Raw genomic sequence first — 287,823 nt, forward strand, 5'->3', positions numbered from 1 at the left:
CTCTGGAGTAGAGAAAAACACCAAATAAATATTTGCAAATTAGAAAGTGAATAACATTTTCAGGACTGTCTTTTTAATTTCATGCTTTTATCTCTAGCTAGGATATCTTTCAAACATATTTGGCTGCAACTCATGGTAATAAATATGATTTACTTCTTGCCATAGTATAGATACCCACACACCACACACATACACGAGTGAAAATTTCAAGACTCAGTATTTGTAGTTAATGCTTTTTATACTATATGCAATGTAGTCTGGCACTGTTATATTTTCATTGAGTTTATTATTTTATTTAAAATGCTTACTGAATTTCACTAAATTGTTTTCATTACCCTCTATGGGTCATGGTCTGTATTTAAAAACAAAACAAACAGACAGACAGACAGACAGAAACCTGCTCTAGAGCTCAGAATTCATAGGGAGGCCCCTTTTACCCGAAGTGAGCACATTGACAATGGAGCGATACTGCCCTTCCTCAGCAGGGTGTCAGACTGTAGGAGGCAGACCGATGGTTTTAGCACGTTTGCAGGTCAGAAGGCAGCACAGTCCAGTACAGAGGTAATATGAGTTGAGCAGACTTCACCAAGTCTCTCTGAATCTCAGTTTTCCCATCTGTAAAGTGAATTAATAAAACGATTTATTAGGACTAAATGAAATAACACATCTATTTTAACATGGCTCTCAAACTTGGCCATACATTTAAATCACCTGGGAGCTTTAACCACTTTCTATGCTCAGGCTACACCCCAAACCAATTAAGTTGGAATTTTTAGGGCTGGGGCCCAGTCCTCACATTTTATATTTTTATTTTTTGAAAATTTATATTCCTTGAATAGCAGCTCTCCACATTTCCCTTATTCCAGCCCCTGGCAAGCAGAATTCCTCTCTCTGTTTCTATTTGTTTGACTATTTTGGATTTCTCATAAAAGAGTGTAACACAGTATTTTACTTCTATGACTGGCTCATTCCACTTATCATAATGTCATGTAGATCCATCTATATTGTTCCAAATGGAAGGCTTTCCGGCTTTGGAGCTGAATAGTATTCTGCTGTGTGTACAGGGCACATTTTCCTCATCCATTTCCCCTCAGCGGGTATTTTGGTTGTTCACCCATCTTGGGTGTTGTGAGTAGTGCTGCAGGGAACATGGGGGTGCAGGCATCTCTTCCTAATTCTGATTGCAGTTATTCTGGCTAAATACCCAGCAGTGGGATTGCTGGATCCTGTGGTAGTTTTATTTTTAATTTTTTGAGGAACCACCATACTGTTTCTCATAGTGGCTGTACCAGTTTACATCCCCAGCAACAGTGTGCAAGGATTTTCGTTTCTTCTCATCATCACAAACACTTGTTAAAATATCTTTTTTTTAATCAGAGCCATTCTAACAGGTGTGAGGTGATAGCTCATGTTTTTGATTTGCCTTTTTCTGATAAATAGTGATTTTGAGTATATTTTCATACACCTGTTGGCCATTTGCATGTCCTCTGTGGAGAAATGTCTGTTCAAGTTTTTTGCCCATTTTTAAATTTGTTTATTTTTCCTTTTTGCTATTGAGTTGAAGGAATGCCTTATACACTTTGGATATTGTCTCCTTACCAAATATACGGTTTGCAAATCTTTCCTTCCCTCTGTAGGTTGACTTTTCACCTTTTTGTTGTTTCACTTGCTATTCAGAAGATTTTTAGTTTGTTGTAGTCCCTCTCTCGTCTGTCTGTACTTTCATTGCCTGTGCTTTTGGCATTGTATCTAAGACATCTGTGCCCAGACCACTGTTGTGAAGCATTTTCCCTGTTTTCTTCTAGGCTTTACAGTCTCAGGTCTGGCATTTAACTCTTTAATCCATTTTGAGTTGATTTTTGTCTGTGGTGTAAGAAAAGGGTCGACTTTTACATGTGAATATCTAGTTTTCCCAGCACCAATTGTTGAAGAGATTATCCTTTTTCTATTGCTTTTTGACTATATTGACATGGATTTATTTCTGGGCCGTTTATTGTTCCTTTGTTTTTTTTGCCTATTCTTTTACTGTTTTAATTATGATAACTTAGTAATATTTTTGAAACCATGAAGTATGATGCTATCAACTTTATTCTTTTTTCTCAAAATTATTTTAGCTTTTTGGAGTTTTTTGTAGCTCCATATGAATTTTAGGATATTTTTCTATTTTTGTAAATAATGCTTTTGAAATATTGCACTGAATATGTAAATCAATTCATGAACATGGGGTATCTTTGCATGTACTGTATCTTCTTTAATTTCCTGCATGAATGTTTAATATTTAAAGTATAAGTCTCTTATGTTTTAGTTAAATTTATTGCTAGGTATTTTACAGGAATGCATATTTTTTAAGCTCCTCTGGCACAGTTTGCATTGACATGCTTGACTGTGTGGCCTATACTCTGGTGTGTGGAATGTGATAAGTATTTGATACATGTCTGGTTCCCTTGATTAATAACATGAACAGTAATGTATATCTAACTCTCCTGTGGTGCTCACTATGCTTTAGGCTCTGTGCTGAATACTTTTCATATCATGTAGAAAATGCTGAGTTTGTTTTTATTATTCTTCTGTCAAGCAACAGGAAAACATGGCTGAGATAGAAAGGGAGAATGCTACTTACTAGGGAGGAAAGTGGCTACGTTTACCATTTGGAGCTTAGTTACCCATGTAATGACTTCAGTGAATTTGAGGAATTGGCTTCATTGAACAGCTTCAGGAATATAGATTGAAAACTTAAAAAAATATTTTAGATTCTATTTTAGACCTTACACAATGGCTTACATGGCAGGTTGAACAGATGAATTTGATAAATGCTTCAAACACATAATTCTAATTTTAGCAGAAATGTGTTGACATTATTTGGTGGATTATATCAGATACATACACACACACACCCCAGGTAATACAAAGAGTGACCATTAACCTACAAGTGTAGGTTATGTGTATATGTATATATTATGTACACATATACACACACACCCCAGGTGGTACAAACAGTGACCATTAACCTACAAGTGTAAGTTATACATATATGTGTTATGTATATACACACATACACACCCCAAGTAGTACAGAAAGTGACCATTAACCTACAAGTGTAGGTTATATATATACGTATGTGTTATGTACACATACACACACCTCCCCCAGGTAGTACAAACAGTGACCATTAACCTACAAGTGTAGGTTATATATATGTGTTATGTATACACACATGCACACACATGCCAAGTAGTATGGAGAGTGACCATTAACCTACAAGTATAGGTTATGTGTATATGTATATATTATGTACACATATACACACCCCCCCCAGGTGGTACAAACAGTGACCATTAACCTACAAGTGTAAGTTATACATATATGTGTTATGTATATACACACATACACACCCCAAGTAGTACGGAGAGTGAGCATTAACCTACAAGTGTAGGTTATGTACATATGTATGTGTTATGTACACATACACACACACCCCCCAGGTAGTACAAACAGTGACCATTAACCTACAAGTGTAGGTTATATATATATATGTTATGTATACACACATGCATATACATGCCAGGTAGTACGGAGAGTGAGCATTAACCTACAAGTGTAGGTTATGTATATATGTATGTGTTATGTACACATACACACACACACCCCAGGTAGTACAAACAGTGACCATTAACCTACAAGTGTAGGTTATATATATATATGTTATGTATACACACATGCATACACATGCCAGGTAGTACGGAGAGTGAGCATTAACCTACAAGTGTAGGTTATGTATATATATAGGTATTATGTATGTACACATACACCCCCCACCCCAGGTAGTACAAACAGTGACCATTAACCTACAGGTGCTTCTGCCACATTATCATTCACTTGACACCCAAGTCTGTTAGGCTAAATGAAGAAGACAAGAACATTTTTATATTTTTATTAACAGGGTCTACATTTTTCCATTTTTCCATGTAGGAATATTTAGTAGTCTGCTGGTATGATTTTTGATATTGTTGTTTGTGTTGATTTTAAACTTAGAAAGCTTCTTGATTAATACTTGGTCTTAGAAAGCTTATTTATTATTTTTCAATATGAGTTTTTAATAATAACTACTTAAAAAGAACATCTAAATAAGTGATTTATTTCAAATATATGATTTATTAGTTTTCTCTGCATTTAGCTAAGAACTTACGCATTTTGTTATAATCTTTAGTTTGCTTCTTAGTTTTCAATATCAGCTTCTATAGTGATGACTGAGAAAGCATCTTTTTTAATGGGTGTATGTGTTCCTTCCACTTAGTAGATGATCAAAACCAGTATTTTTCCTGTGTCAAGGAAATGGATTTAAAAAATATTGCTGCGTCAACTTTGCTTAGAAGAAATGAATGCTTGTCTTACAGTTTCTTTGTGAATTTTTTCGACCTATTCATTTACTAAAACATTTGTAAGATACCTATACTTCTGAATTCAAATGAGTGAATAGAAGTAAGGCTCTTCGAATAATAGGAGGACGAGTGAGCATTTAGTATATGCTACTCATTGTTTACTGCCAGTGTCTCACCCAAATGCACAATGTGAAAGTGTATTGTGGTAGAGTCAGGGATTTGCAAAAGAAGTTAAACAATTTTGAGTTTTGTGACTGGGTAAAAGTTTGTATTCCTGCCCATCATTGTGCCTAAATATGACGTGCTCGATATGCCAACTGGTACCGTATATTTAAAGTTGAAATTAGGTATTTAACTTTGAAGTGTCTGATTCCAGGAGGGAAAACTAACTTTTTTTGAGGTTTTACATATAATTTGGTTTAACAAGCTTTGCTAATAAGGACGTTAAAAACACCGAAAAATTGTACAATAAGCCTAAAAATGCCTCATGCTTTACTCATTAGTTTTGGTAGACTCAAAATTACATTCAGTAACAACAGAACAGTTTTGGAGGGAAGTGTCAGTAAAGAATGGAGAAACATTTTCTGAATGTAGGTTTTGAAAGAAGGATTGTGTCCAAAGCATTCCAGGATGATAAAACCCAAGCTAGGAGCAACCCACTGGGGTTCGACTGCAGAGTCGGTGAGAAGCAGCTAAGTCATTTAGTTGGATTGTAAGAAGACTGACACATGCGTCATTATGACTGTTTGCCATGGTCTCATTCCCGTGTCATTACTCTCGAATTATCTCCTTTGACATTGTGGAACTGTAAGAGTCTCTTGTGCCTGAAAACTCAATCTAGATTATGTTACACAGGTTTTAGGGCAGCACTGTCAGAGACTGAGTGACTCAGTTAGATTAATGACTAACATATTTCATAGAGGCTGATGAAATTGTGCATTACTATGTGATTGAAAAAACTGGCTTGATTTTGCTAGGAACAGAAATTTAACTTTCAACTACTCCCTCCTATCCTCTTCCTTTGTTTTTCTCCTTTACTCTATTTCTTCTTTCTTTCATTTCCTTATAAAAATTAATTGTCCCTTTCTGAAAAAGTTTTCCATATGAATATGGTATGCTACATACTTTTGCTATTTTAGGTTTCCTTCTATTAAAGGGCTTGGAATGTTAAAATAATGCTAATGAAAAACAAGCCATGGCTTTGTCGGTCATTAGCATACCACCGTGTTGTGTAAGGTTCCGTGTGCTATGTCATCCCATTAACTTTAGTGATCTTTGAAAAGAAGATAGTGGTTACAGGGAGTTTAGTGCAGAGGTCAGTCATAGTAGGAGAGAACTGGTGAATGTGAATGTGGAGAGCAGTATGGGGATACACTTGAGGCTTGGCTACGGGGAGGTAGAGGAATCAAGTTTGTAAGAAAACAATGATCTTGGTGATGGACCTGGATTCGAACTTTACCTGGTACCTAGCATGGCCTTAGGCAAGTCAACTAACTTTTAAAATCCTAGCTTCTTCATTTGTCAAATGAAAAAACAAACTCGTTAAAATGACCTTATGGTGTCATGAAGGATAAGAGGATTTAGCGGGGTAATGCCAAAGTAAAACTGTTCTTTGTACAAGTGATCGAATGCCAGCCTCATCATGTAGGCCAGGGTAGTCGTCAGCTGGTTGGCAATCAGAAAGAACAACTGCATGTGAACTAGAACCCACTAGGACAAATTGGAACCCAGAAGACCAAACTGGAGCTTATGTCTGACTCTTGCCCCCTCTGGTCTTGACAATGTGGGTGACCTCCAGGAAGAGCTGGTGTTCTGTGCCATGGAGCTGCAGGTGTACCTGGCCCTGGGAGGCCAGAAGGGCCAGGATTCAGAGAGACTGAAGATCTAGCAGGAGCTGGAGGAGCTGTAGGCTCAGACGCTGCCCTGGGTCTACAAGGGAAACTAGCAGAACAGGGTCAGCACATAGACAAGCTGCTGTACTGACCTTCAGAGCATAACAGCTGCTGCTTTACTTTCTCCTTCAAAATCGCATGCAGATTTCTCTTGTGGCCAACTCTAACCTGAAACCATTCAAAGAAGGGATTTCCAGGAATTATTGTTAGCTTAGCTAAATTGACTTGTGTCACAGGTCTTTTTTGGCCATGAGTGGGATTTTGGATTTTATCTGATGAGCATTTAAAAGCCATCAAAGGCTTTAAGCCAGCTAGGGTGGTGGGGGGAAGGGAAATGGGAGAGTGACATGAACACATTTGTGATTGGATTTGCATTGTATTGTAGAAAATGGATTGGAGGTGACTAAGAATGGATATCAGTAGATCTATTAGGAGCCTAGTGCATTGGTCCAAAATAGATTTATGGTGGCTAGCGCTGTATGTGGAGGTGAAGGTGATAGAAACAAATAGATGGGTTTCAGAAGTATTCAGAAGACTTAGGGCTAGACTTACTAGTGGTTGAGGGAGAGGAAGATACCAAGGTTATGAGTTTGGTTTGGCTATTTTGAGTTTACAGTTGCATTGAGGAGACCCAGGTGGAAATATTCAGTAGCAGCATGAGGGTAATATTAGTCATTGCTCTAATGGTAGAAGCACCAGTAGTAGTTGTTAACATTACTGTCATTTTCTTACTTTCTGGAGTCCTGCAGCCATTTCTGATTTACTCATGGATACTCAGTGCATTGCTCATTGCCTGGCATAGGGTAGGGTTAATTTTTTATTCCTCTCTCTTGCTTTTTCACTGGATGTTGTCATGTCACACATTTTCTCTTCTTTTCCACAGGCTACACTCTCTACTTTTGCTAATTCTAGCTCCTTCTATTTCCAAGAGGAGCCTGATTTAGGGGTCAGTAAACTTTTCTGTATAGGGTTAGATGGTTTTTATTGCAACCCTTCAATCCTGCCTTCTTACAGAAGCAACTTAAGACAGTATATAAATGAAAGGCAGGGGCAGGGGGTGGAGGGGTTGTGTTCCCCTCGATCTTCATTCACAAAACAGGCAGGGGCTGGATTTGGCCTGTGGGCTGTAATTGGACTCTTGTGCCTTGTCCACTAGGTGTTTCATGTCTTTTATTTTTAATTATTTTTAATCCTTTGGCTTTCAAACATATTCAGTTTTTTTCTGTCATATTCCCCCCAACAAAGACATACCCGCACTTGAGATTTTTCCCCCTTTAAACTATATACCATCTTTCTTTTCCATTATTTCTTTTTAAAATTTTTAATTAAATTACTAGGATGATATTGGTGAATGAAACTATATAGGTTTCAAGTGTATAATTCTACAGTACATCATCTGTGTGTATATTGCCTTGTGTATTTACTGCCCAAAGTCAAATCTTCTTCTCTTACTTCTTGAAGGTTATCTTTTACTGCTTTTATCCAGTAAACCCTTAGTAATCTGACTTATCCTGTTGCTATCTCAAAAACAATTATGGCCTACACTCTTCTAAATAAGATGGCTATTTTCCGACTGTCTTCCTTTTTGATCTTCCTTCTGTAGTATCTATATGGCTCCTTATGCTATACCACTTGGAATACTATACCATGTTCTCCCTTTGACTTCTGTGACACTGGGGTCCCATTCACCTCCTATCTCTGATGGTTATATATCATTACCTTTTAAAAAATTGCAGTAACACACATGCAGACACATACAAATGTGTATGACGTACATAGTGTAAACTGCACAAATCTTAAGGGTACAGCTGGATGGATTTTTAAGCATGCGTACGTTTGCATAGGTATCACCGAGAGCGAGATAAGAACACCGCCAGCGTCTCAGCACCTCGTGCCTCTTCTCAGTCTGCTAATCTGGATCCTGCCAAGAGGTAGCCTTTATTCTAGAGGTAGCTTTAGATGTAGTTTTTCCTGTTCTTGAACCTCGTATAAATGAAATCTTGCAGAATGTATGGGCATACTCTTTTTTGCTCAGCTTCTTTCCCTCATCCGTATGCTGTGATAGTAATCCACAGCATCGCGGTAGCTATAATTCATTCTTTGTAAAATTCTTGTGTTGTTTTCCATTGTGTGAGTATACCACAGTTTACTCAATCTTATTCTTAGTTGATATTTAGGTTGTTCCTGGACTGGGACTGTTAGTACTAATGCTGTTATGAACATTCTTGTACCGGCCTTTTGGTAGACCTGTGTCCTGTTGGAAATGTTGAAGTTTTGAGGAAGAAAATATCACTAAGTTTGAAATGTCTATAAGAAAAGCTTTGATCACGTGAATCTGAAGTTTTCTGGAGAGTTAGGAGCTAGCGGTAGATGGTCTAAGCCTCTTTTTTCCTATCATTCCTCTTCTTTTGTTCGCCTGTTCCTTTTTATTTTTTAGGATGTCTGGGACTGTTTGTGGGTTTTTATAGGGCAGGGGACGGGACCTGGGAGTTTGTTAATAGAGATAACAGGGGCATCAAAACCTTAACAACAAGGGCCTAACCAAGGACCGTGTGCCAAGAACTAGAAGGTAAGTCTCAGTGTGCAGTGGAACTGCAGATAGAGCTTTCAGGGATGGGGCACAGGACCAAGAATCCAGCAAACTGCAGCAAGTGCAATGGGGCTGACTGAGAATGAAAGGTTCCAGCAGTGCGGTGTCATCCTGGGGATGTGGGCCACGTATGGCCATTCTCTATCAACTCCATTAAAATCACTTAGAAAAACCCCAAACAACCACCTAAGTACATGTAGGATACCTGCTATGCAAATATAACAAGTAAGCGATAAATAAACAATTAAAGCAAATATAGTATGCTTCCTGGGACAAATCAAATTGCTTAGTACCACCCATCCAAAACAGAATGTTTCTTAGTCTTTCCTATAGAAACTGGATTCCAGGTTTTGTGAAGAGTCAGTGTGGATATTTTAAATAGTTTTTTATATGATGGCTGGGCCATAGTAGATTATTTTGTTGGTTGAATTTAAATATCCAAAATTTATAAAAAACATATAAAACTTAACATAAAAAAATACCATTAAAAATGGGCAAAGTACCTAAAATAGATACTTCTCCAAAGAGTACATACAGGTGGTCAATAGACATATGCTCAACATCACCAATCATGAGAGAAAAGTAAATTAAAACCACAATGAGATATCATCTCATACCTGTCAGAATGGCTATCATCAATAAATCAACAGACAATAAGTGCTGTTAAGGATGTGGAGAAAAGGGAACCCCCATGCACTGTTGGTAGGAATGCAGACTGGTGCAGCCACTGTGGAAAGCAGTGTGGAGATAGCTCAAAAAATTAAAAATGGAACTGACTTATGATACAGCTATTCCACTCTTGGGAAAGTATCCACAGAAACCCAAAACACTAATTTGAAAGAACTAAGCACCTCTATTGCAGTGTTATCTACAATCACCAAGATATGGAAGCAGCCCAAGTGTCCATCAGTAGATGAGTGGATAATACAACTGTGGGACATTTACACAATGGAATACTACTCAGCAGTTAAAAAAAAAAAGAAAATTTTACCCTTTGCAACAATATGAATGAACCTGGAAAACATGCTCAGTGAAATAAGCCAGTCAAATAAAGACAAATACCATATGATCTCACTCATATGTGGACTCTAGTGAACAAACTGGACTAACAAGCAAAACGGAGACAGACTCATAGATGGAGAGCAGGATAACAGCCTAGGAGGGTGGGGTTAGGGGGTGGGGGGATCAAGTAAAGGGGGAAAAGGGCGCATTGACATGGACAACAGTGTTGTGATTGTGGAGGGTAAGGGAGTATAAGGGGACTAAATGGTAATGAAAAAATACATTACAAAATTTTTTTAAAAGGCCATGTCTGGAATGGAGCCATCATTAGGTACATGCTAACTGAAGTCTCAGACACTGACAACATCATTTAGGGATGGGAGAGCTCTGGAGTAGATGCCCTCAGTGCCCTCCACATATTTCTGATGCCTTACCCACTTCCTTCTGCTCTTCCTACTTCCGACTTCCTACCAATATCTGCTTTACTTTCCCCAAGGACTTTTTGAGGACTTTTCTGGAAGCCATGAGATTAGAGTCCCCTTGCCTTTTCAGACCTCGTCCTGCAACTCCCTACCCCTCAGGAGGGTTGGAAGTGCCTTGCAATTAACACCACACCCGGACCACAGTATCCCTGGACCAGTGCTTGACCTCTGGGTTGCTTTATACCAGTTCCCAGGGTTTCCTGGTGGATTATGCTCCAGCTGCCCCCCAGTGTAGCTTGTAGCTGGCTGTAGAACACACCCTTTTATTGGCTGCCTTCCTTTCCCTGTCTCAACTCCCTGCTCTTTTACCATTGTTTCTGGCACTTCCCCAAATAGACTGCTTGTATTAGGGTTTGTTTCTGGGGAACCCCAAATAAGACAGATCTCTCGGATAATACCTGCAACTAGAATGTATATAGGGAAAGAACTATGGTACTTTTTGTTTTGTTTTATGGTTTTTTCACTTTTAAAAATACAGTTTTACTTTTGATCACGTATTAAAAATGGTTGTAGTATCATGTTTACATATATATATATATATATATCAATATTGGAAACAGCTCAATAATGAATCACATCTAAACTTTATAAAGAATGCACAAACATTAAAACACTGATTGGTTATAGAAGGCAGAGGGGGAAAAACCATCAGCTATCACTTTCATTAAACAGCATCACCTCTGAGGAGAATCAAGTCAGTAATACTTGTCTGCACTACAAACTAATGTCTACAGAGGAAAGTTAGTGATTGTACTGATTTTATTTTACTAAGCCATTTTTTCTTCCTCACACTCAATGCAAAGAAATAAAACAATTGCAAAATATATGTCCTCATTATTATTCACAGTAAAAAGGATCTTCATTCTGTAGGCCTGGCAGAATTTACTAGAGGGAGCACTGCGTGGTTCAGGTAGATCAGAGTAACGTTTTGATCCTGACCCACCGAATAGAATCTCATGCAGTTTGATGACTGGACTAACTCCATGGGAGCTGCGATAGACGGAACCCTCTCTGTGATATCCCCAGATCTTAGTAAATAAGACCTATGCAAGAAACGAGAGAAATCAGTCTGTTCATACATTGAATCTATAGACCGTTTCTTTAATGTAAGGTGCAAAAGAGGCCTTTGCATGAGTACACAGATACAGATGTTTGTTGTGGTCTCAAGATTGCTAGAGTGAGATTATGTCTGTTATATTGAAGATAAGGTAGGTATCAAAACCACTGTCAGATTAAGAAACTTCTGTAACCTGTCTCAATTCTTCAGATACTGGAGCCAGTTCCTTTTCTAGGCTGACAATTAGTCCTGTATTGGCATTGCTGCTGGCTATGAAACTTACCACCAAAAGCAAACGATTAAATTGAACCGCTTAGTAGGTCTTAGAATAACAAATGATACTTTTATTTTTTGAAAGTCCAAGTTTGCTCCCTTAGTCTGTTGCAAGGGCAAAAGTAGAGAAGAAACCGGGTCTCAAAGCGTGCTTCGGAGCATTATTGGTCACACTAATAATAGGCACTGCAGTGCAGTCTGACCCAGTAATAGCATGGGGCCCTTCAACACTTGGTAACTTTTTACACAGGAATCACTTTCAGTCATCCGTCATGATGAACCCCTTTCTCCTGCAGGTTCGAGAGCCACGCTGGGCAAAGTGGCTCCAGTCACTGGGTTTCCAGGCTGCCTGGTTCTCTGTACAGCAGGGTTTGTGGCTGTTTGCTGTTATTTCAGGGGCAGCTTCAAAGACAGGTTGCTTTTTTCTTGTTTTGATTAGCAATTTTTAAAGTTTTCAACTGCTCCTTGAAATTTCTACCTGATATGGAGTTGATAATCTCAAACCTGACATCACCAAACTGAAATTGGAACCTACAAAAGACTATTCCCTGGTGGCAGCCAGAGGGAAAGGGTGGTGGGAATAGGTGGGGGTGGGCAAGGGGGAGAAATGGGGATGGGAAGAGACTTTGTTTGAGGCTATGGGTACACGATGTGGTGTGCAGATGATATTTTACCGAGTTGTCCACTTGAAATCTGTATGGTTTTGTGAACCAATGTCACCCCAATACATTTAATTTAAAAAATTCCGATATTGATTAGGAAAAAGATTTTAAAGATTTTGTCCATGTGCTTTTTCCCTGTTCATATCTAAAGGGAAAACATTTTAAATGAATTCAGTATGTACTGTGTGTTCCTAATTTTCTGTGATTTTGGGGGTGTGAATAGCACCTCATACAAATAGAACTTGTACTGTAACTTTACCACTAGCTATTTTTACTTGATGATCTGAGACTTGGCATGCATTCCTGGAATCTGAGATTGGTTAGTTTACATTTTGATTTACTCTAGAAGTGTTGACCTTAGAGGTAGTTTAGCAAATATTCTAAGTACCAAAATAAACATAAAATGTTGTAATTCGCAACCCCACATCCTGTGCGATACTTAGGAATCAGTCTCTTTTGCTAGTATACAGTTTTATATATTATTTTAAGAGATTTTTTATTAATACTGGGAGGTGAAGTTCATCCTGGCATGTGATCCATAATTGGCAATTTTCATATCTTTGCTTCCTTCCTTCCTTTTGAAAATTGTTGAATTCCTCACTCTACTGTTTTGGAAGTTCTGCTTTCTAGTTCCAATTTTAAGTGGAATATTTAAAGTCATCTTTTGAATGAGCCCCTGAATGGAAAACCAATCCAGATCATTGATGACCAGCATTACCTATACTTTTTTGTTTCTTTCCTAGGGCCAAAGATTTTAGAATTTTGGAACAAGAATGGATCCTTGTTCCACTTTTTTCCCCCAGGTTAATACTTGGAAATGCTAGTGCCTTGTGCAGTTATCGCGCAGATTGTGGGCGTCAGAACTGGATTTGGAAGTGGCCCACTCACGCATCAGTCATTGCTTTCCCTCTCCCTGTGCAGCTGCAGGTTCTGATTCTGTTTCCTGCAGGCCCAACCCTTGGCCCCTGAGCTAAGCCTGCCCAGGTCAGAGAATACAGGAGGATTCTCAGCTCTGACCAGCAGTGAGTTCTGATATGAGTGGTGCTACCTTGAACTAGAAGCCCAGGGACGGGGCTGGCAGTCCCATTCCAGTCCTCCAGGAGGTCCTGATGCGCATTCAAGTTTGAGAATGGCTGGCACAGAGTTAAGGCTCGAACAGTGGTTGCAGCTGTCATTAGTTCTGTATGCCTGAAATTTGGGTAGTCGGTCTGCTGCTGTTTCTCATTGCAGTTAAGATACACCATTGTTTCATTTACTTGGGGAAAAAACCCTCTGCTTTTTTCATGTACCACAATTTTATGTATGCTGGAAGAACTGTTTAAGTGTAATGTTTAAAATGTTTTGCATCCAAAAATGGAAAATACAAGTAAAATAAGTTGATCAAGGTGTTGCTTAAACTTCTTTACACTCAAAGACAGATACTTCTGTCTTTTCATTCAGAGTTCTCATTTCCATGTTTCCCATGCAACATCATCTTCTGTGTCAGCAGGACTCAGCAATACAACATTTCTTGTCCTTTTCTTTGTTGGCATATCAGAAATGTTTTGACGAAACAACATAGGAATGGCAGTAGTACAATATTGTGAATGCACTAAAAGCCACTGAAATGTATATTTTTAGTTTGGTTAAATTTTATTTTCTCCATCACCATTTATCCCCACCCCCATACCCTCTTCTACCTCTACCCACTACATTTCTTAAAAGAGCGTTTTATTATCATTTCTCAGTCTTTCTCTCAGTCTCTGATACCCACTGTGCACTCTTTGATGTGTGTGCACACTTTGGTGTGTGTGTGCAAAGGCAGTGATAACTCTGTCACAACTGCCGCCTGACTGATCATGATTGCAAGATGCATCATAATTTTAGATATTTTTAAGTGTTAACAAAACAAAATGATACAGTATGGTTTAGAATCAAAGAAATAGGGTGATATTACAGAGTAGTCTATATTTGTATCCTCATTTCCTCACTTCTTCAGATAAATACTATAGATTATGCAACTGTCCTCATCAATTCTTTTTATACTAATTTATTATTAACCTTAGATTAGGCCTTGGTTGTATGTAGGTTGGTGTATCTTTTCCTCCAGAACCTTCTTGTCTTAAGAGTATTTTGAATCACATTTTTTATCTCATGAAACATAGCTCACCCTATGGAATAATGAATGTGTTAGTCAAGGTTCTCCAGAGAAACATGACCAAAAGTATATACATGAAAGTGGGGGAGGAGAGAGGGAGAGAAAGAGAGAGAAATATGAATGAATCAGTGAGTGGATGCATGTGAATGCATTGGCTATACAATTGTGGAGGCTGACAAGTCCAAAATTTGCGGGGTAGGTTGGCAAGCTAGAGGCCCAGGGAAGACTTGATATGGCTTGAGTCCAAAGATAGTCTGAGGCTGAATTCCCTCCTTCCTGGGGGACCTCATTCTGTTTTCTCTTAAGGACTTCAACTGACTGAATGAGGCCCTCCTGCACTTTGAAGATGCCATGTGCCGTGGAGAATGCAGAGCACATATACACTGTACAGAAGCTTATATTGTAGTTGCTTAAAGAAGGCATTCAAGTGAATATGTAATTAATTAAATAACAGCAGAAAACAATAATTTAGATACAGACTATTTAAAATTGCACAAGAAGTGTGTATTGCTGTTGTAAGATTCATCTTTTCCATGTTCTCAGTAAAAGCATATCTTTCTTCTTTAATAGGTTTCATTAATAAATGAAATCTTAAAAAAAATAATCTGTTGGTGTAAGTTCTAGCAATGTGGCATTATCACCAAAGCCAGTTTAGGACAGAAATAGATGACAGTTTTGCAGTATATTAATTAAAATTAGTGTAAAGATTGCATGTGTTTTTCTAGTCAGGCTTATATTTATGAATATTTTTGAATACTAAGTAGGATTAAAATATAGTAAATCCGAATCCCATAAGGCAAAACTGAAAATCAGCTTCGTTGATTTAGTATAATCCTTAATTTGTAAAACTCAGATGCATGTGGATATTTGGATATATATCATTTTAATAGATATTTAGGGTCAATTTTCATTTGTGGGTATAATTTGTAGTTGATTTAGTCAGTATGTCAGTTCAGTATGTTTTGGATGAATTATGGTCTTTTAGGTGGTTTTGGATCTGCTAAGTCTGAAATAAACATGTATATGTTGAAGGAAGACACATTATATCCTTATAATGTGATGAGCATTAGAAGTGTTTTTTGCACCCTGGCTGGTGTGGCTCAGCTGATTGAGTGCCAGCCTGAGAACCAAAGGGTCACCAGTTTGATCCCCAGTCAGGGGATCATGCCTGAGTTGTGGGCCACGTCCCCAGTTGGGGGTGTGCAAGAGGCAACCACATACTGACGTTTCTCTCCTTCTCTCCCTCCCTTCCTCTCTCTGTAAAAATAAATAAATAAAACCTTTATAAATGTTTTAAAAACTATTTTTTTTGCTTTTATTAGAAATCTAATGAAATAGTGAAGATGTTCCTAAACTTTTAAACAGATTTGTGATACATCTTTATATTATTTACTCTGAGAAGAGAAGGTACAGGTCAAGAGAAGAAAGAATGATTAAAAAACCAATTTATATTATTTGAGAATGTAGCATCTGTGGATATCTTATTACTGTGCACTGGTTAATTTCAGGCACCAATTCTATTCTACATTCCATTAATGTTTGTCAGAATTAGTGATAAAAATAGTTATTTTCTTCTGCATTTCTATAAAAGGACTGATTTTACAGCTAAGATTGTGGTGCCAGACAGTGTTTTTAAAGGTCCGAAATGCCTTTTGGGAAAGATTCTTATTTTAAAATGAGCAAAAGTTATCAAAATATAGTTAAGTTAATTAGGTTTTTTAATAGTGGGCCTGTTAGGTAAAGGCTAGTAGTATTTTACTTTTATTTTGTTTTCCAGTAGTTGACCTTCTAAATTCACTTTGCACCTAGTTTAATGATTTAGAAACAAAATAGCCTTATGATTCTTTCGTTTCCTCTTGAAGGTGTTAAGGTCATACCCTCAGCTTAGTTGACAGAAGCATGCGGAGTGTGATACTTACTGGGCCTGTACATTTTTCTCTTTTCTTGTGGATTTTATAATCTTTGAATGCATGATTCTCAGACCATGGCTTAATTTTACTGGGATTTAATTTACAGGAATTTGAAGACTGTGACCTGATCCTAGAAATCAATACTATTGCAGTTCTTTTATTTCAAGTTCGAAAACCTCCTACGCAACTGTAACTCTCTGCTATGGTAGTCCAGAAGTTTAGCTTCTATACTCCAGGTTCTGTGTGTGAAATTGGAGAATATACGAAGTAGAAGGAATTTTAAAGCTGCTGCCTAGCAGCCAGTTGTCTCCTGGAGGAAACGTGGGAGGAGACCTCCTTGAGTTGCAGCAATTACACATGGTCCTTTTAAAGTAATTTTCTTTATTTAAAAACAAAATAATGGAACCTAAGTTCATTATTATTTGTATAGGTTAGGGGCTTGGTTTAGGCAAAAAAAAAAAAAAAAAACCAAAACAAAACAAGAAACCAAAAAAAAAATTTTTTTTTAATGTTACTGAAAAGTTCAGGAACCTGTTGTGTATCTTTCTGCCTCCTTCATGCTGACTTCACCTTCAGGCTCTGTGTAGAGGCAAGATGAGGACCAGCGACGCAGAAATGTTTCCTCAAATTCAGCCAAACAGAGAATGTACGTTCTTTAAGAGTCTGAATAGAGTTCTAGACTTGAGTCTTGCTGACCTTACTTGGATCCTGTGTTCCTCTGTGAACCAATTTCATGGTCAGGGAGACGGGGTTTATAGTCATTGCAGATCTCAGTGATTTGCCCAGCCTTGGGGTTGGGATCAGCCTGAACCCCATTCGAAGCACATGGAGTGAGAGTAGGGGAGGAGTACCTCACCAGAGGAAGTTCAAGTCGTGGTTCACCGAAGATGAATGAATGTGGGCTGTGGCAAAAATGATAAGCGGCCAAAGTCATTGTGCCAGTGACTTGGGATTTAGGCTGATATGCCTTTTTGAGAAACTAAAACAGTCATTTCTATTGAGTAGCATATTCATTAGAAGGCACATTTAGCAGACGGTAACAGAAACTGCAAGTGACAGTGGCTTAATAGCATGGAGGCTTGTTTTCTCTGGAAGTAGGTAGTCCAAGGTCAGCGCAGCACTGCCATGCCAAACCCAACGCCACTCGGAATTGCTGCAGCTCCTGCAATCACTACCTCACTTTTAAGGAATTTCATTAAGAAGTTAAGCTCAACAACTTTCACTCACACATCATTGGCCATACCTTGGAAACATGGCTGTATAGATCTGTAAGGAATTGTGGGAAATGTAGCTATTTAGCTAAGCATAATGCCACCCCTAATACTAACACAATATGTGTTTTATTAGTAAGGAAGAACTAGGGAATGGCTGTTAGGGAGGTAGGTAGTCTTTCAACATGTGTTAAATTATTAACTGATATGAATGACATAGGTTGCTTATTTAACAACCCAGTGAATTTTGTACATTTAAGATTTAAAACTCATTTTAGATGGTAAAGTAAATAATAGAACTAATGTACACCTTAAAATTGGTAATGAGGAGTGCATTGAATGAATATTGGACAGGGTAGTCAAAGGAAGAGTTAGAGATGATTCTGAACGATCGCTCTCTTGCCTGTCCAGCTATGGAGTGATGCCCTTTTCTAAGATAAGGAACGTGAGAGGAGTGTCAGCTTTGCAACGGAAGGTAAAGAGTTAAGTTTTGGACATTTAAAAGTATAAATGCTGGCATCAGATGACATTCTGGTGATGTCATTTGTTTACCAGCTGCACATTTTGTTATCTATTGTGTCTTTTCTGGCAGAGAACAGAGAACTGGATATTTTAGAAATTCTCTGCTTTCTTCAGTTTCTCTCTTCCACCTGTGATCGAGGTTACTAGAAGTTACGGAGCATTGGGTTCAAAGGACCTTGAAATCCAGCTTTATATCTCAGAACAAGAGGAGTCTTTGTGTAGTCAGGCATAGGCCCGGTGTTTGGAGGATGAGATTCCCTGTCTTAGGTTTGGCGCAGTTCTTTGCAGGGTGAGGAGGGAGAAGAGGCCCATGGACTTACCAAGGTGACTGATGTATACAAAAGTTAATTGGTAGTATGATATGTTATTCCTAGGGAGCAAGAGACATTTTTTTACATTGTTGGAGAATTATATAGAACTGCAAAATTATATTCTGGGAGAAATTTCCTCAAAGGGGCTTTTGACTCTACTCAACTAAGCATTTGTTAGTGACACTGAACTCACTTGTCTTCTGACACTTTGATAATGTGATTGTAGCTGTTACTTGCTTTGAAATTTATTTAGTTCAATATTTACTGAGTGAAGTTTTGCCTTTTTTACTATTCTAAATATGAAAATACAATTATTAATAAGGGAAAATGCCTTCAAGGTACGCTGTTTTATCATTACCTACTTATCACTCTACTTTTTTATGGCATACTGGGCTAAATTCCACAGACAAGACATTCCACAGAGCTTGGTGGACATTTTGCAGGGACGCTATAGTTTAACCACAGACATTGAACAAAGACTGATCAGGCTAAGGCAATTTGCAAAACAAGTATACAGTGCACTTGTGGGAGCTACTGTTGTTTAAGGTCAATATTAATTGTTATGGAATTAATAAACAGTTCTGTTTGTTTTTACATAATGTCACATCTGGCTCCTTCTCAGGTTTTTAGAAGTGGATGATCAAATGTATGTTTGCTTGTTTGTTTGTTTGTTTGTTTATGTCTAAAACACACTACAGATCCTGCTTTAGAGAATGTGCCCGGTCTGAGAAAGGGAGACAAAAGCTTTTATGTTCAGGGAGTAAGGAGCTTCTCTAAGGACCCTTTTCACTTGTGCACACAGTGAGTGGCGCTGCTGTTTTTCTCCGATGACAATTGTGTGGATGATGCCACTTGTTTCCCAGTCAGGCAGCTGGCATGTTGAAGCTCTATTGTCATCTTTTGGCAGAGAGCACAGAAATAGGAGCAGTTACAGTTTCAAAAGGGTCTTTCTGTATTTAAAAGCATTTTATTTATAAGAGTAGAGGTTTTCTTTCTTTGCAGTCAATCACTAATTCTGTTGTCTTGTTCTCAGTATTTTTTTCCCATCCATCCTTTTCTGCAGGTATAAAACTCAAATCGTCTTACCTCCGAGTAGCTCTTCTTTCTGCAGGCCTTTTCTGGATGAATGGTGCCACCTTCTACCCAGTTCTCCTAAGCCGGAAAAATGCAAATCATCCGAGATTAACTTTTCCTTTTTGATCAACAAATCCCATCGTTGTTCTGTACTTGCAGTATTCTCCCTCCCTGCATTGGTCCTTCGACCCAGGATCAAGATCTAACCTCTTTCCTGGACTTTGGCATCACCCCCTTAAGACTCCCTGTCCACTCTTGTCCCTCTCTCGTCCTGGTGTAATCTATCACCAAAAAATGTGGGTTACGTTACTCCTTTTTAAGTCCTTCAGTGACCTCAAATGCCTGTCAGTGGGACTGGACCTAAGTTTCCAACCATGTGAGTTAGAACACAGTACTTCCAAGGAGACATACAATGGTTCAAACAACACTATTTTGGCTATTTCATTTCCATATCTCATTTTGAAAGGATGAAACACAGTGAAGTTATCTTCATGCTTCATGTTAAGAATTACATCTTCCGCCCTGGCTGGTGTAGCTCAGTGGATTGAGCGCAGGCCTGCGAACCACACGATTGCGGTTCGATTCCCAGTCAGGGCACATGCCTGGGTTGCAGGCCAGTTCCCAGTTCCTGGCAGGGGATGCACGAGAGGCAACCATACATTGATATTTCTCTCTCTCTCTCCTTCCCTTTCCCTCTAAGATAAATAAATAAAATCTTTACAAAAAAAGAATTGTATCTTCTGTATATATAGAACATGGGGTAACCACTCTCTGTAGAACAGGATTGGCTGTTGCGTTGTCCCCCTTTTGCTTAGGAGTTATTGGACTTGATGTTTTTCATTCCCATGGATGTAGTTCTTTACACTTTTCCTCATATATACTAAGTCCTGAGATCTATATTTTGTCTATAGCTCAAAGTCTGTCACAAATTTAACACTTTAAATTTTTATGTCAATGATATACTATTGTATGTATTCCTCAGTACCTTTTGACCTGCATTGTTTGTGTGTTTATCACGTGGTCCTACTTCATTTATTTTCACTGTTGTGTGAGTGTAGCAGAACATGTTCTTCCTTCTATTGATGTTAATTTGCATCCCCTCTCCCCCATTTTTCAGCCATTCACAACCTTCAGATTAGTTCCCGTGCTTCCCGCCCAATTCTTGGGAGTAGAGAGTATATTGTTCTTTGTGGTTGCTGTTAATCCTCATACATTTAATGATTTTTGGTAGATTGCTTATCCTTAAAATGAGTATCTTGTTTGCTCAGCATTGGTAGCTGGCGTGAACTCAAGCATTGGGCATAACTGTCTTTCTAGTTTAGCAAAACCACACCTAATTTTGCAGGGTTATCTGCAGCAGCAAATGAGATCCTTTGTAGCAAATTTCTTCCTTTCCAGCTGCTCAGAGCTTTCCCTGGCAAGTGTTTTCTCCTCTGCTTGTTGCTTGACCAGGTGACTTCTGTCATCCACATGGCTATGCTTCAGAGGACCAACGAGGAGGAACAGACTCCAGGAGGGGAGTCCCCCACATTCTTGGAGTTTGCACATCACTAGCCCTTGGCCCTCTAGTCCAGTGGTTCTCAAACTGTAGCCTGCTTTGCAATCACCCATAGGGCTTGTCAGTTGATGGCCTCAGCCCTAAATGTCTTATTCAGAAGATCTGGGATTGGATCTGAGAATACTCACTTCTAATAAGCTTGCAGGTGATGCTGATGCTGCTGTTCCTGGGACTACACTTTGAGAATCACTGCTTTAGGCCCATATTTCCCAACCTATTTTACTACTTTGACTTATGGGCCTCTTTAATATTAAGATATACTGTATTTTGATATACTTTATTTCGCCATGTATAGTACACAGCCATGTTTTTGGCCCAAACTTTCAGAAAAGAATTTTCATTTTAATTTTTTAATTACATTTTTAAAAGTTTTTAAAATTCTTATTCAGTTACAGTTTCCATTTTCCCACCACCATGCACTCCTGCCCCACCCATCTCCACCACCCATGCTCATTTCTACCCATCTTTGGCTTTGTCCAGTGTCCTTTATATATGTTCCTTGACAACCCTTCCCCTATTTCCCCCCATTATCCCCTCCCCACTTCCCTCTGGTTACTGTCAGTTTGTTTTTTATTTCAATGTCTCTGGTTGTATTTTGCTTGCTTGTTTGCTTTGTTTATTAGGTTCCACTTATAAGTGAGATTATGTGGTATTTGTCTTTCACTGCCTGGCTTACTTCACTTAGCATAATGCTCTCCAGTTCCATCCATGCTGACGCAAAGGGTAGGAGCTCCTTCTTTCATTCTGCTTCATAGTATTCCATTGTGTAAATGTACCACAGTTTTTTGATCCACTCATTTACTGATGGGTACTTAGGTTGTTTCCAGCTCTTGGCTATTGCAAATTGTGCTGTTATGGACATTGAGGTGCAAAGGATCTTTTGAATTGGTGTTTCAGAATTCTTAGGGTATAATCCCAGCAGTGGAATTGCTGGGTCAAAAGGCAGTTCCATTTTTAGTTTCCTGAGGAAATTCCATACTGTTTTTCACAGTGGCTGCACCAGTCTGCATTCCCACCAGCAGTGTAGTAGGGTTCCGTTTTCTCCACAACCTCGCCAGTACTTGTTTGTTGATTTGTTTATGATGGCCATTCTGACCAGTATAAAGTGATGTCTCCTTGTGTTTTTAATTTGCATCTGTCTGATGGCTAGTGATGCTGAGCATCCTTTCATATGTCTCTGGGCCCTCTGTATGTCCTCCTTGGAGAAGTGTCTGTTTAAGTCCTTTGCTCATTTTTTGGTTGGGTTGCTTTTCTTCCTGGAGTGGAGTGATGTGAGTTATTTATATAATTTAGATATCAAACCCTTGTCCAAGGTATCATTTGCAAATATATTCTCCCATATGGTTGGTTTCCTTTTCATTTTGCTGATATTTTCTTTAGCCATGCAGAAGCTTTTTAGTTTTATGAAGTCCCATTTGTTTATTCTTTCTTTTATGTCCCTTGCTCTAGGGGACATATCAGTGAAAATATTGCTGAGATTTTCCTACCTATGTTGTCCTCTAGGACTCTTATGGTGTTGTGACTTATGTTTTAGTCTTTTGTCTACCTTGACTTTATTTTTGCGTTTGGTGTAAGTTGGTGGTGGAGTTTCATTTTTTTGTATGTAGCTGTCCAGATCTCCCAACACTATTTATTGAAGAGGAAAGATTTCATTTTAGTTTTTAAAATCAATTATTTATTTATTTATATTTAGGTAGTTTTTCCCATTCTAAAGGAATTTTAGCATTTATTTTTGAACACATTATAGTACATGAAATTTCATGTGACAAATAATTATGAAACACAGGAACAGATACAGAGTATTTTGGGTACCACCTATATATAATGTGAATCCTTATATTTCCCTAAAAATTTTGGGCAAAACTGAAAATTATACATGGCAAAATATGCCAATTTCATATCACCCACATGAATTTATAACTGTTTTATAATTTTTACATGTTATAAAGAAGGGTTTTGAGCTAAAAAATTTGTATCAGCATAATATTAGACATTGCTGTCATCTAGAACCTCCTGGCCCAAAGCGTGATCTGTGTGCTGGGATACCTGGGAACTTGATAGAAATGCAGGCTCTCAGGCCCCACTGTGACCTGATGAATCACAGTCCAAAGTTTAATAATATTCCCATGTGATTAGTATACATATTAAACCTTAAGAAGCTACTGGTCTGAGGCTCACATTTTAATACAATGCTAATGATATTCGAAACAAGAAATACTTCAAATTTTAGTATCTAAAAAGTGGCACATGTTTCATTCACTTTCATTTTCTCGCTATCATCTAAGAAAAAGCATCATTTCTTTGAAAACAGAAAGAGTATATCAAATTGGCTTGGGGCCAACTACTGAAATTTAATGGTGTATTATGCCACAAAAATGGGCATAATCTTCTTCATGGTTAGAAATATTACTTGTTGCCCATAAAAATATCAACTGCCTTATTTTAATAATTTTTATGAAATAACAGATTTCCGACTGGAACTTGCAATAACGTCTCTGCAGATCACACATGATGTGTGTGTGTGGAGAGCGCATCCCCCAAATGAAAAGCTTAACTGGCTATATTTTTGCTATATTTATTAATTTTTGATTTTTTGGAAGTGGTAGTAGGAACATATTTCATCAGATAATTACAGTTTAGGACTCCCAAGAGAGGATTGTCTTGAGGCAAATTTGCAGAATTCTTATCATTTTAAAGTGTTCTAATAACTTGTATTTTAATATTGTTCATTATAGCTCTTGTTAAAATAACTGTCAATGGGGATAATAAAAGCTCAAGTTTTCAGGGTTGCGAAGATCGGTTTTGTGTATAGAAAAACCTAAAGGGTGCCTGTCACATGGTATGTTTTCATAAATTACTGTGTCAACCCAGCCTCCACTTCCTCTTCGTTTCTTATTCCTCTTCCATACCATAGTTACTTCAGAACATAGCGGCTCAGGGCAGAGGAGTGTAATTATCCGCAGTGTAAAGCCGAGGGGTAGACTGAATGCAGTACAAAGTGTCAGCTATTTTTTCCCGGGCTGTGGAGAGTGCTAACACAATGTCTAGGGGTGGATAGATAGGTTGAAATAGGGAGAAATCAAGGTTGATGGTGGTAGTTAGTGCCACTGGCTTTCTTCCCCTACTGGTCCTTTGATATGATTGCAGTTCCTAACTCTTTGTTGGCTTGGGGTCATGTGCCTACTTCAGGCCACTGGATTATGAGCAGAAATTTTGTGTCATGAGTTGCCTGTATGAGAGCCTCCCAAACTTCCTTTCCCTGTGGTGCAGTGACTCGTAGTTGTTGTGGTGAGGACTGCGCTGACAGCTTGGGTTCCTGTGTGACCATTGTATGCGCAGCGCCCTGCCGGACTTCAGCTGGTATGTAGCATGGTCAAGAAATAGACCTTAGTTGTTACGCCCTTGATATTTGGGGGTTGTTAATTATTGCAGCAATATGTGGTCTATCATCCAATAAAGATTTTTTGGGTAGGTTTTGAGAACCAAAAAGTCATACAGAAGGATAGCAAGTGTGGGAGGGGGTGGGGCGAGCAGAAGCCCCAATGAGTGGTGCTAGGAGCTCACCCAGGAGAGTCTTTAGGGCTGTGTGCAACTCTGACACCAGGACTGGGGCACAGTGGAGAGAGGGGTTGACATCTCCCGCCTCCTCTGACCTGCTGTCACAAGTATATGCATACATTGTAAAACATGTTTGTTCTACTTCTGGTCAGTGTGAAAACAGTAATTTAAAAATCAATGCAGAAAATAAGTACAGTGCTTGGAAAACCAGGATTTAGGGAAAAGAAGCATGTTGGAGGGTTTAAGGGGTTTTTTAACTACCACAGAAAATAGTATATTTTCCCATTCCTTCCTTACCATGCATGTTTACATTCACACATTCCTATATAACCCTATGTATGTATACACATAATACGAAGTCTGTTCAGAAAGTATCCAGTTATATACTATGAAAAATAGAGACACTTATTGAAGAAGATACAAGATACAAGAAAGATTGTACATAGGACAATGATACCTCAGTTCGCTTCAGAGTAGGTGCCTTGGGACCTCACACAGTTTTCCCAGTGTCATTAGCAACTGCAGCACGATGTTCCTTCTGCTCTGGTCACAGAAGGCACAGAATGAATTTTGCCATGACATGTTTCATGCTCAGATCCTGTGTCAAAATCTTGACACAGTAGTGTTTGGAACCCCCAGATCAGCTTCTAGTTCTCACACTGTCCATCACCAATCTTTGTTGATTGCAGCCCATACACATTCAACATTCTCGGGTGTTCTGCTTGTTGCAGGCCTTCCAGAACATGGATCACTTTCAACAGATTCTCNTATGAAAAATAGAGACACTTATTGAAGAAGATACAAGATACAAGAAAGATTGTACATAGGACAATGATGCCTCAGTTCGCTTCAGAGTAGGTGCCTTGGGACCTCACACAGTTTTCCCAGCGTCATTAGCAACTGCAGCACGATGTTCCTTCTGCTCTGGTCACAGAAGACACAGAATGAATTTTGCCATGACATGTTTCATGCTCAGATCCTGTGTCAAAATCTTGACACAGTATTGTTTGGAACCCCCAGATCAGCTTCTAGTTCTCACACTGTCCATCACCAATCTTTGTTGATTGCAGCCCATACACATTCAACATTCTCGGGTGTTCTGCTTGTTGCAGGCCTTCCAGAACATGGATCACTTTCAACAGATTCTCAACCATCTTGGAAGTGTTTGTGCCACACTCTTATTTGTGCTGCACTCATTGCATCATCCATGAAAGCCTTCTGAATCATCTGAGTAGTTTTCCACAGAGGAATGTTCAAGCTTCACACAAAATCTGATGCAGATTCATTGCTCTAGAGGACACATGCTCACTCAATGGCACCTACCACCCCACTGACTAGTACAGTGAAGTTGCCATTGTTCACACATGTGCATTCAAGTCCACTTTCCTTGGCTGCCAGGTTACACTGATGTTTTGCAAACTATTCTCAATGTATTTTCAGTGGCTGGACTTATTCTGGACAGACATTGTATTTTTATCAACTCTCCTTGTGACAACCAGTCATTACCCATCTTGAAATGTCACCTTGCCCTGAGGCCTATTGGTGCACAGTATTTAAAACTACATCCCTTCTTCGTTTCCTCCCAAACTCCTAATCTCCTAACCAGCTCTTTTTACCCCTTCACAGAATTTAGCATTTTCTTTGGTTTACTTGTTTAATCTGTTTACTGTTATTGTTTGTCTCTATCTCCACCACAATGCAAATGCCATGAAGAAAGGAAATATTTATCCATTTTGTTTATAGACAGTAGGCCTGATATGTAATAGTATTTGTTGACTTGCACGTAGTACCTTCATGAAGGAGAACCAGTCCCACCGTCTGGGTATGGAAAGCCTAGGTGTTCCCAGAAGAGAGATGAATCTGGTGCAGCTTTGTGATCTCAGTCACGTTTGGAACCAGTTTGATTCTCTTGCTCTCGTTCTGTAGCTTATAAAATAGTGTCAGTCAAGCAGGATTAAACTTCTTTGGGAGAGTTTAAGGACTGAATTTTGAAGGTAGCACATCATCTAGATGGTAAGTAAAAGAGTAAGGGACAATATTAACTAGTGGGAAGGACCGTGGGCTTTAGAAACAAACCACTTCATCATCCTGTTGGGTGTGACTTTGGGTGAGTGACTTACCCACAGAGCCTCAATTTTTCAGTCTGTAAAATTGGAATAACATGTACTGGGACACTTATTGGGCTGGCTAAATATACAAAGTTATGTGAAAATGCCTAGCACACAGTAGGTACTCGTTTATATTGTCTCTTTTCCTTTCCCTCCTCACCATAAAAACAGCTTTTATTACATTTTTATCTATTATTATTTTACCTATTTTCAATTTAGCCCTAATTCTGGTTCCCACTGGCTTTGTTAGATTATTTTAGTAATCTGTGGTACACAGAATTTCACGAATGTTTCAGAAAGCCCAAAAATAGCGTTTACCAGGGCATGGATTTGCGGGGATTGTTTGGGAAGGTCTGTTTCCCTCATGTGATGTACACAAAAGATGTTTTGTCTTCTGCTTGTTGCCAAAAGTATCAACAGTGCTATCCTCCTGGATTGGCACCTGAGACTTTAGGGCTGGAAAGAATCAATTTTTCCTCTTGCACATTAAGAAATCAAATCATCTAGATGTTAAGTGGCAGAGTACGGGATAATAATTCGAAGGGACTTCTTGTTCAGTGTTCTTTCTACCATACGATACTTTCATGTAAATGAAACACAAAATTTGATGGTTTTTGTTATTAACATGTTGATGTTGATGCAGACTTCTATCGTGCACATTTAACTTCTTGAATTTGTCTCCACCATGCACAGAGCACTGACAGGTGTGCATAAAACCAGGTGTTCCTTGCGCTGCCCCCAGCCACAGCAGGCCACTGCCGTGCTGTGCATATAGTCCTTACATTCTTCTAGCATCTTCTCCAAATGTAAACTGTCATGTGCTTTGCTTTTTTCACTTAAAAATGTAAAAGTAATATATTGTAAGTGACATGTATTTGCTTCTCACAACTCCATGACCACCTCCCCTTACTTTCGGCTACTACTAGTTAGTTGCTTGGTTTTTCAATTCATGTACAAGTGCTCGTTGAGCACGGTGTCAGACGCGGTTCTGGCCTCTGAGTGGAGGAGTGACGGTGATGGAAGAAAACTGCTGCCGGCATGGAGCTTACCCTCCTGGGTCGTGGTTGGTGAGACAATAAGGGTGCAAATAACACTCTCTGTGATACACCAGGAAAGGGAGATATGAGTTTCTTCAGACATACTCAGGGGAAGGCAAAGGTAGAAATTTATCTGGGCTTTCAATGATGAGTAGAAATCCAGTGAAAATTTGAATGAGAAGAAGTGTGCTCCAGCACGGTTCATCGTTGTTTCAGTCTGGTGTAGCTGTGGTTTCGCATGGTGGCACTTGAAGTTTTGCATTCAAAGTTACCATTGGTCTGAAATTTTGGAAAATTGATTTCTTTTTGAAATAGTTTCTTTTTTTAAAATTAATTTTTAAAAATATTTTATTTATTCATTTTTAGAGAGAGAGGAAGGGAGGAAGAAAGATAGGGAGAGAAACATCAATGTGTGGTTGCCTCTCACATGCCCCCAACTGGGGACTTGGCCTGCAACCCAGGCATGTGCCCTGACTGGGAATCGAACTGGAGACCCTTTGGTTCACAGACCAGCACTCAATCCACTGAGCACACTAGCCATGGCTGGAAATAATTTCATTATTTGCAAAATAATACTGATTCTTTGTCTTAGAAATTAGTGTCTATTGATCTCCTATTTTTCCCCCAACTTGTTTATTTCAACTAGACATGAAGGTTTTTATAGGTGATTTCAACATATTTGGCCTTTTTTTAATGTAAGAGTTTTGCTCTTTAGTTTCTTCCTTGTCATTTTGTATGTGTATATTTGCTTCAGGACCGTAAGGGGCTTACTGGAGAGGTTGTCAGCCTTGGCTGCACACTAGAGTCTTTTGGAGAGCCTTCAAATGCTGATGCCTGGGCCCCATCTGCATCTGCGGTGCAGCCTCAGTATCAGGATTTTTAAAAGCTCCTCAGGTGATTGGACTTTGCAGCTAAGCTTAGGAAGCCATTGGTTTAAAGTATTTCGGAAGTAACTGAAACATGCTTTCCACTTTTGGAAAGTAGGTAACCGTGGCTTATCTGAGTGGTGTGATCAATCTGCCATCTCAAGTCTCCTCCTTAGAATAAAGTGAAATGATTAGAATTGGGGTGGTAGAATCAAGTCCTTGACTTTGTTAAAGCACTGTAATTGCCATTCACCAAACCATAAGTGGAATTAGAGCATATACAAGTATATGAATAGAATAATTTTAAGGCCTTTAAATTCCTGTGTGGATGAGGGAAGGGATGATAGCTCTTTTGAGTGCAATGCAGATCAGAGTCCTGTGGCTCATTGTTTGTCAGAAATTAACAGATCTGTTTTTAGAGCCTATAATAAATACTAATTTATTGTTATACAGTTGGACAAACATTGTTCTTAAACTCTTGTTGACTTTGTCACCTACTTTCACTGTAATATGTACTCTGTTACCATAAGAGGGTCTTTGTTTACTCCAGTAACAAGATGTTGGACAAGGACTTGTAAACTCAAATGGTTGCCTCCCTGGGGTATCAGAGAGCTTCCAAAAATAAATCGATCTGAACTTTAGAGTTTTCCTTGCTTTTATTCTGAGAAGAAATTTAGTCTATTTCTGACTTGGAATTGGGAGCTGAGATCAGGTTCGGGATATTTGCTGTCATTTCACTGTTTGGTTTGAAGTGTTGTGAGTTCCCAGAACACACCCATATTTGTAGTATGGACAATAATAGGGCTACAAACTTCTTTTACATCTGTGTGACATGCTAGTATGGTGTCTGAAGATAGCGGGGCTTAGTGAATAGATGGATGGGATAATCAGAATTCAAAGCCTAGGGTTTCCATTTATAAGCTGTTACCTTGATTTATTTAACTTATTTAGCCTTAGTTTTCATATCTGGAAAACTGGTGGAAATGATACTTAAGCCGCAGGTTTGTTAACGAGGTAAGATAGTTTAGATTCTTAACATAGTACCTGCCCACAGTTGGTCTGTAATAAATAATCTTTCTATAGTTTTGAGATTCAATTATTCTAGAGAATTATTCTAGCAAAAATGATATCTGAGAACAAATTAAGTTCAAAAATTTTAAAATAATAAATCTTATTAACAGTTACTATTTGAGGTGATATATGAGACATATTTTATGTAACTGAATTTCTGAATGTTTCTGAATTTCTAATAAACTTGATGCTCTCCTGATAAAGGTGTTGATGCATGCCTTTGTTTATCATGAAAGGTTTAATGCTTTTTCATTATGTTTAGAGGCCTGTTTCAAGGACTGAAAGATTCTTACAATTTGAAGGGAGAAATTGGAAAGTTGATAGTATAGACTAGGCAGTAAAGTATAGTAAAAGCATAAGTACCTGTGTGCATGGATGCACAACGAATATCTAAGTGAAGTGTAATTAATACAAGGCAGGTTGGGGTGTAGCCACATCAAATGAGTTCATTCATTAAAAAATGCTTATTTCATTCCTTCGTGTACCCAAATAAGATCATCATCATAATGACTCACCCTGTTTTCTGCATCTCACACCTGTTCTCATTTTTAAAGGCACAATTCAGATGTGGTTTATTTTAAAGGTTTTTTTTTTATATTTTATTTATTTATCTTTAGAGGGGAAGGGAAGGAGAGAAGGAGAGAAATATTAATGTATGGTTGCCTCTCGTGAGTCCCCTGCTGGGAACTGGCCTGCAACCCAGGCATGTGCCCTGATGGGAATCGAACCACAATCGTGCGGTTTGCAGGCCCGTGCTCAATCCATTGAGCTACACCAGCCAGGGCCTTTTTTTAAAGATTTTTTTTTTTACATTTTATAAGATGTGGTTTATTTTATAAAGTCTACCCTCCCCCCCCCATCCCCATCACACACACTCCAGTGTGTCAGCATGCGGCCTCTCCCTGACACTTCTTTCAGTGTTTCATTTTCAAAAAATTTAAGTTTATGGCATTAGATAGAAGGTTGTTCCGGGCCCCATAGGCTTTGACATCAGAGAGATATTCATTTTAGTCTCCATCTCTCACTTACTTTCTTTGTAAAGATTTTCCCTTTCTGTGCTCAATTTACTTATCTCTAAGACCAGGATACAAGCTTCTATCTCATAGTTTTGTTGAAAGGTTGAATGGTGTCAGTGACCTAAGTAAGTGTTTAGTCAATGGTAGTGAATTTATTATTGTATGTATATATAATACATGACTTAAATAAAACCTCTGCCCCTAAACTGAACTTTTTAGGACAGGGAACCATCACTTGGCATTTAGCATAAGGTTTAATAAGTTAATATTTGTCAATTGATTACATTAACTTTCATTTTTCCTTGACTTTAAAAAGAATAGTATTGGCAGATGTGAAAATAGTTCATCAAAGCTCTTTCTAAGTGACTTTGTTTTAAAATCCCTACAGATATCTTCTTTTCCCATAACTTCGCTGCCCTGAAATCTGAGTATTCCACCAAGATAACATGATAGGGACTTTCAGTGGTTCGGAGCCATATCCTACTTAGACTCATGTAGGCCGTCCAGATTGCCTGAGAGCTTGGTGCAGAGACACGGTGCTGGCTGATCGGCACAGGCAAAAATGCCATCTCTGCCTCAGGAAAGAGGTAAGCAGACTGACTTAATCACATCGCAAAATATAAACATAGAGCATCACTGCTGATTATTTTTAAGAATGAAAAGTTAATTGGGTACTCAAGAACTAGAACTTAAAATTTTACATTTTGGGGGAGGGCATTTGTATTCCCTGGTATGGGATTTTTGTTATTTCAATGATATTTTGTTGGTTTACATTTCTTTTAAAGTTATTCAGGGACCCTCTCCCCTGGATCTGAGTACAGAATTGTCTTATGAAAGCACTATGAAAAGGAAAGTCAGGAAGAAGAAAAAGAAGGGAATAATCACAGCAAATGTGGCCGGGACAAAGTTTGAAATTGGTAGGTCTCCTAAGAATCATGAGATTTCTATACTTCTTGGCAAAACTAATTTGATGTTGAAAACAATGTAGACATTCAGAGAGATGATCATCTTTTATGAATGTAGTTTTAAATGCCTTCTATAAAATTTTTATGAGATATTTAAAATGTTGATAATCAAATAAAATGTGAGTATAAACTAAAAAACTTTAGTTATTAATGTGATTTTGATTAAACTGAATGTTAAAGTTGAGTCTAAAATAATGTGAGCATTAAACCGATTAAAATGTTAACTATAAAATGAACACTGTAAAATTTTAGATTTTTATTAAACAAAGAGTACCTGACTTAAAGAATAAGAACACATTTCTCTCTTTAAAAAATTTTTTTGAACATGCTGTTGCTCTTTACTAATGAAATTCTAATTTTCATGTGTAAATAGTATCTGCAGTGTAGAGAACAGATAAGAGGAATTTATTACTTGAAATTAAGATACTTTTGGCCAGCATCACAAAACTCATTATCAATACCAAGTACTCAAATAATATTCCTGTTTTCTTAATTATTTTGCATTAAAACAGTTGAGGAAAATCATATGAAATCCAAGGATGTTAGTGTTTTTACCCTTATTAATCATTGAGAATCTCAGTTTTATTTTCAGTAATTCACTGAAGCTCATCAACAATCAGTGGTATACTTCAGTGCAATTGAGGTTCTTTAATACTCTATTCCAGTTGTTTTCAACCTTTTTCATCTCATGGCCCACATACACTAATTACTAAATTTCTGTGGCACACCAAAAATATGTTGTACTTTTGGCCAATCTGACAAAAAAATCGGTATAATTTTGATTCATTTCCACCAGATGGATATTGTGTTGGCTGTTGTCATTTTTTAAAACTTGACAATCTAACAGAAAAGCAGCCAGCACCCCTGACTAAAGAGTAAAGTTTTGCATGTTTTAATAATTCTTGCAGCACATCAGTGCGCCACAGCACGTTGGTTGGAAATTGCTGCTCTATTCCAACAGGTGTTCCTCAGAGGAAAAGACTTTAAGCAGGTTGGTGTGAGTGGGTGAGATGTGAAAGGTTCAGGGTTTATTTCAGCCTATTTTCCAGAGTGAAAAAACAAGAGTAAGGTGTCCATTGTAAACGTGATTGATGGGTGGTGTCAACTTCTCCTTTCACTTTTAAAGTTCTCGTGGGGTTCATGGGAAACCTTGATTGAAAGGAGAGTATTTGAGTGCAGTTCTGTCTCAGTTTCCTAGGAAGCATTCAGAGGGCCGGAGTTGTGTTAGTATTCTTCATGTTGGTTCTGGCTCCATTTCTCTCATCAAGGCCTTGCCAGTTATTTCTGAGGGGCCCAGACAGTGTGTCTCATGTGCACAGGAACAGGTCTGCTTCAGAGCTTCTATTCTGGTCTCAGCTTTGCTTTTGGCCAGGGAGCCAGGAGTCTCCCAGGCTGTGGTGTGCCCGCCCTCCCTATGAACTCTAGGGGGCACAGCAGCTCCTGAGCCCTCAGGATGCCAGAGCTGCTTGGTGGTTTGTGGCAGAGGACCAGCCCTTTTCCCGACCCTCAGACATTGTCACCTGGGCCTTCAGAACAACCCGAGTAGTACTGAGCCTCTTGTGGATCACAGCAATATCAGCCCAGCAACCCCCTTCCCAACCTCATCCACCTCCTGTCACTGCCCTCCTTAATGCCTGTGTCTCAGGCACTGATGAGTGAAAAAGTTCTTTTTCCCTTCGACCAAGAAACAAACGTGAGTCCCCAGGACTTGAGACCTACAGGTGTTTGCTCATCAGTTTCATACTTGAGCCAAATAGTTCGGACTATTGGTGGCTTTTTTTCATTTCTCCTCACATATTGGATACCAGTAAAACATTTAAAAATAAAACACTGAAGCACTGCTGTATAGTTAGAATTTTGTTGGAACCCCAAATTTATCCTAAGTATTTTGCTTATCTTTATTGTAGATTAGATTGAACTTGAAATTTATTGGAAGAAAAATACCAATTTATCAATTATGATATATAAATCAAAGAAGAGTCTATAGTTTGTGTTAAAAAGCAAGCTTTCCTCTGAGCATAAATTCTTTTCAGTAATATTAGAGAATTTGGGATAGATAAGTGAGCCAGTTTTCCAATATGTGCAGTGACTTCTGCTTTATTATTTTGTATTCTTAGTCAACATGCTGACTTGAGTTTAACTGCTAAAAATAATTTGAACTAGGGAGGTAGAAAGTATAGCTTAGGTCTAATGATATATAATGATCAGGGGCTGTTTTCCCTTTCTCCTCTCATACCTAGCACAAGGTCAGGCAAAAGGCATGGAAGTACATTTTCCTGATGGAGGTGTCGTCTCCGCTGTGCATGTGTTTTCTTTGTGCCATGAATAATCACTGACCTCTTTAACAGTGTTATGTACCTGTTAAATCGTAGGGACTGAAGCTAAGGATTTTGGGTGCAACCTAAAAACCATTCGCAGTTACTTTCAAGTATAATTTGGCCTTAGATAAATTGTTGTAACTCAAAATAAACTTATGCTGTAACCAATGGATACTTTCCCAATGAAGCACTTTGAGCTAAAATTTATATATGTACATCAAAAAATGTTTTCCCATTGAATGTATTGCTGAGGTTTTTTGATTTTGGTTTAACTTAATCATTTCCTTGCAGTTCGTTTAGTAATAGATGAAATGGGATTTCTGAAGACTCCAGATGAGGATGAAACGAGTAACCTTATATGGTGTGATTCTGCAGTTCAGCAGGAGAAGATTGCAGAGCTGCAAAATTACCAGGTGGGGAGTTAATCATGACCAGTTATTGGCCATTAGGGAAGTTGAGTGATTCCCTTATACTTTTCCTTTGATAGGGTTCTTAATATGTTGACGTATTAAATTTCAGTCCTAATTTACCCAAATAGCCTGTTTTGTTGCTGTCCAGTTGTACTGACTCAGCATGAAGCCTGCATCCTTTCAGATATAAATTTAACATCTTTCCATCGTTAAGTAAGAACTGATAGAAGTGAACTTTTCCTAGACCTGTGTTTTGCATTATGCTTACAGATGAGTGATGTGGAATAGATTGTATAGAGAGATCATAATGTGGAAATACTTTGTAATGTCAGTTATATATCTGGCTTCATTCTTTTTTGTTTAGGATTTGACACAAACTTAAATTTAAAAAGTCAAATGCATAGAATTTTAGACAGTTGACATTTGTATAGTTCTTCATCTGTTATTTTGGGTGTTAATACAGATTTGACTATTGGAAACAAACAAGTCCATTTTTACCAGTTTTTATGCAATGCTTATCTATATGAATATAGTAAATCCAGAGTGCCAAAAATAATTTCAACAATGAATTACCAGTTACTCAACATAGGAAATTATAATGTCTATGTTAGCCCCCTTGTCTGATTTCTTTAAAGTTATGCAGTTTTATTCTCTGATTACTATAGATTCTTTAATTCATTGTAGGTCATTTAATTTAAGTATATTACATTAATAGCTGTTTGTTTACTAAGGCCTGAAAACTTAAAGGTTGGTGGTAACTGTATTATAATATAAATGAATGTATTCATTAAGTCATTGAGAATATTAACATTTACCTTTTTATTTTCCAGAGGATCAACCATTTCCCAGGAATGGGGGAGATCTGTAGGAAAGATTTCTTAGCAAGAAATATGACCAAGTAATCTTCCTTTTCTTGTAATACAATAGCTCTGTTAGAAATTTACATTTTGAGTATTATAGTGCTGTCTTTCACAAAGTCACATTGATTTGAAATGATATTTTGATGGAAGAGAGAGCATTTTAGCGCTAGGAAGCTCCTAAAAGTTCAGAGCAACGTTTTGCACACAGTCAAACAAATCATCAACAGCAGAGATGGGTCAGGATCTTGGTTCCCACGATCTCAGGGTTCTTTCTACTTTTTATTCAATATGTACTTACTCATTTTCAGTTAAACCTTGAAGGAACTCATTCGTTGCATTATTGCCCTGTGTGCATATTGTGTTCACATACTGGTTACTGAGTGTCTAATATGAGCCAGGCACTGCAGTGGGCATGTGTGTGCACATCTACACCTAGACCACATACAGACAGGGTCAGGCAAACATAGGTTTACAGTTGCGAGTATGCAAGACAGTTAATTCTTGCACTATTTGTTAATTATATTATTTTTCATATAAATAACTGTAAGCCTATTTTTGTTCCCCCATCTATGCCCACGCAAGGATACACATGCACATACATTTATTGAGACCACTGCCTTCAATCCAAAGAGTGATAATCTGCCTTCATGGGAAAAACTGTTCACAGGTACTCAAGTATTGAATGAACTGTAGCATTTTCATCCAGTTTATATTTCTGTTGATTACATTTTTTTAGTTTAAGAAAGTTGAGTGGTAAATTGAGAAAATAATTTTAAAAAGTGACCGCTTTCATAGAGAAAGGCTAGTAAAGGTGTGTATGCAATTAAAGAAATTTCTGCATGTATCCATGTGAAAGTTTATATATCCACTTACTCAACAAATATTTTTGAATGTCTATTTTAGCCTCTAGAGCCTATTAGCTTTGGAGTAAACAAGATAAATAAAGTGAAATGTCTGCCTCGCATTCAACAGATAACTCTGCATGTCTATTTTATGCCCTAGCAAAGGGCATAAAATAGAGTTATCTTGTTTACTTACCTGAAGTAAACAAGATAAATAAGGCCTACTCCCTGCCTAGAGGGCACATTCTAGTAAGGGAGGAAGGCTGACACACACAGTACAGCTTGGTGGTGCCGCATGAGTCGGTGTCGACCAGAGTCAGTGTCAACTCCGCGTATGGCCGTGACAGAGGTAGTAGGAGGGGTTTTTTGGGAGAGCAAGGGAGGCTTCCTGAGAAGGTGCATGAATATGAGATAGGCATTGACGAGTGTCAGGATTTCACCCTTTGAGAAGAAGGCCAGGGACTGACGGCAAGGACAGCAGCAGGAGAGACTCACGCAGCATGATGTGTCTGGGGAACTTGATGCAGTTCCTGTGGTTGTACAGGAAGTAAGGAGAGCCAGCCTGAGAAGATGCTGGCGATGAGGCACAGGCAGGCTGTGCGTGCCGTGTCATTGTTTTTTATTTAATCATGTATTCTTTAATCTCTTTACTCCACGGACATTTCTGTTTATCCTGAGAGAAATAAGGAGTTATTTAATAGGTTTAAGCAGAGAAATAGTGTGTTTGAGATGATCTTGATGGCAATATAGACAACAGGTTCAATGAGGGTAGGACTAGAGGGAGAAAGCCCTGGAGAGGATGATTGTTAACGTCCAGGTGAGACTTAATGAGCAGCTAATAAGCCAAACAAGAGGTAGAGTGGGAATGGGGAAGAGAAAATAAATCTGGAAAATATTGGGTTGGCTAAAAAGTTTGTTTAGTTATTTTTCCGTAAAATAAAAGACACATTTTTTTTTTCATTTTCATCGATAACTTTGTTGGTTTGGACATTTTGAGTAGTTGGCTATCTCCTGCTATTGACTTCTGGTGGGTAGAGGTCAGGGCTGCTGCTGAACACCTTTCCATGCATGAGACAGCCCACAGCAAAGGATTATCTGGCCAGAAAGTCAGTAGTCCCAAGAAACTTCGCAAATCACGTTTGACACATTCCAACAGTCACAGCACCTTCTCCATATACTGTCCAAATCTTTGTTTGCGTTTCAGTTGCCATCTTATTGAAAAAAAAAAGCCAAGTGAACTTTTTGGCCAACCCAATATGAAGGATATAGCTTTTATAGAACTTGAGAATAAAGTGGAGAAAGAGAGAAGTTTCCAAGATGACTCCTAGGTATCTGGCTTAGGATATCGTGTAGGCATTATAATTTGTTAACATAGGAAATGCTGGAAAGAATATATGTAAGAGGAAAGGGAATTACCTCTATAAAGTTTTGAATATGTACTTCATTTAAGTCATTTATTTTCACTTAACACGTATTTATTAAATACAAGGGAGGGCCCCCCAGAAACTGGAATCATCCTCTGGAGAGCAGGCCTTTGGTAGTGCAGTATTCCCCTGCTAGGTGAGTGTTCTAGGAACCTACCTGTATCAGTGTACCAGCTGGCGTTGTTGTGAGGTTGCCTTCAGCTTCAGCGAATTCTTTTGTAATACTCTTCCAGTGCGTTTGCCCATTCCACGATGGGTGATTTACCAGCACACCTGGTCATGCTGCTCTGAGTGTTCAGCAGTTTTTGACCAAAAATGGCACGACCCTGGTGCCCTAACTTCCGTATTTACCTGATTTCACCCTAAGTGACTTTCTTATTTTTTGTTTTCCTGGATGAAAAAAGTCCTCAGAGGGAGATGTTTTGCCTATGCAGAAGCACGAAATGTGTCAGAATTAACAAGTTCAAAAACTGCTTTGAGCAGTGGAAAAACTGTCTTGATAGGTGTATTGCATCAAATGGAGAGTACTTGAAAGGTGACTAAAGTTTAAACACAGAAGATTAAATACACAGTATTTAATAAATAAATACTTTGGCACTGTCCTAGGCTCTGGGTACAGAAGCAGACTTACGGCTTTTACAACTGCCTCTGGGCAGGAAGAGCAGCATATGGGCCAAGGTCATGTGGTAAGAGAAAGCATGAATCGTCAAGCTACTGAAATAAAGCCAAGAGTAGTTGGAACACAGAAATTTGGGTGGTGAGAGAGAGATTAGCTGAAGAGTGATTATGGGTTTTATTCTGAAGTGCCAAAGAAGAGGAGAGGGTGATGAGTTAGTCATGTGATCAGATTTGCTATTGGAAGGAGTTGTTGTGGCCGCTTTGTAGAGGATATCGTAGGCTATTGTAAAGGGCAATTTCTCATTTTATAGATCCTTGGAATTCTTCTTGAGGAAAAAATAATCTTCTAGAAAAATTGACCTGGTCATATAAAAATAGTTGTATACATCATGTGTTTAATATAATTTAGTAAATCTATGACAGAGCAATGAGCAGAAATTATGCTAGATCCCCAAATTTCTGCACAAGACCAAATGTCTCTTTTGAAGGTGCACATTTTGACATCAAATGATTTGTGTTAGATTACCTAAATGTACTAAAGTGTTTCTCTTGAATATACGTGTGCTTTCATTTTTCCCAAATATATTTGAAAGAATGTTATTCATAAATACTGTCTGATCATTTCACACTAATTAAAGCTTTGGCTTGATCTAATGTTATTTCATTGTTAAAAATATAATAAGCATATTGAAAGGTTTTGGAAATAGAAACAGAGGCATTAGCATTGCTCCTGGGCCTCCTTTAGATGTGTTCCACACCAGCCAGTGTCGGCCTGTTGTAAACCAAGATTATTTAGCTCCTTGATTACTCTGGGTTTGACACATAGAATTGGTAATTGTATCCCTTCTTATAATGCACACATAACTTTTTTACAAGGTGTGTTTGAAGGAATGCTTGAAATATGGTAGCTGTATGAACCCCCAGTTGTGGAGGCCAAGTGCCTTATGTATTCCAAACTCCTAGTCTTAGACTTTAGGCCTCTCTGCCTACTGCATACCATGGTTCCATTTTAGTTTTTTTGCAAATTTTATTTGGGGACAATATCTGCTCATATATAAAAGATTTGCATATGCTTATAAAATTTAAAACCTTTTTTGAAACAACCAGATTTTCTTTAATAGATATTTTAAAATATTTTTCCTAATTCATTTTTATTGGGAATCAATATATACAAAATAGTTAACATTTGGAATTCACAAAAGCAAACATTTTAAACAGAGTATTGCCTTTAAGTTATGTATCAAATAGGCAGCCTGATTTGTAGCAAATACAAGAATATTGGGACATATGTCGAAGCCATGAAACCACATGCATAGGCACATAGGCACATATAGTTCATGTAGGCACATATAGTTCACAATAGGCACATATAGTTCATGTAAACAAAACCTTTACTGACTCAAGGCTTCACAGTTTCCTCAGAAAAGGAGTTAAACTCCAGAAAACACTGGAGTAAGAGGCAATCAGAACTCTGCGTAGGGATGAGGCAGAGGCTATAAATGGTCTTTAAAGAAGCAGTATAAATGGTACCTGGCCATGCACCATTTCCTGCTGCCCTTCCCCATTCTTGAGGCCGAGTTAGTGACACTTTCCACGTTATTTTGAATTATATGCCTTTATTACACCTATCACATTGTATTTAATTCATAACTTGTATGTAAATTCCTTAAGGAAGAGACCATATTAACTTAATATCCCCAATGCCTACCATATAGTATATACTCAAATATGTTTGATCTGCTAATATGTAAATTAGTACACAGGACAGAGAACTGTGCCTGTTTTTTTCCCTGATATCCCCAGTGTCTAGAATAGTGCCTAGCACCTAGTAGGTGCTTAATAGACATTTGCTGAATGAATCAAAAAATGAATAGAGGAATTTAAATCCTTATAATAAGTGCCAGTAACACAGAAAGAAAATTTAGAAAAGTTTGAATAGAAATTATTGTAATAATTAGCTCTAACTTACAGAATGATCAAGTCACGGCCTCTGGATTATACCTTTGTTCCCCGAACATGGATCTTCCCTGCTGAATATACTCAATTCCAGAACTATATGAAAGAATTGAAGAAAAAAAGAAAGCAGAAAACTTTTATAGTAAAACCAGCTAATGGTGCGATGGGTCATGGGTAGGTATTATTCACCTGCAATATATTTTAAAAAAATGGAGTTTGGGGAGAATAACTGTGACATTCACTCATGGTTGAGAACTAATATGAAAAATATAATGAATAGGTTTCTAACTATTGCTTTTTTGGAACTAGATATTTAATAAGTCCTTTTTGTTGTTGTTGGTTTAATAATATTAATAAGTCCTTTTAATCTGCCCTACAGGCTTTGGTAATTCAATTTAAAAATTAAACCAGTAGGTTGTAAAACTTTAATAAGAAACAACAAAATAGAAGGAAAAAAGATGTTTTCTATTTTTTAAATATAAAATTTACATTCATAATAATTTTGGAGTAATACTAAAGAATAAAATTCAGTGGATACCATTGAGCTAAATTGCTCTGGAGAAAGAAATGGAAAGGGAGTTACTTTTACATGTATCTTTGCTTTACGAATAAGTTTTTATCTTTATGTAGCTATGGTAATTGGATTGTAAATGAGAACACATTGAGCTAAAATACCAAGAACCAGACATGTTAGCTGAGAATAGATTACAGAATAATATATTCCTGTTTCCTTTTGCTTATGTTAGTTTTCTGCAGTGTACTTTTAAAAAATGTGGCTGAGTCTGCTTTTTAATAAAAACACGAGTTATTTTAATCATTTGCTTAAAATGTGGGGGAAAAGGTATTGGAACTGTAGCTGCCAGGTAAATTGTTGTTCAACAAATTTTCCTTTAACTTTCAGTTATAATTTAATCAGACATTGTTTATAACTGTGGTTTAAAAATTAAAAAAATAAACGTAATATTAGCGGGAATTTATTTTAGTTGTTTAACATACAGTTGGTTTGTTGTATACTAGTAGCAAAGAAAATTTTGGGTGGTGTAATTGAAGTTTACATTTTCTCAATTTTAATGTTAAAATTAATATTAAAATTTACATTTATATGTATTTGCACTTATAGGTAAAACGTTATGTGTAAGTATTAATCTTATTTGACAGCAGTGTAAAAGCTAGCTGAGAAAGCATCTGTTTTTACCGGGCTGCTGGGGTGTATCTCATGTATTGGAGTGAGTGGGTCAAGTACGCCTCTGTCGTCTGTGGAATGTGTCCGTTGCTGATCTATTGTTTGGTTGTCTTCTCCATTACTGGAAGTGGGGTATTGAAGACTCCACCTGTTATTATTGGACTGTCTCCTTTCAATTCTACCAGTTTTTGCTTCACATGTTTTGAAGCTCTGTTTTGGGCATATACATTTATAATTATTGTATCTTATTGGTGCATTGACTTTAAAAAATCTTTATATACTTTTTTTCTTTTGTAATAATTTTTATCTTAAAGTGTGTTTCCTTTGATACTAGTATAGCCACTTCACATCTCTTTTGGTTGCTCTTTGCATGAAGTATCTTTTCATTTGTTCACTTTCAACCTAATTGAGACTTTAAAATGAATCTCTTATGGACAGCATAGTTGGACCATGTGTTTTTTTTAATACGTTCTGCCAAATCTTGTTTTTTAATAGGAGAGTTAATCCATTCGTATGTAAGCAATTGTTGATAAGGAAAGGTTTATTTCTGCCATTTTGCTGTTTGTGTTCTGTATATTTTATATATATAGGTTTTATTCCTCAATACGTCTGTTTCTACCTTCTTGTGTATTAAATAATTTTTTAGTATACCAATTTTATTTCCCACTTTTTACTATGAATTTTTTGATTTTTTAAATGGTTGCCCTAGGATTACAATTAACATCTCAGTTTGTAGAAGTCTTGTTTGGATTAATACCAATTTAATTTCAGTAGTTTTTTAAAAAGCTGCTTCTGTGATCTCTGCCTCCTTTTATTGTCACAGATGACATCATGCACACTGCTGCCCATCGGCGTAGATTTACAATTATATTGTTTTATACCATCATGTTTTAAATAGTGTAGGAAAAATGAGGTGTTACAAACCTAGCCTACACTAATAGTGACTTTTACATTTATCAGGAGTCACCTTTAGGGGTGATCTGTATTTGATTTTAGTTACTTTCTAGTGTCCTTTTGTTTCAACCCGAAGGATTTTCCTTAACGGCTCCTGTAGGCCAGGTGTCATGGCAGCCAACTGTCTGAGCATTGTATATCTGGGACTGTCTTAATTTGTTCTTTAATGTTAAATAGTTTGCCAGGTGTAGAATTCTTGGTCAACAGTTCTTTTATTTTCTGTTAGATCTTTGAATATCCTGTTTTCCTGTCTTCAGCCCATATTGTTTCTCTCATGATATCAGGAGTTTGTCTTATTGAGGATCCCTGGGACATGACAAATAGCTTTGAACTTGCTACTTGCAAGACTCTTTGCTTTGGCTTTTGATAGTTTGATTGTATGTCTCAGTGTGGATCTCTTTCAGTTTATTCTGTTTGGAGTTCACTGAGCTTCTTGGATGAGTCGACTATTATGTTTTTATGAATTGGGAAGTCTTCAGCCATTAATTCTTCAAATATTCTTCCTGCCCATTTCTCCCTCTCTTGTTCTTTTGAGACCCCATTATGTGCATGTTAGTATTCTTGGCGGTGTTCCACAGAACTCTTAAACTCTTCATTTTTCTTTTTCTTCCTCAGACTGGTTAATCTTGATTGACCGTCTTCAAGTTTTGTTTCTTTTTCTGCCTTCCTAGACCTTTTTAGCCTGCTAATGAAATTTTTGTTTTGTTATTGTACTTTTCAACTTCAGAATTTCTGTTTGGATTGTCTTTCCCACCCTCTAAAAAATACTTTCTATTTCTGTTGATGTTCCCAATTTGGTGATATAACATTCTCATGGCTTCCTTTAGCTTTGAAAAGATTTAAAATAATAGATTTAAATAGTTGATTGTTCAGTGAAACCGTTGTCTGGGTTTCCTTAGGAACAACTGTTCCTATTAATTGATAACTTTATTGTTTATGGGTCATTCTTTCTTTTTTCTTTACATGACTCATATTTTTTTTGTTGAAAACTGGACATTTTGAATATTATAATGTAGCAAATATGGAAATCACCTTCTCTCCTCTCTGTAGGATATTTTTGTCACTGTTCCTGATTATAGTTGTTTATTTGTTTAGTAGCTTTCTGAAATAATTTTGTAAAGTTTGCATTATTTGCTGGACCTGGCCACTGAAGTTCCTCTTCTGTCAGGTCAGTGGGCAGCTACCAATTGGACAGAGATTTTCTTAAACACCTTGAACCTACCCCTCAATACAAATTGCCCATCTTTTCAGATGGGCTGTATGCGTGTTAGTATTGGAGCATGCCTCCTGTACTCAACTAAGCAATTTGTGAGTATGCATTAGCCTACACTTCCTAATTGTAGAGAGCCTGATGGTTAGCCGGAGGTAAGACCTTCGGGCCTTCCAGGTCTGTTCTGAGCAGGCACCTGCCTTAGGCATGCGCGTGGCCTTTGGGATTCCTAGAAATATGTCAGAATGTTTCAAGGCCCTGTTCCCCAAAGACTCTCAGTCCTCAAACTTTTCTCCCAATCTTTTTAGTTGATTGTTGTTTTCCCCAGTGGTCATTTTGTTGTCCTAGAGACCAAGGACTAATACATTTGTCTTTTAGGTATTCTCCATAATGGCCTCCCCAAGTAGCCGCCTCAGCCCCGAGAGACTTCCCAGGTAGGCAGGGTAAAAGCAAGTCCTTAGAGGTCTTGCAGAAGAGCCACCACACAGGTCTGAAAAAACAGACAAGCATAAGAGTAAGTCTAGTCTGCTCCTCCTAGAACCAGTACCTGCACTGGAAACATGGTTTGCTGTTCAAGGCCACCACTGAACGGGGAGCTGGGGGATCGGGGTGGTAACAGAGGAAGTTAAACCGCCAGAAAGCTGTTTTACGTAGATTCAGCTGCTTTTGTTTTTGTTGTTGTTACAATCTTTTATAATCTTTTCGTTTTCAGGATTTCAGAAAAGTTGATTCTGATAATTTTTTGTTTTTTAGTGGTCACTGCTTTTTGTGAAGGGACAGAATTTGGAGTTACCTACTCTGCCATTTTCCTGTTGAGTGTTATCTGTTAACTTTGTAAACATCTTGACTCCATATCATATTGTTCTTCTGATTTTTTTCTTTAAACTTAGGATTTCTTTGATAAGAAATGGTGACAAACTGCCATCTCAGGATCATCTGATTGTTCAAGAATACATTGACAAGCCTTTCCTAATGGAAGGTTACAAGTTTGATTTACGAATTTATATTCTGGTAACATCATGTGATCCACTAAAAATATTTCTGTACCATGACGGACTGGTGCGCATGGGAACAGAGAAGTACATCCCGCCTAATGAGTCCAATTTGGTAAGTGATACCAGACAGAGTATATGATTTTACTCATATGTTCAACATATACTTTTTAAAAAGGATTTTATTTATTTACCTTTAGAGACAGGGAAGGGGAGGAGAAAGAGAGGGAGAGAAATATCAATGTGTGGTTGCTTCTCATGCATTCCTCACTGGGGACCAGGCTCGCAACCCAGGCATGTGCCCTGACTGGGAATTGAACCAGCGACCCTTTGGTTCGCAGCCCACACTCAACCCACTGAGCTACACCAGCCAGGGCAACATGTACATTGTGTCTAAAGGTTGTATGAATGGAAGTGCCTCCTCTCAAGTTTTTATCATCTGGAGCAGTAACTTGTGACAGGTGCGCTGCAAGAATTTTTAAAATATGCAATACCTGACTATTTAGTCAGGGACCCTGACCTCTTTTCTCTTAAATCGTTAAATAGAAAAAATGACAATAGCCTTCTGGTGTGAATGAATCAAAATCATACCTATTTTTTCGACAGATTATAAAAATATATTTTTTCGGTGTGCTGCAGAACTTTAGTAATTAGTTTAAAAGGTTGAAAATTGCCAGTCGAGAAGAATTGTGTACACAAACAGGAGTAATTCTAATTTACAGACAGCTTTGTGTAAATTAGAATGCAAACCAGGGTCTGGTTCAGTGAGGCTAATCAGGAAAAGTCACCTCCTCCGTATGGTGAGCACACGGATGGATTTCAAAGCACGTATGTGTGTGCAGTGGCCCTGGGTAGGAATGATTTTTGTAGAAATGTAATAAAAAAGTTAAATGCAATGGAGTTGAGTATAATATGGGTAGCTTGTGTTCACCTCTTCACGGAGGAGGTGGTACATGAGCAGTGTTGATTCCTTTGTGTAGAAGGTGTGGTTTAAACATATAGAGAATGGGGGAGAAAGTGTATGAAACGGAAAGCAAAAGTTATCAGAGGGTAGAGTTGTTTATTTTTGTTGGAACAAAAGAGAAAATGGTAAGTTTACGTTGACAAAATGTAGAGACATAAATTTTCTGTTTCAGAGTGATTTTTAACTATATTAAAGGGAGCTTTTGTAGCTTTTTTTCCCATTAAGATTTCCTTTGTGCAACTCTAAGATAGCAATGAAAGTGATAATTGTCATTTATAGTTTATGATGATCAAACCATAATTTATTATTATACTTTATTATAAAGTCATAAACTGTAATTTATACTTTATGGGAGATAATCTGTAATTTATTCTCTATTTTTAATTTATTATTAACTAAAAGTTTAGTAATGTCTGATGCTGTTTTTAGATTTACTGATTATAACAATTATTACAAATACCCTAATTATTGTCTTCCCGTTTGTCAAAGGCCTGGTTATTGTTTTCCTTCAATGTTATACACATAATTGACTCTATTAAGAGTTGGTATTTTCAAAATTAACTGATGACTGATCATAAATATTACTATGTGCATGAACTGAAAAGTGTTGACAGCATTTTCCCTGGCAAAAAAATTATAAGGAAGTTATCACAGTTTTCACAGGGTAGGAAGATAAAAGAAAGAATCATCTCTTTAAGGGTCATAGGTCTGGATATAGCCAATCACCAAGTAATGTTTGAACTGTACTGTGTTCTAGCCAATGTGCTGGTTTTGGAAAAACAGTGACCATGGAAGAGTAGTATTGCCTTACAGAAGAAACAGGCTGGTGGAAAGGAGAAAGTAAAATGAGCAGTTATAATGTCCAGTGGCTAAGTGTAGGGGTCTAAGAGACCGAGGGTGCTGTGGACGTGCACAGCAAGGGCATCTAACCTGGATGGAGATGAAGGTTAGAGACACGTTTGTAGAGTGTGATCTGGATGAGGAGAGGGTAGCCAAGTCAGGAGTCGGTGCGGCTCCAGGCAGAGGAATGGCCCAGAGGTGAAGGAGAGGATGTTATGTCTGGAGAAGCAGACACATTCAGTACGGCCAAAGTACAGATCAAGATTAAATGAGGACAGGGAGTCCTGGAGGCCAGATCTTTCAGGGCTTGTAGGTGATGGCTAGCATGATGAAGCTTAACTTTAGAAAATGGGAAACACTGAAAGACTTTAAAGAAGGGAAAGAGGAATGAGATTTGTGTCTTTAAAAAGTCACCAGGTCTGTGGCATGGGGAATGTGAGATGGAGGTGGGTGGATCGGAGAGACTAGAGTAGAGGAGACAAGAAGGTGTATATTTTTATTTTTTATTTAAATATTTTATTTATTTATCTTTAGAGGGAAAGGGAAGGAGAGAGGGAGAGAAACATCAATGTGTGGTTGCCTCTCATGTGTCCCCTACTGGGGACCTGGCCTGCAACCCAGGCATGTGCCCTGACTGGGAATCAACCCTCGATTGTCTGGTTCACAGGCCTGCACTCAATCCACTGAGCTACACCAGCCAGGGCAGAAGGTGTATATTTTTAAAGAAGGTGTATGCTAATGTAACCACATATGAGAGGAAAGATGAGTTAATTTCAAGTAATAGTAATAGGGCTGAGCTAGGAATAATTCTGAGGATTTACAATATATTTATAATAGCATGGATAACATGCTAACATGATATAATATACTCACAGGTTAGATTTGTAGACTGAGGGAAAGGGAGAGAGAAATTAAGGATAAAACTGAAGATTATTGGCATGGGCAGTTGTGTAGATGGGATGTTTTCAGGGGGATAGGGAATACAGGATTAATTAAAGGTTTTGCAGAAAGTGGATGTGTTTGGTTTGTGCCCAGCCTGTGTGACTTCTAAGTGGTCTGTTCTGTAAGCATTTGGATATACACTGCAGGTCTGAAGTTCACATGAGGCAGTTGAGCTTCAAGCATATTTGGGACTTGTCAGCTCATTGATTATAATTAAATAATTGGAGCGGGTAAGAATGGATTACATACATGTAAACAGATAATAAGCTTTTGAGAGGAATGAAGGAGAGAAGAGATAGGAAAGATTAAGACTCGGAAGCTCACTTAGGTAATAAGGTGATTTATTCTAGTATTTTAAGTTATATGTGTATGATTTGCTTAAGGACACTAGGTTTGGAAGTCACAATGAAAGATGGGCCGTCAGGAAATGTGGCTTCTGGGTTTCACTTTGCCACGCGATCTTGAATCACTAAATCTCCTGGCTTTGGTTTTTCATGTAGGGAAAAAATGATGAACCCTGGTGTCCCTAATCCTTGTATATCAATAATATTTCATGATAGAATTTCTAGATTAAGATATAAAAAAACTGACGTGAAATTTTATTTGAAGTGAGATCACTTACCTTATGTAAAAGGTAAGTTTAAAAAGTCTAGGAAAAATAAGCTAAATGCTCTTACTGTTTTAGATGGCAGAGTGCTGCATATTTTTCCTTCCATTTTCATAGCTGCCGTCACCTCTCATTAAGGCAAACGTCCAACTGGCAATGGACCATTTAGAAGGCGATTTCTGTTGAGACAGATGGGGAACTGTGAAAGTTTCATACCTACTTACAAAGATAATGTTTAAGAAAAATGGAAAGCACTATTTCTTATTCAGTTTTTTTCTAGGATAGCTAGACTTTTTATTACTGTTATTATGATTTTAAGAAATTCATGCCAAATAAAGAGCTCTTCTAAAAATTAGTTTCCACCCTTTTTTTAATGAAAATTTTTTTTCGTATTTTGGAAAGTAAAAAATAATTTGATTAAAAAAAGTCAAGTACTTAAAATTAGACTAGCATAGGGTTTATGTTCTTTCTTTTCAATATAAATTTAAAGCTTTTTCTAAGTTTCATGAGGGTAGGGGCTGTGTCTGTCTTATTCATCTTTGTATCCATAGTGCACAAAACAAATTTATGCTGTAGTAAGAGCTCCTTAAATATTATTTAATGAATGAAAAAATAAATTCTTAATAGTGGTGGGCACACGGGTTGAGGAATTCTATATATCTGCTTCTAGGATTTTAAGACTGTAGACCTAAGTAATGGCAGTGAAAAAATTTGATGTGAATATACTTGGTCATTAACAAACCAAAATAATAATCCTGTGCACGAAGCATGTATTCGTTGTGCTACACCATTGCTATCTAAAGTAACCTCTAGGAGTAGGGTCCCGAAGGTGGGATTTACAGGCTTGATAAATGCTTATGCACGATTGCTAGGGAGCCACTAGGTGTGTGTTAATGGACAGTTATGAGAAGTTTTAAATTTTGGAATCTTTTTCTAGTTTGAGAAGCAGTATCAGTAAACATAGGGTACGAAGAGACTAAGACACGGAGCACAGTGAATGCAGTGATAATCATTTGGATTCTGGGCAGTGTTGTGTGGTGTGCAGCGTTGTCCGCTGACTCTGCATGCACGCCGTCTTGTGATGAGTTAAGGGGGCTTCCCGGCAGTGTGGGAGGGCACAGGCTGTGTTTGGTAGTCCGACCTCTTGGTTCATGCTGCTTACTTGAGCATTCATTTGTTATTTTTCTTTGAAAAGACATAGAATATTCTCTCAGAAAATTTCTTTCCCAAACAAATTTGGGTGAAAACTCTAAGTGACCCAAAACATTAAAAACAAAAACAAATGGAATACTACAGAGCAGAGAGAAAGAAGGAGCTCCTACCCTTTGCTTCAGCATAGATGGAACTGGAGAGAATTATGCTGAGTGAAATAAGCCAGGTGGTGAGGGACAGATACCATATGATCTCACCTTTAACTGGAACATAATCAACAAAACAAACAAGCAAGCAAAATATAACCAGAGACATAGAAATTAAGAACAAACTGACAGTAACCAGAGGGAAGTGGGGAGGGGTAATGAGGGGAAGGGTTTTCGGGAACTAATATGAGGGATACATGGACAAAACCAGGTGGGAGGGTGGGAGCAAGGCGGGGAGGTGGGTTTGGCTGGGGTGGGGGGAGTGGTAAGGGAAAATGCAGACAAGTGTAATTGAACAACAACAAACTAATTATTTTTAAAAATGAACAAAAAAGCATTTTCTTGCTTAGCAATATATAGTTTCACATTTTTATTTAATTACTTTATATATGCTTATTATTTTAATACTTTTTGTGGCAGGTAGAGATGACTACATTCACAGTCTTTTTAAGGGAAATGTGTCATTCCATGTAATGTGGTAATTGTCTGAGCAATCATGGAATTGTCAATCTGTATATTTTGAATTTTAAAATCATCTTTCATCTTTAGATGCTTTCTTTTCTGAGACATCCCGTGTTCTAGAGTCTCACAGGCGATACCGTCGGTTCTTCCTCGTTGCAGACCCAGTTGTACATGCACCTGACTAACTACTCCGTGAACAAGCACAATGAGCGATTTGAAAGGGACGAAACCGAAAACAAAGGCAGCAAACGCTCCATCAAATGGTTCACAGAATTCCTGCAAGCAAACCAATATGATGTTACGAAGTTTTGGAGTGACATTTCAGTAAGAGTTTACCATACCACAATTATAGCTATCTTTCCTCAGATTATCTCAAGATCACCAAGCATTTTAAATAAAGAGCAGATTACCTTAGATTGGGCTGATAAATCTTGTTTTCATGAAGGAGACGGAATTTGTGATGGACCTTGATAGTAAGTAGTATTTTCACTGCTAGGGACGGGAAAGGGGGAATTCTGGCTGGAGGCCAAAGCACAAGTGAGGACATGGAGATGTGAGGGTCGTGGTGAGTGGTCCAGGCTGCGTGTTTGCGGTCTGTGGGAGATGCACGGGGACCTATGGCCAAGAAGATATGTAGAGGTCATATTTTAGATCTGGAAATCAAAGCTTAACTTCCAGTTTTTAAAGGAAGAGAATAATAAGGCCAAGGACTGTGAGTTCAAAAGACAAATCTGAAAAAGCATAGGATGGGTTAGAGTGAAGAGCAAGAGTAGGTAGAAGAGGCACTTGGGAAGAAGAATGGTTTAAATTGAGCACAGTGAAGTCAACATTGAGAATAATTGAGGTCAGAATGGGGGAAGTATTCAAAGGTTCTACAGTTTTAAGAAGTTAATTATAGGGTGATTGGTTGTGACATCTGAAATAGAGTGGGAAGGATTTGTTTTTGAGAAGATGTGGAGCTTAGTTTTGCAAACAAGGGGCAAAAAGTTTATGTATGTAAAGTATGTATGCATTTATTTATTTATTCATTCACTTATTCAGTAAACATTTTTTGAACCCATACTATAAGCCTGTCTCTGGCTAATAATTTGACGATTTATAAGATACTCAAAAAACCTAGAGTTTGACAGGAAAAACCAGCTCAGAAATTGTTATTGAAATGCAGTGTAGCAAGGACAACAGCAGAGGGGTGCCTTGGGTTCTGTGGGGAAGTAAAGGAGGACCACTTACGGTAGCGTTGGGTGGTACTTCTTGGAGGCATTGACTTACGAACTCAGTTTTGAAAAGTCCAGGAGGCTCGGATGATGAGTTTTACTTTAGATATGTTGAACTTGAAATGCTGTCTCAGGTAGAGAGATCCAGCAGTCAGTCCGAAGTGTATGTCTGTGGTGCGATTCGTATTTAAAGCAATGGCAGTGGATGAAATCCCAAATGGCAAAGAGAAGAAAGGGAAGGCTGTGAGAAGATGACCTTGGTGAAACAGACCCTTTGTTAATCCCAGCAGAAGTATGAAAGTCATCTTCAAAGTTAGAAGACTGTGTCTGTCGAAAACACAGTATGATTAGGGCTATATAATTTGATTTGACTTTCCTTTGGAAACAAATAATATATAATTTAAATAAATCTGTCATGGAAAGTGGACTTGAGAGTTTGTAGGTAGTTGGACTTGGTCTCTTGAGAAAACGAGAGAGAAAAATCAGCATCAATAGATTTATCTTTTTGTTGATTGTTTTGTTGGTTGATGGTTTTTCCTACTTATTTTTTATACAATGTAAATAGAATGTAAATCTAAAGTTCTTAGATATCAGACCAGAAAAAAGAATGATGTAGTCTCCATGTGGAAGCCAATAGGGCCGGAGTACCAAACTCATTTTCACTGGGAGCCACATCCGTTCGTGCATTGGCAGTATTTTCATCTCACATAAACTGTGAACTGTGAAATCATCATTGCACAAAGAAACCCCGCTCTCCTATGCTAGGCACCATTGTGGGCACTGGGAATGGGGCTGTAATAAAACAGACAAGGATGCTGCCCCAACAAAACAAGAAAAAGATCAGTGGATGTATGCTGTGTAGTCATGTGGTAAGGGGTGATAGGTGGCAATTTTTGACTGCAGGGTCAGGGAAGGGAATATCAAGGATTCAGACAAGGAGGTATTGGCAGGAGAGTGTTGCAGGATGAGGGAAACGTCACTACAAGGAGCCCAGAGAAGACAAGCGTGGCTGAAGCTTGCAGGGAAGGGGAAGAGCTGGGTGAGCCAAAGTCAGATCAGCGGTGGGGGCCGATGCCATAGGGCCAGTCTGTAATCCAGGCCTTATTGCCACTTGTGTAAATGAGAAAGAAGGAAAGCATTTTCACCTTTTAAAAACGATGTACACTTGCAGGAGTTGGTTGTTAAGACCCTGATTGTGGCAGAACCTCATGTCCTGCACGCGTATCGGATGTGCCGGCCCGGTCAGCCTCCGGGAAGTGAGAGTGTCTGTTTCGAGGTCCTGGGATTTGATATTTTGTTGGACAGAAAACTAAAGCCATGGCTTCTGGAGGTAAGACTTTTTTTTTTAAGAAGAAAGAGACGCACCACTGTTCTTGTGTATTAAAATAAATGTGTGTTTTTGAAATGTGTGTTTGGCACAGCTGCCTCATTAACTGAGCAGAAAGAGGCCTGAATGCAGTACGGGGGAGGAAGAGAATGAAAATTCATGGGGTAGAACAGATCTAAGAAAGGATCAAAGTGTGTTTGATATTACTTTTCCCAAATTAGTATTGAATTTCTAGGCCAGGAATTTTGAACTTAGGTGTGGGTCTGCTTTTACTGATTTTTAATCTGCTTTCTCCAGTATTTTCTCAGCCTCAGGGCTTCTGCCACCTCATGGCTTGTGGATGTTGTCTTTCCTCTCTCCGTGTGGGAGCCTGGCCTTCACACTCTCCAAGGGAGAAGCCCTCCTGGGCCCATTCATCAGTATTTACTACCTAGCACCCAGTGGCATGGCGTCTCCCCCGTGGCCTTGTGACCTGCCGGGGGCTCCCCTTGTGTCCAGCCCATCCACTGTGTGCCTTTAGGTTTGCTGCCAGTCCCTGGAGTAGGCAGAGGCATCATTATTTTCCTTGTATTGATAAAAGGTCACTTAACACATGGAAAATATAGAATAATATAAAGAAAAAATAAGAATGATGTTTTTAAGATGTTGGTTCCTTCTCTTCCATTCTTATTTATATTCAGAATGTACCCAGAAGACCCCCTTAGAAGTCATGTGGTCCAATAGTACCCCACTCAGCATCTGGGGTCATAGAGTTCATGGCCGTGAAATACCGTGTTTAGGAAACTTTATCAGGAAAGTAGCACATATCTAAACACTTAGTATTTACTAGATTAGTTATATTTTTAAGGAACACATTGCTATAGAAGATATAATCAACAATTATCTTTCATTTTAAGTCGATTATCTCATCCTTGTTAATGATCTATAAGTTGGCAGTTTTTAATATCAAGTTTTGCGAAAGCAAATTGAATGTGTAATAGTTGAGATCAAAACATTCAAAATCTATTTTTAGGAGAGAATACTTTCAATGTGGGGGGTCAGTGGTTTTGTGTGGACTTTTAATCTACTACGAGGAGATAATGTGTATATTTCCAATCGAGTACAGTTCTGTCAGGTGTTCAAATTTTCTTTCTTCTGGGATCCTAGAAATAAGACAAATGGGAGGCACTTTGCTTACCCTTTAGCTTCCTCCATCAGGTATCAAAACACTTGGCTGCACTTTGGGGCCCTTTGCTTCACTAAGGCCTGACACTGTCTTCCTGAGGTTTATTGTATTGTCTGCAGTCATCCTCTCCTGTTCTCACCAGTATTTTTTTTCCTACTCCTACTGCTTGTCTTGTGTGCTTGATGAGGTGGGGAAGAAGTGGAACTGAGAGGATAGCGGGGAATAATGACTTTATAGAAATTCAGTTACCTGTTTTTAAAAGCAGTGGCCTAACTGGAGCTTTAGCTTGGTAAATCCGAATTGACCGAGTGGTTGACTTCTGTTTTCGTTTAAAGGCTCAAAGTACCATTGTTTGCATTAATGTTTCTTCATACTTTATTCTCTTCTTCATCATTTCCACATCTCTAAGAACCATTAAAAAATTCCACAATAACCAACGGCCAAATAGCATCGTTTGCATAAACATATTTTCATGTTCTAGTTATTTTTCATCATTTCTGGATCAATCAGAACCATTAAAAATACACAGTAACCAACAGCTGTGGTTAATGAACATTTATTATATGAAAACAGTAGAAAGAATTTTATGTAGATCTTCATATTTTCTCCGGGCTGCTATTGTTGCAATTCTAGTATGTTGTTAAAAACCTTTTGGCGCCCTCCAGTGGAATGAGGTAGAAGGTGCTTCTGAGAATGTGATAACTTAGTTCATTGGAATAATTGCCAGTTGTGATTTGTAGTGGTAAATTGCAGAAATTTTCAAGCATAGAAAACACTTTTAGGGATAAACATGGAAATTGGGTAGAGTATGAATATACTTCTGATACTTTAAGTATCCTTTTTTAGCAATTTGAATTTTTTAAAATTAATCCTGAGGATGACATGTTTACTGATTTTTAGAGAGATTGGCAGGGGAGAGAGAGACACAGAGAGATTGATTTGTTGTATTTATTGATTGCTTCTTGTATGTGCCCTGACCAGAAATCAGATTCGCACCCTTGGCATATCCATTGCCACTCTAGTCAACTGAACTACCTGGCCAGGGCTGTAAATATTTTGAAAATAAATGATTAAAAGTTGGCCTTTTAAAATTATGAACACTTTATTAAAAACACTTTTTAAAAATCCTCACCCAAAGATATGTTTTTAATTGATTTAGAGAGAAGGGGTGAAGGAGGAAGGGGGGAGGGGGGGAGGGAGGGGGGGAGAGATATTGCTTCCCATACATGCACCAACTGGGGATTGAACCTGCATCCTTTTGGTGTATGAGACAGTATTCCAACCAGTTGAACCACCCAGCCAGGACTAAAGTATCCTTGAATTAATTTCAGTAAGTGATTGTGCCAGGTGGTGGAAATACAAGAAGAATAAGACAAATATGTGCTGGTCTTTTGGGGACTCGGCTTTTGTGTTTTATGGTAAGAGTTGTAGGTGTGAGTGTGGAACAGGGTACCAGCACAAACAGTACAGTGACTGATTTCTCTTTGTACATGTGTATGTGTAAGAGTGAAGGCAATCTTTACAGAGGCGGGAACAACTGAGCATGGTGCTTAAGGCTTTGGAAAGTGGGGTAGGGGCTTGGAGTCTGGAGAACTGGGGGTGGGGGTGGGGGAAGTTACTGGGTGGAAGGAACAGCACTCATTTAGGAGCACCGACTCTATTGCAGGTGCTTTTTCATGTGCATGAGAGGATTGTGCTTATTTTGATAATACAGCAATGATTTAAACAGTTAATAAAGAACATCTATTAATTTGATTTGCTTTCTAACAATTTTCATTTTTGCATGTATTTATAAGCTGCTGAATTTTAAGGCTGGAACATCTGCTAGGGTTTGTCTGTTTTAGAAGTGGGGTAGGCAATGTGAATTAAAGAAGCAATCAACATTACAGAGCAAAATTTTGGCTGTATGGAACCTTAATTTTGAGTTTCTTCTGTCAGCCATTTGTGGTTCTTTTATTTTTTTTCTCTCTAAATCTCTCATTAAAACTTTAAAAAAATCCAAAATTTTAATTGAAAAAAGTTTTTCTGCTGTCTGACATATTAGTGTAATTGGGTATATTTTTTCCTAGACCGATTTCTTTTATGTGATAGTAGGGGGAAAGTTTTCAATACGCAAGACAGGGGTCTGAGATCGTGTGGTACCAAATGTCGCTAGCATCAGGGCGAGGGCTATGCCTGCCAGAACTCCTGACCGCAGTTTTATAATGAACACAAACGGAACTCTATGCAGGTCCGTAACGCCTCTGTGAGCCACTTAATCATCAGGTCCTGAATGGCTGGTTTATTTTATAATCCTGTTATATGTAATAGCAGACCTGCCATTAATGGTATTGCAAATCTGAGAGATTTGAGTCACTATGGAATGGTTGGAACTTTTTTCCATTTAAAATACATTACCCTTTCTCTGCACTTGTAAGAGATAATACTTAGAGGTTTGAAGTAGCACATTAGTAAACTCCCTTTCTCTAATTTACCTGGAATAAATGGATGTCTTGCAATTATCAAGCTACTCCCTTTGCTGAAGAGCAGAGTGCACAGACAGGAATATGTTAATCACTCCCTGAATCAGAAATCGGCAAAGGAATCATTCAGTGTGGCATATCTCTATAAAAATACGGTTTGGCGTATCTCTATAAAAAGACTATGGTGCATCCATCAGAATGATGGCATGAAAGATTTTCACGATACATTGTTAAGAGAGAAACTTGGGTTGTAAAATTAGAAGAGATAACATAGATATGTATTAGAAGGTAAAATGAATATTGTAAGTATGTATGCATAGCAAAGATCCAGAATACCATTTATGAGATGGTTAACAATACACCTGGAAGTCAGATTACAGGTGGTCTTTTGTTGTTTGCTTAACTTCTGGGTGAGCACTAATTTTTTGGCAGTGATCCTGGGCCACATTTCTAGTTAGAGGCATTTGTGTTCCTGGCTGACTTCTTTTTTCCCCCCTCTAAATTAATTAATTAATTAATTAATCTTTAGAGGGGAAGGGAAGGAGAGAAGGAGAGAAACATCAATGTGTGGTTGCCTCTCATGCGCCCCCTGCTGGGAACTGGCCTGCAACCCAGGCATGTGCCCTGATTGGGAATTGAACCGTGATCGTGTGGTTCGCAGGCCCACACTCAATCCACTGAGCTACACCAGCCAGGGCGGACTTCTTGAGTACAATGTGGTATATCTTTCAGCTGCCAGTTATAAAATGCATGCCCTCGGTTATCTTGTCTCTTGTGATGGATTTGTGTGCAAGTACCCTCTTCTACTAGGATCTGATGGATCCCAGTAGCATATATGTGTTTAGATGGTCTGTGGAGTTACCTGGTGGCCATGACACTGAGCTGCTGAACTCAGCAGTGTTCTAACCAACTGACGTGAGTAAGGAATTTCCTTAAATACTTGCTATTCCAGTTACATTTTCATAACAACTACAAGAAAACTCAGCAACAACAAAGACAAAAACAAAACTCCAGCTCTTGGAGTGGTAGTATATTGTCTAAAGGATTTCTGGGTACATAGAGTTACATTTCATTTTTTGTCTTGATGAAATTCTGGCAATGATGTCGGAAATGATGTAGAGCAACCACAGATGGCTCATTTATTCCCAGGAGTCCTTACACAGTTAGAAAAGCTCATAGAGTTTAGTCTGCAGCTGCCCTTGGTGGTATCCCCTGAGTAATACATATAGTCAGTGCCTTTGGAAATGAAAATTGATGAGTCTTGTTTGATCCAGAAAAAAGAAAGAGACTTTGTCTTTTTTAGGCAGCAACAGATGAATTTATCCAGAAGATTGAGGCCATGAAAACAGGGCTCTGATAGTTTCTATATGCTAAATGCATGCATGCATATAATTATTACTGTATTGGTAACATGCATATTATTTTTGTTACATTATTATTATTATACAGGATGTGTTGCTTTAACTTCTCTACACTTAAAACTTAGAGGGCATGGGTGAATGGGTTGCAGAGAGTGGAGAGGCTGGAGAGGGCAGGTTTGATAACTGCAGATCTGGAGCCAAGACAGCAGGGGAAGGAGGGGGGTGATGACAGTCAGTTCCTTGCAATGGCCTGATGTAGGGTGGTGGCGAAGGGAGGTGTGGCGATAGTAACCAGGCCATCTACCACGTAGAGCTTTGAGATTGATTGTAGAATCCTTTTGCTGGCTGGGGACCCCACATTAGATAAACCAATACAGTCTCAGACTTCTGGTCAAGATGGAGGCGTAGGGGACTTCCGCCAAGATGGAAGCATAGGTGGAAACACTGTGCCTTCTCCCACAACCAAGTTTGAACACAACAAAGGTTTAGAGAACAAAGACACAGCGAAAGAACAGAAAATTGAATTATACGGAAGTCCGACAACAACTAACTCTTCAACCGGGAGGGTAAGAGGGGCGGAGCCAGCAGTGGAGCAGGGTCGGGCAGGACAGATCCCCCAACCTAGGCCTGCAAGTGGCCTGGACCCAGTCAGGGTGTGGGGCAGACTGACTGCGGTGGCATATTTGCACACAGTGAGACGGACCACGCAGGCCCCAGGGGGTGAGGGCTGATGGCGGTGGCACATTCGAGTGCAGTGGGACGAAACGCGTGGGCCCCAGTGACGATGGCAGCTGCGGCACCTGTGGGGCCACGGTGGGAGGTGGCAGACGGGATGCCATTGCTCCTCATTGACCCCGCCCCCACATACAGTGTCACAACCCAGTGACTGAGTTGCCCTGCTCTGGTGAACACCTAGGGCTCCGATCCTGCTATGTAACAGGCACAAACAGCCCAAAAGATGGCGCAAGAAGAACTCAAAGTCCCAGAGCCCATAACTGTAAGCGACCAAGAGATTGCCAGCCTCTCAGAAGCACAGTTCAAGACACTGTTTATCAGGATGCTCACGGAACTTGTTGATTATAGTCACAAATTAGAGGAACATATGAAGGCTAAATTAATTGAAATGAAGGGAGATGCACAGGAAACCAATAGCGATGGAAAGGAAACTGGGACTCAAATCAATGGAATGGACCAGAGGGAAGAACGAAACATCCGACCAGAAAGGAATGAAGAAATGAGAATTCAAAAAAATGAGGAGAGGTTTAGGAACCTCCAGGACATCTTTAAATGTTCCAACATCGTATTATAGGGGGACCAGAAGGGGAAGCAAAAGAGCAAGTGGAAAACTTATTTGAACAAATAATAAAGGAGAACTTCCCCAGTCTGGCAAAGGAAATAGACTTCCAGGAAATCCAGGAAGCTCAGAGAGTCCCAAAGAAGTTGGACCCAAGAAGGAACACACCAAGGCACATCATAATTACATTAGCCAAGATTAAAATGAAGGAGAGAATCCTAGAAGCAGCAAGAGATAAGAGGACAGCACCTACAAAGGAGTACCCATCAGACTGTCAGCAGATTTCTCAAAAGAGACCTTACAGGCAAGAAGGGGCTGGAAAGAAGTATTCCAAGTCATGAAATCCAAAGACCTACAGCCAAGATTGCTTTATCCAGCAAAGCTTTCATATAGAATGGAAGGACAGATAAAGTGCTTCTCAGATAAGGTCAAGTTCAAGGAGTTCATCATCACTAAGCCCTTATTATATGAAATGCTAAAGGGACTTTTATAAGAAAAAGAAGATGAAAAATATTAACAGTGAAAGGACAGCAAACTCACAGTTATTAACAACCACACCTAAAACAAAAGCAAACCAAGAGGACAGGTAGATCAGGAGTGGAACCATAGAAATGAAGAACACATGGAGGGTTAGCAACAGGGGAGTGGGAGGAGGAGAAGGGGGGAGAAGGTACAGAAAATAGCATAGACAGTAGGTAGAAAATAGATAGGGGGAGGGCAAGAATAGTGGGGAAATATATAATCTAAAGAACTTGAGACACGTGGTTATAAACTAAGGGGGGGAGAATGGTGGGGGAGGGAGTGTGCGGGTGGAGGGGAATGAAGGGGGTCGATAGAACAACTGTAATGGTATAATCAATAAAATATATTTAAAAAATACCTAATTGTACTGTGGAAAAACAAAGATGGACGCTTAGGTGAACACAGCTCACCTCCTTGCAAAACTATAGCAAAAATTACAACTAAACTACAAAACGACTTTCACCCAGAATCATCTGAAAATCAAGCCGTGTGGAAATCCTACAACCAAGGAATTAAAGAAGCCACATTCATCCTGCTGGTAGGAGGAGTGGAGATACAGAGATGCAGAGATGTGGAACGAGCAGTCCCATGCCTACATGAGGTGGATGCAAATCAGGAGGGATACTTTGGGAGTGACGGATCCCAGGCCTACACCCGACTACCCAGTCCAGGGTTCCAGAGCCAGGAAGATAAGTCCCCATAACTTCTGGCTGTGAAAACCAGTGGGGTTTGGGGTGGAAGAAGGAACTTCAGGACTATCAGGTGTCTCTTCCTAAAGGGTCTGAAACGAACTTAGGAATTATGCAGACTCACTCCCTCTGGGCTCCAGCACTGAGTGGGGCAGCAGCTGGAAGGGCACCAATGTCACATGGGGAGAAACTGAAGTGTCTGTCATCAGGGTCAATGTCGGGGAACAGCTTCCTCCTGGACAAAACGCCAGAGGCCAGCCAGCGGCCACAGTCCCTTTTCTGAGCCCTTCCCCACATAGAGCCACAGAGCACAGACACCACATCTGAAATTCCATCAACCGGGTTCACGTGGGTTGTCCCACCCTGGCAATTACCTAAGGCTGTGTGCCATCTCATTTACTCGTGTGCATTTCTACAATAGGCCATGCTACTAAGGCAGGGAATCAAAGCAGCTCTATCTAATACATGGAAACAAACAGAAGAAGGCTGCCAAAGTGAGTACACAAAGAAATATGACCTAAGTAAAAGAACAGAACAAAACTCCAGAAAAAGAACTAAACAAAATGGAGATAAGCCACCTGTCAGATGCAGAGTTCAAAACACTGGTTATCAGGATGCTCAAGGAACTCACTGGGTACTTCAACAACATAAAAAAGACCCAGGCAGAAATAAAAGTTACACTAAGTAAAATAAAGAAAAAAGTACAGGGAATCAACAGAGAAGTGTATGAACTCGAGAATCAAATCAATGATTCGAAATGGAAGGAAGAAAAAAAAACATTCAGTCAGAACAGCAAAAAGAAAAAAGAATTAAAAAAAATGAGGATAGTGCCCTGGCTGGTGTAGCTCAGTGGATTGAGCATGGGCCTGCGAACCAGAGGATTGCGGTTTGATTCCCAGTTAGGGCACATGCCTGGGTTGCAGGCTGGTTCCCTGAAGGCCAACTCCCAGCAGGGGATGCATGAAAGGCAACCATAAATTGATGTTTCTCTCCCTCTCTCCTTCTCCTCTAAAGATAAATAGGTAAATAAAATCTTTAAAAAATGAGGATAGGCTAAGGTGTCTCTGGGACAACTTCAAACATCTAACATTTAAATCATAGGGGTGCTGAAAGGAGAAGAGAAAGAGCAAGAAATTGATAACTTATTTGAAAAAATAATGAAAGAAGACTTTCCTTTGGTGAAGGAAACAGACATACAAGCCCAGGAAGCACAGAGAGTCCCAAACAAGATGGACCCAAAGAGGATCACACCAAGTACATCATAATTAAAACGCCAAAGGTTAAAGATAGAGAATCTTAAAGGCAGCAAGTGAAAAGCAGAGAATTACCTTCAAAGGAGTGCCCATAAGACTCTCAGCTGATTTCTCAAAAGAAACTTTGCAGGCAAGAAGGGACTGGCAAGAAGCATTCAAAGTCATGATAAGCAAGGACTTACAACCTAGATTACTCCATCTAGTGAAGCTATCATTTAGAATGGAAGGGCAGATAAAGTGCTTCCCAGACAAGTTAAAACTAAAAGAGTTCATCATCACCAAGTCATTATTAGAGGAAGTGTTAAAGGGACTTATTTAAGAAGAAAAAGATCAAAACTATGAACATTAGAGTGCAAAAAATTCACAGTTATCAAAAATGGAATATAAAAAACAAACTAAACAAACTAGTAGAGCTGGAACAAAATCATAGATACGGAGATCATTTGGAAGGTTATCAGTTGGGAGGTAGAAGGGGAGAATAGGGAAAAGGTGGAGGGATTAAGAAGTACAAATTGGTAGGTTCAGAACAGACAGGGATGTTAAGAACAGGGCAGGAAATGGAGAAGCCAGTGAACTTACATGCATGACCATGGACATGAACTAAGGGAGGTGATTGCCAAAGGGAATGAGGGGGGCTGGGTGGAGGAGGACAAAGGGGGGGAAATTGGCACAAGTGTAATTGCATAATTGATACAATATAAAAAAAGATGAACATACATGTATTGAATAATTATTGGCCTGCCCACATTTGGCTACTCTTATGTTTTCTTTGTTAATTGTAGATCAACCGCGCTCCGAGCTTCGGAACCGACCAGAAAATAGACTACGACGTGAAGAGAGGGGTGCTGCTGAACGCGCTGAAGCTACTAAACATCAGGTGAGGTGTCCCCTTCTCCTGGAGCTTTTTTCTCCCCATTTGCTGTAGAACCTTCATTTGTACGTGGGATTGCTTGAACTTTTTTGCATTCTATGTTTTCAAGTTCTTGATTCCATTCTTCAAACCCATTTAGTTTTTTTCTTTTTAAAATCTTTTCTCCTCCTCTGACACACACTTTGTTTTTCCTTTTCCCCACTTAATGCTCTAATTCTACAGTAAGTAATGGTTAAGTTACAGTATTGATATACTTATTTAATATAGAGTATAGGTTGAGTTGGAGAATACCTTACAATACCTTCTAGATTATCTTCCTCACCTTACAAGAAGAAACTAAAGCAAGTCATTCAGGAAGTAAAAAAAAAAACAAAACCCCTCAAACATCGATTTTCTTACCTTTCTCTTCCAGGGTTCTTCCCACTCTATCTTGCTGCCTGAGTAAACAGAAAAGAGAGGCAGTCATTAAGTGAGGTTTAATCTTCTAATGGGAGTTCCTGCTCTTTAAGGCTGAATAATATTCCATTGTATGTACACACCACGTTTCCTCTTTTAAAATTTTTATTTATTTATTTTTAGAGACAGGGAAAGGGAGGGAGAAAGAGAGGGAGAGAAACATGGATGTGTGAGAGAAACATTGATTGGTTGCCTGTCGCTTGAGCCCAGACTGGGAACCGGCCCAGTACCCAGACATGTGCCCTGACCTGGAATTGAACCAGTGACCTCTCGCTTTGTGGGATGATGCCCAATCAACTGAGCTACACCAGTCTGGGCCATCATAATGTCTTTATCCATTGATGAACATTTAGGTTGCTTCTGTGTCTTAGCTATTGTGAAAAATGCTGCATGCATATATGAGAGTAAAGATATCTCCGAATCCTAACTCCAGTTCCCCTGGATATAGACCCGGAAATGGGGTTGCTGGCTGCAGTGTGTGTGATCGTGGATGTCACACGTTCAAAACACTGTTATCTGGGAAAGCTTTTGGCTCGTAATGAAATAAAATTTTTAGAAGTTTAATTGAACTTCTCAAAGAAGTAATGAGTTGTTTGCAATTGTAAGTATTGAAACAGCATTTAGAGTGTTGGATTAAAGGACCTCAGAGGTAATTTATTCTTAGGGATTTTATGATTTCAATTTCTACTTGTTATTTTAAAAGCTCTAGAGAAGTCGTGAGGTGCCTCCAAACAATTTATTTATTTTGAATGTTTTCCAAGCACTTAAGAAATGCGTGATTAAAAGATAGCTTTAATGGAAAGCATCATTTTAAAAAGAGACATATAAAGTTGTTCAAAAATTTTTATATGACTCGTCCTTTTGCCTGATCAAAGGATGATTTGCCTAAATTCTGTTGATATTTCAATTATGATAAATGAATAGAAAGAAATATAGAATGAGAAATTTTTGTTTATTTAGCTTAGCATCAGTGTTTTGGATTACTTAAGCAATATGCCTGTACTTTTTTTTGCATTTACTATTATTGTATAAGTAGGCCTTGTATTTTTGTTTTGGGATTTTTTTTTGTTTGTTTGCTTTTAATCATTGTATGGTTGCCTCAAGTTCCTCTGCTGGGAAGTGGCCTGCAGGGAATTGGCCTGCAGCCCAGGCATGTGCCCTGACTGGGAATTGAACCCTAATCCTCTGCTTTGCAGGCCTGTGCTCAATCCACTGAGCTACCCCAGCCAGGGCTAGGTTTTTTTTTTTGGCAAGTCTTTTGACTTTGCCAATGACAGCATAAATTCAGGACCTTATCCATGGATGTTTTTGGTCTCCTTAAAAGTGAGAGGGACACATTTGAACCGTGAGACATTTCTAGACTTAAAACTAAGGGAATGTTGGACTTCATCTTCCTTGTTTTCCTTGGTGTTGTGCCATTTAGGAATTTAGCACAATTCTTAACATTTAGAGAATATGCTAGTGAAGCTTATGCTGCAGCTGTGCCTTTTCTCTCCAACCAGACGGAGAGCACCGGGGGCATGGAGTGGTAGACTCGTACTTCACTGTGGCTGGGTGGGAAATGGGCACACTGTGGGAACGCGAACAGGAACTAAGAACACTGGGAAAATTCTATTATTGGATTAAGTTTTTATATGGACTGTTTTACTTTGGATAGAATAAATTGTTCTGTGATTCCCTATTTACATTCAATGATCTTTTTTTATTGTGTTATCTTTCTGCTCAAGAACCTAAATGAATTTCTATTGCCAACAGTTTGTCTAAGTTCTTTTCATAATAAAAGTTAACCTTAGCTTTCCATCTTATTTTCTATTTCTCTCCAACCCAAATTTAGCTAAGCTGATTATCTTACTATTTTTCTCACGTCTTGGCCATTCTAATTGATGATTTATTCTGTCCCTTACCTACCCTGGATGCCTCTGTTTATTATTGCCTGTGACTCAAATTCCATCCTTTATTATGGTATCTGCTTTTTAGCACAAATAATTTTTTTCTTCTTTGAACTCCAAGAGGAATTATAGTCTGCATAGTATAAGGCTTATCACATTTGTTCACTCTTTCATGCTCTGTGCTGTTCTACTTGGCCATGGCTGATTTTTCTTTTCAATTTGATTTAAGCTCCTTGAAGTCAAGGAGTATATATGGTGTTATTTTACACAACATATGTGTTTTACTTATAGTGTGGGTCCATGTATATCCCCCAAATTCATAGTGCAAACATATACTTATAGTGTCAGGAACATCTGAAAGAGTGCAGATTGTTCAGTGTGTTACATCTGAACCCCTGAGAATATAGAACCTCCTATCAAGGGGTTAGAATCGATCCACTTTGTACTTGGATGGTGCAATGCTATTTGAGTTCAGATTCAAATAATTTTCTGAAACATTTGCCCTGAGGTCTTCAGAGACAAAGAGTACAAAAGGCGCCATATGCCGAATAGGAAAAGAATAATAAACAAAAATAATCAATGGTAAAATAATAATAAGTATGAAAAAGTATTTTTTTTGTAATACAAGAAAAATGCAGTCTGTGTAGTAGGGGTAGTTGTGTGTTGATAAGAAGAATCTTTTTTTCTTTATAAGTATTATATTAGAATCTAGAAACCATCCACATAAACGTCCAGGCTAGAAAGCTGGGAGGTATCTTTGCATCCTCCCGTTATCAGGAATCAGCTGAGTCCTGTCAGCTGCATGACTGCTACTTATTTCTCAGTCTCACCAAGTTTCAGGACTTTTCATTTCTCTTCTGGATTATGTTACTGGTTTTCTTTTTTCTTCTAGCACTAACCTCCTCCCCATTTTTCAGCCTCCATCCACTCTGTTGCTCTGCTAGTCATTTAAAAAGTGTGTATTGTTAAATGCCCACAAGTGCCCACTACTGTTGCAGTGGGTACTAGGAACTCAGTGTCTCCCTGGTTCCTAGGTTTCTGGCTAGATGCCTTGTTTCATAATACATCATTGATTTAGATAAAATTTTCAGGTGAGAAACAGATTTAGAGGAGTGGTGGGGGAAGGTAGAGAGAGAGAGAAAGAGACAGGTCAGTTTTAAATATGCTAATTCTGAGGTGCTTTCGAAAAGACGTTGGACAGAATTGTTAAGTGGGAAATCTGATATTTGGTGCCTCAGGAGGCAGAGAGATCTATTTGACTGACATCTGCCTATAGATGTGTTGCATCCGACAGGTGAGAGCACACAGTTGGGGTGCACATATTGGGAAGTGAAGGGCCTTGGAGGCAGAGCCCTGAGGAATGCCAGTATTGGAATGCCAGTGTTTATGAACTCTGATATTCTGATCAGATTGTTTTCACACTTTCAGATAAAGTTTCAACACTGCATCGAGGCATTTTTAATCTTAGATTGCATATGAGACAGTGTTGGGTCTGGCTTATGCATTTCTCACATGTATGGTCACTTTTTGCTCTTTCCCCCGCCTTGGAATTAATTTTTCTAAGAAGACGTGTGTGGCGCTGTCTCACATGTTCATGGTTTGCACATACATTGAAATGTACTTTTAGCTTTGTTCCTCTAGTGGATGTCAACTCATTTGTAAAAGTTTTTGGTAAAATATACTCAACATGAAATTTACTATCTTAACCATTTTTAATGGTGCAATTCAGTGGCATTAACTAGATGCACATTGTTGTGCAGCCATCACCGCCATCCTTCCCCAGAACTTTTTGGTTGTGCGAAGCTGAACCTCTGTGCTCATGAATCAGTAACTCTCCACCGATTGCACAGCTCCATGGAGTGGAAGAGAGAGGAGCAAGTTCCAGAGGGAGGCAGTCTCCCAGCAGGGCTTTCCCCATAAAAATCAGACATCTGAAACTAAATTTTCAAGACTGGGCAAAAATGAGAAGGGCTGTACCGAAGCTTTCAAATAAATAATGATTGTTAGACTAGGATTTCAGTCGGAACTGAAAATATACTTCAGTGGTCAGGGTAAGTGAGAATGCTTCAGTATAAATGGGATTGGTTGAAGGAGGAGAAAGGAACCAACATTTATGAAGGACCTATTAATGTTACCACCAGTGAATGTTTGTAAGAACTGTGGGAGGGAAACATTATGTTATCACTTAGTAGATGGGGAAGCAGACTCAACAGGTAATCGACCTCAGCTTGTATGGATAGTAAGTTGCTCTGCTGTTTCCAGTTTATTCGGTTACCTCTGGAATTTCCGTTTAATGTAGAGAGACACTTATCTGATGGATGCTTAGGTGAACATGGTGTGAATGTATAATTTAATAGACATTGATTCATCTTCACTGTGTCTTCTTTTCTGCTAATCTCCCAGGGATCAGATCAGAGTTTTTGTGCATTTCAGAATAGGGTCTTGTGTTTTATATTTTAGGACCAGTGATAAAAGGAGAAACTTGGCCAAACAAAAAGCTGAGGCCCAACGGAGGCTTTATGGCCAAAATTCAATAAGAAGACTCTTACCAGGCTCCTCAGACTGGGAACAGCAGAGACATCAGTTGGAGAGGCGGAAAGAGGAGTTGGTATGAAAATTTTAACACACCCACATTTTGCATTGCGTAATTCATTTCTCAGGTTTTATTTGTAAAATTTTTTGTTCTAGAAAGAGAGACTTGCTCAAGTGCGAAAGCAGATCTCCAAAGAAGAACATGAAAATAGACACATGGGGAATTATAGGCAAGTGCACTTCCTTTTTATATGGATCATGCAAGTTAAGTGTCAATACAATTAGTCTGCATCTTACAACCGTTCAGGCTTGTTTTAAGCACTGTTTATTTTATTTTAAGAAAGTGATTTTGTTTAATATTTTTCTGTAAATGAAAAGGTCATCAGCAAGTAGGTGGTTCAGACTTGGGAGACCCCTGCTAGCCAGCCTTGAGGGGGGCGATGTGAGGCCTTTTAAATCTGAGAGTATCTTGTCCTTATTTGGTTACAATGTAGTATTTTGAGGAAGTCAGGTTTCAGGTTTCGGGACTATTATTTCTGTCAGTTCAAAGTGGTTACTATATTTTGTTTTAAACTCTTAATGTATCAGGAGCCAGGCAAATAATGAAAATGTTTGAAAGTGCCAGGTATGAGACAATAGAAAGCATGTGGACCCTGCTGCGCTGGAACCCCTCCCTCCACAGTGTCCGCTGCGATGGGACCAAAGGGCACTCCCTAAGTTCCTCCAGTAACCATACAAAATCTGAAACTTCCAAAATATCCCTCATCACCTGAACTTTCTCCCATAAAGTTCTGTATTTCTTCAATATGCCCGATTGCAATGGTTTTCCAACCACCTACTTCTAACTAAACCCTTATATTGTATCATGTGTTTAAGATAATTCTCTAGATAAACTTTAATTTGTGTGCATGACAGATGACCATTGATGAATTTTTCATAACCATATGCATCTTTATTTCTGAGACCTAGTGAAGTGCCTGGCAGAATAGGTGGTCATAGATTATCGATGTCGTTGACCTTCACTCTTAACAATATAATAGCTTCTTTTACACAAGTTGGTTTATCTGACTTTATTGTAGACGAATTTATCCTCCTGAAGACAAGACTCTACTTGAAAAGTATGAAAATTTGTTGGCTGTGGCCTTTCAGACCTTTCTTTCAGGAAGAGCGGCTTCGTTCCAGCGAGAGCTGAATAATCCTTTGAAAAAGATGAAGGTAAAGGAATACATGTTTATACATTGAGAAAAGAATTAAGCCAAATAATGTCTTTAAAAACAACCTACCTCAGTCCCACTTATAGAAATGTTTTATATTAAAGATGCGCTTGCTTCCATTTTAACAGCTGGTCACATTTCATAACCAACCCAGCGATTTCAAAAATAAGATGTCTAACAGGACCATTTATACAGTAGGGAATGTTGATACTATGTTGTAATACCAACCTATTTTAATAGACATGTCTTATAATAGAAATGCGTATGTGTAACAGAGTAAAAAAAATCCATTGTATTTACCAAGGGGTTTGTGATGCTGTCATTATTTACCGTGTAACTGACATTAAACAGTGTTCTTTCCCTGAGCCTGCGTAGGGCTGGTGGTGAGAGGCCATGCAAACACACACACATACCCACAAACTCCCCCCCCCCCCCCACACAGCGACCTGTTTACCTTACTAAAAGGTTCATCAGTTATCCATTGTAGCATAAAGCACTTCATTTATTTGCTTATTATTCTGCACTCTTGTTCGGGCTCACTCGAGTGGTTCCTTCTGCTTATCTTGAGAATCAGGTTATGATTCACTCCATTTATCCGAAAGGGCAGCTGGGGCTGGGTACACGGGATGGCCTCACTCGCCTGTCTGGAGCCTCAGTTGGGATGGCTGGAACACCTGGGCAGCTGGCCGGGTATCTCTTTCTCCACGAATAGTGTCTCAGCAGGGGAGCCACATGTCTTAATTTGGTAGCTCGGGGTCCAAAAGAGAATTTCAAGAGGACAAGCCCGGGGTGCAAGTGCCAATCAAGCCTCTGCTTGCATTATGCTTCCTGATGTCCCACTGGGTGAATAACTTTATGTGGACCCATTAAGGCTCTTTGTACTTTATATTACTTGTCATCCCCCGACAGTGATGTATCCCCCAGTATCTTGGATACCCTCTAATACTGAGAGATTCAAAAATCATGAGTATGGGCTTTTCACCCAGCTTCTACAACAGGTCGTGAAGCCACTGTTTTAGCTGGCTAGACTTGAGAGACAGAAGCAGAAGGAACGTTGTATACCCCAGTGTTTTTTTCCTCCAGATTCCCTCTTTCGACATGTGCACATGTCTTACCATTAGAATTATGTCTGTGGCCCGTTTGTTTGTCTTGACCCAGACGGTGAGAGACCTTCAATTTTCTTCACCTGTCCTATAATCTGATTTCTCTCTCCTGTGGATAAAGAATCTGTTCCCTTTCCTCATTACTCTGCTCCTCCAGCCCCACTTTTCCTAGTAGAAACCTAGGGGTTTTGGAACCAGATAGACCTCGATTCAAAGTGTGGTCCCCCCATGTGTGAATTTTGTATCCTTCGCCTAAACTATTTGATCAATAGTTTCCTTGTCACTAAATGAGTGGTATTAAAACTACTTGTCAAGCTGGTTGTGGAAATAAAATCGAGGTTAATTAAAAGTCTATTAAAGTGCTTGACACATAATAAATAGGCTTCAAATCTGCATTCCCTTTCTACCTGTATATTCAAAATCTAGGTTAAATGTTACCGCTTTGTGCTGCTGTTCCACTGGCCTGTGAGCCCAAATATTATACTCTCTCTACTGATGTTGCTTTATAGTAAGTGATGAAATCAGGTGGCGTAAACCCTCGATTTGGTCTTTTTTAAACTCGTTTGGCCTCTCTAGGACCTTTTACATTTCCATATACATTTTAAAATCATCTTGAGAATCTTTTTTTAAAAAAGGCTGCTGTGATTTTAATTGGGACTGTGAAGACCCCATGAAACAATTTCTGGGGAATTAACGCTGCTGAGTCCGATCCATTCCTATGGTATATCTCCATTTATCTGGGTCCCTAATTACTCAGCTGTGTTGGTAGTTTTTGCTGTGTAGTTCCTGTGCATCTTTCATTAAATTTATTTTAAGTATTTGATTTCTTTGCTACTGTTGCTAATAAATAGTTTTGAAGCTTTTTTGTTTGTTGCCAGGATGTAAATATTTGATTATTTTTGTATGTTGCCCTTATACCTAGCAATTTTATATATTGTATTTTATTAACTGCTATATAAAATTATTTTCTGATATTTATTTTGGTTATTTAGAAGTTCATCGCTTAATTTTCATTCACTAAATTTTGTAGCTTTATTTTTGTTAGGAATTTCTGGTTTAGTTCATTGGTGTTAGAAAACATTCTGATTTCAGTGTTGTAAAGTGAGTTGAGAATTGCTTTATTTCTCAATATAGTGCTTATTGTAGCAAATGTACCAAATCTACTTGGAAAAAAATGTGTATAGTACAGCTGTTGGTTGCGGAGATTTATACATGTCACTTAAGCAAACTTGGCTATTAGTGTTGTTTAAATATTCTATATCCTGTTTTATTTTTTGGCCTACTTGATATAGCAATTACTGAGGAGGATTTGTGTGTTTATTTCTGTTGATTTTTGTTTCATATATCTTGAAGTTAAGAAGGTGTCTCCCTAATGAATTCCTTTCCTATTTTATCATTGTGACGTGTTTGTTTCTCTTGGGTCACATTCTGTGTGAGTAATAGAGACACATGGGTTTCTAGCTCATGGCTACTCTAGGAGTGACATATCTTTTTCCATGTATCCCTTTGCTTTCAATCTGTCTGTGTTCTTACATTTATAATACCTCTGGTCCTTACCATATAGTCAGGTCACATTTGTTTTAAATCCAGTCTGACAATGTGTCTTTAAAGACAGGAACTGGTATAATTGTGTTTATGCCTGTCTTTTGCTCTTTTTTACTCTACTTATGCCATCTGTTTATTATTGTTTTGCTTCCTTTATTCTTTTTTTTTAAATATTTTATTTATTTATCTTTAGAGGGGAAGGGAAGGAGAGAGGAAGAGAAACATCAATGTATGGTTGCTTCTCATGCTGCCCCTGCTGGGAACTTGCCCCTGCTGGGAACTGGCCTGCAACCCAGGCATGTGCCCTGACTGGGAATCGAACTGCGATGTCTGGTTCGCAGGCCCGTGCTCAATCCACTGAGCTACACTAGCCAGGGCTCTCCTTTATTCTTTTAGAAAATCAGTTTTTAATGACGTTATCTTCACTGTTGGCTTTTACTTCTGTTGGCAGCATAATATGGGTTTTTAAAAAGTAATTACAATATACATCCTTAAATCATAATAGTCTACCTTGAATTAGTACTTTACCACTTCACAGACCATATAAGAGCCCTAACAGTTTAATTTTATTTGATATGCCTCTCTAGACTTAGTGCTGTTATCATTGATTTTACTTTTACACGTGTTACAGTCTTTAAAAACATCATTATTGCCCCTTTGAAAAGCACTCACTGGGCCTTTCGCTAATGACCCATGGAGCCGTCTGGAAAGGGCAGAGTGAAAACCCCGCTTCTGGGCGAAGTGGCAGCGTGTTGTGTTGTGTTGTTTTGCTTCAGTGGGTGGCATGACAAGGGGGGGGGAATCCATCATTATTATTGTGTTCTGAGCATCAAGTGGGCTGTTATAGTTTCTAAATAGACTTTCATGTTTATACACATATTGATCCTTTCTTGTGTTCTTCCTTTCATTCTGCAAATTCATACTTCTGACAGGGTCATTCATCTTTCCTACAGTTGGAGGAAATTTTCTTTGGTATTTCACATTCCTGTTAGTATGAATTCTCGCAGACTGATCCTCCCTCCCTCCCTCTTTCCTTTCCTCTCTCCCTCTCTCTATCTTGAGATTGTCTTTTACTTTGCCTTCATTTTAAATAATTTAACGGGGTATAGAATTCTATCGTGGCAAGCTTCTTTTCTTTTTCCTTGCAGTACTTTTAAAGATGTAATTTCTTTGTAATGTGGTTTCTGTTGTTTCTTTTTTTTTAAGATTTTATTTATCTTCAGATGGGAAGGGAAGGAGAGAAGGAGAGAAACATCAATGTATGGTTGCCTCCCATGAGTCCCCTGCTGGGAACTGGCCTGCAACCCAGGCATGTGCCCTGACTGGGAATCGAACCGTGATTGTTTGGTTCACAGGCCTGTGCTCAATCCACTGAGCTACACCCGCCAGGTGGTTTCTGTCGTTTCTATTCAGAATTCAGCCATTGTTATTTTTGTTTGTCCTCTGAATATGCCTTTGTCCTGACTGCTTTTTCTTTTATTTCAGCACTGTGACTTTGATGTGCCTGTGTGCAATTTGTTTACCTTGCTTGTAGTTTTCTCATCTTCTTGAAAATGTGGGTTAATGTCTTTCATTGGTTCTGGAAAATTTTCTTTCATTATTTCATCAGATATTTCTGCTGTATTTTGTATATTGCCTCTTTACTGGGACTTTAGTTTCACATATATTAGATCATTGGATAGCACCCCATATCTCTTTGATACCCTATTCTTTTTTCTCTTTCTCTGTATTTCAGTTTGGATACTTTTCATCGACATATTTTTGCTCTGTCTAGACTGCCACTGAGCCTACCCAGTCACATCTTAATTTTAGATTATGTTAGTCAGCTCCAGAATATCTATTTGGTTTTTTAAAATTTCTCTTCTCTGGTAAAATTCAGTACCTTTCACTCCTTTTGTTCCTTTTTTCATTGTTTTCTGTAACATGTATATAATAATTATTTTAAAATCCTTGTCTGTTCATTTTAATGTGTGGATTACTTAGAGTCCTTTTATTGTTGTTTTTTCCTTTTGATTATGGTTCACATTTTTTGTTATTTTGAATGTCCTATAATTTTTATTTGTTTAACAGACATTGTTTATAAAAGTATTATAAAGACATATTATTTTCTACAAAAGAAGGCATATCTTTCTTCTTACAGGGTGCTAGGGTGAAGGGCTAATTACTTTGAGTTGAAGAAAAAGTGAAAGAAAAGCAAAAATCAAAAGTAAAACTACATCAGTCCTGGAAGCTTCTATATAGCAAAAGAAACAAACAAAAAAACTGAAAAGGCAACCTACAGAATGGAAGAATATTTTTGTAAACCGTATCTAAAATAAGGAGTTGATAGCTAAAGTATATTGAATTCATATAACTCAATAAAAATCCCCATCTTTATTAAAAAGTGGACAGAGAAACTTAATAGATATTTTTCCAAAGAAGATATTGAAATGGCCAACAGATGCGAAGGGTCCTCTACATCACTCACCATCAAGGAAGTGCAAATCTCTTCCTTCTCTGCGCACCAGTGATGTACCACCTTACACCTGTTAGAATGGCTGTTATCAGAAAGACCAGAGTAACAAGTAGTGGGAAAATGTGGGAAAAAGTGAATCCTTGCACACTCATGGTGGGACTGTAAATCAGTCCAGCCACTGTGGGAGATAGCCACCTAAGTGCCTGTTTGTGGGCAAATAGACATGTGGGGCGGTGGCGCGGTGTACACCTACAGGGGAATATTGTCCTGTGAGGAGCGGGGAGGGAATCCTGCCATTTGCGACAGTATGGATGGACCTTGAGGACATTATGCTAAGTGAGATAAGTCAGACAAAGACAAATACTGTGTGATATCTCTTGTATGTGGAATTTTAAAATCTCAAGTAAAAAAGGGGCTTGGTGGTGGGGTGGGAGTAGGAGAGATGTTATTTAAGTGTACACACTTGCAACTAGTAATAAGTCCTAGAGATCTAACGCACCGTATAGTGAATATAGCCAATGATATTTTATTTCAATTATTAAGCTTGCTAAGAGACTAGATGTTAATTTTTTTAACCCCCCAAAAGAACTGCTCATTATGGAACTTGATAGAGGAGTTAACTATCGCAACAAGGGCAATATTATAATGTATGCATGTATCAAATCAATATGCTGTACACCTTAAATTCACAGTGTTACATGTCAAATATGTTTCAGTTAAAAAGTAAAACTAAAATAAGTAAAGTTGAACTGGGTCCAGGCTGGGCTTAGTAGTTTTAGTAGTTTTACTTTACCTCTGCTTTCAAGTGCCCCGAAGGTGAAATCTGTTCAGTGTTTATTACAGGCCTCATTCTCTGTTGGTATCTAAGAACTGTAACACTGCAGAGAAGTATTTCTGGCTTTCCATCCATGCCTCCACCCTCTTACATCACCTCACATGCACTCAGACTACTGTCATAAAGATGCAGCAGGCGGCGACAGCTGGGGGGCTCCTCTGGATGTTACACTAGCCAACACGACCATAGAAAATCCACTGGGTTCTTTATCCTGGCGGACTTTTTCTCCCTGTTGTAGACCTGATCTTTGTCCATCGGTGTCCAGACCTGACTAATGAGCCCAATGTAGAAAGTGGTCACTCCTCTCTTACAACCCGGGAAGAATTTCTCCCTCTCTGCTATTTTATTTTTTATATTACTTTTTATCCACAGCTTTCTGATGTCTTTAAAATATGATTATTTACTTTGTCTGTCTTTTTCTAGCTGTTGTGATGAAAATACTGTCTGACTTTCTCCTAAACAGAAGCAGAACTCTTATGTGTTTCATTTTAACTATCTGTGCCTTGGAATTCATTGTAGAATTTTTGTTTAATCAAAATTTATAGAAAACATCTTTTGGTATTTTAATAGATAAACTTTCTTTGATTAGTATGAAGAATAAGTTATTTTACAAATTTCTGCTGCACAGTGATGCTTTTCATTTCTTATAAAACCTTTTTTAAGGCATACTGAAATATAAATCAAGTAAGTAAAAATAAGATCTTTTTATAAGTTGAATAAATAGCTCAATGGAGCCATTGATTATTCAGTTTTCAGTGTAGCTGTTACAGTCCTATTGCTCTGGTTTGCTCAACATTCATTTGGGTGTTATGTTTTTGTAACTTTCCCCAGTAACACCAAAATGATTCTAGAATAAGATAAGAGAAGGTATTAAACCTATAGATTGAAAACTTTTATACAGTTCTAAAGATACTGTTGTGTAATAGTTAAAAATTTTAAAGATTCACTAAATTGTGCCCATTAAATGAATACAAATATTAGATTGCTAACTATTAGGCCAGTCATCAATTTTCTGTCTGAAGTTGCAGTATTTGCAATGATCAATATAGAAATGATTGATGGTATTGTGATCTGGAAAATTAGAGTGACTTACAGAAATTTTGAAGTGTCCAATAGGCTAATTTATTAAATTATTTTACTTTCAGATTTTAACAGTATACTAAAACATAAAGATATGTATGTCTATGATAATACATAATAGATTTTAGTAATGGATTATTTATATTATCAGATTTTAGAGAAAAATTTTTAAGAGTTTTTATGACCCTTTATTATTCATTTGATCTGAGCAATCTTCTTTAAATAGTTTTAGGAATCCTTGTATACTCTTTTCTGGAGATTAATCAACTTAGAAAAATTCTAGGGTCCATTGGTGATCAGAGTTTGAATTAAACATCTTTTTTAAGGAGGAAGATATCTTGGATCTTCTGGAGCAATGCGAAATCGATGATGAAAAGTTGATGGGCAAAACTGCCAAGCCTCGAGGACCAAAGGTGCTGTACCTCTTCCTTTCTTAGTATCAAGGTAGATGCTGTTAAGTACAGATGGTTTTCCGTTTGTATTTATCACCATGGGAATGGCTGGTATCACTTTCAAGGAGCTGTACCGATTCTGTGCAGGACAGATAGAGTTGGTTACCTCACACTTAGAAGTTTTGTTTTTTGTTTTGCTAGTTTACTTCACTTTTTGAATTCTTTTTGTAATGCTAGTGAAATCCTAATTAGACAAGACCAAGAGGGACCTAAAATTAAAACCCTTATTAATACTTGGTATTAAGTTTTCCTTTTATCTCAGACACACAATTATCGGAGAAGTATAGCATTATAGATAAGGCAAATCATGACTCTAGTTATCGGGAACCCCATATTTTGCTGATGCAGCAACATTGAAATTGTGTTAGTTAAAATAGACAGAGTTGCTAGGATAAAGAGAAAGCTGTCACGCAGGCAGAAACGAGCAGGTGGGTGCTTTGCCTTCATCTGCTCTGTGATGATGACATTGATATGTTCTTTGGTTATATGTCCAAGTCCTTGCTACAAGAATAGGGAAGGGATGAATTTGCAAAATCTTGGAAACTTTTTCTCCATGCTCTTTTTACTTTAGGTTGCAGCAGTATTAGGCTGTGACTATGTCCTTACACTCATCGAACTCTGCTGTCCTTTGGTGCTTTTCCCCATGCCTCTGGAATCCCTGCCTATTTAAGAAAATCACATATTCATTGCTTGGTTGATTAGAGAGCCCCTTCTAGATCCAGTTGCACTCTTGCTGGCTTTGTGAAATCTTCGCTTCCCTCGTTAGATCTTCCTTCCCCTCCTCTTGCTGTACCACAGATAACAGTTTTATAGAGCAGTTGTGACAAATAAGTGCTTGCATGTTTGTTTGCCTTAATACAAGCTGGTAATTTCCTCGAGGGTAGAAAGTACATTTTTACCTTTGCATCTGACATACCTAGCATGGAGCTTAATAGGTTCTCAGAAACTATTAGTTGAATCTGTCTACAAGGGCCTCATTGGCCAGTGGAAGAGCAGAGAAGTGAACCAAAAGCCATGGTATATTGTGCCAAACACTGTAATAAAGAGGGTGGAAAGTACTGCAGCAACATAGAGCAGAAGGGATTGGTAGACTGTGGATAGCTTCATCAATGCCCTTTGAACTGGGTCTTTAAAAATGAGTGGTGTCACAAACATGTAAGATGGGTGGAAGGATGTTCAGGGTGGAGGGAACATTAAAGGCGGTGACCTGGAGCTGTGACACTGCGTAGGTTGTTAGAGAAACATGAAGAATTTGATGTGACTCCAATGGAAGATTCCTGAAGAAAATGATGCATGATGAACCTCATGAAAGATATGTATCTGGTGGACATCAGAGATCTCGGGTGTCAGGCACCGTTCTTTTGAATTATATCTGCTATATTGAAGAACTGCGGAAAATGCCATTGCTAGTTCCTTTGGAACAAATATATTGTAGGGTATGTAAAAGTGAATACCTTCATGAGTCATTGCTTCACTTTGGAAAACATTAGGAAGTTTCCAAGTTTTATATATCGATTATTGCAATTCAGCAAACCAGACGTGAGGCATCCTGGGGTCATGATATTCATGGCAGAATGGTGAAGACAAAATCCTGAGATGGCCTTCTACTTTCTTATGTTTTCCTTTGCTTCACCAAATAAGATTTATTATGCAAATAAAATGTGACCTCCTGGAGGGCAGAATTCACATTGTGTATTTCTAACCCCTATATTCCAGGCAAGTGATGGGAATTCACAGCGTATTTGTTGAAATGAATTGGTTAGTTCCTGTAGTTATTCATGCCAGCAATATTTCAAAGCAGTTGAAAGCTGCGTAATCAGTCTGAAGTAAAACATTTTTACACTTTTCGCTTTATGTGTACTAAGAATCTGTGATGAGCCAAGCTTTGGGCAGACTTTCTCTTTCAGAGTGATGATACCACTCTAAACACTTACTTTCAGTGTTTTTATTGGTAGAAGAAAAAAGAATAATTGAAGATAATCAAGGTTAAATGAAACTTGTACTAGGAGAAATCATTTTCACTTATTTGAGAACCTAAGAAATATTAGCAGCAAAAATACTAAACACTACAAGACGGTGTTAGCATTTTTTCTTCCAGCTGAGTGCTAGGTGCACAGCTATTTGTTTTGTTATTCTTTAGCCCATTTATATATTTTCTTAATATGACCCCGTTAAAAATAGAATTGGGCGTAAAACCAAGTAGTAGGTCTGTGTCATCACTCAATGCCAATTTGCAGATTCCAGTTTGTAGTTGAGGCTTTGTTTAGAATTTATGCTGCTGTGACTTCTTACTAATTATTGCTTGAACAGTGCATTGGTCAAAAAAGTTCCAAATGCATATATGACACATCTGTTTGTTTTCCCTTGAAATTTTTTAAAGGGTCAGATAAGTCATTATGTAGTTGAGCTCCTTAAAAAGCCCTAAATCCATCTGCCTACATGAAGGAAGGCACTACTAGCAAGCCTGAGGGCCCCACCCTTTCTTCAGGTACTCTAGCTTCTGAAGAAACGTCCTCCCTCCAGAATTCACATTCTCCAACATTGTCAAGATGTTTGGTGATTGTGTTACTGGTTCTTACGCATAGCTCCTTAAACATAGTTAGTGCTCATTAAATATTACACTATCAAAAGGAAAACATACTTTAAACACAAGTTAGTACCATAGTGTATTAAACTACTTTCCTCCTTTGGTTATTATTTATTTATTTTTGTCCTTTACTAAGCCCATAACTGTAAGACAGTCATACTTTGGCTTATTGTGTGTGCCAGGTCCTTCCTGAAATGCCATTCCTCTCCTTGGCTTTCTCCCTGCCCTGTTACATGAGAGGACACAGACCCTATTTCAGGGAAATGCCCTGGTGACCAAGGATTTCACTGTTGTGTATATTAATATCAAAACATTTTTGTTTGATTTAACAGAGAACAAGAAACTTGTGTATGGCTGCGGGGAGTTTTTTCCTCATTGTGACAGAACTACATCATTTAAGAAAGGATATTTGGCAGGAACAGAAAAATTTGTGGGTTGCATTGGGGGCCAGGAGCAGGGCTGAGGCTGCGGCACTCCGGGGCATTTTCAGATTTCAGTGAAAGCAGTTTGCATAAGCGGGAAATTGAAAGTAGTAACTAATCACGTTAATAAGACTTTTTGGGGAGGAATTCTGACAAAATAACACATTTTCCTGTATTTTAGCCTCTGTGTTCCATGCCCGAGAGTGTGGAGATGATGAAAAGACACAAGTACTGGAGTAGTGACAGCAGTTATGGCGGCAGCAGCAGCTCCTCTGAATCAGAAGAAGATGAAAAAGAATACCAAAATAAGAAACAAGAAAAGCAAGTTCCTTATAATCTTAAACAGTCCACCCACTACAAATTAATTCAACCACCCAGTAAGTTCATTTCTTCTCAGTTAGCTGTTATGTGAAGAAATATGGAACTGAAGTTATGGAACTTAATAAAAGGACCTTGGGCCAAATGAACTCTTGTCATGTGTGAGGGGACCTGGATTCTATCCCATTTCCTTCCTCCCTGACCTGGGCACTTCCCACAAGCCCCTCAAGGTCTGCAAGTAGAACATAAAGGGTTGACCTAAGGATCTCTATAGTCCATTCTTCTATATTTCATAGTTTTTGTTAAACCCTAGACTTTTTCTTTAATTCTCAGCTGAGAATATGTTGACTGATTTTAGATTGAGGAATGGAAAGAGAGAGAAAAACATTAATCAGTTGCCCTCCCCACGTGCCCCAGCCTGGGATCAAACCCACATCCTAGCCCTGTGTCCTAACCAGGAATCAACCTTGGTGTATGGGATGATGCTCCAACCAACTGAGCCAACCATCAGGGCAAGCCCTAGACTTTCGTGGGGTTTATAAAAGGTGACTCATGGCCATTGTGCTGATGGCCTTCTTTCTTAAGCCAATATATTCTCTCATTTCCTTTCCTGCTTTCCCTACCTCTCTGTCACCTGTTTTGTTGTGTATTCTTGCCTTTTTAAAAAACGTGTCTATGTCTAGGTATTTGACTTGAGTGTATCTGCAAGTCCTACAACTGTGAAATAGTTTTGTTTCCTCTCACTTTTATCGTGAACAGTACTAAAGTCAGAGCTTTGGTGTGTTTAGGAGAATAACCAGCCAGCTTCTTTGCCTCCTCTTTTTTCAGCTTCCTTTTTTGCTTTCCACATTTTCTCTTCCATTCTTCTTTTATTCCCTCTTTGATTCCTAATGTGCACTCTTGTACCCATCATTCTTTCCACCCCAGGTGTCCAGCATCACTCTTTGCCCAGGCTCAAGGAGCCACCCCCTGCCCCCAACACTGCTTCCAGTGCAGAGCTCACTCTGAAGTCCTGTCTCTCATTTCCCTGTTTGCCTGCCCTTCGTTATCACAGAGCCCCACTAAAGAGTTAGTTCATTCGCATGGTAAACACAATGGCGAGCCTTTGTGCTTCTCCAGAACTGGCTTCGTATGTTAGCTTCCCTGATAGTGTATGTATGTTAAACCCGGCATTCCATATTTGTGGCAAAATGCATGAAGAATACAGAGCTAATAGATGAAGATTTTAATGGTTTTTCATTTACTTCTAAATTATCCTATAATTTAGAAGGTGCCTCCTAATGATCCTGTGTTTGAGGGTTTATGTGTTTGGAGGGAAAATAATGTATCATGTTCCATTTTATTTGTTTATTTGTTCATTTAAGGTATGTTTATTGACCACCTATTCCAGATTTTGTAGCTGTTTTATCAGTTTCTTCTTTTTTTTTTCTTAAAGACATCTTAAGTACTTTCACTGTGCCTGTGTACGTGTGACTCTGTTCCTTTTTTGGAAGCTGACCTTGTTCTGCCCAGACTTTGTCAGATTTTTTAACCCCTGTTGGCTAATGTACACATCCCTCAGGGCCGGGCGAAGAAAATCTGTTTGGGTTCCTGTAGCTCTGTGATTGTTCTTTGTTCATAGACCAATATGTGAATGAATTGAGATGGGACAAATGGTGTACTAAAGCTACCTTAATTTAATTCCATATTTTTCCCAAGTATTATATTTGAGTCATTAGAAACTGCAATAAGACTCTCACTTGTTTTTATATTCTCTCCTACGCTAAGTAATAGCATAGCCACAAACCCTTCCTGAATTTTCTGTTCAAAATGATGGCGACGACCGAGGACATAATCCAGATTACGTTTAACACTTTCTGTTGCAGATAGTTATTAACCTAGGAAATTCAAACTTGTTATAGTTTTGAAGAATATATTTTGGTTTGGTACAAGGTAGTCATATATAAAACTGTGTGAAATTTTTCACATAATTTGTGTATTCAAGTTACAACTATTTTTTGTTAATTGATCTGAATATCCTTGGCATGTCTAGCTACTTAATTACTCTGTCTGAATTTTCATTGTATGCAGGGGAAAAATGCAATTCTTTGGTCATTCAAGAGAAAGGATATTTTCCTTCTGTACCTATGATCATGTGATAAATATCTAAACCAACACCCTAAGCCTTTAAAGAGAGACCCAGGCACAGGCTGTAGCCCATGCTTTGCAGGTACTGGCCTGGTAGAGGACTGGCCGGTGGTGTGCTCCGCACACAGCCGTTCTCTAGAAGCACTGTGTTTGTGACTCTCAGGTTGAGATGAAAGTTACTAGTTTGAACAAATGGAAATGTTTTTTAATCATACATTATAGCTTGCCTGAGTATACTTTTTTGTACTCTTTAGAACCAAATGAAGAATATTAGGCTTATTATCTATTCAAAATATCATTTAGAAGTATGTCCCTAAATATAAGGTTTGTATATCTACCGCCTTTAAAAAGGTTTAAATTTTTTTCAACAGCTAATGAAGAGAAATATTTGACTATTCAACCTGCCTTTATGTGAGTTTTATTAAATTATTTAACCAATGAAGATTGATATATTTCCAAAGCAAAGAGAGTATATAGAATAGAAGGTATATAAAATATATGCACTAAAATATGTATGTAAATTGTTGATAATATTGAATGATGTTCTATTTTCCTGTGTCAGAAATCAAATTTCCCGGGGATAGTTGGTTATGTATTTAAAATTTTCTCAATATATGTCGGGGAAGATACTGTACAGTTTTCCCTACTTGTTTGTTCTGATAACGACCCTTCAGTTCCAGATTCATTTTCTTCACTTAAACTTTTCATTGGGGGAATTTAAATTCTATCTGTCCTGTGAATAAGAAGGCTGTCTAGTACCACTCTTGTAATAATTATATATTTAAACTCCATTAAGAAAATCTTTATGCTTTTCTTCTTTTTATCCCTTAAGAACCCAAAAGTCTATAATTTGTCTGTTTATCGTGGCCATTCTCTAGACTGCTGTCCACCCCTTCCTATGGCTCTTGCTGGAAAATATTGTTTATAACCGATGTACAGAATCTAATGAATGACCAGTCTAACACAAGGATAGTGGATAGCATTTTCTAGGACGAGAGAGACACTGGCATTAATATAGCTCAGGATTAAAACCTGAGCTTGGCATACTCTCTTGTCATGTGACCTTGAGAAAGTTCTTCTCCTGAACTTCCAGGTGGTGGAGAGTCCCACCTCAGAGGGTTTCTATGAGAAGGATTAAGATATAAGTGTATGTGGCACCTAGCAGGATGCCTGGCTTATAGAAGTTGCTCCGTAAGCGTTAGTTTTCCTCTCTCCTGGTTCTTCTTTGTCATGTTTTGAGAACAGAAAATTAAAGCATTGTTAATATTATTCTCATGATAGCCATTCTTCATACATGACAGGGGTTCTGCACCACATTCACATTTATCATCATGCTTCTACCATGTGGTCTGTTAGTTTATGTAGACCAAATACACTGGGAAACTTCTTTTAACTCTCCCTCTTCTCCACCACTGATAGGCTCCATAAGGCGTTCATTCAGTTGCCCTCGGTCCATCTCTTCTCAGTCACCTTCTAGTGCAGATATCCGGCCCCTTTCTGCTCAACAAATGATTCCAGCGTCCCGGGCAACGTCAGCCTCTCGGTCACATTCCTTAAACCGTGCTTCCTGCTACCTGAGGCATGTGCCACATAGTAATGATGCCAGCTCTGCCAACTCTCAGATGGTAAGTCATCTACTTTGCTCCTTTCGCGGTTACAGGAAAAACTGCACTGAGGATTTAGGTGGCAGAGGGATCCGCTGGGAGGAAGAGAGATTGAACCTCAGGTTCTTCCCATCATTCAACTCACGAACTCCTGGAGTTTGGGTTGTTCCATTGATCTTAGCCTATAACTTAGTATGAACTCTTGGAAGGCAGACCAGTCTATCACAGACTCTAGGATGGACACCGAGAATAGCATTTTATTTTCCATTTTCTTACGGAGGAGGATAATGTTATTGAAGATCATTAGAGGAAATATGTGATTTTGCAGTACATTGTGCAGTATATTTGTAAATTTGGGGAAATTTGTTATATGGAACATTTTCTTTATTGGAACTCTTGGTTAATATGTTAAAAAATAAACCATTGATAAATCATCCTTAGAGTACTGAAATACAGCATTATGTTTTCTATGTATTAAATTAACATAATATTTTCTCCTTAGTATGAATCCTAGAGATTCAATATTGAGGAAGTCAGTGAATTTATTTTGCTCTCTGACTTACTTGTAGACAGCGAAATGGATAACTTCAAGTGCCTTCACAAAGACCAGGAATTTATTTAAAATTGTTTATACAATGTGGGTGACGTCCCCAAATTGAAGAGTCTGAAAATATAAATAAATGAGTCTCACATGTTAACAATAATGTTTTTGAATCAAGAATTGCCTAAGGAGCCCTGACCAGTGTGGCTTAGTTGGTTTGGCATTGTCTTTCAAAGCCAAGGATCACTGGTTTGATTCCCAGTTGGGGCACATGCCTGGGTTGTGGATTCTGTCACTGATTGAAGACACATGAGAGGCACCTGATCACTGTGATTGATGTTTCTCACATTGATATTTCTCTCCCTCTCTTTCTTCCTCCTTTCTCCTCTCTCTAAAAATGAAAAAACAAAATTGCCTAAGGTATGTGTAGCAGGTGAAACTTTTGACCAGGAAGTCTTTTTTATCTCCTCATCTTTTTTGTTTTTTAGTGTTGTGAGCCAATTAAAATACAATTGTGGGGAAGTGGGAAAGGCAGTCTTGGGAAATCATATCCATTTATTCCTAAGAATTTAATTCTAAGAATAAATGGAAATTTTTTTCTTCCTTTTTCATTGTTTCCCCCCATCAATTAAAAGTGCACTGTTTTCACCTAAAAATGTCTTTCAGGTTATAGTGGCACAATGAAATAAGATTCCCTCCAAATATCTGTATTCTTTTAAATTTAAGAGCAGGTCTTTGCGGCGCCTGAGAATGAAGGAGCAAGAAGAGGATCTAACAAGTCAGACCTTGTTTGTTCTCAAGGACATGAAGATCCGGTTTCCAGGAAAGTCAGATGCAGAAACATTAATTCTGTTAGAAGATGTGAGTATTTGATGTATCAATATATAAAACTCCAAGGAGCTCATATCTTTTACTCTTCTTATAATATTAAAGTTTATTTCCCAATGGCATTATTCTCAGTGACATAGTAAACTTAATTGATGTTCTTTTCAACCTCCACAAGCTTTAGAACATAAGCAGCTATTTTAATTGTTATGATTCATGAGCAGTGAGATCACATTTATAATTGGCAATGCAAAATATCTTTCTGTGCATCGCTTCATTTTAATGGTGCAACTGCTTCCTCAAGTGAAAATTCATTTTATTGAGTTGTTGTCCTTAAAGATTAAAGAAATATCAAGTTAAAGTTGCTTCTATTAAGATTTAGAAAGGCCTCATATGGAATGAGATGTAGCTTCCAGAGTGGTTTTGGTCAAATTTTGAAATGGCTTGTGCGGTGTGTTTTTCTTGTTACACACACATTTGTGCCACCCAGTGGAACATTCGAAAATGACAGACTCCTAAAATTCACATTAAAGTCAATGACTTTTTCTAATTAGAAAGAGGACCAAGTTATCTAAATATTTCTGGTGAAAGGACATTTCTTAATTTAAAGTCCTGTCTCTTTATTCAAATATCCTTTTCCAGTTGTCTTTCCTAGATGGTTCCTCAGTAATAGAACTTTGTTTTCTGGTTTCCTTGGTATTATTTTTTTCTGGAGGAGAAGGCACCATCTTGTGGCCAGTTATAGGATAAAAGCCACAGCTATGCACTTGCCTTTCTTTCCTGTTCAGCATTATTTTTTGTCTACAGCAACTATCTAGAAAGAGACCAGACAAATAATAATAAAATGACTTTCTTAATTTAAAAAATCAATAATGGCAATTTCTATTTTGCAATCTTGACATAGTTGCAACCAAAGCCCCCAAATGTTGTGCATTGTATTATTATGCACTTTTTTAAAAAGTGAGAAGAGCATCTTTTTACACACGATGTGTTGTTTTTTTATATCGAAGGAAAGGAAGAAAAATGAACATTAGTTGTAATGCCTTATGCTAGATATGTTTTATTTATCTCCATTGTCTTATTTAATCAAGATATTTTCTAAATGCAGCCAATAACTTTGTACCGGACATTTTACTTATGTTTTTTAGTGATATTCATAAAGTACCACTTTTTGAATAAGGTAGAAGAAAAATTTGATAATTGAAGAGTAGAACTAATATTTGTGGCTAACTTCATAAAAAACATATAGATTTATATAATTAATTAAAATAATAACTATATCAGTTATTAGATTGTTTACTGTCTATTCACTCTATGCAGTAAATATTTTAATCTGTTTGTTACAGTACATATTACTAGAATATGTATTAATAAACTTTGCAGATTGGACAAAAACAAAGAGATGATATAGATGGGCAGCCTTCCACTGTATTATTCAATATTCTGTTATTAAGGGTGATGTGGTAAATACAGATTTAGGAATTAAAATGGAAAATCTGTGTCTTGGGCTTCTTTGCACACCTTCTGTGCCTGAAGACATTTGACTTTCATTCACTAGAGATTGTGTACTTTTTACACCAAGAAGCTAAAGATTCGGGTTCAGATGGCTTCTTAACATTATGTTAGAAATCTTTGCACATGTCTTTTTATGGAAGTAGACATTCTTTAGTGCAAGTAATATTATAGTGCTTTCATTTCATTACCTAAAGTTGGTTTCAACCCATTTATTTACTTTTGCTTGTTACTTTTGAGGAAGATTCTAGGTTATATTTTTTAATGTGTCTCTCCCACAACAGATCATTGGTAACTGGAAGCATCATAAAACAAAAGTGGCTTCTTATTGGCTCATAAAACTGGACTCTGTAAGACAGCGAAAAGTAAGTAACACCCCAAAACAAGTTTTCCCTTTTAGATCATGTCTTAAGGATCATTAAGCCACATTCCTAGTCAAACTATATATACATTTTTTTGTTGACTCATTTCTTCAATAATTACTTATTGCATACCTACTATGTTTCAGGCACTGTTCTAGGTTCCAAGGTTAAAAAAGTGAGTTAATAAAACCCATGGTCTCATAGAGCTCACAAAAACTTGAATGGAGCAGGTTAAAGAGTGAAAGGTAGGAAGAAAGCATAGCCAGTGTCAGCATTTTTTTTCAAGGAATTTTGCTGTCGAGGGGAAAGGGGTACGGGTTATAATGACAGGTTCTTTTTAAAGATGAAGAGACTTGCAGTTTGTGTGGTAATGAAAATGATCTGGAAGAGAGGAAAGAGAAGTGGTAGAAAGCCCTTGAGTAAGTAAGGTGGGAAGGTTTGTCCTAACCAGGAGCATTTATTCTAATAGGAGGGAGGGCAGAGGCCTGTCTGTGTGGCTGGAGGTGTGGTTTTCTTCTGATGGGGAGGGGCTTTCGGAGGTTTGAGGGGTCAGTGGAACTATGCAGTAGCTGTCTTAGGGAGTAGAAGAGGGGAGTGGCCAGCAGCCCCAGGGGCCTATCAATTTCACTGCAACAATATTTTGGGGGAGAGATACTATTTTAATAGCTTTGGTGAAGGTGTATTTCTTCAGTAATGTAAGCTATCATTTCCCCTTTCTAGGATTTATTTCTGATAAACCGAAAGTTCACACTAGTCCAGTGATTACTTTAATTTATATACTTTCGTCTGAGTAAACTAAATTCATTATTGCATATTAACATATTCAGCAAATAATTAGTTGGTGTTCTGCCATGTGCTGAATCCCGTGCTCTGTGGAGGAGGGCGGAGCACAGCTGGTAACAGAAGTAGATGGCAAAACACGTTATAAACCCTGACACATTTTGCCAATCAAAAATGGCCTTGATTGATTAAAATATAGACCTTTTATTAGAATAAGTATCCTGAGTTTCCTCAGGATACTAGAAGTTAGAATAATGTAGGGAAGTTGCTGATTGAAACACAACAGATAGTCCAGAAACAGAATAAAAATGTTTATAAGATATTAACACATGATAAATGTGACATTTCAAATCAATGCAGAAAAGATAGTTTTTCCCCTGAATAATATTGAAACAATTGACTACTTGCTTGTAAGAAAATTAAGTTGGTGTCTTTTTTCTCTTACCATATACAAAAATAAATTCCAGATACACTACAATTTTATTTGTAAAGAAGAAAATACTAGAAGTTTAAAAAAAATGTAGAAGGTTTCATTTTAGAATGGGAAACAACTTTTTAGGAAAGGCCTAAAACCCAGAAGTATTTTTTAAAAAGACCAACAGATTTAATTACATAAAAACTTAACTGATAGCAAAAGACGTCTTAACCCAAGGTAGAAGGCAGGAGCAGTGAGGAGGGCACCGTGAGGCGAGGTGGTTGGGCATTGCAGCGTATCAGCACAAACACCAGTAAAACCAACCCCTCCTATGAATAAATCAACAAAAGACCAACTATCCTATAAATATTAATAAAGTGGCAAGTGTACAAAAAGACTATGAAAAGACAGTTATCTTCAGATAGCTAATTAATGTACAGTAAACCCTTGGCCTTACTCATAACAAAGGAAAAGCAAGTAAAAACCATATTAGCAAAAATTAGTAAGATAGAGAATATCCAGTCATGGAAATAGTATGGATAAAAGGCTTTTCACTATACAATTTGAGGGAGAATACACTGGTACAGCTCTTTAGAAAGGTAATTTCCAGTATTTATTAAAATTACAAGTGTCCATCACCTTATGACTCAGCAAAACCACTTCCAGAATGACAGTTGAGTGTATAAAAGATTGTATGTGAACATTCGTTGCAGTGGTGTTTGTGAAAGCATAATATTTGAAGCAGCCTAAAGGTCATTAATAGATTTAAGATTAAATAAATTATAGTACATCCATACGATTCAGGCACATTAAATAGAATACTGTTCTGGAATGGTAGATCTTAACCTGAGGTACATCACAATATTATGACTCATGCCATACGAAACAAACATGCGTTAGTAAAGTTAGCCAAATTAGCTAATTATGAGGGAAGGATACAAGCTGTAAGCAGCCAGACTACTTATGGTAGTCTGTGTTCAGAATGACAAGTGCCAACCAGGTAGCTCCCATCGGCAGAGAGGGAGCCTTCCAGACTTGGGTGTCCTTAACTTTTACTCTCCAATAGTCACCCACAGAGTCTTGGTAACTGACTTCCTCTCTTTGCCTAAATGAAGTTAAAATGCCAGGTTTCTGTACTGTGAGTGTCGTCCCACAGGACTTTCTCCAAAGACGGGGATGTTCTGTGTCTGCAATACACAGTGCAGCGGTCGCTGGCTGCATGTAACTGCGGTGGTGAGCACTTGGAGTGTGGCCATTGTGACTGGGAGCTGAACTTTCGGTTGCAATTAATTTAAATTTAAATAGCCAATGTGTCTGTGGCTACTGCATTTGACTGCAGATGTAGACAGACCCAGATAACCTTGTAAATATGTCTTTAAACAAGGTGTTTCTCAGTTATCTTCCTGCTGAGAAGTTCCACTGGAGGGCTTGTAAGAATGTCCAGTTAGGGTTGCATTGCCGTGGGCATCTCAAAGGGAAGCTCCTCTGTCAGCCTTTTCTCTCCTTGTAGCACACTGAGAAGGTATCAAGATAGTAAATTAAACAAGTTATGCGGACTGTATTTTCCCATTTTAAACAACCTACATTCTATGATGTTTTAAACATATATATCTAGTATTAAAAAATTGAAAAGCCAGATACCAAAATGTTAATACAATGTATTTCTGGGGGGTAGACGCACTGAGGGAGGGGACAGAAAGCGGTGACATTCTGTGTCAGTTTTTCTTTTGCTTTTGTGTTTCTATATATATTTCAAGTTAAAATAATCTTTTTAAAAGTGGGATAATGACAGGGAGACCAGTGTTTCCCGAAGCCTGTCCCTCCCCCTCTCCCCCTTACCAGCTATTCTCTGTCCCTGTTGTAAATCTTCATTGTACTTGGCTGTACTTAGGATCTGCCTTGAGAGGCCTCTCTAGGAATTTTTTCTGCCTCTTTAAAAGCTAGGGGGCGTGTCTTGTTTTATAGCCACCTCACCTATGAAAGCCTTTTCCTCAGCATTTGTGAATTTGATTCATTTCTAGGCACTTTGATGAACTCTGTCAATAGCAAGCTGACGTCCTTCTGTACCCTTCTTTCTTTATGAGCTACGTGTGTTTATTTGAACAGCAGCAACAAATTAAGACAATGGTGTTCTGGTTTTTAACACGTGCTATAAGAAGTTCTGAAAACCATTGTATGGGTTGATTAAATGATGTGTGTGAATAACAATAATATTTGTGAATTGGAAGGCAGCTTTCATGTTTAGGGTTGTCATACTCAATTGGGTTTATAAATTTTGAGTAAAAATAAATGCTTGCTTATTAACTACTGGCAAGTACTTAGGCCAGTATTTCTACTTCTCCTGTGGGTATTGGCTCTAAGAATACTTGGAGTGAGTTGTCTGTGTGTAATCCTTCCCTCTAGTTCTCAGATGTGCGGCCACATCTCTGTACTTACCATACACTGTTATGTAGAGTGAGTGGAAGCACTAATGTGAGAGCCTAGGTTTTTATTACAGTTTGTGTGCCTAGTTACCCTTCCTTTGAGCTGCTTTGTTTCTTCTGTTTTCACGAAATTGAAAGGTACTGTATTTGCTTTGTGCTTTTAAAAAGTAGTAAGATATCTCATCTCCATCAGAGAGCGTGTTCAAGTCCTATAGTTTGCACTTGTCCAAAGAGTTATAGTGATTCTTCTACACAGGTAATTAATTAAAAGACACATATATTTTGGGCAAAAGAATTCATAGCTTGAATTTTGACTCTCGGAGAAAGTAAAGGATGATCAAAAGTAGAGCAAGTTTATCGTGCAAAACTGCCCACTTTCCCGGAGGCCCCGAAAGGTGGCGCAGGAAGGCTGGGCCCGGGCAACGATGAGCAGGGGGCCCAGTGTTGACGCTTGTGTGGGAAACTGGTAGTCTTGTGTCTTGCTGTGGTCATGACCACGTGTGTCTTTTTCTTTTCTCAATTGTTTTGTTCATTAAGAGGCTTTTTTTTCCAAAACAGACTCTAATTCCTCAAATACAAAGAAAAGAGCAGGGTGACCCTGGGAGAAGGAGCGGAGGGCAGCTTCCAGCAGTGTTGGTTCTGTGACCACGTTGTTCCCTTTGCCAGAGGGTAACTTACATGCTCACACCCAGAAGTAATATTTGAATAATAAGGAAACACGTTTTTGTAAAGCTTTTCATTTTTGTGAAGTTAACCTCCCTGAATGTATGGCTTCTTTTCATGCTCATCCATAAAAACAAGCATAACAAATGCACACACCGTGAACGCCAGTCATCAAGCAAGCCAGCAATGGAGGTACTGAGCTTTAACATAAGCAAAGATTTTTTTATTTGGGTTTTTTAAGTGTTTTGTCTATTTAATCAATAGCATTAGAATTAAGTGAAATATTTGCAGTTCACAGAGATACAGGATGGAAGTAATCATTGGGACAAACTTAAATGTGCTTAGCTGATTTCACTTATATATAATACATATAAATATGTAATATTATATAAGTATATATAAAACATATAAGAATATACAAAAATAACTTTTCTCAGAGATTGACTGCAATATTTATTTTGACAACAAGAGAGCTAGTGAGTTGGAAAGCACGCTGAGAAAACTTCTAAAGCTGTACACGTTGATATTACAGTTGGTATTAGATCGTGGAAAGAGGCACTGGACGTGCACCTGTGTGGACTTGGGCTCAGTACTGTCTGCCCTTGACTCGGGACTGGTGACTGCTCAGGACTTCCCTGAGATTCGGAACGTGAAGCGTGGGAGGGGTCTTGTGAGGAAGGGAGAAACTCGGGAAGGGGCTGTGGCCTTAGAAGTTGTAAAAGGCAACCTGATTTTTTTCTTTTCTACTAAGGATCCTAATACCAAGCTGTTTCTCTGATGTACTTTATTAAACTAAGAATTCCTCACATGTAGAACAATTTCGGGTAGAATGTATAGAAATGATGTATAAAAATGTCTCTTGGGTTGTAACAAATTGACCATTTGACTGTCCGTTGAAACCTGTGCTATTGCTTTATAAAGCTAGAAACTGTGTCCAGGAAAACAAAAAGAAACCTAGAAATGTGGGTCAGCTGTGCAGTGTAGAATTAGATTATTATAAAAAGTTGCCTATTACAAGGTCAAGGACTTAACTAATTTACACTTAGATGTGGATTAAATGGATCTGCCCTTCTTTTGGCTGTGATAATAGTCAATGATCACTGGCAGGCTGTGTGAGTTCAGCAGACATGAGACCAAATTAGCAGGGAAAGAGATTTATAAGAGTAAACACCCAAGAATGACACAGGGACAGGAGGGTTTGAGTAGGGCAGGTAGAGCCTCTAGACCGCAATGTATGACTGACACCGGTGAGTGAAACGCAGCAGGAGTGAGGAGGAAGAACCTCAGACTTCAGTGAAGTTTGGAGAAAGCCCCGTCCTGCTGATGGGGAGCCCAGAGCAAAGACTGCTTTGTGGGAGATCGAACTGGGTGTAAATGGTCCCTCTCTACTATCCAGCTGTGCTCGGTCCTTGGCCGAGGGCAGTTTGGGGAGAGCGTAGGCTTGGCTTGAGTGTTGCAGTGATCCTGAATGGAGAAGCTGTCTGTTAACTGCACCCTTAGAAACAGGTCAATTCAAATTGCATGTCGCCTTGGCTGCCACTAAGGCTGCTTGGGGTATGATTTAATTTGACATTTATTGGTTGCCAGCTTTGTACATAAACTGTGATAGGCACTATTGGGGATTTAGAGAGTTGTTTCTTCATTTATTGATTTGCTTATTCAACCATGCATTGAACAATATTAATTGAAAGACTGCCATGTCCTGAGCACTGTGCAAGGTGTGGAATGCCCAAGACTCATCTAAATCTCATAATTCCATTTAGAGACCATGGTTCAAATATGTGTCTCCAGGAACAAAGCATTTGCTGGTTGCTCATTAGAATGTTGTAAACCTCTAAGATAAGAATGCCCTACACAAAAGCCTTATTTCAGATTTTCCATAATGGATGTAAAAGTTAGAGGTCAAAGATGTAGGAATTAAAGACTGAAAAGAATCTCCATCAGGGGAAAAGGAAACAGCTAACCTTATTTGATATCATGCTGTGGTAACTTCACACTGGCATGATTTAGCTTTCTGCCAAGAATGCAGTTGCTTTATATAGTTTGTAAGGAATATATGAAGTATAAAAACACTGCAGTGTTTTTGGTTTGTGAGGAATGCGAGATTTGCTGAAAAGTTTGTTCTCTAGGCATGAACTAAGATCGGAGGATGAAGAGAAATAAGTAATGATATTAAGGTTTGCATTTACTTTAAGGCTCTAAGATATCCTTGTTTATCAAGTATATTTTTAAAGGTTTTATTTTTATTTATTTGTCTTTAGAGAGGAAGGGAAGGAGAGAAGGAGAGAAATATCAATGTATGGTTGCCTCTCATGAGTCCCCTTTTGGGAACTGGCCTGCAACCCAGGCATGTGCCCCGACTGGGAATCGAACCGTGATTGTGTGGTTCGCAGGCCCGTGCTCAATCCACTGAGCTACACTAGCCAGGGCTATCAAGTATTTTTTTAATCTAAGTAATCATTTAGAGAAAAATATCTACTGTAGTTGATTTTGCATGCATTTTAGTGTTATTATTTCCCATTTCTTTTTTTATTTGCGCTGACATAGATGCTGTACAGAGCTGTTTGCTCTGCATCAGCAAAGACGCCTTTACCCTATAGCCATGGCTGCCATGTGCATCGTTACTACGGTAGTAGTCCCTTTAATGTTACTTCTAAACCTCCCTCATCTCATGCCATGATTTTAATTTAGGACCAACTGTTCAGCCATATGGAGCAGTTTGTCATTCAACATCTGTATGTTCTTGCAAAAATATCAATTTTTGTGCTTTATGACTTCAAATGTGCTATATTTCATATGGAGAAGACAAATCGTGTCATCTTATTAATATTTTCATTAACTGAATCTTCCATTTATTTTTTTTCCTTTGGAGGGCATAATGTTGGATTGGGGGGGTACTTTTAAAAGTCCCAATGTCAGGAAGTGGGTGCCTATATTCTGGAAGCTTGCCTCATCTGAATCCACCGGTAAACACAAACGGTACCTTGCTGACCACTTGTTTTTGTATTTTACAAATTATTTATCTTCCACCCATTTTCTTCTAACCCCGAAGCACCCAGAAATCCAACACAGAATTACAAAAAGAACGGGCACTGATTTACCTCATCCGAGTGTGATTTCTTGCCTCTCTGGTCTCGGCTTTTCTAAAATTACTTAGTGGGTGTTTTGCTAAAGGAGGAATTGTCTCCCCATCTGTATGGTCTTTTAAGCAAACTAGTCCTTATGCCAAGGCCCTGATGGGGTGCGAGCCTGGGCAGCCTTGTTCATGCATAGGGACCCCACCCATCTTCCCAAGCATTACTTAACTAGAGGTGACTTTGAATCTCAGCAGAAGCAATTTGATTTTCTCCAAGGCTTTGCTGTTGGTGCCAGGACAGGTCACGTTCATTCTGTGTTAGGCAGTGTCTGAGAGCACAGGTGTGGTTACACACCTGTCTGTGTGTGAGTGGTGCAGTCTCGGGAAAGTTACTTATCTGCTCTATGCCTGAGTTTTCTCATCCATAAAATTGAGATCCAAAATGTTTTCAGAACCAAATTTTTTTTTCATAACCATTGGGCTGAAAAACTAACCCACCTGAACTCATTGGGTGATGATGACCTGACAGAAAGCTAGGTGCTACTTTCATCTGTCTCAAGGTTCTTGGAAAGGGACTATGGGCCCCTGTATCTGCCCCTGTTTTTGTTCTAAGGACTAAATGGATTGCTATGTGGAACAGTGCTCAGAAAAGTGCTTAGAGAGTGCTTGGTTCTGGGTCAGCACTCAGTAAGTGTTAGCTCTCATTTTCACCTTGTCTGTATGGGTTTTGCTTTCTCACAAGGAACAATTTTACTAAGACAAACACCTACTAAGTTCTATACCTATCTTGAACCTGGGGAACATGGTAAGTTTATTATCAGAATGGGCATAAGTCCTTTATGTAGATAAGTTTCCATTAATTAGACAGAAAATTAAAATAAGGTGAGATATTATTAATAGGAAAGAACTGGGCATTGGGGAATCGTACGGTAGTTCAGTGGTGGGTAAAAGTCTCCCTGAAGAAGTGGTGTTTGGGTTAAGATAGAGAAGTTCACTGGGTGAACAGGCAGGGGAAACTATTCCAAGCAGAGGAAAAAGCTACTGAAGGCTCACAGGAGAAGTGAGGGCTCGGGGTCCTTCGCTCCCTTCTGCTGCCTGTCCTCATGCACTCCAAATCACAGGTCTCCCAAGCTCACTTCGCTCCCAGACCGGAGTTTGCCTCCTAGGGGAGGCTCCTTTAAACTGAAGGTGGGTTTGGCTGAGGTGGGGAGACGTGGTGGGCAGAAAATGCAGCAGACTATAAGTGAACAATAAGGTAATTAAAAAAATAAAACTGAAGGCTAAGAGAAGTGAGGGAGAATGTATGTTCTCAGTGGGGTGGCCTAAAAAAGGAGGAGCAAGTTCCTGGGTTGCCCGGTCCCTGCTAATCTCACCAACCTGGAAAATCACTCCTCAGGCTGAGATGCTTGTGGGGGAACCGGAGGCCTGAGGGTTTACCCATGTCCCCAGTGGAGGAGACCACCATGGACAGGCTAGGAGTGGAGCAGAAGCATTCTCCACCCCTAACCACCTGGTCTCTTCCAGAAGTTGCTGCTTTTAGTAATGTGTGGGTTAGGATATGAGGCCTTCCTGTCTTTAAAATCCCCTCATCTAGACTGAGAATAAAACATATGCACTCTGGTGGCCAGGGGAGTCTGCTCTGAGTAGTGTGCCTAGTACAGTGGGTGGTGTTGAGCGGGCAGCCAGCACGTGTTAGTTGCCCTTCGTTGGTTTGTATGCATTGTAATGCGTTTTACCAGGAAGTGCGTTAAAAGAAATGAACGAATATCCCATCATCTCAAATGCTTTATCACTTTAAAGTTGAATAATTGTCTAATAATAGAGTGTGATATTATGGTAATGTTAAAATTCCCAGTAACATTAATACTCTTAATTTCATTGTATAGAATTCACATTTATTTTTGAGACCAATTTATTGGTTATCTTGGTTACTTTTACAGTTCTTCCTGCATTATGACTTTTGGCCTCCTATTACTCACTAATATATAGACAGTAGAAAGAAAAATTAAGAGGAGAAATCATTTAAATTTACCATTTTCCACTAGTGTTGATTCTTATATCACATCAGTCCTGAGTACTGCTTTCTATATTCAGAAGTATAAAGAGTGAAGCTACTAGCTTAGTAGAAAATTGTTTTTTAAAAGTATGAATTAAGGTATGATCTGCATATTATATCAGCAGCATTATAATTCATATTAAAGTCTTTAATATTTCTCTTTGTAACTAAGCATTCACTACTGGTAATAACATGCTTTTCTGGGACAGGTTTTTCATCAGCCACTTTATTACGGTTTGCATTGCCTCTCCTCCTCCTCCTCCCAGTCAGCTCACGCACCCTGACCTGCTGTAGGATTTGAATACAGTCCCCACTTCCCCATGGAACCGGAAGGGAAGGAATGATGCTACTCACACAGTTCCTCGTGAGAAGCTGCAGTTGATATCCCTCTATAAATGTTATTTTGAAATTTAAAAAAAACTGATTTTAAATAGATATTTATTCTGAATTTGCCTTGATCAGAGAGAACTAATGCGCTTCTTTAAATACAGCTTTTTAAAGAAAAGCAAATTAAATTCTTCTTTTATCAGCTTCCATTTGTCCATACATTTATGCCTGTGGATAAATTATATTTCACTCAGCATTTAGGTTTGCAAGTCCTTTCTCTTTTTACCTCTTACTATTAATATTTATAAGGAGTTCCTTTAATTTGATAAATGAAATAAAAAGTAGAAGAGATTCTTTGGTGAACTGAGATTAGAATAATTATATTTGTTAGTACTCATTTTTCTAAAGAGTTGGAAATATCAGCATTGCATAAATATTAAATACATGTGAGTTAGACAAAGTAACTTTTGGGGGCTTACAAATTATTCAGTACTTTTAATTTTTGTCCTGAATTAGTTCTTGTTTCATGAGACTCTCTCATTATTTGTCTGTATAGGGCCTCCTTTTATTTAGTCTTTTTAAGGTTATACCATTTATGAACCCAACACCCAAAACAAAAGATAGGATCTTGGCAAAAATCTGTATTGAACCAGATGAGTTCTCTGCAGCTCCCAGGCTCCCTGCATCTCAGTTAGCCAGTTTCCCGAATTAACTGTTCACTGGTCCCTTGCTTGCTTTCTTCATATGTTCTTATTATATCTATGTGTGTATCCCCAAATTTAGTTGTTTTTACTTGCACTAAGGAGTTTCCTACTGAAAGTAATTCCTTGTTTGTATGATGGGGGTCCCCCAGAAAACTAGAACTATCTTCTGGAAGGTGGGCAGACCCCTTGTAATACAGGCTTCCTTTGCTAGATGAGTGTTCTAGGGACCCATCTATATCAGGGTACCAGCTGGCATTGTTGTGAGAAGCTGCATTTGGATTCAGTGAATTTTTTTGGAAGACTCTTTCAACACATTTGCCCATTTCATGATAGTTAATTTATGAGCACACCTGCCCACACACTGTGCTGAGTTTTCAGCAGTTTTTGACCAACACTGGCCTGATGCCTGTATGTTACCCTCCCTATTCACCCAATCTTACCCTGAATGACTTTTTTGTTTGTTTCCCCGAATGAAAAATTCCTGAAAGGGAAACATTTTGCCAATGTGGAAGAGGTGAAACAAAAAGTGGTAGAAGGCATCAAATCTTTGTGAGCAGTTCAAACACTGAGCAGTTTAAAAATGTATTGATAAGATGTATTACATCAAATGGAGAGTACTTTAAGATGACTAAAGTTTAAACATGTAAAAATAAATACAAAATTAAAATAAATTCCAGGCTTTTTTGGGTTCCCTCTTGTATTTTTTTAACTTACCATTATGTCAGTAAGACCTGCTGTGTGATTGTAGTTCATTCATTTTGACTAGTTTATAATAGTCCAAAGCTATGAGTATACCAGTTTTTACTTATTCATTCTTCCATTGATGGCGAGTTGGGTTGTTGCTATTGTGAACAGCTGTTTGAAAATTTCTGTATATGTCTACTGTTCTTAACCTATGAGATAGTTCTCTTCGGAATAAAATTGTTGGTCTTAGGGTGTGCAAAGTTTCAACTTGAGGAGATAATGCCAACATTTTCTGAAGCCACTGTGAGTTGTACTCCCACCAACAATGTCTGAGAGACCCTGAAGATGACTATCTCTCCAGCACTTAGTATTGTCAGACTTTTAATTTTTTTCAGTTAAATGGACATGACATGATAGTATGGTTTTAATTTTTTAATCATATTTTATTGATTAGAGTATTAGAGTTGTCCCAATTTTTTTCCCCTTTGCCTCCCTCCAGCAAGCATGTCCACTTTTTCAGTACATCCCTAAGCCTTTGTTCATGTCCACAGACCATGCTTATAAGCTCTTCGGCTTCTCCATTTCCTATACTGTACCTTACACCTCATGGCTGTTCTGTAACTGCTTATTTGTACTTTTTAATCACCTCACCTCTTCACCCATTCCCCCCTTCCCCACTCCTGTCTGGCAACCATCAAAGTGCTCTCTGTATCCATGATTCTGTCCTGTTCTTGTTTGCTTAGTATGTTTTTCAGATTCAATTGTTGATAGATAGGTACTTACTGTCATTTTATTGTTCATAATGTTGATCTTTTTCTTAAATACGTCTCTTTAACATTTCATCTAATATTTTGGTGGTGATAAACTCCTTTATTTTTTTCTTATCTGGGAAGCTCTTTATCTATCCCTCAAATCTTAATGATAGCTTTGCTGGTGAGGGCAATCTTGGCTGTAGGTCCTTGCTTTTCATGACTGAATATTTCTTGCCAATCCCTTCTGGCCTGCAAAGTTTCTTTTGAGAAATCAGCTGACAGTCTTATGGGAACTCTCCTGTAGGTAACTGTCTTCTTTTCTCTTGCTTCTTTTAAGATTCTCTCTTTATCTTTAACCTTTGGCATTTTAATTGTGATGTGTCTTGTCATGGGCCTCTTTGCATCCATTTGGTTTGGGACTCTGTGCTTCCTGGCCTTGTATGTCTATTTTCTTCACCAAATTAGGGAAGTTGTCTTTCATTGTTTTTTCAAGCAAGTGTTCAATTTCTTGCTCTTTCTTTTCTCTTTCTGGCATTTCTGTGATGTTAATGTTGGAATGCTTGGAGTTGTCCCAAAGGCCTCTTACACTGTCCTCATTTTTGAAATTATTTTTTTCTTCTTGTTCTGATTGGTTGGTTTTTGTTTGCTTGAGTTCCAAATCATTGATTTAATTCCCAGCTTCATCCACTGTAAATTGTTCTTGCCTGTAAATTTTTCTATATTTCAACTAGTTATCCTTTGTTTCTGATTGGATCTTTTTTATGCTGTTGAGGTCCTTACTAAATTCCTTGAGAATGCTTATAACCAATGTTTTGAACACTACATATGACAAATTGCTTTTTTCCATTTTGTTTAGTTCTTTTTCTGGAGTTTTGATCTGTTCTTTCATTTAGTTCATGTTTCTTTGTTTCCTCATTTTGGCAGCCTCCTTGTGTTTGTTTCTGTGTATTAAGTAGAGCTGCTATGACTCCCTGTTTTAGTATCATAGCCTAATGTAGGAGGTGTTCTGTGGGGTCCATGGGCACAGTTTTCCATATCACCCTAGCTGAGTACTCAAGGTGTGCCTTTCATGTGGTCTGAGTACACCTTCCACTTGTAGTTGAGCCATGATAGCTCTTGGCTGATCAATGGGGAGGATTTACAAGGGCCAGTCATCTGCAAGGGCCAGCTGTTACAACTGACCACCAACCTAGCCTCTCTGTGGAGGATCAGCTATGTTGGGGAAGGGTGGTGGTGCTTCACTGTGGTCTGTAGCTGTCCACTGGGTGTGCAGCCCTGGGGATTCCCCGGGTGGTACAGGCCAAAGTCAGCCCCCATCTGTGTTCTGCCCGGGGTTGCCCTGCATGAGCTACTAAGCAACCTGAGATGGCTGCTACTGGTGCTGGGCTTGGAGGTTTCCAGGAGAAGCCAAGCTGTGAACCTAGTCTGGCTGCTGCTAGTGCTGGGCCTGGGACCATTTAGCAAGAGGCATAGGGGCTGGGGTCTCACTGAGGCTGGCTGTTGCTTATTTGAGAGAATTTAGGGAGTTGTAAAGCATGAGCCAAAATATTGTCTTAATTTTTGTTGTTTATGTTTATTGAGCATATTTATTTCCTCTTGTGAAATTCCTGTTAATGTATTTTTGTCCATTTTTCTATTACGTTGTTGGTATTTATATTAACAGTATGTTAGTCATTCTTTGTGTACACCTGATACTAATACTATGTTGGATCTGTATGTTTGAACACATTTTCCCAGTTTGTGATTTGATGTTTTATTTTCTTTAAGGTATCTCTTGATTACCAGACGTTCTTAATTTTAATGTAATCAAAATCTATTAATCTTTTATGGTCCATACTTTTGTTGTGACTTAAGTCATCTTTTTCTAGCCCAAGGTCCAAAAGATATTCACCAGTACCTTCTACTTGAATATTTAATGGTTTATGTGTTAAATGTAAGACCTTGATCACTCTAGAGTTGATTTGTGTTAATCGAGTAAAACAAGTAATCAACTTCCCTTTTTTTGTAAAGATTTCTCTTCTACAAATATTTATTTATTTATTAATGATCCTCACTTGAGGATGTTTATTGGTTTGAGAGAGACCGGGGGGGAGAAAGAGAGAGAGATCAGTGTGAGAAAGAAACATCCATTGGTTGCCTGCCTTATGCACCCCAGCTGGGGATCAAATCTGCAACCTAGGTAAGTGCCCTACCATGGATGGAACCCACAACCTTTTGGTGCACAGTGCGATGCTCCGACCAACTGAACAACATGGTTCAGGCCAGATCTTTATTTATTGATCTAATTTAAATTTAAGTTACATTTAAATTTAATTTTAATATAATTTAATTCTTTTTCAGTTTGACTTCTATTTTATTTTAATTGAATTTATTAGGGGTGAAATGTATTGGTTAATAAATTTATAGGTTTCAGGTACACAGTTCTATAATTCATCATCTGTATATTGTATTGTGTGTTCACTACACTAATCCAAATCTCCTTTCATCCCCATTTATTCGCACTATACTCTCTTCTACCTCCCCCAATCACCCTTGCCTCTGGTAATACCATACTGTTGTTTGTGAGGTTTTTTTTAGATCATTCTTTTACATTTTTCACCCAGCCCCCAAGCTCCCTTTCCTCTGACAGCTATCATCAGTCTGTTCTCTATGAGTCTGTTTCTATTTTGTTAGTTTATTTTGTTCATGAGTCCATATATGAGTGAAATCATTTGGTGCTTGTCTTTGTCTGACTGGCTTATTTTACCTAGCATAACGCTGTCCAGGTTCATCCATACTGTCATGAAGGGTAAGATTTTCTTTTTCTAGGATGAATAGTATCCCACTGTGTAAATATTCCACAACTTCTTTTGTCTACCCATCTAGTGCTGGGCACTTGGGTTGCTTCCAAATCTTGGCTATTGTAAATAATGCTGCAGTGAGCATAGAGGTACATATATTCTTTCGAATCAATATTTTGGGAGTCCTAGGAGTGGAATCAGTGGGTCAAAATGCAGTTTCATTTTTAATTTTTTGAGGTAACTCCATACTGCTTTCCCCAGTGGCTACACCACTCTGCATCCAACAACAGTGCATGAGTATTCCCTTTTCTCCGTGTCCTTGACAACACCTGTTTGTTGATTTATTAATGATAGCCATTCTGACAGGTGTGGGGTGATATCTCATTGTGGTTTTAATTTGCATTTCTCTAATGATTAGTGACATTGGGCATTTTTTATATGTCTATAGGCCATGTGTATGTCCTCTTTGGAAAAGTGCCCATCCAGCTCCTTTTTTAAATTGGATCGTTTGCTTTTTTAGTGTTAAGTTGCATACATTCTCTATAAATGTTAGATATTAACCCCTTATCAGATGTATTGGCCAAGATGTTCTCCCAACCTGTAGGTTGTTTTTCTACTTTGTTGATGATTTCCTTTGCTGTGCAAAAGCTTTTTAGTTTGATGTGGTTTCATTTGTTTACTTTTAATTTTGTTTCTCTTGCCTGAGGTGATATATAAGAAAATATTCTTATATATGCTGTGAGTAATGTCTGAGATTTTAATGCCCCAATTTTTTTCTAGGATTTTTAAGTTTCAAGATGAACATTAAAGTCTTAATCCACTTTGAGTCTATTCTTGCGTATGATGTGAGAAGGTGGTCTAGGTTCTTTTTTTTGCACCTGTCCAATATTCCCAACAGTATTTTATTGAATAAGTATCTTTAGCCCATTGTGTGTGTTTGCCTGCTTTGTGAAATATTGACTCTAAAGGTGTGGGTTTATTTCTGGGCTTTCTATCCTGTTCCATTAATCTATACGTCTGTTGTTCTGCTACCATGATGTTTTGATTACTTTGGGCTTGTAGTATGGTTTGATACGAGGCAGCCTCATTCCTCCATTTTTCTTCTTCTTTCACCATATCACTATTGCTATTTGGGGTCTTTTATGGTTCCATATAAATTTTTGTAGTATTTGTGAAATATGCCATTGGTACCTTGATAGGAATTTTACTGAATATCTAGATTGCTTTGGCTGGTATGGGCAAATGCCCATTTGCCTATATTAGCCAAATAATGTTAATTCTTAACATAACAAATAATGTTAATTCTTTCTGTCTATGAATATAGTATATGCTTCCACTTGATTGTATCTTGTCAATTTTTTTCTTCAGTGTCTTATAATTTTCTGAGTACAGGTCTTTTATATCCTTGTTTAAATTTATTCCAAGGTATTTTTTGAAGTGGTTGTGAATGGGATTGTTTTCTTAGTTTCCCTTACTGATAGTTCATTATTGGTATATAGAAATGAAACTGATTTCTGGATATATATTTTGTATGCTGCTACTTTACTGAATTCATTTATCAGTTCTAGTAGTTTTTTGGTAGAATCTGGAGGGTTCTCTATATACAGTATTGTGTCACCTGCAGATAATGACAGTTTTACTTCTTCATTTACTATTTAGATGCTTTTTATTTCTTCTTGTCTGATTGCTTTGGGTAAGACTTCTAGTACTATATTAATAGGTGTGGTGAAAGCAAGATATCCCTTTCTGGTTTCTGGTCTTAAGAGAAACACTTGTAGTTTTTTTCCCATTGAGTGTGATGTTGGCTGTGGGTTTGTCATATATGACCTTCATTTCATTGAGTTATGTTCCCTGTATTTCCACTTTTCTCAGAGTTTTTATTATAAATCAGTGGTAGATTTTATCAAATACCTTTTCTTTACCTACTACGATCATGTGGTTTTTACACTTCATTTTGTTTATGTGGTGTATCATGTTGACTGATTTGCACATATTTTACCAACCTTACACTCCAAGAATAAATCCCACTTGATTGTATTGTATGACCTTTGAAATGTTTTTGCTGGACCTGATTTGCTCATTTTTTTTGCTAATTCAGGATTTTAACATGATATTCATCAGGGATGTTAGCTGTAGTTTTCCTTCTTTGTAGTGTCTTTGTTTTTGGAATTAGGATAATGCTGGACTCATAAAATGAACTTGGAGTTTTCTCCCTTCTTGTCTTTTTTTGGAATAGAAGGAAAAATGTTAGTTCTTTTTTGCATGTTTGCTAAAGTTCCTCTATGAAGCCATTTGGTTCATGGCTTTTGTTTGTTGGGAGTTTTTTGATTACTGCTTCAGTTTTATTGGTTGTAATTCCTTGGTCCAGATTATCTGATTCTTCATCATTCAGTTTGGAAGAATTGTATGTTTCTAGGAATTTATCCATTTTGTCCATATTGTGTAATTTGTTGGCATAGAGTTCTTTGTAATATTTTCCTAGAATCTTTTGTATTTCTGTGGTGTCAGTTATTACTTCTCTTTTACTTCTGATTTTATTTATTTGGGCTTCTTTCTTTTTTCCTTGATGAATCTGCTTAAATGTTTTTTCTTCTTGTTTATCTTTTCAAAGAACCAGCTCTTGGTTTCATTGATCTTTTGTATTTTTGTTTTTAGAAATTATTTCTTTTATTTCTGCTATGATTTTTATTATGTCCTTTTTTTCTGCTTACTTTGAACTTTGTTGTTCTTTTTCAGTTTCCTTTAAGTGTATAAAGTTAGGTTGAGATTTTTCTTGTTTCTTGCAGTAGGCTTCTAATGCTGTGAATTTTTTTCTTTGGACTGCTTTTGCTGTGTGCCATAGACTTGGAGGTGTGTTTTCATTTTCTTTTGTTTCAAATTATCTTTTGATTTCTTCCTTGATCTTGGTATTAACCCAGTCATTGTTTAGTAACATGTTATTTAGCCTTCTTTTGTCTTTGTATTTTTCAGTTTTTCTCTTGTGATTGATTTTTTAGTTTCATACTATTATGGTCAGAGAAGATGCTGGCTATCATTTTAGTCTTCTTAAATTTATTGAGTCTTGTTTTGTGTACTAAAATGTGGTCTGACCTAGAAAATGTTCTATGTGCACTTGAAAAGAATGTATATTCATTCTGCTGCTTTGGGGTGATATGCTCTGAAGATATCAATTAAATCTATCTGGTCTAGTGTATCATTTAAGGTATCCATTTTCTTGTTGATTTTCTGTCTGGAAGAACTATCCATTGATGTCAATGGGGTGTTAAGTCCTCCACTGTGACTGTATTACTGTCAGTCTCTTCCTTTATATACATCAGGATTGGCTTTACATATTTAGGTGTTTATATATTGAGTGCATAAATGTTTACAAGGGTTATATCCTCTTGTTTGATTAAATTTAACCTTCTTAATGACAGTGGTTGAACTTGCTACCTATGCATATACTAATGTTTTGAATACAATGATTTATTTCTGGACTTTTAGTCTGTGCTTTTGTTCATTTATGAGTAAGTCTGTGTGTTTGTTGTATTCATCTTTTAATACTTTTATCTTTGAATTTTAGACTCACACACATATACACCTAGGTTTTGAAATATTTTGTTTTTTCTACTAGGTTTTGGACATAGTAAAAACAAGTATTCGTACAGTTCTTCCACGCATCTGGAAGGTAACTGATGTTGATGAGATATATTTATATCGGATTTTTAACCGGGTTTTTAATCGCTTACTCTGGAGTCATGGCCAGGGACTGTGGAATTGTTTCTGTGATTCAGGGTAAGTTCTAAGTTATTTTTTATTATTTTCATTTAAAATATTTTACCAAAAGTTATACAGGTATAGCTCAATGACATTAAATTTTTGTAATATCCTTTTAAAATATAGATTTTTTTACTACATGTAATTTTTAGTACTCAACTATAATTTATAGCGGTTAAGCTGAGTTCGCAGAGCTGATGATTATGAATATAACTCCACCAAACTATTTTGAATTCAGGGGAAAGAGGTGGTCTTAATTAATGGAAAATCTCAGTATCCTTAAGGTTCTTCTGCTGTTGTCTTTATGTAAACAACTTTCAAAATTATGGCTATACTCATGCTCCTCTCCAGCATTTCAGTCCTTCCAAAGCTGTCATGACCCATCATCAGGCTAGCCTTAAGATAGCTCAAACCAAACATTCCATACCTTCCTTTCCTTAGGGAATGAGTTTCCTTGTTGACTTCTCTTACCCCCATTGTTATTCTGATTGTTCAGGTTTGATGTCTCAGGCACATCTGCATCTGCCTTGTCTTTCACTGTCTTTATTCAGTCATCTGCTAAATCGTGCTAATTTTTTTGTCACATTGCCACTATGGCTACTCTAGATTATCTTTCATTGTTCTTAACAATTATCAAGTACTTACTACGTGTTCAGTACTTCTGGAGGTACAAAGTTGAATCTAACATAGATCCTTCCCTCAAAAGACATTAAAAAAACTATGGGAATAGGACCACTATACTACTCACTATGTGCTAGGCATTGTTCTAAACACTATGTGTATTAAGTGATTGAATCCTCATAATGTGACTTTGAAGGAATCCTCTGATTGTCTCTATTTTATAGACAAGGAAACTGAGGCAAAGGTAGGTTCTAAAAACCTAGTACACGGGGATTTGACCTCAGAGACCCAGATTTCATGCCTTTAGCCAGTTGGCTCTGCTGTCTCTAGTAGACAAAATAAGATTATATACAAAAATAATGATCATAAAAGAAACAGAGATAAGGTATAGGATCTCAGAGAAGGGGAGCCTTTTTGTGATAGAAGGTAGAATTAATAGATTTCCAGGCATTTTTTGCCTTCAATTTTTTTGTTTCCTTTGCCCACCCTAGTCTCAGGGTCATTTCCTAAAATGTATAGTGAATTCCATCATTTATCATGAAAGTCTAAACTTATCTAGAGGCACAAGACTCTCAAATATGCTGGTTCTTTCTTATTTCTCTAGTTTTCTCCTCATTACTTTCCTCCTTGAACTCTGTTTTAGAAAAAGAAACTCATTATTTTTCAAATATCTTAAAAGTGTGCCTTTTCTTTCTCTCAGCTGTTGAATGTCATGCCGTGGAGCATCTGACTGGGTTGCTTGCTCCAACCCTAGTCCCTCAGTGCCCTCTGCATTATTTAAACCCTGTGTAAAGACTCAGACTATACACTTCTTTTGTGAAATTTTAACAAACAACGTCGGTCTGAAATGACCTCTCAATGTCCACCATTTAAATAGTCTGGTCATTTAGTACTGAATCGTGCATAGCATTTGCAGACTCATTCTCACCATTGTGATTATCCTCAGCGGCCATTCACCAACACGGAGAAATCGTAAGGTGCTCTGGGTTGTAATGAAATCTGAGAATAATCCAGGCTATAAATTATTTCTACAGAGACTTAAGTGAAATCTTTGGACTGTGCTCCATGGCCCCTTAGTTGATATAGAAGTTCTCTCAATGTGAATTCATAATTGGAATTTCTGTTTGTTTATTGATTCATTGTTTGGAATGCCACATATGACTGTCAGCTACTCTCCACCATGGAAGGCAGTGAGGCAGTGAGGCAGTGAGGCAGTGCGGCAGTGCGGCAGTGCGGCAGTCTGCTACTGATACCGGAGCTGATGACTTTGAGTCCCTGAGATAATGCCCAATGCCAGACCCTGATGAAGCTCATCAAGGGTGAGCATTGGTGATTCATTGGTGAATTCATTGCTGCTAGAGCTTCTTTTTCATGAACTATTTTGGTAATACACTCTAACTTAAATGAGAATTTTTTTCACTTGCCCCTGGCAAAATACTCTTCCTACTTTCTGTGGTGGTGTATGTGACGACTAAATAATGATAATGAGACTATCATTTATTGAAGGCTTACTAAATGCCTAATACCATTTTACAATGTAAAATATTATTAAAATCACCACAATAATATTTTGGATAATCTATTATTATTATTGCCATTGTGTAGATAAGGAATTTGAAGCATAAAGAGACTATATAACTTGCCCAAGTTCTCATAGTAACTAGGTGAGCCTGGATTGAAATCTAAGTTTTTTGAGTCATCAAGAGCTCAAGCCCTCAACACTATGCTTCATTAAGTCCCCTCAAAGTAGCCCTGAGAGCGGTTGCAAAATTTGCTTTATTGAAAGTCCATGGCATTAGTCAAATCCTGTTCCCACTGCCCCTGGGCAGGTAGAGTGGAAGTAGCTTTGAATCCATTTATTTTTTAACTTGGTGGTTTGTAGAGGTGAGTTTAATACTGGGTTTTATTTTGCAGCTTTACAAGTGAGTTTCTTAGACTTCCTCAGGTTCATGAAGTCAAATGGTGTTGTGTATATTTGATTCTCAGTGTGGGCCCAGAAGAGTCCTACTTGTCTTTAGATCATATCTGGTCGATGTATGCACCTTTAACTTTGGCCTAACAGCCTGACTACTAAGTCAGGATAGAATTGTTCTCTTAGTTTAGGTCCTTAGTTTAGTCTTTCCTTAGTTTAAGGGAAAGACTTTAATAAGAGGTTGCAGTTATCTTTCATAGTTAGGTGCAAGACTTTGGAACAATATAATCCAAATAACTCTGGGCGTACCTGATTACTGCCTCTACCTGCCAACAGCCCAACAATAAAACAATGAGTAAACCATTCCCTGTCTACACCTAGAAATATCAAAGAATGTGGTAGATATTTATGGTAGGTCTCTTTGGAATTAGCCTGGAGGTTATACTAATGCATCAAATAGAAAACATCTTTGTCCCTCTCTTTTGCACTTCCAGTCTGCTGAAGTCCGTGCTTAGTAACCCCCCTTTTCTTTTTAATCATCACACGCAGCCTGCTAGGAGTGTTGTATTGCCCCACATTCTGAATGTGTTCTCTCCAAGGAAATGGCTCTTAGAATTGTCCCCTGTGGTTTTTTAAAAAATACTTTATTTATTTAGTTTTAGAGAGAGGGGAAAGGAGGGAGAAAGAGAGGGAGAGAAGCATTGAGGTACAAGAGATACATCAGTTGGTTGCCTCTCCCACGCCCCCAACCGGGGACCTGGCCTGCAACCCAGGCACATGTCCTGACTGGGAAATGAACAAAAGACCTTTTGGTTCACAGGCTAGAACCCAGTTCACTGAGCCACGCTAGCCAAGGTGTGTCCACCATGTTTTACTGGGATAACAGAAGTCTAGATTTTTGGGGACTCAAACAAGGCCTGAGAGCTTGGGAAGGATGGCCAAAGGAAGTAACGTTTCAGCTGAGATTTGCAGGAAGAGGAAAAGTGGGTGTTTTCTACATAAAGCGAAGAGGAGGGTGCAGGGGCCAGCATGGGAGGAGGAGTGTTGTGTTTGGAAAAGCCCTCTTTCTTCTCAAAACCCTGACATGCAAACCCCGAAGAAGATAATCTGGCTTGGACCCTTTGGCCAAAGGCATTTTCCTTGTGGAAGTTTCTCATGGAAAAGCTTTTCTTTTAGCATCTTCCACAAGGCATTTTCCTTGTGGAAGTTTCTCATGGAAAAGCTTTTCTTTTAGCATCTTAGCATCTTAGGGGAAGGGGAAATTGTAAGGAATATTCTAAGGCAGTCAGTCTGCTTCTAGGCTGAACTCTCTGCCTACTTGAAAATGTATGTATAACATGTGGGCTACTTAAAATGATGTGAATCTTATTATTCTGATAAGACTTTCATTTCAATGTGTTTTTGTTTGTGCTTTTCAGCTCATTACTCTTTCCGATGCTGATTACCCAATTGGCATAATACAGATGGTTTTTACCTTCCTTTTTCCCTTCTTGTCCTTAACTTTGGGCCACTCATGCATCCACTAGGCTTCTTCCAGTGAAGGAGAGAGAAATGTGTCAGTTTCACCACCGATAACTGCATTATTAAATATTTTGATGAGAAAGGACATGAAAATTACTGCATTACTGCATTACATGAAGCTTTTCAAGTCTCCAAATTTCATTAATAACTCCCCTTTGTTGTTAGAGGTGTTCACTCTCCTGTATCTTATTAATAATATACGACTAACCAAAGTCATTTAATTTTACTTTATGTTTCTCTGAGGATTTAGGTGTTCCAGAAAGAACTTTTTAACCGTCTAATTTTTCTTTTTGAACTCATGGATTGCAGTTCTTCCATTTCCTTGGAATTTAGATTTAGAAAGCAGACAGATGAAACCCCGGGTTCTTTGATAAAAGCACTGCAATTTTTAATTATTTCCACATCCTTCGCCTTCTTAAAAAGTTTGCGTAGCATCGAAATTGAGATACTGTAGTGTTACAGGAGCATTTCACATTTACTCAGCTGTGCCAGGGGATGGGGTAGGAAGTGGGGTCTCAGTTGAAGGACAAGTTTCCTTTGTGTAGAGGGGGCGCCATTAGCCTAGTACTAAACGAAGCAAGTTCTGTTCATTTTCCTTTTTCTTTATGAGGGTTCTGGCATGCTGACACTTAAATATAGATAACAGAGTAGAATGTGGTCTTCAGCCAGTGGTGGTGAACATACGTGCCAAAAATAGGTAAAGGCCCTTGATCTGCACATTTATTTTAAATATTTAAGGAAGAATGAGAGCATGAGAAGCCAAAGCTGCTCAGATTGTACCTCACATATTGTTCAGAATGTTTACATCAGAGTGTCATAGAAGAAGCTCTCTTATCTTTCTTCCATTTTACTTGTCCTTTTCTTACCTCTGAAAAAAATTATCATGTTGTGAGTGGCCTGATAGTAGATCTAATCAAGTGGTTCTGAAGGATCAAAAAATAAGTAGAGGGGCGGTTTTCGGGAGAGGTTAATTTTTGCAGAAATACCCAGAATTCTGATGGAGAGAAAACTGTCAGAACACAGGATACTTTCTGAGTGTATTTATATTTATGTGAAATTTTTATTTCTCTGGGCTCAGACATATAGGGCCTGCTAGATTGACTTATTAATTATAAACATATTCCTTAATTAATTGGTGTTTTTAGTATTTTTCTTGATCAAATTAGGTGAATTGGATACATACACACATATAAACATATAAACTTACCGTTTTACTTATATTAAGAAATATATATTAAGTAATATTTTTAGAGTTAATTTAGCTAGCATATTACTGTTGATTCCTGAACATCTCAGAACATGCAAGAAAATTTATTCCTTTTAATCAACTCATTTGAACCTTATACTTTTAGGAGAACCTGTCATCATTCAGTGATGACATACATGCTGTCTTTTTGAGACCATGTTTCTCCTGAAAAGAAGTAGTCTTTCTAATTAAAAATCACTTTATGAATTTCTAAAGCATTTAAAAGAATTACAAACATATCAAATATCCACAGAAGATTGGAAATGGAGTCTTTGAATTTCCCACTGGGAAGTCTATTTCTTCGGAAAAATATTTTCCTTAATATTTCTTTTCTTCCTGAAAATATGCTCTTTTCTCTTTCTAAGGCTAAGCAAATTCATTTATATAAAAGGAGATTTGAACCATTACCTAGCCTCAAACTAAACTTTGCCCTTTGGGCTTGAGAAGAGTTTCATTTACACTAAGAAAAAAATTCATTCCCTTTCTCTCTCTCTCTCTCTGTCTCCTGCTGGTGGTGGTGGGTGGTAAGTAACAAGGTATATCCTGATTTGGACCATGACAGTAAACTTGAGAATTGTGAATATACACACACGTGTGCACACAAACTCAAGTGAAGTTCACCGAGAATGTCAGAACGTGAACGCTCACTACTGCCTACTCTGGTATAAGCCGAGTGAGGACCCCACCTTTGGGGTTGCAGTGGGACAGCGTTGGTTGGGATAACATTACTTCTAGCTACGGAACTCTAAGAATATCATGCACATAATTATATCTGAAGGTTTTGAAAGGAGTGGTCATAATTAAGGGATTAACCTAAATTCTCCTAGTGCAAAGAGGTCACAAATATACTTTTAAATCTTTTTTTTGTGGGATTATTATTAACATAAAGGTACATAAAGTTTCCTAGAAAACCTAAATTCCTGGAATACCTAAATTTTGAGAGATTAGCTCAGTATTTTACAAACACTTTAGTACAGAGTAGCTCAATTTTTTTTAGGAATTGTTGGCAAACCATCCTTTCATTTACCCACAGTTGGCAGCAGTGGTCTTTATAGACATTAAATGTCTATGAATTCTATGTTGTTTTTTAATATCAAGATTATTTACTAATATATATTTTATACCTTTCAGTCATTTGTAGTCATTTCAAGTGTGTGAACCTATTTCTAGTTTTTCTTATTGCTTTGTTGCTAGGTAGGTGATATAGCTGGTTGCCATTTTTAACAGCCTCATGAGGTCATGTCTGTTTCCATGCCAACAGATCCTCTTGGGAGAGTATTTTCAGTAAAAGCCCTGAGGTGGTGACTCCTTTGCAGCTCCAGTGTTGCCAGCGCCTGGTTGAACTATGTAAACAGTGCCTGCTAGTGGTTTACAGACACGCGACTGATGCAAGAGGATCACTCTCAGGCATCTATACTGATTGGGGTAATTCCAGGTACTTGTTTATGTTGCCTAGACTCTGTGAGTTTTATACTAAGTGACGCCATTATGCAATTTGAAATTGAAAGGCTTTTTTTTATATGGCTAATGAAAAAGCTAAAGACTGAAAATTCATACACACCCTTGCCTACAAAAGAGTTTGAATTTGCACAAGCGTTACCTTTAAAGGACCATACAAACCTGAAGGGGATGGCAATAATGAAAATGAGATTATTGGGTTTACATACTTTTGCTTTTATAAGCCAAGTAAGAACAGTTAAAATTGCTAATAAATTAACTTTTTTCCCCAGTAGGGCTATTTTAACATTTATTCTTAAGCTTAACAGTTGAGAAGATGCCTTTAGTTTAATTTGTGTATGCTTCAGTATGCTTCTACTACTCCTTTCATAGCCAAACAAATCAGTGGGAGATGTATTTTGTTAAGTTCTATTTAAAAATTGAATTTTTATAAATGTTACCCACTTTTAGGTAGTTTCCGAAAGCATAAAAATAATATTGTTATTAAGTTGCAAAAATATATAGAGTAAACAAGCACATTTTAACATCTCAAAACAACCATAGTTCCCATTAGAATTAAAGATGAATATATGACTTTACTTTTCACATACGTTAAGCTGTATTACTCTTTCAGATAGAGGAGAGTAAACCATGACTTTGAAAAACTAAGTGATCTCGAAAGGATGATAGGATTCAACTAGCAGTTGAATGGACAATAAAGAAAACGAAACTACCTTAGCTTGAATTTTCTTTTTGACTTGTATTGGCTTGAAATGGTTTTCACAAAAAGTAATGATAGATGGACCTGTAATCTTTGGTTGACCTGGATTCTGTTATTATACTCTTACAATACCTTTAACCTACTTTAACTTTCTGGAAACAGAAGCTGATTGATCACAATGTAGAGGCAAAGTTAGTCATCAATTTTCTATGTATGTAAATGCCAAAGCCATATTCTGTAGTTTCAATTGTTTGAAGCAAATTATTGAAATAAACTTACATTACTTTCATTAATATGTTCATATGATTTAAAAAGATGATGGCCATCTTAAAGACTTTACAACATATATATGAAAGAGGCTTCTCTTTAAGTAGATCACTCTAGGAGCATGATCAGAAAAACTTAAAATTCTAGCCAGGAAGGATTGTTTCAATCTTTTTAATGTTACTCTTACAATTCCAGATTTCATAATGTATGTTCTGTTGGGGGCTCATGTAACTTTTGTGAGTAGGCAAAATAAGAGGTTGCTCTTGAGAAAGAAGTTGTACCTTAAGATTACTTCAGGCCTTTTTATTTTTTTCCCCATCTGGTGGTCAGAAAAGATATTCCTAATCCTGGAATCTTGAATTCTCAACTTGATAAATGCTCATATAACCCCAACATAGTGATTATAAGCATTTTGGGAGGAGGTGGTGGTGGTCATTAAACATATCCTTTTCCCTGCCCAAGGCCATAACCATGTGAGAGAGAAATGTAGGAGTCAGACAGATGGTCACCAAACTGTAGCTCCTTATTGAGAAAAGCTGCACTGAGGGACATGGATGTAAGCAAGTGAGTTTTCTAATACTGAATTGAAGAATTCGATGTACCCATCCATGCAAAGGCAGAGCTGGATCAACCCGAACACTCCATTAGCACTACCTCATAAAGTCTAGTTCCATTGTGTGGGCAGAAGAGCAAGTAGGAATGCATCCTTTCTGCTGATAGGCTGGTCCAGAAAGAGGGAGGGGTCGAGCCAAGCACATCTTGTTCTTTTTTTATACCCACAAATCAGATAGGAGTAACAGTGTTCCAGATATTTTGCAAAGCAAAAGTTGACAGAATTTTAAGGAAGAACAGACAAATCTGTAATCATACAGGACAATTTTAATATAATGATTTTTTCTCTAAGTATAGAATACTTTTAAGAATATGATTAAACATTTAACTGTATTGTATAAAAGTAAATCCAATAACTTCAAGAATACAATACACGAAGCACACCAGGAACTTTTACAAAAACCAAATAGTAGAATAATACAATGCATTTCCACAAATTTGAGAAAATTGAAATCATAGAGTATTTTTTGTGACCACATGTCATTAAGCTAGAAAACAATAATAAGACATAAGTAGAAAATTCACACTTTGGAAAGAAAAAAGCACACTTTTAAATAACCTGTGAGTCAAAGAGGAAATCATAATGCATGTAAGAAAATATTTTGAACTGAATTGTCATAAAAATATGGCAAATAAAAACTTGTAATATATAGCCAAGTCATTATTTGGGGATATTTATAGACTTAAATGAACATGTTAGGAAAGAGGAAAGGGAAAATTAAAATGATCTAAGCAACCATCTTGAAAAGTGACAAAATGACATTAAAATAAATGAATACATAAAAGGTAAATAAAACCAAGAGCAGAAATTAATAATACAGATGTTTTTTAATTATGATGAGATATGTTCCCCTAAACCCATAATTGAAATACTATAAGTCTAAAATACATTTAATATACCTAACTTACTGAACACCGTAGTTCAACCTAACCTACCTTAAATGTGCTCAGAGCACATTTAACTCTTATAGTTGGGCAGTTATCTTTTTTATAAAAGATTATTTTTAGAGAGAGTGGAAGGGAGGGGGAAAAAGAGCGAGAGAAACATTGATGTGAGGGTGAAACATTGGTCAGTTGCTGTTCACATGCTCCTGACTGGGGACCCGGTACATAGCCCAAGCATGTACCTTGACCAGGAACTGAACCAGGGACATTTCAGTTTGAGGGGTGACACTTACTTCACTGAGCCACACCAGTCAGGTCCAGTTGGGCAATTATCTTGAGTTTCATCTCAATTACTCAAGAGTAATTGCCTTTCTTTTCTTTTCACCAGAAGCGGGAGAGACACATGGGCATTTTGTAGACATGATAGTTTACAAAAACATAGAGTCAAAAAAATGCTGACAACACAGTATACTGTAGAGTGTTGGTTGTGTACCCTATGATCAGGTGGCTGACCAGAAGCTGTGGCATACTGCTGCTGCCCTTAATCACAAGAGAGCATTGTACAGCATATCTCTGGCCTAGGGAAAGATCAAAAGTCAAAATTGGAAGTATGATTTCTACTAAATGCATATCAGTAATTGAATAGACTTCCTGAATGGGCTTACTTATTGAATAGGCTTGGTTAGCCCTGGACTGGTAGATATGCACTCAGCTGAAAAAGTTTACATTGAACCATCATAAATCAGGGATTATCTGCATAATGAAACAAACAGAATAAAAAAAGATCAGCATGGCCAAATGTGCATTTTTGAAAGGACTAATAAAATGAATAAGCAACTGGTGAGACTGGTCAAATATATAAAAGACAGAAATAGCATCAATAACAAAAACAGAGCACTGGCTGCGGCAGCACACGTGCTGACATTGGAATGATGCAGAGAAGATGAGCCTGGCCCCTGCACAAGGACGATACACAAATTGGGGGAGCGTTCCATATTTTCAACATCAGGTATAACAATGTCCGCATCATAGGAATGCCAGAAGGAGATGAGTGTGAGAGAGGAGTAGAGAACCCATTTGGAGAAATACTGGCAGAAAACTTAACCAACCTGGTGAAGGAAAAGGGCACACAAGTTCAGGAAGGACGGAGAGTCCCACTTAAGATGAACCCAAAGAGACCTATACTGAGACACATCATAATTGAAATAGCAAAGCTTGACGACAAAGAGATAATTTAAAAGGCAGCAAAAGAAACAGTTAGTTACATATAAGGGGACTCCATTAGACTCTGAGTTGATTTCTCAACAGAAACATTACAGGCCAGAAGAAATTGGTGGGGCATATTCAGAGTAATGATAGCTAAGAACATGCAGCCTGGATTGCTTTAACCAGCGAGGCTATCATTTAAAATTGAAGGTCAAATAAAGAGCTTCCCAGACAAAGTAGGGTTAAAGGAGTTCCTAATCCTGGAACTACCAAACCCACATTGCAAGAAATGTTAAAGGACCTTCTACAAGAAGGAGAAATAGAATAACAGAGGTACAATGTAAAAATAGCAATAAATAAGACCCTGTCTATAATAACCTTAAATGTAAATGGATTAAATACTCCAATCAAAAGACATAGAGTAACTGAATGGATAAGAAGGCATCACCCATATACCTGCTGTATACAAAAGACCCACTGCAGAGCAAAAGATTTCCACAGGTTAAGAGTAAAGGGATGGAGGAATATATTCCACACAATGGAAGCAAAAAGGGAGTGTGGGGAGCAATACTTACATCTGACAAAATAGACTTCAAAACAAAGGTGAGAAAAAAAGACAAAGATGGTCATTACATAATTCTGAAAGGATCAATCCAACAAGAAGACATAACACATGTAAATATATATGCACCCAATACAGGAACACCTAAATATATTTTAAAACTCTTGGTGGACTTTAAGGAAGGTATTGACAACAATACTGTCATAACAGGGGATTTTAACACCCAACTGTCAACAATGAGCAGATCTTCCAGACAAAAAATCAACAAGGATACTGTGACATTAAATGACACACAAGATCAAGTGGATTTAATTGAGATTCACATGTATTTCATTCCACAGAAGAAGTATACACATTCTTCTCAACTACACATGGAACATTCTTACAGACAGACCACCTGTTAGGTCACAAACAAACCTTAACAAATTCAAGAAGATTGAAATCATATCAAGCATTTTCTTGGATCACAAGGACACGAAGTTAAAAATCAACCTCAATAAAAAGACTCAAAAACATTCAAATACCTGGAGGCTAAGTAGCATGTTATTAAATAATGAATGGGTAACCATGAGATTAAGGAGAAAATTAAAAAATTCTGGAAGAAAAATGTACACACAACAACCCAAAACCTATGGACACAGCAAAAGCAGTCCTGAGAGGGAAGGTCATGGCACTACAGGCCTACCTCAAGAAGCAAGAAAAATCTTAAATAAACAACTTAACCCTACATCTTAAAGAACTAGAGGAACAACAACAAACAAAGCACAGAGCAAGTAGAAAGAGGGAAATAATAAAGATCTGAGCAGAAATCAATGATACAGAAACTAAAAAAATAATATCAAAGATCAATGAAATCAGGAGCTGGTCCTTTGCAAAGATAAACAAGACTGATGAACCTTTAACCAGACTCATCAAAAAAGGAGAATGAGGACCTAAATAAATAAAATCAAAGGAAAGAGGCAAAATAACATTTGATACCACAGAAATACAAGGTATTACAAGAAATTACTACAAATAACTATATTCCAAGAAATTGGTCAACTTGGGCAGAATGGATACATTTCTAGAAGTATACCATTTCCCAAAACTAAAATGGGAAGAAGCACAAAACCTGAATAGACCTATAGCAATGAAGTAAATTGAAGAAGTAATCAAAAAACTCTGGCACACAAAAGCCCTAGACCAGATGGCTTTACAGGAAAATTTTACCAATTACTCAAAGGACCATCACTGATTCTTCTCAAACTATTTCAAAATATTCAACAGGAGAGAAGACTTCCAGGCTCTTTCTGTGATGCCAGTATTATCCTAATTCCAAAATGAGGTAAAGACATACCAAAGAAAGAATAGGCCAATATCCATGATGAACATAGATGGTAATATTCTCAACAAAATATTAGGAAATTGGATCTGGAAATACATTAAAAATCATACAAAATGGTCAAGTGAGATTTATCCTGGGCATGCAAGGTTGGTACAATATTTGCAAATCAATAAATGTGATTTATCACATAAACAAAATGAAAGACAAAAATTACGTGACCATATCAACTGATACAAAAAAATCAGTCAATGAAATCCTGCGCCCATTTATCATAAAAACACTTAGAAGATTGTGAGTAGAGTAATCATACATCGACATAATAAAGGTCATATGTGAAAAATCTACAGCTAACATCATTCTCAATGGGCAAAAATTAGAAGTGTCCCATTAAGATTAAGAACAAGACAGGAATGTCCACTTTCACAGACTTTTATCCAACTTAGTTCTGAAAGTCCTAGCCACAGCAGTCAGAGAAGAAGAAGAGATAAAGGGCGTTCAAATTGGAAAGGAGGAAGTAAAGCTGTCATTATTTACAGATGACATGATATGTACATAGAAATCCCTAAAGATCCCACCAAAAAGTACTAGACCTAATAAATGAATTTGTCAAAGTAGGAGGATACAAAATTAATACCCAGAAATTGGTGACATTTTTATACACCAATAGTGAACTATCAGAGAAATTAAGAAAGCAATTTCTTTTACTATTGTAACAAAAGAAAAGAATAAAGTACTTCAGAATAAATTTAACCAAGAAGATAGAAGACCTGTACTTGGAAAACTGTAGGCTACTGAAGAAAGAAATCAAGGAAGATACAAATAAGTGAAAACACATACTGTGTTCATGGATTGGAATAATTAACATCATTCAAATGGCCATTCTACCCAAAGCAATCTATACATCCAATGCAATTCCTATTGAAATACCAATGGCATCCTTTACAGAACTAGAATAAATATTCCAAAAGTTTATATGGAACCAAGAGAGACCCTGAATAGCCTTAGTAATTTTACAGCAGAAGGATGAAGCTGGAAGTATCACAACTTCTGATATCAAACTCTACTATAAAACCACTGTCATAAAAACAGTCTGGTATTGGCACAAGAACAGACAAATAGATTAATGGAACCGAACAAATAGCCCAGGAATCAACCCACGCCTGATGAGCAATTGATATTTGTCAAAGGTGGCAACAGCATACAACGGAGCAAAGACTGTCTCTTCTATAAATGGTGTTGGGAAAACTCGACAGGTACATGCAAAAATAAAATGACCACCAACTTACACCATACACAAAAGTAAACCCAAAAGAGATAAAAGACTTAAATATAAATCATGAAACCATAATCCTAGAAGAAAACATAGATAATAAAACTAAGATATTCAACCTAGAAATATTCTTGCTGATATATACCTTGTGGCACTAGAATCAAAGCAGAAAAGAAACAAATGGGACTGCATCAAATTAAAAAGCTTCTGTGCAGCTAAAATAGCCATCAGCAAGACAAATAGGGAACCCACTGGATGGGAGAACACTTTTGCCAGCGATACATGCAACAGAAGTTTAATCTGCAAAATATACAAAGAACTAAAACAACTCAGTGCCAGGAAGACAACCCAATTAAGAAATGTGCAAAGGACCTGAATAGACACTTCTCCAAAGAGGACGTATAAAAGTGCCTGTAGACATATGAAAAAATGCCTGGCATCACTAATCATTAGAGAAATACAAATTAAAATCTCAATGAGATATCACCTTACCCTGTCAGAATGGCTATCATCAATACATCAACAAACAACCAGTGTTGGCGAGGATTTATAAAAAAGGGAACCCTGAGCTCTGGCTGGCGTTGCTCAGTGGATTGCGCTCGGGCCTGCAAACCAGACGATCGCAGTTCGATTCCCAGTCAGGGCACATGCCTGGGTTGCAGACCGGTTCCTTGCAGGCTAACTACCACCAGGGGACGCACAAAAGACAACCATACATTGATGTTTCTCTCCCTTTCTCCTTCCCCTCTAAAAGATAAATCAATAAATCAATAAATCTTAAAAAAAAAGGGAACCCTGGTATACTGTTGGTGGGAGTGCAGTCTCTAAAAATAAAGAAATAAAGTCTTTTTAAAAAACCAGAAATCCTCATTAAGGAGGTAAACAAGCAAGCTACCGAGTAGAAGAAGGTATTTGCAATTCACGTAACCTATAAAAGATTCTTATGCAGACTGTGTAAGAACTCCTACAAATTTTTAAGGAAAAAATCCCAAAATACTCCATGGAAAACTGGGCATGATACTTGAAGATGCTGTTTACAAGAGTTAAAAAAATGAGTAATAAACATTTTGAAGAAGTGTTTAAGCTAATAATCAGGGTAATGTAAAACTACAAAAATACTTTGTAGCTAGTGTTGATTAGAATATTGTGTGTATATATATTTAATATATAGTAGCATATTCTAGTATATATATTACCACATTAAAAAAGTTAAACACAAGAGAGTAATGGAGACTGTTGTTGATAATGGAAATTGCTACCTTTTGATAACAGTTTGGCATTACATAGTAAAATCTACCCTTTTCATAGCTGTTCTGTTATGAGTAATTCTGAGTAGAGATATCCAAATGTGTGTACCAAGACCATTATTACAATTATCATAGTAACATTTGCTTATAATAGCTAGAATTTTGAAATAACTCAAATATCTCTTCATGGAAAAATGGGCACATCTTTGTAATACTCACACAATGGAATATACTACACATTGAAAATGAACAAACTGCACATACACATAGCAATGTGGATGAGTTGCAAACATAAAGTTGAGCAAAAGAAGCCAGACCCAAAGGAATACATACTTTGTTCCACTTATTTAAAATAAAAAAACAGGTACAACTAAATCACAGCATTTCTGGAATGTGTACTTGGGTAAAAAGGAAAGTCATTACCATGAAAGTCTGGCTAGTGAGTAACTTTATGGGGCCAGAGGGTACTGGAGTGGAGGGCTCTGGGGTGCTAGGAGTGTTCAGTTATTTAACCCAGATAGTGTTATACAAGTAATCACTTCCTAATATTCATTCAATTGAATACTTAAGTCTTATGCACTTTTTGAATGTGTGCTATACTTTGTAATTAAAATTTTTAAAAGTCAAGATAAATGCATGGTGCCAGGCTAAGATAGCTTGATACACCAGTCTCGGAACTGGGGTAGTCTTGCTAGTGAGGCTCATGTCACAATACATAAATAGTCTTTCCCCCGTGTGCATGATTTCCTCAGCCCCATACTCTGTGAACCATGCGTAGCATTAACTATTGGACTCTTTTTACATATGTGAAAGCTCAGGCCAGAGATGCTGCACGGCTCATCCAAATCCACATTGTTAGCGTATGGCAGAGGTGGGACTTGAAACTAGGGATCCCTCCCTAAAAAAAAAATCAAAGTTAGTACTACAGGACAATGTATACCCACTAGGATGGCTATTATTAAAAAATGCAGAATAGTAAGTGTTGGTGACGATACTGGGAAGTTAGAACCCTGTGCACTGCTGGTCCAGAATGGTGGGGCTGCTGGGAAGCATGATTAAGGCAGTTTCTCAAAAAGTTAAGTACAGAATTACCGTATGTCCCAGCAATTTCACTCTTAGATGTATACTGCAAAGGGATGCAAACAAGGACTTTGTTCATAGCAGCGTTATTCACAATAACCAAAAGGTGAAACAACCTAAATATCCTTCAACAGATGAATGAATAAATGAAATGAAGTAGATACATGCAATAGGATATTATTCAGCCTATATAAAAAGGAATGGAATTCTGAGACATGCTGCAATGTGGATGAACCTCGAAAGCATACTAAGTGAAATAAATGATAAAGAACTAAATATAGTATGATTCTACCTATATGAGGTATGTAGAATAAAAAAAAATTTATAAGAGACAAAGTGGAACAGAGGCTACCAGGACCTGGAAGGAGGAGGAAATGGGGATTTAGTGTTTAAGGGGTACAGAGTTTCTGTGTGCGATGATGAGAAAGTTCTGGAACTAGATAGTGGAGATGGTTACACAACCATTGTGAATGCTCTGAATTGTATACTTTGTAAAAATAGTAACTTTCATGTTATATATATTTTACCAAACTAAATTTTTTAAACAAAAAACACAAGACAAATATGATGATGAACTTATATACATTATGTTGGCCAAACCAGGAAGCTGAATTCATTTTGCGGGTATCACAGATCCAGGTCTTATAACAGGAAAATCTCAGAAGGGTGGCGTAGCTTAAGGGTTAAGGCTTCTTCCTTACCAGTCTTGAAATGCTTCATGTTCTTGAGATCCTCCATTGTCAGCAATTACTTGGTAATGACAGACTGACCAATTCTACATCAAGCAAGAATTAGATAGATGACTATTTTATGTCCTTACTCTGGATTTGTGAGAATGTGCAGACAGCCTCAGAGATGAGTTAGGGTTTGTATGTGAAGCAATAGGGTAGTCTGAGGTCTCTCTCCTTGCTATAAGTTGACTGCAAGTTATCTATTTTTGTACATCAAAAGTAAGCTAGAATAAAAATAACACTGTAAACTTTTCACATTTTTGCTGCTTTAACACAAACTCTTTAAATATAGTCTATAAACCCACTTCCTAGAGATATTCTTTCTGTTAAAAATCAAATTTATTATGTAACTTCATTGCAAAGAATATTTCAAAAGTAATCTTTGATATTCAGCTACTGTGAGATCTCCCAAGAGATTTTTTTTTTAAAGATTTTATTATTTATTTATCTTCAGAGGAGAAAGGAAGGAGAGAGGAAGGAAACATCAATGTATGGTTGCTTCTCGTGCATCCCCTGCAGGGAACTGGCCCCTGCTGGAAACTGGCCTGCAACCCAAGCGTGTGCCCTGACTGGGAATCGAACCGCGATCGTCTGGTTCGCAGGCCCGCGCTCAATCCACTGAGCTACACCAGCCAGGGCTTCCCAAGAGATATTAATGGAGATATTAAGGCAAATAATCCACTGTGTTTCCCTGTAATGCTTTAAAATATGCCACAGCATTTGCTTTAGGGAAGCAGAGTGTTTCTTCCATTGTGATTTCATATGCTTTTTCAGTTCAAACTGAACTACTTTTTTTTTCCTTAAAAATAGTTTCATTTGGGCTTTTTTTTTGCTTCTATTAACAAGTTTAGGTTTGTGGATATATAATATTTTTCTACTTTCTAGTAGAAATATTTCATATTTGTGAAAAAATGAGCATAATTGTTGCATCTGTTAGTTTTAACATTTGAATTCACATGGAGAAATGGTAATACAGTATAGCTGTGAGGAGCACTGATTCTGGAGCTCGCCCACAGGGATGTTAATCCTGGGTCTCATTTACTAGCTGTAGGACTGTGGGCAAGTCGTTTGACCCCTGCAGGCTTTAGTGTATTATAAACCAGAGCCTACAATAATATCTACCACACAGAATAGTTGAGACCTGGATTAATATTGTAAAGCAATTAGAATAGTGCTGGGCACATTGAGAATGCTATTTAGGTATTTAATAGTGTTAAATAAAATGTCGTAAGTTAGCTGTAACCCAGACTTTGTGTTTTTATTTCTCATCTGTGAAATAGAGAGATCTTTAGCTCAGAGGAATAGGTGCATGTTATGGTAATGTCCATAATAGCTGTTACTTGGAAGTTCTTCAAAAGAAAGTTGGTAGAAGTTTCTGTTTACTATTATAATTGTCCATATAATCACAGTGTATTTTCAATAGAACAAAAAAACTTTCAACTAATACATATAGTAGGTTTTGATTGAAAACCTTACTTTTTTTGCACCTTTGTCCTATATAGAAAGGGTAGCTTTTTCATGGCAGAAGATACCAGATTAATCATTGTGACTCCATTGCTCTTGACATAATAATCCATACAAATTACCTGTGTGGTATTAAGAAAATAATTTGTATAATCTGTGATGTAAGAAATCAATTGTTTCATTATTTATCAACTATTGAGCCATTTTCATTTAATTTGGTTTGTTATATATTATTTCACTGCTTGATTAACTTAGTGATTTGAGCAATTATTTATAGTTTGTGATATGAGGCAATAGATTTGGAGGATGTTATGAAATAATTTATGATAAAATGATGTTTGTGAACATTATAGAGAATTCTACTTTTAATCTAATGCTGTTTACAGTTTATTGATAAATTTATCTTCTACAAAGTTTGTATCGTATAACTACATATGTAACTTTCCATTGACAACTGTATATGTAACTTTGTTGACAGAGAGGTGTAGTATCAACGTTATTTAATATAGAATAGGTAGCTGATAGAACACATAGCCTTCAGTTTCTCATTATCAATGGAAATACTTTACTGTTGCTGGAAGATTCCAATGTCAGGTAAAGAAAATAAGTGATTTAATGTTCTACCACTGTTTATTTTCTCATGACAACTGCTAGTTACAAATCTTCTACTAATCCTTCAGCTCTTAGAAATTCCTCATTGATATGTTTGTCCTGATTTTATAGCATGTGCTTCTCATCATACCAGGACTTACATTTTCAACTGTTATGTTTATTTGCATTTGCTTATATGGATTTCCTAGATCCCTTCCCCCTAGGTATATAGATTGGGCTGACCTAATGCTAATAAAAGTTTCTCCAGAGGAAAACAGACTACAGGTACATGCTCTTATTTGCAATTCTTAATCCCAAATCTTTGAAAACGAAAAAGAAAGCAACCTAATAACTGGCAAGTCAGACCTGACTTGATAATATGAAATTAATTTATTGTCTTTATCTGGTTTACTATAAATATATATATATTCCACCACAGAAATATTAATGGTTTGTTTACCGGGTGCTGCCCCAAGTCCTGGTAGAGATGTTACATAGGGTGGAGCAGATATAGGTTTAGTACATGAGGCATAGTTTCTTTTTGTGTTACTATTTATTAATTATTATATTATTTTTCAGATGAACAACTGTAAGCCTACATTTTTCCTACTGTGTATACATCATATACACTATATTGCTCTAAAATTCTGGAAAATTCATGTATTCTGAAATACATTTGCCTGCAAAACTTACATGTGACCTATAATCTTGATTGCTTTTGATATTCTGTAATTATAAGCACTGTGTTGTTAAGAATATAAGATTTATAATCTAGTTATGAATGTTAATCTTTAACTTTTTTTAGATTACGTATAGTGGAGTTTTTTAAATGTATTTATTGATTGTGCTATTACAGTTGTCCTAATTTGCCTCCTTTGTCCCCCTCCACCCAATACCCCCATTCCTTCCAGCAATCCCTCCCACCTTAGTTCCCATCCATGGGTCATGAATTTAAGATCACTGGCTACTCCATTTCCTATGCCGTTCTTAACATCCCCCTTTATGTTTTGTAGCTACCAATTTGTACTTCCTAATCCCTGCACCTTTTACCTCATTCACCTCCCTCCCCCTCCCAGCTGATAACCCTCCACGTGATCTCCATTTCTGTGATTGTTTCTGTTTTGCTTGTTTGCTTAGTTTGTTCTTTAGATTCAATTATTGATAGTTGTGAATTTATTGCCATTTTGCTGTTTATAATTTTGATCTTTTTTCCTATATAATTCCCTTTAACATTTCATGTAATACTGGTTTGGTGGTAATGAACTCCTTTAGTTTTACCTTGTCTGGCTGGGAAGCACTTTATCTGCCCTTCCATTCTAAATGATAGCTTTGCCGGATAGAGTAATCTAGGTTGTAGGTTCTTGATTTTCATCACTTTGAATACTTCTTGCCAGTCCCTTCTAGCCTGCAAAGTTTCCTTTGAGACACCAGCTGAGAGTCTTATGGGCACTCCTTTGAAGGTAATTCTCTGCATTTCTCTTGCTGCCTTTAAGATTCTCTCTTTATCTTTAACCTTTGGCATTTTAATTATGATGTGTCTTCTTGTGATCCTCTTTGGATCCATCTTGTTTGGTGGTCTCTGTGCTTCCTGGACTTGTATGTCTATTTTCTTAACCAAATTAGGGAAGTTTACACTCATTATTTTTCAAATAAGTTTTCAAGGTCTTGCTCTTTCTCTTCCCTTTCTGGCACCCCTATGATTCAAATGTTGATATGTTTAAAGTTGTCTCAAAGGCTTCTTAGCCTAGCCTCTTTTTTTTTAATTCCTTTTTTCTTCTTACTGTTTGCATCGAATGCTTTTCTTCTTCCTTATGGCCAAATTAAAGAGACAAAGAAATATGGCCAAATGAAAGAACAGAACAGAGCTCCAGAAAAATAGCTAAATGAAATGGAGATGAACAATCTATCAGATGCAGAGTTCAAAGCACTGGTTATCAGGATGCCCAAGGAACTCATTGGGTACTTCAAGAGCATAAAAAAGACTCAGGCAGAAATGAAGGTTACATTAAGTGAAATAAAGAAAAATCTACAGGGAACCAAGAATGGAGGGGATGAAGCTGAGAAACATCAATTCAAAAGAACCCATGCACCCCAGTATTCATCAGCACAGTTCACAAGTTCTGGAAGCAACCTATGTGCCCATCAGTAAATGAATGAATCAAAAAACTATGGTACATTTACTCAATGGAATACTATGCAGCAGAAAGAAAGAGGGAGCTCCTACCTCTTGCGACAGCTTGCATGGACATGGAGAGCATTATGCTGAGCAAAATAAGCCAGGTGGTGAAAGACAAATATCATATGATCTCACCTACAAGTGGAACCTAGTCAATAAAACAAGCAAGCAAAATATAACCAGAGACATTGAAATTAAGAACAAACTGACAGTAACCAGAGGGGAAGTAGAAGGTTATAATAGGGGGAAACATGGGGAAGAGTTTTCAGGTACATCTATAAAGGACACATGGACAAAACCGAAGGGGGTTAGAATTGAGGGTAGGAGGTAGGGATGCCTAGGGTCGGGGAAGTGATGGTGGGGAAATGGAGACAAATGTGCTTGAAAGCAATTCAAAAAATAAAAGTAAAGTAAAAAAAATTGATGATATGGAACATAGATTGCATATAGTTTTAATACATCAATAAATATTATTAAATTATAATTAATGGTTCCAACATCCTTGAACCAAATAATTATTAGTAACACGGATAGCCAAGTTCTCATATAGCATGTTTTTGATAGCCAAATTCTCATATAGCATTTGACTGTTTGCCCTGGCCCATATTGTTTGGTTGGATGGAATGTTGTTGCTTAAACTAAAAGGTCACAGGTTTGATTTCTGGTCAGGGCACAATTCTGGGTTGCAGGTTTGGTTTCTAGTCAGGCACTGCCAAGAGGCAACCCATTGATGTTTCTCTCACATCCATGCTGCTCTCTCTCCCTTCTTCTCTAAACATGTCTTCAAGTGACCATTTAAAAAAAAAGAAAGAAATATTTGACTGCCTTTACACGTTATTTACAAAAATTGATGATGAATTCCAAATTAACATGAGCTGTGCCCTGGATGGTGTGGCTCAGTTGGTTGGAGCGTCTTCCTGTAGATCAAAAGGACGCAGGTTCAATTCCGGTCAGGGTACATTCCCAGGTTGTGGTTTCCTGGTCACGGCATGTGCAAAAAGGCAGCCAGTCTGTTTTCGTCTGTCTCTCTCTCTCTCTCTCCCTTCTTCTTTTCCCAAAAACAACGAGAAAAGTCCTCAGGTGGGGATAAAAAAGAATTAACATGAGCTCCATAAACAGGTTCCTAAGTATGTGAGTACAATGGCTCTTTATGGGATGTCTTGTCATACTAAGATTATATGTTGCTTCTATATTCAGCCTTTTGGGTGAGGCTCTATGACCCTCCTCCCATCTTTCCTCCTCAGTTTGGGAGAAGAAATCTTTTTATGTGGTTTGCATTGTTTTTATAGTATAATTTCTCATGTAGGATATATGTACATTTCTAGGCACGTAACATTTTAATGAGAGACGTTAATACTAATTTGCTTGTAAAAGTCTAACTTTTAACTATTATTTTTAGGTATTTACTCCCGAGCAGTACACAGTTCTTCATGAAAACACCAACCTGCAGCTTGAAGTACAGTTCACCTGGAATGACTCGCCCCAGTGTTTTGTTTACATCCCGATATGGCCATTTGTGACGTAGAAGGGAAGATCGCCAGGGGTTATGCCTAAGAGCAGTTCATTTTCCCCCTAATTTAAACATGCAAAGGAAGTAACCATTAAGTGCTGTTTTATGTATATATGTGTGAAATATAGACACACATTTACTCAAATAACATGTATATTTATTATAATACCTAAAAGAAGAGTTAGCAGAAAACTTGGATATATAAGTTTTAGCCTTTCTGGAAATGTAATAAACCATGTTAATATTGTTTACAAATATGTGAATGTCTAGAATTTGCCAGGTTTATAAATACCTTCCTACTAGAAATGTTATTTTTGCTGCAGAGTATATGAAACAGAATTGATCTTGAAGATCCCATAACAGTGTTAAATTATTTTCTAGATGACATGTCTGACTTAAAAAAAATTAATAGTATAATACCTTATTCTCTTATGTATATAGTAGCTATATAAAATGAAGAAAAATTAGAAGCCTGGTGTTGCTTTGATGGTAGGATTAATATGAAACGGGTTTATCATTACTATAGTACACTGTAAAGTGCTATCAAAATCTCAGCCTAACTCTTCAACATTTTTACTTCTCCATGTGGAAACTGAGCTCCAAATGTAAATTTTCAGTAAGGATCTAGTGAGATCCTATACTGATCTAAAATGGAAGACAATCCAGTGGGTTAAGAATAAACAAAGTATAAATTAAATTTGCTTTCATTTTTACTTTACATTGAGAGTTACATAAAGGAAAAAAATGATGACAATGACAAAGTCTTCTCATGATTTTGCATCTCATACCACTAATTTTTATTTGGAAAGTGTATCTCCAATGGGTGTATACAGTCAAATATAGTTTTTTTCTGTTCTTCAGAAGTGGAAGAGCTGACCTTTCAAACTCATATAGGTGTTATATGGTAATGTGTCACGCTTGTTTTATGTCTTTCAATGTTGAGACCAAATTAAACCGTAGTCTAGTCCAGTTGCACATTGGGCCACAGAAAATAATCTACAGTATTGCAAATAGAAGATTCTGATTACTGGATATTATTAGGGTGTACCCATAAGAATTTTAAAAAATCAAAAAAGTATGAGGTTTCTTCTTGTTCAAAGTTAATATGCATAACTTTCGTAGGAGTTTACTTCCATTTCTTGAGCCCTGGCTGGTGTGGCTCAGTGGATTAAGTGCCAGGCTGTGAACCAAAAGGTCGCTGGTTCAGTTTCCAGTCGGGGCACATGCCTAGGCTGTGGGCCTGGTCTCCAGCTAGGTACATGTGAGAGGCAACTGATTGATATATCTCTCGAATATTGATGCTTCTCACCCTCTCTTTGTCCCTCCCTGGCCCTCTATGTAAAAGTAAATAAATAAAATCTTTAAAAATAAACCAATGAGTTTTCAGCTTTCCACAAAAACATACACTGTCATTGATCTGGGAATCCTTAGAAATTGCAATATTTACTTTCTACAATTTTGTTTCAACGTCTCTGCCACGTCTTATTTTCTCACAGATGCTAATTATCTGCAAAATTTATGATCATTTTACATCCTTTTATTGTCCTAAAAGCTATTTCCAGTAAATCAAGTCCCAAGATGGAAAACTAAGGGAAGCAAACTATCCTGGTTTAATTCACAAGCTGGATAATTGGCAACCCAAAGTTGTAAGTTAGATATACTTTGTTTTTAAAGCCATATGCTGAGTCTGTGTTAGACTGGATTAGGTTGTTCTCTGAATTATTGCTAGTTACTTGATTGTTTATGACTATTTAACACCCATATTCTGGCAGGTACTTCTTCTTGCTAGATGATCCCAGAGAAGAACTTGTTATTGTCTTTGTGAAAAGAGGAGCATAAGGGTGTCAAGGTTACTGACATCCTAACTGCGTAACTCTAAATGTCTGTGACTCCATTTTGTAAATTCTTTTATATATGTTTTAAAGATTTTATTTATTTATTTATTTATCTTTAGAGGGGAAGGAGAGAGGGAGAGGAACATCAATGTATGGTTGCCTTTTGTGCCTCCCCTGCTGGTAGTTAGCCTGCAAGGAACTGGCCTGCAACCCAGGCATGTGCCCTGACTGGGAATCGAACCGCGATCATCTGGTTTGCAGGCCCGTGCTCAATTACCACTGAGCTACGCCAGCCAGGGCTTCCATTTTGTAAATTCTTAAGCATGTGTTAGAGATTTCTTAGAATAAATAATGCAAAAATGGGGATATTACAAAATCATTATAAGAATGATCAGCAAATAGGCCTTTTTAAGGAGTATTTTTAGTCACTTTTCTTTTAAAATCAAACTTTCCCATGAATGAAACACAATTTCAAGTGTCTGGTATATGATATCAATGCTTCTTGTTGGTTACTAACTTACATTAGTTTAAATAAAACATGGTTATTTAATTTGCTAGAGTGGGTGCCTTTGAACTTCAGTCCTTCTAGTTGTGCAAGAGTGTATTTTTATTTAAAACAAAAAAAAAGAAAAATGTCCAGCTTGGGGATGCGCCCTCTCCCCCTAGGAATATGCAGCACACACACGTACACACATATATTCAAAGCATTTTAAAATTGAGAGCAAATTTAAATATATGAACTACCCAAATAATTGATGAAAAATTTCATTTCTCTAGCTACTTAAGTCTGCCTTTTTTTTGAACACTAGAATTTCATTGCCCACATTTGCCTATTCATACTGATCTGGTTTGATATGATGAAGCTGAGGAAAGCCAGGTATGAGTAATTATGTACACTGCGGGGTATGTGTGGTCTGTGGTTGCTGGGGTGGTTTTCCCCTAATGAGAACCCAACGAGAGAAGACACAGGAGTAAACTGTGGAGGGCTCTAGAGGCCACAGAAATATTTTAGAAGTACAATGTAATCCTTAGTTTCTATTACAATGTTTTAAATTAATGAGGTTAAAACATATCAGTGTAAGTGATGGTGTGGGTCTGACTCTCTTTCTCTTTCCCCTGAGAGAGAGAATAGGTTTATCTGAAAAATCCAGAAGCTATTCAATTTTACCAGGAGTTTTTAAAGGGAATTTGGTTTACTTATGATGAAAGTGTATTTTTATTCTCTTATTAAGAAAGTATCCCTGATAGTTCTGTAAATCTAAGATTGGAATGCTTCCTAGAAATGTATATGATTAGAATGATTTCCAGAATTGTACAAAAAGCAATCTTTTTACTTTATATCATCTATGAACACAGTTTGCGATGCAGATTAGTTTTCACTTTAATAATCCAACATTGTAGATTGGTTGCCGTTTGTAATCTGTTGAAGGAAATATTGTGATTCTTATCATGGTTATTTTTACTAGGTCTTATTTTACTAGCAGTTATTTATCTTGCTTGCATAAAAGTAAAGCTATGACAGAATCGGATAGAGGAATGCTACCTGTGACCTCTGCTAGAACATGGTTGAATATCTCCGGTTATCTGCAAGGTGCAAAGATTTATACACACTTTTTGTAGAGCTAAATACACAAAAAGTTTCCACTAATTCCTTTTCCCTGAAACTAACACGAATGAAACTCAAAGAAAAAAAAATCCCAGTCTTTACAGCTAGATGACAGTAGTTTCTAGACATCAAGAAAAGATTTCATCCTAATTCTCTTTTTAACTTGGAAAGTATATGATTATAGAATTTAGTTATCTAACTGGAAATTTAAGATGGTTTTATATAAATTAATACAAATTTTTTTCTTTAAGCCATTCTGTTTAAGAATTCTCTTTAAATCTAAACATACACATTTCTTGACCTTTTCGAAATACCAAAAAGTTAATAGTTGCATAAATGCTATTATTTCTCTTAAGCATTGATTCATTCTTAAATGAATTCTTATGATTCATTTAATGAGTCCTAAATGATTCATTCTTAAAGAATTTTCTTTAAAAAATAATAGCAGATACCTCAAGAAGAATGACAGAAAATACCCTTTTGTTTTTCTGTCTAATGCTGATTTATATTTTGTTTTACCTTGATTATGTGTGTTCAACAATAAAAACTAACTACAATTAATGTGTTTCTATGACTTGATAATTATTGAAAATTTGCTTTCCTCGTTAAGAGGTTTATATTTTCAAGAACCGAATTAGTTATCTAAATATTTTGGCTAATATTATAAATAAATAAAAATTTAGGAATATATAAATGATCAAAACTTTATTCCTTCCTCCTTCCTCCCTCCCTTTCTTCATTCCTTGCTTCCTTTCTTCCGTCTTTTAAACTTCAAAGTTCAAAGTTCTCTTTGAAGTTTTGACCTTTGCATGGGCAAAGTGAAGAAGAGAGAAAGCCTGCCTTTTTTTTTGCCTCAGCTACAAAAAAAGATAATGTGATTGGATCTATTTCAGTTAGTCTGCTGAGGTTCTTCGGAATCAGGTTGAAGTCTCTATGCCTAAAAAGCGCTGATTGCCTGGATGCATGTGAAGCCAGGTACATGGCTACAAATAACAGTCTTGAAAACAAATATTGGTGTATTAAAACTTATTTCACACTTTGAGATTGCTGCCCTTTGTGTGTGTATTTTTTTTTGCATTGTCATAAATAAGTGTATGGTGTATTGAAGGAAAACCATTCAGGTAACACATTCTGCATTAAGTGGGCTGTATTATCTAAGAATTGTTACATATAGCTTTTATTTTCCCTACGAACGAACTTGAAGACTCTTGGTCTAGTTATCATTCAATAGACTAATATTTTCTAAATTAGTAAGAAGAACTACCTTACAGAAATAATCGGATAGCGCTGATGTCTCTCTTTCAAAGCTGAGCAATGGCGGTTCTTGGTCTCGAGCTGCTCAGTTCCCGCAGTAACTGCTATACCTGCTGCAGCACCAAACATGAATAGATTTGCTGAAGATTCTGGGTTTGAAGATTAACTTGAAAGCAGTGTGTGTGCTACCATGAATCATGACTCAAATTACCCTCCTCTGCTTTACTACCTGTATATAAATGCAAATGTTGCTACAGAAAATGTGCTTAAAATGTCCACACAATGTGCAATTAGTATGACATGGTCATGTTTCTGCATGTGATATTGGTATGGTGAAATTATTTCAATTACTCAGATATGTTACTATAATAAAAACATTTTAACACAAGAAAACTACAGTATGTCATCAGATGGTTATTTCCTTTTACACTCACAGAGTGTTTTTCATAATAAAAGATTGGCTCCCAATTAAGCATTCAGTGTGATGAAATGTATTTTCACGGTAACCCTCTTCTGCTGCACAGACGACAGTAGCACCACGGGGATGACTTTACCTGCTATTAAAGTCGGGTCGACTAAACAAAACCGGTGTCAGTGTCTTAGCTAGAAGGCACACTGTTCTAAAATTTAGAAATGGTATTTTTATATTCTTCTACAGTCATTGCTTACAACAGTATTACATATCTGAATAGAATCATGTCAGCATCTCAGCTATGAAGTTCATTTTGGGAGAATTTATGGTTTCAATTTTATTAAAACATCATATAAGAAACATGCCCTAGTCATTGCCATGGGTACCATTTTATATATAAAGAAATTAGAATATTTTTTTAAAGAAAGCACTTTGTATAAAAATTCTATTATTTGGTAGGAACATTAATGCATGTGTTTTTAAGAGTTTGTTACTATTTTGTAAATTATTGTATGAAAGCTCAAAGTTGAATTTCTGATTTATTTTTTTCAGTGACAGATAAAAGGTGAGGCCAAAGTGGGTAGTTTGGTATCTCCCTGTTTTATTAAATAATTTCTAAGATTAAAAAATATATATATATATAAACTTTGGGGCCCTGGCTGGTGTGGCTCAGTGGATTGAGCACTGGCCTGCGAATGAAAGAGTTGCTGGTTCAATTCCCAGTCAGGGCACATGCCTGGGCTGCAGGCCAGGTCCCCAACAAGGGGCCAAACATGAGAGACAAACACACATTGATGTTTCCCTCTCTTTCTCTCTACCTTCCCCTCTCTAAAATAAATAAATAAAATCTTTAAAAAACATATATATATCCATATAATTTTATTCAATTATGTTACTGAAAATCTTTAAGAAATCATCCCAAAATAATTTCAAGTGTTAGAGAACTTCATACAGTGCCTTAAAACAAAGTTAATATTTAACTCTTTTAGAAATATAATAGATCTTTAATTTGGAGAAAGTTATCTCAATGATTATTCATGTATATGTAGACTACGGTGACAATAATGCCCATCCCCATGGTCAGGTGAATTTGGAAAACATTGGGTGGAGGGATTGAAATGTGTTTCTCTACTTACCGGACCGCTTAGAGCCTTTGGTATTCTAAGATGCATAGAGTCTCCTGCAAGGGACTAGAATGGGCATGAGTCCATAATCAAATTTCATCTTCTATTGCAACACAACTCTGAGGGCTGGTCTTTTATTGACCAGACTTTGGAAAACACCAACTGAAACCAATGCATTCACTAATAATATGATTATTTATAACATTTATATACCTGTGGTATAATTATGAACACTGACAAATCGAGTGCAAGAATTTACTTATATTTGTAACTTGAGAATTTGGTCATTTCCAGAGGGGTATTTGAACCAGGGTTTCAACAGGGAATGGCTTGACCTAAGAAGGTTGACTGTAGATAAATAACCTTACTGCTACATAAGAGTTACATTAGACTTTTGCAACATAGTTGTGAAGTACAAAGGATTGTAAAATGCTTAAGAATGTGATCTAAGACCTTGTGAAAAGATACTAAGACCTTATGATTTATCGGGTCCAGCATGAATAAAGCATGTCTCTAATGGAAGTCTAACATCAGCCATCAGCAGATGTCAGCGGCTTTGGGTAGCACACAATACATCTAGCAACACTTGTGGGCTGTCTGAAAGTCTCTTCGTGTATCGTACAAACAAAAATCCTGTTAATTCCTGACAAATTTTCTCATGACTGACAAATTCCCTTCAAAGATGGAGTTTGTTAAAAGTTTGTTGTATTATTTGCAAGAGACAAAATTAAGTCAAACTTTATTCCATATCTATGGTAAGTTTTTCTTAAGCAGTGTGTTAGATATTTGGGAAGTCTTAAGAACTTTTGTCAAGGATCATAACAAAAGTATATAATTTAGATATGCTGTTCTATTGTGCTGTTGCTAGTGTTAGAATAAGACAACTCTCTAAAGGCCAAGAACTACAAAAAATATTTTTAAACTTGCAGTATGCTATTAGCAGTAAAATCATTAATATATTTGCATGTTGATAATATATTTGATCTAGGGGAAAACATATGACACTGTATGTGAAAAATCCAGAGTATATAAACCTCAATACAATTTAAAAGTACTGTTTCAGCATATTGCCTCAATTTCATTAAAAGGATGAAAATGTGAATTCAGAAAATTACCTAGTCCTTAGGCTAAAAATAGGTAGATCATCAACACCTAATATCATTTCAGCTTTAATTGGTATTTGTTCAGTAAATGTTTTATATCATGATGTGAAAAATACAAAGGAAAACTCAAATTTGGAGAAGAAATATAGGTATTTTTTAAAGTAAACAAATTTAGCTCATTCCATATGTTTTTAACTCTTCTCAAACTGAAGCACTAGGTTTGTTGCCATAAGACATTTATTACAAATACAGAATAGGCAGATTCCTCCGAAACTGGTTTGATTGTATATTTTAGTCATTGGTCTCTCAGCCAGTAATTTCTTCTGTTCTTTCCTGACCACGTCTGAGTTTCCACACTGGTCTCATTCAGTTCCACTTTTCCTGGGTCACATTACTCTCCCTCTAAAAATACTCAGTAACCATTGCCTAGTTTGATTATTTTAACTAAAACATTGAGTTCTTATAAATGTATAGAAAGAGCAAAGTCTGCTTCCACTTCTCCATTATTATTTACACTTTTGGACTATTATTTTATCTTTAGCAATTTGGGTGACTGTGTCCTTTTTCTCTGAGCAGCAGGTTACAACTTTTCTTGAGTTTCATGGCTACTGAAAATCTCTTAGTCATGAGAAGCCTACTTCTAGACCTGATGTGTTTTAATATTGATCTTGCTTCTTCCTCCACTTGCTTTTTCCACAGTGGTTTATAGATCTGACCTAGGTGCTTAATTATTATATGGGGATTAGACATTTTAAAAGATTGCCTAGTGCCGTACCACTTTGCCAAGGAATCCCAAGGCTTTTGGAAAATAAAATGAAGGTTTTACAAAGACTGAGAATTACCTTCCTTAGCTTATTACCTGTCATCTACTTTAACTGTTTACTTTTCTTATGTAATAGAAAATATACTGGAACAGGGAGCAGAGGTTGTGGGCTCCAGTCCTTGTTCTGGTATGAACTACCTGGGAGGGACTGGGTCTTCGTTTCCTAAAAATAAATACCCACTTTGTCTATGTGAGAGTTTTGTTGTGAGAAAAATAGGAATCACTTGTCTCTGTAGTAAAGTCTTGTGTCTTCCTCATATATGAAAATATTTCAGGCCTGGTCAGGTTGCTCAGTTGGTTGAAGTATTATCTTATACACCAAAATGGTGCAGGGTTGGTCCCCTGGTCAGGGTGTGTACAGGAGGCAGCCAATCGATGTTTTCTTTCACATTGATGATTGATGTCTTTCTCTCTCCCTCCTTCCCCCTCCCTTTCTTGCTCGCTCTCTTTCCCTCTCTCAAATCAATAGAAACATAGTCACCTGTGAGGATGAAAAATATATACATTCCACCATTGATCAGAAGACTCTACTTTGTGATTCTAAGTTTGGTGGGTATGACTGGGTTTCAGGTTCTGTAAGGAAGCTCATTACAGGTGTTTATCTAATAAAAAGTTTTTGTGTACCTACTAAATTCAGTCTCAAGATCAGTAAGTTAAAATTTATTCTCACAGGCAGAAATTTTAGATAAAAATTAAACAAAACCCCTAGATTTGGTTATCCCGAATAAAGATGGCAGTTAAAGGAGCCTCAGGTGCCAGGTAGGCTCAGGGGACGATGACTCGGAGCCTCGGTTCTGGAGGAGCTGAGTTGATCGGGATGGCCTGAGTGACGTTCTGAGCCTGGCCAGAACCTCCTAATAAATGAGTGGTATTTTTATTTTTATTTCCTCACAATAGCTTTCTCTACCACCCCCAGAGAAACACAACTCTTGCCGCTACATTTTAGGATTGAGTGCTCCCAAAGGCAATGTGATGTTCTGAAGTATTTTCTTCAGGCTCCTCTGTCTACCTCAGTCCTCATTTCTGGACAAGGGGACAATGTAGTGATTGGATTCCCAAGACGTGTTAACCATCAAAATCTTTGAACAGACAGTGAACAGAGAGGAAAATTGCACAATCTGTAAGGAACAGCCTTGTAAGTTTTGTTGTTAGTCAATACCAAGAATAAACATTATGAAATTACCATGCACATGCCCTTTCTGAAATGAAGTTATAGAGAAAAATCCTAATAAATGGAAACTTTTAATTGGTTATTCCTGGTTTTTCTCAATGGGTCTTAACGAATATTGTTAGCACCACAAACAACACGAGGCCTGCCGAGCACAGGTAACTTGCGGTGTGGGGTATAAAACGCTCATATTCTAGGTAGGGAGATACACAAACTCTACTAGGTAGAACTAATGCAGACAAGTGGTGCGAGGGAGTGGCAAGGGGTTTGTGGGAGGGTAGGAGAGGTCGCGAGTATCCTGTGTACAAACACCGGGAAGAGTGTCACAAGAGAGCAGTTCAGTTGGGTGTGGCTATGGAAGCAAGATATCCCCAGTAAAAAAGAGGGTTCTGGACACAGGAAATGTTGGGGATGAGAGGGCCTGACCCAGGGCACAGCAGCTTGGCACAGCTCAATGTGGCTTCGGGTGCTGAGTGGATGAAAAGGTAGGTTAGGGCCAAGTTGCCAAATCCTTAGATGCCATGCTTAAGGGTTTGGATTTTATCCTTTATACAGTGGAATTAATGGACATTTTTAATACCAGATAGTGAGGAGGTGGGGTCTTCACTTTGTGGCGTTCGTCCTGTTGGCTTTACGGAAGAGGGAGGAAGTTGGCTTGGAGTAGGCTGGTGGCCATAGCATAGCTGGGGCCCTGCGCCTGGAGGGCAGGTGGGTTAGGATGCGGGCCTAAACCTAGGTGAGGAGGACAGAGTCCAGGGGCAAGGGACATACCTGAGAGAGGATCCTTCAGGTTTTTAAATCTATTTTGTATGAAGAATAAAGGGGTTAATTCAAGATTGTTTAATTTTTTTTCATTGTCACGAAAAATTATAGTAGAGACATGCCTGTGGTGTTTCTGCCAAATCTGCTTCCCTTGGCTATGGCGTATATTTTCCTTTTGATAAACACGTGCTGGGTGCTGGCTGTGTGTTAAGAACTATGCTAGAGACCAGAGAAACAAATTATTAGCACAGCAACATCCTAATTTTTCACGAGCTCAAATTCTGGTACAGGGAAATATCTAAACAAATAATTATAATAAAACCCACTAAGCATATATAGCATAAGTGTATGTAAGAAATTCTATAAGATAGCCTAGCACCATGAGCATGGAATGCCTCTTTATGACGTGAGGGCCTGCTATGGAAATGGCCCTTATTGACACCAGGTATATTGAGTAATTTGCTTGGCAGCAAGCAGAATGCGCTCTGGCTGGTGTAGCTCAATGGATTGAGCACAGGCCCGCGAACCAGAGGATCGCGGTTCGATTCCCAGTCAGGGCACATGCCTGGGTTGCAGGCAGGTTCCCTGCAGGCCAGTTCCCAGCAGGGGATGGACGAAAGGCAACCATACATTGATGTTTCTCTCTCTCTCTCCTTTCCCTCTAAAGATAAATAAATAAATAAGATATTTTTTTAAAAAAAGAAAGCAGAATGCATGTTTAATATTTTGGACTATAATGGGAGCACAGAGTAGACAGAGGCAAAAAAAAGCTCAAGATAAATGTTCTCTTCAGAAAGAACTCCCCGATTTTTACGCAGTCCAAGCGATGAGAGGAATGTAACACAGCTGTGAAAAGCCTGGACTCAGGGGCCAAACTGCGGGGGTTTGAATCCCAGGTCCACTTCCTACTGGCCTGACCTCGGATACATTCCTTCCTACCTGTTTCTGGTTTTCCTTTTTCATAAAATGGAGACAATAATGAGAGTAGTGATAGGGTGGTTATGAAGATGGATTTGTGCATTTCTGAAGCCGGCAAGGAGGTGAAGTCTCATTTTCATCCCCTATAATAGAAAAACTTCAAAATCACCGTACCAGAGATCAGGTTGATACACATATTTTATTAAATAGGTACATTTTCATCTTAGTACTGTTTTTAAAATGTTATTTTTATTCTGTGGCTTTGCAGTAGGTTCTCAATATGTATTTTATTAATAAGTGATTCTCATATATCTTTATCTTAGAGACTTGTCACATTGAAAATCACGTTCCCATTGATTGTCCTTTGCAGTGCAATAATTCTTTCTGTTATTGATATGATGCTCTTCCTGTCCCATCAATAATATTAGAAACAATTTATACCACCAGATATCTTTCTATTCTGAGGTTTTAATGATAAAGAGACAGCTCTTGATGCTTTAATGATTATATCTCCTCTAATACCTTTTCATCTAAAATATGCTTTTGTTATTAGTTTTTATTATGAGGAAATACATGGAAACATTAATTTCAAAAGTTATTTTTCTGCCCTCGATATCTGGTTTGGTTTATCAATTGCTCAGCTGTGCTATCACCACGGTCAGTGATGTTGTTGGAGCCATTTAACTTAACTATCAATTGCTCAACTGGTCTCTTTCCGTTATTTATGTCTGATAATTAATTAATTAATATTCTATTCTCTTCAATAAAATAGTCAGTTTGAGATAGCACATCTTCAAGTGGGTCCTGGAGGTATAGGCAGAACCGGAATAATAATCAATCAAACTCTCCCTTGATAATCCTCCCCCCACAAGGAGCCATACCTAATGCAAATGCCGTCTTCTAGACCAGGCACCGAGTTCATGTCAGTGCCTTTGACGTGTGTGAGCTGCGGAAGGCTGTGCTACTCTAGAACTTAGGTTTTCAGGTCTTCTACATGGGAAGTCCTTCTCTAAGATTTTAAACACCATGATGGTTGTTTCCTGTGGCTATTTTCTCTAAATTTATGGGTAAATGTTGCAACGAAAGGAAGACTCAGAAAAATCCCTGAGTCTTGGCTTCCAAAGGTGAGTGTAAGCCCTTGAATAGACGAGGGGCTTGGCTTATGATACATCCTTTTAAATCTTTGTCAAACTTTTGCTTACATCTTTGATGTCTTAATTCATATAATTAAATATCCACTTTATTCAGTCTCATGTTTCAAATGAAAAGACTTACATTCTTTTATTTTGGTTGAGTGTGGTGGTATTCTGATAAGTTACTTTCCCAGAGGTTACTGAGCTGTACCTGACTGCTTTAGAGAACCAGTTAGAACTGTGACTGGAGTGCCTCTCTGAAAAGACTCTTGATTTGGTGAAAAGGAAATGAGGAAGTGGTGACTATGAATAGTTTTTATTATGACTATAAAATGCAATATGTTTGCTTTATAAGGCGATTAAAGAGATGGAGAACGATGCCCTCTAGTTTTAAGATACTGCACTAACTTTAGTAATATTTTTACTTATATGAAGTTTAGTATGTAATGACTTCCCCCGAGAAGTTCTTTATTCAGTCTTTACATTTGTTGCAATTAGGAAAATTTGCTAATCATATATCAATTGTCATTGACCAAAGAGAAAGGTCTTATTTTTGATGTGCTCTTTGGTATTTCTAGTGGTGCACTGGTAAATGTTTAACAACCAACTTCTCAAACACACACACACACACACACACACACACACACACACACACAGGAAAAAAACCAGAACCCTGATTTACAGTGTTTGCCAATTTATGTAAACACTTCCTCTGTGACAGATTTTAACTATCAAAATTATGTCACCAAATGAGGGGCTGGGGTGTCATGGGCATAGTCAGCTCTTACAAGGTGGCGCCAGTTGACTCCAGCAAAGCACTGGTTCTGATTTTAAAACTGGTAATTACACAAGTTTTTATTTTCATGTTTGGACTTCTGCTACTACTTATATCTATTCAGTAAATTTTCTTTTCAGATGGATTGTAATTTGTTTCTGCAAATACATAAATAGATAGAGCACTTAGGATACCGCAAATATTTTCACCTTCTCTCAGCGAGTCAGGTTTCAAAACTGCATTTCCTATGTAGTTAACTGCCCTCTTATCCCTTTTCTTTGGTACTTTGATGATTACAAGATGAAATTTCTTGGAAGTTGATAAGTGAAAACACTTGAACACGTGCTCCGACCGGCTTTTAATTCATGCCAATTTAGAAACTCAGAATTATTTAAAGTAGTTCTAGCTGTTCTACGGTTAGCAATTAGCACTTTAATTTGTGCAAATGACACCGGAAACGCTGCATCAAAATACTTTCTTTTACCAACAAAACCTTTTAAAAAGTTTGAAAAATTGGTAGCAATCGATTTGAACAGTACTGCTTTTTCGCCAAGAGAGAGCAACATAAGCACACTTTACAAAAGTACATTTAAGAGCCATCTTACATCGTAAGTGGGAGCAACATATCAGCCCCTGCTTTATTCAGGGACCCGTTACTTTTCCTGCTTCTAAACCCGACGAATGAAGGGCAGGGATGAGAGGAGGTTGGGGCAGTTGATGATGATTCTGTAGAGATGATATTCTTGTCTTCAGATATTTTCTACACCCTATGTTTCTTCATTATGCTTTCACTTATCATCCGTGTTCATGCATCTCTAAATATTGATATTGTTTTTTCCTGTCACAAAGGACTTTCAACAGGACACATTTTTCTCCATCAAGTGTAATAAGGTTAAACACAACGGCAAGAGTCTGAAATGCATAAGTAGTGGAATTTTAATTTTTATGTTGTTTTAAAATGAATTAGGTACATTAACATTCAACTTTAAGAGAACTAGTGTGTCTGGAAATTTTCCTTAGGAAGGTTTTAGTACTATTAAATATAAGAGCTACTTTGAAAATAAATGCCTGACACTTGACCATAAAATGGAAATGTGAAGATTTCACCAGTAAATTTTGAACTTTTAAAGAATGAATTATGATTAACTTTAACTAGAAATTTTGCTAGATTTTGTGGCTTAATCTCTTGCCTTAATTATTTTAGGGACACTATTTCTTTCAAAGTTTTCATACTTCAGTAAAACAGTGTCTTTAGTTTGCAGTAACTGAATATTAAACTTATATTGCTTCCATGTAACAGCAGGAGAACCTGCAAAACATATCAGTTAAAACTCAATAGGGCCAAATCTTTAAAATGCCAGTGACAAATGATTTATTATACTTATTAAACTCATGTTTTATGGATCTTTAGATACTTGTCAACCTCTGGGGGAGCATTTGCCAGGGTGAGGGAAGAAAAAGAAATAAAAAGGTCACGACCACAAACGAATGCATCAGTTCTGTGTTTCCAGACAAGCTACTTTAGTGTGATTTTAAATTCAGGAAAATTCAGACAAAATGAAAATACATCTAAAGCATTATTTTTTAAAGACTTGTTTTTAGAAGCCTTTACAGGAAGACGCTTGTGAATTTAAAAAAAAGTTCTGTGTAAATATTTGCATGGTTTCTGTAGCTTGCTGTTAGGAATGTTGACAGGCATGTGTTAGGAATGTTAATGCCACAAGGAGGTGTTGCTCTGTGTCATTGTACCCTTGAGGTTTAGTTCTCCTCTTGTCCTTTCATACCTAGTCTTTAGAAAACAGTAATTATATCTGAAACCCTGGATTTAATTCTATACTTGACATAGTTACCTCAGAATATAATGATGAGCCACCTACATTATTTTTTCAAAAGTATCCCTAGATCAGATATGTATACTTATAACTGCAAAATCCCAAATTAAAAACTGTAACTTAGAAATTATTCTGCACCTTTAAAAATATTTAACTTTAAGGTTCTTTTACACAGAAAGCTCCCCTAAAGAATTTGAAAATGTATATTAAAATAAATCTTGACTTAAAATCTTTAAAGACCATCAACCAATCAATCCATCGAACAAGCATTTACTGAGCACGCACTGTGTTCCAGGCACTCCCCTAAACACCAGAGATCCAGTGGCAAAATATCTCTGTCAGTGGAAGAGCATTTTGGCACGAGATGGCACAAGGTGTGTGTTTAAGGAACACAGTAAGGTCAGTATGGCTGCACTGGGATGAGTCAGGGACCGTGGCACAAACGTCTGCATTTCAGTTTAGTGGAAAGTCACTGGATGGTTTTAAGCAGAGGAGTGGTGTGCAGCCATCCCTTTTTATGTGGGAAATAGATTGTTGGGTGGCAAGAATGAGTGTAAGTTGAGGTGGGATGCTACTAACATTGTCCACGTAAGAGGGGATAGCTTTGATTAGGGTGGGAGAAAGGAAATGAAGGTGGAGATTTAGAATATATTTGGGAAGTAGAACAGATGAGACTCGTTGGAGTGAGGAAACAGTAAAGGAAAATCAAGAATGTTTTTAGATTTTTTTGATTTGAGGGTCTGAATTTTTTTAAAAATTTTTTTTAGATTTTATTTATTTATTTTTAGAGAGAAGAAGGGAGGGAGAAAGATAGGGAGAGGAACATTAATGTATTGTTGCCTCTCGCGCGCCCCCTGCTGGGGATCTGGACCACAACTTAGGCATGTGTCCTGGACTGGGAGTCAAACAAACAACCCTCTGGTTCACAGGACAGAGCTTAATCCACTGAGTCATATCAACCAGGGTAAGCATCTGAATTTTCGACATGAGGAAGAATGGGTTTCTGAGGGGCTGGAGAATACAGAATTCAATTTTGGGTATCTTGAACTCGATATCCAAGAGGAGGTGTTGAGCAGATCATTGTATATTAAAATATCTATTATTATTTCCATATTCAAACGAGAGAAGTGAGCCACAGAGAGTTAAGCACTAACCCAAGATCATATAGCTTCATTTAGCATGTGGAGTGGTATTAGAATCCAGAAAGTCTGGCTCCAGGGTCTACACTTTCAGCCACTTGGACATTCAAGGTTGAAGATATTTAAAACTGTGGTGTAGGGTTGAGCTCAGTTTGGAAAAGAAGATAGAGAGTAGAAAAATGCATAGCCATACCCAGGTTCTCTGGCACTAGAGGTAGTGACAAAGATGAGAAAGTAGTAAGGAAGACTGAAAAAGAGCAGCTACTGAGGTCCGAGGAAAACCAAGGGCATAAAAGGTCATAGGAGGCAAGAGAAATTATGTCGAGGAGTTGCAGGCTGTAGAGGTGTTGAGTAAGATGAGAAGAGGAGAGGTGGATTGGCCAACATGGGGCTGTTGGTGATCTCTTCAGGAGCACTTTCAGTGGAGCAGTGGGGAAGGGAGCCAGTTTCAATTAGGTTGAACCTATTATGGAAACACAAATGCCGACATGGAATTGAGGAGGCATCATGTTTTTATACATGTGTAATATGAAGAGTGAATTGCATTCTGTTCTGAAGCCGTTATGCGGAGGGTGTGGACTCCAGAGTCAAACCCAAGTATGGATTCGAAATCTAATACTAATTTTGTCATCTGAGCCTTTTACATAACTTTTCTGAGCCTCTTTGCTTACGTGTAGCATTTCCTTCATGCAATTCTTGGACGAAGCTCTGCTGTTTATCTCCTTGCTGTTCTTTTCGCAAAATGCTATTTCCTTTACCTGCTTATCTTTCAAAATCTCCACCTGCCCCTGGTGTTCTCATGGATAACTGCCTAAGTCCTTCATGTTAACATTTATATGTATTTCTAAAGTTGCATTAAAACTCTTTTGTGATTACTCACATTTTCTCCTATTAAATTGTGTGCTCATTAAAACAAGTTCCTTGCCTGTTCATTTTTGCATCTCTAAACACTTCTCAGATTGTGAGGCATGGAGTGTGTATTCCAAAAATTCCAACTGAATTGAATTACTCTAGTTCCACTGTGTGAGGTGAGCATGAAATCAGGAAGGACCATTGTCGGGGTTATGAGAGGGCGGGGAGTGTTCGAGCGACACGGATGCTCCAGGCAGCAGTGCAATCAATTTTCAGTTTAAAGTCCAAGTGCAGACATGTGACAAAAGAGCTTTAAAACTTTTCCCATCACAAGACATAGACAGAAGGCAACTGTCAGAACAAAGGACCGAAGGTCTCCACAGAGAGGACTCGGACGTGCTGAGCAGCGGTGGAGAGGCAGGGAGCTGCCTCAATCTACAGACGCAGCCGCAGCCCGGAGTTCACAGAGTAGACTGGAGGCTGGCGGAGTTTTCAGAAGTCAGTTGAAAATATGTTCACTCAGTACTTTGAGCTAAGATTAAGGTTAAAACTTAATAATAAAGAGTCCCAAAATAAGAACGAGTAAAGTGAACAGTTTGACTGATTTTAACTCATTTGGAGTTCCACAAAAACAGGGTGTAATTAAGTAAGGTACTTGTAAACTTGGTTTCATCGTACTGGGGAGTTAATAATATAAGGGCATGAAATAAAGTAAAATGAAGATCGAGCCAGGATTTTTCAGATGTTATTTTCTAGGTATTACAGATTTTTTTCTTCATACTCATAATCTGTCCATTTCCTGATTTCCTTTAAAGGTATTTTCTTAATTGCTCTCAAATCACTTTATCCTGGCCCACATACTATGAATATAAAAGAAATCGGGTCAAGCTTAATGAAAATCATAGTGAGAATTTTGCCATCAGACAATGAGTAGAAATGAAAAACGGATGTAATAATTCCTTTGTTATTTATGAGTTTTTATTATTACTGTATTTTATAGGGACTTGTTTTGGGATAAAATCTAAGCACATGTATCTTATGTTTGTATAACTAGATATACATGATAACCTTGAAGTGATATTTATAATATATAATACATAATATATAACTTAAGCATATATATGTGAAATCTAAGCATATATATTTACATATAGATATAAAGATATGTATATGAAAACCTTGAAGTTAACTTAGAAGACAGAATTTTTTTTTCTGTCAAGTTCTACTAACATATAAAGGGACAAAAATCACTTAAGGGCTAAATGGCTACATAAGTAATACAGAAAAAGTTAAGTGCAAAAACTAAGATTTGATATTAGGAAACACAAAAATCTAACTTGAAAAAACACACTTTCACTTAACTGCTCCAGAAGAGAACGGAATATGAGGACCTCAGAGCTGAAGGGAGAGCTGGAAGCAGAAAGGGAAAGACGGCAGGTATTCATGCGAAGAGCCACAAAGAGAGGGCGGGAGAATAAGATTTCCCCTCAAACACAGCAACACGAGTATGAATGCAAAGTGTAACATGCACACCCCATTTATCTAGATAAATTAAACAGGAAAAAAAGGAGAGAGCAACATATAAATATCCTAAATAAAAGAGATTATGAACTGCCTAAAGGCAAGGTTTATTTCTCATTTATCTTTGTGTCTTCAGCAGCTAGCACACCAAAGCAGGTTTTGACTATATGTTTGCTAACATGTTGAAAAACAGAGGAAACAATTTTTTTTATTGAGTAATATCTTATCTTGCAGCCACAAAGGTACTTGGCAACTATAGGCATGAACAGAATATATAAACCGTACTCACTCCTCAAGGACTGTGAGAGATTAACCGGAATTGAAGGTTTTCCACCTATTCTTTGACCTATTGATATGGACAGCGATGGAAAGAAGGAGCTGTGACTTGGAATTGTGAAGGTCAACACTGATAGTTTCTGCAGTAATCAGTACAAATACGTTTCCAAAAACGTGGGAAACTTCTCTAAGCTTGAATGAAATACTTGCTGGCGAATGCTTATAGAGAAGTGTGGAATGCTCAACGATGTTTTGTACGATCTGGTACATTTTAAGTATTTAAATTTGAAAACTGAATATTCAACGTGCAGGGTCTCTAAAGTCTTGTGATGATTTAGCTTTGGAATTCCTCTCAGACATACCATATCTCTCTATATTCTCCTTTTTCTTTTTTCTTTTTGATAAGGCAAGGGACCTATTTGATATAACTTATAGTTTCTAGTAAAGAATAAAGTAGTCTTTTTATACTGCTTTTAATACATGAGACAAAGGAGATATTGGTTTGGAGCCCGGCTACCCAGGAAAGCCCGCCCACTTTTCCACATGTTCAAGTTGAGGAAGTGGGTTTGATAGTTGGCATGAATAAGCTGTAGTAAATGGGACGGACACTTACTCTGCCTTATTCTGCCTTTTCCAAATTGTAATTTTTTTGTGATTAGTAGTATTTTTTATCCTAAGTAAGCCCTAGTAATTTTAAAAATTATCCAAAGAGAAAAAAACATGTGTGGTATTTTGGCACGGGGGCTGTCAGGCAGAGTATGGAAAGGTTCAGATTTGATTGAGAGTAATCACTCAATCACTCAGTACAACCTAAGTAGCTAAAATCTGGTGGCCTCTCCTTCCACAATGCTATTACCAGCCTAAGACTCCAGGACCCTATATTGGGGACTTTCAAGTGTCTTGAGCTACTAGAGGGTCCGTTGGAAGGAGTGGATGGTCAATAAAGAATGATTTAGATGGAGCTGAACTTGGAAGCATGATCACCAGGTGATAAGTGGCCTGCAGTGGATAGAAAGTGGATGGTAATGTAAAGAACACCTGATGAAATTCTGAGCACAAGTGATGCGAAGTGGTCCACTGGATGCTCTTAGAATGGACACAGGAAAATGTAATGGTTCTTTATGCCTCCACTAGGCTAGTAACACGTGGGATTTGTTTTGGCAAAGGCTGGGCAATTTCTGGGTGCGCAATGTTTTACCTCCAGACTCAGGCTCCCACCCTGGGCCCCACTGACCTCTCCCCTAGTCAGATTCTCCTTCATTAGCATCTTCCCTCTCCCAGCCCTCTGAAGCTTTACCTCCTCTGGAGTGCAGTAACCAGGCTCTCTTGTGCTCTTTTTAATTAGTGCTCATGGCATAAACTTTATTTCCTGAGCTCTGTCAGTGCTTTGCCTTTCTATTCCTTGCCCAATTCCCCAAATAATGCTTTTGGAATGAAAAAATTTCTTTCTTGCAAAATAACCTGGTTCTTGCAAGGAAAAGGATCAGCTATTGCACTTTGTCTCTGCTATCGGTTTCACAAATCTACTTTGAAAATAAAATAATAAGCATTGACTGTTGGTTGCTTTTCTCTTCTTTTCTCTCCTTTTCTCTTCTTTTTATTTCTCTTATAACAAGGATGATCTCCTAGAGACAAAGGAGGCTGTTCATTACTGAGTTATGAGTTCATGAAGATTTTGGGGTCTTAGGGGGCCACCTATGCAGGAAGAAGGGGCAGCATTAAGGCAAGCCTGTACTCCTGTCACTTGGTGTCATGCAAATATGAATTTTCTATAGAGCGACTGTGGTGCTGGTAGTAACCAGGCTCTAGCTGCTTGGATGAAACCCTAGTGTGTGTGTGTGTGTGTGTGTGTGTGTGTGTGTGAATCATAAGTTAAGCGGAACGTGCCCACTCAGTGAAACTGGGGGCTCTGTGGTACACAGAAATAGACCCGGCAGTAAAGTGAACATGTGAACATACAGATGACATGTAAATAGTCAGGAATAACCAGTACAAAACTATAAGCAGCACCACCTAAGTGAGAATATTTGTTTCTTTCTACACACCCCTTCTCTAGAAAAGCCAGAGGCAGATGGTGAAGCAGACAGAGTGAGGGAGAACGGACCCATGGTCAGCTTCTCCTCTCCTGGGGCATGGAGTCAGGTAGGGCCTAGCGCATGTTGGGGGAGAGAAAACTGTTTTGAATGAGATGTGGGAATAAAGTTTCCAATTTAACAGAACCTTTTACTCCCTGGAAGTGAGTCATAATTATGGATATAAGACTGACTCTTTTTTGTTGTTGTTGAAAATGACTGGAAAGTTATAAAAGCTGCCTGGAATGTCATTAAGGCACGGGAAAGGGGAATCTGACATGTTGAAAAGCAGTGGTAGGAGGAAAATACAGCTGCTTCCTGTTTGTAGTCATTACTTCAGCCCTTTCAATAAAACTGGTTCCACATCTATTGATTCTCATGTAGTCATACAGTGACTAATGGCAACTCACACTGCATCTCAACAGCTTCAGAGCTAAAAGACAGAGAACCACAGGCAGAGTATGGAAAGGTTCAGATTTCCCAACCTACAGACACCAATGAAGGAGCCAGTCCGTGTGTCTAATGCTTCTATGCCTGGAACTCAGAACTCTTTCTCCTTATCATCCTCAAGCCCCAGGCTGAATTTGTCAACATTCCCTTGGTAATCTCTTTCTTCATCATATGTTTTCCACTTTCTTTTGGCAAGATCATCTTCACCATCACCTAAGCTTGAACTTGTCTTTGACACCTCTCTTAGCTTTACCATTAACATTTAAAAGCCAACAAGCCCATAAATCTACCTCAGCAGCAGCTCTCAAAACACCCCGGGTTTAAGATTTCATTACTTCTCATTAAACCATTTATTAATTTATTCACACATGTTAGGGAGCTCAATTCTAATGATAAAGCACACAGACAAGAAATGCTTCTTGTTCTCTGGGCCCTTGTGGTTTGGAGAGCAATGTGCTTTCAAGCCATTACACTGCAGTGTTGATGAGTATGATAGTGGAGATACGGCCAAGGTGCTAGGAAAGTCTGGTACAAGGAATAGCTAACTGCTTAGCAGAATGGAGACCTGCCAGGGAAGGGACATTTGAGCTGATGCTTTAAGAATGAAATATAGAGAAGTGAAAATCGAGGAGGAAAAATCAGCCAGCAGGAAACCACCAAGCAGAGAGAGACCATTTGCAAAGGCAGAGGGACGAGAACTACAAGTAGTTCCTTACAGCTGGAGCTAGGGAGTGAAGTGGGAAATCACCAGAGAGAACTTTTAACATTTCAGGGTATTTTTTAAAAATAAATTCCTAGGAGCAAAATGCTAAATGTCATTAGTATTTTAGCTGGGGGAGACAGGGAGCCCAGAGGATTCCTACAGAGGTTTTAGGAATTGTTGAGTGTGTGCACGCATTTGTGCTGGAAGCGGAGAAAGCTGGAAAGGTAGCTTAGGCCAGCTTTTACAAACCTAGTATGCCATATCCTTTTAAAATTGGCAATATGGGACCACAGGTGACTTTGAAGTTGGGCAGTGAGGACTATACACACCTATTAGAGATGTCCTCGCAGTAATGAGAAAGCAAGGCAGGCAGCTTTTGCCATCTTCTAGGTGAGAGGTCACTTGGACCTAAAGTAGGGTAGTGGGAGTGAGTATGAAATGAAGGCACAAAATGAATAAGAAATGAGTGAAAGTAGCCAATGGCTCTATTATCTGCTGGCTGACTTTCCAAATCAACTGTGGAGAATTATAGCTGATAGATTCAAAGGCTGTTCCCCAGAGCACCTCAGTCAAAATCCCCTAAACCTGATGATTAAACACATTTGTGAGCCATGGCAGGGATGGGTTTGCCTTTTCCTTCTCTGCTGCTTCCTTTTAGACAGAGCTGTGGTCCAGCCTAACCATTTAGGCCGTGGTGGGAATGACGAAATCCTACTAACTGCCATCAGGGCTCCTTTGCCTCTGTCCATGGGCCATGACTTTCTCCTGTAATGTTTCATTCCCTACTTTCCTGCTTGCCAGTTTCTGACATCCTTGGAGGACCCCTTCAGTTGAAATTATGAAAAGCTTTCCTACATCCCTTTCTCATTCCTCACAAGACCCTGCCCTCCCTCCCTCAGCAAATGAGATGATAATCCTGACCAGAGCTGGACCTTCTCTCAAGCTCCAGAGTAATTTACCTTTGGAAACATCCCCTTCTACCTTGTGATATGTAACTATATCTTTTCTCCTATCAGGCTATGGACTCCTTAGAAAAGGGTTATGTCTGGCATATAGAAGGTGCTCAGTAGATAACAAACAAGTAGATATTGGTTAATCTTTACCAATTTACAATTAAAGAATAGTATCACTTTTTCCTTTTTTAGGGGAAGAAGATATAAGAACTTTAAAAGACACAAAAAATGGTCTTTCAATTAAGTCTTCCAGTTTAATCAGTGTGTTTGCACGATTTTACACAACTGGGGAAGATATTTTCTGCCACTAAGGTCTAAGTATATCAGCACTATTCATTCCTTCATTTTAAACAGGAATTCATTCTCCTTCAAAAGAAAACTGTAATCCTTCAGTAGTAAAACTCACAAAAATGAGTCCCCCAATTCTCTTCTAAATAGGAGGGAGAATCTCAGGACAGGAAATGCTGTCAGGCGACAGCACCCCATGTTATTACCACCCATTAAAGCTCTCCAGGGAGCCTATATTAGGGAGCTTTGCCATTTTCCTGTGGCCTTCTTAATTTTTTTCCCCTATATACTAAGTTGTTTGCTTAGGGTTTCCTGGAATGCTAAATTATTTCTAACAAATTTCAAGCAACATGGATGAAAGAACAGGCACTACTTTATTTTGCCTTGTTATGCTTCAGATTTGGGATCTCCAGCTTTGTAAATGATAGCCACGATGCCTCAGTCCATCTTTACACATTCTCGTGCTTGAGTGCACCCTGCGCCTCCTCCCAGATGGAACACTGTCAATCATGATGTACAGCTGCTGTTAAGCTACATCTTGTGTCTACAGAAAATAACCTGTAAGTATTTGTTATGAAATAATGTCTAAGATTGCAGGAAAACACAGGAGAGTTGGTCTTGGCTTTTAAAATAAAACACAAACAAACATATTTTTAGGTAGAGGGAGGTAAGAGGTACCCCCTTTTCTCAAGGCTTCGGTTTCTCTTATAGCTTCTATTACCTCCTGGGTGGGCGAGTCATTTGCTGTCATCTTCCTGTACCTCAGTTTCTTCGTTTGTAAATAACTCTTAGAATTGACAGCATTTGGTGAGAACAACAAATCAAAAGGCTTTGAATGTGCTTTGCAAGACTGCAGTATTCTGTAAATGCTTAATGATAATAATGTACAGTAGGGCATTTCCTCTTGAACGCAGCAGGAGCGTTTCCTTACATAATGACCTGACAGATGGGTTATGGTATCTAATCCCCTTAAACCCCCAAAGCTCTTTGATAGTAGATGTTGTAAAAGGCCAGATTAGAGCACATGCTGCTCTTTTATTGAGCCCTTTCTTTCAGTATCTATGCCCTGTTCAATTGCTTCCTTCTCTAAGTATGTTACGTGTTAACCTACTACCTGCAGGAACAATTAGGAGCAAAAACAGAGACTAAAGGACAATGCACTCCAGTAGGAAAAATTAGTTAACGCTTGTCCCTAATATTAAAATTTCCACTTTGGCCTTTACATGTGGCTTTTATCAAAGGTTCCTGCCCTCCTAATTCCCAACTATTAATCTCAAGCTGTGGGTATTTGTCAATGTTGAACACAGGCTTTGTGTGTGTGTGTTTGTGTGTGTGTGTGTGTGAGAGAGACCTGTATATGGTGAGAATGGACCTTTAGTGGTATTAATTCTAAACCAGTGAGGCTTACAGAAATCATAGGCAGTTCAGGGTATTTGCAACATTTGTGGAAGACTTGGAGCTTTCAATTAGTGCAAAATGAGGAAAGGATGATTAGCAGGTATTGTACTCTAACCTTAATTCAGCTCTTGAACTTGGATTGGACCAAGTAATTTTTGTATTTCCTCTTTATGCTGTGCTTGCCTTTTGAGAATAGCTATTAAAGTTATCAGTTTCTAAAAGCTTTTGTCACAGTCCCTTAACCCAAATTCATCATCCTTTCTTAGTTACAAAGTGTGCTTTCTTTGCATGGTGGAAGAAGCATACATTGTTGTGTTCGTTTCTTTATTACAATCCGTGTAACAAAGAGAAGAAAAAGGACCGTCAGCAAATAGCAGGGTTTTTAGCCTTTTTTTTTTTGGCAACTGAGTGTATGCCAACAGTGTAATAAACATTTCAAGTGTACTATCTCTTTTCATTTGGGGTGTTTAAGGAAACCAGAATTGTTTTGAAGATTTGTTCTAAGATCTTTCTGAAGATCCCCTCCACTTCTAAGCTGGATCCCATTTTACCTTCTCAAGCACGTCATTGAAAAAAAAACACTTACGTCTTTTTCCTGTATTTTTATATATTCTTTTTTTAAAATCATGGAACAAACATATTGAAATATCACCTGACTTTTACAAACAACCTTACCTTGACCTCACATTCCCTTCATGCTCCATTTTTCTGAATTGCTTTATAGCAGAACTTCCCAAAGGTTATCCCTATTTGCCATCTCCACTTTCCCTTTTCCCTTTCTATCCCCTCTCTCTTTCCTTCAGAATTATATGAATATATACTTCTGAATATTCCCCAACCTGTGAGCAATCAGTTCTGATTTTTCACACCTAGATTTGTTCTGCCTGTTTCTGGATTTTATATAAATGGAATAATAAACTTTGTCTTCAGCATTTTTTTTGTTCAACATAATGTTTTTGAGATTCATCCATTTTTTTTGTTATTGCTGAGTAGTAACCCATTGTATGAATAGGCTACTTTAAAAAATCGATTCTCTTGCTGATAGATATTTGTGTTGTTTCCATTTTTGGCTATCATCAATAAGTTCATGCTAAACCTTCTTGTTTAGATATGTTTGTTGGCATATATTTTTATTTATTTGGGTAAATATCTAGGAGAGGAACTTCAAGGTAACAGGGTGAACATATATTTAATTGTATATGAAACTGCTAGTTTTGAAAGTAGTTGTAGCATTTTTTTTTATCCTGGCAGCTGTGTATGAGAGCTCCAGTTGCTATACATTCTCAGCAACATATGATGCTGTCACTATAAATATTTTAGCCATTCTAGTGTACGTGAAGTAGTATTGCATTCTGGGTTAAATTTGCATTTCCTTGATAAGCACTTTTCAAGTGTTTATTTCCCATTTATATGTCTCTTTTTGTAAATTGTCTGTTCAAGTTTCTTGCCCATAGGAAATATATGAGTTGCTTTTATTTATATTCCCTTGGTAATATAAATACCATTCAATGGAGGTTCACATGGAAAGATGCTAAATGTCATTAGTCATTAGGGAAATGCAAATTAAATAACAAAATACAACCTATTACTATTAACCTATTACTACCTTACTAGTATATTACTACTGACCTATTACTACGCAACTACTAGAATGACTAAAATAATAATTTTAAAAATCATACTAAAAGTACATAATGCTACAGCAACTGAAACTCTCATATACAGCTGGTGAGAATGCAGAATAGTATAGCGATTTTTCAAAAACACTATAGCAATTTCTTTTAAAGTTAAATGTATACTTAGTATATGACCCATCAAACTTAATCCTAGGTATTTACACAAAGAAATACAAGTTTAAACTTATACAACAATCTATGAAAAATTAAAATAACTTTGTTATAATAATTGCTAAAATGTGGACACTATCTAAATGTCTTTCAACTGATGAATGGATAAGCAAGCTGTGGTACATCCATATATTGGAACACTGGGGATCAATAAAAAGAAGACAGTACTAATACATGGAGTGCTGTGGGTGAGTCTTTAACGCATAACATTGCACAAAAAAGCCAGGACTCAACAGACGTACGCACTGTATGAGTTCATTTATTTGACATACCAGATCAGAAAACACATTAGTAGCCCTGGCTGGTGTATCTCAGTGGATTGAGCGTGGGCCTGCGAACCAGAGGATCACGGTTTGATTCCCAGTCAGGGCACATGCCTGGGTTGCAAGCTGGTTCCCTGCAGGCCAACTCCCAGCAGGGGATGCACAAAAGGCAACCATACATTGATGTTTCTCTCCCTCTCTCCTTCCCCTCTAAAGATACATAAGTAAATAAAATCTTTTAAAAAACCATTATATTATTGACTGTAATACTTCCTTTTATATTCTGTATACAAATTCTCTGTTAGACTTCTGTATTTTACATTTCTTTCAGTCTATTTCCTGCTCTTTTATTTGTTTATTGGTATATTTCATTAACAGCAAGTCCTGAATATTGATGTTTCCTTTATTAACATTTCTTCATAGTTAATGCTTTCTTTTTTGTGTCCTATTTAAGAAATCTATGCATATCACAAATTAATGAAAATGTTCTTTTATATTTTATTCTCCAAGTTTTATAGATTTAGCTTTTATATTTAGGTCTGTAATCCATCTCAAATTAATTTTTGTGTATTAAGTTTATTTATTTTTTTCATAAGGATATTCTGTAGCTTTAGAATTATTTGCTGAGATTTTATTTATTTATTTATTTAGAGATTTTGCTTATTTTACTTTTAGAGAGGGGGAAGGGAGGGAGAGAGAGAGAGAAACATCAGTGTATGGTTGCCTTTTGTGTGGCCCCCAACTGGGGACCTGGCCGAAACCCAGGCATGTGCCCTGACTGGGAATCGAACTGGTGACCCTTTGGTTCTTAAACCAGCACTCAGTCCACTGAGACACACTAGCCAGGGCAAAAGATTTTATTTTTTTCACTCATCTTTGTATTTTTGCATCTTTGTATTTTGGCCCAAAATTTCTTGATCATATATATATGTTTACATAGTTTAAAATTTTTTCATATTCTACACTAATACCATGTGCATATTACTTAATTGCTGTAACTTTATATTAAGGTTTTGAAATCAAGTAGTATTATCATTTTAGCTTTAATTTGTTTTTATTTTTTGCTGTTGTTTGACCATTGTAAGTCCTTTATATTATCACATGAATTTGAGGATACGTATTCAATTTGCCAAATATTTTATGGAATTTTATTGGGATAACTTTGAATCTAAACACTAATTTGGATAAAATTAATATCTTAATATTATCGAGTCCACTACTCAATGAACATGGTTTATCTCTCTCTAGAATTTCTTTAATATTTCTCAAAATTATTTGAATTTTCCATATACATGTCTTTTTTAAAATTACATGTATTGCTAGGTGTTATAAATTTTGGCACTTTTAAATTTTTTTGACTTTATTTTTATTGCTGACACTATTATAAATGTCACCATTTGCCTGCCGTCACCCTGTCCCTGGTGCTTTTTATGTAGAAAACTTTTACTTTCCAATTTTTTTGTTGGTAATATACAGAAATATAATTGTTTTTGTTTATTACCTTATATTCCAATTCCACCTGTGGCAAATGCTTTACCCTTCATATTTCTGCCTGGGAGGAGAATACCTGGAGTTTTTCTTTCCTATACAATATGTCTCCTCAATTTTTGCTGCTGGGTTCATTTGTGGTTCTTTTTATCCTCAGTATTTTGATTGGTTTTATAATACTGTGGTTTTATAGTTTGTTTGATGTGACCTGTTTTGGTTGTTAGGGTGAGAGTGATGGACTGTGCTACTTTCTACACCTAAACCAGAGTGGAACGGCCCTTAATAAAACTGTAACATTTGTAGGGCCTCGAGTGGCAGCCGGTCACTAACTTGTGTTTCCTGCCTTGACTTCTTGTTCAGTCTTCTAGAAGTTTATCAATCATTTTATCTTTTCAAACAACTATCTTCAATTGTGTTAAGTTTCTTTGCTATTTGTTTCATATTTCATTGATTTCTGCTATGATATGTATTATTTCCCCCCTCTGCTTATGTTGGTTTTCATTTGCACTTGTTTTTCTAACATCTTAAAATAGAAACTTAGATAATAATTTCATACCTTTTTTCCTTTTTTATATATGAAACTAAACTTACATACTTTCTCCTAAGCACTGCTTTAGTTGCATCACACAAATTTTGATATGTTCTATTTTTGTTACCATTTAATTAAAATTGATTTTATTTTTAGCAACTGGGTTATTTAGAAACGCATTGTTTAATTAAAAATATTTTGGCATTTTGTAGAACTTTTATTGGTGTCTGATTTACTTCTGTTTGTAAATCAGAAGTAAATATAACATAACAGATAGTAAATATAACATATCAGATAACATATTCTATTAAATTTTAATTTTCTGTTATTAGCTATTTTTAAAAAGCAAATCTCAATTAGGTCAGCTTTATTATTCAAGTCTTCAGTGCTCAGACAAATATTTTTATCTAGTTGCTACATCAGTTTCTGAGAGAGGGACGTTAAAAGAATGACTTATGATCATGAATTTGTCTGTGTATCTTTTTAGTTTGGTCAGTTTTTGCTTTATGTGTTTTGAAGTTTGTTAAGATCCTCATATATGCTTCAAAGGACCACGTCAAAAGAGTAAAAAGGCAACCAATGGAATGGGAAAAATCTGAAAATAAAATATCTGATAAGAAGTTAATATCCAGAGGGTATAAAGAACTTCTACAGCTCATCAACAAAAAGCAAACAACCTGATTTAAAACTGGGCAAAAGAATTGAATAAGCATTCCTTTAAAGAAGATACACAGATGAGCAAATGAGCATGTGAAAAGATGTTCAGTATCACTAATCTTTAGAGAAATGTAAATCACATTTACAGAAGGGTACTACTTCATACCCATTAAGTTAGTTATTACAAAAAAACTTAGAAAATAACAAGCGTAGACATGAGGTGGAGAAATGAGAACACTTGTGTGTTGCTGGTGAGACCGTGACATGGTGCCGCACTGTGGAAAACAGCATAGCTGTTTCTCAAAGGAATCCAACGAGGAATTACCATATGATCCAGTAATTCCAGGGCTGTGTATACACCCAAAAGAATTGAAAGCAAGGAATTGAACAAGTTTTATATTATATAATCTTTATTGTATTTTTTCCGTTACCATTTAGTCCCCTATACCTTTCTCCCCCCAGTGACCCCCTCACTGCTGTCCATGTCCGTGAGTCCCTTTTCCTTTTTTGCTCCATTCCTCCACCTATAACCTCCTCCACACACTAGCTGTCATCTCTTCTCCATCTATGAGTCTGTCTCTGTTTTGCTTGTTAGTTCACTGAACAGATATATGTACCTGCATGTTCAATAGCTAAAAATTGGAAACAACCTAAATGTCCATTAACAGTTAAATGGATAAATGAAATGTGGTATATACATGAAATGCAATACACCTTACTCAGCTTTAAAAAGGAAAAAAATTCTGACGCATGCTACAACATGAATAAACCTTGAACAGGTTTTGCTGAGTGAAATCACCCAGACACAAAAAGACAAATATTGTTAACATTCCACTTTATGTGGTATGTAGAGTAGTCAACTTCATAAAGAAAACGGGGTGGTGGTTGGTAGGGGTTTGGGACCGGGGGATGGGAAGTTATCATTGAATGAGTATAGACTTTTAGTTTGGGAAGATGACAAGTTCTGAAGATGGGGGTTGCCATAGTTGCACAGGAACACGAAGGTCCTTTCTGCCACTAAACTACACACCCGAAAGTGGTTAAATGACACACTCGATATTATACCACAATAAAAATTTTGTTACGTTTTTTTAATGTTAACCTTTTTAGTATTATAAAATGTCCCTTCTTACACCTGGTAATACTCCTTGTATTGAAGCCTCTTATGTGTAATGTTAACAGAGCTGTACTAGGTTTCTTGTGGTTAGTGATTACATGATAGATCTCTTGGCATTCTAATACTTTCAATCTTTCTCAATCTTTATACCTAAAGATTATTCTAGAAAGCTGTTTCTTATATATAACATACAGTTGAGGTTTGGTTTTTTAGCCAGACTGACAGTCTTTGATATTGAATTGGTTTAGACCATATCTAGTTAATGTAATTATTGATATGGTTGGTTTACATTTTCTATCTTGCTGTTTGTTTTCTATTTGCCTCATATGCATATTTTTACTCTTTTTTCCCCTGTATTCCTTCTCTGTTTTTTAGTGGTCCATTTATTTCGCCCACCACTCACTTTGCTCACTCTACTTCATCCACTATAGTGAACAAGCTAAACACAGTCCTCCCTCAAGGATTTGCCTGTATTATTCTCTCTGTCTACTAAATTCTGCCCCAGATATCCTCATAGCTCACTCCCTCACTTCCTGTCTGCTCCACTGTGACCTCAAGAGGCCTTCATTCATCACCCTTATTCATTATCCCTCTGACCTTGCCTAATTTTTCATTATAGCACATTTCACCACCTGACATATTTACACTTGTTTGCTGATTTCTTTTCTCCTCAGACTAGGATGCAGTCTCCAAAGAATAGCTTTTTGTACTTTGTTTTGTTCATGAATATATCATCAGCACTTAGAATATGATCTGGCAAATAGAAGGCTCCCAGAAATATTTTGGGAAAAATGAATTTAAAAGACACACACAAAAGATTAAAACAAGGACATCTAATCACGGTGATTAAAATAGATTGTTCTAGACCTATAATAATAGTGCCAGCCAAATTATAACATAAATATTGAGATTTAATTTAATTGTTAAGGACTGATGGTAAGATATTGAAAAAAATAAAAAACAGAACTCATTTTTTTGTTTGCTTCTGTGTTATCTGTCAAGGAAATGAATCTTCAAACTAAATATGATAGAACTAAAATTATTCAGTGAAAATGAAGTCAAGGAGGCAAAGAGACTTTAAGAAAACCTCGATGTACTAAATGATGATGAGTTCCGTGGCCCAGACAGTTTACACTCTAAATGTCGTTGTTTCTGTGATCTTGGGACAGGCTAGGAACACAGAGACGGGCTGAATGGGAGGTAAGGAAACTAAGCAGAATATATAAGAACTTAGAATGGTTACTACTATCCATGGTGAAGCCAGGAAGACATCCAAGCCCCCTAAACATAAGAGAAGATAGCAAATTTTAATTCTAGCCAAGGACCTGGTGATTCAAGAAGGTGTGCTGAGGTGGCAAACCAGGGCATGGCAACAGTGCGCCATATTGCCGTATGAAGGTCAGTAACAGACATATCAGAAGCCGGATCCAGTCCTTGGCTGAAATATAGAAAAGTTCAGTACCCTAAATCCAGTGATTAGTGCCAGGCCTCAGTTCTAGTTAGAAATTGAGTACAAGGGTAGTTCAGCGTAGACTAGCCACATAGCTGAGCATATGTACTCAGTGTTAGAATAAAAAACCCAGAGATCAGAGCTCCTTCAGGTATTCAGGGCACAAAAGTTATTACAGGATCACAGGCTGTGAGAGCCTCAGATGCAATTCACTGGTTGAGAGGGATAGAACTCTGCTGTTATCAGCTCAGCGTCACTTCAAGGCTAATACTGCCTGTAACTGGATATTATTTCTGGCACATCTGGGGCACAGAACTTCCTGAGAAATTGTGGAAGACACAGAAGACTAGAAACAGATAAATACCATTTTGATTTTTCAAAAATGAAAAAGAGTTTACCAAACATGAGATGTATTCCAGATTGCCCTGCTCCAAGACCATCTTGATATTTTGATGTCCGGCCTGTGAAACTGTTTTGGTTCCATCCTATACCTAAGACTGGACTCTCTAGCTTTCCAATTATTTGTCCTTCTAATAAATTCTTATATTAATTACATTGGTCAAAGCTAATTTTTATTGCTTTCATACAAAGACCCCTAAGTGATATAAGACTTATATATAAAACCTGAAAGTCTAATCTACTAATTTACAAAAATATTGAACTTTTGCTGGACAGGTGATGTATCTACCCACAGAAAAGTTCCATAAGAAGTTAGGATATCAGAACACTTCTTGATGAGCATAGAATCCGAACAGGGAAAGTTATATATGATCAAGATCTTTAATGATATGACTTTATGGTACACTGTTTTCCTCACTATAACTAGACCTGTCGAACTACGATATGACCTGGCCTAGCAGGGCATCCTGTCTCGTGACAAGGTTGGCTGAGCACCTCTGTGCATTCCTTCTGTGACGCTTCATCTTCTTTGCTTTGAAATAATAGCCTCGCTTTGGACGTGCTAGTTTTTTCAGTTAGATTACTGGCAATTGCTATGTCATACATGCTTCAGATGGCATCCATTTAAGTAAACTTTGTATTCATGCCCCTGCTTTGACAAGAGTAAGTTGATTTCCATCTTCGAGGATTATCAGAGAGTCCTTGACTCTTTATTTTATACCTACACCTGAACTTCCCAGGTCATCGAAGCTCAGAGATTTGTCTTTATTTTGGCCTGAAATAGCGAACTATAACATCATTATTTTAGTGCCTTTGACTGACGAATAATCCTTAAAGCTGTAGCCCATAGTTGAAGTGTTTGTTTATGGGGGGAGGGCTTTCTCTGGGTACACCAGCTGGCATTTAACTTTTAATTGAAGTAAACTCAGAACAAAATTAAAAGTTAATCAAGAGACCTAAAAGAAAAGCCACATATTTGGAAAAATATCTGCAAGAGACACACCTGTTAAAGGACCGCTATCAGAGAGTCCTTATACAAATATACAAATAACCCTTAACTATACAAAAAACTTTTTAAATTTGACAATTAGAAAACAAGCAACCAGATTTTAAAAAGTGGGCCAAAGACCTTAACAGACATCTCACTAAAGAAGATAGATATATTGCAATTAGGCATATGAAAATGTTATCCATATCATATGTCATCAGGACAACACAAATTAAAATAACAAGATACTACTACATAGCTATTAGAATCGCCAAAGTCTGCAACACTGACGACACCAAATGGAAGGACATGGAGCAACAAGAACCTTCATCAATAGCTGGGTGGAGTGCAGAATGGTACCACCACATTAGAACAGCTTGGCGTAACTACAAAACTAAATATATTCTTACCATATGACCCAGAAATCACTCTCCTTGCTATTTACCTGAAGTCGAAAACTCATGTCCATACACAGAAACCTGTACATGCGTATTTATAGCAGCTTTATTCACAATTGCCAAAACTTGGAAGCAACTGAGATGTCCTCCAGTAGGTGAATGGCTGAGTAAGGTGTTCCATCCAGGCAATGGAGTACTGGTGCAAAAAGAAATGAGCTTCAAGCATGAAAAGACATGGGTGGAACTTAAAATGCCCATCGAAAACATTGAAAGTGAAAGAAGCCAGTCTGAAAGGCTGTGGACTGTGTGATTCCAAACGTATGGCATTCTGACAGAGCAACACTACCAACCGTGAAAAGATCGGTGGTTGACAGGGGTCGTCGGGCTGGGAGAGGGATGGATGGGTGGAGCACAGAGATTTTTAGGGCTGTATCTGTATGAAACTATAATGATGGACACATGTCATGCTGTACAGGGTGGGGGGAAAGTAGGTTTGCACTTGTGAGTATGCAACACTCAGTTAATTCTTGCGTCATTATTTATTAATTATTACATTATTTTCCATGTGAGTAACTGTAGAGCTTTTCCCCCACCCTGTACAAACCCCTAGTGTGTACAACACCAAGAGCGAACCCACAGGTAAACTAGCAGAGTCGGGGTGATTGTGCTGTGCCAATGTAGGTTCGTCCGTTGTCCCAAATGCACCACTCTGGCGAGTGAGATTGATAATGGGGGAAGCGTTATACCCACGGGGGATAAGGTGTATACAGGAAGTCTCTGTACCTTCTCAATTTTGCTGTGAACCTAAAACTTCTCTCAAAAAGTCTTTAAAACTCTTAAAAATTCAAAGTTGGCCCCCAAATTAAAACTTGATCAAATCAGGGATGATCTTAGAATTCACCAGTGTTTCGGATAATGGGTTGTAGTGGACATGATACAATGAGGAAATAGAGCTGCAGTTTCTTTAGGGGTAGGCTGGGTCACGTAGTTTTTTTTCTCTTGCAGGGCATTTGCCTGGAAAGCCAGGTATGTTAGATTTAGTTTCACCTATGACTCCCCCCACCCATTACCTAATTGGCCTGTAATTGACCTGCTGTTTCTTAGAGGATGTGCAGCATTAGGTAGTCTCAAGTTCTGAATATTTACAGAAGAATTATACTGACTGAATCTGGGCCCTTCTCACATAACTAGAGAACAAATTCTCAATTTTAACAAATCAATCAGAAAGTTAGAAAACAAAGAATCAATTCAAAAAATTAATCTCTTAGATATAAAGAATATAGCCACATATTTGGGCCAATGTTGAAGTAATATTTATTTGGTATGCTGAAACTATGAATTTTAGTTTTTAGTAACATAAAATACTTAGTCACATTAATACATGGAAATTGATTAAATCAGATAAGAGATTCACTATAAAAAGGAAAAAGATATGAAGTAATAGTGACAGTGTATTAAGTAAGAAGTCAAATGACAAAGTTCAGTTCAAGAGAAACTGATTTATATTTTTATCTTCACTACTTTATCAATTGTGTGATCTTGGGCAAGCTCCTTAGCCTTACTAAATGTCACTTTCATTGTCTATAGAATGAGGGTGAAAATAATATTGCTATTATATCCTGTCGAAACAGAATGGCAGCGGTATTACCTTAAGAAGGATTCTGAGGCTGCTTCTTTGAGGGGCAGCATTTTGGCTGCCCCATTTAACACCCCTCTACTAAGGTGTTTACTGGCTATACCAGGATGCTAATTTGAACTGTTCCTATGACTCAGATTTTCAGCTAACCCCCCTACAACAAAGACAGCAAGCCTTCCATTCCATAAAACAGCCTCCAAAAAATCCTGCAGGGCCCAATAAGGAGAAGGCCAAACTAGCCCTTCTGACATCCATTTCACTTACACTAGGAAATCAAGGAGACTAATGAGAGAAGTTGCCAGCTTAGTGGACAGTACAGTCTTGGAGCACCTACAGCCCCACCTCCCTCGACACACCCACCACCAAATGAAGGGAGGGGGGATCTCTGAAAGGCTACTGAATCTGGGAGGGTGGCTGAAAAAAAAAGGAAGACTGACTTCTTCTCTATAGGTGGACATCTATGTATGAAGTAGGCTGGCTGACTAAGTGAAAGGAGAATGCATGGGTGAGAGAGGGCAATGAAATATCACCAGGAAGAAAAGGTATGGATATATTTCTAGCAGGGTTCTCTGAGTTTCTCTTGTCACTTAGGACTCTGTTGGAGCTAGCTGGGCTTGAGCCATCTGGTCAGGGCACCGACCAAGTCCTGGGTATTGGAACACCAGTAGCAGAGACACTGTTGGGAATAGGGCCAAGAGCACACAAACAAAGAAGATTGGAAGAAACACAAAGAGTAGAGAGCATCTTTCCTATAAGCAAGTGTGGAGCAAGGACGGAGCAGTGTTCTGATTCTTTAATACACCACTGAAAACTTGTGTTCTTTATGATTCTTATCTGTAACCACAACAGGATTGGGATAATGGTGAAAAGCAATAATCTCTGCACCTACCAGGGAAATCACTGGAACTCTAGTTCCCCCAAATCCTTCTTACCAATTTGAGAAGTGTCAGGTTGCTTTATCGAGTCCTTTGACACAGCTGCTCTCCATATGTCTCACCTTGCTGCTTCTACTCAGACTCTCAGCGAAGGCTATGATGCTCCAAGGTATCTGTGGTATTAACTTTTGCTATTTCCACATGGCTTGTTTCCAGTTGTTCTTCTGTCTTGCCACATGGAAGGGGGAAAATAGTTTCTTTTCCTTTTCTTGTTTTGTTCCTTTCTCATCTCTAGTGGCTTGATTCTTCTGTGTGATTAAATATTTATTTTAATCACCCTGGCTGGTGTGGCTCAGTGGATTGAGTTCCAGACTGCAAACCCAAAGGTGGCCGGTTTGATTTCTAGTCGGAGCACACTCCTGGGCTGTGGGCCAGGTCCGCGCGGTTGGGGGCGTTGGAGAGGCAACCCACTGATATTTCTCTCACACATCAATGTTTCTCTTCCTCTCCTTCTCCCTTCCTTCGCTTCTTTCTAAAAATAAGTAAATAAATAAATATTCTTAAAAATAAGTATTTATCATAATCATTTTCTTTTGAAAGTAATATGAATGTCACCAAACTGAAATTCAGTCACTCATTTGGAGACGCCCACTCTCCTTTAACTATGTCCCTGGGTCAAGTGTTGGATTTCTACATTCTCTTCTTAATATGGCTTATTTTCCACATCAGACCATCAGCATCATCTCCTTCTCCCTTTACAGAGCTTACCGGGGTGCAGTGCTTCTGGCCTGTTGAAAGGCAATCCTGGACAGCTCAGGATTTTAGCTTTGGTAGTCCCGTGTTAATCTCAGTATTTGTAAGGCCTTCCTGACTCGTTGGGTCTCACTGCAAATACGATTCAAGGGACAAAAGAAACCCATTAGATTTTTGCAGCACACATTCATTTTATTTGACTTTTTTCAAGAATTTATTTATTTATTTATATTTTTAGAGAGAGGGCAAGGAAAGAAGAGAGGTAGAGAAACATCAATGTGTGGTTGCCTCTCACACGCCCCCCACTGGGACCTGGCCCCCAACCCAGGCATGTGCCCTGACTAGGAATCAAACCAGCAATCCTTTGGTACATTCATTTTAAAACTTGGGTTTGGCACCCAAATAATTCTTGCAGTTGATACTAATGGGAAAGATCTGAAGAAGGGGGGATGTGTATTCATAGCATTTAAAATTTTCCCCTCTGTTTATTTTCTCTGATGAATCATATTTTTATGATCCAGCCTTACTATGTTGGCCAATCTCAAGGCTTTGCTTTCTAACTGTTTTGAGAAATGCTGATAGCTACACGTGATGGCTACCAACCATTCATGTTATTTTGCAGTGTAATGAATAGTTACAGAGTTTAATTAGAGGCAGAGGGCCAAGCAAAAATTTTTGAGAAGAATAGGGGAATGGAGCATTTAACAGGATTTGTTGTGAAGCCGGGAAATTGAGATACACCTTCTTAAGTACTGTAATTTTTGAGGCCTCATTGTGCCTCAGTTAGTTTTGAGAATTACTACTACTATTTTTAGATTGGGTAAATAAGAGAGTACTAAATGATTCTCTCAGGGTCACAGAGGGCTGTACCATGAAATCTGGGAAAGATGCTGTCACACTAGTTACACTACTTACAAGGTTGTTGCCAGTTCTTGGAGCTTTTAAAGACAATGACAGTATTTTCAGGATTTAACCATTTTGAGATCAAAGCCCACATCCTGGGCCATGCTAATGTGGGCTGGTATTTTAGTGTTTAGCAATCAAAGATGCTGCCCTCAACTGTAAAGTCCAGTTTTCTGCCATAGAAACCCCGAGAACATAACTGTCAAAGATGGAATATTTAGAGTAATTGGGGTTTTGTGATGGCATCTGACCCAGGTGAGGCCTTGTCGCCCTGGTAGGTCTGGATGGTCCTTTGGAAGACCTCCAGGCACAGAGATAACCTGTGGTGGTCGTCCTCACCTACTCGTACGTGCCTGGTGCGGCTGAGGGCTCAACTCGTCCCTCCTAGTGAAGGACACGGCTTTTATACAGCTGCTCCATATCTGCAAAATTTTACTTATTCATGATAGTCTCCTTGCTCCTTTACTCCATTTTTTAAAAAATGAAACCTTAATTTCTTTACTTTAAATACCCCTTCATTCACTGAAAAATAAAATTCTGTATACAGTTAGTAACAATTGTACTTACTGAAACCATAGGGAACGCATTGTTTTAAAAAATGTCATCTGCCACTAAATAAAGTTTCCAGTCTTTTCATAATAATGAACATGTATTGAGCAGAGCAGTGTTCTTGTAAGAGGACTATCTTCACGGGAACGTAGGTGGGCAGATGCAAGTCATGTGGCGGTTTTCAGGGAGGCATGTCTTCCTGGGGCTCCTCAGACAGCTGAGATGACCTTGACCCACACAGCCACCATCAGGCTCCCAAGTTCACCTGACAACACACGAGCTAGGACCATGATCATTTTATTAATGCTTTGAACTGGTCAATTCCAGTGTTTAAGTAACAGTGTAGGACTGAAAGACTAATTAGGAGAAAAAGATTAAATCACGCCTAGGTTCCCAAACATCACAAATTTTAATAATGTTGTAATTACTTCAAAGTATGGGTGAAGTCTTTAAAAGTTGAATTTTGGTTTGCAATAACTGGATTTTCACAGCTGGTTTCTCATACTTCTGAATTTATGACCATTCCATGAAAGAAGGTTATTTCATATCTAGAGACATTTCAATAAAAGCCTTCAGCATTCAGGTCCTTTCTTCAAATGTTTAACAGATGACAGTGTATCATTCTTGAGTTTTAAAGAGACCACTTGCTTTAAGCAGCATGAAAACCAAAAATTTAATGTAGAACAGCAATGTATATTTCTTGGCCAGAGGTGGAAAAGAAAAAAATCCAATCCTGTAAATGGTGGACTCAGGTCTTACAGAAATTTCTCATATTTAACAGTGCAGTGAAAGCAACAGTATAATTTATTGAGTGGTTTTTATGTGTCGATCGTGGTGCTAAGCTCTTTATGATATTTTACGACACTAAGAGATAGTTATTACCTTCTCTACCTACAGCTCTATTAAATAACTAAACTTCTAGAAGATAAGTGATTTGTCCAAGGTTGTTCATTTAATAAGTGGCTGAACTAAGATTTGAACCCAAGCTATTTGACTCCAAAGTCATACTTTTAAGCCATCTGATAGTACTCCATTTTCTGCTAGAAAAACATATCAGTTATTCATTCCTACAGGTCTTTTAAATCTCAAAGGCCTTCCAGTTTAGAACCACGAAGTCATATGGACGCAGTGTAAAAAGATGTTGAGCTCAGCCACCCTGGGTGCCAAGACCTTGTCTTTCCTGAAAGATTTACTCTGCTCACAAGTGGTTCAGATACACATGTTAGTTACAGCAATTATATTTCTCCATTAGCAGAACTTATACAAAAATACCTTATCCTAAAGCTGTTTTTCCTTTTTTAATTGCTTGAAAGGAGACTGACTTTCCCACTTATGAAAATACTATTAAGCCTTTATTTACTTTAGTGGAATTGCCCACCCCTAGTCTATTCCATGTTGACCCTTGCTCACCAACTTCATTTCTCTTATCCCAGAAGGACTGCTCCCTGATCGAGCCACTGGAATGGGCTTGATGACATACGGGCTCTTCATAGGACTCCAACCTGTGAGAACATGACTTGCGGATAGGGGTGCCCTGAATATGTTGCCTGTCTAAAGATTTTGACCATTTTTCTATTTGAATTTTTAGACAGAGAGAGAGAGTGTGTGTGTGTGTGTGTGATTCCCTAATTTTTCCTAAATCTTGAATTTATAAATAAATCTTCAATTTATAAATATTGTTGTTATTGTTGCTAAAAATGTTAATTTTTAAATAATCAACACCATAACTCTGAGGAGCAATTATTTGATCAATTTAGCAAACTAATTTCTCTTTAAGTAATCCATCTCATTTACAAGTTTGAGCATTTTAAACTGCAGCTATAAATGTAACATATTCAGTTTTCTTTTCAAGCACTTTAGGCACTTGACCAGACAAGTTTATGTTTCTGATGAGCAAAACTATCTTGAGAATTTAAATAAGTCATTACAGCCTAATACATTATTAAACTTATAGATAATAGTAAAGTCTATTTATCTTAAATATTCTGCTTCTGTTTACAAACTTAGTAAAAAAAATCTTACACCATCAACTTGAAATCACATCAATTACAAATTTTAAATCGAAATCACAAGTCTAATCTGTCAGCATCTAATATGCCAATTCCAAATCATTCTAAAAACTTTAAATACTGAATATATACACAGATTGTCCCAAGGATTAAACACCTATTGTTGAACTTGACACAAAAGTGTTACTACATCATTTTTGTAATTAATACTAACCCAGTCTGTATTTGGAAAGACAATTACTAACAGAGCAGTTTTCTTCATTTCAGAAGTGGAGTCTGAGGTTTGCATGTGTAGGGTTACTCTTTTTATCTCAATTACGGACACTGGAGCCCTTTTTCATGGTTGCTATGAAACTGCAAGGATGAGGTTTGCTTTGCAACCACTGTCTCCTGGGTTCAAGATATGTTGTTGTCTAATTGCTTCAGCAGACTTGGTTAGGTGCCAGTCTACGTCCAGCCCAAGCAGGATTTAACCAACTGCCAACACTTTGTTATTTAGTCTCCAAATTTCCTGATTAAATTCTGGATCCTTTTCATATCATTCTTACCACAACACTTAGGGATATTTTAATGATATCTTATTGAATTTTGCCTATTTCTCATACTTGTCTGTTGCTACACATAATGACATACATTTATGGGGGGAAATATGAATTGAAAACTAATTTTAGTAAATTCTTGATCAATGATGAGTGGAGAAGATCCTAGAAGACTCCTTTAATATTTCTGTGTCTTGATTAGTAAGTTTGGTTTTCTTTTAAATAGTTTGTGAGTCAAACTTTAAGAAATAGATATTTTTCAAGAGGCTTTTTAAGATACACCAAAAGCACAAGCAAGAAGAAAAAGCAGATAAATTAGACTTCATCAAAGTTAAAAACTTTTGTGAATCAGAGTATACTATCAAGAAAGTAAAAAGACAAACTGCAGAATGGAAGAAAACACTTGCAGATACTACACCTGATAAGGAACCAGATTCTGGAATACAAAAACTTCTTATAACATCCCATCAAAAGAGAAAACCCAGTTAAAAATGAGCAAAGTTGTTGAATAGACACTTATACAAAGATGATATACGAATGTCCAATAGGCACATGAAAAGACACTCAACATCAATAACATTAGGGAAATACAAATCTAAACCATAATGAGTTACTAGTTCTCACCCAGTAAAATGGCTATGATTTAAAAAATAAGGAAAAATAAGTATTGATGAGAATGTGAAGAAATTGGAATACCTACATTTTGCTAGTGGGAGTGTAAAATGGTGCAGTCACTGTGGGAAACAGGAAGTTCCTTCAAAAGTTAAATATACAATTACCAAAAGGTCAACCAATTTCATTCCTGGATATGTCCTTAAAAGTGTAAGTAGCTATTGAAACAAGAACTTGTACATGAAAATTTATGGCAGTGCTCTTTGCAATAACCAAAAGATGGAAACCCCAAACTCCATTTACCCAATGAATGGGTAAACAAAATGTGGTAAATCCACACAATAGAGTCTCATGTACTCGTAAAAGGAATAAAGTACTACAGCATGAATGAGCCTTGAAAATATTATGCCAAATGAAAGAAGCTAGATACAGAAGTCACATGCTATCATTCTATTTTTAAAATATCCAGAATCGGTACATCTAACAGGGGCCGCAAACAGGTGGTTGGTTTTCAAGGGCTGGGGAGAGACTGGTTAAAGGTTATGAGGTTTCCTCTGGGGCTACAAAAATGTTTAGGAAGCAGGTAGAGGTGATGACAAAATTGTACAACATTTTGAATGTATCAAACGCCACTGAACTGTACACATTAAAGTGATGAATGTTGTCACTTTCTATGTTATATGACTTTTACCTCAATTAAGGAGACACACATTAAAAATACTTTTTCAACAAAGTCTCATTTTTTCTCCACTAAGGATGATACTAAGAATCAGGTTATTAACTGTACTCTCTCTCATAACTTTCCTGCTAAACATTTGCCACAAATGTAGATGCTCTCTTATTTGTGTAATGCATGAACACCGTTCCGTAGAGACACTATGCTTCCAGCTTATAAAAAAGTGGTCTGATTCCTTCTTATGTGAAAGAGTTAACGATGATGACATCAACTATGACTTTTCTTTGTCATAGTGGGCTACCAACAGCAAACTTCCTCTGATTTTTAATCTAAATTTTACTAAGCACCAAGACACTTTACTCAGGACTGAGATCAGTAAAAATTTCAGAATATTTTATGTAGGTCGGAGTCGCTCAAGAAACCAGACGGATGCAGCGAGCTGAGAGCAGGGTTTATTAGCAGGGAATAAGAGGGAAAGTGGAGCCAACTGAGGTAGGTTGGGACTCACTTGGTTGTTCTCACATCAGGGTTTCTAAACGCAAAAACCTGTAGTCGGGATATCAGAGTCTGATTGGCTAGAACTGGTTGCTGGGTGAAAGCTGCATCCTGTTATGCTAAACAGGCTGACCCCAGATCCTAATCTTCCTGGGAAGGGTCTGCAGGCAGCTTCCCACAGTGCCATTTCTCGCCTGGTGATTTCCATTTCTCCTAGGCCTGCCTAGATCTAACATTTTATATGTGACTCTTCCTCTCCCCCATTTTTGTCTTAATATCTATAAATTATCTTTTGTAAATGAGTCAGTTATTATAGTATCATGCTCTAAAAACACATATAATAAAAAATCAAGACATTTCAAAACAAGCGTGTGAGATAGGTAGTGTTCTTGTCCCTATTTAGTAGGGAGGAGGTCGAGGGACTGAGAGATGAAGTGAATTGGTTAAGTGTACTTAGTTAGTAATTGGTGGGCTAGCATTCCACCCCAGGCTCACTCAAGGCTCACCCAATAGCCTAGGGTTTTAAACTAATGCTCTTCTATTTTACCTCTCCTAGAATCAGTTTATCAAACGTATCATGTAGTTTGTGCTCGCCAAATGCCTATGTGCTTCCCTTCACTTCCCAGGCTTCTTTGTGATTGAGTTGAGGCCATGAGACTAATTTTGGTCTATTACCTGAGTAGAAGTGATATTGATATTTGTCACTTCTTTTTTTTAAAGACTTTATTTTTAGACAGAGAGAAAGAGGGAGAGAAACCGCAATGTGTGGTTGCCTCTGGTGCGCCCCCTCCTGGGGACCTGGCCTGAAACCTAGGCAAGTGCCCTGACTGGAAATTGAACCAGAGACCCTTTGGTTTGCATGTTGGCACTCAATCTACTGAGCCACACCATCCAGGGCTGATATTTATCATTTCTGATCCAAGGCACTTAAGGGCGAGGGCAAATTCCATATTCTTTCTTGCCCATCTGCAAGGCTTGAAAGAACTTTGAGATCATGGATATGAAAGCATTTTAGATCTCCAAGACACTGTTAGAAGAAAATTGTCTCAATCCTGAATAAAAGACCCACATCAGACTTTGATGTGAGTGAAAAATAAAGCTTTATTATGTTAAGTCACCAAGGTATATCTTAGTCTCTTCTGACTAAAGATTGTCATATGGTAAATGACATGAAGTCTTGACCCACAGGAAAGCATTTTTCCAAAGGCCTCCTGGTGTGACTGTTATGGGTGAAGTTGTTATCCCCTTTCCAAACTAGTATAGAGTAACCCCAAGTACCTCAGAATGATCTTGGAAATAGGGCCATGACAGAGGTAATCAGTTACAACAGGGTTGTTAGCGTGGGCTCTAATCCAACAAGACTGGTGTCCCTATAAAAGGGAGAAATTTGGATAAAGTGCTACTCACACAGGAAGCGTGCCACATGAAGATGCAGGCAGAGATCTGCCAGTGAGGGAAAGCCGAAGCTTGCCAGCAAACCGCCAGAAGGTAGGAACAGGAGAGGCCTGGAACAGATTTTCCCTCACCGCCTTTGGAAGGAACTGACTCTGCCAACACCTGACCTCAGACTTCTAGCCTGCTGAACTTCGAGACAATAAGTTTCTGCTGCTTCAAGGCATCCACATCCCACAATGCACTGGGGTACTTTTATGGCAGCCCTAGCAAACCGTCCTAGCGATCCCTGTATGGGACACCTCAGCATACAGGGATGGCAGTTGTAATGCAGCCAGACCAAGGCCAGCTGACCAGCACGTGGCACTGCACACTAGCTGCTGTGATCCTCATCTAACTCCCTTAAGAACTGCCCCCAGCCTGTTAGGACTCCTTTGGGACACTGGGTAGAACAGCTCAAATGAAGTAATAATTCCTTGTTTTAAAGGAAAATCCCATTGTCAACAAACATGAACATGATCACAGGGTGAAGAAAAAGTTCAGTGATAGGAAGTGCATTACAAATACAGAGTATGGACAGAACTTGAGGCCAAGCACGACAATTTGAAGGTTTGAATATGAAATTTCTCACTAATACATTCTTTACCCTGTGAGGGAAGGCAGCCTCCAATAGGAGGGCTCACTAACACCTGGGGACTTATTCAGACACCGACAGCCAACTCGATCTTCCTTTGCCAGGGAAAGGTCAAGCTGCAAATGGAATCCTCTTTCTTTCTGCCTGTGAATTCTAGCTATTCCCGTGTCTCTCCGAGCTGCTGTCTCTGCGTCATAAGTGGCGTACCCGAGGCTGGGTAGGAAAGAAGCATGCCTCCCTGGTGTTGGCACCTTAAGCTCGCAAAAGAGATAAGCCATTTCATATTCCAACCCCAGAAAGGAAATAATATGGTACAAATAGCATCCTTATAACAGGTCCATACAATACAAGCAACCCCTGATGTATAGCTATGGACCACAGAATTGCCTGAAGAACAGTTTTTTTCTCTCTAAAGGAACACTATAAAGATGGTTAACAAATCACCCCAAATAACCCCAAGTGATATGTGCCTTGAATCTGAACTGAGAAATTCAGGCCTGTGTACAATTTACAATCTTTATTATTTTCCTCTCATATGCCTTGTGTGGAAGCAGATTAAGCACTATAAATCATGGTTAGTCCTGATATTTATTTATTCAGATGTTTTTTTGTTCCCTAAACATTTGTTTTACCTGTCTACCGCTGAGGTTCCCGGGCGATGCCTTCCTTTGCACGCCCTCCAGCACATTTGCTTAGCGAAAGTCGTGAGTGAGCGAGATATTGATTACCAGGGGGCTAGTTCAGACCCACAGCCAGGCAGTCCCGGCAGCACAAGGAGCCATTGCTGTTGGCTGGGATCTAAGGGAAGGGAAGTCACTGGAGCAGACTTCCGTTCCCACTCCCGAGACGACGAGGCTGCCGTGCCTGTTTCCCCACTCTGTGCCGCTGTGTGCTTCCTTGGCTAAAGGGGGGAATCTGAGAAGTGGAAACAGTCGCCTCTATGGCGGTACACTAGGTCTCTCAGCTCCGGAAATGTCTGCAAAAATAGAAACCCTCACCCTGCAGTCAATCAACAACCACTTAATGAGCACATCTGTCCAATTCAGTTCAGGTATTTATAGAAGCTGTAGAAATGTAAACATGAAGGAAAGTGTCTTGATCTCTAGGAGTTCATAAGGAAGGAGGAAAAACTGACATGCAGGCTACTAATGCAAGGAATAGTGTGACGAGTATCCTGACACAATTTCATTTTTAAATAATTTTTATTTCATTTTTGGAACAATGACAAAAATGGAAGAATAAACAAGTGAGTAGTGTATCTTATGGGCTTGTCCCCCATTCTATGAAGCAACATTCTATAAAGCAACAATAGTCACCTCAGTTAACACTGGTGCAAGATTAGACAAAGTTAGGCCTGTGACTAATCCTATAAATTCCATAGAGTCGAGTAGTTAACAAGTGTGGGGTGGAATTCCCATTCAGCCACTTCTTGGCCATATGAACTAAGTTCACATTCATTAAACAAATATTTATTCAATCCCTACAAAGAGCATGGAGAGACAGCCAAAGACATTTCTGGCACATTGATTTGGGTGGGTCACATGGTGGAGGTGGTTTGTTAGCAGGGCCCGCAGGCATGGTTTTTGGCGTATCCAGATGGGCGCTCCAAAGTGGGAAGGGCAAGCAGCGGTTGCTAAGCCGCACACAGGTGTGGAAGGGGGGATGAAGATGGAATCCAGGGTGTGTGCTATAAGGACGGCCCCGAGTAAAGTGACTGGAGATGGAGTATATCCTGGAGGAGATTTCTGAGAGTGATACAGCAGGCCCTAGAATAACGTTTTTTCTTTCAACTCCGTTTTGTTATAACAGTGATAAGCTGCCTAGGAACTTAACTCTTATTGGTATCATTTAACAGAGGGTAAACTTGGTTTCATTATGTGTCCTTTTCTTTAAAGCTGCAGAACCTATGGGTGACGGTAATTAAGGAATTACTGTGTGCATAGATCTCTGCTCTGGAACAGTGCTCTGCCAAGTTACATAATTTGAGAGGCCTTCTTTAAGAAAAAGAGTAAAAATGATGAATGGAAAATTACACATATAAATAAAAAATTATTTAGCATGAGAAACATCTCACCAAATTATTAGAGCCTTGAAGAGGTCTCTGTCTTCTGAGGTCTCTTTAAGCAACTGACCAGAAATGCACAGAAATGCTTATGATTGTAACCTGGCTTCCCTCCCCTTCCACCAAGATGCAGCAACTCCCAGCATGCCCACCATTCCTGGGAGCCTGTCAAGTAAAGGTCCCTGAAGTTCGAATCTCTTTAGCTTCACAGTAAGTCCACCTGTGCAGAAGTCCCCCAGTTTTGCTGATTCTTTATCAGTAAAAAGTTTGAGCATGTATCTGGCTAGTCAGGGGAATGCCTTGCCACCCTTAATGCCTTCTAGGTCAGCATCTTCCCCTCACCCAGAAACACAATTAGAATAGGGAAGCAGTGGTTCTCTAAGAGTGGAAGTGGATGGAAGTTTGGGCTACCCAAATAGTGTGGAAGGTGTGGAAGGAGACAACTATTGTAAGGTTGTGAGAGGAGACCAGAAAAAGGAGACTCCTTAGGTAGGAGACTCAGTGAGGAATCTGTAGCCCGAGTCTGAAGTGAGAATGTTTAGGACAAGGCTGGTGACCACAGGAAGTGCAGTGAAAGATCAGCCATGAGTACAGTTACAAAGAAGGGATTCAGAAAAGTTGGACCTCACAGCTTTCACCACCATTAGCATACAGCTAACAGTCCAACAAATAGCTAAATGCCGGCAACTCTTCAGGTGTTGATCCGGCTGTTTGAGGAGTACTGTTTCATATGCATTCAGTGCCCTCAAGGTGACCCATGGACGCTTGCCTTGACTGGTTTCAACCCCCATGAACAAGCCCACTCACCAGTTCCCAGGATAGAGGTTCTTTTGTTTTTTTTCTTTCTTTCTTTCAAAGGGGTCATCACACATGTTGCCCGTGCATATTGAGGTCACAGAAAGCTATTGCCCTGATTATTCAAAATGATCTAGGACGATCTTGGCGTCTCACCACAATGGTAACATTATTATTTCTGGAACAGCAATCTCTGGTCTCCTTCTGAGTAACAGTGGGGCCAGCTTCCATATGTAATGGCTCCCACTCTGGCCATAAAGCTTTGATATACTTAAACCAGTCTTTCACCAAAAGTTCACAGTAAACAACTGGCCTATAAAGCTATCCAAGAGGCAAGAAAACACCCGCTGTGTTGCTCTAATTATTACTTCTCTGTTCATGATGGCCCATGAGGAATATAGTCAAAAGGCAGACACACCACCTTGTATTTTTCTCCATTCATTTAGCTTGCCCAGTAAATCGCCGGCTCTGTGTTTGACATAGGAGTTTAACTCTGCTGTGCCTCTCGTCTCTAACTCTTGAGAGTGCAGCAAGGCACACACCTTTTAATTCCAACACAGTCAAGAATGTACTTCCTATAAAGGATACATGGACAACAACTGAGAAGGGTGGAAATGGGAGGGAGGGGGGAGCATGGGGAGTGGGATGGGATGGGAGTAATAGACAGAAAACGGTACTTGAAAAATAATTAAATAAAAAATTGGAGAAAAAAAAAGAATGTACTTCCCACAAACTACAGTTCGTCTTTCTCCCGCTCATATGGCTGTTGGTGTTTCGAGTGCTTTCAAGTTGTTTGGGAATGTGCTCACATCAACAAAATCGGCAACTTATTTCTGCACACAGTGTAAAGACAGAGAAATGGAAATTCCAGCGGGGTTAATGGGAAACCTACCTGTGGCAGACTCGTTCTCCTGGCCTGTGATGCTACCATTCCAAGTGTGCTTAGTTAGTCAGCACGTTCCTAAGAAGAGATGCATGATCCGGGACATGGGAGGCCAAGTGGCTAGGATTCTAGGACCATTTTGCACATCTCAGTCTTCTTGGCTGAGAAAAATAAAAATTTTTTCTCATTATTCGAGACCCAGTTTGGCAATATCAGTTAAGCAACTGTGCTGAATAACACTGAGTGGGCAAACTTCTTCCTCAGAAGGATTTAGGAAATGGAATAATTGTGCTTTGAGTAGTTAACGCACTCAAGTCTGTTGAGATGCTAATGAATTCACATGTGTGCAACCATCAGAGCAGTTTTATTCAACAAGTATTTATTTAGAGTTTTATTTACCCTCTGTACCAGATACCTCATTATGGGCTAAATACCCAAACCTGAAGAAAATCTGGTCTTGTTCTTCTCTTAGTGTTAATTCTGTTGGGAGAGGAATTGTCCATTGATTATTTTAATGCAGTGTTGTAAACTCAGTGGTAGCCAAGTGTGCTGCTTGGGTAAGAGGGCCCTGACCAAGTCCACAAGGGGTGAGGGGAGGGCAGGAATGTCTTCCTCGAGGAAGGGCTAGTAGAACTGAAACCTTGAAAGGCAGTAGGATGTAGGGGAACAAGGGAGGCAAAAGTAACATGGAACAGCATGGAGTGCGGGGGTGACAATGAGCAGCTTGAATTTCTAGTGATTAAAAAGCAAATGAAGAGTGGAGAGATGAGGGGGGAAAAGTAGGCAGAGACCCATTCTGGAGATGCTTGTACCCCACCCTGAAGAGGTAAAGCTTGATTTTGAAGGCAGTGGTGGGGAATGGAGTATTAAAAGTCATAAAGTGAGCCTTGGTTGGGTGTCTCGGTTGGTTGGAGCATCATCCCATACACCAAAAGGCTGTGGGTTTGATCCCAGGTCAGTGCATCTACCTAGGTTGCGGTTCCATCCCCGGTCAAGGCACTTACAGGAGACAACCCATGTTTCTCTCTCCCTCTTCCTCCCCGTTCTCTCTCACCAATAAACATACCCTTGTGCGAGGATTAAAATAAAAACATTTTTAAAGTCACAAAGTGAGTAACTAGTACGGTTTACGTTGGTTTTATCAGCCTTGGAGGAATGGGTTTCAGAAAGGCAAGACTGGAAGTAGAGGACATGAGATACTGCAGTATTTCTGATGAGAGAAGAACTGCAGGAGGATGTGGGGTGGGTGTAGGAAGTGTTCTGGGGTTGGAGCTCAGGGAACAATTCTGGCTGGAGATGGAGACATGGGAATCGTTACCATGTAGGCTGTGGTTATGGCCAGATTAAGCATGATTAACATGTTCATGTGGAGTGTGAACAGTAAGAACAGAAGCTAAGCTCCATCTTCCAGGGAATACAGCCTCTTCAAGTGGACAGAGGGAGAGAATGTCAAGGAAGGAGACTGGGTATAGAGGACAAATGAGACTCAGCAAAGTGTGGTGTGACAGCAACCAGGTGAGCAGAGTTGGAGACCTTGGAACAGTGATGCTGAGTCTTCACATCTGGCATGGTGTTACTAAAGCTGGATTCATTAATTAATTCAACAAGCATTTGTGGAGTACCCATTACAGATCCTGTATCTGATAATATGCAGCATTTTTAACATATAATTTTCCTAGGATCAATTTGCAAATGCAAGAGACAGAAGATTTGTTGGATTCCATTCTGTCAAGTATTTCTCTGCTCTTTTGTTTTGGTTCTGTTGTTTTTTGTCATTTTCTTTCCACTTCTAACTTTAAGATTTTTTTAGACAGTACAAAAAGACAAAGACTTTCATCTGAGCATGGCGTTCAGGAGGGCAGCAGCAGAGATATTGGCTGCTGGTGAAATAAACACAGTAGAATGAGAAAACCATTTGTTCTTTTCATTCCTTAAGGTAAGCAAGCTAGGCCATGTGGGAAGAGACTGAATGTTCCTCATTGTTTAACAGAAAAGATTCCTCTTCATTAGAGAGTCTTCCCTTCTAGTTTCCATAATGGGCAGTATAAATGCATCATATTCTTTCCACACTGTCATATGCAAACATACACTTAACACCTGCTAAAGTAGCGTGAGACACTACCTTAGGCCAATCTTCATGTCATTCCAGCTTTTAAAATCATCTCCTAACATGGCAGGAAAGAACTGGGTTACATATAGATAGTTAGGGATGTTTTATTATTTAAATAATTGTGCTTCATCTTTTCAAACTAAAAACGAAATCACCACAGATCTGTTGATCAATGAGACTAGTCATTCTTCAGTCAATAGACTTTTGCTGAGCACCCTGTTAGGCCACATGTTGGGAGCTAGGGTAACAAAGATGGATCAGCCTTACTTACAGCCTTTGAATGATTCATAACCTACTAAGATAATTCATATATGTCGGGGTCCTTTGGAAACTCTTAAGTTCTTTCCCTCTACCTCCTGGCCCTTTAGATTTTGCACATCCCAGTGCTCAGATAAGAGCAAGATGGAGAGACGGCTCCAGTGAAAACCACACCATCTGTTGTAGGTGGCTGTTGATCGCTGCAATGGCGTCCTTGTTTTGGCAACTGACTTCAGCTCCCTCCAGACTTCCCGTTCTTGCACGGTTCCTGGCTCTGTTCTCGGCGTTGGAGGGCCCTAAACTGTCACAGATGAGACATTCTCTGCTTCTGTCTTGGCCTCGCAGGACCCTCCACTGGGAGAAGTGAGTGGGAAGACTCATATTTCCTTATAAACATTAACATCAGTAATTGTACATCAAATCATAATATAATTACTGCATTTGAGTACTTGTAATTTCATGAGGGCCAATATCTTATTAATTAGTAAAAGACATGCTTAATGTAATATTCTCAGCAATATGCCCTATTCTTCTTCTAGCTAAGTGTTTATGTGTATGGATTTGTTTTTATGATTAAAAAATCTTATAATTACATTCTCTTCATGCTCTCAAAATATCATTTGGCTTAAAAAACTGATGTTTTTGCTGGTAACTTGCACATGGCATCTGCTCAAACTACCCTTCAAACTACTGCATTAATTTGCTAAATGTTTATCTCTTTGTAGTTGCCTTGTGGAAAGCCATCTTCACTAGTTCCCTTTTCCCTAAATTAGCAAAACCCCAGCCTGTTCCATCTGGCAATATCATTGCTTTCTATTTGGCAATATGGTATAATGCTTGTGAGCACGGGCTTTCAAGTTCATCAGACCTGGGACTGAGCCCCAGTTTTAGAACTTTCTAGACATGTGATCTTGAACAATTTACTTCAGCTCTCTAGCCAGTGTTTCTTATCTGTAAAGTGGGTAAACAAACTAATATAAACCACCTTATAGAGTTACTGTAAAGTGACTGGCCCAGGACATGACGCTTATATTCCAGTGAGAGGAGATAGACAATGAACAAGAAACAGTCAGAAATATAAATTGTATAGAATGTTAGTGCTTATGTTGATAGGTTTTACGGAGAAAAGGAAGTAAAGAATATTAAGGAGATCAGGATTATGGGACAGAGTCACAATTTTAAATAGGGTAGTAGTGAAGGTCATCAGATTGAGGTGACATTTGGATACAAGTAACTCAGAAGCAATTTGAAGGGTGCATTATGTGTTTTCTAATTTAATAAAACATCAGTGTTTCTGACTTAATTATTTCATTTTTCCATGGACCCTGCTCTGCCTTTGCCTCACTTGGGTGTAATTATATGACTCTTGTCTCCTTTTTGTCCCTTGATCCCTAGTCCTGGTTCTCTGTAATTGACAGTCCCATGGTGCCACACAGTGATATCCCAAACCTATATTGCTCCTTCGCAGGACCGTTGCGGCCCTGGGCCGCCCCCCGGCTTCCTTGGCGCCATGCCTCTCTTTGGGGTTATATTCCAACCACTCTGAGCTTCCTGCTTTCTAAGTCTCTTTGCCTTTGCCACCATTCCCACCAGAAAGACCTTTCACGTGTGATACGCTTATTAGGAAGCATACTCATCTTTTGAGTCCCAGCTGCAATGCTCTCTCGTTCTAAGCAAAGTTAATTTTTCCTTTCACCACTCCATCTCTGATGCCCCAAATGCTGCATGGTGGAGGGCTTGATGATTGCCTTCTCCTGAAATTGTCAATTCTTTCCTTACAGAAGATGGTTCTTTTTTATCATGAAATCTCAGCATTACTTGGCCACAGGAGACGACCCTGCTTACATATATTTTCTCTTTTAAAATATTAAAAGATTTTATTTTTAAAGCCATTTTTGGCTCACAGCAAAACTGAGTGGAAAGTACAGTTCTCATATGCCCTGTATCTGTACAACTGACCCATACCAAGATCTCACGCCAGAGGGCTATGTTTGTTACAACCAATGATCCTACATCAATACATTATTATCAACCAATGCCCATAGTTTACATTAGGGTTTATTCTTGGTGTTGTGCATTTTATGGGTTTGGACAAATACATGATGAAATACAGCCACAAATTATAGCATTAAGAAGAATATATTTCCTGCTCTAAATATACCTGTCTTTTGCCTGCTCACCCCTTCCTCCCCTCTAACCTTTCAAAACCCCTAATTTTTTTATTGTCTGCATAGTTTTGCCTTTTCCATAATGTTGTATAGTGGAAATCATATAGTATGTAGACTGTGTAGATTGGCTTCTTTCACTTGGCAGTGTACATATAAGATTTCTTCATATTTTTTTGTGGCCTGATAGCTCATTTACTATTAGCATATTAAGTTTTACTATAATAATTCTTTAAAGAATACTGTTTTGATCCAGTTTTGAGGCCATAGCCAGAGGCCTGCCAGTTCCCCTTTTTGAGCAACAGTTAAATCCACAGCACTCCCCCCGCCCATCACCTCCCTTACCGAGCTCTCACACTCTGAGCCACTATATATCCGTCCTAATCTCCCCAGGTCCAGTCACCAGGCATCCAGGGACAGCCCCATGCCCCAGAGTCAGCTGAAATTATTCTGAGAAATAATATGTATTAGAGGTACAAGTTGAGGGATACCGACTATTAAAACCACTATATTGCCCCTCACCGAATGTTAATGAACTAATCAATCAAATATTTAATAGGCCCATAATATTTTTCTAGACACTGGTAGAGATAACAAGGAAGTAAAAGGCATGGTCACTGCTTTCAAAAGATTCATAGCCTATCTGGAGAGCTAATTTAAATAAAAACACATAGTGCTGGCTTTGTGGTGTGGACTATAAATGCAATAGAAACTTAGACAACAGGAGTCCATATGAACTAGAATCACTGAGAAAAAATTCACATAATAGATGATATGAGGGCTGACCTGAGCCTGAAAGGTCAGATAACTCGTGGCCAGAAAAGAATAAATGTAAAGCACTAGGCAGGGCACCTTATCATTCAGTGCCTCAAGCATTATAAACACTTCATATTTTTTTATCACATGGCTAGGTCCTCAAGAAAAAAAAGCAGGCAGCTCCTATCAAATGGATGATTTGAAAGGGCCAACAATATCCCAATACATATATAAAAATATCATTCCTTGCTGATAATAGCCATTCTAACATGAAGTATTTCATTATCAACAAGGCAAGCAATAACAAGTGTTATAGAGGTTGTAGAGAAAAAAGAACCCTCATTCACTTCTGGTAAGAATATAAACTTGTTAACTGGTACAGCCATTAAGGAAAAGTATATGAAGCCTCCTCAAAAAATTAAGAATAAAGGTACTGTATCACCCAGCAACCCCTTTTCTGAGTATCTACCTCCAAAATGTAAAAATATTTATTCCTGAAGATATATACACTCCTATATTCATTGCAACATTATTCACAGCGGCCAAGATATGACATGGAAACAACCCAAGTGTTTTTTGATAGAGAACTGGATAAAAAAGATGTGTTTATATATATATATCTACAGTGGAATACTACTTAGCCATAAGAAAAGATGAAATCATGCCATTGGAATGGAACTTGAGAACATCATACTAAGTGAAATAAGTCAGATAGAAAAAGTTAAGAAATTTAAAAATTCACTCATATGTGGGATATAAAACTGAAAGCAACAAATGAACAAACAGAAAAAACCAAATAAGCACAAATTCATAAACCCAGACAATAGCACAGTGGTTGCCAGAGGGAAGAGGGGCGGGGGAGTAGTAAAAGGCAAAGGGGGTCAAATATATAGTGATAGGAGATTTGGCTTTGGGTGATGAGCACACAATGCAATACAAAGATAATGTATCATGGAATTGTGCACTTGAAATGTATATAATTTATTAACCAATGTCATCCCAATAAATTTAATAAAAAATATCACTCTTATTGCTACTTCTACTGAATATTTGTGTTCTTTCCAAATTTTTATGTTGAGATCTTTGCTCCTAATGTGATAGTCTTAGCAGGTGGGGAGGTGAGTAGGGTCATGAGGGTAGAGCCCTCTTTTCCTCGTAATGGGATTAGTGCTCTTATAAAAGAGACCCCCGAGAGTTCCTTTGCCCCCTCCAGCATGTGAGGATGTAGCAGGAAGATGTTCCATCTGTGAATGAGGAAGCAGGCTATCACCAAACACAAATCTGCTAGAGACTTGATCTTGGATTTCAAGCCACAGGAACTGTGAGAAATACATTCCCATATGACCCACCCAGCCTGTGAGCCCAAATGGACTAAGACACATACCATCTATTTACTCTTACCACGCCACATTAGGTATTCATTTGGCTTCAGAAAACATCAACTCCTTAAGAGACAATGCCTACACAGAGTGAAGAGATGGTTATATTTAGGTGTTCATCTATTCTCTTATGTTGTCTTTCATTTTATTTATTGAACAAGTATATTTTATGTCCTTACTCTCTGAGCCACATTATGCTGTTTTGTGCAGGTCAAACACAACTCGACTATAACCCCTGCCTCAAGTGGCTCAGGGTTTGTGAGGAAGGCAGATGTATGCACCAACGATCATAGTGCCATGGAACTCATGCCATTTTTTCAGATAAGAAGAGGGCGGTGGAGGGTCATGGAGGTCCTGGAGTAATGTGAGGCTGGGCTTCACCATGTGCATTTCTTGTTTTTCTTAATCCTTCCCCTTCACTTTCACTCCTGAACCATTCTCCGCAAAGCCTTCAGGGGAAACCAAGCTTAGCAGGTATTTGCTGGAAGTGGGGAAGGCTCTGTGGTCCTCCCAATAAAGGGGAGGAAAGTGTCCATGCAGGTGGGTCATAGCCCAGGTTGGGATGCTGGAACCTAGGAGAGGCAAGCAGAGCTGCCCCACAGGAACATGTCCCACCCACAGCAGGGGTCAGAGTTCTAGCTCAGCAGGAGGGTTTCTGTGAGATGAAACAGCGGTGGTGGCCGTAGAGAATGATCAAGTAAGTGAATATGTTCAGAATAATGTGGGGCAGATTTTTCACTACTGGAGAGGATAGCTCCACATGTGGAGGTAAGAAGACAGAATGAACTCTGTGATGCATTAGAATGGGAAGCTTCATTGTAAACTTGTTATTTTCAATATACATATACAGGAGATATACAGGCACAAATATATGTCTGTTGTTTTTTTGTTCTTGGTGTGTGTGCATTTCCCAGTTCTGTACAACAAGTGGGCGGAGCAGTGTTACACCAGGAGCAATGAACACAGCAAATACCCAGATATTTTGCTGATTTGACAGCTGGAACAGGAAAATTACAAGATGAGCCTACAAAATCTTATTCTGGAAGCAAAATGCTCAAAGAATGGTGAGGGCATGAGAAAAGGACAAAAGACCTGGCTTGAAGGGGTTCCAACTGACTAATCCAGGAAAAATTTGGGCATGTATAAAATAAATAGCAAATGGTAACAGATGATCACCTTTTGAAAAAACTATGAGTCCACATACTCATAATATTATAAATAACTGAATAAATACATTGGAAGTTTTATGATGAATGGGACACCTATATAGATTGAAAGTGATTCCTCAGAAAGCACTTTTAAATTACTAAAATTTAAAATAGTAACTGTTCAGTGAAAAGGTTTGGCAGAAACTACTGTCATTAGGTAATTAATGCTTACATCACAGATAGGAAAAATCAAAATCCTGATAAGGTGTAATAAAACACACAACACCATTTCTATAATGTTATTTCCAAAATTGTGAAAAGCCAACTCTAACCAATGGGGAAGCATCAGCCAAAGATAAAGTGAAGCACATTCTATGAAAACTGTCCTGTGCTCTTCATAAAGGGTGAGGCCATGAAAGTCTGGAAAACACTAAGGAGCCGTGCTGCACTGAATGAGACTCTGACGACTGAATGTGTTCTGTGGTTCAGGCTGGGCTCTTCTTTTGTGAAGGATGCTTTTGGCAAACTGAGGAAGCTTGTGTAGGATCTGTGGATTAGATGATAGTAATGTATCAATATTAATTTCCTAATTTCACTATTATATTCAATAATATGGGAAAATGTAGAGTGAGTTTTTAGAAATAATATAGGAGAATTATCTTTGTTTATAGGACATGTAAAGTATTTAAGGGTTCAGGATATTATGTTAGCATAATGGTTTAGGGAAAGCAGTTCTGTATACTGTAAGCACAACTTATGTGCAGGTTTGAGATTATAAAAAATACAATTGGGGGAGAAAAGAGCCTGATGAGAGGCCTAAATGTGCCATCAGTGAACAAACACATTACTGGTGCATTGAGAATATAGCTCTGGAAAATACACCACGAGGGAGTTTGCCCACCACGACTCTGGGTGCACAGCTGGGGCTGGGGTTCTAGGAGCATGAGGTCCAGGCCTCACTTTGCTTTTTGACAGTGGAATATGTCTTTAGAGAAGGCACCTACTTGCTCTGGGCAGCCATTTGCTTCTCTGTAAAATGCAGGGTTGACGTAGCTCCCTTCCAGCTCTGAAACTCTACACTGTGCTTTCATTGTTTAATATGTTAGGGCTTCCCACTAGCTCTGTTGTGGTCTCTACTGCCCAGTTCTCAGTGCTGCACATCCAGTGCCCCAGGGTGGCCTCTGACTAACGTGGTGCTGCCTGGTTTTGCAGTTTGGTCAGTGTGGCTCGGATTCATTTCTCCTCAGGCAAGAGGATTAGTGTCTCTAACACGCAGAGCTCCCGGAAGAGAGCCGGCCCTGATCTGGTAGTACAAGGATGGCCTTCAAGATGAATCCATACTCTCTCTGGCCTAGGTAATTCCAGCAGCGTGACTGGAGGCTCAGTTGAGTACGGGCCACAGAGCATGTTTTCCTGGAGGGTCTCCAAATGTTAGCTCTGGGGATGATGTTGGATCCAGAAGGGGAAGAGCCAGATGGGTAACAGCAGTCTACAATGAGGTCGTCGTCTCTCCACACCCAGCCCAGTCTTAGTTTTAGAACACTGGAGGAGATTTAGCAACCTCCATACACATACATGCCAACAACACATGAAAAACAGTTATTCCAGTTGACACTTTGCCAGTGGAAATTAATATGCTGTAGCGTGCTGAGAATGCTCTCTACTTAATAATAGCCAGACTTAAGAGAATAAGAACTCAGACGACTGAGAAGTGAAGGGCAATTATCTGTATGTCATATTTTTCCTATATTATAAATTTTTTAATTTCAAAGGCAGTAGATTTTTATATAATTTAACTGGGGATCTTTCTGTCAGGTATTTGTTATCACAAACCAGTGATGTGTCAGGAGCACCTAGTTGCTTCAGAAAGAACACCAACAGGGTTTAGGAATTTCTTTGACAGCTTACTCTGGTGCCTGGCACATAACTGATGCTCAATAAACACTCATTGAATGAAGGTATAAAAGAATATATTCACCTGTGAGGATGGTATTTATGGAGGTAGACTCAGGCATTAAGTTATATTTTTAAAACATTTTGCAATTTGGGTTCTCTGAAGAATTCCAAACCAGAGACAGATTTAATAAGAATTGGTTGAAACTAATGATAAATATTTTCTGAATTAAACAGAGCTCAGCCTGAGAGATCTTTTTCTGGTAGCTAGAATTGTTTTTCTTTTTATTTTTTCAGCTCTAGGTAAGACACTTTGGGGGATACTTCCTCCTCCATATCCTGTCCTTTCAACCCTGCAGGTAAGGACACCATAAACTGGAATGATGCCTCTTTTTATTAGCACTGAGATTTCTTGAGTGCTGCTCAATCCCGCCACAGGGATGATGGCTTGCTTATAAAGCTGGGGTAATGAATAGCCCAGGATTCATTTTCACATTTATTTAGGACAATCTTCTCACTGTCACCGTGCCAACACCATCAGCACAACTGGATGTTGCATGAAAAATTACAAGCTTTGGGGGAAAAAAAAAAGCCTGAGCTTAAATGTCTATTATGTCACTCAATAGTTGCATGACCTTGGGATAGTGATTGAACATATTCAAGTCTCCTTTTCCTCACAGTGTTGTTGTTCCAGTTAAAAACAGAATCACATCTGTACAGAGCCTGGTACCAAGTAGGCCTGCAGTGTTCATTTCCTCTTAGTTAATTTCCTGTGGGCCCACTTTGCCTCCCACACCTGGACTGTCTTGTTTTCTGCCTGCCCTTCCCTGTTCCCCCTTCTGTCCTGGCTAACCTGAGGTAAACCAATGCTCCCCAGCTCACCCTACAGCTGGGCTATTCCTGTGATGCTGTAGCTTGGTCTATATCTCCTTGCCCACCCCATTGGGAAGGTGAGAATTGGGATACTTGAAGGTGCCTTAGAGTGTCTTCTGCCAGAACAGAAGTCTGACCATGACAGCTTCAATAGAAACGTATAATTTTAAGTTCACATTCATAATTTAAGTTCATATTTATGGTCTATCTATGTAGCTCATCTTTGGGGGCAGGTTTGAATTGCATTGCCTCCATTTCTATGGATAAGGGTACTAGAAATTGCTGCAACTGACATTCAGTATCATGGTCACCTCTAAATCACTGAGTGGCCGTCCCCTATCATTAGCATCATTAGGTGTTATGGTCTATTTTTGACACAGCATCCAAGTGATTCTTTAAAACCTGACAGATAATATATGACACACTCTTGCTCAGTGCTGACCAGTGCTTTCCCAGGCTGCCTGGAATAAAAGTCGGAGGCTTGCATCCCATGGTCCAGGTGAACCTCCGGGACCCGGCTTTGCCTACTTTGCCACCTCATCTCTTGGTCTTTCCCATATTTACTGTGTTCCAACCCCATGGGCCTCTTTGCTGTGCTCCACCATGCAGATGTCAGGGTCTCACCTCAGAACTTTTCCACCTGTTGCTTTCCATGCTGGCATGCTCATTTCTCCCATATAGCTACATTATTCCAGTCTCTGCTCAAATGTCACCTCTTCTGGGAGGTCTTTTCTGACTACCTTGTCTAAATTAGGGCCAGCAACCACCACATCCTGTCTGTTGGCCAGATTTATTGTTCTGTACACACAAACACACTTATTTGTGTAAAGGCCATCTTTCCCTCTAGAACGTAAATGCTCTAGAACGTAAGTGTCTCCAGAGCCTAGAATAGTGGGCCTAAAGGAGGCCCAAAGAAGGCACTCAGTAAATATTTGGAGATCGAATGAAGTAATAGATTAATTGAGGGTTAACCCTGAGGCTCTTCTGTGGTTTGTAAGAAAGTGGCTATGAAACCACTTTTGCTCTAAAGACATCAAAATGCTTTGTCTCAATAATTAGAACAGGAACGACAGCAATATAATAGCTTCAAGTTATTGAACCTTAGGGTGGATGCCTTGCTGAATGGGAATCTGAAAGTTCTTTATGATCATTCATGAGCTTATAATTTTATCACTTTGGTCTGTGGGAATAGTTCATTATGAGGTTATTACATTGTGAGTGTGCAGTTTTTAACTGTACTGAGATAGGGCATTGTGCAAATTATGCTCCCATCTGTTGATGTACGTAGGTGTTGTGTCACCAGAAGTCCTCTTACAATGTTAATGCTGTCCCTGAGAGACCCCTCAACATTGTAGCCTGACTATCCCCACTGCATTTTCTGTCAAACAGATAGACAAATATCTGAGAAAAGTAAGTGTGGGATTCCAAAACTTGGGTGCTAATATGTGACCATTCTGGTTCAGGTGAATGTGGCCTTGGATAATAAATTCCTCAAAGTCTCTCTGGTGCAGTTTCCTCATTCCTTAAATGAGGGATAATAAAGTACTTATATCATAGATATTTACTTTTGTTTTGAGAAGTAAATGAAATAATATATAATGTGATTAGCATGAAGTCACCACTCAACAATTGTTAACATTAAAAAAGGGGGAGCCTAAGTATTTGGAGTTTAAGAAAGTGATTTTTGCCCTCCCCCAAAATACTCTTTTCTAATATAGGACAAAAAATACTTTTCTGCAGAATATATTTTTAAAATTACATCAGTCTGCAAGATTTCATACAAATGTGGCAGTATGCAAATTTGAAATGTTGGCATGTCACTGTTTTTTTATAAAGGACATTTTGAAATATATATTTCATTGATTATGCTATTACAGTTGTTCCATTCCCCCCCGCCTTTATTCCCTTNCCCCCCCCCCTTTATTCCCTTCCACCCTGTACCCTCCTCCTACCAGCATTCCTCAACATTAGTGGTTTATGTCCATGGATCATACGCATAAGTTCTTTGGAACCTATATTTCCTAAAGTATTCTTTTTTTAAAAAAATATTTTATTTATTTATCTTTAGAGGGGAAGGGAAGGAGAGAGGAAGGAAACATCAATGTATGGTTGCTTCTCATGTATCCCCTTCTGGGAACTGGCCCCTGCTGGAAACTGGCCTGCAACCCAAGCATGTGCCCTGACTGGGAATTGAACCGCGATCGTCTGGTTCGTCGGCCCGCACTCAATCCACTGAGCTACACCAGCCAGGGCTTCCTAAAGTATTCTTAACCTTCCCTTGTCTATTTTGTAGACCATTTATGCTTTTTATTCCCTGTACCTTTTCCCTCATGCTTCTCCACCCTCTCCCCACTGATAGCCCTCTGTGTGATCTCCGTTTCTGTGATTCTGTTCCTGTTCTAGTGGTTTGCTAGTTAGTTTTTTTTTTTTTAGGGTCAGTTGTTGATAGCTGTAAGTTTGTTGTCATTTTACTGTTCATACTTATGATCTTCTTCTTTTTCTTAGATAAGTCCCTTTAACATTTCATAAAATAAGGGCTTGGTGATGATGAACTCCTCTAATTGGACCTTATCTGAGAAGCGCTTTATCTGCCTTTCCATTTTAAATGAAAACTTTACTGGCTAGAGTCATCTTGGTTGTAGGTCCTTGGCTTTAATGACTTGGAATACTTCTTTCCAGCCCCTTCTTGCCTGCAAGTTTTCTTTTGAGAAATCAGCTGACAATCTTATGGGAACTCCTTTTCTCTTGCTGCTTCTAGGATTTTCTCCTTCATTTTAATCTTGGATAATGTAATTATGATAAGCCTTGGTGTGTTCCTCCTTGGGACCAGCTTTTGGGGGACTCTCTCAGCTTCCTGGACTTCCTGAAAGTCTATTTCCTTTGCCAGATTTGGGAAGTTCTGATGCGGATACTGGCCTGCAGTGTCCAAGGCATTATGGATGAGATATGAGACAAATTCACATGGACTACCGAGTCCTGTGGAGGAAAAGGGATGGCCTGGCCACTCTCTAAAGGGAAGAATGCATCAACCCTTGCCTTGACAGGCTTTTATTGAGTTCAATTAGCCCAGGAATACAGGTAAAGTTCATTAATCATTGTCAGGCAGTAAGCATCAAACAATAGATAGCATACAGAGAACTATGAGGGCATATTTTGAGTCAGGGTCTGTTAGCTAAAGGGCTGCAAAACTTTGGGAAACAAACTCAATACCTGCTTGGACCCTTATCATTTAATTGAGAGCATTCTTAGCAAAGCAGGTTTCACAGGAGTTTATGTATTTTCTCTTAGGCCTGATCACCAGGGGAACCTGCCCTTTCCAGCACAGGGCTGCACCATCCTGTCACTGTTTCAAGCTTAAGTCAGGCAGGGGAAGTAAGGCAGCAAAGAGATAAAGAGACTTCTTGCAGACAGAATGAAGACTCAGGCTATGTCAAAGCCAAGGGGCGAGGGTCCATCACCCCCTATTGATATAGCCCCCCACATTCTTCCTTGAGGCCTCCCCGTGATTGTGCCTGTCTTAGGTTGTTCCCCCCTTGTGGAATCTTACCTGTCATTGGCTAATGGATCAAGCATTGGGGGCCAGTTATGGATGAAGTAAAAGGAGCAAAGCGGTGCTCCTGCCAGGGAGGTAAGCTTTGTCTCCTTAGTGGCTTATGGTCCGAAGGTCGCTCACTCAGCCTTGGCCATGTTGGGGGTTACACCTTCTGAAACCAGGCAGGGTGGTTCCCAACAAAGTTCTCCTTCATTATGTTTCCAAATAAGTTTTCAATTTCTTGTTCTTGCTCTTCTTCTAGCACCTCTATGATTTGGGTGTTGGAACATTTAAACTTGTCCCAGAGGTTCCTAAGCTTCTCCTCATTTTTTTGAATTCTTGTTTCTTCATTGTGTTCTGATTGACAGTTTATTTATTCCTGCTGCTCTAAACCATTGTTTGAGTCCCAGTTTCCTTCCCATCACTGTTGGTTCCCTGTGCATTTTTCTTTATTTCACTTTTCAGAGCCTTCGCTTTTTCCTCTGTTTTTTGACCATACTCAACTATTTCTGTGAACAGTGTTTTCAACTCTGTTCCCGATTACCAGTGTTTTGAGCTGTGCATCTGATAGGTTAACTATCTCTTCTTCGCTTAGTTTTATTTTTTCTGGAGCTATGATCTGTTCTTTCATTTGGGCCATTTTTTTTTGTCTCCATGTGTCTGTTATGTAGTAAGGGCCAGAGCCTTAGGTATTCACCAGAGAAGGGCAACCCACATCACTGCATTGTGATGCTGTATATGGGGGAGGGTCTGAGAGGGAACAATGACATTTGCTCAGTTCTCAGCAGACTTTCAGGCATTTCCACAACTACACACAAGCAAATTGGGCCCTTCTGGTGCTAATTTCTGAGTGGGTGGGTTTGTGTACATTCTAGGACCCTGTAGGTCTCTCCAACAAACTCTCCTTGAGGCTTGGAGTCTCTCCTTCCACTGCATCTCCCACAGGTTTTACAGTCAGAGGTTTTGAGGCTTTATTTTCTTATGCTGGAACTCTGGGTTACATGGTCTCTCTCACTCCTCAGTTGTTTCTACTGGTTTATCCATATGCAAATGTGGAACTGCTTGGTCCTCCAGCCACAGCCTCACCCACCCAGTCCTCCAGCCATCACCTTGCCACAGTCCTCTCCACCCCTCCTACCAGTCTGGATGAATGTTTCTTCTTTAACTCCATGGTTGTCAGATTTTCATACAGTCTGATTTTCTGGCAGTTCTGGTTGTTTTTTGTTTTTAAATTTGTTGTTGCCCTTCTTTTGGTTACACAAGGGGGCACAGTGTATTTACCTATGCCTCCATCTTGGCCAGAAGTTCTTCTATAAAGGACATTTTGAATATAAGTTCTAATTGTTCTCGTACAAGTGGGGACCCCTGAAAAATTGAATTAGCTTCTGGAGGGCGGGCCCCTTGCAGTACAGGCTTCTCCCGCTAGGTGAGTCTTCTAGAAACCTATATGTATCAGTGTACCAGCTGGCATTGTTGTGAGAAACTGTGTTCGGCTTCAGGGAAAAGTTTTTGAAGACTCTTTAAATGCATTTGCTCATTTCATGCTGGGTGATTTATGGGCACACCTGCCCACACCACTCTGAGTTTTCAGAGTTTCTGACCAAAAATGGCATGATCCTCATGCCCCACCCTCCCTATTCACCCCATCATGCCTTGAATGATTCTTCTTTTATTTCCCCTGATGAAAAATTCCTCAAAGGGAAATGTCATGCTAATGTGAAAGAGACAAAATGAAAAATGAAAGAAGAACTAAAAGGTACTAAAATTGACAAATTCAAAAACTGTTTTGCACAGTGAAAAAAATATCTTGATAGGGTGTATTGCATCAAATGGAGAGTACTTTGAAGGTGAATGCAGTTTAAACATGGAAGGATAAATACACAATTTTTATAAATATATTCCGTTTTGGGGGGTTCCCCCTTGTAGATTCCACTATGGTCGACGACGTGGCTTTGCACTGTCAGGTCTTACCCTTTGGGTAGAGTGAGTGTATCTTTAGGATTTGTTATGTTTTCCCCCCTTCCCCTGTTTTTTAGTACAAATTTCACTCATTGCCTCCCTAAACTCTGTTGTGAGTGGTGTAAGAGGAGTAGTTCCAGGAACAGGCCAGAGGTTGACTGACTTGCCTGTACACAGGGTCAGAGGTGAGAGAGTTCTGCTAGGGGTCAATTCAGACTGAGGCCTTTTGTGTCACTCAAAGGAAGATGTTACAAGCCCACAGCTATCTTTTAAACTATAGCCCATTCTCTGGAAGGACAGATAAAGTGCTTCTCAGATAAGGTCAAGGTCAAGGAGTTCATCATTACCAAGCCCTTATTATATGAAATGCTAAAGGGACTTATATAAGAAAAAGAAGATGAAAAATATTAACAGTGAAAGGACAGCAAACACACAGCTATTAACAACCACACCTAAAACAAAAGCAAACCAAGAGGACAGCTAGATCAGGAGTNACTTGCCTGTACACAGGGTCAGAGGTGAGAGAGTTCTGCTAGGGGTCGATTCAGACTGAGGCCCTTTGTGTCACTCAAAGGAAGATGTTACAAGCCCACAGCTATCTTTTAAACTATAGCCCATTCTCTTAAAACACACGCAAAAGCATGCATTACTGACCTCACCTAGGTAATAGGGCAATTTTATTAGTGTTCCCTTTGTTGAGTATTAGCTTTTATGTAGAGGGAAAAAAAGCATTATTTCAAATGGTTAATGCCTCCTCCCTCCACACACACACATCTGAAGCTGGGAAAGACCCAGAGAGACCAAAAACAGTAAGATAATCCAAGGACATATCCCTGAAATGGTCTTGAGTAAACTTTTGGAGGCAAAGAATGCTCAAAAACAACCCTGTGTCTCCCCTGGGTAAAATGTATAGTTGTATAGAAAGTGTCAGTGCAGAGGTCTGCAGAAGCTCGTGTGCATGCACGTGTGTGTGGTGGGGGGGAGGGGGTTGGAGATAAGGGCGGGAGTAGAAACTGTTATTACTTCAACAGAAATAATTTCCAATGTCTTGCATATCCTCCCACTTACCATAAAATAGACTTTTCCAAGTTATACATCAGCTGTTTGCAGTGCCTAAGACAGAATATCTTGGCTGTGGGTTTTTTTTTTTCCAAGCAGGAAACTAGGAAATGAGTCATAAAACACTAATACTGCCTTAAAATAACTCGGGGTAGGGTGATCTCAAGATGAACGGAAGTGCAACCCCAGAGGAAAGCTGCACTCTGGAGGAGAAATTTCATTACGGAGGACTTGCCCTTTCCCACGGAGAGTTCTCAGTCTGACTTCTGGAAGCTGCGAGGGCTGTGTCGTGCTGAGTGGGAATCCTGGCTGCTTCTCACATCTGTGGAACGAAAACAACTGAAGACGTGAAGCAAATTCGCTATTTTAAACAGAGGGATTCTAACACATCAGCTGGCATGTGATAAGTGTTTGTAAGCTTTCACAAGCTCTATTAAATCCAGGACATCACTAATTTGGACATGTGATAACGTGATAGGCTGAGATAGTAGTGGTAAGGCCACAGGTTCAGTAATCGGACAGATCCAGGTCAGAATCCCAGCTTTATTTCTTATTAGCTGTGACCTTGAACAAGTCATTTACTTTCTGACAGTCTGTTTTCTCATCTCTTAAACTGGGACAATAATACCTAATTATATAGTAGTTTTGAGGATTAATTGAGATGATGAATGTATAGGATTCCATGATTAAATCATAAAATCATATTACCTTTTATATTTAAATTATCCTAAGCCTTTATATTATTGGTTATAGGAAGTCCAATTTTCCACTGAATCCCCCTTCCTCAAGCCATTTCTGGGAGTAGCAGAGAAAATATTATAAGTTCTACAAATTAAAGATTTCTGCTCCAGATATCTCCTGTAACCTGGTGCCATTGTATAATTCACTTCTTTGGATTTGAAGTAGTTAGAATAAAGTCACAGCTCACCCACATAGTTAGTGCCTTTGTGTGAATCAGTAAAAGGTGCTCGCTCTAGACAGGGCCACGTCTTCATGAGCAAATGAGAACTTTGGCTACATCAGAAAGCGGTGCCCTCCTTCTCCAAGGGGACCCAGCCCCATACCAGGATCCACTGCTTGTCAAGGGGAGCTCAGGCTGGATTTCAGCCCTCCACCCTGCCTCTTTCCTCAGCCAGATGCTTTTGGGCAGTAAAAAAAAAAAACCCTATACAACTGTGAACAACAAGCTTGGGTAGTGTTTAGCTGCATGTAACAGAAAATGACAAAGCGGCACCGGCTTAAATAACATAAATGTTTATTTCCTGTTCATGTAAAAGGAGGTAGGTCTTTCAGGATTGAACTTACTGCTTTGTTGTGTCATTAGAGAGCTAGTTCTTTTTTCTCTTTTTCTTTTCTCCTCCACTATCCTAAGTATATGACTTTCATTTATAAGACCATGTANGGCAGTAAAAAAAAAAACCCTATACAACTGTGAGCAACAAGCTTGGGTAGTGTTTAGCTGCATGTAACAGAAAATGACAAAGTGGCACCGGCTTAAATAACATAAATGTTTATTTCCTGTTCATGTAAAAGGAGGTAGGTCTTTCAGGATTGAACTTACTGCTTTGTTGTGTCATTAGAGAGCTAGTTCTTTTTTCTCTTTTTCTTTTCTCCTCCACTATCCTAAGTATATGACTTTCATTTATAAGACCATGTAATGACCCATGATGACTATAGAGCTGATGCTAACTTATCTAAGTTCTAAGTAGCAGGAAGAGGAATGAATGGAAACGGGCATGCCCTGCGCACCAGAGGAGTTTTTGCTGGGTACAAAGTTACAGGGTGATCCTATTATTGAGGAAGAGGGGGAAATGGATGTTGGGTATAGGCAATTGATGATTTCTCATAAGGCTTTTCTCACTTCCAGTTGTATTCTGCTCTAAATACGAATCCAGTCACTCTTATTATTTATTACTAACTCCTCCCCCAGCTCAAAATTGCTAAGACTCAGATTTAATGAAATTTAATCGAATGCAGGGAACAATAAAAAAAAAAATACTGCAGGAGCTGAAGGCAATTAAGCTCATGGGTTCTAGAGTTAGACTGTCTGGGTCCGAACACTGATTAATTTCTTAGCTTAAAACCTTGGGCAGCTTTCCCCCTAGCTTTTCTGGGGATCTGACTTTCTCATCTGCAAAATAATAGAGCTGTTATGAGTACTGAATGAGATACTGTACAAATATAGTATCTCATCTATTTACATAAGTTACTTAGATTATCAAAATCATAGACTAAAATTAGAAGGGAATGGGAATTATTATTTAATGGGTACAGAGTTTTAGTTTTACAGGCTGAAAACAATTCTGGAGATGAATAGTTGTGATGGGTAAACAATGTCCTTAATACCACTAAATTATAGCCTTAAATGGTGAAGATAATACATTTTGTTTTATGTGTATTTTACCAAAATTCTAAAAAACGAGAAGCATTATTGTACTGATTACATGATGTGGTAATTGCTTACTCTTCTATAGGCTTACTATGCACCACTTTCCAGTCCTTTCAAATGTCTATCAACTCACAATAACACTATATGCTATATCATGTCCAATTTACATATGAGGGAAAAAGTAGGCACAAAGGAGGTGACATACTTCAAATCACATAGAAACGGAGGAGGCAGGATCCAAATCCAGGGAAGCTGGCTGCATAGTTTACATTCTCAATTGCTCCACGACATTGCTTCTCAAAGATGAAGTAAAAACCAAAGGAGACAAGTTCATGTACATTTTGACGGAACCTATAATGCAAAAATGTCTCTGCAGCAGAGAGGAGAAATGGGAGTAAATACACCAGAAATATTAATGGTGATTATATTAGTAAGCTGTTTTGTTGTGACTGGCTTATTTTACTTAGCATAATGTCCCAAGGTTAATCCATGTGGTAGCATATGTCAATGTTTCCTTTTGTTAAGGATAAACCTGTTCCATTGTATGTATGTAGTACATTTCACCTTGTTTATCTATTGATTTGCTGTTGGACACTTGGGTTAGTCCCATGTTTTGGTTTTGTGAATAATGCTGTCACAAACATGGGTGCACAATTATCTCTCTGAGATCTACTTTCAATCCCTTTGTGCATGTATATACCCAGAAGTGGAACTGCTGAATCATATAATTCTATTTTTATTTTCTTTAGAAACTACCATAATGTTTTTCACAGTGGCTGTACCATTTTGCATTTCCATCAATAGTGCACAAGGGTTCCAATTTTCCCACATCCTTATCAACCCTTTTTATTTTCTGTTTTTCAAAATTATTATTATTACTGTAGTCATTCTGATGGGTATGAGGTGGCATCTTATTGTAGGTTTGATTTGTATTTCCCTAATGAATAGTAATGTTTAGCATCTTTTCAGGTGCTTATTGGCCATTTATATACCTTTAGAGAAATTCAAGGCCTTTGCCTATTGTTGAGTATGGTTATTTGGTGTTTTTTTCTGTTGCTGTTGTTGAATTTTAGGAATTTCCTATATATTCTGGATATCGGTGCCTTATCAGATACATGATTTGCAAATATTTAGTCCATTCAGTGTGCTGCCTTCTTTACTCTGTTAAAGTCCTTTGATGCACACAAGTTTTTAATTTGTAGATAATGGAGCCCAATTATCTATTTTTTCTTTTGTTACCTATGTCTTTGGCCATATCCAAAAAAATAGTTCCCAATCCAATGTCATGAAGCTTTTGCCCTGTACTTTCTCCTAGAAGTTTCACAGTTTTAGGTCTTACACTTAGGTCAAGGTCCATTTTGAGTTAATTTTCTATATTGTGTTTGGTGTAAGGGCTCATTTTTGTTCTTTTGCATGTGGATATACAGTTTTTCCAGCACCATTTTTCAGTGGTCTTGGCACCCTCATTGAAAATCATTTGACTATATACGTGAGGACACATTTCTAGACCCTATTCTCTTCCACTGGTCTATATGTCTGTCTTTATGCCATTACTGCACTATTTTGATTACTGTAGCTTTGTAGTAATTTTTGGAATCAGGAAGTGTGAGTCTTTCAGCTTTGTTCTTTTTCAGGATTATTTTGGCTATTTGGGGACAGTTCCTTGAGATTCCATGTGAACTTTAGAATGCATTTTTCTATTTCTACAAAAAAACATTATTGGGATTTTGATAGAGATTATATTAAATCTGGAGATTGCTTTTTGGAGTATAGACATCTTAACAATATTAAGCCTCCCAATCCATGAACATGGGATGTCTTTCCATTTCTTTGTGACTTTAATTTCCTTCAGAAATATTTTATAGTTTTCATTGTACAAGTTTTTCACTTCTTGGTTACTTTCTAAGGATTTTATTCTCTTGATGCTATTGTAAATAAAATTGTTTTCTTAATTTTCATTTTAGATTGTTTATTGATAACATATAGAAATGCTATTGATTTTTGTGTGTCAACTATAAATTAGTTTGTTAGTTCTAAGGGTTTTTTGTGAATTATTTAGAATTTACTACATGTAAGATCATGTCATCTGTGAAGAGATCATTTTACTTATTTTTACTCTTTGGGTGCCTTTTTTTCCCCCTTACCTGATTATTCTGGCTAGAACTTCCCATACTATGTTGAATAGAAGTGGTGAAAGTAGGCATCTTGCCTTGTTACTTTTCTTAAAGAAAAGCTTTCAGTCTTTCCACTGAGTAAAATAATCGCTGTGGGTTTCTCATACATGGCTTTTATTATGTTGAAGTAGCTTCCTCCTATTCCCAGATTTTTGAGTGTTTTATCATGAAAGGTATTGAATTTCTCTATCAGTTGAGATGATGATATGTTTTTTCTTTACTCTGTTAATGTAATATGCTGCATTTGTCAATTTCCTGTGTTGAGTAATCCTTGAATTTTAGAAACAAATTACACACACTCATGGTGTATAATCTTTTAAAGATACTGCTGAATTTGGTTTGCTAGTATTTTGTTGATGTTATACACCAACGCTAGCTTCAATGTTTACAAGGAACGTTAATGGGTAGTTTTATTTTTTTTGTTGTTGTTGTGTATTTGCCTGGATTTGGTATCAGGGTAATCCTGGCTTCACAAAGTTTTCCTTCTTCGTATTTTAGAAAAATTTGAGAAGGACTAGTGTTAGTTCATTTTTAAGTGATAGAATTCACCAGTGAAGTTATCAACTTCAGGGCTGTTTTTCCAGGATGTATGTGATTACTTATTAAATATCTTTCCTAGTTACAGGTCTTTTCAGATCTTCAATTTTTTTGTGGTTTAGTTTTGGTAAGTTTTGTGTTTTAAGGAATGTTTACACTTTGGGTGATCCAATTTGTTGGTATACAATTATTCAGTATTCTCTTACGATCATTTTTATTTCTGTAGAATTATTAGAAATGCCTTGCTTTTATTTCTGATTTTAATAATTTGTGTATTTTCTCAAATTATTCCATACAATTTGGAATAATTGTAGCCCATATAGCTAAATTTTACTAAATTGGTTGACCTTTTTAAAGAAGAAACTTTTGGGTTTGTTGATTTTTTTCTATTATTATCTATTCTCTATCCTACTTATCTCTGCTCTAATCTTTATTACTTTGTTCCTTCTGCTGGCTTTAGGTTTAGTTTGTTCTTTTTCTGCTTTCTTAAATTGCAAAACGAAGTTGTTGATTTGAGATCTTTCTCGTCTTTTTGTGTGTGTGTCTCTTCTTGAACCTTCGTAGTAGCAGGCTGGCACGCAGTATGAGTCTGGACAGCTCCTTGTGAGTGCTGAGGGATCCCAGGCCATTACTTTTAGTTGAGCTTTGCTGTACCAAGACTCACAACTGTATCGAATTCCAGACAGAAGGGATGGTAGTCCCAGACACCTGGGAATCAAGACACCTGAGTGTAAGTTTTGGCGCTGCTGCTTACCAGCTGGGTGACCTTGAGCAAAGTCAAGGCTCATTATTCTCAGTTATAAATGTATGAGAGAACAGTTCTCACCTTATAAGGGGTAGAGTGGTGATTTAATAAAATAGCTTTTGTCAAAGTAAAAATATTAACAGACTTATTATTTCTAGAACTGTCAGCTTCTTAGAGGCAGAGAACTGTGCCTTTTTCTTCTTCTAATGAATAAATTCCATAGTAGCTATGACTGCACTTAAATTACATATAGGGACCATGTACCTTTTCCATTTAGCACATAATGGGCACTCAGAAAATGTCAATTGAATGAATGAGCTAATTACTCTTACCTCGAATGGTGACTTGTGGGGCCTTTGGCAAGTCATTTGCCACCTGGATTCCTCCACGCTGCCTGTCATAGTGCTGCTCCTTCATCACCAGGAATTCCTTCAGGGGTCAGTTCTTCACCGAACAAGGCCACAGCAGCTCTAACATTTGCCATTGTAATGGGAGAGGCACCAGGACTCCACTAGAAGCTTTTCCCACTGGGGATGACTGATAAGAAGTAGGAGATAAGCAAAAGAAGTAGCCTTAGCTCCTCTCAGTGTTTCATCTGCTTCTTGTCATCGGTCCTGCTTCCCTCACGCGCACTCAGACAACCCCCCACCCCCATACCCGTCTGCTCTCCTCTATCCAGAAAGACACACATGCACACCCCAAGTATCATGTTAGGGCTGGAATCCAAAGTCTTCTCTTATCTGAAATTCACTCTGCACTTGCCACTTGGCAGAGCCTACAAACAACTCAGAGGGTGTTTTTATAGTCAACACTAAAAAAAAATCACCACATGGCTAATAAAGTTTTCCTTATTGTTGTAACTATTGGCAAAGGCAAGTGTCTGGGGAGATTGCCCAAAAAGCTTCACTAGGCTGCAAGAATATTTTTGATGGAATTTCAACAGCTCCTGACTGTTAGCTTCCCTATGTGGCTTTTAAAAGTCATCCCTTGTCCCTCCCTAATTGGCCCTCAAACTCATGAAAACACCGTCAGTTGTTGAGAATCTGAATCTTTCCAAATAATTAGCAGGTAGGATCACCAGGTAACAGGCAGGATTACCAGGTAGAAGGCAGGGTTTGCTTGTAATCTGTCAATAGGGGCTGCAGTGGGGGTAATTGTTGTCTTGAGTGGCCTTCCAACCATGTGTAATTTAAAACGTCAACAGAGAGTTTATTTCTGTGTTTCATTCCTACTTCCAGGTTGTGAGCTTTCCCTTGAGAATCCAGGCTCAGAGTCAGACAATATTTGGAACATGTGAATTTCAAGGAAAAAATTTCCCCAGAAACCCAAAATATGTAAAAGCAATTAGGCGTAATTCCTCTACCCACATAATTTGGACAGGTTACATCAACCTATACATTCAAGGCAGATACACAGTATTGGACATTCAGCCTTTTACAAAGCTCCAAAGTTACACTTTGCCAACTGAATGGGGGCAATAGTTGGTGCAGATGAGGGTCTTTTAATACTGAAGCTTGCTCAGTTGTGTGAGTGGCTGCTACCATTGCCAGCCTGCTTGCTTTTGACTAACATCTTCTTTCTTAACTCATTGAACTGTGTTCCAGTTCAGGATAGATTTGCCAAAATGACAGACCTATGTTGCATACAGAGCATGCCTAGATTTATAGAACGCCAGTTCAGAAACACATTTTTTAATTAGCAGAGTGTGGTCTTGGCTGACTTAAAGTTTTGTGACTGCTCTTGGGATCAGTTTCGGGGAGGGATGCTGTGAGGTCTAGCTGACTGCTTCCTTCTCATGGAATCCCTTCCCTCTTTGAAGTTCCCTTGACTGGAGAAAATTATTCCTTGCTTTATATTTAAAGACGGGATTCCATTTTCTTCCTTTCATTCTTTCTCTTCCTTTCCCCCTTCTTCCTTCTGACTCCTGTATAGAACCAAGATACCGGGTTCCAGAGCACACATGCTGATTCACAGACAGCTTTTAGGGATGCTTTTTTTTCTTGCCATTTGAATTATTTAGGTGCTGTGCTTTATTTTTCAATACAGGATTAAAAAACATTCTAAATAGACATCAGTGGCATATGGCACCTAACGATTTCTTCAGGTAGAGCAATCAATGTGGTTTGGTAATGGTAGTGAATGAGACACAAATTTTACAATGAGGTTTTTCTTGGACTTCCTTTCTGAGAATTTTACTTAAAGTTGAATTCTAAAATACTGCTGATACAACAGCTGGTATTCAGCATTTGTTTTGAATTTGTATCTAATCAAGATAAATAGATTCTCTTTATAAGTAAGAGAAAAACTGGTGTGGGGAAAAAAGAGTAATGTGCTTGTCACCAATACATTTGGTTAATATATTTGAACTTTATTTTTTTAAGATTTTTTATTTATTTTTAAAGAGAGGGGAAGGGAAGGAGAAAGAGAGGGAGAGAAACATCAACCTTTGAGAGAAACATCCATCAGTTGCCTCTCACGCTCCCCCAACTGGGGACCTGGCCTGCAACCCAGGCATGTGCCCTGACTGGGAAATGAACCAGCAAACTTTCAATTTGCAGGCCGGCACTGAATCCACTGAGCCACACCAGTCAAGGCATATTGTTAACTCTAAATGTGTATAAGCACTTCTTTATTAGGAAGGAAACATAAGAGCATGCAGAGAAAAGCGTTTTCACATGGCATAATCATAGGCATTCAGTGTCTAGCAATACTTGGCTTAAGTAGGTCATCACACAAAGGGAGACCAAACTTTAGAAAATAGGCCCACTGGAAATTTACCTCCATAACATTCCGGTGATCCCCTCACAGCCCCTTTTTTGGACAGCAATCAGGAAATACATGCTGATCCCTGTAACTTTTGGTATCAAGAACAGTTCATGTGTTACAAGCCTACCCATGATATAACTAAGCGTCATTGCATAAGTCCAACTCTGATGGGGATTTCTGATCAATTCTGATTCAACCTGACAGATGTGTCATAACGTCTAATCCCTTTAAACACCCTTGGATAGTGGAGGTTTTTAAAGAGCAAATTGGAAAACGTGCTGTTCTGCTACTGAGCTTTTTCTTCCAGTGTCTGTACTGTTTCCAAACGCCTTCCTTCTGCAAAGTACTAGGGGATAGGCAGGATGTAAATCTAGGCATTCAAACAGTGATAGGAAAACAGAAGCTAGATGGTGTTTTCCTATGCTGAGACAATAAAAATATAAAGAGGTGAAACTAAATGGGCTTGCCTTTCCCCAGTTCAAATTCCACAGCTCTGCCACTGTGATGAGAAGGCCTGGTCAGAGGGATGATGCAGGGGCAACATGCTTGCCTACCTGTGTTAAGGAAATGCCTTCTGGATTGGAGTCTGGGCGGGGGGGGGGGGGGGGGGGGGNGGCCGGCAGAGAATAAAAGTGGGGATACGCTCACGGCGACGGAAATAAGAGCTGCCCTGTAAGAATCCTCCCACACCCACTCTGTGTTTCTGAGCTCTGGTCCACATTTCTGGATTGTATAAACCCGTGCTCAGAGTGCGGCACGGTGCCAGATTCCGCGGAGGCCAGGAGGTGCGTTCTCGAAGCGCAGTGACACTCTTGGAATTGCACACAGTTGTGAGGTCTGCTTCTCAGACATTTGGACAACTGCCACGAGGCAGGGAGGGAGGAAATTGGGCCAGTTTGCATTCTGTTACAGACCAGGCTTTTGGATGACAGGATTCTTTCCAATCAAAATGCCATGGATTACTCCCTGCTGTGAGCTAATAGGGTGCTAATTAGCATATTTCATTTATTTACTTAACTGGGATGGAAACCATTGGGCACGTGGCCCACTTAGAATGGTTTCCCAGGGAAGCCATGAACTGCTCTAAGCGCTACCTCCTCGAATTAAGGAAACCAGTTTACAGAAGCACAATACCAGGCCTTCTCAGGCCACCCAGCCCACTCTTCTCTCCTTCACACCTCCCCTCCCCTCCCCCCTGTCCAAAGGCACACACAGAGCATGCACTGGGGCTGGAGTCTAATCCGGTCTCACCTCAATAAGAATCTGAAATGTGAAATGAAATTGCACGGACATTTCCAGTAGTTCAACTCCATGGATGCTTTTTGGCAACTGCATGGACACTCTTGACTTTCTGCTTCACCCGCAATAACGACTCTTGGACGTCAGCGGAAGCAGAGGCCTCTCCTGATCTCTTCCTCACTCTCTTTCAGAAGGAGAGCCAAACTTGCGTAGCCACTGTGGAGGGTTGCTGGGCTCCAGGCCCTCGCTGGAGGAATCTTAAAACACCTGTTTGCCATGGTTTCCTCCTTCCTTAGGGAAGAATTCACTTTATAATTCTCATGCCAGACTCAAGTACTTTTCAGTTCTTGGGGGTTTCATATCGGTTAATCTCCCCAATGGCATATTTTCAGTTTGTTCAGGGGCAAACTATTAACAAGGTGCGATGAAAACAAAGCAGCCCGAACCCACTAAGCAAAGAGGAATGGATTTTGAGCTCAAACTGTTCCCATGGCGGGAGGCACATCGTGCAAAGCAGAAACACCAAAGGCCTGAGACACCGGCAGCCAGTGCTCTTTGAAGAACTCTGCTGAGTGGGCAAAGGAGCACAAAATGCAAGCTCGCACAGTAGGAGTGTTTCTCAATAATTTGGTGGAAATATGTGTAAAGGGTCTTGTGGTGTTTCTGCACAAATCTTTATTTACCAAGGACTCAATTAATGGCGCATGATCCGCCCATTTTTTCTGAGCTTAAAAATCTTAAAGTCATCACACATGTTTCTGTTAACCCAATCAATCACGGAGTCTTGTCATGTTTACATTCTGGCTGGTTCTCTTTGCTGCTTTCCATTGTCACTGGCTAGTTCAGGTTTAGGTCACCTGTCACCCAGACACTTGCTACCCAGAACATGTTTGGAGGCCTGAAGCATTGGCTTCACCTGGGAGTTTGTTAGAAACTCAGAATACACTGACTCCCTCAGCCCCAGGAAAAGTCAGAATTTGCATTTTAACGAGCTCCCCAGGTGGTTTGCCTGCACATTAATAATTGAGGATCACTGGGCCAGATGACACAAGCTGCCACCTAGTATACTTCTGCCATCCATTTCCTGTGTCAACAGCCTCTGCACACCTTGCTTCCTGGCACATAGATCTGCTTATGTCATTCTCTGCTTACAATTTTTTCAGACCTCTCTATTATCTACTGAATGAAATCTTATAGCAGATATAATATTTTCAGTCTGTCATGTCAGGTAGCCCCAAGATATAACTTCATTTTTGTATATAGAACTTCGTTTCTATGTCAGGTTTTTCATATTCTCTAATGGTGAACATTTGTTCTAGTCAATTCTAGACAACCCCAGTCACTTCAAGTTTTTCTCAGTCATTTTACATTTCAACTCAGTTCATCAGAATTTGCCATGCTTTACTTTTCACCTCATTTTCCTGGCATGAGAATTCTTAGGGACTGACACTGTGTTATGGCCTCACCTGGAAATTAATTGGCCGTTCACTGGTGCTGTCCACGTCCGAGCAGGTCCTCGGTCATAGTCGTGGCTCCATGCTGGTGCTCACCCAGCAGCTGGGGCCCCCTCTTTCCAGACTGCCCCCGATTTTATGGTCTTCGCTGCTTTCTCTAGTGGCGTTTCTTTGGGACAACTGTTACCTTTGCGCCAGCTGACTTTCTCTCTTTCTCAGTCAATTTACGAACCCATCTTGGGGGATAGAAAGACTCCTGTGCTTTCGGTAGCTGAGACAGATGCAGTGGGGCTGCCGAGACCCCCTGAGACACAGACACTGCCACCTCAGCCTTTGTTATCTTCCAGCTTCCAGGGTGTCTGGGCACCCGAGGTGTTTTAATCCACATTTGAGCTCCTCTTTTCAGTTCTTCAGCCACCGGAAGTTCTGCCCTGTGCCAACGGGAGCCCTTATCAACTAGAATAACAGACTTCTTTCTTCAATCTTTTCACAGAACGTACCTTTTACCTGTCACCTAAACGGTGTACATGTTTACCATGAATAAATAAATTAACGAAAATCGACCATATGCTTATGAAATGCTCTGTGCTTTACGAAGCTCTTTAAAACCCTCCCCCTTCCCTTAACTCCCTCAATTCACGCAGCATCCCTGTGAGGTAGGAGAGGTAGACATCCCAGGATATCATCTCCAAATGAAAAATAAAAAACTTATTTCAGAGATGTTAAATACCCTTCCTGGAATCACCTGAGGCCTAGAAAGTAGAAAGAAAAATAACCTTGAGGACTTCTGACTCTGGACTTACCAATCTTTCTTGGAATATAACATACAGAAAACTAATTTCTAGTTCTCCTACTCAACTCACCTGGTTTTTATGCTGATCGCTTTGATTCTCTGCACCCCTGCCAATCACATTGTAAAATGGGTATGAGAATGATACACTCTGCCGGGTAATTGTGATGTGCTTTGAGCCTTCTGGGAGAGAAGAAAACTATAGGTGGCATTTTCATTTCTCAGTGTGTCATATTTTGCTCAGAAATTTTCTCCCACTTTATTTTTTCACATCTTATTTTACCTCTTACATTCTAGGCAACCTGTTGGGTGAGAACTCATTCCATACCTTCTCTACATCTTTGGGGTAATTAGTGCAGTATGAGGTAGACCATTGGTACCTAGCAAATGCATATTAAGTGAATAAATAAATAGAATCCTACTCCTGTACTTGCTGAGCCATATGAAATGCTCTATATCTCTGTGAAGTTTGTGATATGTCTTGTTGCTTTAGTCAAAAGTGTCTTAAATTTAATATCACATGCTGTTTCTTAATTTAAACCACCTACACTCGACTTCTGTGTTCCAGCTGTATCCAGCCAGAGGGTAGTAACATCAAGGGTTCTTGTTGAGGGCAACAGCCTTCCATACGAAAGAGCTGCAAAGTTTCATGCATTAAGCAATGATTTATTCTTCTCTCATTCAGGAATTTCTTAGTTCATGTGTTAGCACATAACTTAATCAATGAATTTACTTATTCACTGATTAATAAAGCCTAAGACCTTCTTGGTTGGGGCCAAATGATGTGAGTCTCTCTCTAAAAAAACCACAAAAAACAAAAAGAAAAACCTTACCATATTCTAGCATTTAGATACATTTTCTATTTTCCTGATTAGATTTGAAGTTCTTTTAAGAGCAGAAACAGTATATTGCTTCCTTTTATGGCCTGCAAAATGCCATATATAACTGTTCAGTAACTAGTTGAATTTTGTTAACTAAAATAATAAAACATTTTAGTTTTATTTTTGAACATAAGAGATTATTTCCTCCTGGAAATATTATGAAAACTATCTATTAATATTTTCATATTATAGCCAATTTCTACCCCTAAGATTTTATACTAATAACCCAGCTCTCCAAAAACATCAGTGGATATGCTATTTGCAAGAATACTACAGAAAGAATGGAAAGAAGAGTCTGATATTTTTTCTTAGTGCCACACTGATCTGAGCTTGAGTAATAGAGAGAATTTATGATTCTCTCAAAGCTGTTGTTCACATGCTAATACAATTATTTACATAACTTTCATTGCCAGGGCCTTGAATCGTCAATGTATCCATGTCTGTTACCCATTCTGCTGCTCTGATTGTCCACCTGCTTTATACTGGAAAAAGAGCTATGAATTTTATGAACTGGTAAGAGGTAGTCTGATTGAAGACCCAGATCAAGAAAATGTTCCCCTATGGAGAAAAAACAACCATTTAAACTAGACATCATCAGTTAGGAAATACATAAAACCCAGGGAATATTTTTTTAAATTGATTGGGGTCACATTGTCAACAGTAAGGAACTCATTGAATAGCCGGTGAGACTATCTTCCATATTTTAGAGAAATAAGATAGGCTATATTATGGAAAATGAGAGCCAAAGTAGTGTAGCTGTTGAGAGTACCGAACTAACTCAAAAGCACAAACACGCTGGGACTCCCCGATGTAACAAGGGTTAAGGCCTAAAAAGAAATGATGTGAATGTAGGAGTCCAACTCAGGTCTGGCTCTCTAGACTACATTCTTTCCAAAGACACAAATATTATAGTGGGTCAAGACATCTCTGTGTATCTTGCTACAGACTGAATTTTGTGTCCTCCCCAATTGTATACATTAAAACTCTACCCCCCACTCCCTGAAAACATGATGATATTAGGAGGTAGGACCTTTGTGAGGTCATTAGGATGATGTGAGTTTATGAGGGTGAAGCCTTACGATTGAGATTAGTGCTCTTATAACAGTCAGGAGAACTGGCTTCCTCTCCCTGCTCTCTGCTATGGAGAATACAGTGAAAAGTTAGCTGACTGCAAGTCAGTAGAGGGCTCTCACTAGAACTTGACCACGTTGGCACCCTGATCTCAGATTCTAGCTTGTGCAAAGCAAATTTTCTTTTGTTGATAAACCACCCAGTCTATTGTCTCTTGTTTTAGCAGCATGAACGAACCAAGACACTAACACTTCCTTCCTTAGGGCTCCTGTTTTAAATAGAATATAGCCAGCAGCACATGAGAAGGATGTTCAGGGGAAAAAAGCACCTGTACTTAGAAATCCAAAAACATTGGCAAAATCCATGTGCATTTCTCCCCAGTGCCTTGCTAGGGCTTAAAGTTGTGTATCGGTTTAAAGAAAGCCAAACTATCTCTCCGGGAACATCCTATCCAGGAAATTCTGTTAAATGATGATCCCATGTCTTGGCCTTCTTGAAGATTTCCTAAAGGTCATTCTGAGGAAGTGTTATTTCCTACTATATGTAATATAGGAGTAAAGGGAGGGGGTCATATGGCTGTAAGTTACAGTTGCTGTTAAAGGGTATGTTGTAGTTTGAGAAGTATAGTGAGTTATATACGCCAGAGATGTGGCCAGGTTTGCTATCTGCAGGAATTGGGTCATGAAGTCATTTTTCAAGGATCCAATTTATAATAATTGATTGTTAGTTTGAGGATGGTGAGCAGTACTGGGGTAAACCAAAACTTGGAAAAATTTAAAGTTCCCTTAAGAGCATGAAGACCTTCCAGGAGCTGCAGTTGAATTTTCTGTAGCATGCCAGTTCACAGAAGCAGAAAATCTCTTCATTAAATAAGGGCGACTGTGGTGGGTTGGTGAAGATAGAATCTCTCTCATATTCTTGTTTGCAAAATAGGGCTGTTATTAACTATTTTGGAGTGCCTGATACATGTGAAATAGAAAATTAAACGTGCTAAAAAATGATGACCCCTCCACCAAGGATTCCAAGACAATCTCACCTGCCACACGGTCTTATAGCCTGCAATGGGATAAGCCAAGAGACAATATGAGATCGTCAGGAGTGAGATATCCAAAGACTGCCAAGACAAATGGAAATGGAGGTTCTAGGTACTGAGATTCTCCAGGCCCACCTGACCATTGGACAGTGAATGACATTGGGTAAAGAGAAGTAAGATCTTCCTTCTGTGGCCTTTGGGCCAAACCAGAAAACATGAAATTGCTAGAGAAAATTGTCCATAACAGTGAACAGGAAGTGGCTGGGAGACAGAGACTTAATAAACTCTGGAGTGAGTATGTGTTTTGGTGGCTCTGATGTCACTTACTTCACAGCTAATGACATCTGGGGAAGAACTCCCTCCCCAGACCTTTTGGTGGACAGATTACGTGCCATATCTATACCTTAGTGTTTTCAAATGTGCACACCTTAGAGTTGACCTAGAGGTGATGGCATCAGATAGTTGATAAAGTACTAGGCTCGTGAGGTAGACAGCGTGTTGGCAGAACATCAGGCCATACCTCCTTGGTTAGACCATTTGAAAAGGTGTTTAGTGAGAGCTGGATAAGGTAAATGCAAAAGCTCACCTTTTATTCATCACCAGATGAGGTTGTAGGATGTCTACTTTGTAAAGACTTTGTAAAGACTGTATCTGTTGGGAGCTGGCAATATTCTTAGACAGGTAATGTACACGTGGATAACTGAGTTTTCCTGAAAGAAGCCAAATGTCTTGTTCTTTAGAAAAGATCTGGGATCTCAGTCGGTGAGTGGAAAGCTTAAAGGCCTCTTCCTCTGAGTTGATGTCCACATGCTTGTGCAATACCTTATACTGAGGTTTGGAAAGAAAGACATGGAAATGTAAAGTCCTTATTATTTATATAATCATATTTGCAATACACAGCTGACTCCTCAAGTTCATTGTTAAAGAAAACGACCTAAGAATTCATGTGAATTGGCATTAGAGTAGACGGAACTCAGGGCCCAGCAGGAGAGGCAGGCAATGCTGGCAGTTTGTGGAAATATGGGTCATGGGAATAATAAAGACCTGGAAACAGAGGGGTATGTGGGCAGCAGGTAATGGAAAGCACTAGTTTCTTGCCATGCCCAGCTGGAGAGTAATGGTTTCTAGAAAAAAGAAAGGGGCTTAGGGCAGAGTAGGAAGCTGGTAAAATGGCCTGGAATTTCATCTTTACATCTGCTGCTCCGACTGTGACTATTCATCTCTGATGCAGCAGTAGTCGGCTGGCCAGTCTGCATACCACTTCCCCTTCTGGCTGCTAAGGAATGGATTGTGGCAGGGCTGGCGCTGACAGCTTTGCATTTGGGTGGCTGGTGCTTCACTGGAGAGGTCATCTATGGATGATGGTGGCCCTCCCATTGCAGTAAAGGAATAGTTGCCCAGTCTGAAGGCACATCTCATCCTCAGGCATTAATCATTATGGGTCTGAGTAGCTAACACAGGTTTTTCTGTCTCTAGGTCACTGGGCTATTGGGTAGGTGAAGGAGGGTTTCTCAGAGAGGTGGGAAACATTCCCACTCCCCTTGGGTCCTACCAGTGTTTCCCGGGCTCTCTCTGGCCAGGCAGGCCACAATGTATACCACTCAGTACTGCAATGCGTCAGTGGTCTTGATGCAGAGAAAGGCCTCATGTCTCTGTCGTCAGTCTCCTCTGCCTCCTGAAAGGACCAGAACTCCACTGCCTGCTAAACACACCCACACGCTGCATATACTGCATTCAAACCTGAAACTTAATGTACATGTACCTTGTTTTATTGTGCCTCACTCTATTGCATTTCACAAATATTGCATTTTTAAAAAATAAATTACAGGCAAGACCTTCCACCAGAAAAACGATAGTTATTCTCTGAAGGCTCCAATGATGGTTAGTGTTTTTTAGCACTAAAGCATTGTTTAATTAAGGTATGTAAATTTTTTAGACACAATACTATTACACACTTAATAGATGATAGTTTGGTGTAAACATAACTTTCAGAAGCACTGAAAAAGAAAAAATTTGTGTGACTTGCATTACTGGGATATTTGCTTAATTTTGACGGTCTGGAACTGAACATGCAGTATGTCTGAGGTATGCCTGTATCAAAATGACTAAAAGGTTAAGGGTAATTACTGGCTCAGGAAACTTAAAAGGGAACAAATAGGATGTGTTTGAAATATGGTTGTATACAACGCATCAACCTTTTCTCTAAACGCCTGGTTTTGTTGTTTTCCTAACTTACAACATTGGCTTTAGACCAAGTCCGAAACCGACTTTGAACAGATCCTGCGGAAATATGCTTTTTCCTCTACATCCAGCAAGAAGTGAAAACACCTTTCCTTTCCCAGAAGCCCTAGAAACCATGCCCTATTAGCCCAAACTGGGTTTGGTGCCCATTCTGGACCCAGCCATTGAGGCCAGGTAGATGAGCATCACTGGTAGGATTAAGTTAATCAGGACTTGTTATAAATATTTAAACCATTCATTGTTTTTGCTATTTTCAAATAAAATATATAGGTACTTACATGTATTCATCATTTTAGAGTAGTTGAATTATTCTCAAATGGAATAAAAAATAAATCTTAGCTTTTTATTAATTCTATGAAACACTAGGTAGGCAGAGAAGACTTGCCAGTTTGGTCAAATTAGATTGTAAAAAAATATATTGTGGATGAAGTTGGCTGAAACCACCTTCTTTGAAGATTTTTACTTTACCTTTAAATAAATAGATGCCTGGTCTGCCAGGTACTACCTACGTGAAGTCCTGCTTTGATACAGGAGGATGAAATGGATAAAGCCTCAAAATCCTTCAGTCTCTATAATACTAGAAAAATGCATAAGAAATGTTCTACATTCATCCCATGGCAAAGCAAATGGTAATGCCACACACTTGAAACATAATGTCTTGGTCTTCCAGATTGCTATAGCAAAATACTACAGATACAGGAGCTTGTAAACAACAGGAATTTATTTCTCACAGTTCTGGGGAAGACTAAGATCAAGGCACCACATGGCCAGATGCAGGTGAGGGTCGTCTTCCTGGTTCATAGCCCCGCCTTTTTGCTCTGTCCTCACCGGGGTGAAAGTGGGAGGGTTTCTCTGGAGCCTCTTTAATAAGGCACCCAGCCATTCACTAGGGCTCCACCCCTAGACCTAAGACTCCCAAGGCCTCCGCCTCTCATACCATTACCTTTGGAAGTTAGGATTCCAACAAATAAATTTTGTGAGGACACTTTCCAACCAAAGCACATATTTTTGTTTCGTATTCAATGATGTGATATTACAGCCTAAGGAGTAGAAAAGAAGGGTTTGGGAATCTAGAAGGAAGTGGTTTCTGATCTCTGCTCTGCTATATATAAGCTGAGTTACTTTAGTTGAATCGTTTCACCACTGTACGCCTGATTACCTCGCCTGTAAAGTACAGATAATAACACCCTCTTTCTAGCTCATCATGTTGCCATGAGTGTCAAACAACATTCAGCTTTACAAACTGTAAAGGGCTTTCTGAATGTAAGGTATTCTTATTATTACGATTACTTATTTTACTGCCAAATTTGCCCAAAATAAATGTATGGCCTTGACCAAGTACCTAATATCTTTTACTCTCACTTTCTGTTCCAACTTATCTTTGGGCTCTTTTAATCATGTTATTTAATTGTGACTAATGAATAATGTCTGCCCATTGGATAGAGAGGAGGTGAGCATGGATTTACAACGGTCAGCTTCAGCCAGAAGTGCCGAGGGCCAACTATAGCTACATCTCTGATGTACTTTTGTGGAATTTAATTACAATTAGAGTATTTGTTCAGCGTTCTGAGTTAGTTTATTTTTTACATGTAGCCTTGGTTTCATATAAGTTTGCCAGTTAGCTTGCGGACACAATTATCGAGGAAGAATACGCACGACTCGGGGAACTGACGATTTAGCCAGAGACACCCAATTTAGTGGCAATTTCAGGAACAGAACTAACGTAGCTCGATCTTTATGGGGCAGGATTTGTTCTTATTATATTTTTAGTTCTAAAGGGATAACTGAATTAGTGAGAAAGTGGCCTCTAAAGCTAATAAGGAAGAGCTGCTTTTGTTGGTGGGGAGTTCTGAACTATCTGGATGGATAGGAAAATGAAAGAACAAATCAAAGAATTAAGACCTTGAAACAGTGGACTATTAGGATTGCGAATTCAAGGAATGCTAGTTCAGAAGTGTGCCTATGTGTTCACTCTAGACGAGGCTTTTCTCTGTTTCTGTTTTCTGATTATCAGTGTGAATTCCTTTGGTGGAGATGACGGTGATGGTTATGGTGATGACTACTACATCAACAATAGGTAACACTCGTCAGAGTAGTCCCCTCTGATTCAGTTTTGCTTTCCATGGTTTCAGTCACCCGAGGACAAGCATGGACCAAAAATATTAAACAAAAGATTCCAAAAATAAGCAATTCATAACTTTTAAATTGCACACTGTTCGAGTAACATGATGAAATCTCGAGTTTTTGAGCTCCGTCCTGCCCAGGACATGAAGCATCTCTGCGTCCAGCAGCCCATGCTGTGTACACTGCCCCCTCCCCAGTCAGTTAGTACTCCTCTTGGTTGTCAGACCCACTGTTGAGCTATCACAGTGCTTGTGTTCAAGTAGCTCTTATTTTACTTAATAATTGCCCCAAAGAGTGGTAGTGCTGTCAATTCCAACAGACCAAAGAGAAGCCATAAAATGCTTCCTTTAACTAAAAAGGTGAAAGTTCTTGACTTAATAAGGAAAGAAAACAAATTGTATGCTGAGGTTGCAAAGATCCCTAAGAATAAATCTTCTACCTATGAAATTGTGAAGAAGAAAAAAGGAATTTGTGACACTTTCGCTTTTGCACCTGAAACTGCAAGAGTTATGACCACAGTGTGTGGTAAGTGCTTAGTTAGGATGGAAAAGGCATTAAATATGTGGGTGGAAGACACAAACAGAAAATGTGTTTCACCGGAGCCTATGTAAAGACTTCAGCAAGGGGTCCCCTGAAAGGAGCAATCGTATTCAGGTAACTTTTATTACAGTACATTGTTATAATTGTTCCATTTTATTATTGGTTATTGTTATTAATTCTCTTCAATGCCTAATGTATAAATGAATCTCTGTCATTGCTATGTACATATAGGAGAAAACAGCATATGCAAGGTTTGGTATGATCTGCAGTTTCAGGCATCCAACTGGGGGGTCTTTCGGAAGGTAATTTCCCTGTGGAGGAGTGAGTGCTATACTTGCTTACCATTCTCTGTACGTCCCTGATCGAAAGGTTATACATGCATTCTTTCATTTGAGCCTTGCTATGATTTCATGTATTAGGACTATTATTATCTTATCTTTGCACAGGAGGAACTTGAGTCAGAGAATGGTTAATTAATGCATAGTAAATAGTCAAGAACACAATGAACAATGGACAGAGCTGGAATGCAAACCCATTTAACTCTGGAAACACACTATCCCTGTTGGATACATTGCCTAGTGCCACCAGCAACAATACGAACAACCAGCCTACTGATGTCCTACTCTCGGCATGTCATCTGTTAGTGCTTACTTGATCTGCATAACAGCTGTGTGCTATAGGTACTGTCATGATTACCATCTTTTCTATGTGAAAACTGAAGACAAGAGACTAGCTCCCGAGTTTTTGTGCTTAGCTATTATACTATAACAATAATAATGTAAAAACAGTAATGAAAAACACCTTGAACATCATAGCAACTTGTTTTTCTTGAGGGATTTTTACAGGCCAGCTGCAAAATGCTTGTTCACATCATCTTTATCAGGTGTAAATAGTTTTTACCCCCATTTTATAAAGAATAAAATTGAGGCTCAGAAAAATTAAGAAATTTGCCCATTATCCCATTAATAAAAATGTTAAAACCTGGGACTCAGGCCCTGGTTGGTGTAGCTTAGTGGACTGAGCACAGGTCTGCAAACCAGAGGATCGTGGTTTGATTCCCAGTCAGGGCACATGCCTGGGTTGCAGGCCAGTTCCCTGCAGGCCAACTCCCAGCAGGGGACGCATGAAAGGCAACCATACATTAATGTTTCTCTCCCTCTCTCCTTCCCCTCCAAGATAAATAAATAAATAAAATCTTTTTAAAAAAACAAGAAAACCCTGGGACTCAGAACTTTGGAGACTGATCCCAGAGCCCATGATCTGAACTCCAACACTATTTTGAACCATGTTCTGGGTTTGGGATAGGACATTATGGAATTCTGGCTCTTTATGACCATAACATTTGTTCATTCATTCATTCAACAGGTGTTAATTGAGCACCTACATATTATATACCAAGTGGTGTGCACTCATGGTTTCCCTGGTGGGTTGCCAGGGAAACAGAATGCCAGTTGTAAATCCAGGTTGTTACCTGCACTTCTTTTATTTATTTGTTTGTTTGTTTAAATTGTTGTTCAAGTACAGTTTTCTGTCTTTTACCCTCTCCCAGCACACCCCCACCCTCTCGACCTCCCTCCCATTTCCACCCCCCTTGTTATTGTCCATGTGTCCTTTATACTTGTTCCTGCAAACCCTTCCCTTTTTCTCCTGAAATTCCCCCCCTCTCCCCTCTGGTCTGTCAGCCTGTTCTCAATTTCAGTGTCTCATTTTGCTTGTTTGTTTGTTACCTGCACTTCTGACAGACTGGCTATGATTCAGAGGTTCCCATGACCTGTTCCTAGGCATTGATTAATTTGCCAGAGCTGGTTGCAGAAATCAGAGAGCCATTTTACTCATGAGGTCACCAGTTTTTATATAAAAGGAAACAACTCAGGAACAGCAGGTAGAAGAGGTGTTTTGGGTAGGGTATGGATAAAGGTACAGAGCTTCCATGTCCTCTCCAGGTCTCCATCTGTTCACCAACAAGAAGCTCTCCAAACCCATTCCTTTTGGGTTTTTGTCAGCAACTTTCCTTTCTCCTCTCCCCAGAGGTCAAGGGGTAGAACTAAAAGTTTTATTTTATTTTATTTATTTAAAATTTTATTGATTTTTAAAGAGAAGAGAGAGAGAGACTCACATGGATTTGCTGTTCTACTTATTTATGCATTCGTTGGTTGATAACTTGTATGTGCTCTGACTTGGGATCAAATCCACAGCCTTGGGGTATGGAAACAATGCTCTAACCAACTAAGCTGCCTGGCAGAGTTTGGGACTAAAAGTTTTAATCCTACTCCTCTCCAGCACACCTATGTGAATCAACTTGGTTCCATGAGCATTCTGACTCATCCTTAGGCATTTATCAAAAGTGACCTCATTAACATAACAAAAGGTACCTTGAGCACCTTAGTGCTTAGGAATTCCAAGGGTTTGGGGAGCTATGAACCAAGACCAAATGTGGATGAAGACTATATATGTGTGTGTGTCTCATTATTTATATATGAGAAATATATAAATCACAATATCACAGTGTTTGAACTGTCCTTATAAGAAAAACAACTATAAAAAGTCAAGACACTAGAATCTCATCGAGTCATTAATAACTATGCGGTGTATGATCATAGTGTAAGGAAATGTCTCCCAGGGTGAGGGAGGCCACTCAGGTGTTCGGGCTTCCATTTGATCCCGTCAGGTTCCAAAGGCAGGGGTGCTGTCAGCCTAAATGACTCCACCCTGTCAGGCAGCTGGCATAATGAAGCTAAAAGACAGTATCATCTCTGGCTCTGAACCTCTTTTGAGGTGTTAATGTAATACTGGCTTTCCCCCACCACGCGATACATTTATTCACAGTTTTACCCAGAGCTACTGTTTTTCCTTCTATTTATATTAAACTCTCCCACCTTTGGAAGAAACATTAGTGTTGGCCACTGTGCTGGTTATGTCACTGGTGGCAATACTAGTCTAGCGAGTGCCTCCCCCTCAGTCCACTTCTATTCAGCGCAGTGGTAAAGGTGGAGTGACACAGGTGCAGAGGTCATGGGCTACTTCAGTACCAGGTCATAAACCCGCTTTCGCTGTTTCCACTTTTGCCAGATTGGGTGGAGGCACATCCTGCCCTAATAGGTTTTTAGGAATTTTGACATAAAGGTTAAAAACACAGTGACAGTGTTTTGCTTAGGGATCATCCTTGTTTCTAGCCCTTGTAGTTGTGGCCCTGGTCCTGTGACCACTGCATCAGGTAAACAAAAAAAGAGTTGAGTGGGGAAGGAAGAATACCAGCACCTCCCCCCTCTCTTCTCCCTAGATCCACAAGAAAAACTGAGAAATCTCTCTAGTGGGGGCACTTCCTTAGCTCCATTCATGTTCATGTTGAGTGTGAGCACACTTGTGAAGGTGTGTAAGTCAGCCCTTCATGCTTTTATCCTCTCTGTTTCAGACAACCAATGTCTTAATTGCTGGTTTCAATTCTCTGTTAAAACTATTACTTGGAGGAGATCTCTCTGCCTATTATTGGACATTATACATATGTTCGTGTCTGAAGAAATGAAAACACCACTTCAATAAAGGTTCCTCAGAAAGCTGGTGATACCCATTTGCAAAACGGAACAACTCCTTCACCCTATACTCCCTGGTTTCAGTAATTTCTTGGCTGTGGCCTTCCTCCCTGTTGACTACCTTTTTTGTGTGATTGAAGGTCTTGGATGTACTTTCTTTTGCCTCTGCACAATTTTTCTCTTTCTAGGCAGCTTTGAGATTAGTGGCCATTGCTCAGACTGCCCCAAATCTGACCTTGGTTTAGCACCAAGGCCCAATTCAGTACTTTCTTTCTTTCTTTTTTCTTCCAATTCTTTTTTAAAGATTTTATTTATTTATTTTTTAGAGAGAGGGGAAAGGAAGAAGAGGGAAAGGGAGAGAAACATCAGTAGGTGGTTGCTTCTTGCACGTCCCCTACTGGTGACCTGGCTTGCAACCCAGGCACGTGCCCGAGCTGGGAATTGAACTAGTGACTCTTTGGTTCACAGGCTGGTACTCAATCCACCAAGTCACACCAACCAGGGCTAATTTTTAAAATTGTTTATGCTGTTGTAGTTGCCCCATATTTTCCCCCTTGGCCTCCATCCACCCGGCCCACCCTCCACTTCCATAATCAGTCCCCTCACTGTTGTCCATGTCCATGGGTCCTTCATGTATGTTCTTTTACTCATCCCTTCACCTTCTCTCAATCAGTGCCTACCTCCTCTCTCCCCACTTACAGCTGTCAGTCTGTTCCATGTTTCTGTCCTTCTATTTTGCTCATTAGTTTATTTTGTTCATTAGATTCCTCTTATAAGTGAGATCATACAGTATTTGTCTTTCACCAATTGGCTTATTTCACTTAGCATAATAGTCTCCAGTTCCATCCATGCTTTTGAAAAGGAGAGGAATTCCTTCTTTCTTCATGCTATATAGTATTCTATTGTGTAGGTGAACCAGAGTTCCTTTTTTTTAATCCACTCTTCTACTGATAGTCACTTAAGCTGTTTCCAAGTCTTGGCTATTGTAATAGCTCTGCTATGTACATGGGGTTCATACATTCTTTTGAGTTGGCATTTCAGGATTCTTAAGGTATACTCCCAGCAGTGGAATTCCTGGGCCAAAAGACAGTTCTATTTTTAGTTTTTTGAGGAAATTTCAAATTTTCAAACATGTAGCTTACTCTTTACCACAGTGGCCACACCAGTCTGTGTCCCACCAACAGTACACTAGGGTTTTCCTTTTTCTACATCCTCACGAACACTTGCTGTTTGTTGATTTGTTAATGGTGGCCGTTCCAACAGGAGTGAAGTGGTATCTCATTGTGGTTTTAATTTACATCTCTCTGATGGCTAGTGATGTTGAACATTTTCTCCTATGTCTATGGGCCATTTATATGTCCTCCTTGAAAAAGTGTTTATTAAGATCCTTTGCCCATTTTTAATTGGATTGTTTGTCTTTCCAGTGTTGAGTCATATAAGTTCTTTATAGGTTTCAGAGATTAAATCCTTGTCCAATGTATTGTTGGCAAATATGTTCTCCCATATGTATAGGACACTGAAGAAATTGAAGAAGATACAAATAAGTGGAAGCATATACTGTGCTCATGAACTAGAAGAATTTTACATCATTAAAATACCTATACTACACAAAGCAATCTATAGATTCAATGAAATTTCTATTAGATAACAATGGCATATTTCAGAGATCCAGAACAAATATTTCAAAAATTTGTGTGGAACCAAAATAGATCCTGAATAGCCTCAGTAATTTTGAGAAGGAAGAACCAAGTTGGAGGGATCACAGTTTGATATCAAACTATACTACAAAGCCACTGTCATCAAAACAGTCTGGTACTGGCATAAGAACAGACACATAGATCAGTAGAAAAGAATAGAGAGCCCAGAAATAAACCCACATCTTTGTGGTCCATTAATATCTGACAAAGGAGGCAAGAGCATACAATGGAGTAAAGACAGCCTCTTCAATAAATGGTGTTGGGAGAAGTGAACTGGTACATGCAAAAACATGAAAGTAGACCACCAATTTACACCATACAACAGAATACACCATACAACAGAATTAACTCAAAATGGATGAAAGGACTTAAATATGAGTCATGACACCATAAAAATCCTAGTGGAAACCAATAAGCAGTGAAATTTCAGATATCTTGCATAGCACTATTTTTTGCTGATATATCTCCAGGGACAAGGGAAATAAAAAAATAAGCAAATGGGACTATTTCAAATTAAAAAGATTCTACACAGATAAAGAACCCATCATCAAAATGAAGAGGCAACCCACTACTATCTTTAACTTTAACTTTCATTTTAGCTATTACAGATAAAATAACCAAGGGACTGAATATTTTGCCTTTTTCATATTGGTCTTCATTTTCTTTTTTAAAATATATTTTTAAAGATTTTATTTATTTATCTTTAGAGGGAATGAAAGGGAGAGAGGGAGAGAAATGTCAATGTATGGTTGCCTCTTGTGTGTCCCTTGCTGGGAACTGGCCTGCAACCCAGGAATGCGCCCTGACTAGGAATCGAACCGTGATTGTGTGGTTCGCAGGCCCACGCTCAATCCACTGAGCTACACCAGCCAGGGGTCTTCATTTTCTGATGCATCGATTGAACTGACTCCCCAGGAGTTGGATCCGTCTCTAAATTCCACTGGAAACTCTCACCTTCAGTAACTGACTTCAGTAAAGTAGCTGCTCCATTCCATGGGTGACCATTCCATGGGTGACCTCCTCATCCTCTACCCTTTAATTCTTCCTCTTCCCAAATCACGTGTTTTGTGAGCCAGAGGCATTCTAGCAAACCTCACTTCACTGGATCCAACTCTGGTTTTTGGGAGCTGTTATCAGGATCCATGGACAAATACCAAATATATATATGAACAATGTGTCAATCATAATGCCATAACTTGCAAAGTGAGTGCTAATTGTATTAAGCCATGTTTTTTTGGGAGGAAAATGCTAGAAGCAATGAGTGACAAATTATATTATAAATCAGTCACTTGATGATTAAGAGAGGTCACAAGGCATCCTAGCCAAAGTGCTCTTGTGTGATCAGCTTATTGTCTCTGTCCTGTTGGTCTTTTGTTTACTTCTGATATTTTCCACCTGCTCGAATGCACTGGATTTTTCATTTCAAGGAAACTAGGTTTTTTTTTTTTTTGCAAGGGGTTGATATTTATTCTGTAAAAATAATTCTAGTTGTTTTTTTATTCAGAGTCTTAAGAACAAAAATATTTTCTAATTGTGCATTAATTGTGACTCTAGAGGTTTGTTAAATCTTCTGTAACTAATCAATGCCGGCAGAAATATGGTTTCCTGGCTACAATTTCAAAAATACTGTATTTTCATGGTATAGCACAGTGTTTTGTAAATAATGGGTTTTCAATATGTGCTTGTTAATTTGGAATTTAAAAATTTTAGTTGATGTATAATTAAAATGCAATAAAATGTACACATCTTAGTATTCATTTGTTGAGTTTTGACAGTTCTTTTCAACCCTGTAAGAGCTACTTACACACACACACACACACACACACACACACACACACACACAAAACGAACATTTTCACCATCCTGAAAGTTTTCTCATGCCTTTTAGTCAATTCCCTCCCCATACCCGAATTTAACCACTTCCTACTTCTGTCTCCACAGATTGGTTTTGTGAAAACATGCAGTATATTTTTGCACCAGGATTCTTTTTCTCATCTTTAAGTTTTTAAAATTCATTTGTTTCTTGAATTTGTACTTTCTTATTTTATTTCTATGTAGTATTCCATATTATGAATATAATACAATGTAAGTATCCATTCTTTAGTTGATGGACATTTCAGTTTTTTCCAGCTTTTGGCCTATTGACAGTCTAGTACAATTGTTTTTGTGGATAAAATTCATGTCCTCTTGGTTAAGAGCTGGGGTGGAATTCCACGTTTGGAGATAAATGTATATTTAACTTTATAAAAAACTGCCATAGAACTCTTTAAAATGGTTGTGTCCTTTTATATTCCTTCCATACAAGGGTTCTAGTTGTTCTATATCTTCACCTACATTTGGCATTTTCAATCTTTTAAATTTTATTTGTTATAGTGGGCTTGAAGCAGTATCTTACTGCGGATTTAATTTTCTTCTCCTGATATTGAGCACTGATGGTTGCTTATTGGTCGCTTGTCTTCTTTTATAGAGTGTCTCAGTCTTTTGGTCTTTTAAAATAGCTGTTTATCTTTTTATTATTGATTTTCATGAGTTCTTTGTATGTTCTTTATCTTTATATATTTACTTTATATGTGACTTTTTCAAACTATGTATTCCAAATATTTTTCTAATTTGTGATTTGCCTATTCATTTTCTTAGTGGTGTTTTTCAATAAGCATAAAAAAATTCATTTGAATGAAGTTGAATTTATCATTTTTTCTTGTATGCTTATAGCTTCTTGTATCCTGTCCAAGAAATCCTCCTCTAACTCAAGGTTGCAATGACATTCTCTTGTGTCTATGTTTTCTTTTAGAAACTTCATGGTTCTGGGATTTTTGTTTAGGCCTATGACCCAGTTAAAATTAATTTTTCTGTATGGAGCAAAACTAGGATTTAGGTTCATTATGATTTTGTCACACAGTTGTCCAGTGGTCTGAGCACAATTTGTTAAAAAGATGTCTTTGACCCCTTAACTTGGTGCTATGGTGAAGAATCAATTGGCCTCATACATGAGGTTCTGTATCTTGACTCACTGTTCCATTGACTTGATATTTTGTGTTCATACCACACTGTCTTAATTATTGTGGCTTATAATAAGTCTTAGGATCAGGGAATGTAAGTCCTTCAAGTTATTCTTCTTTTGAATGTTATTTACTCTGTTCTAGATTATTGCATTCCCTATAAGGTTTAGAATTAACTTGTCAGTTGCTTCAAAAAAGCGTGATGGAATTTTGATAGGGACTGCACTGAAGATACAGATAACATTGGGAAGAATGGGATTTATGACACTATGAGTTTTACAATTCATAAACATAATATATATCCCCATTTATTTACGTCTTTAACTTTTCTCACATGTATTTTATAGTGTTTGGTGTAGCCATCTTGAACATGTCCTTTAATGTTTTTCCTAGGTACTTGATATATTTTAGTCCTGTTGTAAATTGTATTTTTTAAATTTCATGATCCGGAACTGGGTGGTGTGGTTCAGTGGGTTGGGCGCTAGCCTGCCAACCGAAATGTTGCCGTCTGGGTTCCTGGTCAGGGCACATGCGTGTGTTGCGGGCCAGGTCCCCAGGCCACTGACTGATGTTTTCCTCACACGTCTGCTGTCTCTTTCCCTCTTTTTCTCCCTCCCTCTCCTGTCTCTAAAAAGTAAATAAAACCTTAAAAAATAAATGAAATAAAAATAAAAAATAAATTTCATGTTCTAATTGTTCATTGCTAGTATATAGAAATAAAATTGATTTTAAAATATTGACTTATATTCTGTAGTTTTACAAAATCCACTTATCAGTTATTGTCGATTTGGGGGTAGATTTTGTGGGGTTCTTTATGTACAGAATCATACTGTCTATGAATAATTATAATTTTTAAAATGTGTATTTCTGTTATGTATTATCCTCCTTTATTGCTTGAGTCAGAACTTCCAACATAATGTCGCAAAGAAGTGGTGAGAGCTGTCTTATTTATTTGCCTTGCTTCCACTCTTAACCTTTAACCATTACACATAATGATTAGTTTCAGTTGGCTGAGAGTTTTATCATAGATAGGTGCTATAAATTTTTTTCCTGCTTCTATTAAGATCATTTTTTCCCATTCATTTTGTTAGTGTGAATGACATTGATTGCTTTAAATACTCATCCAGCCTTCTTTCTTGGAATAAACTCACTTGATGAGGTAACTTCTTTTTTAAATATATATATTTCTGGATTTGATCTGCTAATATTTTGTTAACTTTTTCTATCTATCTCCAGGAAGGATATTAGCTGTGATTTTCATCTCTTGTGACCTTTTTGTTAGACCTTAATTTCAAGGTTATGCTGGCCTCATAAAATCAGTCGACAAGTATTTCTCCCTCCTCTGTAATCTGAAATAAGTTTTTGTAAGATTAGTATTATTTCCTCCTTGGTCGTTTGTAGCATTCACCATCAGTGCCTTGTGGTCTGACGATTTTGTCTGTGAGAGCACTACTTATTGCATGTTCAATAAAAACAGGTTTCCTTTATCTTTCGCTGTGTAACAAATGACCACAAACCCAGCAGCTTCAAACAACTCATACTTATTATCTTGTACTTTCTCAATGAGGAATCCAGGCGCATCTTAGCTGAGTCTCTGCCTCAGAGTCTCTGGTGAGGATGCAGTGGAGGTGCTGCTCAGGTCTGGAGTCTCACCTGTGGCTTGTTTCTGGGAAGGTCTGCTTGCGAATTTATTTTGTTATTGATGGAATTTAGCTCCTTTCAGGAAATATGGGCCTGATTTCCTTGCTGGCTGTTGGCTGGAGGCTCTCCTCAATTCCCTGTCATGTGAACCTCAACACATTGCAACTTCATCCAAACCAGCAAGAAAGAGTTTATAGTAAGATGGGAATTATAAGCTTATGTGACATAATCATTGATGTGACATCCCATCACCTGTACCTTATATTGTTGTTAGAAGCAAGTCCAGGTCCCACTTACCCTGAAAGGGAGGGAACTACATAATGGCGTGAATACCAGGGGGCAGAGATAATTGTTAGGTAATTGTTACAATATGACCACTACATATAGGGCTATTTTAGATTTTCTATTGAATCTTATGTTAATTTTGGTAAGTTGCATTTTTCAAATAATTTTTTCATTTCATCTAAGTTGTCAAATTTATTGGCATAGTGCAGTGATTTTCAACCGGTATGCTGTGGCAGGTACACTGGTGTGCCGCAAGAATCTTTAAAACGCAGTACCTGACTGTTTAGTCAGGGGTCCTGAACTGTTTTCCCTTAGGTTATCAAATAAAAAATGATAGCAGCCAACACAACAGTAGCCATCTGGTGTGAATAGATCAAAATGACACCTATTTTTCTCATATTGGCAAAAAATATATTTTTGGTGTGCTACTGAAATTTAGTAATTCATTTATGAGTTCTATTAAATGAAAATGGTTGAAAGTCACTGGCATAGAGTAATTTATAGTATCCTCTTATTATTTTTTAAAATATTTGTCCAATGGTGTCCCATTTTTCATTTCTGATATTAATAATTTACATTTTCTCTCATTTTTATCACTGTAACTAGGGGTTTATCAATTTTGTGAATTAAAAAAAAGACTTCGAAGTTTGTTGATTTTTGTCTTTGTTTTACTCATTTTCTCGTTGCCTGATTTCCTCTCTTATTTATTGTATTGTTTCTTCTCTTTAACTTTAGTTTATCTTGCTCTTCTTTTTCTAGCTTCTTTAAGTAGAAGGTCAGGTCATTAATGTAAAACTATTGTTCTTTTTTAATGTGAGAGCCACGTGACTACGAGAATGTATGACAGGCTTCCCTCACAGGCCCATGCAGCTGAGTGGCCCTGAAGCTGAGGTCCATTAGAGAGCCACACTAAGTCTGCCTCCTCTGTTATTTGTTGTGAGATGCGCACTTTAACGTTTCTGAAAATGGAATACGTCTTATTAAGCTCTGGCATCCTGTGACTGCTATTAGCCAGGCAGAAGTCTGTCACAGCCCTCGCTGCCTGTGTGTGCACAGATTGGCTATGACTATTTCTGTTGCCATCGTTTTAGTTGAGTCATAGGCATTTTGATGCCCATGTTGAGTTTCAGTGTTAAAGTTTGTAACAAATGACTACATTACGAGTCAGCGCTGAAACCATGAAATGGAGCATGTTCAGAAAGCAAGAAAAGACAGTGAAATGTAACATGAATGAGGCAAATGTTGTAGGAGAGATGCTCATAATTCAATATTCTTTTGAAAAGCAACAGCCAATATATTTCATTGATTTTTTTAATGTAATAAATGAAGAGCAGCTTTGTCTAAATCATAGATAGCTAAAATGAAAATTTTAAGTGATGAAAAAACATTGAGTCATAGTTTAATCATCAGTATTTTCTTTTTTCTGGTGTGTTTTACAGTTGACAATACCTTTCATTGAATAAAATATAAGTGACATTTCTCACAGGAAAACTCACTAAGTTGCTATGTTTATCCATTTTCAGAGACTAGAAAACTGAGGCACGGGGAATTAACTCGCCCAGGGGCACACAGCTAGTAGGTGGCGGATCTGGGATTCGAACAAGGAGGACGGGATTTAGGTTCGTCTCTTGATACGGCCCTGGTACGACGTGAGGTGGAGGGAGGAGTCATTTTTCTTTAGGAACCTCCACCATTTAAACATACTGGTTTACCAGGTGACTACTGACCTTTTCATTCTCCTATTTAAAACTCTTCATTAATTTAACCACCACCCAGAAGTAGGGATTAAACTCCTTAAAATGCAAAGCCTTCCATGATCTAGCCTTAGTCAACATTTGCCTGATGCTCGCTCTCCAGCAACAATAAATATTGTCTCCTAAGTCCACACCCAGGACATTTCTTGTCCCAGCCTAATACTTAATTGGCTCTCCTTTCACTCTTGAAAGCCTCCAGCTGTTTTCCTTTGCTTATCTGAAGTTATTCACGTTAACCTCCTGTGCCAAGAAGAGTTGACATAGCAGACTACACAGCCATTTTTGAAAGCCCTGCTTACAACATTATCCCCTGGTTAGTGCTTGGATTTCAGAAGGGTTCTAACCACTTCTAAAACTGGTGAGAGTGACGAAACTGTTGATGCAAATAACATGGTTTCTGCTGAACACCTGGTTCTCTTTTGAGAATCTGAAATTTTGGTACATTCTAAGCATAAGATGCCTACATTGCTATGCCTCTGTAAAAACCAGGGTTCTGAGTCTCTAATAAGTTTCCCTGGTTAGCAACAATTTACACACGTCAGCACGATTTGTTGCTGGGGGAATTAAGCATATCCTGTGTGACCCAGTTGGGAGAAGATGCTCGAAAGCTTATCTGTGCTTTCCTTGGGACCCTCTGTACATTTTCCTTTTGCCAATTGTGCTAGCTATTCTTTCACTGTGGTAAACTGTAGCTTTGAGTACATACTGAGTCTAAGTCCTCCTAAAGAATCATACACCTGGGGATAGAGTTTTGGACTCCTGACACATCCACTCTGCCTAGAATCCATTTGTGTGCTCTTCCCCTTTCCTCTTTGCCTGGATAACCTACTCCAGGAAGCTGCCTCTGAGTCTCCCATGCCATTCTGCTGCAGTTGGTAATCTTTCTAGGAACTACTGTAATGGTCTGAGACTGTCTTTATTACTACCCTTAGCATTTTATACTTTTGGGGACACTGTCTTTTAGTCCACTAGACTGTGAGTCTCTTGCGGGCAGAAACTGCTGTACTCATTGTAACTGTTGTATTGTCTTGCATACCTGTCATGCGGTGGTGGTTGATTAATATGCATTGAATAAATGAACCTCTTGGCCAAACTGGGGTAGTCTTCTGACGGCCAGTAGCACCCCTAATTAAAATAATTAAGACAGAAATTTGGAATGGGCTTTGAGAAATATTTTTTAAATATCTTTGCCTATAGTTGGTTATTAATTTGTTTCCTCATTCGGTAGACACTTAGAAGACTCTTAATGTGTATTATACGTGAGGTAAGTGTTTAGGGTATAAAAAAGAAAAAAGGTAAGAGAACTGATTTGTTGTTAAAAATTAGGAGAATTCAATATAGGCCTCAGATCTGTCATTCTGCAAAATAATGCTAGGGATATCTGTTCTAAATCTGCAGTCATGATAAGAAATACAGTAGCCTAGGATGATGCTTTGAAAGAATGCGCCAGGTAATTCCAAGTATTTATCAGTAACTTGTGCTTCATTAATTCCAAAGAAAATGCATGTTTCTTCTTTGTACTACTCATTGGCTGGAAACGTACAGTCTTGTTCGGGTACAATTCATTTCTTTATACATTCATAAAGATGGTATTTAGATTTATTTTTTCCCCTTCATTCATTGTTTGCTCATGCCTTCCTTTTTCCTCCTATGGTTATATAATCAGCTTGCTATTTTTAATACTACCTTTCTGACAAAACTAAGTCTAAGCTTTAACAGATACATTTTCATATCTTGGAAGTTACCTCAGTGATTCACTCTGCTATGAACTGAATATATTATACAGCTTTTTGATTGTTCTTATCCTTAAAAAGGATATTGGGTTTCTTGAGATGTGATTTTTCAAGTTAAAATTAGAACAAAAAAAAAGATACTCTCTTTTTGGATGTTGGGGGTCGTATAGCAAGGAGTGGGGGTTGTTGGTGACTGAGAATAAAAAAGTTACAGCTAAGCTCAGCCAACACTGTAATTATATCTTATATTTTCTATTCACAGCCTGGACAAATATATGGAAATGGCTGCCATGGAATTGATTAATGTCTGCATCATTCAGTTTAAAAGGACATAAGCTGATCTCAGTCTGTTCAAATCAGCCTTCTTATGTACTCTCCTGGAGTCATTAACAACCGTTATCCTGTCAAGGAAAAAATAGTGCAGGGAACCCTGCTTTTGGCCACGCAGGGCTTGTGAAATTAAACCCATCTACATAATTGCTTAACTCTTCTTTTCATTTTGGCTTCTAAACCATTTTTTCCTGCATTACATACAATTAAAAACTTATATGAGATACATGAGGATTTTTTGGGTGATTGTTCTAATATTAGCAAAACATATATTTTATAATAGAAAGTCCAGATTGTGGCTTGATAATTTAGAGATAAACCTATAAAGAAATTTTTGAGAAAAATATTGTTCATTTTTGCATTGCTAAACATTTACTTAATCTTCACCAAGATAAAAAAATTAATATCTAAAATAAGTCTATCACCTACCTAATGCAGGAAAAAGTCCACAGAAGCTAAGTAATAAAATGGCCGTGGAAAGACTTGGCAGCCTTACTCCCAAATGTTCTTGTTTTGGGGTGTTCTCTTTGCTCCTCTCTCTCTGAAATAGTCTATGGAATCCCCAAATTATCTCTTTTCTAATGCTAGGCTTCTTACCTCTTTAAAAATACAAAGGCAGCATACTTCTGGAAAGGCTTTGCTTTTACATTTTGAGGTAGCTTAGGGTTTTCATTCTTTCGCTAGATCTCTGCACTGCCCCCTGTTATAGTTTTACGATACTCTCCAAAACTATGGAAAGAAGCCTAAGTGTTAGAGCTTAGTATAATCCTTTTCACATATATTTATTCCGATACAGTTGTTATTGCTTACTATTGCGCTCTCTTATAAGTCATACTTTCAAGATGTTTCCTTTATAAAAGAAACAACTTTCTAAAATTCTGGTATTGCCATGTAAAAATCGAAACGAGACTCACAAATTGTGTGGTGACAATACAGTGTAATAGCCCGATGATGCCGTCATTCAACTTTCTTTCTCACTGTTTCCTTTCACGGCTGCGATTGTTCCACTCGATAAAGAAGCAGGAACAAAGCCCTATTTCATCAGCATAGTTTCTCGTCCACAGGAAAATAGCTACACACGTTCAACATCCAGGCATGAAAATAACTATTGGAAGAACAGAAGAATCAGAATGAGAATTTTGTGATTCGCACTTGAAGAAATATTTTAGAAGTTGAAACTGCGTTATTAAAAGAAAGCTGCTTTTTCTTCCCCGTCCTAAATGCTGGTCTGTGGACAAATACAGACTGTTCTAATTATTATTGTCCTTGCCCCAAGATTCCTCATCCCAGCCTTTTTATTTCTGATTTCTGATCAGAATTCCAACCCTGGGAGGCAGATTGTGGGCGCTGACAACTCTGGGAAAACCAGCAGCGTCTGAACATTCAATGATGGAGTCTTGCTCTAATTGAGATAGCTTTCAAAGAAAAGTTCATGCGTGAGAAAGGTTATTTATTTTAAAACAGGAACCCAGGTAGTCCTGTTTTCAAGGACACTCTGGCTTGATAATCATCGTTTTTCTACGATGGCAATATATTTGTAAGTGTTGGGGAAAAACGAAAAGACAGGATCAGCTGAAGATTAATTGAAATGTAAAGATATGTGTCTATGACTTGGGTAGTTTTAGTATTTTTTCACCACTTGTTTTATGAACATACATCTTATGTTACATGTCACTTAATCTCCCTTATTAATACTAGCTGAGAGGTCTTGTCATTATTTAGCATGTCAGTGCTTTAAGTTCCATGTTTTGTTCTGAATTTTCTATGCCAACTTCTTTTGACCTGAAAATAAAATATTGTTGTTTGGATAGATGTGTGAATGGGTCTAGGGTGGATGTTTTGTATAAAAACAATCACAGAAACTCAGTTGTGTGAGCAAATTCTATCTTCCGGCGAAATAACACTTTTGCTGTAGATAGTATCTCACGGTAAAGTTCTCCGAGCAAAGCTTTCTCTGGCTGGGCTCATTGGTCCTTTCCCAGTGCTCCCCTCCCATTCATGCCCCACCCCCAACTCCAATAAAGCTGGAAACTATTGTGCAAATGGAGAAACGCCCGTTCTTTCCCTTTCCAGGGGCACTTTTATCGGAAAGGGGATACACCACAACTGTTTCACCACTTTGACGCAGCTTCTGTAAAGAAGAAAGTGTTAACGTCTCGGTCTGCAGCTGATCCGAGCTTAAGCAGTTCACTAGGGTATCGTGGTTATAAATGTGCTGGGGTACCCCAGGAGCCTTGCATGATTTTAGACTATTTTTCATAAATAAGTAAAAACGTATCAGAAGGCATTCCCACTTCCCAAGGAATGCTCAATTAAAGAAAGGGAAGAAAAACAAGACCCAGAAAACGGGACTCTGGCTTCAGCCCTGTGGAGGAAAATGCATTTACACTTTTTTTCTTTTTGCTTTTGCTTTCCTCAGTCCTCTGATTGAGTAATGGTTCAGTAGGAAAGCACACAGAAAGAAAATAATGCCCCAGAGCACATCAGTAGTAAAAGTAATTAGTTCATTGTTAACATCAGGGTGCTGTTAACAAGCGCACAGGCCCTGCTCTCTGGCTAAGCTGCCACACATTATGATAGTCAACTCCAAAATAAAAATTATTTTGTGCAGAAAGAGGAAAGGAGAGCGGGGATTATAAGCCTGGAAAAGACTAAATTGGGGGATTGAAGATATTTTTCAGAAGCATAATCAGAATCCACAAATGCAGTCTCGGCCTCCCAGCTCTGGTCATTAGGCACCACATGTGTATGCAAAGCATGCATGCTTATGAGAAACAGACACTGAGAGGAAGAGAGAGAGTAGGAGTGAGCTAGCGAGGGTGGGAGACTGAGCAAAAACCATTATTATACATAGCACCTAGGGAACACGAGATCTAATTGGAGAATCAATAACTGAAACCCCATTTTAAATATTCTGCTCTATTAATTCTTCAGGTTAATAAAAACTGCCCGCGTGATGATATTTTGGGATATAGATATTCAGAGTTGGATTATTTTTGACAAGAGCGTAAGGAATCTATTCAAAGCTGATTTTCCCCCCTTTTGTTCACTGAGGACCTGCAGAATCTAAGATAAAAATGGCAGTTGTCCTGAGGGCACCCTGAGGCATGTCATTAAAATCGGAATTTGATCCTCTTTTCATGGTTACTTGGGACAATCAAGCACAGGAAACCTGAAAACTCATCAGTTTTCCAAAATATGACATGCCCTTGACTTTGTCAGTTTGGCTGCCATATAGCAGCCCTGGCTATTTCAAAATCCCTTTAGATGTCACTCTGTCTTCAAGAATGCATGCTGCAGATCGTGTGTGAGAGACGGAGTCTCGGCGCTTCATCTGGGCGCCTTTGCCCAGTCTCAGCACTGGCTTCTCTGTTTCCCATCAAAGAGAAATTCCATCACAATCTTCCAGTAAAAGGCTAGTAAAAAGCCTATGTTTTAAAAGAAACAAAGCAGTTTACTAATTGTAATTAATGTCGATCTGAGAAGTGTTTTCAATCTACTTCTTAAAGCATTCCAGGTAATGAGTACTATAGCTTTTTAAAGCAGCAGTGTAGATTCCAGGACCACAGAGACTCTTGGAGATAATTCGTGGCCACCTAAAATGATATGGCTTACTATTGTCCATTTATTTTTGTTTCTTTGTTTTTTTAAAAAATTTTAATTTACACTGAGCAAGGCTTTCTTTGTTTTATTTTTTGAGTTATGCAGTCTGAGACTCCACAAGACTAGAAATCTGGTCAACTTCAGTTGCTGGGAAAGTGAAATGTGCATTTCACAAGGTAGTGGGCAGGAACCAAACTTTTAACGAATAAACTCTTAGGTGAAACTGAAATCGGAAAAGTCAGCATTTGTGCTACCTGTCACTCCCAGAACCAATAAGCAGGGACAGGGATTGAATCTTTATGGGCACTTTATTCCGATGCTGGTGATCTGAAAAGACGGCAGGTTATGTACCCTCACGGGCTGTCTTGCATTTCTTTTCAAGCCAGCCTTTTTTATAAAGAGGAAAAAGTGTAGGCCAAGTGATTTGGAATTCAAAGGAAAAACAAAAATTGCAGGTAAGGGATTTGGAATTCAGGAAAGAGGCTAATCAGATAAAAGCTGCAGTCCGGCCATTTCCCTAGCATCCTTTCATCCGTTGACCTTTCATCCTTTCATAGTGTTTTTCTATCTGGGTCCTGGGTCCTGTGTCCTGGGTGATTTTTCTGTATCTGTTTCCTGGGTGGTGAGACATTTCTCCCTGGAACACAGCGGCTCCTGTCTGGATTGCATATGGTTTCTCCTGGAGCACAAAGGTCGTGGTGTCAGGGTGGGCTGTACCCTCAGTTCTGAAACAATAGCTTTTCACATGCATTAACTCCTAAGCTTACTATTACGTGAAACTAGCATTTTCCACCTCTTGAGTTACCCCAGCACATCTGTAAACCAAACCCTCTTCCCACCTTCTACTCTAACACTTGTTTTTCAGGATAAATGACAGAGATGCTCCATCTCCGAGCCATATGTGTTGCCTTGCCCTGAGAGACAGTAGAGTATTCCCAGCTGTGAGAACAACTTCTCACAAGCAAAGGCCAAAGCTCTAAGTCAGGGCACACAGGAGGCTTTTCCAAGTAGAGAGCACGTGAGCTAGCTATTTTCCCACATACTTTAAAATGAACATTTTTTTTCTATAAAAGTGAAAATATGAAAAGAGATTTGGCTACTGAATTGTACCTGCCCACTAAAGCCGGCTGCATTTTGATAGATGTTGCCTGTTATAGGTACTGTCAGTTCAGGCCCACATGAGGGCAGCCCCGTGACGAGCAGTGTGAACTACAGAAGGAAAGTAACTCAGCACTGCTGGCAGGTTTAGGAAGCTCCTGTTGTGCTTGGGTCTTATACTTGGGCTCTTTCTCTGCTGAGGTAGAATTTTACTTAACAGAACTTTGGTTGGTTACAGATATTGCAACCACATGAAATTTCTTTGAGTTTAACTTTTTTTTTTCCTGTTAACCTACCACCTGTCACATAATAAAATTAGTCTTTGGTAGATATGCTTATTATGTAAGACCCATTTTCACATTTCAGAGAGCTAGGTTATGGGGACTTTTTGTCACACCAGTTCCAGTTCTCAGGTTAACTCATGTGTACAAAAAAGGAGTAAGTTCGAGCAAGCAAGAGCTCGTGTAACTCTGATAGTGATTCATGTTGTTCATCAATGGGTTTCATGTAAGCGAATCAACTTCTCTTTTATTTTGCTTTGTTCTATGGCTTTGCATGTGTGTTTTCCCTCCTACCTGGGCTGCCTTTTCTTCTACCCTCTACTTACCGTGTTCTCAAAAAAAAAGCTCTAAAATTGGATCCTGCTAAATTTTAAGTTTTCTTGGTATATTCCACTTGACAAAGATCACTCATGCATGTTTCTCATTTTGTCATTGATGTGATATTATAGCTCATGCTTCATTATTGCAGAAACTTGAATATGTTGTAGATTAACGAATGTGTCCCCAAACTCAAAAGAAATATTCTGTTATAATGCCTTCTGTTGACAGCTGTTACTATATAAAGGCACTACAGCCAACCAATTAGCCCTCCAGGGTGTGTTTCTTGATAAACTCTTTTTTTCACATGGGTGAGCCACTGATTCTAAGCAATCGAGACCACCAACTTCTTTTCCTTTATGTTCTGTATGTGCATAATAGACTGCCTAGCATAACTGAAAAATTTCTTTTATCTCAACAAAGTAGTGTTGAACACTAACTATATGCAAAGCACTGGAAGTAACATGATGACGAAGACCGCTTTCTAGTGTTTGCTGAGAAAGTAGATCAGGGATTGTCAAATCTGGCCTGTCATCTATTTGTTTAAACAAAGTTTTATTGGTACTCAGCTCAGCTCATTCACTTACACATTGGCTGGCTGCTATGGTGTTACAATGATTGAGTTGAGTACTTTTGGCAGAGATCATATGGCCTACAAGACAAAAATATGCATTATTGGGCCCTCTACAGAAAAACTTTGCTGATCCTTGATAGAAATCTTTGCATAGGCCATATTAAGAAGACAATTATTAGCTTAAATTATAATAAAGACTGGTGCAAATATCAACCCACATGAACTACTAACAGATCCTTATACAAATGTACAATGTTGAAAAATTTAAGAGGCAGCTTATTTCTACAAATAAATAAAAGTATTTTTCAGTGGGGAAACATTTTTCTATGGGGAAACACACACACACACACACACACACACACACCCCAAGCCTAGAGAATTGGAATTATTATTCCCCCAAACTACTTAGAACTTCACAGTTACCAAGCACTATTTATACAATTGTCAGTGAGGTACTCATTTCACTTAGTGATTCAACATGTATTATGAAGATTTGCTTTGTTCTAGGTACTGATACTTGGGATTCAATGGCAAGCCAGGATGAAAGTAGACAATTTACTCCCCATTTCTTATACGAAAAAATGAAGTCTCTGCAATAACTGGTTTATTGAAGACTGGAACCAAATTATCAACCTTACAGACAATGTGTTCAAGTCAATAGTCATTCTCATGAGGGACACAGACTGGAGAAACATACTGATTCATACAAACATCATTTCTCTCTCCAGAGGTAAATTTATTGGTTACTAATTCCCTGTCTATCTTTCCCCATCAGGTTTCAAATATGAGATCACCTAAGGGGCAAAGTTAGTGTGATCTTGGTACTGACATGTACTAAGCTGCATGATTATACTTTCTCTGAACCTCAATTTTCTCATCTGTGCAATGGGAATAAATAACACGTGAATTTTAGTTTATAGAAGGTAATTTGGTAGGACATAGTGTACTAAAATAAAATGCTAAGTCCTGAGCAGTTTAGGGTTAAAAATCCTAATTTTTAATCCTCATAACTCAGAGAATCTCTGCCTGGCATCAGGTAGAGCATATTTAGATATGAATTCATAGAATCACTAACAAATATTTACTGAGAGCCTGGTACATGTAATCCAGCCTAGCACTACCATTTTCTAGCTTGTGACCTAGCTTGCTTAATGAATCACATGTTCTTCATTGTAAAAATGGGGAGAAACAACACTGGTTTAACAGAGTTGGTGTGAGAATTGACGCAAACTATTTGAAGGCAGCAAGGTGTCCGCTTTGTATTACTAGAGGCTAGAGATTCGTTAGTCTCCTTTCACCTGTCTGTAACCTCTTAATATTAAGGCCTAATCAAGGCAACATTTTTACAATAGTAGGAAGCAAATAAAGTTGTACAAGTATGAGAGTGAAGAGAGTGGCTGTATATCTCAGTCTGTCCAGGCACAGGGCGAAAATGGTCTTACTTTCTAAGCTGATGATGTTGAAGAAAATCCCTTAGCCTATCCCGACAAAAAAATCTTGTTTCCTTGCCTCGGTTTGAAATTTGAAGGCACAAGAGAATTCTGTCCTCTGAAGCAATTGGACAAATTGTATATAAAAATAATATTTTAGGGTCAGGTAATTATTCTGGTAACTTAGGAAAATATCACGGCAACCAAAGAAACACTGTTATTTCTTCTTAATTCTGAAATCTAAGCCTCCTTGGTGCCAAGGTGCTTTAACATCAGATGACACTGGTGCCGTCCTGTGATGCTAGGGAAGGTGTGGGGCCCTCAGTGAATCCGAGGGTATGTTTCTAGTGATGAGAAGTGCAGTCTGGTGTTAGCGGTGTCAGTAAGAGAGAGACTTGAAGGCACAAAAGAACATGTTTACGTAGGTGCTCTTTCATGTTGGGTGCTACACTTATTGCTTTTGATTAAGATATATGATTGAGTTACTGGATATGACATTTGTTGAGAGAAGGGAGATTACTGTGGGTGAAGTGCAAGCGAGTAAAGAATGAGGTGGTAGATGAAGTGTGAATGAAAGGTTACATTGATGTCTTGTTTGTTTGATTTAGGAGTTTGAGATAAAATTAATCTATTGCACTTTTTAGCATGTTAAGAGATGTATCATAAAATGTGCTTCCCAATACATAATCCAAATAAATCAAAATAGACTTTGGAAGGTAGCTTTAAGCCGGCTTTAGCTGTATAAAAGTGTATTGGGGGTGGGGATGAGAGTTGGAGACACTGCTTAGAAATGCTTACACTGCCTTCACATGTATGATTCTATTTATATCCACAATACTCGGTGCGGATTTTTTGCATGTAGTTTGAATGTTTCAAAGGAAAACCTATTTTATCTGTTAGCTTTGTGTAACACTGTGAATGCAAATCAAAACTCATCATCTCTGAACATAGAAATTAAAGAATGAAATGGAATATAAACTAAGGCTGGGCAATCTAATTTTACTGTTGCAGTTAATATAGTGAGAAAAATCTCAAAACCATGGGCGTTGAAAGGGCAGAAGAGAAATGTAGTGTTGAAGGTCAATAGCACCTGGATTTCGTCAGCTGAAAGTGATGCTGGTGTTCACAGTGAAGAACTGAAACTGTCCCAGAACCAACCGTACTCTGAATGCACACGTTGTCTTTGGAGGACTATTTGCCAAGCCTGCTTTGCTGCAGGGCAAGCTGGGCATCATATTGCCTCCATTTTGCAGGTGGAGAAGAAGAAAAGAGTGAAGTTCTAAACTGTCCCAATTCACAAAGGGATTCAGTGGCAGGGTCTGTTACTCCCAGACCGGGGCTGTATTTACTAAACCACATTCCCATTCTGGTTCATTCTCAATCTGTTTCTTTATTTGCAGGCACAGAATGGAATCCCAGTGACCAAATAAGCCCCGCCTTTTTGAGGCTTTTAGTGCTCTTCAACTGGCCTGGGCTCGTTGCCCGCCCCGTCCCCCCAGCAGGAGGACTGCTGGCCACTGAGACTCGTGCCTCCTGGTTTTCTAATTGGGACCATCCACTGCAAAGCAGTCTCCCTGAAGCCTGCATGCTTCATTTTGTTTTGCAGTGTATTATATTTTTTATTTTTATTTTTTAATAATAGCTAACATTTATTGAACTCTTAGTATGTGACAAGCACTGTAGCAAGTATTTTATGACAATATTCCATTTATTAGAATTCATTCAACTTAACATTTACCAAACAATTATAATGTGTTAGATATGGCAATAGGCGCTGGAAATTTGTGGTCATCTATTTTCAATAGTCAACTTAGATGTAAACACACATGGAACGAATTATATTTTTAAAATTTCTTTTATTGATTCTACAGAAAAGGGAAAGGAGGGTGAAAGAGAGGGAGAGTCATGTATGTGAGAGTGAAACATGGATCTGTTGGTTGCCTGCTGCCTGTTCCCCCAACAGGGACCAAACCTGCAACCCAGACAGGTGCCTTGACTGGGAACTGAATCCGGGCTTTTCAGCTTGCAGGATGATGGCCAGGGCCAGGATATGTTATAAAAATTAAGAAGTGTTTCTTACTAAATTAAAAATGCAGGTGGAATATATTTTTCCAAGTATGTATATTTTCATTGTAGAATATTTTGAAAGTAGAAGCAAAGAAGGAACAAAATAAGATTCTGTAGTTCACTAGAAATGGTAACTCCCACTGAGGACAAAATAAAAAAGCATCTTAATTTTCATTCTTAACTAATTTAGATAGTTTTCCTTCTTGGTTTAAAATGGAAAGCTTTTACCATCTATTTGTGCATGTGCACATATGCATGTGTCTGTACATATAGATATATACACAGAATCAAAGGAAATATATGAAGGAAATTCCTCCTCCCCATCATTGCTTTTTCTACCCATTCATAGGTAAGACACTGGTGTTGCTAGAAATGTGAGAGGAAGAACAGTAAGGCAATGAACTTCCCTCTTGAATACCAAGGCACAGAAATGAACCCTAATAAAAACTCCATTTTCCTTCCCCTGAAACAAGGCAATTTAAAATTGAATTTATTTTAGGATTTTTGTCGAAACACACAGAACCAGAATAGCCAGGAATTTAGCAAGGCCAGCCTTGCTTGGAAGACTACCTGCCTCACTCGGAGCCCTGACAGAGTGACGTGCCAGAGGGCATGGCTGGAACCTGGCACTGGGGCAGCCTATCCATTCTTCAATTTATTTTACAATTTATGTGTTTTTGTCAACAAAAGAAATCTTGATTGTGATCCTCAAAGTTCTTGTCTCTGATTTTAAAGGAATTTTGCTTTAGTTCTCCGTCCTTTATGGTATCAGTAAGCCAGTGGAAATGGTGGTGAATAAATCTCATAGGAAGTTTGTAGTTAAAGATCAAACATAACCTTCACTGCAGACATAGAGGTGCCTATTCTTCTTTACTAAAAAAAAAAAATCCTGACTTGAAGATGCCCCTCTTCCTTCAGCGGGCCAGTGTGTTTTTTTCTTCTTTCACTAATATACACACAAAAATAAACTTTTATTGTCTGCTATACTTGAATATGAACTTTGATGAATAGGGGGGCAGGTTGAAATCATAGACCAATATGCCTCATTGGTATATTCTCAACCAGGTATCATCATAAAAGCACAAATAATATCAATTAGGTTATTAATAAATTACTTCTAATAAATGGGGTTGATAAAAATTTTAATATTATTTAATCTTGCTCCAGTGCACTCAGCTGAATTGTGTTAATAAATTACTATTCAACTTTGATATTCAGGGGTTCATTTCATTTTCCAATGACATTAACAGATATTTAAACATAGTTAAGAGAGATTATTTTTGAAGTTCCTTCCATTTACTTTTGCTTTAAACATATAAAAAATGAATTTTTCACTTAACTTGTTTGTGCCTTTGAAAATTCTGAACAGTCACATTTTGTCCACCATATCACGTTATTATTCCAGTTAGAGTTTTCATGACGGGAATAGCTTAGTACCTTGACTAGAAATGTTATCACGAAGAGCCTTATGCTAACGTGGTGACTGTAATGAGGGTTTGTAAACCAAGTCAGAGCATGTAATTCTGCTCATAGGTTGCTCTCTATCTAGAGTTTATGACTTTAAGTACTTCATGATCAGTAAATAATAAATTCAATTTACCGGATAGAAGTTTTGTCACTTAGAAATACTCGCTTGGAATATATATTTCTTAATTGGCATCAATGGCACATTTCCCAGGAAGCATAACAAAATGGATCATTTAATAGATGCCCAATCTCTCCATCCATCTATCAGGGAGGCACATGATGTTTTGACTTTAATATGGTAATTATCTCAGGCTGACTTCAGAGCAGGAAGCTGCCTCCCACACAGCAGTGCTTAATTACTTTAGACTTCAGCTTGCCAAGTGAAAAATTGACTGTTTTTTTGCACATTGCATGGAATTGAAATGATTTCATTGTCATTTCAGTTGAAATATAGCCTGACATCAGCACAGAATCATGGGAAAGATAATGCAAAATTTCTCTGAAATTCTAAAATGGTCTGAAAGCTGCCTTATTTTTTTTGTGAAGCTGCATTTCATTTTCAGAATGTTAATGAAGATCCACTTCATCTTGAGAGAAGCAAACTTTCAGGAATTCACTTCTTTGAAAACATTCCATTGGCAATTCAGTCCAGGGCTACATTGTCAGGTGGTTACAAATGCGTGTGAACTTTGACAATGAAGGGGCAGAAGAGCAACTGGAATTGGTGTTGACATAATTAGTAGTAAAAATTGTTATCTTGGACACGCACCTAATAAAATAAAAGTGATCATTACTGCCACATGCAGAAAATTTAGGAAAGTGTGCTTTATGCAGATCTGCGTAATGACAACTTCAATGTGCTGTTGCAAGACATAAACTAAACATTTGAACAATAAAGTGGTAAGATAAATCCAGGTTATCTTTGTGCTGAAATTTGTCAAACTTCCTTTTTTCTTCAGATTTCATCTGTCAATCGCATCCTACTAATTGAATAATTTTCAAGATATCAAAGACAGATTTCATGAATAAAAATGTCCACAAAAATACGCTATTGGATAAAGAGAGAAAGTATAACTATGAGGGAAGGCATTGATATACCTGAGAAAACCATGCCCAAGCTTTCACGTTGGCAGGAAGCACTGGGTAAGTAGCAGGAACACCTTTGCCATGCAAACCGCAGGGGAAAGTAATTAAATTTAACAGAAGCTGCTCTTGATTTAAACCCGCAGGGGAGGTAATTGAATTAGTAGGGAAAGTCTCGATTTCTAAACAAAAATATAAGGTATCTCTATCACCAAATATTACCTTATTTTTTTAAATATGCCTATAGCTTCTAGTAGCCTGCTTGTAGAAACCAGTTTTAGGACACCTAATGGCTAATAAATGGTTGAACATTATGAGACACACTGACCAGCAATCTCATGTCAGCACATCTGAGGCATAATACAAGAAATAGCTGCCCCAGCCAGGGGGGTCCATGTGTTGGAGTGTCGCCCCATACACTGGAAGGTTGTGGGGTGGATTCCTCATCAGGGCATGTACCTGGGTTGTACCTGCGTTGTGGGAAGCAACCGACTGATGTTTCTCTCTCACATCCGTGTTTCTCTCTTTCTTTCTCTCGCTCTCCCCTCCACTCTATCTAAAATCAATAGTCAAATATCCTCAGGTGAAGATTAAAAAAATAGGGATAGCATGGTGTTGCCTTCTATGGCAGACTACTTAAAACAAATATCTGGTCTTATGATGGAGACCACAAGCTTTGGGGGGAAAGTAGACTTGTTATAATTTGGGGGGTCCAGTTTGATATATTTTGTACATCTGCCTAAACTGTAGCCTCAGCCCCTGAGTCTGCCATTGCCCGTTGAACTGGCTTAGTGTTCTGGCTTTGGAAGCAACAGAGTTCTCCTTTTCTAAAATGTGTGGTCTTGTCATCAGAGTTCTCCGGGGTCCACATGTTTTTCTCCACATTGGGCCCGCTCACCTGAAGCTGGTCTCAGGATTACCATGCTTACCATGGTGGTAGAATGCTCACTGCAAATAGCTGACTTTTCACCAAGCCTTGGATGCTGGCTCTGACAGGTCTGAAAGAAAGGGTGTCTTTTAAAATTTTGGGTAAGGCCCACCTACTTGTTAAGTGATATGGATTTTCAGTTTTGTCCTAAACCTCACAAAGACTCATAGGGGTTGCTTCTGTCTCCCTTTCCACCCTGTGTCAAGAACAGCAACAATGAATGTTTCTTGGCTGTTTTTACCTAAACAGATAGGAAGAGGTAATATTGATTAGAGTGAGAAGACTCATTTTCCTTCCTGAATTTAAGATTAAACAAATCAAAGATATCATCCAGGGAATTCCGCACCCTCCATAAAAACCAACTGTTAAGACAGTTTTACTCTTAATACAACATAGTTTACAGAGGCAGAGCGGCGAATAGCTGGACTCCACACCCAGAGTTCTTGCAGTCGTTCTAGCTGAGTGATGTTGGCAAGCTATTTCCTGCATCCTACTTTTATTATTTATAGAGTGGGAACAGTAGCAGTATCTGCCACACAGAGCTGTGAAAAGCATCAAGTAGGTTCATATACATATGCATATATATAGTAAAGTATGTATATATATATATATCCAGGGTCTGGCACAAGTAATACCCCTTTTTATTACAAAATCTTTTATTACAAAATCATAAGCATATAATTCTGTAACATAACAATATCACAATCAAGCACACCATGTGACATTTTAGGTGCAATGTTCGAACTGCTGTTCATCGTGTATGAGACATTCATGTACCCTACCAACCACACTCAAGCAAGCATTGCTTCTGTTGGACCCTGTACACACACACAGTGCCTAGAATGCCCCTGGCACATAGTAAACACTGTTGTATCCAAATGTCAACTCTATCACGTACAAAATATGTTGAAGTTCGTTGCCTATTGACAGTAACAGTTCCACATTACACCTGATGTCATAAAAGAGCATCCCCCGTGGTTTTATTGGAATTCCACACTCCCAACTACATTGTAAACATGGGCTCTTATATATTATGTTTTAAGTGGAAGCTACGCAGTCACAGTCCCTCTTGCTCAGACAGCAGAGTAGTGGTGTCTTGTCGAGCTGGGGTGGGGGTCTGGGGGTGGAGGTGTTGAGGGGGTGGAATAGAAGATAAAGTTAGCATGGAGGTATGAGAGTGAGAGATGTAGGTCAGCACAGTTTGCTAAATTACAAACAAAAGCCAAAATAATGCCTCTCTTGCAGTTATAGATTATGCTAGTGTTCCTGGTTAGCCCAGAACTGGCACCACAATAAGTGAAATCAGTCACTCTTGCTTCCAACTGAACACACAGTCACAATGCCTTTGTCAGTTATATGTTCTCTTGTCAAGTAGTTGTTGGATGGAAAGCCACGGAGGAAGATTTTTTTTGTCAGATAAACTTTTCACAATAAAAGAACGCGTAGCGAAGGCTTCTGAAATAAATCTAGTGGCACTGGGGAGTTTACAAATACTAGCATATTAATATACAGCTAAAATAATAATAAAAAACACCATGCTGCTAAAGATGTTTAGTATTATCAGCTCACTGCAGGAGTTTATTAGAAACTCCTGCTTTCTTTTATTAAAATTTCAATTGGCTTGTGAATGAGATCCTATGTTAGTGTCATAAAGTGAGAAGCCAGAAGGAGAGGATATTGGCATTTAAGTGCAGATTTCATTTTAAAAACACTTTACATTTTAAAAGAAGATTGCATATTGTAAATATTATATATAATGCTAGTGGTGTTAAAAGTAGTGTTAGTAATTTTTAAAAATTCATCAAATTGTCTTTGTTTATGATGATATTTGGCAGATTTTATATTTCTGTTAGTAAAGCAAAGTTTTAAATTTATCCCAAGATATTTTTAGTTATGTCACAGACATGGTTTTTCAAAAAGAGTTTTCCAAATTATGCATAAATGTAATTTAATGGGAATCCTCTTTGGTAGTAGCACATGACAATTGCCTAATTTTATAATTAGCTGATTTTCCCTGCTGCATTTCGGAAGCTTCTGTTAGATTCACTAGGTTTAGCTGGGCAGCTGGATAGATTGCAAACCTCAGTCTGTGGTTGAATGTTCCGGTTGACAACGTGGTGGTAAAGTACACGGAGCACCTTTTGAAGGAAGTTCGTTATTTTCCTGCCTGGTCTGAAATGGGCACTGCTTCTTTACCTGGTGAAATGCTATTTAAAACGATGGTGGCAGGCAAGCTTCTCAGGTGTGACAGATAGCTGGGGGTCCAAGATGAAAACCTCGCTTCCCCGTCTCAGCATCTGGAGCCTTCGTGGAAGTGAGAAGTTTGCAGGTTTGCAGCTGCAGCCCTTTCATGACAAGTTCGGTAAATTTAACACATGGTTGCTTGCTTAGAAAATATTTTCCAGATTTTACATGTTTACAGCATTGACATTTGAAGCCGAAGCCCCTTCCTTCTTGATTAGAGCAGAGAGTACTTACAGACCGCATTCTAACTTTATGGGGTTGGAAACCTGGGAGTGGGGCACTTACAATTTTCAAACAAATCAAAATGCACTTTGATCTCTAGTCCAAGTTTCTTTAAATGCAATGAGTAATAATAATAAATTAGCCCCACTTAGCTATTTTCCCCTTAAATATGGTCATTTTTAATGTAATCATTTTATTGCATTCCAAATCCAACCAACATATTTAATCCATCTTATTCAAAGTATATATTTTCTGAGAAGGAACATTAACTTAGCAAATTAGGTAGAGGAGAGACCGTGTGTGTATGTATTTTTACATTTTAAGCTACAGCAAGTTCTGTGAGAATATATATTAATAATACAAGCAGCATTTTTCTTTATGCATATTTTCTCAATGAAATCTCTCATTTTATTTACAAATCTTCACATACACTAAATGTTGTTAAAGCAATATAGGAAACATTTCAGCGATGTGATACATTCAAAACAAAACTAATGTGATTTTGAATTTTCTGGTGTTTAGTCAAAATCTCTAATTTAAATTTTACTTTAGCAGATTAATTTCACATTAATTACATTAGTTCTATTTAATATTGATTTCAATCATATCTTTCAAAGAAGGTGAGAAGTAATTTACATTGCTGCAATCTTTTTTTAGAACCATAAACCTACAGTTGAATGTCACAATGCTCTTAGGTTGCGAACAGGCATGCAAACGTCATTCACATAACGGGATACATTTTACCATCTTCATCTTCATGAACATAAGCCCAGTTGCTTTAAACTGGATTTACTGGAGTCCAGATGCACAATCTTCAGAATTTTCTTTAACATTATTCATGATATTGAATACTGTATTTCTCCTTCATGATTTATGATAAATGATGGCACATAGCACATGAGAAGAAAAGCCTTTTAGAGAATAAAATAGACTTTAGGTTATGATTTTTCAAATACAAACAAAAGCCATCTTTGTCCCGCCAACAAAATAAGTCAAAATAAAACACCGTAAAAATGCATTAGGTATCAATATTTGCTCCTATAATTTGGAAGGGGCAAGGGCAGTTTGATGCTTTTAGGGTACTGAGTTTGCTTCATACCCCTTCCTCCCAATAAATAATTACTATATATTTGCTCTGAGCAACAGTTAAGTGAGCCCAGAGATGACTTACATGAGCAGCCAAATGTTTGTATTGATTTTGATCTTTATGTTTGTAGAAAGATATTTTAGCAAGTTTGCTTCTGAAAGAATAAAGTGCTTCAAAATCAAATCCATTTGGGATTAATTGCAGAGTGAAACATTTTGATTTTACCTAGGAGAAAGACAAGAACAAATGAAAAAAATATGAAGATCTGTAATGAAAAGCAGTAAAATAATCTAAGTAAATCATCTTATTAAAATGGGTGTTTCACTATAAATAAGGAGCCATAAAAATACAATTTGTATATTCTGTTACAAAAAGCCTCAGTCTAGGCAGCCAACTAGTAAAATTTTATATGAAAAAAAAATGCTCCCCTAAGGAAAATGTGCGTATCTGCTGTTTCTTTTTAACAAAGATTGAGATACTTATAAAGAACTTAGCAAAGGCTTCTAAAAATAAAGCCTCTTTTACTATCTTCACCCACTCCACTGCACGTACTGTGTGTGCAAGGGCGCGGGGGTTTTATTTCTTTTCCTATTCTCATTGAATTGTCTGATTCCAATTTAAATCGCTAGTCGGTGTTTCACAGCTTTGCACAGCACTTGCTAACCTTTTCCTCTTGGGCATCTCTGTTTGAAATGAAGCTTTACTGTGTCTCTCACATACACGAAACAAACAAGTGTACCTACTTGATGTTTTAATTGCAACTGGCTAAACTAAAAAAAAATGAGCAGCAGGTTCAGGAGAAATGAATGGGTCACCACCAGCCGACAAAACCAAAACCCTCAGCAGAGATGCAAATGATATTTTATTATTTGAAACAGCTGCCGTGTAGCCTCAGACACTTGCTTTTTTTTTTTTTTTTTTTACAGATTTTTCCTGAATAACTTCATGCTGGTGTGGTGTATCCTTTCCTGCTTTCCCTGGTGACTAAGGCTCCCATGCCATTTACCTTGCTCCAGGTAGTTTGGGGAAATACCACAGACACGTATCATTCTAGAGTCTGTGTAGTTGTTCAGTTGTTAATTGATTCTCAAAGGAAGCAGACTGATGCGGTTACTCTAATGCAATGTTTAAAATTCTTCAACTTATTTAAGATGCTTCTTTTACTGAAATTAAACCTGGTAGCTATTCTGGACATGTGATTACAAAATGCTTTCACAGAAGAGGTTGCAATAAATATTGCTTTAATTAGCCCCCATCCCCAAAAGAAATCTGTGCAAATTTTCAGGGTCGAAATAATTCTTAAATTAAAAAAAATTACTATAGTAATAACTGTTGAAGAATTTGATGCATACTATGATATAAATTCAATGGCACTTTCCTCTGAGTTCTGATTATAGGAAAGTGCAATGAATACTTGTGTTGAATGGTTTCATCTCTCTTAAATCCTCACCAGGCAATCCTGCTGTTAGTGTCTGTGTTATAATGAGTGTGGTGATATAATAGAAGCTTCCAAAATAAAGTGTCCTTGCTTTAAAAACAGCGTGTCTTGTCAGTTTTTGAAAGGTACATTACTTCCGTGAATGGGTTTATCAGCAGCAGGTTACAATGCAAACTAAGTCATAAAAGGGATTGAGTGGCATTATACAATACCCAGTAAGTAACAGAGCGGTAGGTGCAAGCTGTCAGACTCACTGGTCCGGCCGAGTGACCCGAAACAACACAGAAATAAAAGTTTACTTTCCTCACACACCCAAATCTTTCCTGCAGGATCTTTGCTAACTAACACTATTCAAACATCAGTTCTTCTTCTGTGAATGAACTCTGCCTGCGTGAAAAGCAGTCACCAAGGACAGAAACCTTTTCCATGTGCTTCTGTGATATGCAGATGGGCCTGAATTCAGTTCCGGCTTTGCCACTGGTTTCCCTACCTGCAAGATGAGGGCAATAAGCCTACCTGAAAAAAATGGTTATGAGGGACAAACACACAATGTATATAAAGTGCTTACTACAGTACCTAGCACATTTTATGTACTAAAAATATTATTAAGGAAAATGATCGAAAGTCCTTTTTCCCGAATGATAAATGTTTTGAGTAAAAGACCTGCTTAAAAAAAAACAAAATCTACACAGGCTCCCTTATTATTTTATTCTGATGACAACACTAAATGGCAGCAGATACCACAAGAATACGTTATACATGTAGTTCTGTGCCCTGAAATTAAAATAGGTGCAAAAGATTTCAGATACATATACCTTCAAAATGCTTTGTACAAACGACTTGAATCATTTGCCCAAATAATATATTTAGTGAAAAGAATATTCCAAAACTGAAGGTAACTCACTGAAGATTCTTTACCTGTCAGCTGCTTATGAGAAGGGTTCACCCAGTTCAATATTTATGTGAGAAATTACTTTCAGGAGATAATTTCAATCCATGTCGCTCGAGATGCTTTTCATATGGGCTGTGGAGTGTTGTGTATTCTAACTTCATATTTAAGGCAAAAGAAAAAAAAAGAAGTCTGTTGACTTCACACACGGAATCCATTCACATTGTTTTCACTAGTTTTTCCGAGATCCCGAGGGAATCCCACGACAATGGGCTGGATGGAGTGCAATTAGACTCATCGTGCAGGAACAAGTGAATTGGGGCAGATGTTGGTGTTTCGAAAGGAGTGGGCTTTCTTTGTATTTGGACACAATTCATTAGGACGTAACAATGTCTCCTTTTCAAACCATCAAGATTATTTTTAGAAAACAAGGAAAAACACCCATTAGCACAACCTCCACATCTCCCCCCAAACAATATTATCTTATAACGTGGTAAATGCTGATTATGCATTTGCATACATGACTTGAAACCTTGGATTTGAAACGTTTAAACTTAATTTTGTATGTCACCCCTCTGGGGGTGCTGCAAACAAGTTTGAGCTGGAGTGGGGTGCAGTGGGGTGTAGTGGGGCTGGGGCAAAGACCAAGGCAGGTAATAGAAGGAGGGGCACCGGCCAAGCGCTTTGTTACTTGACATCAGGGTGCTGTTAATAGCTGAGTGAAGCTGCCTTTGATTCGAGGGTTTTCCTGCCTTAGATGGAAGAAAGCAAAGGAGCGGCAGTAACTGGGGCGGCAGCGGCGGTGCGGGGGGAGGCAGAGGAGATCAGGGTGTCTGTGCCAGGCCTGGGCAGACAAAGACAGTCCCGAGCAGGAGGCAGGAGGCAGAAGGCACGAGGGCAGGGCTGCGTGGGAGTCCCGGAGCAGTTTCCTGGAAAAGGACGCTCCACTTTGCTGTCAAAACAGAGAATAGCAGTAGGGGGAGCCAACCCCAGAGGACAGCTTCAGCCAAAGAAACTCTGAGTTTGGGAGCGATATTTTATTTTTATTTATTATCGCAACACAGACTGTAAATTTTAAAACTGATTGGAGTGATTTCCCTGAGGAAGAAAGCTTGACCCCATTCCCACAGCCTCCCTGCTCTCGAAATGCTAAGTGCGCCAGGAGGCATTTGGGCCGCTTTCCTAAAAGTTTGAGATCATTCGACTACTCCCACTTCTGCGAGTCTCTCTCGGTTTGCTGAGAGTCCAGCTTATTTACGAGGACTGGCGAGCGGTCGGGGCAGGTCTGACAGCAGCTGCCTCGCACCCCAGGAAATTTGCAGCAGGTGGAGGGGGAGGGGGAGATAACGGCCACTCGGAGACAAGTTATTTAAGCAACCGTTTGTCCTACTATGAAAATGACTCGGTGGCTTTGAGCTTGAACTCTCAAAGGGAGGGTGCTGTGGGAGGCAGTTGGCGACTTTCTTTTAACCCAGTGCACACAGGAGCTCGGGGCTTTGTTGAGGGGCGGGCGGGCGTTGCGACAGACCTTCCGGGCTTCCTCGGGCTTCATCTGCCCGGGAGGCCACAGCGCTGCCCCCAAGGGACTCCGTGGATGAGGCGGCTGAGAAAGGGAAGACAGGCTCGAGGATTGGGAAGGGTCAGGGCAACTGAGAAACTACAGGGAAGGCCCCGAGTGGAATGCAGTTTTGTGAGCTAACCCAAACATACGCGCAGAGCACTTCTTGGTCTCTTTTGTATTATGCGCATTTTCACCAAAGCAGTCACAGATAAGAGTCGCACCATACCCTAAAGTACAGTGCCTGAACTGTGGCACTCGGCAGAAGCAGCGATTTCCAGAGTCCAGGGCCACAGGCAAGGAGATCCTACAGGCCTCTGGGGAGAAGCCGGGCAAGCAGCAGAGGGGCCCTTCGAGCCCAGCACGCCCCCCGGGGCGGCTCCGGGTGGCTGCTCCGGAGCCGCCGACTTTCTCCGAGATTCCAGCGGCGTCCGATAAGTCCCGAGGCTGCAGGGGAATGTTGGCACCGCCAACCCTGACCCTCGTCAGTTCCCCCCATAACCTGGAATGATTTTTCACACACGCTGGTTGCTAATTTCAGCGGAAAAGGTCAGCTGAGGGGCCAGAGGAGGGCAGAGAGTCTGGAGCGCCCCAGCAATGAAAGGGAGGTCAAATCAAAGCGCAGCGGCACAGAGCTTTCCTGCAGGCAGGGTTGCGGTTCGGGCTTTTATACCTAACAAAAAGCAGGAGGCCAGTCGACCCTTTGGGCCACGGGAGTAACAGCAGGGAGGGCAGACAGCTCAGGCGGCGAGCTGGGCTGCGGGGAGCTCCGTTCTCTGGGGTGTCCAGGGCTCTGGCAGGCGGCTGCCCCTAGTCTGTGTGTCTCGGCGCACGGAAGGCCGGGGAGTGGTGGGGGCGGGGGGGGGGGCGGCGGACGGGATTAGAGGACTGCGGCTCTCTAGCCCATCTCTTTGAAGGCGAGTCCTGGCTCAGCGAATCTCCCTGCTGTAGACTGGGAGACTTCTGCGGACTCTCCTGCGGGCTGCTAGCCCGCTTTGCGTTATCTCGGGGCGGGTGTGTACGCCCTGCTTGCATCTAATACATAATTGCTCTCAAGGACCGGGAGCCTCAGCCGGCATGAAGTTTAAGTGAGTGAATGGCACAGAGGTACTGGGGAAGATTCATTATCAGTCCATTTCTAGGTTATTTGACGTGGGAGATTTTAAGCCTTTTATGTGGTGAGGAGAAGAAGTGATAATGTGGAAACCTCTTAGGTAAAAACGTGCGGCTGACAGAGGGTTGCCATTTATTGGATAATGAATGTGATGACAGATTTTTCTAAAGAGCAGTAGGGAAAATAAATATTGGAAACACGGGCCAGAGTGGCTGGGCTAGCGTTGGGTTCTGCGCATGGCCCTAGCCACCTCCCAGAGGCTCCATTTTTCTAGATGTTCCTTTCTTAGCATTATTAGACAGGGGTACTAATGCAACTCCTTTGAATTTGAAAAATAGAAAGAAACCCCTTTTTAATCTTTGTTTTTATGGCTGCAAACATGATTACATAGAGGAAAATCAATCCCAATGGAACACAATGGATAATACAAAGTAATTGATTGGACTTTATCATTTTCTGTTACGATATTAAAATAACACCATAACATCAAGCAGCAGCCTCTGATACACAAAGGAAAACAGGAGATGATTATGTCTAAGGGTAATCAGGTCAGGGAAGTGTGAAGGTAAGATAAATAAGGTAAATACAAAAACGGAAAAAGGCTTGAAAGAAGCAAAAGGGAGTTGGTGGCAAAGAGTTTATATAATAGAAGGGAGCGCTGATGTTTGGAATATCATTAAGCAGAAAGCCACCAGAGACAGCCTATTGCAGCTGTGTGACTGCAGTATGTCTCGGTTGGTGTCCCAAAGCATGGGGGCAAAAGCTGAGTGACTTTAACTTCTCAGGAAGTGCAATAATCCTTTCCGAATACAACGCCTGCAGCTTGGCTGTTATGGGGCTATGAAATTTAGAAAATGAAATAGGAAAGCATTTAGCTATTGGTATTTCCCAGGCATTAATGCCACCAGCGTGGTGTCGCAAGCAACTGCTTAGGAAACCTCCATTTGCAGCCAACTTTCCAAATTGCCGGAGACCAGTGCGGTTTTGTCAGACTCCCAAATGCAAGCAGCTGAGGAAGAGCCACTGAGAAAAACTGCATCAGTATAATGCCTAGTTTCATTACTCTGTGTTCTTGCCTGTTTTATCTTTCCAGGTATATTTATGTCTCTCAACAAATATTCATACCAATGCATGCATAAGTGTAACTAATTGTATACTTAAAAGAAATGAAGCATACATAAAAGTATGACCAAATTTTAATTCCTGACAATATTTTTCAATTTTGAAAATACTTCTCATATAAAAGTACATATAGATACTTAGTATTTGACCAATAAAGTAATACATTTAGGAGACAGTTCATTAAAAATATATAAGATATTTGTTTTTCTCTCTGTGTCACTATATAACATAATTTTAATTTAGTTCTCTTAACACAATGTCTTACATGTGTCAAGCTACTATCCCAAATAACCCTGTTGTGGTCGGAAGTCAGTTTTTCCACATTCACACTTAAAACACAGTATAAAAATGTCATGCCAACTGGAGTGATCTGGCCCTTCGATAAACAGTACTCAGGAATATAGCCGAAGGTGATGGGATAAATCACCTCATGGGCTGGGAGCACTACAGAGCAGGTTAGTTGTGATATCCTCAAGAGGTGTGGGAAGTGGTTGTTTACTCAGCGGAAGAGCTCCAGATATTATAGAATTTGCTTTTAACTTTTCTAAATCCTGGGAGGCTGAAATCATTTGTTCATTCATTACTTATTTGCTCCACTAGTTAATGCCTATTATGGGTGTAGAACTGACCTTGGTGCTGAGGTCACTGAGACTGTCTCACGGGGCATACAAGCTATTAAGGGGTATTGACATATATAGATGTATGAAAAGATCCTAGAAGACAGGACACAGGTGCTGTGAAACAAAGAAAAAATGGAAGTAAGGGAAAGGCTTCAAAAGATTGCTATGGATGGGAAAGTAGATTTGCAGACAGGAAAGATAGGAAAGGGCATTTTAGGCAGATGACTTTTTCTGTGCATGATCCAACAGACACAGAGAGGGGTAAAGTGTTGGGCAACATAGGGAAGGCCAGAATGTTATATGGCGGATGCGTAGGATGGGCCTTGCCTTCCAAAGTAGGGTATTTCCCCTATGGAAAATGGAAAGCCCATATTGATCTCTAAGCAGAGATACAATCAAGTTGGATTATTTTGAGATGATGGCATTTTGGGGTAGGGTGGAGAATAGTCAGGAGTGGGGTCATACCGTATAGTGATCCACAGTGCTGGGTGATGGGTAATGAACCTGTGCTAAATGGGGGGGGGGGAATTACACCAAAAGAGTCACACCTTGAATATCAAATGTTCACGGCAGCAAGTGAGAGAAAACTGAAACTCAGCATCTCATGTAACATGCGCAGAAGACAGTGGCTCTGCATGTGGTCTGTCAGGGTTCCAAGTCCACTGGAATGTTTCTACCAACCATTTCCTAGCTGTCGACACATTCTCTTCGATACGTTGACTTTGTCCTTGGGCTAGTAGCAACATGGCGTAGCAGTCCAGCAGCCTCATCTGGAAACATAATGTCCATAGGAAAGAGGACTAAGTTTTTCCTATGTCTCTTTGTTAGGAATGATGAGTCCTCTCCCAGAAATTCCAGTAGGCCTGCCCTCCTGTTTCATTGGCCATATCAGATCAAATGCCAATCTTAGACCAATTACTGATAATGTTGTACAAAGGCTCTGAAGAGTCCACTACTGCGTGTGTCCTGCTTTCCTTCAAATATCTTCTGTTTTGATCTGGAATCGTCTGCACCAAAATGATAACTTCTCAATAGTTCTAGAATAGGAACTTGGTCATTCATGTCATCCTATGCTTCATTTCTTTATCAAAATCAAATGAAATCTTATTGAACCCTGTCCACGAGATTTGGTGAGATGTCTTCTGTCAGTCACTGTTCATGGCTTCCTTTCCCTCCACAGGCTGATGGATGCGGATTCTGGTACTTAAGCAGATTTCAGAAGGTACGAGAAGAGATACCCTCAATCCAGGGTATCACTCTGCTGTGCTCCTTGCCCACCCCTGTGAAGTCTTCTCAAATGTGGTTTAAGGTCTCCACACCCTCCTAGAACCTGCAAATTTTATCCCATTTTTTTGCAGTGGGGAGCCAAGGTCTCTTGGGCATGGTGGTTGGAGAAAGGGTGACTTTTTTCCAGACAAATTCAGCTTAATTGACCAAGTGGGTTTCCCCGTCCTGTTAGTCTGCCAGGGTCCATCTCCAGTTGACAACTTCCCCCAGACCTTGAGGACCCAAACACCTGGTGACTCTGGCTCCCCAGCCAGAGGAGGAGGTGTGCAGGGTTGAAATTCATTTCACTTTTCCTGATGAGCCCAGAGGCAGCCCATTAAGACACAGTCGATGAGCCGTCAATTCTACAGCAGCAGGTCTTCTTAAATATCCTGATGCATCAGTGCTTCAAGGGAGTAAACACAGCTGTCCTGGGGCAGTCTGACTTTGGAGGTTCTCTCATCCTACATATCCAATAGTCTCTTCTTCTATTACCTTTGTTCCCCAAGTCTCCCCATGAAAACCCATTTCCTGACTTTATTGATGTGAGGTGAGATTTAATGAAAGATGGCCCAATTAATTCACAACAAGCATGGATAACTATATAACAATGCTAATCAAGGTGGTATTATTTCCATGGCCATTTAAAATTTAGAAGATCTTTTAGACCACATGTATCAACTCCTAATAATGGAAGTTCAGGCAATAGGGAGGAATATATTTATTGGCAGAGTTGTAAGTGTGACCCCCTTTAATTCATACTATACATTAGAATAACACCTCTTACAAGCCTCTCTTGTAGCATATTATATTTTAACAGTCTTCTGTAGGGCTTTTTTCCCTACAAGATAGTGACTTCCTTGAGGGTAAGACCATACCTCATTTATTGTTTGTCCTCAGCCTCTAGCACAGTTCTTATCACAGAGCAGCTTAATGTTTTTTGACAGTTTGCTTAAAGCATCTTTTTACAATTAAACTGTTACATGGGCTCTGGGGAAATTGAAAAGAAAGCAAAGAGATTGCTTTTTTCTTTTGTACCCGCTAAGTAATCCATATTTTCCTAAACTTTTACTGCATTTGTATTCTGTACATTACTATTGTACTGTTTGGAACTGTCTTAATTTCTCCACAATTCCCTTAAAATGCAGAATTTTCATCATGGACTGAATTTGTGCATCAGAGGCCAGAGCTTGCCTCCTAGCTCCTTTGGATGGCCATATGTGTTTCCAAAATATTTCTTCCGGGTGAGATTTCTCCGATTTTCTGTGCCATTTCTCTAGAGAGTTAAAATCCTCTGTTTTTGCCTGAGCCCATGGTTCAGGTTTAACTCTTCAGAGGTTAACTCCCTGTGAGCTGGCTTAAGATTGTAAATACATGCAGGTTCTAGGGATAATTCTCACTTTTTCTTTAGTAGAAGTGACATCCTTGCAAGGTGAACTAGCAATAAGATCTCACGCACTCAAACATTTTACTGGCTTCACTCAAAAATGCTGCACACTTGAAAGATTCATGTTATAATGAATCTTTTTTACGTGGTCTGTCCAACATGATTTTCTTTCAGCAATTGCCCTTTCCAATCTGCTGAAGATGTTGGTCACAAGCAGCTACCTCTCTTGCCAGGACTTGAATCATATGATTCATCCTGGGTCTATCACCTTACTCCCCTCTCCTGCAGTGGGTGTTCCCTACATAAAAGGGCACATGACCCAGATTAGCCAATCAGGGTCATTGTCAGGGATTTTACTTGATTTGTTACGGAAGAAGTCGTTATTTCTCTTTGTAATTAGCTCTAAGGGTGACAAAATTTTTGAGTTGATTTGCTGGGGACTATTTTTACCACTAGGTACGAAGAAACTACCATGTACAATGAAAAAGCAGAAACAAGAGATGGATGGATAAGAGACAAAAGGAGGGAGGGAGAGAGGGAGAAGCACTGATGACAGGGTTTAAGGACCTGGATCCAGCTATATTTGAAAATTTGAAAAATTCTCTTTTATCATATTTAAACAAATTTGAATTAGGATTCTATAAATTACATTAAAAAAGACAGCGGTTAAACAATCAATGTTTCCAGTTTACTTATGTTAGTAAAAATTATAGCAGCTTTATAAGATAAGAATGAATATACTTTTAACTGTTTAAAATGAACATGCCCTTTGCACCCATGTAACTTGACATTATTAAATATGAACTTTGAACAAACTTTAAAAAGCACATACTTATGCTTTATGCTACAAAATGTGCATGACATCACTTTACCATAATAACAACTTCATAGCCTACACTTAGGTGAGTATTCAACTATTTCAAGACCGACAACTTCGAGGGCATACTTTATAAGCAACTGAGAAGCATTGGAAAAGTAAACAAGCTAGTTCAGTGCTAAAAATAAGATTATACTCACTACAACATTATTGAAGAGAAAGAGAACATGACGAGAGCAGAAGTTGTGAATAAAATTTTACAGAAAACAAAGTAGGTGGTTTTCTCCTACTTTGTATGTACGAACCAGCGTTGACGGCTTTAGAAACATCCCTGTTCTTTAGACTGCAGCTGGGTCTGGCTTTCTCTATGAAACCCACCTTCATGGCACCCAGCATCTACACCTTGGCCAGCACTTACTACACCGAACTGGAATGGCAGTGTTACTTCTTGATTCCTCAACTACGTAGGGAGCATTTTGAGTTCAAAGACACTCTTATTCTTGACTATATTCATCTTATCTAGCTCAGTGCTCAACATTTCCTCTATTCACAAGGCACGTCGAGTGAAGGGACATGTGTATGGACAATGTCACAGGGTTGGCTACCCATAGGACCTGCGTTCTGGGAGCTTTGTCCTCGGAAGCCAATTGCCATGCTTTCTCGATCATTCACCATCCTCTTTGTATTGATGATTATGCTATGTTACTTATGTTTATTATGTCTGCTCAGAAGGACCATAATGATGCAAGGGACACAGTATGAGTATTTTTTTACCTGACCCTGGCTTCTCTCCTCCCTATACACATAAACTGCTGTTAATAGACTTGGTCCTCAGGGTCAGACAGAAAATCTATTCTAAAGGCACTGAAAATGCTTCAGTCAGTTACTACAGCCTTATTTTCACTTAATTTTCCTAATTGCTCTGCATTATTATTTGCATTACACAGATGATTAAATAAGACTGAAAGCAACTTCCCCTAAAACAGAAAGCTCATAGCAAGCCTGGGTTTGAAAGTAGTTCTAATTTTCAAAATCATGGTTTTGTTTTTTTTTTTGCACAGCACTATTTGGAAGAGTAACTTAAGTCCTAGAATCTTTCAAGCAAAAAAAAAGTATTTAAAATTATGTATTACTTGATTAAAAAGAGCAGTGCTGAAGTGAATTCAGTTACACTCATTTCTCAATTATCAGCAATAGAAAGGTTATGGGGGCAGATTTCCTGCATATTTTATGTGGATAAAGTTAATAAATGAGATGTGACTGACTGAGACCTGCCATCAGAGTGGGCCTCAGCTGTGAGAAGACACTGGTTACATAGAAGTGAAGCGTGATATTACCACGTTAGGTGAACTCACCCCTCCACGGTTGATAGCAAATAATTATTTACTAAATAATTATTTAGTGAGACGTAGAAATTTTCTCTACATCTCACTTACTCAGTTTCCTCTTTACTTACTCTATTTCTTTATAAGTTTGAGTCTTCTTAAACATAACTTCTGCCGCACTCTCTGGGAGAGACACACATACTTACTTTATTCGTGGGAAAACAAGACTGTCTAAACATCAGCTTACTCCACAGAACGGCATAGAAGCACTATGTTTCTTCTCCATGAGGAAGTCTGGGAGAGCAGAAGAAAGAGTGTGTGGAAAATCCAGATGGGACCTCTGTTGTAGATTCTAAAGTGTGAGGTATTTCCAGGAAACATGAATTTTAGCCCAGGTCAAGTCCAGCTGGGGCTGAAAAGGCAGTCTCCAATGATTTGACATTTCCCTGATACCTCCTGGAGGAAATATTCAGGTTCCTGGAGTATGTTTTGGGCTGACAGCTCACGTCTATTTTCAAGGCACCATTACCTATGGCAGGTGATAAAGTACTCTAAGGTTTCAGCTAGTGAAGGTTGGAATGATTAAAATACTCTTGCTCTCATAGACTGAAATTACTGCATTCACTGTGACTGTTTAAAGATCCCTACCTCATGTGTACACACACTCACGCAGGCATAGAGAGCCATTTACACCCCCACAGAAGCATGTGCATGCACACACATGCACACACATTTACATCCATGTATAGTCATTGCTAATTTCTTTGCAAATTTGAAATGTTTTAGCTTTATAATAAAAATAATATTGTGAGCCCTGGCTGGTGTAGCTCAGTGGATTGAGCACGGGCCTATGAAGCAAAGCGTTGCCTGTTCGATTCCCAGTCAGGGCACATGCCTGGGTTGCAGGCCAGGTCCCCAGTAGGGGACACATGAGAGGCAACCACACATTGATGTTTCTCTCCCACTCTTTCTCCTTCCCTTCCCCTCTCTCTAAAAAATAAATAAATTAAAAAAATAAAAAAATAACATTGTGAAAATATTAAGCTATATATTTTATTGTTCCTTAAATCTTGTTCCCTTAAAACATTCTACTTCCAAGGCTGAACATGAATCATGTGACTCCCGGGAAGGGGTGTGTGTGTTAAGGGAATATTATCCAGAATAAATAAGTCAAAGCTATTAATTCCAATGACTGAATGTTTGTTTTCCTCAAAAACTGATATGTTAAAACCTTGATTTCCAACATGGTGGTGTCTGGAGATAGGGCTTTGGGGGAAAATTAGATCTCGAGGATGGAATCTTAATAGGATTAACAACCTTATTAAAAAAAACATAAGATCTCTCTCTCTCTCATACACAATGGGAAGAGAGCTGTCTATAAACCAGCAACAAGAAGTATCTTACCAGGAACCAAATTAGCCAACACCTCGATCTTGCACTTTCCAGCTTCTAGAACTGTGTAAAACAACTGTTTGTTGTCTTAGCCACCCAGTCTATGGTAATTTGCCCCAGCAGCCTGATTGAGACAATGATAAACAGGATGTCCAAGTTATGGAGGAATAGAAAATAGATAGGCTGTGTCTTCCATTCTGTGGGATGGTAGAAAGAGAAAAGGTTGAAGTAGAGAAATAAATCATAAAACCTGTCCTGAAAGCTGATGTACATCTAGGAGGTCACCAAATGTAGGTCACATACCTTAAAGTAGCTTCAAGTTTGGCTAGTGAGCCCTGATTTTGGAGTTAGTCCTCAAGGGAGATGACCTGGTTCTCCAACAACTTTGCTGATTACATCTGTTCGTTTCAAATGTAAACACAGTAGGATGTCCAGCTGGAGCACCCTCAAACACCTGCCTAGGAACCAGCAAGAGACTAAGGGCCTCTCCATTCTTAAATCCTGAGGACTATAACTTGTCTCCTGTATCCAAACACCATTTGGTGAAAGAAGGGCCGGGGAAGGGAGGGGCAGTTCCAACAGGAAGAGAACTTTGAATTGACGAAAAAATTCAAAGAGACCATGTAATCTAGAGGAGTGGAAACATCATTAACAGATAAATTTAAAATTAAAGCCTGTCGCTCCTTATCCTTCACCCCCATCAGCTAACCAGCTTCTTTTTCTTTGCACGTCTGGAATACAAATTGTGGCCCTAGCAACGTAAATAATACCTGTAGCACAATTTTGGAATCTCCGATAGGAGAAATGTTGTTTTCTGAGTCTGTCATTCTCTTGACCCAGGAAAAGCACCATTGAGTAAAACTTACCAATGCACCAATGTCTTGCTTCTTTAACTTCAACAGCCTTCCAAGTTTGGTTGGTGCTTGTTCAGAAAATGAAAAATGCCTTTTGGCCTATGTTTCCCTGCATGGATAAAGATCCTAATTGTGCCATTACAAGATGGTCCATAAATCTGTGTCAAGTTTCTCATAATACTGTATCTGCAAATGAGATCTTGAAGGTACTGTCCTACCTTTCATCTGATGACAGAACAGAATCCTTCATTGAAAAATGGTAAAAAAGGATAATTGAATTCACTTCAGCCTGAGCATTTGAGTTTGTATATTTGAAGGAAAATAGAATCAGAGAAAAAAAGAGTTTTAAAATACACCAAGAAGACTGGTTGAGATATCTAGAAAAATCCCATTGAGATTGAAAGTACATGGTCCATAACAAAGGCAGAAACAAAGTCTCAATCATTATATTTTTATGATTTTTTGGTCGCAGTGGAGAAGCTGAGTTGCCAGTGACCTATGGATCCTAAATTGGTCCTTGTTAATACCTGATATTATTTACCAAAACACTGAAAACCCTTGTAACAATGAGAAAATGGGATGTTAAATACCCAATACTCTCCTTAAAAATTAATTGGGATCAGAAAAAACATTAAGCATCTAGAATAATTGAATTAGGATAGGAGTTAGTAGATCTCATCCAAATCTCATTTTTATTGTAGCTTTTTTTTTCTGGCAGGATATTTACTAGAATTAATAAGGAGCCTTTGTATTTATTAACATATTTTTTTCAAATATCTTGAAGGCTCCAGGGACACTCTTTTATTTCTCACAACATCTCTATATGGATTTTAGCAAGAGGATAGGTAATATTCCTGTTAAATCTGGTGTAGAAAAAGCAACTGTTTTCAAATGTAATTTACAAAAAGCACCTCTTAGGCTGAAATCTAAATTGCTGTTAAGGAATTCTCTCTTGGGAATCTCTTTCTCCCCCTTTCCCTTTAATTTAAAGCATGAGACTGCCATTTCTGTCATTAGTTGTTTCAGTAACTTTTTCCTCTTCCGTCCAAGGTCAAAAGCCTCCCGCTGTTAAGTCTATCCATGAAAGTGCTCGAACATACACAGCCGCATATCATGCATATTTATGCTGCACAAGTATTAGAGTAAACATAAGAGGGATGAATTATTAAGGGTGAAGTAAGACTGATGAAATGCTGTTAGTTTGGGTATTTGACTGATTTGTACATTTATGAGCTTACATGGAGCCGTTGAAGGCAAAGGAAACAAACTCGGTCTTTCTGTTGAGCTAACTCCTTAAGAATGCTAAATCTTAGGGACTGAGAATAATATATATATATATATATATATATATATATATATATATATAAATCTGTACATATTTATGTTTATATATTTACATAGTGACTTATTTCAAGAGATGCATAAGAGCTTTTGCTCTATATTTATTGGTTTGTTTAGGACCCATGGACTATGGCAAGCGGGGGATCCCACTGGCCCTTGGTTCTCCTATACATCTTCAGTTGCATTAGACTTTATTTTAAATTCAAGAGTTAGGAGTTACTTCCAAGGCTACTTCTACTCAACAGAACCCTGTCTGGAATGCAGGCCCATTTCTGGATCTTTGGCTCTAATGTGGATGGTAAATTGTCATTGCAATCCCCAGGTGGCTTCTTAGAGGCAGTTCTTCTTCCATGTTAAATGGCCCCAATTATTGGGTGCTTAAGGGTCATCATGCTTTGCAAAGTCTGTAGTCAGCTCTATTGAAGACTAAGATTCTGGTGAACAAGCCCCAGTAGATTTAAAAGGAAAACAGCTCAGTCCTCCTTTTATCTGCTAAACCTCTTCTGCCTTCCTTTTGTGGGACTTCTTCCCATTTGCTTCAGGTGGACTAGGCAGAGACTGCCGAGGCTGCTGCGTCAGTCTGTTATCATTGGTGAGAAGGGGTGGCACAGCCAGAAAGACACACAGAGGGAGATAGTTTGTCCTTGTCCTCTTTGTAGACCTTTGTGCTGGAATAAAATTGTGGGCTGGGGAAATGTGACAGTGAGAATGGGTAGATGAGAAGGGTTCAGTTAAAAGATAGGGTCTGGAATTTATGGAGAGGGCTGAATTTTTTGCTCGGGAAGAAAAGGCCAGAATGTAATTTCCTGGGCTGGTAGAATCCTGTTTGTGATGCTATCTCTTGGTTATTTCTCTTTCTGTGACTGAAGAGTCTATAAGTTGTTGAAAAGAAAAAAAAAGTCACGAACTTAAAAAGATCACTGAAATTCATGATGTGAAGAAGGTTTTCCCCTTTAATTTTGCATAAAGGGAATCAGAATCTTTTTTGTTGTTGTTGTTGTTGATATTATTGTCATCTGAAGATGCCAAAGAGGTAATTTCATTATGTCCTTTAGGAAAATAACAATAGCAAGCAATTAATTGCTTGATACGATATGATTTGACTTGTGAAATTATTTTTCAAACAGATTCAAAGCATCCAGTGTGGGAAAATCATGTACACACTGTAGAACAAAATAAAAATGGAGTCACTTATGTCAGGCACAAAATGGAAATAGTCAACACAAGTGCATAAAAGAAACTTAACCTGACCTTAGAGGAGTTACAGCTCTTTTCAGAAATCAGCAGAGGATACCAGACAATCCCCAAAGTTCAACTCTGTTCATGCCATCTCTGGGCTTACTTATTCCCAACTCATGATGGAGTTCAGGGCAAGCTGCTTCCAAATATGCCACTTTGTCATATTGATTATTTTGAATGAAAGGTACTTAAGAAACAGCTGGTACAAGAACAGTCTGACCCACATTCATCCCTCTAGAAGCAGGAAATAAATTCACCATGTGAAGGATAACCTCCCCACACCTGGAGAATAGATGACGATCTTATTGCCAGAGGTAGGGAATTCAGGGCTGAGAAGGCTGGATAAGCAAACTTTGTTACTTCTTCATTAATTTGCTACCCTCATCACCAACCCTTTGTCAATTCTTCAGAAATAATTGTTTTATTGTTTAAAAAGTATGAAAGCTAGTTGCTGTGGTCCCTTCTTTAAATCTCATGTTTCTATGAGCTCCTGTATGTATGAAATTACATTTATTTTTCTCTTGTTAATCTGTGTCAATTTAACTATCAGGACAGCCAAAAAAAAAACCTAGAAGAGGAAAAGGGAAAAATTCTTCTTACACTCAGCTACCCCAAATAAGAAGAAGACCACTAGGCAACCAACCAGCTGAAAAAACCAAAATAACTTTTTTATTTCCCATAAAAATCCATTAGTGTGTGAACAACTGAGAAGCCATCGCCCCCTGCCCATAGCCTTGAGTTGCCCAGCTTGCAGTTAACAGCCTGGCAATAAGCTTATCTTCCTGCTTTGTTTTATTCAGTATGTCGCATTGGGTTTCTGACCACCAAGTAGCCACATTTCACAAAGTTACATTTGAATATAAGATCGTCACATTGTCCAGGTAGTGCTGATCATTCAAAAATAATTATTTCTTTCCCATCAATTATAATAACTACTTTAAAGCTCAAAAGTGAAATCTATTTCCTCACCTCAATTTTCTCCCTTCCATCGGGCTCGCTCATGCTGCGGGCCTTCTCCTGCCTGCCGGGCTGCTCCAGTTGATCTTTTCTTTCCCCGAGGGAGAAAAAAAGGAACTTGCAATTTTTCCTTTGGGGAAAAATATAACACCTTTTACAAGGTAACCAGGTTCTCTCTTCTTTCTTCTGATTCAGGTTATGTGTGTTATTAAACCTTCCTGTGCTGGCTTAACAGTCATTTATACACCCATTCATACATTGATACACTTAAGTGTTTGTTCATTCATAGAATTTCATGAGGGCTCTAATGTCCCAGGCATCGTCAGGGTATTTGGGATTGCTCAGTGAACCTAGGGGATGCTGAACTCACCTACATGGATTTTAGGCTTATCACGTTCCGTTAAATTGGGGAGAAAATTATATTTACCATTGATTGTCTTGTTGATTGTTCTCCTTTTCATATAAAATGATAAGAATATTTTCCCAAAGAAGATAATGAGATAAGGAGCTTACTTTTTAAAAATATATTTTATTGATTATGCTATTACAGTTGTCCCATTTTCTCCCCTTCACTCCCCTCTGCCCTGCACACCCCCTCCCACCCACATTCCCCCCACTTCAGTTCATGTCCATGGGTTGTACATATAAGTTCTTCGGCTTCTACATTTCCTATACTATTCTTACCCTCTCCCTGTCTATTTTCTACTTACCATCTATGCTACTTATTCTCTGTACCCTTTCCCCCTCTCTCCCCTTCCCACTCCCCTGTTGATAACCCCCCATGTGATCTCTGTGGAGATCTGTTCATTGTTCTCCATAGAGAACAATGTGTTTCTGTTCTTGTTCTAGTTGTTCGCATAGTTTGCTTTTGGTTTTGTTTGAGGTGTGGTTGTTAATAATTGTGAGTTTGTTGTCATTTTACTGTTAATATTTTTAATCTTCTTTTTCTTAGATACACCCTTTAACATTTCATATAATAAGGTGATGAAGAACTTATTCTCGGTGATGATGAACTTCTTTAACTTGACCTTATCTGGGAAGCACTTTATCTGCCCTTCCATTCTAAATGATAGCTTTGCTGGCTAGAGTAACCTTGGACACAGGTCCTTGCCTTTCATGACTTGGAATACTTCTTTCTAGCCCCTTCTTGCCTGTAAGGTCTCTTTTGAGAAATCACCTGACAGTCTGATGGGTACTCCTTTGTAGGTAACTCTCCTTTTCTCTTGCTGCTTCTAGGATTCTCTCCTTCATTTTAATCTTGGGTAATGTAATTATGATGAGCCGTGGTGTGTTCCTCCTTGGGTCCAACTTCTTTGGGACTCTCTGGGTTTCCTGGACTTCCTGGAAGTCTATTTCCTTTGCCAGAATGGGGAAGTTCTCCTTTATTATTTGTTCAAATAACTTTTCCACTTGTTGCTCTTCCTCTTCTCCTTCTGGTACCCCTATAATTCGGATGTTGGAACATTTAAAGATGTCCTGGAAGTTCCTAAGCCTCTCCTCATTTTTTAAAATTCTTGTTTTTTCATTCTTTTCTGGTTGGATGTTTCTTTCTTCCTTCTGGTCCACACTGTTGATTTGAGTCTCAGTTTCCTTCTCATTACTATTGGTTCCCTGTACATTTTCCTTCATTTCATTTAGTGTAGCCTTCATTTTTTATCTAATTTGCAACAAAATTCAACCAATTCTGTGAGTATCCTGATTACCAGTGTTTTGAACTGCGCATCTGATAGGTTGACTATCTCTTCATCACTTAGTTGTATTTTTTCTGAAGCTTTGATCTATTCTTTCATTTGGGCCATTTTTTTTTGTCTTGATGCACCTGTTACATGGTGAGGGGTAGAGCCTGAGGTGTTCACCAGGGCGGGGTAACCCTATTGCTGGGTTGTGATGCTGTATGTGGGGCAGGGGTCTGAGAGGGAACAATGGCATTTGCTTTGCTCGCTGTTGGATTTCAGTTATTTCCTCTGCTTCCCATAAGCAATTTGGGTCCTTCTGGTGCTGATTCCTGCATGGGTGGGCTTGTGTATGTTCTAAGACCCTGTGGGTCTCTCCTGTGAGGCTGGGAGTCTCTACTGCTGCTCCCTCAACCCCCACAGGTGTTTTTAATTGGTGGTTTGAGGCTTTGTTTCCTTGTGCTGGGGCCCTGGGTTGCGCAGTCCAGTCTGTTCCCCAGTTGTTTCTCCGGGTTTCTCTATGGGTGAATATGGGACCACAGGTCCACAATCTGCTGCCTCACTGGGTCTGCCTGTTGCTGCCTTGCCGCAAGTCTTCTCCGCCGGCCACTGGACTCCGCCCCTCCTACCGGTCTCGGTGAATGTGTCTACTTTAACTCCTTGGTTGTCAGATTTTCACACAGTTCAATTTTCTGGCAGTTCTGGTTGTCTTCTGTTTTTAAATTGTTGTTGTCCTTTTGGTTATGTGAGGAGGCACAGTGTCTACCGACACCTCCATCTTGGCCAGAAGTCCAGGAGCTTACTTTTTGATTCACTAATCTTGACCATAATCTAGTAATTATTTTGTTCAGTTCTCCCATTGTATGCTGGGTTTTTAGATATATTAGAGCAATTTGGAAAGCTAAAAATAAGTCATGGTATGTGGATTTTCAAAAGTAATGTGGAATGCTAGGAATTAGTATAGTATATTGACTTCTCAGTCAGGTCACCTGATAAGCGAACAGAACTTCAATCATTTTGTTATGTGTGTTCTCTTAGGCCAGGATATGGCATTGACAATTTTTAAGCATTGGTGTAAAATTAACTTATGTTAACTTAAATACACGATCATGCATCTCAGTGTACAACCTCCTCAAATACTCTTGAATTTTGTTCACCAGCTCAGAGCCATGTAGGTGGCAACCTCAGCTTACCAGGTGTAAGACTGGGTGAGTATCATATGACTTCAGGCAGTGGTTTCACTGAACACGGACTTTCTGGGACTCTGAACTGTGGACCAGAGGAAGGTTGCACTGCCAAGAGAGTGAAGGGCAAAAGGAGACCAGTACTTTTTTGGGCCTCACATGTTAAAGCGCTCACCCCTGTTTTATTGCTTTTTCAACACTGCATCAAAGCAGGAAACTTTAAAGTCTCAGGGAAACAGGAGGATTCTGCTTTTTCATGGACTGGGGAAGCTTTAGTTAAAATTGGCTTTATTTTGGAATGTTTTTCTTTGCCTTTTAACCAAAAAGAAGTGACAGAGGTGGAGAGAAGTGTAGAGAATTTGATCATCTCCCTAATGGCCAGAAGATCAATTAATTTACAATGAGAAACAAGAGAACCCTACATTACAGATTTACAAAATGTGGGTTGTCTATGAACTTTGGACATGCACCATCATCAGCCTAATATCCAATGCAGAGATCTGACAGTTCCAACCCTGAATTTGAGGACCAGTTGATAAATTAAAAATCATTTTAAAAATTTAATATTAAAATTGATAATTGCTCTGTGGGAAATAGATTTTTCTGAAATTATCCTCTTTTCCTGCAGTGCTGAGCAAATGCAAAGCAATAAACTGCCCATTTGTCACAATGATAGATAGACAAACCCTACTTTTACTCTTGTTCCACAGTACTCATACATTTCAATTAAGGAGAGTAAGTGCTTCCATTTGTAACATGTATTCATATTGTCTTACATAGTTCTTTACGGCTTAATGAATTCTCTTTGGGAATAGAAAAAAGTCCCCTGACAGATCCCATGAAGCTATTGGGGGGTATTGCCCATCTCTTCACTGAACATGGAAGGGATCTAGAGAAGAAGGTTGGTTATCTCTAGCTTCTTAGAGATATGGCATAGAGAGTAGTATCTGTGACTACCTGCTAATCTTCTAACTTGAGGGAATGACCCACGCATGTCTGTCCTACTGAATTCTCCTCTGCCTGGCTAATATTGGTTTAGCCTTGAAGTTTAAGCATAATTATTACTTGAGGTGCATCGAGTGACTCTATTTTTTCCTTTTTCTTTTCTTTTGCCATGTGACTTTGCAGAATGTTGAAGAAAAATTATTCATGACTCCTGTAAAAAATGGAAAGGCAGACTTTATTTAGGGGAGCTATGGTGGTCGGTGTAGGGACCACCACACTGGAGTTTTGCAGCAGGGGAGAGAGACTGGGCTTGACTACCAATTCAACAAGAAGTAGGAATTCACAGTCAAGGAGCAGAGTGAGTGGTGAGTGGATAGAAAATTACTAGGAGGAAACATCAGTGGTAAGGGAAGTTTCTGGCTAAATCAACCTAGCAGAATTCCTGATGAAGGCATACCAAGGTGGTGAAACATCTTTGAGGGGTAACAGAAGATTAGGAACTCAATTAATATCAAGAGTCAGATATTGAGAATGAAGGATTATGACTAAGCTAACTTTGTAGGATTATTGCTAAAATTGGATAATGCATAGATGAATACAGAAGCCTCAAAGCCAAGGCCTACTCAAGAAGAGAGTTCAGAAGAGCCTGACTGAAGTTCGGTCATTGAAAAACACTGTCAAGAGAAATATAGTAGGTGGGGTATAGTTCCCAGCCTGCTGATGCTAGGCTTGGTCACATGACTGCTTTAAGCCATTGAAATACTAGGATTATGACACTAGCAAACACCTTAAGTATGTATGTTTGTGAGGCTGGGCTTGATCGTTTGGGCTCCTCTGCTCATCCAAGGTGAACTAGTCCTAAGTAGCTGTTGCTTTTTGCCTCTGGACCCCACAGTGAGACACACAGAGCAGAGATGCACCTGACAAGAAAGCTGGTAGGCAAGACTAGCAACCCAGAGCCTGAAGCAAAATAATGGCCTCAGAAAACTTTCAGACATGTGAGTGAGAATCGAACGTTTGTTCCTGAAAGCCACTAGGTTTTGGTGGTAGGTTATTATGCAGCATTAATTATAGCCATAGTTGTCTAATACATTATTCCTTAAGGAAAACCTCCCATTAACTCAAGACTATGACTCACTACTAGCATTTATTGCAACTATAATGAATGTTGTTCACCATCCTACTTTAGTGAATGGCATATAATATGGTCTTAATAACTGTGTATTGAAGAGTAAATGAAAGACTCCCAGGTCAAGATACTGTCTATTCATATCATGCCCAACTTCCTTGTCCCAAAGACAACATTAGTAGTATGCTGTCTTGAAATATGTGACTTTGTTACCATCTGTGTTTGTCCTCAAGTATCTACAATCTTGTACAGGACATAACACAGATTATAAGTGCTGTGAGAAAGAAGTGTTTGGGGAGTGCAAAGTTTGGGAACTGACCTCAGACTGACAATGAAGTCATTAGGGAATGGAGAATGGAGAATATCCCAGTAAACTTCCTGGGGGAGAAATGCTAATATGCTTTTAGAGACGTTGGTGACAAATTTTGAAGGTAATAGTAGTAGTCAGGCACTTGCATTTAGTACTTTACTCTGTTATCTCACTTGAGACAAGGGTGATGATCCCTAGTTTACAAATGCAGAAAGCAAAGTTTCAGAAGTGTCAAGCAACATTTTTGAGTTCATAGAGCTGGGAAGTGATAGAGATGGGGCTTATCTTCAGGGCTGCTTGACAAGAGTATCAACTTGTAAGATCAACCAAAAAGTGCTATTAATATGGCCAGTGATTCCTGAGCCCCTGATATTTCCCCAGATCCTTGATATTTATTTTCCTTGTTTAGTTCATTATTTCTTATCTTTTCCCTTCCCTTTCCCTGAAACAAATCCATTTGTAATGTTAGTCGTGGGTTGTGAGAGATGTGCTCTTGCTCTGTGCTGGAGAGAAGGGAATATGCAGGAAGGGGGCCACTAATTAGCTCGTTCCAGCCTTTCACTAGGCTAGCATGGCTTCTTTATTTTTAAGGCTTCAAGGCAGGGGCAAGGCTGGGCAAAGAACAATGAGTAAGTCATAGAGGTGATCCTTTTAATGATACATTCGCTAATGAAATGGCACTCCATGTGTTCACTTATTAGTGACTCAGCTCAAACAGCCATGTCCTACTGTCAGCTTGCCATTGACGACCCAGTGTGACCTCCGAATTGTCAGCTCTACCTGAAAAAGAGCAAATGTAGCAGAAAATACAGAAGCAGCGGCATAATTTGGAGTAGAAAGATGAACAACAGGGAGAGCTCCTGAATCTCTCTCTGTAGTTCTACTTTGCTGTGAAATAATGCCAGAAGTGTAACTATTTGAAGAACAGGCTAACCTTGTGGTGTGCGGGTTTGCATCTGATTTGTAAACAATAGGATGACTTGATTGAATGTTTTCAGGGGCTGGATGACAGTGTTGGCACTGGGGGAGTGACTCGCACAACTCCATTCTCAACTAATTATATAGTGTGGATCTTCCTTGTATTTTCCAGGGCACTGTGGTTTTTAACTTCATGTTCACAAAATGATTTATGGAGGAAATACTTCTGTACAGACCTTGCTTGACAATCAGGGAGTCATGAATGATATATGGCTGTGGAAGTTTATGATACTTCCTATTTATTTAGCCTCATTTACTCAAATAATCTCAATGCTATGTATGCCAATTATTGAATTAAACTTTTTAATATTCCCCTGTCAAATGGGAAGTGTGGGTTGACTCTTCATTTTATACTTGGGCAGGCAGGGCTGTGATGATCTGGTCTTTCACGGGGTGTGGACCAGATTTTACATCCATGATCTGTGTCTCTGGGTGGAGGCTACTCCCTAAATAGGACACTCATAAGTAAAAGTCCTCTTTTTATACCTCTATACACTTTCATTAACAATTTGTGATTCCTAAACACTTGGCACTTTCTTTGTGCAAAGCTAAACAAACACATAGTTTTTTGTTCATTTGTTTCTTAGCTCTGAATCCCAAAAAGCTAGATATTCCAGGGTGAAATAAATTTCTAGGAATCTTATAGCATGAAATATAATGGTTTTATATTCGCAGTGGTGAATAACTCATGGTTGTTAGTGAGGAAGTTATGAAAAGAGCAATGTATCTGAATCTGAACCAGCAGCTTGAGTCAGGAAAGCATTCCAGATGTCAGAAGACAGATGGTTGACATGTGCAGGACTTGATCCCTTTCTCATGTTGGCCTCAGAGTCCCTCTTTACAACTGTCCAGGTCCCTGTGTCCTCCCTCCCCACCCCACCAGTTTCTCACTGTGTTCCTGGGACTCCGCAGTAGTCAGCTCATTTCCCTCAGACTCTGAAACAGCTCAATTCACCACCAGCTTCTGCCCCCTTCTTGCCTTTGGCTATCTAGTCACGAAGCCAAGCAGTAATGAAAATGGGTTTCATTAAACAGAAATCCTACTTATTTTCTCAAACCACTATGCTAATAATCTTCCTTCTCAATATAAAGGCTTAAACACATACCAATATAACTAGTTTTTTTTGCAGCAATTTTTTTTCTAAAGAAGATTATTCCCTGGGGATAAAAATATCCCTCTTCAAAATCCTGGACTTTGTTTTTAGAAATGAAGATCTAACATATATAAAACTCTTTTTTGCTCCAGAGTTGACTGGAGCCTGAAACTCCCACTTTTTTAGTCATTTAGTTTTGAAAATGACCACAAAAGAGATAGGAAGTGCTAAAAAACATTTCCTCCCTAGAGCATGAATTTTGCAGGCCTTCATGAATAAATCAAAATGAGTATTAGAATACAGATACAGTGTATAGGCATATGAATATGGATAATAGAAATATGACTTTTTCCCCCGGAACAACATGCACCAGGACATATGTAGTAGGGCACTAAATGAATAACGAGTCCACAGGAACTTTGGTGGGCATTGTGTCTTTCTTAAGCAAAGCCGGACCCATGGTAGATTCACCCTGCTCTCTGGGCAGGCTGCCATTGCAGACCCCATCTTGATTGGGGTTGGAGTTCTTCAACCTCTGCACTTTTTATCAAATGACTGTAGTTTCTGGTTGAGTATCTAAGTTCCTATTTATCTGGAGATCTGTTTTGAAGTTGTCCTCCTTGGTAGTTATCCTGACATTCCACATCACAGCCTCAATCTCCCTGTTTTTCCCTTTCCCCTGTCATGAACTTCGTGATCATCAGCAAGAAGTCAATTTTGAGTCTTTGCTCTCTCTCTGGAGCTTTTAGAGCTCTTTGCAAATACAAGGAGCATGACCCTGGAAATTTCTTTCCCCCCAGAAAAGGAAAAAGCTCCACTTGTCAATCAGTCATCCTGAGCACAAGTTCTCACAAAGGAACTCAGAGCAGCCCTTGTCTAAATCCATCAAGGTGGAGGGGGTGTGGGGGAAAGGGGGGGTCACATTGCTAAATAACTGTGATCAGCTTTAAAGTCTAGCTTCAGGGTTATTACTTACATTGCCTTTCATACTACTCAAACACAGCACAGATGCACGAAAAATGAAAGAACACCAAATCCTTTGTTCCTGGACAAGTTTGAGGAGCAAAGTGTTCTGAATAATAGAATTTTTGGTTAGTTACATGTTAACCTATTTATGGACAGAGCTTACCTAGCGCAGGGGTTTGGCTGAAGAGCTCAGAAAGGTGAATGACTCTTTTCAGATGTGCACAATTTAATGATTCAACCCATACTATTTAGTGCCTTTCTTCTGGCTCTTCTATTTGCTTTATTTTATAGTGAGTTGTCCATATGTTTCTCTTACCCAGGAAGTTATAAGCAATTCTAGAGCAGAAGTGTTTTTTCCATCTTTGAAAAGTCCGTAAAATTCTCATGCTCATTAACTAGAAGTTCATTAGTTAATTGCTGAGTTGAATTGATTTTGCCCCTCCAATATGTTGTTAGATATATTGCTCTACTAATAATAAATGCCCACTGTAGATATCAATGCTTTAGGCACAAAAAAGACTGGAAAACATGAAGCTGAAGGGTACTTTGAGGACCTGAATAAAATTTAAAAGCAAAACTTTAAAAAAGCATAATGTTTTAATAAAATAGTCCCTAATATATATGCACACATACATATATGTATACACACATACATGTGTGCACACATATGTATACATTTGAATTCTATTCTACCAAATATGTGAAAAGATACAAATGGATCATATAACAATAAAGCACTATGAAAATACTGTATCTATGATTTAAAGAGAGTAAAATGATTTAATAATAAGCTTTTACTCAATATCTCCTAGCTGTACAGTGCTATATTAGGTTCTCTGAAGCTACAAAAATCAACAAGCCAAATATTGACCCGTTCCTTATTTTACACACTGTTCTAGGTCCATAGGGTACAACAAAACCATTCCATGCTCCTTCTCACTTGGAGGTAGAAAGGAGAGCCTGCCAATTAGCAATTAACATAGTAAGTGAATTATATAGTGGCCAGAATGGGGTAAACATATGAGACAAGGAAAAACAGATCAGGGTAAGTGACAGTGGTTAGGTAGCAAGTTATATGAATGCAACCACCATAAGCTCCATTGAGAAGGTAAGGTATGAGCTAAGACTTAAAAAAAAGTGAGGGAATTAGCCAAGCAGATATCTGGGGAAGATCATTCCAAGCAAAGGGACTGATTAAGGCAAAGGGTGAGAGCAAGCCTGGCACGTTGAGGGACAGGAGGCAGGCCAGCATGTGCCAGGAATGAAGTCAGGACCAGATGGCATAAGATCTCTTAAGTCATTGCAAAGACAAACTGAGTAAAATGAAGATGCATGGCAAAAATCTGAGCTGAGAAGTGACGTGATCTGATGTACACTTTGGAAGCTCACTCCAGTTGCTGCATTGAGGAAAGGCTGCGGAGGTACCTCAGAGGCTTCTATAGGACACAGGTGAGATTTAATTAGTTGTCCGACTCCCCCGTTAGATTCCAAGCTCCCTTGGGGAAGCCTCTTCTCCTCCAAGGCATCTTTTCTAACACAAGCTTCACCACCAAGCATGTGCTTACGTCTATTTTGAATGAATAGATAGACAACGTAGTATATCTCAGAAAACCACTATTGTCTCCCCAAAAGATTAAGATGTCATGCTGGAAATAGTACAGGAAGGTGAAATCATTTGCAACTTGCAAGGTTTGTAGCAGAGGAAATGTTTTAATGCGACTACAAGGACTGGTGGTGGTACCAGCAGCAGTAGTCAAGTAACAGCAGCTATCATTTTTGGAGGACCTACTGCATTGCAGGCCATGTGCCAAATGCTTTACATGTCTCATCAACTGCATACACCAGAGAAGGGAATTGCAAGCAGACAATGCGAAAAAGCCCAAAGTTCAGGGTTTGTGTAGGAGGCGGCCTGTAATTTTGCTTTGTAGAGTATCTGATGCAGAATATGCAATGGGAAGTAAAGTTGAAAAGGTAAGCTGAGGCTGGGTTGTGGGAGACCTTAAATTCATACACCATATTTGTGTTCTGGATATTATTCAGATTTTGGAGACTTATTTGTGTATTCACCAAGGGAGTGGTAGGTTTAAAGCTGAGTTTGAAGAAGATTAGTATAACTCTTAGATTACATTTGGGTCATTTCACTAGGGAAGGAAACTGGATGAGCCATTGTTTCAAAGGTCAGAATTACAGTTTTATCATTGGGAAGCACTGATGTGAAAAAACAGAAAAATGACACACCCTGTTATTTGTATGAGCCTGTGCAGATTGCAAAGCCCTCACACATGTACTTTTCTACTTGATGGTCATAGCAACCCTGCTAGGTGGCATTGTTATCACATTTTACAAATTGAAATGATTTATGCAAAAGCACAGTCTGGCCTGGAGTAGATACTCAAGGAATGTTAGCTGAAGTGGAAAAATAAGAAAGCAGAGGCTGAAAAAGCCTCGGCATATTGCCCAAGGTCATGTAGCTGAAAATACACGACAGAGCCACAAGTTAAAGCCAGTCTGTCTGAGCACGAGTCTACTCTTTGTTCGCACTCTACCTTCCTCCACACCGCCCTCCAGAAAGCCTCAGAAGTTCACAGAAAATGACAGGAGAAGAAATCAAGCATAATACCTACTTAGCTAACTTAATGCAAACTCCCAATATGGAAGATATTACTTAGTATTTAATATAAAATTTTATTTTAAGAGTTTCTGACATATATATTTATGTTGTATATATGCTTTTCTATGTTTCTATACATTTGCATATGCATGTGAGTGTGTGTGTGTGTATGTACAGGGTCTGGCCGAAGTAATGCCTGATTGAGTGTGGTTGGTAGGGTGGTAATATGGGTGTAATGATTTATAATTTGAGCTTGAACATGTGGTGTGCGTGAGTGTGACATTGTTATGTTACAGAACTGCATGCCTGTGCTTTTGTAGTAAAAGAGTTTGTAATAACAAAGGGGCATTATCTGTGCCGAATCCTGTATATTATTATTATTATTATTATATTAGTTTGCTAGGGCTCTCATAACAAAATATCACTGATTGGGTGGCTTAAACATCAGACATTTATTTTCTCAAAGTTCTGGAAGCAAGAAGTCTAAGACTAAGGTGTTGGCAGATTTAGTTTCTACTAAGGCCTCTTTCCCTGACTTGTAACTGACTGTCTTCTCTCTGAGTCCTCACCAGGTCTTCCCTCTGCGAGCATGCATATCCCTAGTGTTTGCTTGTGTGTCCACACTTCTTTCTCTTATAAGGAAACCAGTCAGATTGGGTTAGGGCCCACACTTAAGGGCCTCATTTTAATCATTTTAAAGGTCCTGTTTTCAAATACAGTTCCATTCTCTAGTACTGGAGGTTAGAGCTTTAACATATAAATTTTGAGGGAACCTAACTTAGCCCATAACATATATATATATGTATGTATATGCATGTGTATATATATGTATATATGATATGTGTGTGTATGTATATATATATACACACTCACTAACTCACTCACTCACAAGCCTTTAAGAAATGGTGCTTTGGATCTCTAAGGCAGGGAGGTATATCAGTGGACATGACATGGGCTTTGTATCCCTATAACCTTGGTTTTAATTCCAATTTCTTTGCCATTTTTCACCCTTGTGGCCATGGGCTGGTCACGTACTTCAGTATCTTTCCATGTAAATTGAAGATGAGAGGGTTTTCTTGGCAAGTTAAAGATTAAAATAATCCACATGAGCCCTGGCTGGTGTGGCTCAGTGGACTGAGTATCCATCTGCAAACCAAAGGGTTGCCAGTTCGATTCCTAGTCAGGGCACATGCCTGGGCTGCAGACCAGGTCCCCAGTTGGGCATGTTGAGAGGCAACCACACATGCATGTTTCTCCCTCTCTTTCTCCCCCCCTTCCCCTCTCTCTAAAAATAAATAAAACCTTAAAAAATAATCCACACGAATGTGTGCAGTACAGGGCCTGCCCCTTCTGTCAGAGGAGCTTAGCAGTTATTAGCTCCCTCTTCCCTCTAGAGGAGTTCATAGAGCCATGTTCCCTTAGACAGAGGCAGACATGCACACAGCTAGTAATTCTGCTAGAATTATCTGGTGCCACCAGGGCTATGTGCCACAAGAATATATATGTTATTATACATAACAAAACATTATGTTTGCTTGAGTGTTTTTGGTATTCACTGTACTAGGATATTTCTGTAGCAAACAGGCACCCACTTCACAGTTCTATAGAAAGAGCATCAGCCAAACTAAAATGAAAAAAAAAAATTAATGGTATGCTATGCCCAAACTATTAAGGTAAATAAAAATTTGGTAATCCAAGCCCCAGCATTTTATCGCACTGCCGTAGGCAGCCTCTAAAACGCTGCTCGATGACCCCCACTTCCTGACATTCTTGCTTTGTCCCTGCCCCCTTGAACATGTGCTCACTTACAGATTCCCTTCCAATGAACAGAATAGAGAGTAGAAGTACTCTCTACTTCGGAGAATGAGTAACAAAACAGCTAAGGCTTTTGTCTTGGCTACTCTCTGGAGCATTCCTCCCCGACCCCCATTTCTCTCTCTCCTCTGTTTCTCTCTCTCATTCTCTTATCACCAGATGTCGTGTCCCGAGAAAACCCAGGCAGTCTATGGAGAGGCCCATGTGATGATAAACCATGTGAGTGAGTTGAAAGGGAAGCAGATCTTTTAAGTGCTGCCAACAGCCTCCTGAGCAGCCTTGGAAGAGATTCCCTAGCACCCATTGAATCTTGACATGATGGCAGCCCAGCCAACATCTTGAATGAAACTTGAGCCAGAGGCATTCAGTTAAACTGCCACTAGATTCCTGACCCACAACATCTCTGATGTAATACATGTTTGTTACTTTAAGCTGCTAAGTTTTCAGGTAATTTGTCACACAGCAATACACTGGTACTCTGCCCAACTTGGAACAATTATGTGTTTTTCTAAGCACAGGAATATTTGCACTTCATTCAACTTGAGTATCTTAATAATGTAATGCAAATCTATGTTTTATTTCTCTATAGGGTGTTTGCCCTCCTGTATTATATACATATATACCCTTTAAAAAACAAAGAGAAATCTAATCAAGGGATAGCTTTATTTTGATTTTGTTTTTTTTTTTAACTTAGTAAAATCATTGGGTGAAATATTGTTAGACTTAATAACATAAAGAAAGCAAAGGTATAATATTTTTACCTGCTAGTAAAACAGTCAGGCATGACAAGGCATGGCATTGCTGAAGAACAATCTGAGTACCACAGCAATAAATCACAATACAATTTCGGATCCCGACTCATGAATGAGACCTGTGCACAGAACGCTGGCCACTCAGAAGGGGGTTGGAAGAAAGCATAATAATGGGATCACAAGAAAGGGAGTATCTGTATAACTGAAAGCAAACATTTAATTTTTTACTCTACTAAGTGAAACTGCAAATAAAGTTGTCATCCATTTTTTTCAAAGATCGGGTGCAAAATATATAATAGCATTAACAAGTTGAATTTATAGGGTGCTTTCATGTCTGTTTTTCCGAGCTTTCATATCTATTCTGTGCTGCTTCCTAGTTCAGTCATGAAGCAGTTCATATGAATTTTTTTTTGCCCCATTTTACAGATGAAAAACAGAGGTTTGATTTTATCACCTTGGAGATGCAGATGGACTAAACCATCTTTCATTGCAGTAATTTGGAAATTTTAGTTCATGTCTCATGAAACAGATATCTCATATCTTTCTGTCTCTCTCTCTCATTCACCCACCCACCTATCTGTCTATTTTCCATACTTATCTAAAGGATAATTTCAACCTTCTGAAAGGCAGCCATGACCCAGGAGCTGAGGCAAAAGATTCTCAGCATTGGTTAAAATAGCAGCCAAAAACACTAGAATGCAGGCTCCGAAATGGGATCACTGAACTCTTTAAGGGATCTCAGACTTTTATCAGAATCTATGGACATTTATTTTAAACACAATGCTAACAAGTTTGGTTTTGTTCATTTTTTATTCACAAGACCAGAGTGAACTGAGCTGAGGCTGAAAAAAGGCAGTGAGAAGCTGACAAAATTATCTGACAGCAAGGAGGGAAAAGAAGAAATTAAAAAGCAACCATGGCACCAGAGAAAGCAGTGTCTGGACACTTTTAAGGTGGTAATGAACATCGTGACCTGTTTCACAGTGCTTTACAATAATCGATGCCCATAACTATCACCTCCAAATTATTAAAATGTCAAAACAAGTTCAGCACAGTTAAAGAAATAAACTAATTGTTGCTGAAATAATTTGAGTATTTATTTTGCAGGAAGAATGGTGCTGGGTACTTTATATACCTTGCCTCTAATCCCAAGTTTTTAGGTGAGGAAATGAAACTTCCAGAGTTTAAGCTGCTTCCTTAAGGTAATGCAGGTGCTAATAAGTGTGCGAGCCAGGACCCAAACTCAGGTTTCTCTGATTGAAAACCTTCCACTCTGTCCACTATTTCACACTACCTGAAAGGTGCCTATCAAAACCATTTGTGGTAAAAGAAAACCAGATTTTGGTGCCTAAGGGTACAGGTTGCTAATCTGGAAATCCAGTGAACCCTGTATTACCTATTATTCCTCCTGAAGTATCAGGTAACTAAAATATTAATCTTTGCATGTTTTTTGGTGGATAAAGGAGTGTATTTTCTACTTGACATGAACAGATTTTTTAAAAAATTAAAATGATACTACAGTAAAACTGCTTGTTAGCTAGTGAGGTCCCCATCTCTGAGAATATTGTAGCCACTGCTATTGAACATTTTCTAGGGGTGATGGAGACCTTATTTCTACACAGACAAAGACATGGACCACTAAGAACTTGCCTCATTTCTAAGAATCTGTGTCTTGAAAATCCTTTTTCATCCTAATATGCAATGTTTTTAACAACTTATAAGTGGTGAAGAAAGACTTGCTATGAGACAAATTATCACTCTTTAGAGCACCAAAATAGTCTCCTTGGCAATTTCCTTTTGCTGAGCAATTTTTTGTGTCTTTAATTCTTTGGTGTCAAATGGATCACTGCATGTTCAACACTTAATTACTGAATCTTCATCATACCCAAATACTTGCGCTTAATGTTTATTAAAAGCCTTATTTTCAGTGAGACAAACCTCATCTACCATCTGAAATTCTAATTTTTGTAACATTTTGTAGATAGTAGTTACAAACCAATAATATACAGAGCTGTTTAAAATCATTATTCCCTATGTTATGCTATGAAATTAATTTTTCCTTTTGATTTTTAATACTTTGCTTGTTCTATTCAAAGAACAGTAGGGTGCCCTCCTAGTAATAATTTTGACCAGTCACTTTAAATTGCTATTCAAAATGAACTGAGTAGTATTTCACATGAACATTTCTATTAAATTTCCCATGATGTTACTTATGATTAAAAGATAACTACTGTGGTAAAAAAAAAAAAAGAAAAGCTGAAGGAATATATAATCAAACATTTTATATCTTACTCAAAACAGATGAAATAAACCTAAATGAGCTTATGTGAGTAAAGATAAATACTTGTAAGATAAGTCTCATTAACTAATATACTTGGCCATTCATTCCTGGGCTGGCTTATCTGTTAGGCTCAATAGGCACAGTGTGTGGGATTCACAACACTTTTAGGTGCATATGAACATGTTTTATTTTAAAATCAAAGTTCATTATATGTCTTAACATATTATATAATATATATTTTTACATGTATTATATGTAATATAATATATTACAGTATAATATAATATTGTTTTACATAAAATATTATATTATATTAAAGACAAGCCAATTGTACTGGTTTATCTTTATAGCAGTACAATTATAAAATATAATTTTAAAAAATTTTAATGAAGAAAATGGCTCACCTCAGCAAAACTGCCCGGGCCCCATGAAGATGTGGTATGGTCTACATTCTCTCATTTTAAGATTTACTGAGATCTCTACTATTTGTCAGGGACTGTGCTAGAACTGGCATATATGTGGGGTGGGGGAAGTGGTAGATTGAATACAATGAAGAAGACCCAATTTTTGTCCTTAAGGAACACAGGGATTCCTAATGAGTGGAGAAAATACGTGAATCAGTTGCTACAATGCAATGTGGTAAGTGATATTCTAGATACAGACAAGATGCCAGGAAAGTACCAATCAGGCAGTCGCCAACTTGCCTAGTGGCAATGGTGGAAGAAAGGATTCATATAGCATATGGTAGTTACATGGAGTCTTGAGAAGTGAGATGGATTAATAGGGAACTAAGGATGGGGCCTATGTTCTTGGGAAAGATACAGCATGTACAAAGTCCTCTGGCTGTGACAGGCTTTGGTATTTTTCAGAATTTTCAGACATCACAGAGTATATGAGGTACGCTGGGGGTTGTGGAAAAAGTAGGAAGGGTCCAGAACAGGGACGGACCTGTTCCGTCAGGTGCCATCATCACCATGATAATGAGATTGCATTTCATTCTATAGGATAAAGGCTACATTCCTCATCCTTGGCACTAAACACTTACCATCTGGCACTCCCACTTACTAGTACCATCTCCCAGGATGCTCTAGCAATATGCTCTCATAAATTTACTTTCCTGTTTCTACTCTTTTGCACATGGTCTCCCTTTATCTGAAATGCATGGTGGTCTTCTCTTATAACAGCCATCCTAACATGGACTTCCTCCCTGAAGCCACCTCAGCTCCAGGGAGAACACTACCAAGTTCAAAACATTTCAAGGCTGAGAGGAACCTTTGGGATTATCAAGTCCTTAAACTTCATTTTACGGATAAAACTGAGGGCCAGAGGGATAAAGTAATTTGTGCCCATTCCATACTTAGTGAGAAATCTAAACAAAATGGAACCTAATTTTTCTGACTTTTGGTGGGAACAGTTCTGTAGCAATTGTCTTCACGATTCATTGGTGGCTAATCATGTGCTGCCTTGAGATAGCTGATGTTGNTCCTAACATGGACTTCCTCCCTGAAGCCACCTCAGCTCCAGGGAGAACACTACCAAGTTCAAAACACTTCAAGGCTGAGAGTAACCTTTGGGATTATCAAGTCCTTAAACTTCATTTTATGGATAAAACTGAGGGCCAGAGGGATAAAGTAATTTGTGCCCTTTCCATACTTAGTGAGAAATCTAAACAAAATGGAACCTAATTTTTCTGACTTTTGGTGGGAACAGTTCTGTAGCAATTGTCTTCACGATTCATTGGTGGCTAATCATGTGCTGCCTTGAGATAGCTGATGTTGTCTTCAACTATATAAATTTCATCTTTTGAACTTCTGGCCAAGATGGGGGCGTTGTTAGATACACTTCACCTCCTTGCACAACCAAAGAAGGAAAACAACAAAGTTTAAACAAAAAATAACCAAAACTGCCAGAAAATTGAACTGTGTGGAAGTCTGACAACCAAGGAGTTAAAGAAGAAACATTCATCCAGAACAGTAGGAGGGGTGAAGACAGGCAGCTGGGGTGAAGAGGACAGGTGGGCAAGGCTGTAGCTGGGGGACCAGGCAGTCTCACATTTGTGTGTGAATAAACCTGCAGAAACAACTGGGGGGTGAGACAGACCATGTAACCCAGAGTTCCAGCAAGAGGAAATAAAGCCTCAAAACCACTGACTTTAAAAACTTGTGGGGGTTGAGATGGCAGGAGAGACTCCCAGCCTCACAGGAGAGTTTGTTGGAGAGACCTATAGGGTCCTAGAACGGATACAAACCCACCCACCTGAGAATCAGCACCAGAAGGGTCCAGTTTACTTGTGGGTAAAGAGGAAGTGACTGAAAACTGGCAGAGAGCAGAGCAAGTGGCACTGTTCCCTCTTGGACCCCTTCCCAACATACAGCGCCACAACGCACCAACATGGGTTGCCTGGCCCTGGAGAACACCTAAGACTCTGCCGCTTGCTATGTAACAGACATGCCAAGACAAAAAAAATATGGCCCACATGAAAGAACAGATCAAAGCTCCAAAATAGAACTAAGCAATGAAGAGATAGCCAACCTATCAGATACAGAGTTCAAAACACTAATAATCAGGAGGTTCACAGAGATGGTTGTGTATGGCTACAAAATAGGGGAACAAATAAAGGCTGTGCAAAGTAAAATAAAGGAAAATGTACAAGGAACCAACAGTGATGGGTAGGAACCTGAGACTCAAGTCAATGTCCTGGACCAGAAGGAAGAAATAAACATCCAAGCAGAATAGAATGATTAAACAAGAATTCAAAAAAGGTGAGGAGAGGCTTCAGGATCTCTGGGACACCTTTAAACATTCCAACATTCGAATCATAGGGGTGCTAGAAGGAGAAGAGCAAGAGCAAGAAATTAAAAACTTATTTGAACAAATAATGAAGGAAAACTTCCTCAAACTAGTGAAGGAAATAGACTTTTAGGAAGTCCAGGGAGCTCAGAGAGTGCCCCAAAAGTTAGACCCAAGGAGGTACACCAAGGCACATCATAATTAATTTACCCAAAATTAAAGATAAGGAGAGAATGTGAGAAGCAGCAAAAGGAGATAGTTACCTACAAAGGAGGTCCTGTAAGACTACCAGCTGATTTCTCAAAAGAGACCTTGCAGGCAAGAAGGGGCTGGAAAGAAATATTCCAAGTCATGGAAGGCAAGGACCTGTGTCTAAGATTACTCTAGCCAGCAAAGTTTTCATTTAGAATGGAAGGGCAGATAAAGTGCTTCCCAGATAAGGTCAAGTTAAAGGAGTTTATCATCACCAAGCCCTTATTAAATAAAACGTTAAAGAAAAAGGAGATCAAAATTATGAAGAGTAAAATGACAACACACTCACAACTATCAACAACTGAACCTACACCAAAACCAAAACCAAAAAACAAACCAAGCAAACAACTAGAACAGGAGCAGAACCACAGAGATGGAGATCCAATGGAGGGTTATCACCAGGGAGGGGAATGGGGGAGAATTGGGAGGGAAGGTACAGGGAATAAGAAGCATAAATGCTAGTAAAAAATAGACAGAGGGAGGTTAAGAATAGTCTGGGAAATGGAGAAGTCAAGGAACCTATATATATATATATGTATATGACCCATGGACATAAACTAAGGGTATGAGAGAATGCTGGTGGGGGTGTTGCAGGACAAAGGGGAATAAAGGGGAGAAAAATGGGACAACTGTAATAGTATAATGAATAAAATACATTAAAAATAAATTCTACTGTTTGATTTCTTTATACCTTGATATATTTTTCCAACCAAATATTATTGCCCTGTGGGCTGGAACTACCTCTCACAGCGATTTCCTTCAGGGTCCAAGCCCTGATTCAACATAGCAAGAAGCTCTTAAATAATTAATCATTTGATTTAGTACTCTTTACAAAGGTTTTATTTAGTTATTTTTTAGACAGAGGGGAAGGGAAAGAGAAAGAGGGGGAGCGAAACATCAATGTCTGATTGCCTCTCATGCACCCCCTACTGGGGGCCTGGCCTGTTACCCAGGCATGTTCCCTGACTGGGAATCAAACTGGTGACCCTTTAGTTCACAAGCCAGCATTCGATCCACTGGTCTACACCATCCAGGGCCTTGATTTAGTTTTTTATCATCAAAAAAATAATTTGCTTACAGTACAGAGATAATTAAATCTATGATAAGAGAGAAGACCGCATCTGTCTCAGTCTGAATTTCAAGCAGCAGGAGCTTTGACATAGATCCTGTGCTCTTGACTTCTGAGTATGCTCTCAAAAAAATCCTGGGAGCGAGCGAGGGTAAGGGAAAAGGTTAGAGAAAATCTGGCCTTGGCCACTGCATCTACTGGGGTTTCAGGAACATAAATCACTGCACAGAGTTGTCCAGCCTTGAACAAGGAGACCAGTCTGTTTAACCTTGCTCAAAGCCAATCACTGTCTGTAGGCTGTCCCATGGTGATGGTGGTGGTTGAGGTTTGAATATAATGTCCTTGGGAATGTCTGAGGGAATGTCCTTGTCTGCTGTCTCAGAATGATAATTCTCTAGAAAGGGGGTGGACAACAAGCACAGCAGCTTGGGATGGATGTATTGCCTCAGTAAAGGAAGTATGGGCAGAGCACCAACAGCATTTAGTATCACACAGACACACACACACACACACACACACACACACACACACAAATAAACCCCCAAACAAACAAATAGAACAACCCGAGAAATAAAAACCCCAGATGATACAACCAAAGACTGATCTTCCCAATCTAAATTCCGACCTCTTCTATTAGATCACTAGATCACTAGATTTTCTTAAATTCTTCTCACAGACCCTTACCTAATCTAATGTCCATATTGACCTTTACTCTAATAAAAAGAAATTTAATGTACAAACAAATTATTCAGTTCTTCTAATGGCATGGCTTGCTATCTCAGGAATGCAGTCACTGCTAAGAACAAAAATGTCCTAGATCCCAGGTATAAGACCATTTCCAAGATTTTTAAGAATAAATACTGCAGTGTCTTATTATGCCTCCAAATAACAACTGAAAAAACACCAAGCCTCAAATTAATCCTCCCTCACCCACTCCTCAAAACAACAAAAATTTTTCTACAGATAATATAAAAATAAGTAAAATGAAATAAAATAAAATAAAACCCAAGGCCCATATCAATGGAGATTTGTCTGAAAGAAATGTGTGCTGGGTACACAGGCACAACTCTGGAATTAAAGCCAATCGGCCTAGGAGTGTGGGGTCTGGCTATGTGTGGCTGGCCCTAAAGGACAACAAGCACAGCAGCTTGGGATGCATGTATTGCCTCAGTAAAGGCTAGCCTCCCTAAAGGCTAGCCTCCCTAAAGGCTAACCTCCCTAAAGGCTAGCCTCAGTAAAGGCTAGCCCTAAAGGCATCCTCCCTTTGGACCTCAAGACTAATTTTGCTTGTTCTAATCTGAGTTTGAGCCCAGTCGTTAGGGGTCCCCCAGGTCTCTGCTAATTCAAATGTTCTCATTCCCATCATTCTCACAAAAGCAAGCCCACGTTTTACTCAAGCCTTGGAAACCTCACTTTACTTCAGTCAGTCTGCATTGCCTCCCACTGAGGGCATGCCTCTGCCTCGGAATTTGGGCTTAGTAACTAAAAGAGGCTTTGTGATCCCCAAAGCTTTGCGCTTCCAAACGCTCTGCCCAGTGATGCCAGGCAGCCAGGAAAACACCTGGACCCATGATGTGATTTCTTTTTCTACAGTCATTTTTACCTGCTGCTCCTGGATTGATTTTTTTCTTCTCTATTTTCTATATCTTTCCTAATGTGAGATTTAGAATAATTCAGCCTTCCACTGGAAAGGTACAGCAGGAGGTTCTTGCAGATGGACCAGAGCACCAGGAAGGGTAGCTGGGATCCTGGCCTCGGTGCTGTATTCTGTTTTGGCTCCCAGACCAGAGAGATGCCAGACCGTCTCTGGCTTGCCACAAGATGTTATGAATATAAATTTGGAGAAAATAATTAGTAATAGTAATTTCTAATAAAACTGGAGTCAAAACTTTTATATTGTCTACTTTTCTCTTTAAGGTAAACCTACTTCCATTATATTGAAAATATAACAAACTCTTAATGTGTTTCGCATAGAAAGGAAAAGCAGTTAACAAATGGGCACTCAAACATGTTTCTCTGAAATAGCATTTTACCTCGCAACCTCCATAAATACAATTCTTTAACCCTCAGCTTGTGGTGGAATTTATGAGAAATTAAATAAGCTGTCAAATGCATACTAGACCCCCAAACTTTCCTTAGCTTTTACTTCACTTTGTGTATTTTTTAATATTAAAAAAATGAAAGAATCATTCAAAGTGGGTGGATTTAGTCAAGTCGTAGTAAATAAATGAGTTTTAACTAGAAGGTTATGGAGGAGAGGGAAGTCTTAAGTGACTCCAAATTTTCTAGCGTGTGTGGTGGAGAGAATGGGGTGACATACCTGGGAGCTAGGGAAAGTGAACTATTTTGGGTAGGACAGAAATATTGATTTTGAGCAGGACATATTTGAAGTGATTTGCGATATTCAAATGGAGATTCCTCTTGGAACTGTGAGGAGGTGATGGGAAATAAGACACGATGAAAACTCTGGGAGTCATTACCGTATTTTTTACCTGTAGCTTTTTTCTAAATATTGCTCATCCTCATTTATTTGTACTTAAGGGAAAGACTGTGCTAGGCACAGGAGTGATTACATAGAGGCACTCAGTAAAGGAAGTTGTCCTGTCTGTGGGCCATAACATGGCGATCTCGTCAGCACATCCGTGATGGCAAGGGGATGGCAGTGGACTGCTCCCGCAAGCCCCACTCTGCATGCCAGTGCTTCAGACGGGTTTGTCCTGGTGAGAATTTAGGGGTTAGAAGCTGGCCAGTTTTCATTCCCATGCAACTAATAATGTGTGGTCACTGAGACATTAGAAGTCCCAAGAGATGATGGGTTTTGGTTTCGCTGACCACATGACTAAAGAGGCCAGAATTTCTGAAAATTTCTTTTCCTCCCAGATGGTAGAAAAGGAGAATGGGAAAACTGTTAGTCTGGTTCTAATTCTAAACCTCAAAAGGAAATTGGTTAATGAAGTGGAAATGATTGAAACCAGGGGTGACAAGTGTCTATGCCAGGTCATCTTAAATTGGTAACTAAGAGTGAGGTGGTTGGGCTTTGTCAGGTGTGTTCCTCAGACATCAGGGGTACTGGCATTTCAAAAGGAAAGGAGAACAGAAGCATAGTTCCACAACAACATTTTGAAGAGAAAGGAAGTATAAGAGAACTGGAAAACATTCAAGAACAGATTCTAATGAGGCAGTTTCTACAGGCCCCTGCTTTATTGAAGTATAATAGACAAAAATATTATGATATTTAAAGTATAGAATGTGATGATTTGATACACATACACATTGTAAAATAATTTCCTCCAATAGGTTAATTAACACCCCATCACCTCATATATTTACCTTTCTTTTTGATGAGAACATTTAAATCCTACTCTCTAAGCTAATTTCAATGATACAGTACAGCGTGATTGAATACGGACACCATGTCATACTTCAGAATCAGGGGTGTCCAAACTTTGGGCGTCTCAGGGCCACACTGGAAGAAGAAGAGTTGTCTTGGGCCATACATCAAATACACAAACAGTGAGGAAAACTGATGAGCAAAAAAAAGATTTTAAGTAAATGTACGATTTTGTGTTGGGCCGCATTCACAGCCATCCTGGGCGGCCTGTGGCCGATGGGCCATGGGTGGCACACCCCTGTTTAGGTCCTCAAACCTCATTCATGTTAATGAGGTGAAAGTTTATACCTTTTTACCAACCTCTCCCTGTTTCCTCATCCCCAGCCCCTTGTAACCTCACAACTACTTTACCACTCTCTGTTTCTATGAGATTAATTGTTATATATTTAGTTATTTATTTTATATTTTATATGTAAGTGATAGCATGTGGTATTTGTCTTTCTCTGACTGGCTTATTTCACTGAGCGTAATGCTCTCCAGGTCCATCCATATTGTTGCAAAGGACAGTATTTCCTTCTTTCTCGTGGCTGAATCATATTTACTCATAACATGAGTATACATTTTTATATTTTGTATATTTTTCTTTATTTATTCATATGTTGATGGACACATAGGCTGCTTCTACACCTTGGCTATTGTGAATAAAAACTATGCAGTTTCAAATGATCTTAGAGAGTAAAGAGATTTTATTAATGAAACTAAGGATAAATCAGAAAACGGAGCATTTCTGTCATGCCTAAATTTTAATTTACAAGATTTTAATAAAAAGACATAATTTACTTTAATAAATAACATTTAGTTTTCAGGATACTATGGTTTGTTTATTGAGATAGAAATTTCCAAATAGTTTATTCTACTTTTGTTGTATCACACAGGAAAGACTGAAGCTTAGAGCTGCTACGTGGAAAGGTTACGGCCAGTTTCTTAGTAATGGAACCATAGCTAGAAAGACATTTTCCCAACTCTTAGTCCAGGCCTCTCTCTGCCACATTGTGGTCTCTAAACAATCTGAGGGTTCGGAGGGATCCACAAGCTTTATTTGGGGGAAAGGGAGCCCTGAGTGAGCGCATTTTTATTGCACCCTGCTCCTCACTCCCTGAGCCCCACTTTCAACCAAGACATTTACTTTTTGTTTTATAAATGGGATGAAAAAGCATGACTTAATTTTTTAAAGGGAGCTCTGCTCAAATGTTTGAAAATCTGTACCACTCCAAGCCATTTCTTTTGTTATAATTCCCCAAATAGGAACACTGAAACATATTGCGTGTGAGTAAATAAAAATGATCAGGATGGAGGCTTAGGTAAATATAAAATTTTTCAAAATTAAATACAAGTTGTTTTTTTTTAAGTTAAAGCTTATAAGCAAAGAAGAGACAGCAAGCCCAGATCTATAAGAACTCCCAAAAGCCTAGAGCTAGGAAATGATTGGAGTTTCTAAAAATCCCAATGAAACTATATTTTAAAAAATTGTATTTGGAGGAGGATGATCAAGGACCACAGCTTTGCTAAATGTGGTTTTGTTTTGTTTTGACTCAATTCTGGTAACTGGAGTTAATTTTCTCTGGATCTCTACCATTTATGCAATTATCTAATTATAACCTTACATTTAAAATATTTAACCATGTTTACCCTAAACTTAATGAATTATAATTTAGCAATCATTTAGCCAAATGCTTCTAAAAACTAAGATTCAACTTTCAATATCCATGGTGAATCATTTCACTAGAAAATTCGTGAAGTGTGGCACATTCCTTTAGGTGTTCCAGTTTCTTTCCTTTGCCTTCCTCAACTTTCCCCAGTCCTTTGTCTTGTGTGCCCGGCTAACAGAGTTAATGACAGCCCCTCAGGTTTTAGGCAGCTGCACCTTGTTAATAGTGAGCCTCAACCTATTTAATTTTTCCTTGGGTCCTGCTGCAGAGAATTCTCCCCGAGTTCTCTTTCTCCGGGTTGCCAGCTTCTTGCTTCCTGCTGAATCTGCTTGTGCAGCGGTTGGATTGTGTTACCTGGATGCCTCCCAAACTTCTTGCTCAGCACCTCTTCAAATTGCTAGTGTTTGTTTAGAAAACAATTTATGTTCAATCAAAGGAAAAAAAATGTTTTCTGTGACCTATTCAGGAGGATGATGGTTGGATTTCTGCCCAAGGTGCTTGGGCGCTGCTACCAGGCGTGGGAGCCAGGGTGTTCCATATTGATATTTTCAAGATCATCATGCCCTTTGTTCTGACTTGGTACCTAGTGTACACAGAGGCTTGCTGTGAATGAAATGAAGGCTGCCGCATCGGAGGATGGACCCTGTGTTTTTCCCACTTTTGTGTACTTCACTCCTCTGGCTCAGACTCTGCCCATGGTATCATCCACTTGACCCCCACTTTCCTCCCCTGAAATGTTTAATTCATATGGCTCATGATCTGAACGTATATCTACAGCCTTGTCACCCTGGGCTCCAGCTTCACTGGATTAGTAACTGATCACTAAACGTACTGGACTTTGACTTAACTAGTGCTCTTCCTCTTTCTCAAATCACCTTGTGCCTGCTCCCCCAGCAGACTCCTTCTGTACTGCTGCCAAAGCCTGTTCAAATGTGTCTCCTTTGTGAAGCTTTGCTGCAGTCCTCAGGCAACATTTAATCGCATTTTGATCTGTCATAACATTTGACACATTTCTTTAGTTTGTTTACTCGTTCATTGCTTTGACAAGTTTTATTAATCACCGACTGGGTGCCAGCCAGTCTAAGGCACTGGAGACAAAGTAGCGAATAAGGCAGATACGTTCTCCAATCATGAAGTATATACTTTACATATGGGAATATAGAGCAAAGGAGTAACGTAGTTTGGGGTTTAGAGAAGGCCTCATTTAAGAACAATTGTTTGTGCTGAGAGCCTGAGTCCTTGATGGAGGCAGGAACAGTGCAGCTGTGAGTGTCCTCATACAGGATACCTAGTGGTCACTTGACAAAAGCTCACTGAAGAAAGGAATGACTGAAGGTATTGGCAACTGACACTAGCAGTTTGAGGACCTCATTAGAATTTAATTTTGGCCAACTCATCTTAACAGTTTAGGAATCTGTAATATTGGGGTAAAGAGTCTGTTTTGGGGTATATGTATACCTGTATGTTCGGAAAGAATAAATGCACATACATCTAAGCCACATAATCTTGAAAATTTTTTTGGATTGCCTAAAAAAATAAAGATATTTGCCCAGCTCTAGGCTACAGCCCATGGAACCTGTCTGGGTTGTAGAGGTCATTGCGCTAAACCCAGTTGCTCATTTCATGACGGAAGGACTGGGTCTCCCCCACCTCCTGGGAGACCCACCAGCCAGCTGAAGGCCTCATGTATCCCCTGTCTCTGTGAAGTGTCCTTGTCTGAAAAGAGCTGTCTCACTCAAGGGGGCCCCTCCTTTCCTAGTATCCATTATCTGGTCCACGGAGGGGGGGATATGAAGGCCCAGACCTTTATATATATATATATCCCCAACTCAGGGCCAGTCTGACAGGACCATCTGAGGGCCAGAGTTCCTCATAGAGCTGGCTGGGGCCTTTATACCATATACATTAATCGTTGGTTGACCGCCTGGATCTTCCCTCTGCCCAGTACTGCTTCCTCTCTTCCACCACAGGTGGCATTCCAACAGAATTCCTTAATAAACTTTTTGTTCACTAGTCTGTCTCAGAGTCAGCTTTCTGGAGAAACTAACAAACCGCAGAGTTCAAGGGAGCCCAATAAATGACATTTTTCTTTCTTTCATGAATTCTGAGCATTTCCAAAATAAGACAAAAGAATAAAAGATATTGGAAACTAAAAATCTGATATTGAAAACTGTGGCATATTGCCTCAGGCTGTGTTACCTCATCCTGAAAAATAGATTTAGACACATTACCCCCATAATAGCACTAAACTGGACAGGACTGACCCCACAGACACAAAATCCGCTCCTATAAATGCACAGAAAGGGGGAGGTTAAAGTGCTACTCATGCCCAGATTTTGCACCTTGCACTTTGCTTGTAAGCACCTCTTGTGGGAGGACGAAGGTGTGCAGAGACCAGAGTGGTTACCATGATGGCGCTCCCTCCCCTGAGAGGAATACCAGGCAGGAGCTCTGGCCCTTCTCTGCTCCCAGCACAGCCCTAGAGCCCAGCTTCCGGTTTCAGGAGCAGAAGAGGCTGAAGTTCTGGTGTGGCGGGAGGCCCTCACTCCAGGGTAGCTGATGTGCTTTGGACATGGGCCTCCATGGTAGGTATATTCAAGAGAGATAGTAGAACGAGCCACTGCACTCTTTGGAATGGGAAGCACAAAACCGAAGAGAATTTGCAGTGCCGAAGTCCAAGACTCCAGGGTAAATTCCCTTGCTACACGTTCTGAGATGGACAGCTCCTGTGTTCATTTTGATGGGAGCTCTTTTCAGTGAAAGAGAACTAACATACCTTTACACACATCCATACAAGTAAAGAACAATGCTTACTGATGTATGTATCAATACACAGTGGAAATGTATGGAAAAGAAGGAAATCAGTAAGAAAAGAACTTCTATTTTTTCTCTTAAATCTAGATTTATCATAAAAACAATGTTAAGGGAATTTTAAGGGAAAATAATGGTAATTTGTCAAAATTTTATCACTGCAACATGTTTTCTATTTTCATCTTGGTTTATCCGTTAATGATATGATTTTGCACAAAGACAATTTGGAACACTTTTCTGTTTTCTGACTTGGTCTTTTAGTGCTATATTAATAATATTTCACCTTGTTAATTTACTGTAATTTATTTAACTATTCATTTCCTACTGGATATTTAGAGTGCTTCTAAATTTGGCAATGATGGATACATTTGCTTTTAAAATTAGCAGATATAAATATAGTACAACAAATCAATTAAAAACTATCCACTTCTATTATTTTCACAAAGGTACAAGCTATAAATACATCTGAACTCCTAGAATAATGGGATTTTGAAAGATGGGAGGAGCCTGGTTGCACCTGCTGGTCATCACGCT

At 38.6% G+C, this 287,823-nt stretch overlaps 1 protein-coding gene, 2 non-coding genes and 1 pseudogene across 3 annotated transcripts; 3 read left to right on the forward strand and 1 right to left on the reverse strand.

Annotated features, from left to right (window-relative positions):
- Positions 1–11,560: 11,560 nt before the first annotated feature.
- LOC118997323 (ragulator complex protein LAMTOR3-like) lies at positions 11,561–11,949 on the reverse strand (annotated as a pseudogene).
- Positions 11,950–31,107: 19,158 nt separating this feature from the next.
- TTLL7 (tubulin tyrosine ligase like 7) lies at positions 31,108–127,632 on the forward strand. Its single transcript, XM_037060985.1, has 20 exons — positions 31,108–31,303; positions 31,502–31,633; positions 34,291–34,412; positions 35,240–35,307; positions 40,125–40,283; positions 44,347–44,563; positions 49,781–49,945; positions 52,007–52,165; positions 61,691–61,785; positions 66,585–66,732; positions 66,813–66,886; positions 67,736–67,871; positions 75,215–75,301; positions 78,531–78,726; positions 82,214–82,419; positions 83,666–83,800; positions 85,561–85,641; positions 103,912–104,072; positions 110,616–110,789; positions 126,327–127,632. Exons 1-20 carry the CDS (start codon positions 31,279–31,281, stop codon positions 126,445–126,447), a joined length of 2,661 nt encoding a protein of 886 aa, XP_036916880.1. The 5' UTR covers positions 31,108–31,278; the 3' UTR covers positions 126,448–127,632.
- On the forward strand, positions 71,171–71,311 carry LOC118997387 (small nucleolar RNA SNORA21). Its single transcript, XR_005068657.1, has one exon. It is a non-coding gene; the product is annotated as a small nucleolar RNA SNORA21 (small nucleolar RNA).
- Positions 114,171–114,277, forward strand: LOC118997384 (U6 spliceosomal RNA). Its single transcript, XR_005068654.1, has one exon. It is a non-coding gene; the product is annotated as a U6 spliceosomal RNA (small nuclear RNA).
- Positions 127,633–287,823: the final 160,191 nt, after the last annotated feature.

Source organism: Sturnira hondurensis, unplaced genomic scaffold (assembly GCF_014824575.4).
Source record: "Sturnira hondurensis isolate 20B ecotype Veracruz unplaced genomic scaffold, ASM1482457v3 Scaffold0013063, whole genome shotgun sequence".
NCBI classification, from domain to species: domain Eukaryota; kingdom Metazoa; phylum Chordata; class Mammalia; order Chiroptera; family Phyllostomidae; genus Sturnira; species Sturnira hondurensis.

Excerpts from the sequence above, each read along its gene's own strand:
- TTLL7 (XM_037060985.1), top strand. The coding sequence starts at position 31,279 with ATGCCATCTCTGCCTCAGGAAAGAG. Across the intron at positions 40,284-44,346 it reads AATGGTGCGATGGGTCATGG|GATTTCTTTGATAAGAAATG; the intron begins GTAGGTATTATT and ends CTTTAAACTTAG. Across the intron at positions 49,946-52,006 it reads AGTTTTGGAGTGACATTTCA|GAGTTGGTTGTTAAGACCCT; the intron begins GTAAGAGTTTAC and ends GTACACTTGCAG.